The sequence below is a fragment of the Papilio machaon genome, chromosome 8, assembly GCF_912999745.1.
Source record: "Papilio machaon chromosome 8, ilPapMach1.1, whole genome shotgun sequence".
Classification (NCBI taxonomy): domain Eukaryota; kingdom Metazoa; phylum Arthropoda; class Insecta; order Lepidoptera; family Papilionidae; genus Papilio; species Papilio machaon.
In genome coordinates, this window is record NC_059993.1 from 7,863,073 (window position 1) to 8,091,590 (window position 228,518).

The window sequence follows — 228,518 nt, forward strand, 5'->3', positions numbered from 1 at the left end:
CCAAACACAATAGCAAACCAATCCGCATGTCATAACATCTATATATATCTATATATATAAAAGAAAGTTGTGTTAGTTACACCATTTATAACTCAAGAACGGCTGAATCGATTTGACTGAAAATTGGTGGGCAGGTAGCTTAGAACCAGGAAAAGGACATAGGATAAGTTTTACCCCGTTTTCTATTTTTTTTTATTCCGCGCGGACGGAGTCGCGGGTAAAATCTAGTGCGTGATATTTTTTTGTAAATTTCGAAACTGGCAACATTAAATCGTGCAGCTGCCGCGAAACTGGCTGGAACATATTTCTATCTCTGCTTTTTCAATCGGAATGACAAAGACGACAATAAACTTATTTGAGAGTTGAACCTCGCGGTCATAACGCGTTGTCAAGCAAAACGAATATTTAAGGTTGTCAAACTAAAAGCCAAATAAAGACATCAAAATAAACAAATCGAGAACAAGATTATAAAGGTTATATTGTAATTTAAGCATTAGCAGCGATAAGCTATAAATATAGTCTTCTTGAAGCTAAAAATGTGATAATTTTTGAATTTTTGTGGTTGTAATGTGATGTTTTTATTAAGTTTAGAGTCTTATCATATTTAAGTCACACCGATAATAGAATAAATATGGAATCTTTTGTGCGTTATCGAAACATTTTATTATTAGTTGTATTTGTAAGCAGCGTGAATTCGTTGCCATACGACGGTAAGTTTAAAATTTTGTTTAGTTCATAACTAATAAAACTTAATAATACGATAATGATCATAAATAGAATTGATTAGGCTAAGTCTATACAGTATAACAATTGGTGTGTAGGTTGATTATGATGTGCTTGATGCTACATGTGTCAGTTATTTTGTTCACACTATTAAACAAACTTTTCTTACATTCTACTTTTAACAGTGCACTGGCTCGGAGGACCTACAATAATTGATAGGGAGATCAAACCGAATAAAGAAACAATTGACATATATTGTTACAGTGGATGTAATAAGAATTTATTTGTCTTGTGGCAGACAGTTAAGGTAAGTTTCAATGTATTAATCAATAGAAACAAACCCAAATTATATAAATTGTAACCTTTTTCTATATCATAAGGTGAGGAAGCAGCCATCAGTTGTTGCTGGTGTTAAAATTATATAAAAATAATGGCAAGGCTGTTATAATGTACAATTATTTTTTATTTTTACAGTTCAATTTAAAAATAAAAAATGATGAATTCAACCAATATATTGGAGAGAATCCAGAAGATGTTTATAAAGACTACACAGAGAACAGCTACGGCTGGGCTGTTGTCAATCCGTTCCAGAAGAAATCGTACAAGAGTATCTCAATCGACCTATTTACACCAACATGTATGGCCATAGACACAAAGCATCGCCATAGTATAGAGTTACATATACAGAGTGAGTTTATTAAAAAAAAACTTGAAAAATTTGTCTTCAAATTAAAAATGTTTGAAATATTGCTCATGTTATTTTACAGGAGTAGACATGTGGCGAGTGCTATTAATGGCCCTTGGTCTAGTGTTAATATTCTCTTCAAAAGCCTTAAGTGGTAATCCAGTATTCTTCTATGTTTGTGGAGTCCTGGTCGGAGTGTCAGCTTCCTTTTTACTCCTAGTCTATTATTTTAGCAAGCTATTACCTAGGGTGAGATATTTTATGTATTATATGTTAACTATTAAAAAAAAAAACTTGGAATTATAAGAGGTGTGTTTTGAAGGTGCACTATGGAACACCTAGAATTCTATTACAATTTTGTATCAAAGTGACCACCAGCTCAGTCTGTGCCGCTGAAAGTGTTAAATAATCTTTTTAATATTATAAATGCGAATGTTTGGATGTACGGATGGATTTTTGTTAGAAGATATCTCCAAAACAGCTGCATGTATCTTGACAAAATTTAGTATAGATGTGGAACAAAGTCTGGAAGAACACATAGGCTACCTGTAACCCCGGAAATGTATACAGTTTCTGTGGGATTTGTTTGATTTGCATATTTACTTAATAACTCTGCAACGGTTCAAAACATCTTGTTGAAATTTGGCACAAATAGAACATAGTCTTGTATAACACATGAGATACTCTTCACCTTTTTTTTTTTATTCGAAGTTGACGATGTCATAGACAAAAGTTACATGTAAATAAAATCAACCTTTCCCGAGACACAATTGTCATGACTAAAACCTCGATATTTTTACAATCGTCCAATGAACTACAGGGACAAGTGAATCTTGGTTTTTCGGCCGCTTTTTTACCTTTGTCTGTTATTAAAAACAAAAAAGAAACATAACTTTACAGAAATTTATCTATATCTAGTCCATTAATGGATATTTTCTAACTTTTTATTACAGAAAACTCTAACATACGGCATACTGATCGGTGGTTGGACAGTAGGAGTATACTTGATCCGTCAGGCCTGGGAGAATGTACAGAGTATCCTGATGTCGTACCAAGTGTATATGTTCTGGTACACTTTGATTGTGACCTTTGTCAGTTTTGTAGTCTGCTATAGAATTGGTCCACCAAAAAACCAGAGGAGCAAGAACCTTGTTATGTGGACGTTACAGGTAAGTTTTGGTTTAACTGTTTTCAAATATCTCGGCCGCGAATTTTTGGTACATTCACTTATAAAAAAAAAAATTACTTATCAATTCGACTGTTTTTTTTTTATGTGTGTTATTGAATATAGGCATGAAGTTGTTTGAATTAAACTATTTCATTTCATCTAACAAACATTAACAGCAACCAATCCTTACTAAAAATGTTTTTTTAGGACAAAATATCTAGAAGTTTTTTATGTCTCTGGGTGTTATTAAAGTAATTGTTTATTGTCTATGATAAATAACAATCTGCGCGTTATTGTGTAGGTGATAGGAGCTATAATGATATTCTTCAGCAGCCAGTACCGCGAGGCCTCGACCATGGTGTGTGTTCTAGCACTCTGCATCAAATACTTCCCACAGACATGGCTCTACAGAGTACAGGCATATTGGTGAGTATTGTGTACCCTGTCAAACAGTGCCATTTTTGGCACTACCTGAATGCTACGTCCCCCCTTTTTACCATTACTTTAAGGTGGTGGTACTTTGACGCTAGTACTAACAGTTTCTGTAACCATTTAAAACAGATTAATTCGAACTTTTTCTTACTACCTTCAAAAATCCATTCAAAATTTATTTTACTGTCCCTCCTGGGTCTGTCGATGATTGCAGGGGTTCCAAACTAGACCATTTTAACAATTGTTTGGGATCTAGGAATCTTTAAGACATTCTGTGTGTGCCAGGCGACGTAAGTTCCCCCCTCAGCGCCGGTTGCTCACCAGCGAGGAGTACTACGAGGAGGGCGCGCGCGAGACAAAGCGCGCGCTCGACAACCTGCGCCAGTACTGCAGCAGTCCCGACTGCAAGCAGTGGAGCGTCATCATGAAGATTAGCGACGCTAAAAGGTTATTATTCTCATCACCCCCCTCCCCCCACTCACATACACGCGCACGCCACACATATACATATGAAGTACGACAATCATAGCACATATCGGGAGTGTACCAGAACTTTTAAACTTTAAAAAAACATTCTATTATATCTGGAACTAACTGTCGCCCGGGATAAAGAAAAAAGGTAAACTGTGGTACAGTTTCATTTCATCAAGATTCGTTGAGCCATTCAGGAGAAACTATTAAACATCCATCCATCCAAGCATTCGCATTTATAATATTAGTAAGATTACCAAATATTTAAGAGGATTCAATGTAATTTTGAATTATTTTTTGTTGTAGGTTCGCAAGCTTTGTGGAAGGTAATTCCCACTTGAGTGATGATGAAGTAATGGACTATGAGTCGTACGCGTTCTCCTTAGAGAGAGACAAGCCGGTCGCCAACTCCACGCGCGCTTACGACATCTCCGACGACGACTCCTCCACTGATGATGAAGACTATCTCTGATGAAGTTAACATTTCTTGATATTGCGGTGAAGTAAATGCTTAAAATGTATTAAGTCGAGGTGAGTTGTGTGATGTGTTTTTAACTATCTCGATATTAAAAAATGTAAAGGGGTCAGTAATATTTGGCAGGTTTGATAGTAATATTTGGCAGGTTGGATAGTAATATTTGGCAGGTTTGATAGTAATATTTGGCAGGTTGGATAGTAATATTTGGCAGGCTGGATAGTAATATTTGGCAGGTCTGATAGTAATATTTGGCAGGTTGGATAGTAATATTTGGCAGGTCTGATAGTAATATTTGGCAGGTTGGATAGTAATATTTGGCAGGTCTGATAGTAATATTTGGCAGGTTGGATAGTAATCTTTTTACTAATTTCTAGCGATTTATTATCTGTCAAAGAAACATACTGATAACAAATATTTTAGGTTCTAGATTATTTTATCGTTTAGATAAAATTTATCGTGTAATTAAAAGACTTTTGTAGATCTTAGGAATAAAAACATGTTGTGTCAAGATATTATTCTTACATTTTGGTTCAATATTCAAAAAGGTTGATGACCTCGAAAAGTTTGTACCTAAAAACTAGTTTTTTTTTTTTTCGTTTGAAGGATTATGTGTTTTTAGTTTAATTTCTTTACATTTTTTACAAATTTAATTACCTTTTCTATTTGCTTAATTTTATTTGAGACGAGATTTTTTTTTTATTTAAATCTTTTCGTAAAATTTATCCTCTAAAGTCAATTATCTCTGAATATATTAGAAAAGAACAATTCATACCAATTTGTTAAATACTTTGTATATAGTGATATGATGAATCTTTGAATTGTGGTTGTGCATTATTTTTATATTGTAAAAAGCATACTTGACTTGCTATCAATCCTATTATTTTATAATCTGTAATATATTTTAATTCTGTGCCTTTTCGATTAATATAAATTTATTTATCGTTAGTTTCTGAGACTAAAATCTCTATATAAAACATCCTCATTTATGTCATTATCTATGACAAACCAGAGATAATATGATTTAAATGGGGATTTCAGTCTCGGATACCAATGAATAATATTCTAAATAAATTGATGTATTTTTGTAAAATAATTATAAGACATTAATTATTCAATATTAAAAGAGGCCTCATTATTTTTTTTTTATGATTACCCACTTATATGACTACTTTAATACTTGGTGGAGTACTTATAGTATTTTCAAGTTAATATATATGAAGTCTTTCGACTATCATCAGAGTTATCTGACATCTTCGAACGGGCGTGGACTTGCGGGTATTCCAATAAAATAACTGTTGTAATAATTATCACAATTATAACTTTCGATGATACAATCAATGTCATCACTAAAATAATTTAGGATTGTTAAGATAGAATTGGATTTAAGTATAGTAACGTCCACCGAGCACGTGGTCGCACCTTATGACGATTCAAACCGAACTGACTGATTTGTCAAGATGGCCGCCCTACCAGTGCTCGGTGTTCGTTATGGGTATTGACAGCGCCAACATATATATATTTTTTAATTACAAAGATGGTAAACGAGCAAACAGCCCTGCCCATAGACATTTAATTGACAGAGGAGGAGACGCACGTAAAGAGGATATATCCTCTTACTATGCATCCCTTCTTTCATCAAATCCACTTCCCCTTCTTTTCTTTCTTTTTTTATAAAAAAAGGGTAGGAAGTAAATGTGGACTACTATTAGGTTTCCGGTACTACTTTTTATTAATATTGAATGCTTTGCAATTTTGTACAAAAAATTGTACTAAAAAGAAATGAAACAATAAAAATGTGAGTCATAATTTATTTTAGTATATTAAAATAATTATTCTTATGTAATAAAATTAATATATAATTAAATTAGCACCGAGATATAGTCAAATAAGTATAGACATCTGGTTGTTTGACTACATTTATACAATTTTATGTGCTGTTTAGTAAAGAAATAAAAATATTTTTTCACATACAATAATTTTTTTAAACATTTTAATGTATATATAAATATTTTTTAGTTTCTAAGACAATTTCCTTATGTATATAAGTAAAATTGATCGTAGTTTTAGGAGTACAGTCTTAACCCAACTGGGTTAGACGGAGATAGTAACACTATCTGTTATTTACTGAACTTAAGTCAATTTAACAGGCAAATGGTAAGAAAATAACAAAAAATTGTGTAACATAAAAAAAAAAGCTAAGAAGCGAACATCTAGTTTCAATCATTATAGGTCACAAGTAGTCATCGGTGTTGATTGCCTGCCTAGATTATTTTTAAGCATTTATATATCTTTTACAAATACATTTGATTGAGATTACACAATTACAAAGCAATATTCTTATAAAAATTATCTCAACAACAGAATTACAGACATTTTATATAGCTAATAATTTTCTTAAATATCAAATACAAACTGTGTTAAGTTTTAAATTTCAATGCTAAGTTATTTATTTAAAGCTTGTACACAAACATTAATTAATAATTTAATACAAATATTAGATTTTTTAGGCATTTATAACTTACTGTAGGTTTCCACTGCTGTTAAATTCATAAAAAAGCTTATATAAATATATTTTTCTATGAATGTTTTAGTAGGTAAGCTCATTTTTAGTATAGCACTTCTATTTGTAGTGCACTAGGAACGTGCACGACTTGCCTTTTTACTTTTATCAAGTGTCTGCGGTGGTGGCGGAGGCTTTGCAGACATATGCCGACTGTACAAACTGAAATAACAACAAATATATCTGTGATCAGACAATGATAAGTACATTTTTGCTCACAATTACTTATTAATTGTTTATTTAGGCAACAAAAGTATGATAATTACATAGTATGTCTGGTTCCTAACCTAGGTTCTAGACCTGTATTATAGGAGTCAGGACTTTTTAGGATGTCTTAGTGGTACAGTTAAAATAACAGAATATTAATTTATAAACGCCATAAAATTCTCTTTCATTTGGTCATATATACATTTCCTTAATTTTAAAAATATTTTTTTTTTTCATATATCGAGTTTTTCATATTTTAAGTGCTTTCAAGATTTCTTAATAATTTAATTGCTTGTTCTGTAAAGTAATAACATTGCATTTATCATAATCTGACCTATGGCATATATACTAGCATTCGCCTGCGACTTCGTCAGCGCGGAATTAAAAAAGTAGCTTATAAGCCCTAGTTTATCAGCTACCTTCCCACCTAAATCCTGTCAAAATTGATCCAGCTGTTCCGGAGATTTTTTTTTTTAATTTCACATAAAGATGTAATAAACACCTTATGTATTCATGACCTTAATAACCTAAATAATTAGTACTTATGAAACTAGATTATGTCAGTACTTTATAACTTTGTGTCTAAAAATGTACAAAAACTGATTATTAACAAGATACTTACACTCTATATGTCTCAGATCGCAGATAGTCAACAACATGTGAAGGTCCGAGCTTCAGCTGGTCCTCAATCGGAGGCACCCAGAAGTTACCCTCCAATCTTAGTACAGACTTGTTGCCTACAAGATCTAGGGAACCTATATAATTACATTATCTATCAGTTATTCATCACATCAGATACTACAGTTGTGTCCATGCCTGGTCCAGTCTCCTCAATGTCAATTAAATTTAAGATTTTTATTTCTAGTCTTTGAAAACATATATCGCCTCTTTACAAGAACAACGTGATACTTTTAAAACCACAACTTTACAGGAGAGCAATTTCAAACATTTAAGCGTTGATAAATTAATCACCGCAGCAATTTCATTGTTTTCCGACGGTAAAATTATCAATGTTTTAGAATTTATCAAGATTTAAATGTTAAAAATGTTGTGGTTTAAAAATATCACGTTGTTCTTGTAAAGAGGCGATATATAAGATTTCGTTCAACATCAGCTCAATGTTACAGTACTAATTAAATATTAATATTAATAATTTATTTCGTATGACTTAACGTAAAGATTTAATATATATTTAGAAAACAAAAAAGTTTGTACAAAATTGAAAAAAACAACCCAGTATTCTTGTTCATATTTGTTTCTTAAAAAAAAGACACAATATAAGAAAGACTTAAAAAAACAAAGAATCATCAGTCTTACCAATCTCTGGAGGAAGCACCACCAAGCGGTTGCCTTGCAGGTGCAACTCACGGAGTCGTGACAACTGGCCCAGCTCACGCGGCACCTCAATCAAGTCGTTCTCTCGCATCGACAGCTGAAAATATCCTAAATGTTTAGTTTGACAGTCAGTTTCTAGTCAGTTATGGCAACAGCATGGTTATTTAAATATAAACAGCAGAAGCTTTGCTCTGTCTACTGTCTGCAGTTCTTGCCCATGAGCTTTTTAATTTCTAGATGTGTGGTAATTTATAATAGATGTGCTTTTTTTACAGATTAACTATTTTATTGAGTTCTATATACACCACCTATGTATGGATTTGGATTTTTTTTTACATTACTTACTATTTGCAGATTCTTCAAATTACCAATTTCAGGTGGCAAATATTCAAAGTCATTGTCACCCAAATAAAGAGCTCTCAGACTTTCTGTAAAAACAAAGAATTTAACATTTAAGTGTGATAAAATTAATATATACCAAATAAATTAGATACAAAAAAGATCTGGTTAAAACCCACCGATCATGAAGAAATTTCCAGGTAGAACTTTTTCATTTAAGTTATTATAAGTCAAGTCCAGTATTTCAAGTACTGGGAAAGCACCGAAACCTCTCGGCAATCCGTACAATCGGTTGAGTGATACATTTAAAATACGAAGTTTTGGTAATGAAGACAAACTGACAGGTAGTTCCTCGATATGATTGTTGGCAAAGTTCAATATTTCCAAGTTCATAAGATTGGCAAGAGCAGCGGGTACTACTTGTATTTTGTTGTGACTTAACGAAAGCCTTGTTATGTTGGCTAATGTGACTGAAAAAGGAACAATTTAGAAATGTTTATTATAGATCCTATTATATTTGTTACTAGCTTTTACCCGCGACTCCGTCCGCGCGGAATAAAAAAGTGCACACAAGATAAAAAAGTTCCTATGTCCGTCTCCTAGTTCTAAGTTACCTCTCCATCAATTTTCAGCTAAATCAGTTCGACCGATCTTGAGTTATAAATAGTGTAACTAACACGACTTTCTTTTATATATATAAGATTTATTTCATGTAAAATTAGGTAGGTACACATATTTGGAAAATATTATGTATGAATTGTTATTCATTATCACCTATATCTTTGCTAATTGCCGTGTATGTGGATGTGATACAATACAGTGTGCATTTTCCTCATTGCATCAGAGCCACGCCTTAATAAATTTCGTTGTAATACTCTGGTTTTAGCTATAATATAGTTAAATAAAGCAGCAGATAGAATGCTGAAGTTTATAATCAATAGAAAATTTTAAAAACTATACCTACAAGCTGCTAGAAGTCATGTAAACATATTAGATCATGTTTATTTTCGTAATACTTTAAAATTACTTTACAGACTTTATTAACATTTTACTGGGCATATTAGTACAATTATTTCAATCTTCATTTGATTTTTTAAATAACGCAGTTGTAGCATAAGAATAACTAAACATTTCAATAAGAAATCCAAAAAAACGACAATAAGATTGAAATTCTAGTTCCAAAACTTGTTTTCGCATGAGTACCATAAAAGGAAAAACGACTTACATAGTCCTGGTATTTCATCGAGACTGGAAATTCCTTTATCTACTAAGTCTATCTCAGGATTATTTATTTCTTTCGCTTCTTCAATCACTTTTTTAGCTTTAGACATTTTGCCAGTGTTGGGAATACAAGAAACTGGCGGATGGTGACTCATTGTGCTGTAGGCGCAAGCGCGAGAATTCGTGCTGGATAAAGTGTTTCGTCCAATCACAACTCAGTATTTTATTTCTTTTTATTATATTATTGGTTATAAATTGTTGACAAAATGGTGCCGCCAATCGCAGGCAATATATTTATTTTTAATTTTACAAAGGTATAACGAAGCATTCTGCCTTTTCACATCAATAATGGTTTTGACTATATCTCTTTCAAAAGTTCAAAAGTTAAATATAAAACGCTAAAATTTATGTTATTCTGCCTGAATTAAACTAACGTTATCCACGAATTTTGTATGAATCAGTCCTGAAATAGAGAATTTTTCAATTATTTTCAATAGGTTTTTTAAGAACACAAGGAATGAACAAAGAGGAAACTTGAGTATATCGGAACATAATACTGAAAGAGAGAGAAATTGTCACTGACTGATGACATATGTCATCTGTCATTTTCCAATATGACAGCGACAGTTGCGTTGTTATCTTTTTACTTTGAATTTATATTTTAATTATTGACTCAGATGGTTTACATGTTGACCTTTGTTTAATTACTTTGTACTATCTTCTTACGACATACAATACACTCGTTGTAAGCGTTAACTCCTCTTATCTGCTAATCATGATGATGATATGAATTATAGTGATTTGAGTTTACACAAAAATTGTTGATATTCTTTACTATCCTAGTATTTACAAGGAATTCGGTAAGTAATTTTTTTTATATTGTTATTGCTGTTTACGACTTAAAAAGAAAAAGCTGAATTAGGTGCTACTACATATTGAATTTACAGAAATTAATATCTATAGATGTAACCATAAGTTTGTTAACGAAACGTGCATTGATATGGTGAAATAAGAGTTTCAGTCTTTTGATAACTAATATTTGGGATTATTTATAAACTTTAATTATTGGTATTGGTTGACATTTGAAAAATATTTCATATGTAATTTTACTTTGACAGACTGTCTATTATTATGATGAATATTCCTGATCCTGGTTTCATTTAATACATCTACAACATGCCTCATTCTCTCTTTCAAGGGTTCCCAAAAACATCTTAAGAAGGGGCCTAAAATAAAAAAAAATGTGATTTTCGGTAAAGGGGAGGATAGGTAGTCTAAAACCTCGACATATATCACTAGAGGGGTAGGGGTAGGGATCAAAAAGTTGTTAAAAAACATGATATGATTATTGGACAATCCCTTAATGTAGATATCTCATACAAAGTTTACTGATAGAGTCACCCTTATTGACATCTTAACAACTCTGAGTAATGCAATATGCAAACTATTTTAATGATTTGATTGTCCGATGGCAACAAAGAGTTGAACTTTGTATTATGACACATAATGAAAATATTGCCTGTTGTGCAGGTAATCTGTAATTGCTTTGTGAAAATTATTACATTGTGTTTTTATTATACTTAAGAATATAAAACTTTGATTGCAACAAATTAGCCTATATGTTCTTCTAAACTATGTTCTACATTTGTGCCAAATATCAACAAGATCTGTTGAGCAATTACAGACAAAACTTCTAACAATCATATATCTATTTATCTAAACTTTTGCATTTATAAAATGGGGTTTTATTAAATTAATATAATTTGAGTATCAATTTATGATGAGAATTTTTAATTAAGAGGGTAATATTTTTTGTGGGTATGTCAGTTTGGGGGTGACTAGGCCATAGTCAACCACGCTGGCCCAGTGCGGATTGGTTGACTTCACACATATCTTTGAATTTATTCTCAGATTTATGCAGGTTGCATCACAATGTTTTCCTTCACTGTAAGAATGTCGGATAAATGTACATATGTAAATCGAAAAACACATTGGTACACGGTGGGATTAGAACCCAGGACCTGCAGATTGCAAGTCAAGTGCTTGACCTCTGAGCCACCGCCATCCATGTATGAATGTACATAATTACCATTGTGTTCTCCTGTAGTCTGAAACGCTTGACTAATTTTGTAATGCAAGTTGTCAGTCAATTTGTTTTTTTCTTGGATTGTTTTGAGCTGCCCATGTACTTATATTTTAAATGAACAGTCCAACTGTTTAGTTAATATTGAAGATGTGTAGCTGGCATTAGTGGTTTAAGTAAGTTGGGTTTAGTTTTTAATAGATAGCTCGTAAATTATTATATTATTCATATCAAGGTAACCATGAGTGAGCGTCCGCAGCCATTGAAGGCTATCAACCGTTTCTTCGAGGGTAAGGAGCCATGGCAGGTGGCCACTATGACAGCCACATCAGTTCTTGCAGTAGTTTGGGCACACAGTCTCTACAATGGCAGAGAGAGTAAGTTAGTGTTCCTATATAGTATTGTAAAGAGGAACAAGTTTTATTTTAATATGATTGTAACAAATAAACTCAAAAACTACTGGAATTATTTTAAAAATTTGTTTACTATTAGATTATTCCATTATCCCTGAGTGACATAGGCTAAGTTTAATTTTAATATTTCTACAAAATGTTTCAGTATTCCATTTTAGTATTTTATTTATAGAGCGTCCATTTTAAAAAATCAGATTCAAGTTACAATTCCTCGTTCACATTTCCGCTTTCGTTGTATACCGAAAAGTTGAATAATGAATTTATTTTCATAGCGTATAATGCGCGAACTTCATGTTTCTCGAAAATTTTTATTTAGGCACTTGTAAAGTAGGAACTCTTTTTAGTTCCTGATTAGTATCTTGATAACATGTGTTGCACCATCAATTATTGTTCATTAGCCTTCAATAGTGCGTACAACATAGTGTGTTGAACATAGCCGGTAAGGTAAGAGGTATTACCAGTTACTTAAAAGAAGATTTAAAAAAAAATAGAACATTGTTTAAAAAAAAACGAACATAGAATACGGTCTTGTTAAAATACAATTGGGACATCTGCTTATACGCTACTTTTTATCTCTGACTTTTTCATTCTACATTGACCAAGTTGTCAACAACTGCTATTTTTGAAATTAATTTGTGTATTTTTTATTTATTAGGTGTTGCAACAAGATTGAGGAAAGAGTTCTTCCGTTGGTTACGTCAAGTGCCTATGGTGAGACGTAAAATTGAAGAAAAGATGGCGGAAATTAAACGCGACTTTCAGAAGGACATCACCAAGCGATTGGCCGGAGTGACCATCAGACGTGAACTACCAAGTACTGGTCTCTCAGCTGAACAGATCGCTGAGGAGATTAAGGATCATGTTGCACTGGGTATGTATTTTGTTTTTAACTTTATAGGAATAGTATCAAGTGATCTGGATCTGGATTAATTTATGAAAAGAGCTATTTAATTTAGATTTACAAGATTTTACTTTAAACTTTTTTTTTATCTCTTTTATTTGATGGTTATTCAGTTTTTCTTCCTAAATAAGTTTTTATACAATTGCATTTGCATTTTGTAAAGTGAAAATCATTACGTTTAAGACCGTGGTAATGAGGATGACTTTTGTTTTGAATTGTTATCCGTTGCTTACGAATTAAGGTGATGATAGTTTTATCAGTGTTTACGCAACAATAGTTATAACATCCTGTAGATATCGCAATGGCCTCAATGAAGACATAAACATTGTTAAGTCAAGGATAAGAAATTGTCTTATTTGATAGGAATTCTTTTAATCTACTTATTTATCTTTTTTCCTGTTACGGATTAAAACGTATGAATACATCGTTTCCTCATGACGAGTTGATGTAAATTCAGATACCAGACAAGGTTTATATCGTATGCAATTTCCTATGAACTGTACGCCTATTGTAAAGTCTTGAAGATACTTTTTTTATTAGATAAAAAGTTTGTTAATAGTATGGAGAAGGTAGAATTATTTTGATGGGTCTTTGAACGGACTTCGAATAAAAAAGACAGACAATCTGCAAAACACTGCCACCATAAATCGTTGAATGTTTACGAATTAGGCAATATCTTCTTAGGTACATACGATTGGCGTGGCGGGAGCGTATCTGGTGCTGTGTACCATCTCAGCGAAGAGATAGCCAAGGTTGCTTGTGACGCGTACGCTCTCACCGCGTACACGAACCCTTTGCATGCCGACGTCTTTCCCGGAATTAACAAGATGGAGGCAGAAGTCGTCCGTATGGCGGTCAACCTTTTCCATGGCGATGATGAATGCTGTGGGACCGTGAGTTAATTTATAGATTCTAGAATGGAATATTTAATATCGTAGTAAAACAAAGCATTATCTATTTCATTTTTTCTTGTATTTGTTGCAAAAGTAACAAGACTTAAAAGTGGATTTTACTTTATTTGTGGAATTTCACAAACTTCTAGTTTAAACAATGATGCGTGCGTCATAACATTGACGTGCATTAACACAATTCAGAATGTTCACTATCTTTAGTACATGCTAATTATAGCCTATCATTAAGTTTAACAATCGTTTGAATATGTTCTAGTGAAATAAGAACAAATGTGTGTGTGAATTATTCAGGTTACGTTTGGTTTTTTGTTTATCTTTTATATGGAAAGAGGGGATAAACAAGAAAGCGAATTATCTGATTTTAAGTGACCGCCACCCTTTGACTCCTAGTCGTATGAATTGCGGATACTTTAACTAATAAATCATTTCAAATATCTTGGCGGCTCCTAACTTCGCACGATTCGTTGTGTAGAACACGATGTTAGGTGTGTTGGGGTGTACTGGGATGTAGGGGAGGACGTTGTGTAGTGCACATGACCTTGAACCACTAAAATATCTGAAAAGACTTAATACCTTTATTGTATAAAGAAGAAACGTAAAAAAATGGATAATATCCTTTATTTGTCCATCACCTTTTATACATTAAAGGAGAAATGGAATAAAATTGGTCCTTCGATATTTTAGTAGAACCAAACACATAACTTGACGCTTACCTATTATCTATTATCTTCTTTATTAAGTGTGGTAATCCTATTTTCTTTTCATTTTACCGTTCTTTTATATACCAGGTGACAACAGGTGGTACGGAGTCAATTATAATGGCTTGTAAGGCGTTCCGTGACTTAGCCGTCAGTAAGGGCATCAGCAACCCTCAGATAGTGGTACCTTCTACTGTACATTCAGCGTTTGATAAGGCCGCACAGTATCTCAATTTGTCGGTGGTCACAGTGCCAGTATCTCCCGAAACATATACAGTGGATGTAGACGCGGTTAGAAATGCAATCGGTAGGAGGACTTGTTTGGTAAGTAGATAGCATTTGAATATTGTCTTGACTCGTAATTATAATTTCTTTTATGATTTTTTTCTGTTAAATGGTAAATTATAGATAATAGTAACATTTCTTTGTAAATCGGTAAGGCGAGACGGCAGTTAATGTGTTAAGTAACTTTTTTTTTTTTTGAACGGCACTATGCCGCCCTCTCGTTCTCCCCCTGGCGTGTTTTAAGCCAGAGACTTTAGGGTTCTTTATTATAATCATAACATTCTTACGCTAGTTTCTTATATATATTACATGTCTTCTTAGTACTAAATTAAAACATAATGCTATATAAAATAAAATAAATGAAATTGCTATCTATTTACAGTTTAAAATTTCTTAAATAAATGTGTTAACTAACTGGTAATGTGATTTAGATCGTAGGTTCAGCTCCTAACTACCCGTACGGTACAATGGATGACATAGTGTCGTTGTCAGAGATAGCTGTGGAGTGCGGAGTTCCGCTGCACGTTGACGCATGTTTGGGAGGTTTCCTGGCAGCGTTTATGCCTGACGCAGGATATGATGTACCACTGTTCGACTTCAGACTGCCAGGTGTGGCTAGCATATCTGCTGATACGCATAAGGTACGAATTTCTGGGATATATTTAATTGTTCACTAGCGCCCCCCAGTCGACGTCACAATGTCGCAAGATCTTTTTTAAACTGTGGTTGTCATGTAATTTTTTCTTTTATGTAATTAATCTCTAAGTAGGTTATATATGGGTCATTCCATGTCAGATCGACCCCCTTTGATTTCGCTGAAAATTATCTATCTTTTTCTAGCCCCCGAAAGTTAACTGGACTATTCAAAGTTTTAAATTTAGTTAAAAATCGGTACGCTAATATTTTCAGTACGGGTACGCGCCGAAAGGTACGTCGGTGGTGTTGTACCGGAAGGCGGAGTACCGACATTGTCAGTACACCGTGACTACAGAGTGGCCCGGCGGCGTGTACGGCTCACCCACTGTCAATGGTAACACCCACACATGCCACACATGCCACACTCACCACTACATACAACATTATCGTCTTTTTTTATTATATACAAACTGTCGCCCGCGACTCCGTATGCACGCAATTAAAACAAAACTTAATATGTGTTCTTTCAGACTATGTTCTACATCTTTGCCAAATTTCATCACGATCTTTTAAGCCCATCGAGAGATATCTTCAAATAAACATTCATCCATCCATCCAAATATTCGTATTTATAATATTAGTAAGATTAATTACTCGTTTGAGTCGGGACTGTAAAAAATGTACAGTTTCTGAATTTGTATGTGTGTCAATTCATTTGTGACCTTGAGTTAAACGATTGCACCTGTTTTAAAGAATGTGGTGTCATTCCATTTGTACTATTTCCCTGAGTGTCATAGGGTACCATCAGATTTATTTTTTTTAATGATTTTAATAAATGTTATGATGTACTGTGTCAGGCAGCCGCGCTGGCGGACTGATAGCTGCGTGTTGGGCCACCATGATGTATGTGGGCCGCGAGCGTTACGTTCAGATGGCTGATGAAATTATCACAACAGCTAGATATATCGAGGAAGAGTACGTCTATCGCTTTGTCTATTATCTTTCAACAGAAACATCTTTCTAGTTATATCTTATACAATTGGGGAATTTGTCGGTATTTCAATTTAATACAGTCGTTACGACTTTTAAGCTTTTTAATTCGTCTGTACGAAAAAGAATCATTTTATTATTATTATCTCTTTGTTTACACAACTCACTGTTGTTGGTTAATTGTTAAAAAAGAGGCGGAGTTTGTCTCGTCATAAAGAACAAGGCAATTTCTGTAAATGCAACACCGTAGATTTCCGTGATTGTACATTTCAAAAGTAAATAAGAATCAATTTTATCTTAGATTATTTAAATATGTACTTTGATTTCTGACATCTTGAGATACAAAGAAATATGTTTTACGTTTTATAATATTAGTATAGTATAGATAATTAATGTTTATTTATATTTTCAGGATACGTAAGATCGAGGGTCTTTTCGTGTTTGGAAAACCGGTGACCAGTGTGGTAGCGTTCGGCTCCAAACAGTTCGACATTTTCAAGTTTGCTGAACTCCTGCATAAGAAAGGATGGGCACTTAACGCACTGCAGTTCCCTTCAGGGTCAGTTCCTATCTGTTTGTCGTGTTGTCTGTGTGTTTGTGTACGCTAATCTCTAAGAAATCTTATTTGATTTGGATGGATTTATCTCTTATGTATTTTAGTATTTGTTTCATCTCGTACATAAAAGAAAAAAATATAGATTTTAATTACCAATGTAAGTTGACCTCTGAGTTGTTTAATCAATAATACAAAATAAGGTTCATCTTAGATCGGAGTTTGATGTAACTCGAATATGCCCACAACTATGACAGTTAGCAGAGTACTCAGTCAAGGGTTGTTACAGTAATATGCACCTTATTTGTATGCATTAGGGTGCACATTTGCGTGACGCACGCGCACACGCAGGCGGGCGTGGCGCAGCGCTTTGTGACGGACGTGCGCGCTGTGGCCGCTGAATGCAGGAACATGGCCGGCGGTGAACCTGTGCAGGGGAAAGTAAGATCTATTACATACGTAATAAAGACTAAATTCCCTCCAAATTAACTTGAATAATCTTTGGAAGGAATTTATATGTTCGTAATTTTTTTTTTAATAGTAAATATATATCTATATAATTAATTTTTGTGTTTGTTTGTAAAATAGATAAAAAAAAAGATATTTTTCATTGATGCTAGTGTGACTGGATCGATTTTAATGTGACTTGAATTGGAAGGTAGTTGATAATTTTGGGAGTAACTTTGGCTGTTTTTTTTTAAATTAAAACCGGTATCTTTAAGTTATAATTATTTTTTTCCAGATGGCAATCTACGGCGTGGCACAAGAGATTTCTGACAGAAGTTTGGTTTCTGACATTACGAAGCACTTCATTGACTCAATGTACTATTTACCTACTTCTGATGACAAGTAGATTTATATTGATACAAAATTGTGCAATTTTTTTGATAAAATTAATTATTTAAGGCAAATATATGACGAGAAGTCTTTTTTTATTAAAGTGAAAATTTTAAAGTGTCAAGTTTAAAAAAAATAATATTATTAAAGTTACTTAAAGATGGTTAGGGGAAATGGATTTGATGGAAGAGGGGATGCAAGGAAGGGGAAATATTTTCTTTATGTGCGTCTCCTCTGGCATAAATGTAGGCAATGTATTTGCAATTGCGGATGTCTATGGGTAGTGATCATTTCGCTATTTTGCCGAATTCAATGTTCGTTTGCCACTTTATAAAATAAAAATTAAAATAATAATAATATATTTATGCATTTATAGCTAATTTTACTCTTCAAATATGATGATAAATGGAGTAAAGATCAGTAAAATTACTTGTTTTTCAGATTTTTTTTGTTGCAAATTAAATAACACAATAATATTTGTGACAAACAATACGAGATATAATATCTCTATATATATAAAAGAAAGTCGTGTTAGTTACACTATTTATAACTCAAGATAGGTCGAACTGATTTAGCTGAAAATTGATGGCGAGGTAGCTTAGAACTAGGAGACGGACATAGGAACTTTTTTATCTTGTGGGCATTTTTTTTATTCCGCGCGGACGAAGTCGCGGGTAAAAGCTAGTTAAATATAAAGTCAATTTCTATCCAAATGCCTTCAAAAAAAATCAAACATAGATGGCGCTAGTTTCAAGATATTCCAATAATAAAGATAAATGTGTTGTCATCTCTATCAGAGTCTTTGAATTAAACAGAGATAGCTATATGTTTATGACTTTAGGCTTTAAATGTTGTAGTGATTTATTACGTTATATGGATGAAGGGTTGTTTTAAATTGTATTTTATTTTTTAATTTGGTTTTAAAAGTAAATATTTTTTTTAAGTTAAATTAAATGCCATAATTATTAAAATTAAGCACAATTATTAATATTAATAGTAAATTTTGAATTTAATTGTTTATTTTCTTTTCTCAATCTTCATTTGATTGATTTAAACAAATTTGAACCTTATGTTAATGACGTAAAGTCTATTTTATAATGTGTTTATTTTCAATATTATTTTCTTAAGCCATAATGTTTAAACAAAGATAATTTAAGTTATTATTTGTATTTGATTAATATTGTATAATAAAATGTTTATAATTCAATAAATCATTAAAAAAAAGCAATCTCGTTTATTTCCAGAACGTTTTGTATCCAATAAAATATATACCAATATTAATCTTACTAATATTATAAATGCGAATGTTTGGATGGATGGATAGATGAAATTTAGTATAGATGTAGAACATAGTCTGGAAGAACACATATGCTACTTATTGTTTTTTTTTTAATTCCGCGCAGACAGAGTTGCGGGCAACAGCTATGTAGCATAAGGCCGTGGTATAAAAGTTCTTTAATGAAATGGAAATTCATAGCTTTTCAAGGAGAATGTAACGAAAGGTATTTTAACATTAAAACTTAGGCAGTTTTTCAATTACATTTTAACTTAAACAATAACCAATACGACTAAGTGACTTTCAAGTAGCGAGTATACCATTTCCTTAAAGACCGGCAATGCATCTGCAGTTTCTCTGTTGATGCAGATGTCCATGGGTGTCGTTGATCACCTCCGTGTTCCCGACGTTTGTTTTCCCTCTTATCTTGTAAAAGGTTTGGAATAAAACAGCATATGTTCTATACGAGTTTTTCGGCAGTGTAAACTCACTGTTATTTTGCCGCTATTTTAATAACACCCGTAGTGAATATTGCACATTTTTTAAGGTTTTTATGTCTGTATTGTTTCTGAAGGTCTGTCAATTATTCTCTGATCAACTGACATGTGACAAAATATGATTTTTTATAAAAGCGACGCCGGTTTGATATAATAATGTGTTTTAAAATTTAACATTACGTTTAAATAATGCGATACTTACCATTTTTATTTATCTGCACACATTTATTTGATGTGGTTTCGTCTAAAATAAATTATTGCGGTGCAACAATGTGCGCGGGAACTGATACACACACGTTTTGTCAATATTCTGTGAGTAAGGTATTCGTTTTCTTCTTTTCAGCCATGTAACGCCCACTACTGGGCAAAGGCCTCCTCCAAAGATCGCCACGATGTTCGGTACCGTGCAACAAGATATTCTTAACAAAGTTTATCACATACCTTGTTGCACACCATTAAATTGTAACTTAAATCTTAGAATAACTCTTTCCTAAAAACCCAACAACACAACTTTGTTGTGAATGGTGATATAATTTAAGATTAGGTAAACCAAATTTACTTTCCTATCCTATCTTTTTGGCTTTTACATTAAACCTACACTCAGAATACAATTTTAAGCCCATCGCCATTTAGCCCTGGGTGGGATCATGGTTAATAATCTGGGGATGCGGCAGTGCACACGCCGAGACGAATACGAGCCAATCATCCCCTTTAACCAACTAAGGGCACATGATAGATTTATTTACTAAAGGTAAATATGTGTGAATCAGAAAGGTCCGGGCCCTTTGTGCACGGGCTTAATGCCGGCGAGCCTCAGTAAAGAGGAGAAGATGCGCATCCTGACGCGGCTTAATCACCGGCGCAACGACGCCGCGCTCGGTCTGCTCGGCAACCTGCCCGCAGCAGGGGACATGCTCAGCATGGTATTGACCGTTTCAATATTTTTGTTGATTTCTGTGTGAATGCCAAGATACGCATAATAATCCCGTATCCCTATACGTTCTGCTAAATTAATATTGTGTAGATTTATGAAAAACCTTTAAAACATACCGACACTAAATTGATATCATGAAAAATCAAGTTATAGTTTATTTTGATCACACATGACGTAGGAGGACGGTTTTAAGTTGTTGCGGCGTGACGCTAAGGTTAGACCATATGAGATGATTTTTTTTTGTGTATTTAACAGCGCTGGGTGGAGGAGTTGGCGCGTGAAGCCCAGCTGTGGGCGGACCAGTGCGCCGCGCCTAAGTTCCCTGAGGACCACGATCTCTGCCGGGATCTGTGTTAGTCTTTTAAAACAGTTTACTTCTTGAAGATGTCTTTCACCGAGGTTCCATTAGAACTCTATTTCATGAAGCAATTTCACGCAAAATCATTTTTTTTTAATAGATTAGTGGCCTCTATCTATAAATTCTGTCTTTGAATGGAAAAAGGACTATTTTCCTCTAATTGGTTTAAATTGAAAAGACTAAATATAACTAACATTAACTAAGTCAGTGTAATATAGACTCTTTGCCGGTGGGTCAGAACGTGGCTTCAGTAGTAGGCGAGGCGCCCGGCCTGCGCGTCGAATCTCTAGTAGACCTCTGGTACATGCAGGGTAGGCACTACAAGGCTAACATCTCATCATACGTACCGTAAGTGATACATCTTTGTATTGTACAAGAGGAAGCTTAGGTTTAACAGGTTGTATATTTGGCGCTGTTTATTTCAGACCTTCACTAAACAGTAGTTACTACGGTGATTTTGCCCAAATGTTGTGGTCGAAGACGTTCATGGTTGGCTGTGGTCGCAGCAGATTTATGGTAAATATTGTATTTATTTTATTTATATTTGCCAACTCAATTTTATTATCACTTTTAAGGACCATTCGATTTATTGGAATAGTAATAAAAAAGATTTCACTTTACATGCGTAACTTGTGCGTGGAATTCACCTGCTGTTTGTATTGTTGTTTCTTTTTTTTAATTATACTAAGAGAGATGTCAATATGTGTCAATACAAGTGTCACGGCAATTCATGATAACAAAAGAGGGTGAGTTGCAGTCGATGTGGCAAGACCGACCGCGCACGGTAGAGCGACTCGTGTGCAACATGGCGCCGCGCGGGCCGCGGCCGCAGCAGCCGCTGTGGCAAGTCGCGCGCCCCGCCAGCTTGTGTCCGCCACGAACTTCGTCAGCTACGCATTACCCCGGACTTTGCTCAGTCAGTACGTACATATTGTAGCATTTGAAGGCGAATTGTCTTTCGACCACAGCACCAATCAACAACACCTGGTGGGATCATGGTCGTTAATTCGTTATAAAAACTACTGATCAGTTATCGCTGATACCAAGAACACCATAGGAACTGGCATAGGGACATTATATTGAGTGTAATCCTTCGGCATTATCACTACATCAGGTTAAGTATATATTATTACAAATTTATTTTTTAAACACAACAAATCAGACAATGTTTTATGTTGCAAAACTAATTCACATTACGGTATGATATGTTAAGAAGAGTACTCGTAATCCTCAAGTATGTTTAGATCTAATAAAGTAAAAACAACAAACTGAGCATTGACATTGGTAGAAACAAAATAGAAATGACAATCGAAGCCCAAATTTCAGATGACAGTCAGAAATTCGATAAGATAAATTATAAAATACCTATAGAAGACTCCGTTATTATAAGTACAGTGTTGGAATTAGATAGAAATTCATCATTTGATAATGTTGAAAACTTAGATGAAATCTATGTAGCAAAACTAGCAGCGATTATTATGGAGAGATCGAATAGCGATCAGCAAGAAACTGATCCAATTAACATCACAGAAATCATTAACAAAATGGGAATTAAGTTTGAAGACTTTAACATATTAAATAAAAGGATTGCAAACGAGAGAAAGAAAATAAGAAAATATATGAACAACAATAGTAAATTCAGAAGAAAACTAAGAACTGTTGGAAGACCCAAAGCTTATTACTTGTATGAATTAAGTAAAGAAGAAGATGAAAAAAGAACGAAAAGTAAGTTTACATCCTGAGTTGATTTTTGAAACACGGAACTTCTATTTAAATATACTATATGTTGCAGATACTGTAGATATAAATCCAGTCATACAGAAAGAAACTAAAGACTCATTAATGGAGGATGTTACAAAAGAAAATGACGATGCATTTACAAATGAGACGGAATTATCGACTAATGGCACAGAAGGTGTGTGTTACAACTGTATGACTAATATGCTTAAAATGACAAAAGATTTATAATCTTGTGTAATTTTCAGATGTAGAAATATTGAATTCTGAACCGTTTACCGAAATAAGTGTACAAATTAACGAAGGAGTTACAGAGATATCAATAAATTCAAGTAACAATACGAGTATTACAGAAGTTATATCAATAAATTCAACGGTCAATACTACAGAAATATTAACAAATTCAAGTAACATTGGAAGCAATAGTTCTGAAATCAATGACGATTTAATTAAAGAATATTTATCTGACCGTAAGTCAACATTTACGACAAGCTGAAACAGAAAACACGTTTATAGAAAATGCTTTCACAGCAATTACTTATAACTAGATTTTTTTTGAAGCTAGTATTATTAAGTTTAATCCGTATCATATCCTTAATCTTAGAATAACTGAAGCATTTAATAAGTTTAAAAATATAAAAAATAAATAAATCTTATGTATAAATTCTCGTGTCGCGATGTTTGTGGTTAAATTACTCCGAAACGGCTTGACAGATTCTCATGAAATTTTGTGAGCATATTGAGTAGGTCTGAGAATAGGCCAACATCTATTTTTCATACCCCTATTAAGTTTTTTTTAACTGCGCGCGAACGGTGTCGTGGGCGACAGCTAGTAATAATATATTTTTTAATGTATGTTGTAGCTGAAACTGCGCGGGAGCTGCAAGAGACGATAATGCGTATGGAGCACACAATGGCCGGACAACCTTTAGGAGCCAACATCACGCCAATGTTTGAACGACCGCCAACACCTACTCCCATGAAAGTGTGTAATATTGAATAATAAATATAAAGAATATAATATCTATATATGTAAAAGAAAGTCGTGTTAGTTACACTATTTATAACTCAAGAACGGCTGAATCGATTTGACTGAAAATTGGTGGGCAGGTAGCTTAGAACCAGGAAACGGACATAAGATATTTTTTATCCCGTTTTCTATTTTTTATTCCGCGCGGACGGAGTCGCGGGTAAAAGCTAGTATATCTATATATATATAAAAGCAAGTCGTGTTTACACTACTACTACACTATTGCCCGAATACTGAAACGTTACTTAAATATCTCCTTTCGTAAGCATTGCTTACAATTTAACAGACGTCAAAACTTAAGTGGAATACACAAACGCAAATCAAGACATGTAAGCGCGTGATTCCGTAAGTAGACGTATTATTTTTACGTCATGGCAACATCCTTTGTTTTCTGTCAAAGAGTGTATAAAAAATACTTGTTCTCGATTACGTTTTCTTAAAATTCACTTTATGTATCCGTTTCACGCAGCATGGCTTGGACAACCTATAGTTGTAAGACGTGTTCATTCCCAAATAGTAAAAAAAATTAAAATAAAAATACTAAATACTCAAAAATCAAAGAAGGTTGTTAAAAAATATCCTTTCTGTTTAAAGCATTTTTAAATAAAAAAAAATTAAAAAATTTGACCTTACTTTTGTAGAATGGAAAGCATCTGGCGTTATGTTTTGACAAGTTTAAATTAATAAAATTTTAATAAATCATAATATCATCAAGACACTTTTTAAGCAGTTTAAGCGGGCGCAGACAGATGTCGCTACAAACCTATTTGCGATTTCGATATATTCTCGTTCAGTCGGCATTTTTATATAAATACTAGCTGTCGCCCGCGATTCCGTTCGTGCGCAGTTAAAAAAAACTTTATAGGGGTATGAATAATAGATTTTGGCCGATTCTCAGACCTACTGAATATGCTCACAAAATTTCATGAGAATCGGTCAAGCCATTTCGGAGGAGTACGGGAACGAACATTGTGACATGAGAATTGTATTTGTCCGAAAGCGATGATAATGATGAAGCAGACATATTAACACCTTAGATTTTTACTTTTAAGATAGCTCGCGACCACTCTTAAATTGTTGGCGTACTTAAGTCGACATGACAGTTCTTTTGACAGCAAAATGTCGTTGAGTGACGATCCAGTATAAGAAATGTGATATTGAGTGGCCTTTAAGCATGGTACGACTTGATTGGCATCAAAGTTGAGATGCGTCTTTAACTGACTTACGAAAATTGCATATTGGAGTTTAAGCGTGGTCTTATAATTTAAGACGCTCTTACATATTTAAGTGACGTTTCAGTATTCGGGCATATTTATAATTGAAGATCGGTCGAACTGATTTAGCTGAAAATTGATGGGGAGGTAGCTTAGAACTAGGAGACGGACATAGGAACTTTTTTATCTTGTGTGCTTTTTTTTATTCCGCGCGGACGGAGTCGCGGGTAAAATCTAGTATATTATAAATAAACAATACTGACTATAACACATCTAAAAAATTGTTGTACCTATCTCTTTTATGACTTTAAAATAAGGCTGGTAATTTTCATAAGATTAGCGTATTCCTCATAAGACAGCAGTCAGTGTTGTACCTCTGCACTGAACTGCAGTGCAGTTGACTGAACGTCGTTTATATTCGAAAGATCAATAAGACCATAATTATTTGCAAAATGGGACAGAGCTTAAGTTCACTGGAACACTGCGAATGAAAGATTGAAGCATCCCAGTCACAACAGTAAACCATTTTGCTAACTTTTAATTTATACCAGGTACGACGAGAACTAAAGACTACGCAAAGTGAAGAATTTAAAAGGTTCAAGAAGATGTTCCAGAAACGAACACGAACACTTATCCCTGGACCAGATGATAAAGAAGACGAAAAAGAAGGAGAATCGATTGTTATTGGTGACAAACGAACTGTACTGCAGACTCTTTTGAGTTACATTCCCAATATGCGATCTTTAGGACTTATCTCCGGTTCGGAATACGGCGTCGCGTTTTCTATCAAACCGTCATATTTGTTAATATTATTCAATTGTTTTTATATTGTTTTATAATTTAGATTTATTATTTATTAAAGTTTAATTTTGTGGAAATTATTAAAGTTTTTTATGATTAAAAAATTAATTACACATTTTGCTATTTACTTTGATTAACGAGAAAAATAGTTAGGATAAATTTAAACATTTCTAGTATTCCATTTCATTAACTAACTAACTTTGTATATAATATGAAGAAATAAATATAAAAAGGGAATAGTTTGTTTAAATTAATAATGTGCGGTCGAATGATATTTTTATACAGCATTCTTCATTAACCACAAGAAACAGAGCAGTTTGCCCGCAACTTGTTTTTATTATTGATTTTAAAATACACATGTATTACAAAGATTGAAACTTAAAACAGCTTAAGTGTATGATTCTTTAATTACGCGCGGGTGCTCTAACAAATTTAATAGGGTCTAAAGGCGTGCCTTCATAAAGATATCACTAACTAATATTAGTTAAATATTAATTAATCGTAATTAATATTAATTACGATTAATTACGATTAATTAATATTAATTAATACTAATTAATGTCAAAATTTACATTGATTTATAGTACGTCCACAAATCTGATCGACAAAGTTTATTTACGATGTTTCTTACACTGTAAAGTCAGTAACATAATTCTAGTTAAACCGTTGTCGTATACACAATTGTTCCGGTATAATTATGTAGAGGTGATTGAGGTGTTCAGATTTAGGGCAGTGTTAGTAACTAACGCGTCGGCGTCACTCCGGTCATCGGCCGTCGCGACCTGTTAACGTTTAACGTTATGTTATAGCAGTTATAACGTATTATCGTTTTAAATAACTAGACAAGTACAATTAATAGGTAGTTTAATTTTATATTTAAATGCAACGCAAATGAGAACATTGACCAGTTAGCTTTATATATCAAAACTACGATAAAGCTTCTTCTCGAAAAGACCATATGTAATATATTGAAACTAACATGTTATAACGCATATTTCTGTAATATATGATTCTCTTATGATAGTAGAATAGTATCAAGTTGTATTGATTTGACTAAACTGAATATCAAATTAAAAAATTATGGCCGTATAACGGTCGTAAAAGATATCATTGTCGGTACTAGTAAAAAAAAAAAAGTTGAGTAATAAAATTGAAGTTGGATCTAAAAGAACTGTTAAAAATAACGGTTGTCAAATAACGTATAACTCGCGACTTAACATCCCTATTTGCTACGGTGTTGTTGGTCAGTGCGGTATACACAGGCTTTGTGTGCGTTGTGAGCGCGTTAGTTGTTGTCCATTTGTGGCCTCGTCTACAACCCTTTTAATTAAATCAACAATAAAGTAAGCTCAGTGTGTATACTGTTCTTTTGCTTTGGTGCATTGTATAGTTTTCAATTAGTCTGTGATTTATTTAACGGAATATTGTAGAGGTTCGTAGATGTACGTAGATGGTGCTACGACATCTTTCTGATCTCAAAAATGTCATTTGTGTTATGACGCTGTATGATATTTTCATTTCTGGCTGTATTTGTATTTAGTTTTAAATTAATGTGCTATGTTTTTTAATGTATTTTGTTAAAAATATGTTTACCAAATGGTTTTCGGTTTAAATAAACTTGCATTAAGTTTCAAAACATAAATAATAATAATGCTCATTTATTGAATGACTGTGTCGAAAAAAAAAATTATGTGTGACTGAATATATCTAATAATTCTTGATTCTATTTTACAATAATTAGTACTTTAAATTGGTTACAATGTTTATTTACAAAAATCCAAATATTTTTGACATAAATTTTAAAATGAATGTTATACATTACCATCGGGAAATGCATTTTAAAATTTTACGTGATTTAATCAGTATTCACAATGGTCATATTTCCAAATTATCCCTAAGATAACTATCAACGCAGTCTTGACACGTGACACATTGAAATTCTACTGCCGAACGTATTATTATTTCCATTTTCAAAGGTTTCGGTACTGGAATTCCACAATCACTTTGTCATACACTGACATAGTAAACAAACAGAATCATTTTTGTCTAGTCTGGTGACAGATTGTCAGTGATTACATGTTAAAATGACAAACGACGCGGGCGGCGGAACTGAGAGCCGAGAGACTCGGGGCTCTTGGCGGAGAGCTGATGACGTCAACATCGAGTTCGGCTTCGGTATGCCGTTGGGTTCTATGTCAGCGCATCCAGCATTCCACTCCGCATGGGACATCGGATGGTGAGTTATAAGCTTATAAGATACTTTATAGGGTTTCAACTGCACACATTTATATTGACATACTGCCATCTCATACAATCTCTTTGAATAATCAGAGACAACTGTATGTATCAATACAAATATGCGGATATGCAAAATAGTATTTGTAATTCTAAACTAAAATGTGAAACAATTTTTCATATTAAACGAGCCTTCAGAGTGAAGATTTTATTTGGTATTTTATTGGTAAGATATAGAAGTTTAATAATATTAAAGAGTTTTTATTTTTTTTATTGTATACTAACAAGCCTTTCTAAAAAAGTAACTTACAGTTTTGTATAATGTTTCAAAACTGTCGAAATATACCTACAAAAATAACGTATCAACTATCTCATTCTTAATTTAAAAAATAAAAACTACCAAATACGCATTTGTGTACACGTTTCAGCTACGAAAATAAACGACTATAAACAACAAGAAATAATGAAATAAACATCTAACTATCGTCTACCGCCAATCATTTTGTTAATTACTATCATAAGTGAATTACTTTGATGACAAATGTAGGAATATTCCCTATTGTATGAAACGTACCGCGAAAAACCTTTTACAAATTGTAATACGTCAACGAACTGTGTACGGTCAATAACCTTTAGTTTAATAACAAAGCGAATAATTGTTTGTTTTGATAATAAATACTGAAATAATTACTAAAATAAAGTTCGTTTATTCAAATGTTTGTGTTGGATTTAACAATGCGTTTTTTATGTGAAGTTGAGAAAGAATTGAAAGACGGAGTCTGCCTGCGCAATATGGAAATCTGCGGACTGTTTTATTATTCACAACCAGACTGCGACAGACTGAGAAAAGATAAAAAGCGTCATAGTATCTTTTTCATGTTTTTGAAATAGGACAAAATCTCAATTCGTCAGAATTTAAACATTTACTGATTTCCTTATTGTTTGATTCTGTTCAATTATATTGTGAAGTTATGAAGTTATTTCAAAGACAATCGAAGGATGACAAAATTTTCTTACAAATGATGGGTTAAAGCATAGCGACAATTCTCACATTCACTTTTTTATCTATAACTAGCTTCTACCCGCGACTCCGTCCACACGGAATAAAAAATAGAAAACGGGGTAAAAATTATCCTATGTCCTTTTCCTGCTTCTAAGCTACCTGCCCACCAATTTTCAGTCAAATCGATTCAGCCGTTCTTGAGTTATAAATAGTGTAACTAACACGACTTTCTTTTATATATAGGGTTTTTCAACAAGAACTTTGTTTTTCAATTGGGGCCACACCAACAACATGACAGTTTTGACATTTAGTTTTTTGACCTATTCGTAGTAGATGCTTTGGCAATTGCTACGATGAATTCAATTTCGCTCGAAAATCGCATTAAAATAATTAAAATCCACTATGAAATTGGTGCAATTTATTGCAAACCAAATTTCCCGAAATTCAGCTGTTAAATGGCCAGCCAGATCGTGTGATTTAACACCACTGGATTATTTTTTTGTGGGGCTATGTTAAGGACAGAATCTATACGGAGCCGATCGAATCGATCGCGGTCTTAAAACTCAAAATCCTGGACGTGATTAACGAAATAGATCCGCCATTTTGCTTTAAAGCAAACTTTGATGAAAGAATCTGTCATCTGACATCTGTCAGCGTGGTTGTGGTGGACATTTGCCAGATATCATTTTTCATTCATAATTGCCAAACTTTCCTCTTCGTAATACAATAAAAATTTGAATCATCTTCATCTAAACTCTTCGTTTTATTTTGTTTTACAAAACAAAGTTCTTGTTGAAAAACCCTATATATAAGATATAAAAAATCGGATATTCATATCAGCTTGGTCCTTGGGTAGTCGATTTCCGTAGCATTAATAGTTGCTTTAGCAACGCTTACAGTTTTCTCATGTAATTCGATCTGATTGCTTCACATCCGGAGTGCAGCGTAGCGCGGTGTGGGTTACAGGCTACGGTGTTAAGTTACGTCCTCGTAGTCGTAGTGCGTTACGCAGTGGTAGCCGTTATTAAGGTTACCCTTACACTTAGACTACGTTTGAGATTTAGTAATGTGACACATTAGAAGCAATTAATTTAATTTGACTCTAAGGGAGAAACACCAAATCAACGCTTTTAACTGTGGGTTTCTGAGACAAAAATCTCCTTTTAGTAGAGCATATTGTTATCTCTGTTTTGTCAAAGGTAATGTGGATCTCAGAAACCAACAGTTAGTGGTTTAGGAGTTTACACTAAGGCATGGTTTATGTAGACATTTAAATGAGTGCATTTTGACTGCAGTTTAATTTGTTGCCTTAACTTGATTTTATTTCAACTTAGCTTTCACTTTTGGTCATCTAATTTATTAGCCGACTTCAAAAAGGAGGTTATCAATTCGACTGTTTTTTTTTCTATGTGTGTTACCGCGAAACTCCGCCCCTGGTGGTCTGATTTTGATAAAAATTATTTTAATCGAAAGTGCTTGCAGATGGGTCCCATTTTTTTTTAATAACTAGAAGACCAGTAGATTTTGAATTTAGCTTCAAAATGTGTTGCGGAAATTTGGGACATTTTGGCTTTCAGCGCTTATAGGTAACATGTTCAGGAAAAAGCTTTAAGACGTTAATGAAGTTGTAAAAAATGTTTTTTTATAAATCATCAAATGTAGTTAGTTATGTATTCAAGAGTCGTGAGTGACCTGCTTTCTTTTGACCTTACAGATTTATATTTCGCGATAACGACCAATAATTATTAGATGCGGTTATTTTACAGAAACAATGTAAGTTTGTGTTTTTATTTAGAAGGCGAAAAGAAAAATTATTTCTAAAAGCTAACGTACTTTATTGTATTAAATAATATTTAAATAAATTACAATATTTAGCAAAACATATTATCATATTAATATTATAGATGCGAATGTTTAGATGGATGGATGGATAAATGGATGGATCTATGGATGTTTGTTAGAAAGTATCTCCGGAACCGTTCAACGGATCTTGATGAAATTTGACACAGATGTAGAACATAGTCTAGAATAACATATAGGCTACTTATTACGTTTTTTTTAATTTCGCGCGGACTTAGTCGCGGGCAAAAGATAGTAATAAAGTAAATGAATTTTTACATCTAACGATACATTAAAACATCTATTTTTTAATTAATTTATGGTAATGTAATTAAGCAGTGTTAACACGCTCGTTGTCTAGACGCGTGAATAACGAGCGAGGTGCATTGCGATGTGCAATAGAAATATTGCTGTTTTAATGTACTAGCTGTCGCCTGCGATTCCGTTTGTGCGGTATTAAAAAAAAACTTAATTAATGGCCTATGTGTTCTTACAGACTATGTTCTACATCTATGTCAAATTTCATTAAGATTCGGTGATTCGTTCTGGAGATACCTTCTAAGAAACATCCATCCAATTGATTTGGTTTAATAATTTTGTTTAGCACAACTAAATACAATGTAAATCTCGGCATTGAAGTATTCGTTTCTTAAAATAAGTGAAGTAACGGAGTGGCTTAGTCCTTTTGTTATTATAAAATTTCTTATAATTATTGTAGAAATTGTATAAATGCCACTTAGTGGCAAATGTTTGGATATGACTAAAATAAATTTCTTATTTCTATAACACAGGTGTAAATTATATGTTTGTGTTGTTCATAGGCTTTGAGAATTTTCTCATCCATCTTGACATACATGCAGTGACCTCAAAACAGCCTCAAGGACCATCCACTCTGCTATTTCCCTAAACATTTTTCGAAGTCAAAAGGTACTACGTATATTTTTTATGTCAAATTATATTTAGGTAAGGTCATAACGTTCGAATTTCAAATAGCCAATTTCCTTTTATCATCAGAGTAAAACATTTGCGTCCTGATTAACCCATTTCGCGTTCGAACGAAAAGGTATGAATCATCATCCTTCCACTGCAAAAGATTGGGATAAGTTGCCGGCGTCAGTTTTTCCGTCCAAGTACGACGTGGGGCCCTTTCAGAGTAGAGTGAATAGGCATTTACAAAGCTAGCGCGTACCATCTTTAGATCACATCATCACTTTATCGGGTGGGATCGTGGTCAAGCTCTAGATTTTTCAATATAATAAAAATAAAATTTGGTGTTGCTCATTAGAATAATTCAACATCAGAGAATCTTTCGTAAGTTTTGACTGGCTCAATAAATAGGCGACACTTATCCGTGAATTGTACAATTTAATTCCAATAAAAGAGTAAGTATAGTCTAGTAAAAGAAAAAAATAGTACGAAATCGTGGATCCACGGCTATTGTAGCGCTCCATACGTATTTTGGATGAACTAAGTTTCCTTGTTACCTGATTTAGAGAAACATTTTTAATATCTTGTATTTATAATTTTTCTTTTAGTACAGTTAAGACTTAACGACCAGTATTACAATGTTAACTATTATATTTAATTATGTAATAATTTCCCGGTCACAATGTTAGTGAAGGTCGGGCACAGTCCTTGAGCTTGTATGCGTAATATGGTTATCAGATTTAGGTCAGGGCTGCTGGGTGCTGTAGCACGGGTTTGACAACAAAATGCAAGGGATACAAATACAAAAAAGTTTGAGGATTTTTGTACAAAAAACACTCGAAACAAAGTATAAAGTTTGAAAATGTTGATGTTAAAATTTAGTTTCTTTGTTCATAATCTGTGACATTTCCAAGCCAATTATTTCTTGAGTTGTGGTTGTGGAAGTTGGTAGGCGGAACATTTAACTGTTCAATGAAATACCCATACAACTGTTATCTCTGTGTTTCCAAAGTAAATGAAATAGATGACCATTCTTATACCAATAGTTTAGTGTTGTCTTTGCTGTTTTGCATTTGTTTAGTTTTATGGTCACTGTGATGTAAGGGATTATTAGTTATAAGCTTGCGTAGGTGTAAATATTGCTGTATACAGAGATTTATTTATATAAATAGCCATTATGATTGTAAGCCAATAATTTAATTTAACGTCTCGAAGACGGTCAGCGCGGTCGAGTTATGTAATATTTTATAACATTGAAATAATTATAAGCCTTTATGTGGTTTTAATGACGATTCGAAAAAAGAACACTGGTAAATGGTTATTTATTTGCCAATCGAGAATTCTCCATTAAAAACAAATGCATGCAAGTGTTGCCACTTTACAATGTGGAAATCATCAAATAATAATATTCCCAATTTATTTACTTCACTGTTAATCTTTGTCACTTGCCTTTGTTTTGCCTTTGCCTTGTTTTTGTACAAAGAGTACATTAACATTTAATACAATCATCGTTAAGTCCACTTTATGAAGTCGTCAATTTATTTTGATCAAAGGTCTCGAGTTTGTTTCAATGGAGATAATAATGTTGTAGGCGGTCACGCGTCTCCTGCCTGGACAATTCTACCTCGTAATCTTGTTGAAGATCTTCCTAATTGCTTTATTTTGGTGCTGTCTGAAGGTCAATAAGAATCGAGATCTAAAAATATACTGACTTTAATTTGTAACTTGACTTTTTCTTGGTAAACCAGCGTTGGATATACATAGGATACAAAAACCGAAGAAAGCATGAATTGATTTTGAAGGAAAGGAAGTGAAATTAGATGTGACGGCTGAAATGAGAAGTGTGGAAAAGAAGTACACACAGTGCCGAACCTCTGTAAGGAAAAGAGGAAGAAGATGACATACTTATCGTTGGTTTTTGAGACCAAATATATCACCCGTCTCGTTAACAAAACAGAGGTAACGATATGTTTTATACAGGGATTTCGGTCTTAGAAACCAATGATTAATCCTGTAAAAATTAGGCTAGTAAATAAACATTGAATTGAACCCCAACAATGTACTTTCAGCGAATTTAAGTCACGTCAAAACATCTATAAAAATGAATGAACAAGACTTATTGTCAACAGAATAGAAGTGCAGTCAACGACCTTTGACACAGTTTCGGCGCCACCTGTCACTATTCCCTTCCACTCAATGGACATATATGTAAAGTTCAATAACCCGCTTTGATACACTATCCTGCAATTACCAATCGATTTAACATCGATAGGTCTATCTATTCTAGTCATTGGATGTTTGAATAATTATGTAGTTATAGAAATGACAGGAAGTGCAAATTTAAGATGGTCTGTCCTGATGTCAGTTTTTTACTGCGTACAAAGGAAACCCTGGGCATTTTTTGACTGACTTCTACTTTGATTCGACTTTTGTGTGTTTTACCGTGAATTTTCACTGTCGAAATACTTGTATAATAACATGTTGTCATCTCATCCATTCTCTTAAAAAATCAATAAAAAAAATATGTTCTTGTAAAAGTTTTTTGGGCCATGAAAACCAACGGTCAAACAAGTGAATTCCTTTGCGATCATACCTAACTTCAATTGTCTCGACACTCTTGATACTCGCAAACAAGGACGAAGTACTTATTTATTAATGCCTCTGAAATACGAAACGAGGTCAATTGGTAAACTCGTTCAACGACACGAAAACACCCAAAACCATCGCAATGACCTTCCGATACCAACTTCCATTTGCGCTCGACCTTCTAATGTCGTGACCTTTTTAAATTAATACATGAACTACACAAAGGTGAAGTTCTACCACGCATGATATTCCAAAACGCAAATACAAAGTTGTCCGACATAGAGCGATTGTGTTTTCCGCGAATACGTCGCCATAGCAACCGATTCAAAACAGGCCTGTCATTCAGTAGCCAAATTTCCCTGACTGTCCGGTTGAAAGAACATTGACATACTTTCGATATTAGAAAAATTATGATAATTTACACATCAATTACAGTGATTTAGTTGTATTAAGAACAGTCGGACTTATGTTGGGTCGAGTTTTGAGACGGAATATGGATTTCGGGTTCGGCGACTTCCTATTTCCGAATGTCACTGGCTTGCGACAGTTCTTTGAAAGGGATCCTCATATAGGGTGTGTACTTTACAGTACTATTTCTCGTATATCCTTATCAATATAATTTAGTTCAAAAACGGTTTGTTGATGTGTTCAAAAATGACATGCATCTCTTTTTTTTTATTTCCATGAAAAAAACCCCACCTCATTTTAAGTCAGGAAGATCAGATCAGGTGTCCTTTAATTATAAACAGAGGAAAATTTCTGATAAAAGACACGTACAATGATAAATCGAGACGTATTGACAAATTAATTACAAGTAAGCTTCTTGATGTGCGCATTTATAGTAAAAGCGAACCTTCAAGGACTCGAGACACAATGAGTGAGCATGTTTTATCACCAACATTTGTTTTTTCAGTCCATCATCAAGCTTCCATCAGATGGCACGGATGATGGACCGTATGATGACGGAGAGTTTGCAGCCGTTCGGATTCGCTCGGGTGACGGCGCGCCGCTCTAATAGCGACAAGGGACAGGAGCCACCGCGAGATGGTCTACGCAGCGAAAAAGGAGCTATGAAGAAAGATAGGAATAGACCAGACACGCATGCTAGCAATGGCACCCGACATCCACCCACACAAGGTATATAAAAGACTCCTGTATTGCAAAGAAGTAAGGTTAAGATTTCTGTAAAAGATCCTTTTCTATTTTTACATCAATATACGCTCGTCAAATATAGGTATTCGCCTTTTTGTCGAAATCATTGTATCTTATGTAGAACGTTCCTTTCAATTCTTTCGTAATGAAAATGTCATTGAGATAATCACAATAACATTTTAATTTTATTTAATGAGGCTAACTTCTTTTTTATTATTGTTTCCTATTGTATATATTTTTTTACTAACGAAAACATTTAATTTCATAAGCGATTTTACGTTTCCACATTTTTAGATGGAGTTGTAAATGGATTTTTTTTAGGTTAGTTTAAGCAAAAGATAGTTAATTCCATAAATAAATGTACAGATTATAGTAATATGAGCTAATTACTTATTGTTTAGTCGTCAGGCCGACTCAAGCGACTTCATTCCAAGAATCGCCATTAGACCAAGTGAAGCAGGCGGACCCTACGACTGAGAAGTGGGCGGGAACCCTTCGCAGACGAGACCCTGAGATTCAGCCGACATTGCCCTCTATCGTCTCTCGGAAGACGTCCACCGCTTCCGCAGTAAGCAGCGGAAGGAAATGTCGATCAGTGGAAAGAATTCCAAGAGTAAAGAGGCAACTGGCTCCAATCAAACCGATTCGAAAGACCGATGGCACAACGGATGGCGATGTCACGATCTTGGAGAGAGACGAAAAAGTATTTGACACGAGCGGCTACGAATTGCATCTAGTGGAGACTTTAGAAAAAGATATACTTCAGAAGAACCCAGATGTACGCTGGAGGGATGTTATTGGATTGGACGATGCGAAGGCGGTACTGCAAGAAGCAATGGTACTGCCTCTTGTAATGCCCGATTATTTTAAGGTTAGTTTTGTCAATGTAAATGAATATAAAATAATTATAATTGCATATTTACAACGATAAACTCATCGTGTGAAAGGAACTTGGCAGACATTCATATATTTTGTAGAGCTTTTTTGTAACAATGTCGTAATGGGTCGCGTGACGGCTACGTATGCCATTTTTCATTACGATTGTAGAGCGATATAGATATGGGCGATCAATATTGAAGTCTATTAACATTAAACACTGACCAAGATTTACTTGTAATGTTTTGAGTAAAGTCTTATAATTCTTAAATCTTGTGAGGTTTAGCAATATTTTGTTCCTCACAAGAATAATGGCGCTAGTCCCATAGAGCCAAGGAGGTTAATATACACACACACAACTTACGCCTGTAAACCAGAGAGGTAGGCAGCGATCACAAACCTACATGCGGCGTGGCCAAACGAACCTTTGCAATCCACTTTTCGCCATTTTAGGACACGGAACGTGATGGGTGGCGAGCCGCGTTGCCGTCTTTTTCTCATGGGAATTCACACATACCTTTGAATTTTCTTTTTGCTGATATGTGCGGGTTACATCACGATGTTTTCCTTCACCGTAAGAACGTCGAATAAATGTACATACGTAAATCGAAAATCACATTGGTACATGGCGGGATTCGAACCCAGGACCTGCAAATTAAAAGTCAAGTGCTTAACCCCTGAGCCACCGATGCTCGATGAGGTTAATATAATACAATAAAAATTTAATTAATATCTTTCTAGGGTATCCGTCGTCCGTGGAAGGGCGTGCTACTGACGGGCCCGCCGGGCACGGGGAAGACGCTGCTGGCGCGCGCCGTGGCCACTGAGTGCCGCACCACATTCTTCAACGTATCCTCCGCTACACTCACCTCCAAGTACCGCGGTGACTCTGAGAAGCTTGTGCGACTGCTCTTTGATATGGTTAATATGTTTTTTATAACTTTTCTTAATTTAAAATCCATACCTCATAATATCACCACTTTAACATTTAAAATACTGGCTAAAGTGACATTCTAACTTTAGTTTTTGTCAAAGAAGTACAAAACGAGCAAGAGGTTGACCTTTTGTTGTTAATACTCGGGATTGACAGAAAGGGGTGGGGATAAGATCTGGGTAGATTTTTCCATAGATAAAATGTTACATTTAAATCTTTACTTCATTACCTTGTTTTCTGCGATCTCGCACTATCCGATTGAGTGGTACTAGACAACTCATGTTCCAGCTTGTGTTGCATTACGTTGTGTTTTTGTGTTGGCAGGCGTCGTTTTACGCGCCGAGCACCATCTTCATCGACGAAGTGGACTCACTGTGTGCGGTGCGTGGCGCCGACTCCGAGCATGAAGCATCTCGCCGATTCAAAGCTGAGCTGCTCATACAGATGGACGGACTCGCCGCTATATTGTAAGATGTTGTACTTTATGCACGACGAAAACTATAATAGATGCAAAAATGTAGTCAAAAACTGATGTGGTATGTCCATTGGTGTCTAACACAAGGTTAGTGATTGATGAATATGTAAATTTCCAGCAACCAAGATAAAGTGGTGATGGTGCTGGCAGCAACCAACCACCCCTGGGACATCGACGAGGCCTTTAGGAGACGCTTTGAGAAGAGAATATACGTTGGCCTTCCGGATGGTAATAGTTTCGATGCTCAATGTTTTCTATACGTTTGAATTTAATGTGTTCTTCTAAATGTCTATCCTTATATATTTTCAAAGGTTTTAGGACATAATGTGGGAGTAAAGACCACTAGACACCTTCGTAGCTCGGAGTGGTTTTACTTTCATTGTATCCACGTCCACGTCGAGTTGATGTTGTCCACTAACATCGTTGTCAATGAATAAACAGTTTTCAACAATACTGCCTTAGATCATTTTATCATTATGAATTCGTTTTGTCACAGAAATAACAAGAACGAAACTCCTCAAGCTTTGCCTCCGCGAGGTGTCGCTCACAGAGGACGTGGACTTCCAGGAACTGTCGGAAAAACTCGATGGCTACAGCGGCTCCGACATCTGTAACATATGCCGGTAATAAAAATAAACCTTCATACAAGAGTTATATTTTAAACAGCTCCACTCTGATATTAATTTTGTCTCTTCCCACAGAGACGCAGCCATGATGACAATGCGCCGAAAAATTGCGGGAAAAAGCCCCGATCAAATACGTCGGTTGAAGCAATCCGAACTTGAGGCGCCCGTGTCCAAGGACGATCTGAACGCCGCCATAGGGAAGACGCGGCGCACCGTCAGCTCGACAGATGTCGCGCGCTACGTCGCTTGGATCCAGCGTCACGGCTGCTCTTAGCGTCGAAGTAAAGCGCTTCGAGCGCTGCTCAGGAGACTGAGAAATTGCTAGAGCTCTCGATGAGCTAGCAAGCGCTTTAAGTCGCTAGAGATGCTGAACTATATGGACTTGTCATTTTGCTTGAAATTTTATATTAACCTCAAGTTTATGGTGAAGAAATATGATTCAAAGTGATTATTTATTGGGACTTATTATGAAAATTAATACTGATTATTGAAGTGAGATGTGTTTAATATTTAGGTGATGGATAATATAAATTATTAATTTTTTATAAGTTATTTATTTGATGCTTTCTTAATAATCATTTTATATTATATGATATATAATATAATTATGAAATTGTTAGTTTTTTTGTTTATCAGATCACATATGGTTTGTATGCGATATAGAGTATATTATTAAACCACTTTACAGATCATTATAACTGTAAACGAATATATCTACCAAATTTTTGTTGCTTATAAAATTATTGTACATAATTATACCCGTCTTTAGAAATAATAATTCAATGCAATAATTATATTTATTATATGTTTCTTTATCATTAAATGTCGTGGGCTTTTGACATAGGATTTAGATTGTAAGCAAATTTAAATTTTCATTGTTTTACAAATTTAAAAAATTCAAACACTTTATTCTTAGTTATTTTGTGTGTAACATAAACTTAACCAGCGTCATATTAATTATATCGAAATGTAGCGATGTAATAAATATAGCATTATATGATATTTCTAATTAAATTCATGTAAATTAAGTATTATGTGATGATTTTATCATAAATCTAAAAGTTATATTTTTGTAAGTTCCATATTATGTTATTGTATCCAATTTTTATTTTGTTGTAGAAGTATTGAGATATAAATTGACAACGCAATCTGATTGCTGATCTTCGTAGTCAGTATGTTCTAGGCATCTTGTAAAACTGCTAAAAAAGCGACCAGGAACCGAAATGAAGCCAAATTTATTATGAACTTGGCCTGGATTTGGTTCGTTCCAGCGAACCATTTAGCTACTAGGCTTAAGAAACCGAATAGAATGTCGCAAACTCTTTTGACTTTAATGTCTCGCACGTTATACTTCGCTTGGTTTCCGGTTCGCTTTCGCGGCTGTGTGGTACAGGTCTAACGATTGTCGTTGTCGCTCTAGAACTAAATGTTATTAGTTTTTAATTAATTCTAGTTACAGTATATTAAAGTAATAATAACATTTACAACGAGGACGGATACGCGTCAATGTTTGATTATACATTTTTTTCTAAGTTGGCAATAGCGAAAAAATCGTAAGTTCGAAATTAAACTATTGTATTTGGATAACATTAGTTTATTTGAAGAATGGTGTAAATTACGTTGTACTCATTATAAAAGTAGAGTATTTTTGTGGCCATGGATTTATAATGCTGGAACATTTGTAATTTTTTTTATCTCTATTTATTTTAAAAAGAATGAGAGATGGAAATATCAAATACAAGTTGTTTCAGCGGAGGAAATCCACAATTATGTACTGTGTAAATTTGTATCGTGAACAAGGACAATTTTAATAAAAGAAGTATTTAAGACAATTGACTTTTTTTTTATTGAGACCATGGTTAAAAAAATAGTTTCAATTTAACATGTTGACCGAAATGGATATCTGCCTCTTTAGGCATAAGTCAAAACTAAATTATGACAGCTCACAAGCGCCACTCTGTCAATGTCAAAAAGTGTCGCAATATCCTTTTCCTACAGTAATGTTTATTATCTGTGGATATGTTGGTTTTACGTATGTCCTGACAGAATTAAACACGATAGCAACGTCTCTCATTGGATCAGATATCCTTGTTTGAACTTAACATCGGGTTTCGACTGCAGTAGCTTGTGTTGTCATCCCATACTGTAAATTCCCTTTGAAGTCGTTACCCACAGTTTGAAACCGTCAAGGACGGATTTTGTGAAGCAATTATTTTTAACATTACCTATACGATTGATTAAATTGGACTATCTGTACGTAATATCGAAAAAAAAAAAAATAATCATATTTTGCGAACATAATGTAATTTCGTTGTTTATAACGAAATTTTTTTTTTAATTTATGCCTGTTTTCTTGTCTGCGAATCTAATCTGGAATCTATCTAGGTAATCTCCGAAACGGCTGGATCAATATTGACAGGACTTTTATTGAAAGGTAGCTTATGTGTGCGGTGTTACAGTCATTTTTTAATTTCGCGCTAACGAAGTCGCAGGCTACTTAAAAAATAAAATTACTGACCTGTTTAAGGAGTTATTTTTGTTATTAGAATATATGAAACACAACGTAGAACGATATGATTTTTAAATGAAAACAATCCATTTTATATGAAAGAAAAAATCAATAGAACTTGACTCTAAAATAATAAACTTTATTAAAATATGAATAAAATTAAATATAAACAAGCAAAATAACTAAAATTTTAACTTCTATGTATATTAGAATAAATTGTATATTACATTTATATATGCTATAACATAATAATTTAAAATACCTGAATAAAAACTTATGTCTGTCGCTGTTTTATCAAGGAGAGTGACATAACTGAGTGAGATAACAATATGTTTCGAAATATGTTTCGTTGGTGGAAACATAAATTGAGAGTTGTACTCATATAAATATAACTGTCAAAAGTATAAATAGCAAGCATGGTTGTAAACCGCAGATTAAACTTTTAAAACAAAGATTGGCAAAAGCCATATTAAAAATGAAATTGGCCCCCGTGTTAGGACTCAAATTGTCTTATGTATACGTAATATTCATCATGTAATTTACTTAAAATTTAAAAGAATTAATTCTATAGAAGGCACTACAATGTTATTTTTAAATATTCGATGTGCATATAAAATAGACAAACCATCATATCTTTGGCTTAAAAATTATTCATTAATTTATATTTTCCAATCTCTAGTTTACTTAAATCTATGTTTACACACTTTGTGATACTTAACCCTAAAGTATTTTGTATCTGTTTTTATAAAGCGTACAAGAATGAGAGAGAGATAGTGTGTGAAGGGATTAAAATTGAATAAGTTATGTAATCATAAGTTCGCACTGTTGAACTAGTTATTTTATCATTTTTTGCAAAAAAAAGAGAGAAACAAAATGTTTTGTGTGAATCGGTCCTATTTAAATAAAAGTATAATAAAAAAAACAGTAATACATATTATATGATAAAAAATTGTTTATAACGTTTTTCAACATCTTCAAATAATTAACAAAGAGTCAATTAATGGTTTTAAAATTTTATAGTCGATGAAAATAATCGACTTTTTCTTTAATTTAAACGTCATTTCTTTGTTCAAGTCTTTTACAAAGATAAAGAATAATACTAGAATTAGTCTATTCTTATTATATATTATGATTTATAGTCTTTGTACTAGATATAGTCCATTTATATATGTCAACTGATTGTCTAGCATAACGCTGGTCTTTCACTCCTGCGAGGCGCCATTCTTTTGTACCACTAGATCGTCGTCTTCACGTTCCAGTATTGCCGCAAAGGAAAATGGAACGAATGCGTATCCTTGACCTTCATAGAATTTACTCATAAACTCCACCCTGAAATAGAGTACATTTTTGTTTTTATTTAGTTTTCTTTTATGTCTATATTACTTTATCGCCTTTTGCGTTACTGAGTAACCGATTTAACTTTATTTAAATTCACTTTGAATCCAAGCAGAGTCACATACACACTATTGTTATTTATTCTGATAATTGGTTTAATATTTTCGATGTATAAGTTCAAATTACTTTATTCCTATACGCATCCAGGCAAAGATTTTACGTCCATTCCTTGTATGGCTTACCAGTGAAGTCTGAGCGTATGGAGGAATGCGGAGAGACCCTCCATGAGCACCAGGATGGCGAGAGTGAAGAACGCCCACACCGCGAATATCACGTACAGCAGTATCGCGTTGACAGGCGACCCGCCGCCCAAACCTATGCGTAGTACGCGCTGCCACAACACCGCTGACAACTCTGCAATATAGATAATAATCAGTAATTAACTTAAAAAACTATGAATTGACAAAGGAATACGAATCTATTGACACGTGACACCTTAAAAAAATCGTTTGTATTAAACAGGTATATTCTAAGAGACAGCTAATAGAATGTTCTACTCAGTCTTTTAATGACAATCTTTTTAGTAGATTTCTCTTACTAAATTGTCAATTAGAGTCTCAAACTATCGTGGCAGTTACTAATAAACTACAATTCGGATATTCGATAAAAGCTACGTCACGGCGTACAGGACTGCACTTAAATCTTACTAATATTATAAATGCGATTGTTTAGATGGTTTGGTGAATGGATGGATAGATGTTTGTTTGAAGGTATATCAAGAATGGCTTAACGGATCTGGATTAAATTTGGCATAAATATAGTACATAGTCTGGAAGAAGGCATAGTTTTTTTTAATTCCCCGCAGACGGAGTCGCGGGCGACAGCTATTGTAATAAATATTTTCCACATACGTGCGTGAGCCAGAGACAGCGCCCAGAGACGCAGGTAGGATGCTGTGTGGGAAACTGTACCGAGCACATACTCTATGGTATGTATGGCTTGTGTTATGAGCACCTCTCCCATGCCGCCGTCATGTGGGTCCTTTTCCGCCACATCGCCGCTTTCTACGCCTTGTTGGTATCGCTGCAGATGATACAAAAATGACGTAGTAAAACGTATTAAAACTACTATAGACGTAGTAAAACTGAACTTTGTCTCGATCTTCCTTAAAAAGAACTTACTAAGAGTTCACGTCATTTGTGAAAAAAGACGAGTTACCTAATTTAAAAACATTTATGTGGAAAATTATAGAACGAAAGAAAAAAAACACATTTTTGGCTATTTATTATGCAACAAAAAGGTTTAAATAAGTAACAGGTGAATTTGAAGCAGTAGCAATTGAAAAATCAGCGAGACGGAAAAGTATCACAATAGTGATCCTCAAAAAATTTCTCACCTTTTTCTTTTTATCTGCTATCATCTGGTAAACTGGTTTCCCAAACAGCATGATGGGCACGCAGAGGAAAGCTATGGCAAGGAAGGTCTTCTGCAGCGGTTCCTGTCCGGCATACATGTGCTGCGGGCACGGCGGCCGCGAATCGGACTTTTTCATCAGCATCATGTTGATGAAGATGATCAGTACTGAAGGTGCGCAGTACGTGCCATATGCCGGGTCTGATAATATCAAATACGCAATAAAAATGGTGTCAGGACGATACATTGTTATCTAATTCATTTTTAAAATGACCGTCACATATGAGCTTTACCAAAAAATGGAAGCCTTGATTATAGCTCTTTAATACTTTAAAAGTTATATGTTCAAATTGATTATCTCACATTTAAATATAAAGAGATTCTTATCCTTCTTGAAGTGACATTTATTTCATTTATATTTTTTTTCACGTTTTTTACTTCAACTTACCAGGCGACACGGCGGAGTACATCGTCCACTTCATAAACATTAGTATACATAGATACCAAAACAGCAACAATAGAAACAATATCTGAGGGATATATTGCAAGTAGATCATGTAGTTCCTCTTGAAGAAGCTGAAATGCAAAAATACACCTTATAGCAAACATGTTAAGAGCTAATATAGAACTGACAAAACTACGTGCTCTAGTTTCTATGAATATAGTAATTACTTGAAGTTTACCACACTCATTGTCACACCGAACGCCATATGGATTACGCCGAATATTATGGACAGCTTCATCTTGAACGAATTGAGGAAGATTATATTGTTTGCTGCGAACTGAAAGAAAACAAGAACAATATGAATTAGGTTCAAGGTCGTCACTGATATTAGGTTTCCTAACTAATTCGAAATAATTTAACAAAAACACCTCCATAAAATAATATCTTAAGGTCTCTTATTAAGGTTTTTAATTTCTACAAGCTAAATAAATCCAAAAGAATTTGAATATGGAGATCTTGTACAAAGTTTTCAGTTCAGTTACTTAGTTTACTATTTAGCAAGTTACCTGCCAAGCGGGATCCAATCCAAAAGGATATGGCGTTTGTGTGTAGGCAATTGCGGGGTCCAGTTCGAGCATTCTGTGACGCACCAAGGTTTCATTATCGTAAGTGTTTTTCCAACTACTGCCGAATATGTTGAGAGACTTGGAGAACATATCATTATATATCAAACCAGTGTAGATTGAGAATATGCCCATAAGTAAGATAATATATCGACCTCCGAAGAATATGTTCCAGATTTCATTGTCGGTCTTCTTCTTGGCCAGTCTCTTCTCTAATATGATGATGATCGCAGCGAAAGCGGTCATGATGAGGCCGTGTCCAACGTCGCCAAACATTACCGCAAATAGGAAAGGGAATGTGATTATTGTATATAACGCTGAAAATGAAACAATTAATATTAAAAAAACTGCTGCATAAAATACAACGTATTATGATGAAAGAAAATTAAATGTCAAGGTGAGAGAAAATATGTTAGGTTAATGTGAAAGGAAAGGTTGCAATATAAATACTGTATGTTAACCTGGATTTACTTCTCTGTAACTAGCAACACCGTACGAATCAATAAGGTTTTGAAAGCCGCTTGTGAACTTATTGACTCGGTTGAACGTGGGCGGCGTCTCGTGCGTTGTCACGTGATGCAGGAATGACGGGATCGGACTACCGCTGGCTTTCTGAAATCATACAGGATCTTTATAAACACGAAGAATAATGACTAGATAAAATCGAAAGTGTATTAGAGCCAGTAGCTGTAACTGATAAACGAATGGATTAGTTTTGTAAGGTACCATAAATGTAAGGTGAGTCAGACCTCATTCCTTACTAACACATTTTTCTTTTTTTTCTCGTTTATTTTTATCTAGATCACTTCTGGTACACCCTTCATAATGCTGATAATTCCCTTTTTACGTACGACCATACATACCACTCCATTGTCTAACGCCTTCTGTAGTATAGGTAAGTCTATACGCGGCACCCAGCACTCAGCAATGAGGCACTTTTTGACTATGTCCATGCTGAACATATTGAGTGTGTGGTAAATGGCCTGCTCGCGACGCACCGCCACCAGCCATGTACTCAGGTCGCGAGCGATGTTTGCCAGCACCAGCCGCCGATGTTGCTCTGTCTGTTCTAGTACCTAAAACATTTTTTCTCTGTTAACTCTAGAATATACATTAGAGCAAGGATAGTTCCATATGATTAAATCCATAATTTTGATCAGAACTGTGATCCTTTTAATTTGTTTATCAATCCGCAACATTTTGACCTTATTGGTGCACATTCTTCGAGCATTTTTTTTTATAAGAGAAGGGGGAAAACGAGCAGCGGGAACACCAAGGTGTTCATCGACGCCCATGAACATCTGCAATACCAGAGGAATCGCAGATGCGTTGCCGGCCATTGAGATGATGATACGCTCGCTTCTTGAAGGACCCTAAGTCGTAGCGGTTTGGAAATAACGCCGAGGACAGACCATTCCACAACGCGGCAGTACGCGGTAGAAAGCTAGGCGAAAACCGCACGGTTGTGGATTGCCAGCCATCGAGAGAATATACTTACAATCTCCAAATCTTTGATCCGACTAACTATTCCAGCTAACATTTCTTGTTGTTCCTTATACGTGGCGGGACAGTGGTACAATGTTGCTTGGAACCCGTTGCACACCTTCTTTACTCTTAATTTGATTTGTTCACCGTGGAAGAATACCACGAACACAGTCTTTTGGAGTTCATGACCCTAGAAATTAATTTATTATATGTTATCAAGGTGTTGCGAAAATATTTAACCACACTTTTACATTTTGAAAGACAGTAATTAATATCTTTGGTCAAGTCTAATTTATAATGTAATCAATAAGTTTGTTTAAGACATATTCGTTTTTTTTTTTCAAATTTGTAAAGGTGCTAACCAAATTTATATTCTTTCTACCATTTTCTATAAGCGACTAGTTCATTATAAAAAGCATTGCGCCGGTAAGCCGTTTGAAAAATCAATATTAAAAACAAGGGTTGACGACCGCCACATACTTGCTTACTACGAGTAATGGGCTAATAATCAAAATGGTTTTTCGTTAACATGCCTACAATATCATGCATCAGATATTTTTTCGAAGAGGTTTTCAAGAACTTGTATTTAATACAAATAATCCGTAGATATACAATCTTTATAGTTACATTTAGTTCATAGCTATGATAAGCTTGTTTAGATTGTATCTCCCTTTCCCATATATATAATATACTAAATGCGATTCCCAAGTGAATACCAGCATTATCCGGTTGGTATTACCTTCCATCTTTATATGTAAGGTCAACATATTGACCTAGCGTTAGCGGTCTAGACCGGATTCAACAATAACCTATTTTTCTATAGTTTTCAACAATATCCGGGTGTTAATTTGTTACTCATATCCCAAGAATGAAAAGGTTATATAATTTTAGAATAACCATTCTGTAAACACGAGTGACTATCTTCTTCGTCAAAAAAAAAAAACAGTTTTTTTATTCTGAATAGTAAGATGTTCATTTCTGGTATATGTATTAAAGTAAGGAAGTATTACGATGTTCGTAATATGTAAGGTGCGATTGTTTTGTAAATAGAGGTCTTGTATCTGTAACACGACGGTTCCAAATCAAACAATGTGTTGTTTGAATTTTAATTATTAAGTAATGTTCACCACAAATTATGAACTAAAATAGATCGTTAATTACCAAGATAGACATTTTTAAGGCTAATCAAACCAGTGTTTCTCTTCATTGAATTTTGTTTGATAAATTATATTATATACACTTTTACATTTGTCAAATGCTTGTTTAATTTTTTTAATAACATCGATTCATACTGAATTATTTAACACTCGAAGCACTGAGGCTTAAAAACTATCGAGTGATCAAGTTTTTCGTTGAAGTTCTTTTTAGCCGACTTCAAAAATAAGAAGGTTATCAATTCGACTGAATTTTTTTTTATGTGTGTTACCGATGCTCCGCCTCTGGTGCTCCGATTTTGATAAAAATTATTTTAATGGAAAGGAAGTGCTTGCAGATGGGTCCCATTTTTTGATTTTTTTTAAAATAAATAGAAGACTAGTATATTTTGAATTTAGCTTCAAAATTTGTTGCGAAAATTAGGGACATTTTTGCTTTCAGCGCTTACTTAGCCTTAACTATAGAACCTACATAAAAATGATGTATGGACGAATTGTAGCTCATTAAATGTGCTAAATAAAAATTTGCGATATCATATATCTATCTTTTATAGTTTTCTCACAATAACCATGTTTCTTGCAACCATACGAGTGTTATTAAAGACTAGTTATTAACCTTGAAGGTGAATCATTTCTATGAAAATCGTTCTAGAACCGGATTTTATTAGGATATCCACCTTTAGCCGGTTGTTAATAGCATAAATAATCAGGTTAGTATGAAGCTCTATGAGAGATACAATCGAACGAATTCTTACAAAACAAAAACATTTCTAACGGTGTGTTGAATTACAAAATGAAAGAAAAGAGAAACGCATTGAATGTGGAGTATCAAATACAAATCTGAAATGTTTTTGTATTGTTTTACTTCAAATTTCGTTTCAATAACTTACAGTGACAGGATCCTTCAGTGGTTCATCAATTTGTGCTTGCTTGAAGAAGATGTTTCCATGAGATATTCTCCATAACATTCTCTCGAACGAAGCCACCTTCGGGGTCGCCACCACACCTGCGATAAAACCGAGATGCCCCAGGACCCCTTCATTGTTGTACACTTGTACTGAAGCGGAGATCTTTCTATGATGGCTGTGGTCTTGGAAGAACGTCTGGGTTTTTTCAATTAAAAGTTTGAGCTCCTTCAGTGAGAGATAATCCGTCTTCAAGTTCTGAGCGTTACGAGTTATTTCTTGAATCTCTGACTCGACGTAGTCTATTCTTTCCTGGAAATAATAGGAAATATTAAGTTTCCAACTCTGTTCACTGACTTCTTGAAATCGTACATAAGTTTTGATACATTTATATATTGGAATATCGTATTACTTCTGTACGGAAGTAATTATGTTTGTCAGTTATTGTTCTTTCTTCGTAATTGAGTCGAGAAATCCAAGCAGTTTATTATTTTATGAACATTTAAACACTTAGTGGTTCGTTATTGGCCATCTGCCGATATTGTCGGATGTTTTAAAAAATAGATACAGAGAAAAACTGAGTCAGTGTTGACGTTGGCACAATTTCACCTCCCATTGATTATACATACCTCGCGGCGTGCGTGCAATGCTATTAATTATAAGGAATTACACGTTGAAAAGAATTTGAGTTATTTTTAAACATATGGACTACTAACTACCTATTACTTCGATAGTTTCCAGTGTTTACCAGATAACTAAATAATATTAACATGTTCAGAGACATTGTCTCGAATTGGATAGTGTTATTGAACATATAAATAAATAGACACTAATATTAGAATTGAAGGATTCTTTCCTTAATAAGAGTTAAATGGAAGTAAAAAATTATGTAAACTTATCCGCGTCACAATTGCAAGCTAGGGTTCCAGGTTTGTTTGACATTCGTACACCCTTCCACCGTTCCAGCTGGAAGGTTTTCTGTAGCGCTTCCATAGCACTAAACTAATAGTGACTATTGTTTAGTTATTAAGAATGAGTACAGTTCGTTACCTCTAGTATGTTGATCTCTCGAGGACTGAGCAGTGTAGGCGAGGGCTTTGGCGGCGGAGGTGGCTCGGGCAACTCGCCTCGCACGTACCGCAGCTTGCGCTCCATCTCGCTGCAACGACGCACCTCTGACACGTACCGACGTTGGAAGTCGTTCACGTGGGGGTTCAACTGACAACAAGAGATTACATTGTTATAGGAAATTTTATAGTAAGCAATAAAACGAATGAGATTTAAAAAAGAAGCATTATGCTTCTAACATATATTTATGTGGCTACAGTAAGCTTCTTTCAGGTGAACCTATTAAATACATAAACAATTATATACTCCGATATTTGGATGTAGAAGAAAAAGAAGCGAAATCCTTATCATAATCCTCATTCTAGATACTAATTGCAGTACTAATGTAATAACATTGCTTCTGCGTACTCAAGGGATTGAGGGGTATAGTGATAAATATTATCCACTTAGCGAGCATGCGATTACAAGCCGGTACATCGCAGCAATTACTGTTAGTCAATTGTAATGACAATGAACACCTCCACTTGTCTCTCTGCTCTTTCAAGTGATTACGTAATGTGTGGACCTCATTATTTTTATACGTACTACATTTTCTATGTGATTATTGAAGTCACTGTCGTCAATTAAAAAGTTCAAATGACACGTTTTTATTAAATCCCTACTAAGACTAATTCTGACTTGATAATTCTTTATTTTTCATTATTTTCATATCGTGTCGTGTAGAAAGCAAGCTCCTAGTGATAACGTTGCTAATCATTTTAAAAAGTAATAAAAAAACAACAAAATATACGTCAACTGTTTCTAAACTACACAAAGAAATTATCAGAGAAATCTTGACATAAACTATTTTGTAACGTATAAAGCTCGTAATACACGAATGGGTCGAATAACAACTTACAATACAACTTAAGATGCTATCATTTAAAGTACTTAAGAGATTACATTCTCTTATCATTTAATCCCTTGTGGAACTGTAACTGTACTCGTATTGTAGTATACTACCGAAAGATACGAGTGTTACAATATTATAACGAAGAGGAATTTCACTTGAAGCCAGCAATGTAAAAATTTCAGTAAATATCCGATACTTAGTTTATTTTAATAAAATTTAATATTAACAAAAAAGAAGTTTTCGAAAAAACCTTTGCTCAAATTTCGTTTATGTTTTAAAGGTTAATAAAAATCTAAGCATTAAAAGAAGAAATAACGAAATCTGAAATGTCCCTTACTACTGCATTGGACTTATTTTTTTCGTTTTCTAACCTTTCACGTCTTATTGTTCCAAATCCACTCTGCTCGGTAAATAAAAAGTTTAATAGATATTATTATTAGCACTCATATGTAGACTATGCAGTAATAAACGTATCAAACATAGCAGTTTTTGTGGCAACAGTGAAGCGCATGAAATTGTTACATCCTGATTAAAATAGGGCAGTAATTCAACGCTCTACCGACCGCCGTCCGTCGTCTACCGCTGAGAAATTTATGATGTGGATGTTCCTATGTTACAAATATAATGCTAGGATCTATGACTATCTGAAGTCCAGTTCCATAAATGTAATTCTGCTTTTTAAAGGAAATTTACATTCTAGATAGACGCACTTGATTATCAAATTAATTGTTTTTGGTTTGTGATCACAATCCTAACCTAGAGGGATAATCAGAAATTAAAACCGTTTAAACCATAGATCATCGTCATCATCATCATCACCCTACCGAGTAGCTCGGAGCCTACTCCAAGTTAGGGGTGACTAGGCCATAGTCAACCACGCGCAGTGCGGGTTGGTTGACTTCACACATATCATTGAATTTCTTCTCCGATATGTGCAGGTTGCATCACGATGTTATCCTTCACCTTATGAAAATGGAGATATTTAGACCAAAAAGCAATAACAAATTGAATGATATATCTAAAATTTAGAATAAAAACAATAGTCCTAATAAAAGCTTCTTCAGAGATTGTCCATTAATCATGTTAGACTTGAAAGGGGAAGAGGTTCTGAAAAAAAATCACGAAACATCACGAGGAGGGAGAGCTGAGATAAAATATCATGTGTATTTAATTTCTGACTGATGAAGTAAATTTAAAGAATAAAGAAAAATATTTTGAAAACTTATGTACAAGGGAGACGGGTGGTGTGAAACCTCACCACATATCTCCAGAGGGGATTGGAGTCAAAAAGTTTCTAAAAATACACCACGTGATTTAAATATATAGTACGTATAAGCCAATATTGACGATAACAATAACACAAATGTCAGTATCACAAGGGTCATAAAATTCATGGAAATGTCAACGCAAAAACACCAAATTGTCAATGGCCTGGGCCGTCTATTGATGTTAATTGAGGTCAAATGACCGCTTGCATTAAGATAGAAAACAACATACTTATACTTGTTACTGTGTTTCATTATTAAAAGTAACTTGAATATTTTTTAATATAGGTTTGTACCGAAATTTAGCAAAAGATAATATCCGAGCACAGTCTTCTGAAACAAAAAAGAGTACAACTGTAACTTTAAACATTTTTTTTGCAAACGCTACAAAACTCAATATTAATCATAACGGGAAGCCGAAATGTTAGAATAATGTGTCGTCTTACTTTTGGGTTAAGGCGCGGCTTTACTGTCCGTCGTAAACACGACATAACGTCATCTGATATCAATTCTCAATGTACGTGTATTGAATTTGGTGGATCAGTTTCACGAATCTTTCCATAGCCGTCTAAATATGTAACTGCTTTTGGTATAAATTGCTTATATTTTTATCAGCTTACTCATCCATTACTCTTATAAATAAAATAATTAAATAGAAAAAATAATCTAAAATCGAAATAAGAACTAACAACTAGTTAAAAAGCTAATAGACAGATAGTCGCTCAGTGAGCGACGGGTCCCGTCCGCGAAATAATACCAGTCTCACTCACCCTGATGAATTTTAATTTTTTTTTTAGCCCCGATGGGCTCGAAAATAGTTGGTGCCGACACCGCACATACATATGTACGTGAGTGTTTTAGCCGTTCCTATATAAGTTAATAGTAATGTCTCACGAAAGTTTAAATAATTTAATAGCTAATAGACATCCCAAAATGTTCATTCAATAAAGTAATTTATTGATAAATTTAATAATGTTATAATTAAATTAACTTTGGAGCAGTTTTTTTTTTCATAGAAATGGTAATAAACCGATCATTGATGCATTAGTTTATTAAATACGCATTACTTGTGTAATATTTAATTAAACATGTTGAAATGTCCTTCCCGTAATCATAACATGGACATAACTATTAACCGCAATTATTAATGCATGCACTCATCCTACGCTTTAATGTAAATTATAATGCAAATATGTAGGTGCTCAATAACGTGATGAATTTTAATCAGACATTTTTGTTCCATGTCTAAGGTTTTACGTAATATCCTCATTTGCTTACGTATTTAAGTCTCAATTTTAGTTTAAAAAAATTAATGTTTCGTCTTAATGGTTAAAAACTTTGTTATTGGCCAGGATTTTTTTGCATTGATATGTTTAATTTTATATTTTTTTTCCAGCTTTCCAGCAAATTTGTTGAGGCTTTGTTTACTATTTAGCCTCGTTTTTTATGACTGAACGAAATATGTTTGTTATTATTTACAACTGTGGATAGATAACTCTGGCAATACTGTATTATAACATATAATATGGCCTCACATTTTCGTATGAAACACAGACATGTCAATACATTTTAAATATAAGTGTTTCGTCGTTGGAATTTCACGGTAATACGATAGCTTTGATTTAATAGAATATACGCATTATGGCATTTATTTTCGTATATATTTTTCCATAGTAAAGATGACACTAACAAATTATCTACCACTCGTACAGTCACTAGCAAACATAACATCAAATGTCCTGTGCCAAAGTAGAAAATGTATTGTATGAAAAACAAACACGAATTTTTATTAATTTTTTTGCAATAATTCTAGAATTGTTTTTAATTAACTAAAATTTCATGTAAGTCTGAAATGTAATTATCTCTTTATAATTTTTTAAAGTAACTCATCCTTGACCTACATGAAAAACACCTTTTAACTCTAAGCTGCTTGAATAAAACAGCACAGTGCTGTCAAATCAATAGGGCAGTCACGAAAAGGCCGCTCCCTTCACAAAATCACAAGCTCGTCAGCAAGGGCCTCGGAAGGCGTGGAACCTCATTCCCTAAATGCGTGCCTCAGTATAATATTCATACTTTAGATTAGTCATAGAAGCTCGACTTCATATTTTTTAATTATGTCAAGTAAGTCACAGTATTTTTGTATTAAAATCATCAGATATATTTTGTTCTATTTTTGTTCTAATAACATTTGGTGCTGCATGGGCCAGATCAACCGGTGAAATACCTCAACCTCACAAGACATCTTCTATCTATATATATATAAAAGAAAGTCGTGTTAGTTACACTATTTATAACTCAAGATCGGTCGAACTGATATAGCTGAAAATTGATGGGGAGGTAGCTTAGAACTAGGAGACGGACATAGGAACTTTTTTTTATCTTATGTGCATTTTTTTTATTCCGCGCGGACGGAGTCGCAGGTAAAAGCTAGTGTATAATAATTAAGAATTTCGCATTAGTAAATTTTATGTTAAACGAATACGTCAATGGACAAAACCCAAAGCTTAATACTGATTTTATTAAGACGTTGTTACGCTTCTGATTTACGATCACTTTAAAGTTTCTCTCTTTGAAGATTTTATTGTGAGAGCTTTAGTGAACGGTTTGAGGCGTCACGTTCAATTAGTACGTAAAACACCTTAATTACTATGAATTGATTGTTTGTTATATATAGTGGCGGCGTTAAGGTAGGGCCAGATGGGGCAACCGCCCAGGGCGCCGGTTATATTGGGGCGCCGCCGGCACCAGAGTCGGATTATAATGGGCGCCTGTGGTGGCCTAAGATACACCACCTTTGAAAGATTTTCCCCGACACTAAAAATAAAAGAGCATCGCAAAAATCTCGCTCAAGACGCCGGAAATTATAAAACCGGTCCTGGTTACATGATATATGTACATAGTTCAATAGATTTTATAAATAATGATAATATTTTGTTAACAAGTTTTTTTTTTATATTTTAATAAAAAGAAAACTATTACAAATTTGCTTTTAAAGTTCTACAAAGAATGATGTTGTAAGGAAGAAAGATTTCACATAGTTTTTTTTATCTTTCATAATCAGTAATATGTCTTTACGCAATATTAACACAACTCATAGATTATATAAACCTTTGTGAGTCATTTGTAAGAATATCCATTGTTCATTAACCCTTTGTGTCGTCACTGAAAAAGAAACAATTAAAATGTTTCGATGTCACTGCACTCAAAAGGTTAACGATCCTCCATTTGCACAGACTTTCGTGATACCCTTTAATTACATGTTATACGTATATAAAAAACAAAGATTTATGGTTTGTTCTTCAATTACACAAAAACTAGCCGTCGCTCGCGACTCCGTCCGCGCGCAGTTAAAAAAAAACTTAATAGGGGTATGAAAAATAGATGCTGGCCGATTCTCAGACCTACTCAATATGCTCACAAAATTTCATGAGAATCGGTCAAGCCGTTTCGGAGGAGTACGGGAACGAACATTGTGACACGAGAATTTTATACATAAGACTAGCCTACGCTCACGACTCCGTGTGCGAGCAATTTAAAAAAACATAATAAAATAGTAGTAGTAGTAGTAGTAATAGTAGCCTATGTGTTCTTCCAGACTATGATCTACATCTATGCCAAATTTCATAGAGATCCGTTGAGCGGTTCTGGAGATAACTTCAAACAAACATCCATCCATCCATCTATCCAAACGCATTTATAATATTAGTATGAATTATTATTAGTATTATTTCAAACATCCATCCAAACATTCGCATTTATTATATTAGTATGAAATATGATAAGTATGATTTCAAACTTTGAGTAAATTAGCCTAAATATACTATATCATATCACTGTCTTGGCTATATAAACCCGTCTCTCTTATTCTTCACTTATGGTGTATCTTTCATCTCTGTCGCGTAACGAAATTTGACTGGAAATGGTGGAACTCCTAACAGTAAGACCTAGATATTTAATTGAAAGAAGAATAGCCTATAAATACAGGAATGCATTTTTATAATACCGATCCTAATGCGTAATCTTTTTTTAATTAACAAATAATAACGTTTTTGTTTGTGCGTACTTGTCATAAAGTTAGGTTAGGAACATGGTGTAGCGTCGTGTAAGATTTAAAAATAAATCTTTAACAATAGACAACTTCTGTCGTATTGTGATAACATCCCGTATCTTTGTTACATTATCAGCGATTTTGATCCCGACCATGACCTTAACAAAAAAATTTGTTTTGCATTACAACTTCTATTACAAGGTAATAAGATAATTTTTTCATTGATTTATAATAACAAGAGAGAAATGATTACATTCTCATATTTTTTCGTCTTATAAAATTTACTAATTAAGCCATAACGAAATTAAAATAAAATATTAAATTGCTTTAAAAGTTTCTGTCGTCAATTTTTTTTACATTAAATGATAAAAAAAAACAATTTAATAGATAAGTTTCTTTACGTTTAAAAACATATTGAAGTACAATTTTCGATATGTTAACGCGATGTAGCAAAGTGGAAGGTCGTTTAGAAAATTAACTTACAAACGTGAGTGTAAGAAAAGCAAGGTGAAAGCAATTCAGTCGCTGGCTATTGAAGAAATCAATTGTAGACATAACCAACAGTCCGATATGTTGTAGGTAGAGTAAGAGTCACATGTAGTAACGAAAAGATGGAAAAGGATAGAGCGGCCACCTGATATACAATATTTAAATAAACGAGGTGACTATTGTCCATGGACAACTTCTATTAGTTAGAAGGCAAATGCGTTGCCTTGCCTACCTTTAAACTTGTTATTAAAAACACGGGATTTTTATGATTTTTTTTATTAAAAAGCTTGTTAAAATTGCATTAGAGTTCTCGGAACAGTAATTTGTTTTAATAAACACTCCTATCTAATTAGTTCAGCGGTTGTCAAAACAAAGTAAATGGAGGCCGATAACAACTTTGTTTGTTTTATCACTCAATGGTTAAAGCCCATTGTTAAATACTTTTTCAATGGGTTGTATCTACGTACACGTGTCTTTACATAAATATTTGATCATCAGCTCACTATACGTCCCTACCGAGGATCTCGGTGCCTATCCTAAGTTAGTGATGACTAGGCTATAGTCAACCACGCCTGCCCAGTGCGAGTTGGTTGACTTTACACATATCCTTAAATTTCTTCGCATATATGAGCAGGTTGCATCACAATTTTTTCCTTTACCGTAAGAACGTCGGATAAATGTACATATGTTAATCGAAAAACAAATTGGTACATGGCGGGATCGAACTCAGGACCTGCGGATTACAAGTCAAACGCTTAATCCCTGAGACACCGACGCTCATAAATATATTATTGTGGTTTTCAATTATAGTCACACTTGTAATAATACATATTGTTGTCTCTACTTTGTCATAGATAATGTAAGGGAGGGCAATATGTGCCAACAGAAATTAGTGGAGCTCAGTTCAGTGATGAACTGGGGTTATATTTTGTGCGACAAAAGTAAAAGCATCATTCACGGTTCGTGCTTTTCTTGTCACTATATATAAAACAAAATTAATACTACTGAAATAAAATAACTTTTTCGTGTTTAAAAATTAATTATAAATCAGTGAAAAAAACTGAGTTTGACTAGACTGACTGCATTTATAAAATATACTCGTGACTATGGCGAGTCGCTTTTGCATAACTAACAAATGAATGTGAATTGAAAAAATGTAAACAAAAAAAAAAGATCCCTTTTGAAGATAACGTTGATCATTACATCATCAAACATAATGGAAGCCCGATTAAATGATACGTTTTACAAAATTGTACACAATTTTTTGACAATTATTTTAACTTCGTTTATTTAAAGTTGTATTATTTTGTGATTTTAATTACTTTATACTAATCAACTTGGTTTTGGATGGTGTCTTGCAATTAATAAAACTCTAATCCAACCATTATTTCAAATAGGATAAGGATTATAATAAGCAGCTTGTCATAATAGTTATGACTGTTTCATACAGTTGATAATTAAGAGTAAATAAGCTAAAACTTATAGCTCTTTCGGAACAAAGAGCTTGTGGCTTTGCCCTTAAGTTATTTCGCATTGCGTAATTCTTTCGTAGCACACTTTACAAAGAGCCATTTCGTACAAATGGATTGCCTTTTGAATATACTCACGTCTCTGAATTGTGCGATGCCTGCCTCCCCCAGCTCGTACATAGAGATGTAGGCTGCCTCGGGCTGTACGAAGAGTTGGCACAGCACCATCTCCTCACTCCTGAACATCGACCCCATGGTGCACCTGTGGCATATAAATCAGTTGTCTATAAGTAATAGAAATCTTACTAATACTATAAATGTAAATGTTTGGATGGATGTTTGACACTAGGTATCTTAAGAACGGCCAAACAGATTTCAATGAAATTTACTATAGATATAGAACACATTTTGGTAGAACACATAGGTAACCTATGATACAGGAAATGCAACTGTTCTCCTGGGATACGTTTGATTAACATACTTTCTCGATAACTTTACAACGGTTCGACGTATAAAAATTATCGTACTCCACAGATATAGAACAAATTTTCATATGGTACATAGTTCTACTATTAATTCTGTCTTTTTTAATTCCGCGCGGACGAAGTCGCGTATAAAAAATAGACGCTATTTGATATTACTTGGGCATGTCCCTCGATGTAGACGTATGGGCTGATAATGAACTTGACGTTCTTGCCCGACTCACGGGACGGGACTGTTTTTCGCAGGTTTATTTGTATGTTTAACAAGTTCCATTCCACTGTGGTCGTTGGCTTGACCGGTTTTAAACAGCGTGGTGACATTCGGGTTTTTTAATTAATTCCAAAAGCGCCTTTCTCAGGATATACCAATGTCAGCTTATTTTATTGATGTTAAAAATAAGCTTTTATTTAAATGTTATGTAATTTTCATTAGGGTTTATTTAACTTACATTTTCTCTACATAGAATTCCACATAAGAATGTCGCATATTTTTATAAGTAATTGTATAAGTTATGTAGATATTATTTTTAATATGCCACAGTATTTAAAAGCAAGTTCACAATGAAACGAACAACGTTTACATTTACATATATCGACGCTGGAAAGCATAAACGCTGTAACCCTTGAAATCGCGAATATGTTTTTCACACGTTAATAATTTCAACCATTATCAAATGATAATGATTTTATTATAGGTTAGCACAAACTACACAACATTGCTAAATACCGCATGCTTGTAGGCGTATCAGCTCACGAGTTATCATTTTTTGGCTCTCCTGTAAAGTTCATACTTTCGGGGTTACAGCGTTTACACTTTCCAGCGTCGATATACACATTAAACATCGCCTGGGTCTATCTGGTGAAAATAAAGTTCGTCATCATCTCCCTTTCCTTTTTCCAATCTATATATGGTATCAGGTTTCGTCCTCTAGATGGATCTTTTATTCCTCGTATCAGAAATTTCATTAACCTATATATCAACCTCAACTACTCCAATCTGCATTATACGGCACTAGATTACTAAACATTTCAGATTCAATTCACCATAAATAATACAGATTATAAATACATGAGATGCTATGACGTCAGAACCACAGAGTATCAACAAATTGACCTCACGGAGGTGTTCATTGAGTGAAATAGCAAGAGCTACATCCTAAAGGTCAGTGACCTCTCTTGCGACTTGGGGTCGTTTAGTGCACACGACAATTGAGATCCAGTCGCAAATATAACCTATACTTATGTAGTTTAAGATTTATAGACATGTTGCTGTAATCTTACTAATATTATAAATGCGAATGTTTGGATGGATGGATGGATGAATGTTTATTTCAGGGTATCTCCAGAACGGCTCAACGGATCTCGATGAAATTTAGCATAGACGTAGGACATAGTCTGGAAGAACACATAGGCTACTACTACCACTTATTATGCTTTTTTTTAAATTTCGCGCGGACGTAGTCGCGGGTGTCAGCTAGTATACTAATATATGCGCACGCTATATTACATTGTATTATACTAACTTTTGTAAGGATGGATTAGACTTAGATATACTGAATAGTCTAGCGAATTTTCAGTAACAAACGATTTCCATAAGTTCATCATTTTTAAAATGTGTTTAGCTCCAGAATTTAGTATTGTTTTATACTTAGACTACGTTGAAATTATTTTGTATTTACTTTTAAAACATATAGTTAAGTATCGGCATGACTCAGAGTCGATCTTTCGCACATAACAATATGATGCATTCCTTGCAGCAAAAACGTAAAAACCTGTTTACTCTTTTTTTATCTTTTTAAAATACACATAAGTATTCATACGACTCACTTGACATTTGTTGTTTGTTGTTTCGCAATGGAAAATATTACACTCCAGTGCATGGATAATCGACATTTTGCGATAAAATTATTTGCATTAAATTTATAAATGTAAAAAACAACAAAAAATCTATGAACACTATTGAGTTTGACATTGATAAATTTACAAGTAAATCTCATAAATTTAACTAATATAAAAAAAACAAATGCAGATAAAAAATCGGAAAAAGTACAATTAGTGCTATATACTCGTATTTCGATTGTCTCGAATGGAAAGTTTTTCATATGCGGAAGTTCTTTCCATTGAGATCTGGAAGCCTTGAGTGATTTTAAAAAGTAAGCTACCATTTGATTTGTAGTATTTACCTCAATGAAAGCATATAGATAATTATAGACAATTATTCGGATAAATTTTAATTAAGTGCTTCTTTAAATTAATTATTTCTTGATAACTGATGTTTTGATTTGCTAATTTAGTACTGTGTTACTTCTCTTGCTATTTTGCAATACTAATATGCTCTAAGAAACAAGTTAAATAAAAATTACTAATTATTCATTTCTAGGAAGGTAGCTAAGCCGAAATTACTTCTTGGTATTGTTTGTACTCCGTCCGATTGCGTCGTACCCTTATATAAACAATAACAATGATTAATAAAATAAACGACTATCGATTGATATTTATTAGACTTCCTATTGTACATAATATACAGTACATTGGAGCATATAGTCACTGTTACAATAAGTCATAAAATACATAGACGCATAATAAAATAATAATAACCTTGAATCAAATCAAAAATAATACTGCAAAGGAAGAAGAAATAGATGTACGAAATAATAAAAGTACCTACGATAATGTAATAGATCCATTTTCACGAAAGAACTGTAAATATGTAAACTAATGATACTAAGAAAGAACTTAAAGTGGTATGCAAACTTTTTGTTCTATCGAGGAGCCTACCCTAGTTAGAGATGACTTCATATTAATCTTTGAATTTCTTTGCATGTATCTGTAGGTAGGTAGGTTCCATCATGATTTCTTTAGCGGTAAGAACGTTATAAAAATATGCATAAGTAATTTCGTAAATTGAAATACAAATTGGAACATGGCGGAGAACCAGGACCTCTGGCTCCTTCTCAAAAGCTTCGCAATTTTTGTAATCTGGAAGTCAATATGACGGTTGAGCGCTTGAACGCGCTTTTCTGCAAATGACTTACAATTCTTATGTTGATCTGATCTGTCTTTCAAGTATTTAAAATCAAAGCTATTCTTTAATGACTTGTTACTTCCTTTTTATAACAACTTCAGTTATTTTAGAAGAACAAAGTATCAGTTTTAAGATATATTATGAAAACTTTAATCTATGTTAACATTATAATGAAATAATAGCAAGGTAAGATGACCAAGATAAACTGATCAATCAACTACGGATTTTTATACCTGTAGTCATTAGAAGAATTAAAAGTAAATAGTGTACGACGGCAAAATTTGTTTTAAAATTTGTACAGCGTCCCTATTAAGCGTAAAGTACACCAAAAAACTCACACAATTTGATATAATTGACGTTGATGATACGAAGGAGCTTGTCGCAAATATTCGTGCTAGGTCCACAGCTCGCAGTAGGTTTCGACATTGTGTATTGACAATGTACCACATGGAAAGACATAGATATGACGTATTGTTGTCTCTGTTTTTTTCAAAGATAATGTAAGGGATGACAATATGTTGTATGAAAACAGGTGACTCTGCAGGCGAAACTACATTTCCACTGCCGAAACATATAATTGTCCCTCGCATTCTTTATGAGGAATAACGCTACCAAATGATTAAAATTCGTGATTTTTTTTTGCAACATATTCTCGCTTTTCTAAGATAACAAAAAATAAAATATGATAATAGGTTCCCTGATAAAGAAGTTTTTTCCCTGTGAAAGAATTATTAAAATCATTTAAGTAGTTTGTGAGTTAAACAAAGAAATCTTTTGTCTGTAAAACATTACAGAGTGGATGTTGAATGTATCACTCTATGCCTAGAATATCGGCTGGGGAATGCGAATTATGCGTTTTCACGTCAGAGTCACATTAGCGGGTATCAGTGGCCCAGGCAGACTTGCATCGAGACATCACTAAGCATTGTATTTTCGTACCTGGACCGAATCCAAATAGTACTCGCGCTTTATCAAAAATATTGTCCGGGAATCCATTGATACGATCTTGAACTAGTTAGTAACTAGTTGCGTTGATATATTTGAAATTTATTATCTCTCCTACCTACCCTTTACTATTTTTAGCGGCTCGTTTGTATGTAAACATTTGGCTGTAGACATTTTTAGCTGGCCACTTCTATCGACCTTATTCCTTTTGTTGTTTAAAAATAAAAAAATCATTTGCAATCTTTCTTTCGCATAAAACAATTATTATAATTGTTTTTCAATAAATAAAACAAAACAAATGAAGACTAAATTAACTCATATTTGTCACGGAAAATTTATGACGCATCATCAAATTAGAATTTTTATTAAAATATTAATAAATACATCAATCGTACTAATATAGTTCTAAATATCATGAATATAGGACAGAGATCAAAGTATATTAACGTCACATAAAAACAATTTTTTTAATATGATAAATTCTACTCACTCGAATTATAAACAATGAAGCGACAAAACTTTATCACTGTGTTCCTTTTAAACTTTTTCCATAGAGTTTAACTATGAAAGTCTCATTCCGATGGAATGGAGTCGCGAAACGGACGTACGCCTCTCACGGCGGTGTCGCATGCACTGAACAGACCTAGTCCTAGTCCTGTGTAGACAGTAGACACTCCGCATCATAAATGGTTAGTTCCACTTGTATCTAATATTATAATTTAATTAATATTTTTATTATAGGAAACAATAAAATATTATAAAATTGCTATCGATTAATGCCATAATTAAAATCTTAATTATAACCTAATTGTATCTCAAGGTTAAGTAAATTGAGCAGAGTTATGTAGTTCCTATAATTTTAAATTTAGGAATTAAATTCGGCTTTATAGCCTAAATTAGTATATAAAATCACTGTTAGAAAATCTGCGACTAAATATGTTCTTTTATAAATTCACGAGATATTTTTTTAATCATGAACAATTCGCATCGCTGTATTGCATTGTACAAGATATGCGAATTAAAATAAACAATTTCATATCAGATTTAATCGAAATTTCTGAATATGTACAAAATGCATAATTCTATTTATTTAAAGCTTACTAATATTATAAATGTTTGGATGTATTGATGGATGGATGGATTTGTTAGAAGGTATCTACAAAACGGTTCAACGGATCTCGTTGAAATTTGGCATAAATGTAGAACATAGTCTGGAAGAACACATAGACTACTTATTATTTTTTTTTCCGCGCGGACAGTGTCGCGGGCGTTAGCAAGTTACAAATAATTAGAAAAATATGTGATTACATTTTTGCTTTTGTTAAATGATTATTTGCAGTAAAAAGAGATAAGAAATGTGTAAAATAAGCCTAGCACACTAAAGTAATGATTAAATTCGACTACCAAAACACCACTCTTAAAACATGTCTCGGATTTTTCCAAGGGAATTAAAGGGATAGCAATTAGTTTTATATAAATCATTCAACAGTGCGAATCCACCGTAAAAGAGTAATTTTGTCAGAAGAGAATAATTAAGCAATAACGGAAAGAAAAAGTAAGACCACTGATATGATTAGTATATTCCGAAGACCAGTGTGGAACAAACTCTGCACTTATCAAGTGTCGCTTCAATGTGGCCAATTGATTGATTAAAGCGGTTAAAAATAACATCATGAGGCGAGTTACCGAAATCTCTTGATCTGCAGATGTTAATGTTGATGTTTATAGTGAGATATGCGCACGATAATTGCGCTGCTATGTTGCTGTTTAAACTCATTGAATAAACATATACAATATATCTTAAATATTAATTAGGCCGTTAGACTGTTAAAGAAGGCCAAGAATACAAAATTAGCTACAGTTTTTTTTTAATTTTTGTAAGGCAGCAGACGTTGAATAAAAGTTAACTGTCGCTCAAAAGATCCTTCTTAAAAACGCCTTAATATGTATATACTAGTTGTATTCCGCGAATCCGTCTGCGCGAAATTAGACTTTATAATGTAGCTTATGTGTTCTTCCTGACTATGTTCTACATCTGTGCCAAATTTCATTAAGATTCGTTAAGCCGTTCAGGAGATACCTCCAAACAAACATCCATCCATCCATTTAAACATTGGCATTTATAATATTAGTAACTAGTAAGATTATATGTATTTAAATCACAAACGGACGGCATTCACAATTCATCGGTGACATTAAAAGTAGCTTTACAAGGTCCGCTTGTAAAATCGGGGTTTTCAAAAGTTCAAGTTCAAATTGATCGCACAATTTCTTTAGAAGATGGCAACTATATAAGTCTATTTCTAGGTTTTGACGTAATTACTTTATTATTATTTACTTACTACCTGTTACCGATTAAGGACAACCCTAAGCGCCAGAAGCCTGGCCAGTACAGCTAGACCTCTGACCTAGTATGAAACATAAATTTAATTGTGCGCACTAGGAATGACTAGTGAAGAGTATAGTTCTAGTTATACTAGTTGGTATTGTATGTGGGTCGGGTCAGTCGAACTATGTCCGTCCACTACGGCTTTTGTACGCACAAATATGATTTAAGTTTTTATCTATGTTCATTAAAATATGTTTATTCGTAAGAAAAATATAACGTTAACATAGCCCTGAAAATAGAGAGCTGCAGCAATAATTTTGGCAAAAAATAAAATCATACTAAAATAATTAATGCGAATGTTTAGATGGATGGATGTTTGTTTAAAGGTATCTCCAGAACGGCTCAACGGATCTAGATGAAATTTGTCAAAGATGAAGAACATATGTGGAAAAACACATAGGCTACAAGTTGAGTTTTTTATTCATTTCGCACGGAGTCACGGGCGACAGCTAGTTTTAAATATTACTCACATATTTTTTTACATGTAGAAATACATTGGTATAATTGCAGAAAGCTTCTACAAAATAAGACTAATATTAACTTATGTCCAAAATGTTGGTAACCCCTGGTTCCAGAAAAGGACAATGGCCTCGGTGCAATAAGTGCAAAGCAGTTAGCACAACAGTGTTCAATCAGTTCGCCATTGTGATCGCATTAACGAAGCGACCATAATATTCCACAGTAGGAGCACTATATATTTTTATTTTATATATGGTAAGAAAGATTACAGATTGATAAATTGGAAGCTTTACCACTAGTGCAGGAGGGGGGTTTTTACTTGAAGAATCGTTTATGATAAAAATACGTAAAAAACTCGCATCCAGATAAGACTGTCCTACCTGGTTTGGCTAACCTCAATGGGATCACTGCCGTTAGGCAATACCAGTTCCTATGAAAGATAAATTTACTAGTTAGAGTTGTTGGTAAACCGTTCACGTTCCCTTCCAATAGAAAGGGGAAGTGATTTAGCGGAGGAGGGACGCATAGAAAGGGGAAATATCTTCTTTCTCAGCGTCGTCAATTTTTAAAGGTGTTACCTACACATCTGCAATTGCAGATGTGCATAGGCAGTGGTCGCTTCGCTGTTTCGGCGAGTTCAGATGGCTGTTTCCTCGTTATAAGAACTTATAATATAACAAAAACTATCAAATTGTTTAGGTGCAAAACTTAAATGTGGTAATTTACTTATTCCAAAATGTTATTTAACAACTAGCTGTCGCACGCGACACCATCCGCGCGGTATTAAAAAAAAACTTAGTAAGTAGCCTCTGTGATCTTACAGACTCTCTACATCCGTGTAAAATTTCAGCGAGATCCGTTGAACTTTTCGGGAAATACCTTCTAACATCCATCCATCCAATTATCAAAACATTGACATTTATTATATTAGTAAGTTGAAGCAATTTAGCAAAAGTATAAGATTATTACTAAACTTTCTATCAAGAATGCCATCTGTCGGAAAACTAGTAAACTAAAAAAATATGTTAAGTGCCTTGAATTTATATAGTACTTGTCCACTAGATGTCGTTGGCAACCACAAAGTTAAATGTATTTAAATTTAAAAACTGCATATAGTAAAACAAAAGAGATTCCAATTGATTTAAGGAAAATTAAAGCAAAAAAGCTGAAAAAAATTGTAGAGGTTATGCTAACTTATATAGAAACGGCTAAAACACTCACGTATATATGTCCGGTGTCGTCACCGACTAGTTTCGAGCCCTTCGGGGGTTGTTCATCAGGGTGAGTGGGATTGGTATTATTTCGCGGACGCGGCCCGTCGCTCACTGTTTTAGCCGTTTCTATATAAGTTAGTAATAATGTCTCACGAAAGTTTGAATAATTTAAGAGGTTATGCTATTGTTCAGGTTTTAGACATTTATCTTAAAATAATATTGATTTTAATTAAACCTTATCAACAAGTACCGACCTCTTCTTCTTCATCTCAGTCGCGTCAGTCTTTTCAGACTGGTCGTGGTCATCAAGCTGGTGCCGTGGCCCGTTTGACTAGACGCCTCCACTCTTCCCGGACTACTGCTTTCATCGACCTCTTATGCATCGACAAATCATAAACCTAGGTTAGCCGCTACTAGGGGATAAGCAGAGATCCATCGTATGCGTGGTTCTGTCTTGAAACCTACCTGAATTTAATGACGCTACGATTGCCAATTATTTTATTTAGTACAGACATTAATAATAAATGGTAATATTAAAAGACATTAAATTATTCAAACTTTCGTGAGACATTATCACTTACTTATATAGAAACGGCTAGAACACTGACGTATATATATCCGGTGTCGTCACCGACTAGTTTCGAGCCCTTCGGGGGCCCTTCATCAGGGTGAGTGGGACTGGTATTATTTCGCGGACGCGTTTATACGTGAGTGTTTTAGCCGTTTCTATATAAGTTATTAAAAGACATCTTAGTAATTACGTCTACTATTTTTTTATATTACAAGGTGACAAAGGAGCAAGCGGCAATCTGTACCCGCCCAAATAGTGCAACGACTACGTTCCATGGACGTCTTCAATTGCAAAGACCTTAACTCACATTCACATAGTATATTAATGTTAAACGTAAATACTATTTGCTTACATTTGAACACTATTACGTGTCTATAAAATAAGCCCAGCAGTGGATACTACACTACGGGGATTCTGTTCATTTAGACACAACTAAGAGGTAGTGATTCCATTATCCTATACGACATTTACATCAGGTTTTGCTATTTCTCTAGATGAACAGACATTATAGAAAACAATAACTACCTAGAGTTTATTACATCGGTTTGTTTATTTTCACTCGATCTATTCCAGAGAATTCCTTTGCCGAAAAACTCTATTATTATCTTATTTTCCATGAAAAATTTGATACAAAATATTCGACAGTGGAAAGACACAAAATTTCCTTTTAGTTGTGGTCATGTTTCTGCGTGCGGTTGCAATACATTACAATCCGTCAACGAATCGCTTACTTGATACAATATCCTATTTTGTTCGTAGCTTACTCTAAGGCGTTAACTGCACTATCGATTATTAATGCTTATGATTATCATTTCTAATTGATTGATGCCAAATAAAAACAAAGACTTAATCTATGTATGTGATTCTTTGCAACATATAAGGACGCAAGAAATGAGCGAAAAGAAATGTAACTTGAAAAGGTAAGGTTTAGATCTTCATTAGGAATAAGTAGATTGTAGCGCTTATTTAGTGACTATTTCGAACTACTAATCTGCTCCCTAGCTACTAGTAATATAGCGTTGCTAATCGCTAGTATATTCGTACCCTTACTTGCCCCTTGCCACAGCGAGGCTGGGCGGGCCTCAGTCTTTCGGGGACAGCCGCGTGGGGTGGACGTGTTCCATCAATCTTCATCGTTCCCGCCATTCGTAACAGCACTCCGTATAACGCCTGCAATTATAACGAACAATGGATAAAGGTAATTTAGTTCCGTAGCCTCTCATCTCTTTATCACGTACGTTAGTTGGTTGTATTCATCTCGGAAAATAAATATTTAATACAGCGCTTTTACTGCGGTTATAAAACTTGACCGATGTTTATACTAGAGATACGCACGCTCTATTCATTTTTTGTTAACTTTATAACAATAAAAACTACAGTTAGTTTTTCTTTAAAAATCATTATGAATCCCGCTTTTAAGATCAAGGTTAGAATGTATAATAGTGTAATAGTAATAGTTAGAAGTTTTTTTCATACGGTACAATTAAATTCGGAATGATAGGGAACGTTAGTGTTTTCCGCGTTTGAGAAAAAAAAATAGATTTTATTTTTTCCCCAATAATTAGTTTTATTACTAAAATGAATTTCCATGTTCTGTTTTCAGTCACAGCGTTGTTTTTCGTTATATTGAAATTTTCTTTTACCATTAATTAATTGATAACGTTGCTTAATTAATGTTTTCAACTTTCACCATATTATCAGAATCCAATTAGTATAAAATTATCTTTATATAAAATTCAATGTTGTATATAATATTATTGCCTAAACACGAATAAATAAACAAACATAAAAAGTATACACGAAAGTCCTTGGTGAAAATAAGATCCTTGTTCCGCGATCGAATCTTTTTCGTCCTTGGCCCGATCAAGGTCACGTCGCATTCGGCTTAAGGCTTCTTGATACTTGATTACCGACACGTGGGACCAATTTTATTAGCTCCATTCAATTGTGTTGCGACTTAAACACAGGCATAGGCATTGACGCGGCTTAGTCAATTGAGGAAAAATACAAGTTCTTCGAACACTTTTCGCTTTTTTTTAATCTAATATAACATTTGTTTGAAGGCGAATTTGCACATATAACATAAAACAGTTATTCAAGTTTATATTTCTCAATATGTTTAGATGATTTCTGAAAATAAACTTATCACAGTCTAGTTAATTTTCTTTTTATTTGTGTCCTTTTGTTAAGATTATTTTCGAAATTTAAATTTTATTTGAAGAATTTTCGAGATATAAAGCAACATGTAATGTTTTGTAAACCATAATTCAAAGAGAAATTGAAAGGCATGAAAACATATTTCTATAGAATTTCACCAGTGAAAACCAACGCTTAATAAGTTTGTAACTTAAATAAACAAATGCAAACGTTATCATTAAAACGTAACTGTCAATCGTAGGTTACAATTTAATACCAACGGGTTTGAACAAGCGAGCATCGGATTGCCTTTTATTACTTTTATTATCCAACTTTCGGTTTTAACAAACCCTTTGTCAAACTCACGTGCAGTAGGGGAAGGGCCCTACGATATTCAACAATAGGACGGTACTAGGTGACAAAAGGGCTCACGTAAGGGCCGTTTAGAACCCTCGAAATGTATTGATAACATTTGAATTTAGGATTTATTAGCCATCTCTACCGTTCACACACTGGCATTTTTATTTAGTTTGTTATCAGGAAAGTTGTTCATTTAAACTACATTATACGTTAGTTGTCTTAAAAATAACTTGAAATAGTTCATTTCATTTAGTAATATAGTTTTAAATTAATACTTTTTTTTTTGAATAATGTTGATACATGTTTAAAAAAAACAGTTATTTCAAAATTAAATAATGATTTCTTATTTGCGAATGCTACAAAAATTACCTCATTTTTCGGATATAATCGGATTTGTTTTATATTTTCTATGCTTTGAAGGTCAACATTAAATCTGTAAAGTTAATTTAATTTTCACAATTTTTATAAACATACGTATTCATTTGTTTTGTTGAAAAAATTTAAAAAAGAGAAATAAGAATTTAGTACTAATACTATATTAGCTTTTTCATTATTAAATTGATTTAATTAATATATTAAATTATTATAATTTAATGAAAATATCTTCGAATAAATATGTAGTTTATAAATGAGACTTGTTTTTACATAATATTGAATGTTAATGCTTAATACATACGAGTTAAGTGGTAGTTAGGCTACGATATTTAATTGACATAGTTTTCTAAATGAACAAGTTTAAAGGGATCAATATTTGCATATTGCCATGATCATAGTTTGTCATATTTGCTAATATAAAATTCTCGTGTCACAGTTTTCGTTCCCGTACTCCTCCGAAACGGCTTGACCGGTTCTCATGAAATTTTGTGAGCATATTCAGTAGGTCTGAGAATCGGCCAACATCTATTTTTCATTTTTTTTTAACTGCGCGCGGACGGAGTCGCGGGCGACTGCTAGTATTTGCTATAATTATATAAAAACTATTACATAATACAAGTGTAACAAAATTAAACGATTTACAATTAGTTTCTGAAACCAAATTCTCCGTTTAAAACTTATAGTTAATCTCTATTATGTCAAAGATAATGACAGGGTTGACGATACTTTATTAAAGGGGTTTTGGTCTGAGAAATCCAGGGTTATCCCTACAGTACTTTTTAATCACAGAATTCCAACTACAGTGTATTATATATTGTTATCCCTTACATATTAGAGACAACAATATGAATGAATACAATTGTGATTGCATTTGAAACCAATACTAAAAATCTACTAGTCTTCTAGATATTTAAAAAAAAATCAAAAAAATGGGACCCATCTGCAAGCACTTCCTTTCGATTAAAATAATTTTTATCAAAATTGAACCACAAGGGGTGGAGTTTCGCGGTAACATAAAAAAAATACAGTCGAATTGATAACCTCCTTCTTTTTGAAGTCGGCTAAAAAATACATTATTTTTTCCAAGCAAATGGTATCTCTAGCATATTTCCTGCATACATTGTATGAACTTTATTTATAAATGAAAGAATAGTGTCTTTATATTGTTATTAAACATCAGTATGGGAAAGTGTTTGAATGTTCTGATTATTTTTTTACAATGTTTTGTCTACATGAAGCTGTGAGTTTTGTTAAACAGTACAAAAATATATAATTATCTCTCTTTGTTTAAATATAATGAGAGGGGTGGATATATAATTTTTTTAGAAATTGAAACCCACTGTCGGAACGAACATTATCATTTCGTTTGTAATGTACTAAGAAGACTCAATACTCAACTTACTCTTAAATCTTAAATAAATCTGTGGATGAAGGGATGGATGTTTGTTAGAAGTTATCTACAGAACTGTACAACGGATTTCGCTGAAATTTGGCAACGATGTAGAACATAGTCATAGAACTACTAAGTACTAAGTTTTTTTGTCGCTGACAGTTACATATTGTATAAGTTTAATTACTAATTTTAAAATCAAAATGATTTTTTGATTCTGAACATTCGATTAACTCATGGTTTCTTTTACTAATAGGAAGCTTTTTTATCCTCGGGTAACATTCTTTGGACTCTCTCTCTCTGCGCATCGTTTCCTCACTCCTGAGGGTCGCGACCTCTCCTCTTGACCATAATAATAATGACCATCTTTGGACTCTACCACTAATAAAATATATTCAAGCGAAGTCGGGGCGAATTGCTAATATGTAATACGTAGGATTAGGATTTGTAAGTAAGAAGGTCGTGTGAGTCTGAGAATGGCAGTGGATCAGAATTTGCGATTCAATGAGCGTGCGCCCGGCGGCAGGCAATTGGGATGGCAATTGACCATTCGCTCGAATTATCATCTGGCTCGATACCTACGAACCTATTGCTCGTTTACATACAAATGCACACTGCCACGAACAGGTTAACAGGTATATTTATGTATAAAAATTCATTGAAAAATGAGATCTATTCACGATGCTTCAAAGTTGATATTAGCTAGTCAACTGTTATTTAGTCGCTTGGATTTACTACTGAGGAAAATAACTTCACTTTTCTTTAATAACTGCACGGATAAAGAATTCTTAATTTAGACCATATAAGGCAGCGTCACACATGTTTTTTTACAAGATTTTCTGTTTCAAAAAACCATAATGGTAATATCGAAAAAAAATTTGGTTAACTTAGACAAGGCAAATATAGGCTTTAGTCTAGACTCTAGATATAGAACTATAGTTAAGATTCTATGCAGATGGAAATATCTATCGAAAATATCTAAGTACGTTACATTTCTTTAAAGGACACTTCTATTTCAAGCATATTCAACCCCTACTTGAACACATATTTCCCCTAAGATTACTTCCCTTTCGTTTTAACCTACCCTACGAGCAAACGACTGTGATGCGTGAAAATCTGGAAAAACGGAAACTCATTAGTGTAAACCTTCAGGGCTTTATATACTCAAAATAAAATACATAATGTATTCAATTCTTAACACGAAAAAAAGCAAATTTTCCTAATAATTAATGATCTCAGTAGCAAATTATTTACTTGAGAGAGTTGCTTAGATTAATTAAAATCTAACTTGAACAAACGACACTAAGAATTATATAAAGTTTTAACGAAATAAATTTCCTTGGAAAATTCTTAAAACTTTTCTCATTAGGAAAATAACTTTGAAAAAGTTGCACGTATATATTATAATATCCATTTTACGCCAAGAAAGAGAATTGTATTTTAGTATTAAAAATTAAAATGTACAATTATTTTTTATTATTTTCAATGTGCAATTATATTTTTTAATTAATTAATTTACATTTTCAGCGTTATTTGAATTAAGAAAATTATTCTTAATACTATTATTGCAAAAAAAATATATATATTATATTTGTTAACAATTATAAATAATGTGTTGATGAATTTAGTAAATGGCATTGTAATTATCACAGTATAATATCGGTCGATAGATTAACGATTGTGGTAAACGAAGTGCGCTAACACTCATGACCCACTTTACTTGATTAGCGTAAAAACTACGAGGTTCATAAGTTATAAGAAATATGCCAGATAAGATCATCGCAGACATGCCATCTAATTAAGTAAAGGTTTTGGTATTGTCTCGAAAATAAATAAAAACTCAGTTTATTAAATATTTATAATTTTTAACATAAAACAACTGTTTTTATAATAAACTAGCTTTTACCCGCGACTCCGTCCGCGCGGAATAAAAAATAGAAAACGGGGTAAAAATTATCCTATGTCCGTTTCCTGGTTCTAAGCTACCTGCCCACCAATTTTCAGTCAAATCGATTCAGCCGTTGAGTTATAAATAGTGTAACTAACACGACTTTCTTTTATATATAGATAAGATGACTAAGTAAATAAAAGTAAAATATTACGAAGGTAGAAATAATTTTCGAGCTCTCGGTCTCGAAAAACGTTAAAGATTTTATTTATCTTAATTTGTTATTTTTAACCTCGAATTTGCGTAAGATGTAAAAATACTTTTTTTAATTCATTGTAAAACTATGGCGCATAAATCTAATAGGCCAGTCAGTAGACATTAATTGCTGAATACTCCTAAATAAAACTGGCCGAAAACAAACTTGGTGAAATTATTTCCGTTCTTCTGTTATAAATTACTGATGTAATGTTACGTTTTCCTACGAATCTGGTGATTCAAAATTGATTATGACCTTGGTCATTTATAAGGTCAAAATGACCATATGATTTTTATAAATGTAACTCTAAATTATCTTTAGTCTCCCTGTAATCGCCTTGATGTTTTTAATTATTTATCTTTTTTATTTATATTTTAAGTAAACGAAAAATGAAACATATGCTATTTTGCCTTCTTACTCCATTTATTTATCTTTCCCGAAACAGACGATTTCCAATGTGTTTGAAAAAGGAAGAAAGAAAACGTATCATCAACTTTTTGGTCCCTTATCTTTTTACTTTTATTTTTTTGACGCCAATATGTTGTTTAATATCTAGGTGAAATTGGAATTCTGGAACCATTTAGGTTATCGCGCATTTCTCAACTCTGAGAATTATATAACGTTTTGCTATTAAATTTATATCTTTATCTCCATCGGTGAAGTTAAGGCGACGACGAGTGGATGCCGCGGCGATCACGAGGTAGGGGAGGTACCGGCTGTTCGAGGAGTTGACGAGTCGTTGTTAACCCTTAGACTTGTACAAAAAAATTAATTATTTATTCAGTATGTTTATTTCTTTGAATGTGCTTTATTATTTTCACCCTAAATGTTGGCAATAAATTCAAAGAATGTTTATAGCAAAACTCTTTGATCTGACAGTTAGTGTTGCCATGAACTTTTATACTATTTTAAACAAACATTGACCATATTCCAAAATAGAAAATATTAACATGTGTAGTTACATATTTTTACACATTACTTTACTGTTTCACATATCCTAGTTAAATAAATCGAAACGAAAGAATAGCAAAGTATCTAAAGAGCAAGCAAAGTTGACCTTATTTCTTAGTCGGTGAAGGTAAACGAGAGCTTTTAGGTGATTTATGTCTCACGACACGGAAACGTGACGATTGTAAAACTGACTTAGACTGTGTTTTTAGATTTAGATGTTGTGTTTAGATTTGTAAATAGACAGAAAAAAACATATGTAGTTTCTAAAGTTTTTTTACAAATAATCTAATGTTGGTCAAATTTGGTCGGCGGTCAGATTTTCTTTAACTGCGAAGACTGCATCTATATAAATTAATTAATTAAAATTGTAGTTATGTTACGTTAGTTATTAAGTTTACGAACAAAATTTTTAGGGGAAATATATGACAATGTTTGTAATAAGGATTTAAGTCATTTTATTTGTCGTGCAGTGTAAAGAAGTTTGACGTCTCAAAGGGTTCTATGCCAAGTGTGTCAGTGTTGAGGTCTTACGCCGTCCTGCTATAAACCTTCAATTCTACCTAATAGGAAAGTTAATCTCTCCCCCTTTTTCTATTTTATCTTTCTTATTAAGTAAATCTATTTTTTGTGTATGTGATTTTTCTTTATCTAAACGTGTTCTTGCGTATCGTATGTTCGAAGTATATTGAAAAGGTTTTATTTAATGGAAGATTTCTGATTACGAATATAGCTGTCCTCTTAATGATTATGGTATTTAAGAGTTACATTTTGTATTTTAATAAAAATGATTAAAGGGCATATTTCTACAATGTGAAGAAACAATATAAAAGTATAATTTATATTACTTATAGAAGTAACATAATAAATTAAAACACAACAGTTAAGAATACGAAAAAAAAATTTAATCATGTGAGTTAAAAAGTCGTTTTTACTTTTAATGCTTTTTATTCTACATTTTGCTTGTAACACAAAATTAATTGTTATTAGTAAGTCCATTAGTACAAATTGCTTTTATCGCACAGCCCCGTCGTGTTTACAACCCCCAGGGTGTCTGACGTACTCTTTAATATTCTAAGACGCAAAGCTAACTCTAGCTTTGAATTAATAAGTAACTTTCCAAGGGAAAACTATAGTAATTAATGAAATATTGTTAAAATTGTAGTAATAATATTGAAAAGTTGTAGACGGTTTTTTCCATATTTTTTTTTTGTGTTAAAAAACAATTTGATTGGGCGAATGTATTATTAGCCGACTGACAAGAGGCTAAATGTTTTTCACGGGTTAATAAGTGCCGTGTCTATTTTGTTGTGACCTTCTTTAGTCTACACGAATGAACCGATTTTCTACAGTGAATTTGTCAATAAAATCGTATTTCCAGTCAGTCGGATTTATTGATAAAGTTACAAATAATTATTTTTCAAATATGAAACTGTAAACATTATTAACTTCTTATGTAATTTGATACATTATTGTTATCTGAATATGTTTTATATTGAACTTCCTGCCGGTGGTCCGTCACTCAAGAAACAATAGCTCTCATAATGTTCTCTGAAAAAACAATGGGAAGTCATTGGCGAGGAGTGAGGAAGTACGAAGTATAAGTATGTGGGCCTTTCCTTCTTACTGTGGTAATATTTTTCTATTATAACTTAGAAGAATAGAACTAGTGTGAACAATGAATTTCGGATTTACGATTGAACGATAATTTGTCTTAACATAAAAGTAGTTGCCCTAATATTTGCAAGTTTATTTTAAGTTCTACATCCTTTTAGAGAATTATTTAGTCAAGATCATCTCGAGCGTATTGCGCGGTAAAGTTCCCAAAACCAAGTGACAGATAGCTGTAGTGAGGCGACGTAAGCGTTGATATTTGACATGTCTAGTGCTGCGCCGATACACCGGCACAGTGTTGATTTTTGTCTCTAACAGTTCGGCCATCCTGCATTTCCTTCGTCCTCGAAGGAGTATTGATCCTTGCTGCATCGTTTTACACGCTGTCCCAAGCGCCATGAAGAGCCAGAACACCTCCAAGAAAAAGGACCTAAAAGCAAATCAGCCCCGTAGGCAGAAAATATAGCCCCGTAGGCAAACATATAGCCCCGTAGGCAAACATACAGCCCCGTAGGCAAAACATATAGCCCCGTAGGCAAACATATAGCCCCGTAGGCACAACTTAGCCCCGTAGGCAAAACATATAGCCCCGTAGGCAAAACATATAGCCCCGTAGGCAAACATATAGCCCCGTAGGCAAAACATATAGCCCCGTAGGCAAACATATAGCCCCGTAGGCACAACTTAGCCCCGTAGGCAAAACATATAGCCCCGTAGGCAAACATATAGCCCCGTAGGCACAACTTAGCCCCGTAGGCAAAACATACGCCCGGAGGCAACATATACGCCCTGAGGCTAAACATACGCCCCATAGGCAATCTTTGATTTTCTTTTATCAATCATGTGTCTGAAATAAAAGTTTTATTAATCATACGCCCCATAGGCAAAACATACGCCCGGAGGCAACATATACGCCCTGAGGCTAAACATACGCCCCATAGGCAATCTTTGATTTTCTTTTATCAATCATGTGTCTGAAATAAAAGTTTTATTAATCATACGCCCCATAGGCAAAACATACGCCCGGAGGCAACATATACGCCCTGAGGCTAAACATACGCCCCATAGGCAATCTTTGATTTTCTTTTATCAATCATGTGTCTGAAATAAAAGTTTTATTAATCATACGCCCCATAGGCAAAACATACGCCCGGAGGCAACATATACGCCCTGAGGCTAAACATACGCCCCATAGGCAATCTTTGATTTTTTTTTTATCGATCATGAGTCTGAGATAAAAGTTATCATTATTATTATTTTTACTACCATGTCAAATACCTGGCATTCCGTGCACCCTGTACTCCATGACATCTATACCCATCAAGACTCTAAAGGTTCGCGGCCTCGGCCTGCTCGCGACAGGTACATCACAAGCGCCGTTGCTCGCGACACGCGCTCCAATGGCGCGCTGCTCTCCACACGCGCTTCAATCGCGCGCTGCTCTCGACACGCGCTTCGATCGCGCGCTGCTCGCGACACGCGCTTCAATCGCGCGCTGCTCTCCACACGCGCTTCAATCGCGCGCTGCTCTCCACACGCGCTTCAATCGCGCGCTGCTCTCCACACGCGCTTCAATCGCGCGCTGCTCTCCACACGCGCTTCAATCGCGCGCTGCTCTCCACACGCGCTTCAATCGCGCGCTGCTCGCGACATGCGCAGCTCATATACAGTTCGGACCCTTAGGCGGTAACTTGATCTACACGATTTCTCTTGTCATCTCAAACACCAAGTATCTTTATGGATCGCAGTACAAATTGAATAAGTATCCATGCCAGGACATCCGGCAGCTTATACCAATAATGGCTTGAACAATCATGCTATCTGTCATATTACATGACATGTGACATGCCAATCCCAAGTTTGTCATAATAAAATTTTACTGAATCCTCACCCTTTGGTTTAAGTCAATTGGCATGTTCCTTAGTCTGAACTACTACTACTGTTCTTAACAAATGGAAACACTTGAATTAAATTTGTCATCAACTGACATAATGAATACATGGGGTCCTCCATTCATATTTTGGCAAAGTTATCTTTGCCATGCAATTGCATTGTAACATCTTTTCATGCATATTTGTCACAACTTCAAAATTATATTCCACATAATACACCACTGACTTGTATTTTAGTTTTTGTACCAACTCCTTTAATACCTCAATTTGACTGTCTTTTCTCTATTCCTCTTTGTGTGTCTTAAAATACAGAAAAGTATTTTTAATTATCCTGTTAAATTATAACATAACCTGTAGTCTTTAAAAGTACTGTCTTAAAGCCAACAGTATATTTAAATATTCTACACAAAACTTTTATCTATTAACCAAATTATAATCTTAATATTAAATGTATGATTCATATTATTTTACACACCACTTTTGTGTCTCAACATAAATCATACCTTGTTTTAAAATGAAAGGCACTTTTAATATTTTACACAAACTTTTGTGTCTTGACAAACCATAAAACCAAAACTTTAAATCAAACATTAAAATAGAAATAAACACAACAAATCTTGATTTTGTGTTTGCAAGCAAATGGTCTTTTCATGGTCTGTTAATAAAACAATTTTCGTAATATGACTTTATGATTGTACGATTACGGACTTTAGGAAAATGTTTTCAAGTCTTTTAGAGATCACCAAATTAAGAAATCAGTAAATAATTTTGTACAGATAATTAGAAACATGGAACAATCTCACCAAATATGAAGATTTTCACGCTGGTGTGCGTTTTAAGTTTACCATTTACTCGAAGTTCTCAACATCCTTACAAATTTTAAAAATCTTACTCTCCGGTAAACAATACGATTCTTTTATGCAACAAAATCACTTTGTGAGTTTGGGTAATATCCCTCTTCTGAACTTTTAGAGAATTATTTAGTCAAGATCATTTCGAGCGTATTGCGCGCTAAAGTTCCCAAAACCAAGTGACAGATAGCTGTAGTGAGGCGACGTAAGCGTTGATATTTGACATGTCTAGTGCTGCGCCGATACACCGGCACAGTGTTGATTTTTGTCTCTAACAATCCATTGTAATAGATTGAGAGAAAAATTTAAGAGAAAATTTTTACCAATTTCGTAGAGAGACAGATGAAAAAATTTTAAAAAAATAAATAATTATTCTATTTTACTTTTTCGTTTACTTTAGTCTGAATTAGGCTTTATGGTATGAAGATTTAATTATTTACTAGTATGTTATGTAATAATGTTGAAGAAAAAGGAAAATAAAAAATCCTTTTATTTATTTTATTTATTTAGCCTTTTTATTCCAACATTTGGACCTCAATCTGAGTATAGGCCTCCTCCAACCTTTTCCACCTGTCCCTATCTCTTCCCTGTTTGATCCAATCTCTTCCCACCTCTTGTACTATATCGTCTTCCCAACGTTGTTTTGGTCTGCCGACTTTTCTTGCGCCTGATGGACCTTTCCATTTGGTGGTTTCTACTGTCCACCATCTGTCTTTGCAACGTGCTATGTGACCCGCCCACTTCCACTTTATTGATAGTGCGTCTCTCAGTGCATTTCTAATCCTTGTTTTTTGCCTTATCTTCTCGCTTCGTACTTTGAGAATTTTTCTGATCCGCAATATGCTTCTTTTCATTGCTTTCTGTGTGTTTTCTATCTTTTGTTTTATCTTCTTTGTGTATATCCAGGTTTGGCATCCATATAAAAGGCATGGCATGATACACGTGTCCATCACTGTTTTTTTCATGTGTAAGTTATAATTTCCTTTTTTTCCTTTCAAAATTTTAGTTCGATAAGGAAAAAATCCTTTATCGAACTAAAATTATTTTTATACATTAAAATAGAGCTCTGTCACCTCTTATTTATGATCTTATGTAACTACAGTATGTGCTACAGTACAAAGTATATTAATAATATATATGTGTGTGTATGTATATGTGCGAGTGTGTGTGTGTGCATAGTTATGAATGTGAATTACTTTTCATACTGATGTTTTTTTAGAAGATTTTCAGATTGGTAATAGTCGAGTGTTATTAGCCATTACGTTGCTTTTTTAAATGAAAAGTAGTTTTTAATCTTTCTTTTTCAATATCTCTTTTCGTAATGGTTATTTTTGTCAAATGTGAGAAATCAAGCAAGTTATAAAAAAGTTCAAAAACTCAATCAGAGCGAATACTGGCTTATATAAAATCCAATCAAGATACAAAGTACAATTGAGCTAGGCGTTAATATTAAAGTCGTAAAAGTTCAACTTTGACCCAATTGATGTTCAACTGCATGTTCTCGATGCATATGCAGTGGAAAGCGTTAGAACTAGCCCGAGGCATAAGCGGTAGCGATTTCTTGTTTTATATTTTTTATTACTATTTATATTAGATTAGTATTTAAAGATGTTTTAAATTTTTAAGATTTTATTGGTATTTAAAATATTTGCAATTTTTTATTTCAATAATAACAAACGTTACATAGAGATGACGTATTTAAAGAAATTTGAACCATTAACTCGTATTATCAAAAAAAAAAATGTGAATAAAAGTGCAAGTTTTATCTTTTCATCTAAATTAATTCTGGAGTTTCTAATTGGCTAAGTAACAGGATTCTATATCTCTACCTCGCAAAGACATATACTTATAAATGTATATTTATTTTATCCATTCCATTGCATATCGCTTCTGACTTGTGACAATCCTAGCTGTGATTACTTTTACAGATTTCAATCAGAGCTGAATGAAATGTCTGTTAGCTGCATGTTAGCTGCTCTGTGTTACATATTGTTACATAGTTAACATCACATCTACCCTCATTTCGATTTAGGTCAAACGTATGTGCAATATTGAATTACCTTTTGTTTTTATACATCGCGTTACAAATAATTGAAATAACTAATTTACCTAGAGTACCTATTTAAAGTAATTTAACTAAGCGTCTTTCAACTTCATTTTTTCAAGCGTAAATTTAATCATATCCTATGCCAAAAAATTGTATTAAACATGTTAACATAATTCTTTAAAACTGAGATAAGATGTCTGTGGGTGTTTTGATAGTGGAAACTCACATTATACTAATAAGTTATACTAACTAGGGTGACTGAGTGACCCAAAGTGGGCCTTGGCCTCCGACAACAAAAATCTTCCCTTTCTCCTATCCCGCGCCGTCCCGAAGATCCCTATCCACCTCATCCATCCAGCGATACCTGGGACGGCCAACTGGACACCGACCACTCGGTCGTCCCATATATGCGCGTTTGACACCACGAACATCATCCATTCTTTCTAAGTGGCCGAGCCAGCGGAGTCGTTGCGCTTTTATCTCGCCAATGATGTTGGGCTCGGCCACAATAAGTTATAACTATAAAGCTAAAAGTGATTGAGACGAAGTGACTGAAAAATTATAGTTAAATAAATAAAATGAGAGTCATAGTAATAGTTGACAAAATAGATTTGTATCTTAATATTTAAGAGGTCGATGTCTTCTAAGTTTAAAACAGAGTGATCGTAAACATCGATTATACGCGAGACTAACACCGCGCGTGTTGAAGCACTTACGTTACGGATAAATATTCTCTTACACCCGGATTTGTTGAATGAATAAAGTAATTAATAAAAGAAAGTACTTTAAATTGTTTGTTACAGTTTATTTTATGTTGGCATTTGTTATATTGGGGTTTGGACCTTCGGTAGTAGATACCAAACAACGTGTAAAGTTATTAGAGTCAGTCACATTTATACGAAACATTTTAGCTGATTTAGCTAAGAAAACTTAATGCTTATAGGAATATATAACATATCCTTCAAATTTCCATAAGATTCGAGATGTTCACTTGACAACAAGTCAGAAATGTTAAATATTATTGTACTCGTATTCAAACGTAGGACGCTTGAACGTTTTAACATATGAAAACAATCATTTTACGAATCGATCGCTTTAGAATTTTTCCTCTTTGTTACAGATAATAAAATGATGTGATGACACAAGGTCGTCAACCTCTTACCATAATGGATGGTAACCCGCCGACTTGCGACTTTTCTACGAAAACAAAACGCGGGGTTTACCTCTCGAAGAGCCTCGCTTTTGTTATTTTAGTAATATTCGCTTTAGCTTTAGTGGCGACTGCCTTCTTAGTGTATAACTTTGCTGCCTGTCCGAGGACTGACCAATTAGCTAATGTGACAAAGTATGAACTTACTCATTGTGAACCTAAACTATTAGTTATACCGTTGACAGCTGATAGTAATAAAACTGTCGTAACAACAGAAACGACAACTGATTTGGTTGAAACTACTACTATAGAAGAAATTCCTACAGTAACAGATGTACGTTTACCATTAAATGTTAAACCAGACACTTACTACCTCAAACTTACTCCATACATATTCGAAGGTAATTTCACCTTCGATGGAGAAATAAGTATAGTTGTAACAGTTAAAAATGAAACAAAACAAATAACTTTCCATGGTGTAGAATTAACGTATCATAATATAAAGCTATTGAAAAAAGAAAATGGAAAGGAAATTAAAATCCTAAGTAGGACGGAAGATGTACCAAGACAATTTCAAATTCTATCGCTAGAAGAACCGCTTGTAGTAGGGAAGCAGTATTATTTAAATATATCGTACACGGGGATATTGAACGACAACCTGCATGGTTTCTACAGAAGTTCGTATGAAGAAAAGAAAGTTAAACGGTAAGCAATAAATCAATTACAAAAACAAATCCAAAGTAGCGACTTTTTTTTAGTGAAATTGCGACTAAGACACAAAGCCATATTGCACATAGACAAAGGCCAATAAATGAGTTCCGTGTTCCAACTACGATACGTTTAATGGGATCATTTATATTCAAAAGGTGTCGGTGCGCGCTGGAGTTTGATGAAGTGTTCCCCGCGAGCCGTCGTGATGCTGCAAATACTCTATTACCTTGCTTCTGTATGCATAAACAGAGAATAATTAATTTTGCCCGTCATTGTTCTTTTCATGGATAGATTAACTTTAAAATAAAATTTTAACTTTAATATAAATTGTTATGCATATCAGAATTTTAGGGATCAAATTACAAAATTAGACTTGCATACTATTTTGGATTAATCTGAAATTGTAGTTAATTACGGAAAAATAATCCTAAGTCGGTCATTATAGTGTGGTTTTCTAGTTCTAAAATTAAGTCAAACTACATTTTACCCTTTAACACAAGTAAGCGGAAATGTGGTGCTATCGTTTGATTGTCAGATGGATAGCAGTGACACAGTTTCAAGCGACGGACGCACGGCGTGCGTTCCCATGCTGGGACGAACCGGCGCTCAAAGCTCGCTTCACCATCAGCATCGCGCGACCCAGCAACATGACCACCGTCTCCAATATGAACATCGTCGCCACACAGAAACAGTAAGTCGTTGATTTTTATATTAGTATATTTATAGATAGGTCCACTAGAATTAAGTAGACCATATAGGTATAAGAAAGAAACATTGCGCAAATTTAAGGTAGGAATGATTTTTATGCTAGAATATGACAAACGAATAAGCAGTCTCTTAGTTTCAAAACATTATTTCAGTGAATTCCTCAAGGGTTATGTCTGGGACCACTATGCTGAATCTCTTCCGATGTCAACGTATTTAGTCGCATTTGCTGTAACTGACTTCGGAAACATGAGTGATCACAATTTCTCCGTGTGGGCGAGGAAGGAAGCTTTGCCATCTGCCGCCTATGCCTTGGATATAGGACCAAAGATTTTAAAGTTCTTGGAAGAATACTACAAGATAGAATTCCCTCTGCCTAAAATTGATATGATGGCGTTACCTGATTTCAAAGCAGGTGCTATGGAGAATTGGGGATTGCTTACTTTCAGGTAAGATAAAAGTATTTTCTTACCGTTACAACTATGTTTTTACTCTTTTTTAATACTACTTTAAAGTTTTGATTTATGTGTGAAAAGACTTTATCTTGTCATATTTGGTTACGGAAAACTTGCTACAAATCGGTTTAGAAAATGTTCATATGAAAGAGCTAAAACCAATATGAATGACAGCTTAGTAGAAAGAAGAAATGGTAACATTTTGTTAAGCGAATCGAATTTCAAAACTATATTCATGTCACCAAGTCAGTAGGACTTGTATGTACCTCATTTGAATTTTCGGTCTTTGCCAATCGTTTCGTAATTTAGATTTGGTGGTTCAACGTGACAGGAATATTGAGAAGGGAGGCACGATACTTTTGCCTCAAAGCTGATATTGTATAGCGCTTTATTACGCAATAAAATATAAGGCCAATAAAACGTATTTGCTAGAGATAATATATACATATAGGAGTGTGCTTTATTTTGCTGTTATCTCCTTTTTTAGCTCGCTTAAGTTACAATATTTTTTTTTTAATAAAATATAACCGCTTGTAAATTATTACATGTTTTAAAGAATTACAACTAGATATGTAATTTATTAGTTAGGCTTTTTCTTAGTCTCAAGGCTTTCTTTCCTCTTAACCAACTCATGAGTATTGATTGTAGTACATCATAGGCATCAAATTTAATAGCTAAACTACCTGAATACAAAGATAATATTTATGAGGGATTAAGTCCCGATTTTCCTGGTAATTTAAAAATAAGAGAAAGCGAAATAAAACAAAATAAAAAATACTTGTCCCAAATTGTGTGCACCAAAATAAGGTTTGAACTATATTTGAAATAAATCGATGTAGAAAATCCAAACTGTTCTTATTTAGGAGGGAAGATAAATGTTCATTGGGGGCGCTTAATGAAGCGTTATACGACAAGACCACTGATCGATTATCACCCTACGCGTTATCCACCGATTGCTTCTATTGTTCATTTTAACAATTCCCTCAGTTGGGTTGTTAGTTGTTTATTGTGTACAATATTTTTTCATACTTACATTGTACATTATGTTAAGTGAAGTCTTAGATTTCGTTATCACATGGACTAATTAAGAACCGAAGTGTTAAACATGCTCAGTGCTAAGCCTACGGTACACTACCGCAAAAGCTAACCGGAACTCTAGCGAATCCAATTTTCATATGAATCTAGCAAAAAATTTGGTTTATTCCAGCGAATCATTTAGTTGCTAAACTTACAAAGTGTAATTTGCGTTCCCGTCCAGTTAAACTTTATTAGCTATTAACTATAATTTACAATTAACTTATTAAAGAAGCGATGCCAAGCTTCTAGAATAGCGATATTAAAACTAATTCAAAGCATCTTGTAGGGAAATAGCAATGTTATACGACGAAGGTGTATCGCCAACAACAGCGAAGGCGCGCGTGGCATCAGTGGTGGCGCACGAGATCGCGCACCAGTGGTTCGGTAACCTGGTCACCCCCGCCTGGTGGTCAGATATTTGGCTCAATGAGGGATTCGCCAGTTACGTCGAGTATGTTGCTGTTGATGCAGTAAGTAACACTTATTAGGCTAAGGGATCAAGTCTGCTTAACTTAGAACGTTTGTGGGAACTAAAAGTTCCTTCTGGGTTATGTTGAAGTTGGTGTCTGCTAACATAATGCACCAATTTATAAATAAAAGTTACGGTTCGGATGGATCGACTCTTGTAAAGTGGCTGTCTCAAAAGCATCATTAAATGTTCTTCTTTTATGTAATTGTAATTTAAATCCGATCTTTCCTAACTGTAACATTATAGTATAGGTAGGCTTATCTTACATAAAAATTCTTAAATTATATTACCATTTGTAGGTGGAAAAGACTTGGAAGTTGATGGAAGTGTTCGTATTGAACGAAGTACAAAGCGTGTTCAAATTAGATGCGCTCACTACTTCGCACCAAATATCTGTAGAAGTTGGCAACCCAGAGGAGATTGGAGCTATATTTGATAAAATTTCTTACGGAAAAGGTAAACGTTATTTATGTCAAATAAAACTGTAAAGTGTTGGTTTAGTCTTCTTCTGTTAAATTTTGTTTTGTTTCTGTTTGATTTTTAAAATCAAAATAAAGAATAATCTCGTAAGTAACAAGTGTAGACACAAATCCACAATTGGATATCGTAAAGCCGTACAAGCTATATCCTGTTGTGGGAATCCAATCCGCACCGAACATTCCCCTATCCAATTACAAATGGATTCAAATACAAATGGATATATTGGTTACTTTCTTTGTTTTCTTTTAATCGGTGCAAAATAACCATTTGTTTTTTGTTTCGTTTAGTCCATTTAATTCATATTCAAAAGCTATCGAAGAATATGATTTGTTTTTTTTTTTAAATAATAAAATAATATCCTTGAAGATCGAATGATGATTCTGACTTCGCGTGTTCCAGGTTCAGCGATTCTTCGTATGATGAACCACTTCCTTACTGACTCGGTGTTCAACGCTGGTATCACGGCTTATTTGAATGCAAGGAAGTTTTGTGATGCCGAACAGAGCGACCTCTGGGGGGCGCTTACTAACGCTGCAAGGGAGAGAAAGGCCTTTGACGCTGATGTAGGCGTTGTGATGGACTCCTGGACGTTACAGACCGGATTCCCAGTGCTGACTATAACTAGAGATTATAAAACTGGTGTTATACATTTCAAACAGGTTTGTTCATTTATAAATTGCTTTCTGGAATTTAAAACTACTTGAAAGCATAACTTAAGACTTTGAAACAATATTTTAATATCCGCGCCATCTAGTGACGTCAAATAACACTTAAAACAAACGAATATCACCTTTTGCTATAAGAATTTTTAACACACGGAAGTTTATTTTCAGGAAAGATTCGCTTTGGTTAATATAACGTCAGAGGACCAGAAATCTCCCGTGTGGTGGATCCCGGTTTCGTACACAACAGCAGCGGAGAAAGACTTCGAGTCAACCCGGCCCAAGCTGTGGTTGCGCGGAGAGAGGTCAATTGCGGTGAAGAACATCACCGTCAGTGATGATGATTGGTTCATCGCTAATATACAACAGACAGGTCTATTATTTCATTGCAGTTAAAATAAATAAAAACCATAATTTAAAAAATGTCCTTCTCGCTTAAAGCTACAGACAGTACTTGGGTCGCCGCTCTGAATGTTTTTAATTCTTGTATTCTAATAGTTACTTACTTTATAATTCTTAATCCTCTGTATTCCAGGTTTCTATCGAGTTAACTACGATCGACACAATTGGAAACTTCTAGTGAATATTTTGAACGATAAGAACCGATTCCAAGAAATACATCCGATAAATCGAGCGCAAATCATCGACGATGCAATGAATTTAGCATTAGCAGGACATTTGGACTACAGAACGGCCCTGGATATCACAAGTTATTTGAAACATGAACGAAGCTATGTACCATGGAAGGCTGGCTTAGTTGCTCTTGGCTATATTGATATTATGCTGTCGAAGGGAGCTTACTATTTGGAGTATAAGGTCAGTTCCGTACATACATTTTTTAAACATTCCAATGCTTCTTTGAAAAGTTTCCACAAAATGTATTTTTAAATAGTGGTTGTGTTTGTTATTAGTTAATCACTACTAGATGGCGCTACAAGTATGTTTATATTAAAATAAACTATTGCAAGTATTTCGTTAATATTGGTAGGAAATAAAGACTGATGAAAATTATCTGTAGATTTAAAATACATTTATTTTTACTTTTGTTAGGTACAGAACAGTGTAATATTAAAAAAAAAATATTTAGTTTATGGTTAATAAAATCGTCGCTAGATGTCGTAAGTGGTATGAAATAAAAAGTGCAGTTTTATGTTTGTAGGTTAAACGTTTTTATTCCAATTTACTTATCTTGCTTCGTCTCAAAGATATGGAAGTTAATAATATGATATAAATATATTATAATTCAATATGATGGACTATGTCCTATTTACATTAATGAGAACATAAGATACCTAAATGACATAGTTTGATTAGTTAGATTACACTAATAAAAGTGGAACAAAAGATCTCGTTTTGAGATATATTTTATCGATGAGTGTTTTACTTAGTAATAAATAATCTTTTGATTTACAAGATATACAAAAAAAGTAAAAAAATCGTATTTAGTAATAAGTATATATGTGTACATAAGTTACATTTATTTTAATACCTAATAGTGATATGTAACTAAACCGGTATCTAGATCGAATCTAATGTCTAGAGTTAGTTTAGATAACGTTTTTTATTGACAATTAAAGTAATTTGACATAATTCATATAGCCTATCAATAAGCCTATCAATATCCTGCAATAAATTTTCCATTTTTATCTTATCTATTTTTATAAGGGCAAGGTTATTGCAATAGGTATTTGATAAATTATAATGCCGATTATAGCTTGGCTAGTCAAAATATTAGTAGTGATATTCTAGTCGATAGATGGCGTTACTTGTTTCAGTAGACCGGAAAAAAATTGTATAACTTCTGGTATTGCAGCGCTACGTGCTTCGGCTGGTGGGTGCTGCGGTAGAGGAGGTTGGTTGGAGAGTGTCAGCAGGCGAGAGCGTGGTGCGCGCGCAGCAGCGAGCGGACTTGCTGGCTGCCGCCTGTCACCTGCAACACCGCGCTTGCCTCGAGCACGCTGTGCGTCTTTACACCAACTGGATGCTCAGCCCTAATCCTGACGCGTACAACGAGTGAGATTACCTTTGATTTTGTGACCACTTTTTGATGTTTGACAGCATTATGCTTATGACGCATCAAATGACATGAAAAACATGAACAAGTAGCGAGAGTACGAGCCAGTAGTGTTGACAAAAACCCCAGAACATTCTTGTAAATGACTGATATGTTTTCTTCTTGGCTATAAAGTATTTAAATGAATTTCCTGCTAATTATTCATACACTCAATTAACTTTGAAAACTTAATTCGCTTTCTACAAAAACAATTTCTTGATAAAATTGGGAATGAAAGTATTAAATCGTGAATCATTTGTTTTTTAACCTTCGAACATTTGGAGATCGCAGAGAATTAAGAACTTCCCGAATACCCTTTGTATCCGGGAAATTCTTAATTCTGCGTAAAATCGAGTTCTGAAATAACTTTTACACAACACTTTGTTGATGTTATAACGATGATAGCTAGCAGTGAAAGTGATAGAAAAGTTTAAGAGTTGCATATAACAGGGATAACTTATTTCTGGTATCAGGATCCACGCGGACATTCGCAGCACTGTATACTGCATCGGGGTGCAGACGGGCGGCGCTACCGAGTGGAGCTTCGCTTGGGATCGGTTCACCGTAGCCAGCTCGCCCTCCGAAAGAGAACTGCTGCTATCCGTGCTCGGGTGTACTAGGGCACCGCATTTATTATACAGGTACAGTTAAAGAATTAAATTCACATCCCACTTAGTTGGTGAGTTGACCTTGCCTTGTCTTGTATAATCCTTCCTCAATTTGTAGTAGACTATATTACTTTTTTTAGATATCTGGAGCTATCTCTGCGCAATGACAGCGGCATTCGCAAGCAGGACACGGTGCGTGTGTTCTCCGCGGTGGCTGGTTCCGCCATCGGGGAGCCCATTGCGTTTAACTTCGTGCGCGCCAACTGGCAGAGGCTGAAAGACTAGTAAGTGTCACACCTATGTCATTTACGATCAGATCATTGTGATTTTATCTCTATTACATGATAGATCGACATAAGTCTACTAAACAGTGGTAGACGCCAGCAACAACATTTGTTGTACGAATTGGTCAGTTCGTCCGGTGAAATACCTCAACCACACAGAAGACAGGCTTCAAGTGGAAGTAATTCCAAGTACAGTCTGATGAGTGTGGTACCGGAGGACTAATTTTAGTCCTCTTTCCCTTCCCACCCTTGTCTTATAAGGAAAGGATGGGAAGGGGAGTTGGATTTCATGGAGGAGGAGATGCATAGGAAGGTTAAATATTCTCTTTTTGTGCGTCTCCTTCGTCGATTGAGGGTAGGCAACGTATCTGCAATTGCGAATGTCTATGGGCAGCGATCGCTTCGCCATTTCATGTGGCCGCTTGCTCGTTTGCCACCTTGTAATATAAAAAAAATAATAAATATTATAAGTTTCTCGTGTTTAGTTGCAAGCACATGTCTTCATAGTAAGATGCTCGCTATGATGTTTGGATAAAACAATACTAATTATAGTTTTCTTAATTTTCTTAATTTCTGTAATATAATTTTGTATAATTTGAACATTGTTTAACAATTGTTAAATATTTTTACAGCGTCGGCTCCGTATCAACACTTAATTCGATTATCAAAATCGTTACTAGGAGATTGAATCAAGCACATGAATATGAAGAGGTGGGATAAAGAAATAATAGTAAATTTCTAAATTATTTGCATTTTGAATAACTAGTAATAACAATAAAATTATTTAATAAATGATTCAAGATGTAATTTAATATTTGCAGTGTTAACCCTTTCAATGATATTACAGCTACAGAGATTCGTGAATGAGTCGTGCAGTGAGTTGGGCAGGCCGGTGCTGCAAGTGTTGGAGAGGACGTCAGCTAATGTTGCGTGGATGCAGAATAACTATCAGACTATAATCGATTGGCTGTTGAAAGCGGATAAGAATGGACCGGCTGTTGCTGATGCGTGAAAAAGTTAACTGTTTTTTTATTGAAATATAATATTTCTTGATTTGATGGTCTAAATCAGTGATTCTCAACCTTTTTTTTGTTGCGGCACATATTTAACGATTTCAAAATTTGGCGGCACACAAAGAAAAAGATAAAAATTATTTACTTACTACAACACACTGCATAAATAGTTTATCAACTGTATAAAATTAATTGTATATATGACATTTCTAGACGCTAATTTTTTTTCAACTATTTTTCTGTCATTGTTCTTTTATGCGAAGAAATACAGACACAGTGTGCGTGTGCAGCAAGTCAGCGAAAGTCAAAATTTGGCGGCACACTTTTGAAATTTGGCGGCACACAAAAGTGCCGCGGCACAGTGGTTGAGAATCATTGGTCTAAATCATCGTTAGATGTGGAGTAATTAAATGAAAAATAAATACTGCAAACAAAGAATTAGAAGAATAGTGGTATTTTTTAATAATAATCTTATTATTATTTATTAACGCTTTCTACTTGTAAATTAATAGTTTATTAAGTTAATTAGGTAATAAAGGAATTAAAAAAATAATAAAGTGTGTAAAGTGTTCTTAAGACAGGTAAAAAAACAGAATCAATAGGCTTAAATATATGAAAGAAAAGCTCTCAGAAATCATTACACAAAAAGGACTTTAATATCAATCTACCAAATTCATATATTCATATATACCAAGAAATATTATTCAATGTAAAATTTTAATGAAACCAATTTAGTCTAAATAAGTTAGTTATATAAATAGGTTATTAAAATATTTTTATATGTGTTCGGTACAGTTGCACTGTAGTTCGCTACTTTTGAATTTGGCGGTTTTAATTGTTAGAGAAGGTAGGTCGACTCATTTTTATTCTCCCGCACAAGCGGGTAGTTGGAAATCCCTCTCCGCTACGGACGGGCGCGGGGCCTGCGGGGGGCTTGTGCGGGGAAGGAGTGAGTCGACAGAGCGCATCGTGGCAGCATAAAAAGTGGTCGGCAGTTGGATAGCACATCGGACGTGTCTATTAATTAGCGTACAGGGTCGCTAAGTTTACGGTTCCGCGTTCGGTTCGGATAAGGACGCGTCTATAGGGCGCTTACGGGAAGCGGTGCATCGGGTGCATCAGGAGTGCAGCATTGCTGGCGCCTTTAGACTGTATGACTGTGACTTACTTGACTCGACTGACACCGACAGAGTGACCAGGCACCTGCAGGCGGTGAACGGGGCATCGAGTAGGTAAGTGCCAGTTCATATATTTACCATATTTACGCCAGGCCTTGTGATACGTAGTTTAAGGCAGGTTGTGCCGCGGGACCCGAACCCGTCGTGTACGGCACAATACGATGGTAGCAGAGCGTGGTTAGGTTAACACGTAGGTTATAACCGCGTGGTTATATTCGGGTTACGTGTTTTTCGGGTACGTATTTGCATTGCTTGGCGAAATATTGTAACTTCCTTCTCGCGCGGAATATAACGGAATACAACGGAATACAGAATATTATAACATATTACGTCGTACAATATTAGGTTTTTAATCGGGTCGTTTACGTTACATTTTTTATTGTACGATTGCTACGTAATATTAATCGGCCATTAGGGTTCCGTTTGTTGATTTCTTATAGTTTAGATTATTTCATTTAGGGTTCTTTCATAATAGTTTTATATTAAATTGAGTAATTTCACGGTTTTTTCTAGTATATTTAAATAAGGGCTATTTTACGTAACGGTTTTTTTTTGTAGTTTATGTTACGGTGCATAATATAATTTGGTGATTTTTTAATTTGTTTTTTTTTTATATTACGGTTAATAATTTAATTTAGTATTTTTTTTTCCGTTTGGTAGTTTTTATGTTATCGTCGATAATTTAAGTTGGTCAGTTTTCATTACGGTTGTTTTTTTTTGCTTTGTTTTTTTTTTTATTAGGTAATTCTTTGTAACGGGTTTCATACATTTGGTTAAGGCGAGAATTATCTACCCACCATTTAGTTTTTTTTTTTTCCTATAACGACCTTTTGTAGTAAGCGGTTTCTGGAAGCATCGATAATTTTCTACCGTCCTTTTTATTTTTTTTTATTTTATTAATTATGGCCGGCAAATATACCGCTAGGATAGCAGGCGTGCTGAGATGGCTCGGCTCAGCTGTTTTAAATATTTCCAGGCCAGATCGTGCGCAAGCCCTGCTTGCGAGATCTCAGGTTTTAGACGAACAAATGGCGGATTTGTATGAGTTTTACATCGCCGTCCTTGAATTAGGTTTAGAGGCGAACGTCATTGAAAAGATTAATGCCGATATTGATCAGGCTGATGACCTGGCCGATCAGATACGTCAGGCCGTGGGATGCTTTAGGGACCCAAGCGTTGCTGACGCGCGCGTCACTGCGGAGTCGGAGGCGTCACCAGCGCTCATGAGTAGATTGCCGCTGCTCGATTTGCCACAATTTAACGGTAACTTGGACCAGTGGGTCGCATTTAACAATTTATTTGAAAGCATTGTACACAGTCGTAGGGATTTGACCCCTGCTCAGAAGCTTGCCTATTTGTTGGTGTCGTTAACGGGAGAGGCCAAGGGCCTTGTCCAACATTTAGGTCTTGTTGACGGTAATTATGATATCGCCCGGGACTTACTCAATCGTAGGTACCAGAATGTTCGGCGATTAGCAGATAGTCATGTTGCTGCTATTCTAGGCCTACCTAGGATTTCGGTTACGCAGTCGTTGCGCACACGACTTCTAAATCCTTTGTTAATAGCGGTCAACGGTCTCAAGGGTTTGGATTTACCTGTGTCCACGTGGTCGTTTTTATTATTACATATAATTCTTTCCAAATTACCATACGATTTACAACATAGATTTGAACTGGAATACGGCGGGGACTCCGCCACTCATCTTCCCAGCTTTGACAACCTAATTTTATTCCTGGAGGATGAGTGTCGTCGATCGGAGAATGTCCCTCCTCCTCCTCCAGAGCCTCCCGTAGTTGCTCCTAGAGCGAGGCCCGCGGGTAAAGAACACCGTCCACCGGTTTGGGCGCATAGTAGGCCGCGGATGTTTAACGCAGCGGTACGACAGGCACAGGACATTCACTGCAGTTATTGTCGGGATACAGGACACGGTGTTACGGGTTGCCCCAAGTTCCGGGAACTACGTTGGCAAGCTCGACGCAGTATTGCTCGCCAACGGTTTTGGTGTTATTGCTGCTTGGGGAACCACCTTGTCTCGCACTGCCAGTCCACTCGTGCGTGCGGTCAGTGTGGAGGTAGGCATCATCTCCTGCTGTGTGGGAACCGCAACGGCTCGCACTCGCCAAACACTCGGGGACTTGTAACTTCCTCTGTTCACAATACAAATACGGATGAACATTGGTCTGGAGCTATGCAGCGGACATCAGGTCGCCGTGATGTTAGGTCTCCACCACGGCTTAGTGCTAACCACGAACGACAAAGTATTCATGGTTCACCAGCGAGCACGGGCGGGGGGCCGCGTAACTCTTGTAGCGACCCTCAAGCTGTGGCAAAGGAGCCTGGTGCGGCCGGCGCTCGCTCGCCACTCCACTTCTTGGACTGGCCTCGGTTGGAGCGTCGCAGGCCGCATCGATCGGATCATCAGGTGATAAGTGATCAGGATCGCCCTTTCTCCACACCACATATAAATAACTCTTCGCAGGAACGATAATTCGTTCCACTTTTCCATCGCAATGCATCTCATCGCTTAGAACGGTTTCACTGTCCACCGCTCAGGTTCGCGTCGGTTCTCTCCGGAGTAAATAGGTAACCACGCGCGCGGTTTTGGACTCGGGTTCATAGGGATGCATTGTTTAAATACGGTCGGTGGAACATTTACGGTCGCGGATCGACCGGAGACGGATACGGATTACGGATTTATTCGCGGAACAGGTAATGCGAATTGGATGGTTACATGGATTTTATTAGGCCACTTGGTGGTAAAGCGAGCAGTGGCAACTCTCCCCAAGCTTGTTTAATTTTGGGTTTCTAATTACGGTTTTAGACGCAGCCAGATAACGTCTGGCTGGGGCGGGGGACTGTTCGGTACAGTTGCACTGTAGTTCGCTACTTTTGAATTTGGCGGTTTTAATTGTTAGAGAAGGTAGGTCGACTCATTTTTATTCTCCCGCACAAGCGGGTAGTTGGAAATCCCTCTCCGCTACGGACGGGCGCGGGGCCTGCGGGGGGCTTGTGCGGGGAAGGAGTGAGTCGACAGAGCGCATCGTGGCAGCATAAAAAGTGGTCGGCAGTTGGATAGCACATCGGACGTGTCTATTAATTAGCGTACAGGGTCGCTAAGTTTACGGTTCCGCGTTCGGTTCGGATAAGGACGCGTCTATAGGGCGCTTACGGGAAGCGGTGCATCGGGTGCATCAGGAGTGCAGCATTGCTGGCGCCTTTAGACTGTATGACTGTGACTTACTTGACTCGACTGACACCGACAGAGTGACCAGGCACCTGCAGGCGGTGAACGGGGCATCGAGTAGGTAAGTGCCAGTTCATATATTTACCATATTTACGCCAGGCCTTGTGATACGTAGTTTAAGGCAGGTTGTGCCGCGGGACCCGAACCCGTCGTGTACGGCACAATATGTGCAAAAAATAGCTTAATTATTAGAATAACTATTTATTTTATATTATATTTAAATTAGGAATAATTCAATCTTTCAAATTAATTCTAATAATAGAAATGTTTTCTTATTTCGTGTAATTTGTGTTTGTATTTCTTCGTATTCTAAATATATAATTATCAATATGCTGTTTTGTTTATATAATAAGATATCAGATGAGCAAGCGGCCACATGAATTCGCCGAAATGGCGATACTACTGCTGTTCATAGACATCTTCAACGCTTTCCTTTTCTATCTTTTCCCTATAAGAAAATTGTGGGAATGTGAAGAAGACTAAAATTAGGTCTCCGGCACCACATTTATCAGACTGTACTTGGAATTGCTTCCACTTCACGTCTGTTCTGTGTGGTCGTGGTATTCCAGGCGTGCTGACCAATTCGTGTAACAGATGTTGTTGCTGGTGTCTACTACTTTGTTATGTGAATTATAAAATCTGTTTCAAATGTTTCCAAATTATTAGATTGTATATCAATTTATAATATTTCAAACACATTTTTTCTACACATTAATATTATAAGGAATGTCGTGTGAACGCCTTGTTATTTCACTGTATTTCGGTAAAGCTTATCTAAGTATATTTTTAAAATAAACGATATGAATTAATTCTTTGTTTTTTATCCCTTTATACTGCTTTCTCAATAATTATTGCGTAAATAAACATATAATAATGTCGGTCAGATTAACACTAACCTGGCTTACCCGTCTTCTGACGAGGCCAGGATGATGATTAAGTTGACAGACATCTGTTAAGAAACAATGTAGATGACTAGATGTATTGTGTATTAAATGGAAGACTTATGGGGCGGTATGGTCGCATTGCGACAAAGTCTCTGAAATTACTAAATAAAAAAACAAACACATGATCAATCTATCTATTGTATATAAAGCTAATCTGCTCCTTTTTATTTTAAAGTAATAGTATTTTTTATTATCTATATTAAATTGCTACTAGTTATATTATTGTGTTTGTTTGTCTCTTGTTTAATTTCTTAATGTTGTAAACTAGCAGATGGGCAACTATGAACGGGGGCACGGCCCACCGGGACAGGCTGAAAACCAGCTCCCCATGTCTATGCCTTGCGGTAAACGTTGAACCTGCAGCCCTTTTTTATTATATTTTTTTTTGGTTATTAATGCATGAAATATTGTATTTCCATTCCTTATGATTATAATGAAGAAGTTTTATTTATTTATTTCTTTGCTTAGCATCATGATTATGCCACATGTAAGAGGATGTTTCCCCTTCCATTCTCTCCCCCGTCGCAACACAATAGTATATCAGAGTGGTTTATCAGCAACCACTTTTAACTACAAATAAAAACGTAAATACAAATTGATCTAACATTTTTTTATAATGTTATTAAATTGTATTATTACTGGATATTGATTAGGAAAGTTATTGAATTAGAAAATTTATGAATACTATAATTTAGTGTTGATAAGATAATTTCTAATACTAGTATTTAAAACCAGTGGATAAAATAAAAACTGATATCACGAATATTCCTAATTACCTATACTAAGATTGTAAAGAGGAAAGATTTGTTTGTTTGTTTGTTTTTTAGAAACCTATTTGAAAAATACTTTTACAGTTACGAAGTTACACTACCCCGCGATGAAATAGGCTTTACATTATAACTAGACTTTGTTTTCCGGAGGAAGTCGCGGGCAACTGCTTGTCGTTAATTAATAGTAATTAGAACAAAATTATAACAATCGAATGCAATAAGATAAATTAGATCTCACACGTCAAAATCTAGCCATTTAAGCTTCAGGTCATAATAGAAAGGATAGATACATTCTAGAAAAAACTAAACTCTTTTTGTTAGTGGTGAAATAATAAACATTTAGAAGATTTCTAGTTCTAGGTTTTTTATAGTTAAAGGTTGCAAATGAGCAAGCTTAGGGTCCTTCAAGAAGCGAGCGGCCGGCAACGCATCTGCGATTCCTCTGGTATTGCAGATGTACATGGGCGTCGATAACACCTTGGTGTTCCCGCTGTTCGTTTGCTCCTTATCTTATAACAAAAAGCGTTCGCCTGATTTTGCTAAAACAGTGAAACGACTGCCCATAGACATCTCAAATAAGTTGGTGATGCGTTGCCTACTAATGGACACTCCATAACCTTTTCTAATAAGAAAAGGGAAGCGGAAGATTATAATTTGAACTACGGGTCGTGGAAACATTTGTGACATTTGCCATCGTGGCGTCATCAAAATTACAAAAATTACATACTAATTTTGACTTAATAGACTATTAATTGACTAGAAGCACTGATCTCTAGTTTATAGGTACGAACATTAAATTATATGATTAGTATTGCAAGTACTGAGTATTGTTTCATATAAGTACAAATATGACAAAGGTATTAGTCATTATCTTGACTTTATCATATTATTCAGATAATTACACCGAAAATACGATAATTGTATCATTTCAATAGATATCCGTGTATAATTATTGATTATCGAATAAGTTAGTATATTTCAAATACATTTTGTTTGTAATAATCCAGTGAGGGGAAGACGGTCCCGCTTGCTAGTTGCCGTCAGCCTTACTGTAAGTAAATACGGATTATTTTTATACAATTCAAAATGTGAAAAGAATGATAAGATGATGTGTATAAAGTTTTCTGTAATTTTTAATTAAAATTAAAAAAAAAAATTAAATCATCTATATATATAGAAGAAAGTCGTGTTAGTTACACTATTCATAACTCAAGATCGGTCAAACTGATTTAGCTGAAAATTGATGGCGAGGTAGCTTAGAACTAGGAGACGGACATAGGAACTTTTTTATCTTGTGTGCTTTTTTTTTTATTCTGCGCGGACGGAGTCGCGGGTAAAAGCTAGTATTTTATAAATCTAAAAATCATAACCTTATGTTTAGAGGCCGATCGAATTATTTTTGTAATTTTTTTCATATATAGTAATTAAATTTTAAAAAAAATCGGATCTTGAGCAAGGTTCGAACATTGATCTCAGCTTGTGCATAAAAATAAAACGTTTAGTTTCACGTGAGAAGTTGTTTAACCGTGTCTTAACTTCTGAATATTCAACGCCATGCTATCGCCGTCCCTCTCATTCTCTTTAAAAAAAAGAAATAACAATAAATTAAGAAGTACTTTGCTGTAAATATTTCGGTAGTGGAAACTTAACCCTTTCCCCCCGGGGTAGTGTTTTTTAACCAATTTCCGCTTTTGAACTTTATTTTTATAATAAGGTAGGTAACAGGAAACGCACATATTTTTTTTAGATTTTTATTTTACCTAGAAGTACTATTTCCAAGACCTAGACTTTAAAGTACCGACAGGAACTTTGTGTTATCACAATGTTAGAAACTTCGATAGAAATGATAATAGCAATGAGATCCAACCATGATTTATTAATTATTAAATTAAAAGGTATTAATTATCGATGATCACTGTCGCCCCTTTTTTCTATTGCTTCGCACAGTTCCACATGCGTAGGTGTTTTCAGTTTTCAGCAAAGCAACAGACGAGAAAAAATTATCAAAGTAAACTACCTTTCCTTTACCCCAATCTTGTTCTGTTAACTCCAAGACTACTTTCTCTCCCAAGCCATAGCCGGTAAATTTTGAGTTCAGTTCTTCGTCTTTTCCTTGGTAAATTTGAAACTTCTTTATATAACCCCTCTGGTCAGCAAGATACCACAACTTGTACCCCCTTTTTATAGGCTTCATAGGTAGATATTGTTTCAAGACTGACCTACCTTTAAATTTAGCCATTGACTCATCTACACTCAGCTCGCGAGTACCATGATACACTTCTTGAAATTTTTTATTGAGCGAATCAACCATCGGTTGAGATCAGGTGCCGAAGAGTAATGGTCTCTCCACGCCGGACGAGTATTGTAACCCATAAAAAAATTCATACCTATAAATGTTAGAAGTTCCTCCTTTTTCAGGTTCAATACCTTGCCTTTCTGAGTGACATAATGGTTACTTTGGTATACGATATTGTCAATAATATCTCCAATCAATACTAAAAATATATCAGTTGGTGTTGTACAGTGAGCAAAACAGTCTTCTACAACTTTAGTATCTGCAATGTATTCTGGTAAAATTGTGTCTAGGTTCCTCTTTTTCCATTTACGGTTTGGTTCGTGTAATCGCTGGTTAGTTCGGTGTGAAGACGTATTTGCAGATAGAAGATCAGTCTGAACTTTAGATGTGGATTCCTGATTTATAGGGCACTCCATTACATTTTCATTTGGCGGCGACGACGGCGGAACTTCGGCAAAGATACTGTCTAGAGCTTTTTCGAAAACCTCATCGAAGCCACATGGTGAGGGTACTTGAAGATTTTCAACTTCATCATCGGACACGCCTGCATCAGAATCTTCGTCGCAGTCCGGAAGTTCTTCTAATAACAGAGCTTCAATCAGAGCACTAATGTTTTTAATGTTCATTTCAATGACTAAAACAATAAGAAAATAGATCAAGCAATAATGAAAATATAAAAAACATTCGTTTATGATAAAACAAAATACCACTTCATCGAGTATGTATTTCATAAAATCACATAATTTTTGAGATTACATTCACCTGACGGTACTTGTAAGTCCATGTCAGTTTTTATCAAATATTAAAAAAAAATAACGTATATTTCAGTAGAGCAGTTTTTAGAAATGTAGCCAAAGATATTAAGAACTTAGATTGTAAAAAAAAATAGGACTTACCTGTGATATTCTATTTATAAAACAATTCTAATTACACTGCAACGTGAAGTGATGAAATGTTCTACAGGTTGTAACTCGCTCTTCAAATTATTCGGCAACATCACGCGGTAATTCAAATAACGCGTTGTGATTGGCTTACGGAAACGGTACTCTAAAGGATCATCAGTTGAAGTTAACATAAAGTGTTTTCGTACCTACGTTATTAGAGAAAAATGTAGGGGTACTTCTAAGTACCGTCAGACAGGAAAGGGTTAAGGTAAAGTTGTACAACCAACTTCGATAAGCAAGGAACCTCTATAAGCGAGAGTCTGTCCGGTTTCGACAAAAGACTTCCATAAGCGAAAACCTCGGATTAGAGACAAACCTCTATAAGCGAGAAAAATATGACCATCCCTTGCACTCTCGCTTATCCAGATTAGGCTATATACGGTGTCTGAATAATATAATTATGACTTTTAATAAAATTGAAGATGAAAGAACAAATTACATAGTTACAGATTTTAAAAATTAGTTATGTATAATTCATTTGAAGGTTTTTTTAATATAAACTAGATGGCGCTATTTAACATATTAGTTTTCTTATTTTACTGTGTTTAATTAAGTAAATGTGTCACTTTAAAATGATATTTAGAGATTGGCAAAATTTTCAGACCTTAAGGAATATTGACATATATTTGGTCTATTTAAATTGAAATCTTTCTATCTATCGTACCAACTCCCTTCAAATCATTTTTACCTTCCTACAGCTAACTGATTTTTTTAAAGTTTAGTCATTATTAAACCTAGAAAAAAATTATCATTACGGGAAATATCGAGGGGAAAAGACCCAGTGGGCACCGGCCTATGCGCTGGACTGACCAAATATGCACCGCACTCGACTCCAGCATATAAAATGCCATCCACATTGCACAGAACCGCACAGAAGTATTACCCTGGAGTATTACCCTTCGCGAGAGGGTCAAGAGGAAAGGTCGCGACCCTCAGGAGTGAGGAAACGATACGCAGAGAGAGAGAGTCATTATTAAAGTGTTATTTGTTACATTGTGTTCTCAAGGTCTCTATAAAAAGGTAATTATTGTAGGTAAAGAGCTCATAATGATAAGTTTTATCAAAGATAATACCTATACACGATATCAAAAATAATTTCATCATGTACCTAAAAAGTACGCATACTTATCAATATTTGGTAAATTATTCTTTATTGTATCATTAGGTCATTAAATAATGTTTTTCAGCTATATGCTCGGATCTGATCAAATTTATAAAATACTAGCTTTTACCCGCGACTCCGTCCACGCAAAATTAAAAAAATGCACACAAGATAAAAAAGTTCCTATGTCCGTCTCCTAGTTCTAAGCTACCTCCCCATCAATTTTCTGCTAAATCAGTTCTAACGATCTTGAGTTATAAATAGTGTAACTAACACGACTTTCTTTTATATATATAGATATAGACAAGATAGAATACGTTATGATATAACAATCCAAATCCAACTAAAAAGTAAACAGGAAAAAGTCCAAAATAATAAATGTAGATTCCTATTTCAGAGACAAAATAATATAGATAAATAGTAAACTATACTAATAAAATTGTTCTCGCGTATTTTTTTGCATTGTGGAATCGTCTGTCCTCGGCGGTATTTCAAACCAGTACGACTTAGGGTACCCTCAAGAAGCGAGCATATATCTTTCTCAAAGGCCGGCAACGCATCTGCAGTTCCTCTAGTGTTCCCTATGTTCATGGGCTTCGATGATCACCCCGATGTTCCCGCCGCTCGCTTGCCCCATCTCATATAAAAAAAATTAAATAGAGAAATTAAATAATGAGCAAGTCCATACTTCCTTTTTTTTTTAGATGGCGACACTCAAACTATTAGTTCTGTTGGCATCCTGCCTCGTAGCTCATGCTATTCCACAATCGCCTCCGATATCAAGATCGACAATTTTCGGCGATGAAAGATTAAAGGGCGAAATATTTGAGAATGTTGATGCCTACTCCAACGAAGTAGCTCTCGGCGAGCGAAACGTCAATGCTATCGCCTACCGTCTTCCTAATACAACAAAACCGGAAAGCTACGTGGTATTATGGGTAGTGGATACCACAAACCTACTGTTCGAGGGTACGGTTGATATCAGCCTTGTGGCAAATCAAGCAAATGTAAATGAAATTGTGATTCACGCACATGACTTGAACATCACGTCTTTGGTGTTGAGGTTGAATAATGTAATACAGCCGACCATATATTCGTTCGAGCCGGAATACCATTTCTTGCGAATCAGACTATCTAGCAATGCAATGCAGTATAACCCTACGAATCCAGTGAGATATACATTGTCTATTGCATTTAGAGCACCTTTAAGGGATGACATGTACGGAATTTATAGAAGTTGGTTCAGAAACAGAAGTACTGATCCTATAAGGTAAAGATATAACTTTACATACGCATATTAATCCAATTTAAGCACATTGTAGAAATGCGTGGTATAACCTAAATGTTGTTATAGGTGGATGGCAACAACACAGTTCCAAGCAACAGCAGCTCGTTTTGCATTCCCGTGCTACGATGAACCTAGTTTCAAGGCGACTTTCAATATAACCATCAGACGTCCCGTGACCCACAGGAGTTGGTCCTGCACTAGAATCAGACAGACAGTTAATAGTCCGAATACGTAAGCTTTTACTCTCATTGATATTTGTATGATTTATCTTGGGAACAATAACGCATAATATGAGGCATTAGTTATTGAAATAAACAGTTTCATCCCAGGAAAAATACAAAATAGGTCCCTTAACCTTACTAAAAATGTTTTGTGAAAAATCTTTTTTTTTGCAGGTTATATCAGGATGATATTTATTACCAAACTCCGGTGATGTCCACATATCTTTTAGCTTTAATCGTTGCCGAATACCATTCCTTGTCAGTATTAGAGAACGGCAATCTAACTTATGAGGTAATCGCAAGACAGGGTGCCATCGAAGCTAACCAGGGTCAATATGCATTTGACGTTGGGCAGGAACTTCTAGCTGAGATGAATAACCACACAGCATTGAACTTTAGGTCAATGAATCCTTACCTTAAAATGACACAAGCGTCGATACCCGATTTTTCAGCAGGCGCTATGGAGAACTGGGGCTTGCTTACTTACAGGTAAATAAATCGTATATTCGGTATCAAACTCCGGGTGTGATTGACCCGAATTGCAAATTTTTGTTCTTATTCCACTGATTATGCAATGTTCTATGATCACGCACTAAGATCTGCATGACCATGGTCTTTGGTTCGAGATAATCAATCTAACAAAACTCAATCTGTTCTTATTCTTCAAAGTTATCACTAACGGTAAAATTATTATTTTGACAGGGAAGCTTACTTGATGTACGACCCTGCACACACCAATGATTACTATAAACAATTGATCGCGTATATCCTTTCCCACGAAATCGCTCACATGTGGTTTGGTAACTTGGTCACTTGCGATTGGTGGGGAGTGCTGTGGCTCAACGAAGGTTTCGCTAGATACTATCAGTATTTCCTTACTGACTGGGTTCGTAATAATTGATTCAAAAAATGTAAATTTACTTGCACTTTGTCAATTTTAGTTTTTAATAACTAATTTTATTCCAGGTTGAAGATTACATGGGTTTAGGTACTAGATTTATAACAGAGCAAGTACATACGGCGTTGCTCGCTGACGCTGCGGACAACCCTCACCCTCTTACAACTCCTGGAATCGGAAGTGCGGTTGCTGTCAGAACGATGTTCTCCACAATCTCATATAACAAAGGTGCAGCTGTTATTAGAATGACGGAACATTTCCTTGGTTTTGACGTCCACAGAGAGGGTCTACGCAATTATTTGGTAGAGAGGTAAGTCAGTCGGCCATAAAACTATGACATATTTATCATGTAGTTCTTATTATTTTTATAGAATCGAAATTAAGCAATTATTCTTTTAACATAGGGCTTATTCAACTGCTCAACCGATACACTTGTTCCGAAACTTGGAATCTGTCGGTATATCTTCCGGTTCATTGGCCGCCTATGGATCTGACTTCAACTTCATCGAATATTACGAAAGCTGGACTGAACAACCTGGTCATCCAGTTTTACTTGTCAATGTTAACCATCAAAATGGTGATATGACTATAATTCAGGTATTGTTAAACTATTTTTTTGTTGAAATTCTCGTCACATTAACGATAAGAAGTTGTATAATTTCAGTTATTTGTCTAGAGGATTGCTCTTTAGGTTTGTACTGTAATAGTTTCATGTAATGCATAGTTTCATTTGCGTATATTGATAGCTATAATGCTAAGTTGTTTGACATACGAGTAGGTTAAAATCTACATGTGTTCTATAGATTTCTAAATGTTCATATGTTTTCTAGCGCCGTTTTAACATAAACACTGGCTATTCTTCTGTGAATACCAACTGGATCATACCCATAACATTCGCAACCGCTAGTAACCGCAACTTTGCTGACACCAAGCCAACGCATATTATTCGCAAGGCTGTTACGGTCATCAACCGAAACTCCATTGGTGATGAGTGGGTTATCTTCAATAAGCAGCAAACAGGTATAATGACAAAAATTCACTAGATTTCTTTGTCTCGTTGTCAGCTCATAATGTCCCCACCGAGGAGAGTATGGGTTGGTTGTAAATTTTTTTCGCCGATATGTGCAGGTTGCATCGTGCAGATATGAAATGGAAAATCGAAAAACACATTTCCATATGACCCACATTGAACCTGAACGTGTAGATTTTGGTCCAGTCCGGACAAGTGCATGGCCGGGCTCACATTATTTTGTCTATCGCTCTTGTACACATGGTACCTTGAAATTAGATGAGTTTCTACTTTATTTTTATAGGTTTCTACAGAGTACTTTACGATGACTACACTTGGGATCTCATTACGCTGGCTTTGAGAGGACCAGACAGGCTTCAGATCCACGAATATAATAGAGCTCAGGTATGGTTAAAAAAAATTTCAAGCACTACACTATATTTTAGAGTACTGTCAATTTCACCGACGAAAAATAAAACTTATCAACTGTAACCATATTTCTTTACAGATCGTGAATGACGTGTTCCAATTTGCTCGCTCTGGCCTCATGAATTACACCAAGGCCTTCAGTATTCTATCATTCTTGGAAAACGAGACTGAATACACTCCATGGGTTGCTGCCCTCACTGGATTCTCGTGGATAAGGAACAGGTTTAGGGGCACACCATTACTGGCTCAAACAGAGGTATGCTGTATTCTCATGCTACCAATTTTGTAGTTAGTAAGAATGTTATTAGTTTTTTCAACAATTCCACATTTATTCACTGAACCTTAAATGCAATCACGTCGATGTAAATGTGTTTGCAGGCGACGATGGTAAGATGGTCAGCTACAGCGATCAGGAACCTGACGTACTACCCTCAAGCGAACGAGTCGTTCATGCGTTCCTATCTTCGCTATCAATTGGCTCCTGTGCTATGTGCAATGAACGTGCAAGAGTGCAGAACGGCCGCTAACGCACAATTCCGTGCTCTTATCAATAACGGGATAGAGTAAGTATTTGTAGGGGTTTTCGTTTGCTTTTTGTTTTGGCGGTCAAAAATCTCTTGATTATATTATTATTTAGAATTTTATGGCATGTTCCAAGAAACAAATTTACATCTATTTTGACGTTTTTTGATTGGTGTGTTTGTCTCAGGGTACCAGTGAACAGCCGTAACTGGGTGTACTGCAACGCTCTACGCGATGGCTCTCAGGCAGATTTCAACTTCCTCTGGACCCGTTTCCAGAATCACAACGTCTACACTGAGAAAATATTGCTCCTATCCGTCTTAGGTTGTACCCCTCATGCCGCCTCCCTTAATACGTAAGTTGAAATTAGTAAAAACAAATTAAAATTACGCAAAGGAACTGTGATGAAGTAAACAAAAAAGTTACTCTTGGCGATACATTCGGAAGGTCCGTCAGATTTAACCGGGTTTAAACATATTTCAAAAGGTTATCTGTGGTCTGTTAATGTTCACATTTTTTTCAAACAGATTCTTGACTGCTATTGTTCAAGACAACTTCATAGTTCGTCCCCAAGATTACACCACAGCCTGGAATTCTGCCACCACAGGCAATGAGGGAAATACACAAATTGTCTTCAATTTCGTCAGAAATAACCTGCAGACTGTCATTAATGCGTAAGTATAAGTCGCAATTTTTTTCTTCGATCTATCTGTTTACAAAATGCTATTCAAACTTTCATTAATCATAATTTTCTTACAGTTTTGGATCTGCTTCCGTTCCTCTGTCATATATCTCTTCAAGACTTAGAACTGAAGCTGAAATCGTAGAGGTATTTTTCCGATTTATTTTATTTACACTTGCATTTTATTTTGAGTGGCTATTAATAAAAGACAATCCTAAGAGATGAGTGATAGACAGTTAATGTATACCAATGCTCTTTTAGTTCCAAACTTGGGCGGACCAGAATCGTGCAGCTTTAGGAGATGATTACCAGAGCGTGTACAACGGAGCGGAAGCGTCACGGAACAGCATTCGCTGGGCGGCTGCTGTAGCCAGCGACTTCAACAACTACTTCGTAAACGGGGATACCCCGATTGTACTGACAACGACCACGCGCGCTCCTGCCACTACCGTACCCACTGTTACAGCACCACCTGTCGTCGAACCAACCACCCCAACATTACCATCATCAGCAATGACGTCATTCGTTTCATTATCTGCTCTTTTGTTAGTTATCGTTAATTTTATTATTTGAATTACATCCTGTAAGATATTATTTTTATTATTTATGTGCTTCACTATTTAGAGTCTTATGTAAATACATTTTTTAAGTCTCAAATGGTCTTTTTATTTCTCATTAATTTCTATTAAATTATTCAAACTTTCGTGAGACATTATCATTAACTTATATATAAACGGCTAAAACACGGCTAAGTCGGTGACGACACCGGATATATATACGTGAGTGTTTTAGCCGTTTCTATATAAGTTAATCATTAATTTCTCCCTCACGTCTAGTAGTAGTGCTTAGGTACAGCGATGGTAATAATAATTAAAACATAACTAAACTTGGAAAAGCTTTGATGACTGATTTCAAGTTTATATTCAGACAAGAAAAAAATGGGACTTAAGAAATAAAGAATTGTGATAAAATTAATTTCTAGTTTTGAGGTCAAACCCAAAACTTCTAACTTTTATGTTTTGTACTTCGTTTCTTTAAGAAGTTGCAACGGATTAAAGTGACGACGGCTATGTGGAACATGCTTCCGAGCAATGCCTTCTTCATATACGGATTGTTAGTACAGAGTTAATGAGAGTACACTGCGGGATGGTAAAATTATTTGTTATATCTGATAAATAAAGAATAGATTTCAAAACATATAAGTAATAGTTAGTTTGTAATGACACATAGAATAATGACAAAGTAGCTTCAATATTTATGCATTTCAATAAACACCGCATATTGATAGGGCAAAATGTCTTGGGCAGATGGTAAATAGATTTTTAGCATCTGTAGGTGTATCAAGTCTTTTAAACGCACATCAAGGATTCGACAAAGGTGATGAAGTGACTTGTCAGTGCTCTGATAAGTAAATGTTTCTATCAGTTTTACAGATAAAAGCGAATAATTAAAATGTAATATGAAAGAAAGAAAACCGCGAGGTTTACCGTCTCAGACTTGTAACAAGTATGTACTTGGTTCAACGTAATTCTATTATCTAAATGATACCAATGAAATTTGTCTTGATTGTAATCGACATTAGAAGATAAAATTGAGAATTATAATACTACTACCACTACCTTTTAACAACATTATCAACGATTAGAAAAACATGCTCAATTATCTTTTAAAATTTGAGATAATTGTTTAATTTGTTATTATAACTTGAGCTACGAACGAATTATACGACCTACGAGCAGTATAATTCTTTTCAACCTTTATAATAAGTAATGACCAATTTGGATAAGATAAACAGATTACGATTAAAATAGATTGCGATAAAACGATACAAGGGAATAACACTAGCCAATTTTTTGTCATTGTGAACCAGCACGATCATGGTAAGTCACGTTCTGTAAAACTAATTAATTGATTTATTTAGGAGCTTGGTAAATAAAATGTTTGTAAATATCTGCAGGGGGCGCGCTGGTTATTGCTACTTTTAGGGACAGTCCTGGTCCAGGGCACCCTTAGTCTAAGTCCGCTTCCTGTACCGGAAGATGAATGGGAGGAGTTCTACAGGGTTTTGAGAGATCCAGCATACCGTCTACCGACGACGACACGCCCCCGCCACTACGAAGTATCCTTAACCCCTTACTTCGACATAGTTCCAATTAATACACGACCGTTCTCTTTTGATGGAGAAGTCACTATCTACATCAGCCCAACTGTGACTAATGTTAATGAAATCGTTATGCACTGTAACGATCTAACCATCAATTCTGTAAGTGTCTTGCGCAATAATGTAGAAATCGCGACACCAGGACAATCGCCTACTTGCGAGATGCCCTTCAGCTTCCTTAGGATTCGTACAAACACGCCTCTGCAACTTGGACAGGAGTACGTCGTTAAAATAACATTCAATGGCAACATTCAGACCAATATGAGAGGTTTTTACAGAAGCTTCTATCATGATAATTCAGGAAGAAGGTAAGATACTGTTTTAAAAATGACTGTATATCGCTGGTTATTCTCCAATTAAAGAAAACAAGAAAAGAAAACAAGGTAGGCCACATTAAATCAACGAATATCGCTTGTAGATGGATGGGTACAACGCAGTTCCAGCCAGGTCACGCTCGCCAGGCCTTCCCCTGCTATGACGAACCGAGCTTTAAGGCCACCTTCGACATTACCATTGTAAGAGAGACCAGCTTTAGTCCCACAATTTCTAACATGCCTATTAGAACAACAGGACAGTAAGTTAAATCTTTTCGTTTCATGCTATTTTTCTTTACTTAATCTATGCAGTATCTTAAAGTATAAACCAATGTGCATTCTACTTATTTAAATGCGTAATTGATGTCTAATGTGTTTAACAAGGTCTAAGAAAATACACAAAGATTGTATCCAATATATCTATGTAAAGTAACAAATTATACTGAAGACAAAAATAATTTAATTTGATATGAAATTGCTACCGTGCTTGGTTCTGTTGATTATTTTCAATGCAATTCGAGCCACGTGCGATAAATTTTGACAAACTTGCAACAATTATTTTTTAGGCCAATCAACGGTAGAATTGCTGAAACGTTTTGGACTACGCCCTTGACTTCTACATATTTACTGGCTTTCATCGTGTCACACTATGTCGTGGTCGCTTCTAACAATAATACTGCACGACCATTCGACATTTACGCTCGCAACAATGCTGGCACAACTGGCGATTGGTCTCTTGAAATCGGAGAACTTCTTTTGGATGCCATGGAGCGGTACACTCAGATTCCTTACTACACAATGGCTCCAAATATAAATATGAAGCAAGCTGCTATACCAGATTTCTCAGCCGGCGCTATGGAGAATTGGGGTCTATTGACATACAGGTATGTTAAAAATCAGTATTTTCATTAAAATAGTATATTAGCTGTGCCCGCAGTTTAATTTAACGTACACGTATATGTTTATCAATTTAAATTAGCGTTGCTGTTGCTTTTCTTTCTGATTGGCTCTTATCAAAAACAATGTTTAATTCATAGCCCCACTTTATGTCACTGAGTTGCCAAATATATGAAGAACTTTTCCAACGGGATTGGTACTTAGTTCCTAAAAAAAAACGAAAGAAATAACGTTATAACAAGCATACGAGGCCGACAGTGTATCTATAGGCTTCACAAGTAGACTAGGCAACTTAATGAATGGGTTTTTTTTTTGTTCTATAAAAATTTCTTCAGTTCCTTTTATATATTTCGACGTGTTTTGCAGAGAGGCGTTGATACTGTTTGACCCTATTAGATCCAATAATTTCTACCGGCAGCGAGTGGCAAACATTGTTTCTCATGAGGTTGTTCATATGTGGTTTGGAAATCTTGTCACTTGTGCCTGGTGGGATAACCTGTGGCTCAATGAAGGTTTCGCCAGATTCTACCAGTACTACCTCACGCAGTCGGTAAGTTCTATTTTAGTACTTGTAGTACTAGTAGCTACTACTCATACATTGAGCTATTTGTATATCTAGTTTAAGTTTTATTCTATATAATAAAGTTTTTGATATCCTTATTCTGCTTCTAAAAGAATATGAAATAATGCAATTCAACAGGTTGCACCTGAGCTAGGCTACGACATTCGTTTCATCGTGGAGCAACTGCAAACAGTCATGATATCAGACTCGATTGACACCGCGCACGCCCTCACAGATCCTGATGTTAACAGCCCGTCCCGCGTCAGCGCTCACTTCTCCTCTATCACGTATGCCCGCGGCGCCTCGATCATCAGAATGACGCAGCATCTGCTCGGAAACGACACTTTTGTTAAGGGTCTACGTTATTATCTAAGTGCCAGGTAATCATCGGCAGTGTAAATTCAGGTAACAATTTTTAAGGTAGACGATTTTTGTTATAAGTCCAATAACTTCAACAGGAAATTCGATGTTGCTGAACCTCATCATTTGTTTGAAAATCTCGACGCAGCGGCAGCGGAAGACAACGCCTTGTCAGCGTACAATGGCATTACCATTGACACTTACTTCAGGTCCTGGTCAGAGAAAGCCGGTCATCCACTGTTGACAGTTATTGTTGATCAGAGAACAGGACAGATGAATGTATCGCAGGTTCGGAATTTCGTTTTGTTTTTCTTATGACGAGAAGAATTGATTGGTTGTTAGCTGATACCACTGAAGGGCTCAAGAGTTCTTTAAGTAAGATATGAGTAGCCCTTAGTCAACCACGCTGGCGACCAGATGGCACACATCTTTGAATTTCTTCTCTGATATGTGCAGGTTTTATGGCAAGAAGGTCGGACAAATGAGCTATTAGTAAATCAATTTTATTTTATTGTAGACTCGTTGGGAACGTAACACCGGCGTGTCGCAAAACCCCAGTCTTTGGCACATACCTATTACTTGGACAAGAGGTGCATTACCTGACTTCGAGAACCTGAAGCCCTCACTTATTTTATCAGCACAAACTACTGTGATCGACAGAGGCAGTACTGGACTGGAATGGGTGATTTTCAACAAGCAAGAATCTGGTACCTCAAGAATTACTTTAATACTTATGCAACCGACGTTGTAATTTTCCATTCTCTACTGAAAGCGTGTATTAAGTGTAAAGCAAATAATAATCGTTTCATTATCACATGTAATACAAAATGATTTTAAATATTGTTTAGAAGCCTATAAAATAATTTTCAAATGCGATTACGTACGTCAACGATTTTAGATAAATATAATGAATTATCGATAGATGCGCGTGAATTCGGCGCATTTAAAGGTTATCAAAACATAAACTATTTTAATACGTCATTTGTTTTGCAAAATAAAATAATCAGAGAAAGGTAGACAAGCAACACATTTTTAATAAGGACATAACATACCTCTCTTCTCTCATCTCTCATTAATCAATTTGTAGGTTTCTACAGAGTTGATTACGATGATACCAACTGGGCTCTACTCACAAGACATTTAAGAAATTTTGTTGAAAGAAGTGTTATCCATGAACTGAATCGAGCTCAGGTACGTTCCGCTGATTCCTGTTTGTGTAGTTCAATTATTAAGTACAGCATACGTTTAGGATTGTTTCTAACAGGTTCTTAAAACGTTACGTTCAATAGTATTGTTTTTGAAAGTACGTTTGTCTAATTAATATAATTAATTGGAGGAAAACTACTTATTATTGTGATTTATGATTTGAACATTGTAAAATTAGGCGTTCAGCTAGATTCTTCTAAGATCTATAAAATCGTGAAAAAATGTATTATAGGTCTAAATTTTGGTTCTTCTGAAACAAGTTAAGAATTTAAGGATACAGAACTTTTTATAACTTTATATTTTATAACTTTACGGTGATTTTGTTAAAAAGAAAGGTTAAACTGCATTTAATGTTAAATACTTTTAATATTCTTAACTTATTTTTTAGATCGTGGATGACCTGTTCGCGTTTGGTAGAGCGGGTACTAAGAGTTATGAAAGAGTGTTCAACATCTTGTCCTTCCTAGAATTCGAAAGCTCTTACGGTCCTTGGATTGCTGCTATTAACGGCTACAATTTTGTCCTAAGACGACTTGCTCATGATACTACTAGGCAAAAATTTATGAAGGTAAGTAACTAATCATTGGTTACTGAGACCAAAATCTATGTATGAAATATTGTTATCTCTGTCTGGTCAAGGCAATGAAAAGGGATGAAGATATGTTTTATACAGGGATTTAGGTCACAGAAACCAACGATCAAACCAAGAAGTAATGTTTTTACTTGCGTAAAACATTTGTCGGCAATTGACACAAAGGAAGATATACGTCCACAGTCGTCTGATATAAGCCGACTATATAGTAATAGTAGTTTTTAACGCTATGTCATCATCATCATCATCATCAACCTGACCTTATCTCTATGGAGGGTCGGGACAGTATGTATGTACTACTCCTCTATGCATCTATATTAGCCATCATATCTGAATATTCCCCCTTCTTACGCATATACTCTTTCACACAAACCATCCATACTTTCTTTGGTCTTCATCTACCTTTATAGCCACTGTATGTTGATATACTCTACCTGTATATCCACATTCAATTTAATTACTTTCATTTACGTCATATCAAAACTAAATTAAACTCGCTCGCAGTAAAAAAGTCTTATTTTGATTTTAACACACTCATTGTGGAAAAAAACCGGCTAAGTGCGAGTCACGCACCGAGTGTTCCGTACAGATTTGTACGCGTTCATGTGGAAAGGGATAGTTAATTTAAAATTATTAAAAATGTTTTTACAATATGATGTAAATGAAAAATTACAATTTCTTTATGCGTGCTATGAGACGCTGCTTTGTACCAAATTTCAAGATTGCGAGTTCACGTGAAGTAGGTTTATTTAGCTTTTAGCGGCATAAACGGCTGTATCTTTTGATTGCGTTGATTAAGTCTAAGTTTTTCACAGCTCACGCACATGACAGTAAACTTGAAAATTTGATAAAAATTCCAGCTTGACACCTCCATGTGTTCATGAGAAAAAGTGTCTTGACAGACAAACAGACGGACGGATAACAAAGTGATCTTATAAGGTTGTAAATTCTGTATTTTCTGTTTTAGGATATTATTATTCGACTAAGTGGTGCACTAACAAGAAGACTGGGCTATACCGAACTACCCGCATATTCCTACATGGACAATTTGCTTCGGATGTACTCTCTCACGTTCCTGTGTAACATTGGTCACGATACGTGTGTGTCTGAAGCAAGACGGAACTTCCAAAACTGGAGATACGGTGGTGCATTGTAAGCAAAGAACATTATAACATAAGTACCACAAAATTTGACATGTTAAGAAACCAATAAAAAGATTGCCTTATATGCCCTGTATGCCCTACGTTACACCGGGGGAAGATTCATTCTCTTGACACTGGTCAAAATCTATTTAGTCGCTTTTGCTTTAAGCCGTTACAAAGGAAAATGAATACATATGTACATACAAATACCCTTGTCTGTTGGGTAAAAAATTGCAGTTAATCTGCTGTCATAAATTGATTACCTCAAATTAAAGCGAACATTAGTTTATAGAACTCGACTTGCAATCCTCCGGTTCTGACTTCGAATCCCGCCATGTATTAATGTGTTTTTCGATTTACATATGTACATTTATCCAAAATTCGTATGGTGAAGGAAAATAGCGAAAAATGGATTGCGGAGGTTCATTTGGTCATACCATATGAAGGTCCGTAATCTCTGTCAATCGAGAGTTTGACATCTATCAAAATTACTTCCAGCATTCCCCCAAATATGCGTCCTTGGGTATACTGTACCGGTCTCCGTTACGGTACCGTCGACGATTTCCAGTACTTCTGGAAACGCTATTTAGGTGAGAATCTTGCGAGTGAAAAGGCTGTGATGTTAGAAGCGGCTGGTTGCACGAACAGTATTGTAAGCTTATGGCAGTATCTAGATGCTATTGTTGCTATGGATGATGCAGTACGTGAACAAGATTACAATACAGCTATGAATTCAGCTGTCTCTGGAAACGAAGCTAACACAATGTGGATGTTCGAATGGTTGCAGAAAAACGTTAATAGAACTATTGCAGCGTAAGTTAATTTTGATATTGTATTTATTTTTATCAGACACTGGCTGGTTGTATATGTGTAAATTGACAAAAGCAAACTGGCAAAGGAGAAATAATAGGAGAACAAATACAATCTTGTAACATACGTAGTTACCAAGTTATTATAAGAAATATAAGTTTTGACCATATGAACCAGACCTTTTGTACTCTTATATTACATTTTTGTAATTTCTTGTGACAGGATGGGCAGCGTAGCGACACCAGTCAGTTACATAGCGGGTCGACTCCTCAATGAACGACAAATATCTGAGGTAACAAAAATTTATTTTATTAAACTTAAATAAATGAGATTGTCCCACTACATCATAATCTTATTCATTTTACAAACTATTTTCACAAAAAGCTTTCATTTTATTTCTAGTTCCAAGCATGGCTGGATGATAATCGCAATATTATTGGTGCTGCATACGACACTGGTGTGAACGGTATTGCTGCTGCTAGAACGAACCTCGAATGGTCAGCGCGTCGCATTCCTGAAATGGATATTTACTTCCGAAGGGGTTATGAAGAAGATGTTATTGAAGATATTAATGACGGTGGTGAGGAAGACGTTGCTCCTCCGGAAGTTAGCACAGAAAGACCTGTGGTAACACCGGAAGGGGATAATGATACTGGATCGGCTAATACTGCGGTTCTCAGTATCGTGACACTACTTACCGCTGTTGTTGTTAATATTATGGTATAATATATTATTGGGTCCAATAAAATTTATACATTTGTAAATTTTTAAATACCTGGTTTTATTTTAATATCCATAAGCTGTATGAATAGGTTTTATCACAAGAATACATTTGAAATTATGGTGCACTTAACAACATGTTTGAAAACAATTTCAACTTCTTATACGCAAACTGTGGTAACCGTTTGTGGAGTCCGTTCGTTATTGATATACACATTACGGTAACATTGTTCTGGAGTGTTCTTGTTATTCTCCCTTTGTTCTATAGAACAGTTGGCTTGCATCAGGTGACATCTAACAAAAAGGTTATTATCTTCCTCTATTTTTATTGTACCAAAGTAGAATTAATGGAATCATAATGTGATTATTAATTTTAAGACTGATTCATTGTTTTAAGTTGGTACCGGATTTTATATTTACCAACGACTTCTTTGATGATCAAATTAATTTATTTTCAATGATGACTAAGTTTTTTTTTATATCATAAGGTTGCAAACGAGCAAACGACCACTTGGATTCGCCAAAATAGCGAGGCGAAAGTTGCCCATAGACATCCGCAAATGCAGATGCGTTGCCTACCTTCACGGAACGGAGAAGGGGACGCACAGAAAGGGGATATTTCTCATTCCTATGCGTCCCCTCTTCCGCCAAATCCAATTTCCCTTCAAGAGGACAAAAATTAGGCCTTCGGTACCACCATCAAACGAAACGCGGAATTGCTTCCACTTCACGGCTGTCTTTTGTGTGGTCGTGGTATTGCACCGGTCGACCAGGCCAATTCGTGCACCTAACAAATATTGTTGCGGGATCTACCACTGTTGAATAATAAGATCGATGAATAAGTTTTACTAAAATTTATTCTAAATTGCTTTCCCTCAAAATACGTCTTATTCAACGCTATTTATTTCAAGTCGAATCTAACGTTTATTTTTTAAGGTTTAACGTTTGTAAAAAAACTACCATTAATATAGTGAACGTATGAGTTTATTTAAGGTATTCATATATCCCACGAATATTACATGTGATGCCATCTATTGGTGAAATTGAGATTTAAAGCAATGTTTCCCGTATGACCGATCGGCCTATCGGGAAAAGACTACTTAAGAAAGACCCTTGAGTAGAGCTAGGTTTGTAGGTTTGTAGTTATTGGCTGACAACAACGATAGTTAATAAATAAATAAATTCATAAATCAACTAACGTTAACAGTCATCTTCCGTAGGTATAACTTAAATCAATTAAATATTGTTAATTTATCAGTAGTATTCGTTTTAGAACCTCTACGAATTCTTGAAGTTAACCTATTTGAATGCGATGAAGGATTCCTGAATATTGGTGTGACTTACGAACGTATATTTCTTTGTTTTGTCACAATTTAATAAAAATAATTAATCATAAAGCTAATCAAGAGATTACATATATACCTTGATATACGCATGTTATTGATAATTTTATAGTCTCGAAAACGATTGTAGGTAAATAGATAAAATTTGATAATTAGCAAGATACAGCATAAAATAAATGCCATTCTAGTCGGTCACTTGAGTCTCCGTGGCCGTCATGGGTAAGTTTTATTTCAATAAATAAATTATTACAAAGGACTAAGACTTCGAGGTTAGGCCGAGAAATCTTTTTGGCCACTTTTGTAAACTCAAAGAAATTATAAAAAAAAAATTATATTACGAGTATACGGAGGCAAACGACCAAGCGATCACCTGAATTTGCCTAATTGCGAAATGACAGGTGCCCACAGACATCAGCAATTGTAAATGCGTTGCTTACCCTTAATTGTCGGAGGAGGGGATCCACAGGAAGAGAATATGCCCTTCCTGTTCTTCCACTCCTCCGCCAAATCCACTTACCCTTCCCATAACTTCCTTTTAAGTAAAGGGTGGGAAGGAAAGGTAGAATAAAATTAGGCCTCTGGTACGCTCATCGGAATTGCTTCCTCTTTACGCCTGTCTTCTGTATGGTCGTGCCATAGCACCGTTTCATTAGGCTTTAAGAATTTAAAATTGTTTTCGTAGAGTTAATAATAATATCTTTTCTTTCATTACTAAGATTTTTTTTAAATAAGTCTGTCTTAAGAAAAATGACAAAAGTTTTGTATTTGTCATAAAGTATCAAATTATGACTAGCATGTATAGCAAGTTTTCCATTTCGGTGGTTTGTATTAATATTATTGTGTTAGTGTCGTAATTTTATATACTTTAGCTCGATTTGCGTAAATGACAGAAATTTTGATTAGAATAGAGATTTTTTAAAACTAAAGTTATTCCTTGTAATAGTCTCTTGTGAGATAAATTGAAGGCAGCAATCCTTAATACCTAGATACTTGTCAGGTTCTCAAAGTTTGGGGGAAAACAGTTACAGTTAGTTTATTTTCTTCTTCGTTTCTTATCATAATTAGAGAGTAAAATATTTTACGATATTCTTTTATTTTCTTCAATATGTTAATAAACATTATGAAGAAACCACAGATGTCTATGTTCCCAATATTAAAGTTAATGTTTTTTCCAGGTTTCAAAATGATGGTGCCCTTAGTTTTATTTTTAGTAGGATTTGTTAGCGCAGATCCGTTGGAATTTAGATCAAATTTTGAATATTTAGAATATAATACTAATGTAGCTGCACCAAAATACAGACTTTTAGACATCGTTCAACCTTTAGACGTCTTCGTAGATCTTGATGTATATTTGTCTGAATCAAGGTTTAATGGATTAGTGCAACTAGTTGTTGATGTAAGTATTTTTATAATCTTCACTATCTTTTGCCCGCTATATCGTATGCGCAGATTAAAAAAAACTTAATTAGTATTGTATGTGTTCATCCAGATTATGCTCTACATCTATGCGAAATTGCACCAAAATCCATTATGGCGTTCTGGATATATCTTATAACAAACATCCATCCATCTAAACTTTCGCATTTATAATATTAGGTAGATAATAACACAATAGATGGCGCTGTAATTAATTGTATTTCACAGACGATTGAGTACACACAGCAAAATAATCAATACCACTCACTTGACGTTCTGTCCTATAAATTGTGGAAAATTTACTTATTATTTTAATTTAGTACCTAACTCATATACAGTTTAAATAAGTTTATGATGACGATTTTTTTTTAATTAATGTATGTACATACACAATTTGTGAAAAATTTACAACCAGTTTTGTTTTAATTTTGCTGTAACTAAACTTTAACAAATATAAATATGAATTGGAATTAATTCCAATAAAGCTTTAGCATCTAGCGCTTTTATCAAGCCAAGAAATGATATCACAAAATTTCACAATAAACACTAAGCACAGCAGTACCGACCGAACTAATTCCTTATAACTTAGATAAACATTATCATTACAATGATAAAGTTTGTAATGAAGCGAATCGTCTTTATCATGATTAACAAGCATTATCTTTGATAATTTATTAATGACACAATAAATTATTTGAATATAGTTCAAGTACAATATGATTAAACTAGCTGTCACCTGCGACTCCGTCCATAATTGCAGCCTATGTGTTCTTCTAGACTATGTTCTACATCTATATCAAATTTCATAGAGATCTGTTTAGCCATTCTAGATATACCTTGTAACAAACATCCATCCATCCATCCATACATCGCTCCATCCTCCATCATTGTGTTCTCAGTTCTTCATTAGTATGTATAGATACCCTCTAATGCATTCTAACTTCTTGACCATCTTCTTCTTGCTTTCATATCCACATCTATCTATATATATAAAAGAAAGTCGTGTTAGTTACACCATTTATAACTCAAGAACGGCTGAATCGATTTAACTGAAAATTGGTGGGCAGGTAGCTTAGAACCAGGAAAAGGACATAGGATAATTTTTACCCCGTTTTCTATTTTTTATTCCGCGCGGACGGAGTCGCGGGTAAAAGCTAGTTATTCATAAACAAAATTTCCATCAGTACTTTAACTTAAACCTTTTTTTTTTACTTTTTCACGTTCTCTTTCATTTACAATTGTAATATTTTTAGGTGCGACAAAACCTAACTCAAATTGTTCTGCACCAAAATGTAGTATCAATACAAGGAGTGAATGTTATCGATACTAGTAGCCGACCTGTTCCACTAAACACGACGACTCCATTCGAAATTGATTCTTATTTCGAACTGTTAAAGATTAATTTCGACAGAGTTGTTATGCCTGGTCGCTACACTATTACTGTCAGTTATTTGGGTCGAATTAACGAAAATCCCGTTGATCGTGGTTTTTACAAAGGTTACTACTACTATGGAACTCAGAAGAGGTAATATTAGGATTATGATGTTTTTATAATTGACTGCTACTCGTATATTCTGGCAATGGAAATACTTATTTCAACATTTATAGTTTTGCTGAAATATTCCAACTAAGTCGCAATCAAGACATAGAAAATAAAGCAGAGAAACAAGAGCAGTTTTGATTATTGAATTTAAACAAGATTTAGGTATGTTTTATTCACAAATTAAATTCGGATTTTAGGGAATACGCTACAACTCAGTTCCAACCTTTCCACGCAAGAAAAGCATTCCCCTGTTTTGATGAGCCGCAATTCAAATCGAGATTTTTTATTTCTATCACAAGAGATAGAAATCTCAGCCCGTCCTTCTCTAACATGGACATCAGAGAGACTCAAATGTAAGTAGTTTGTTCTCTGAAATGTAAATAAGTAGAAGTAAGAAGTAGTTTTAAAAAATTTGAGTAACTAGAAGAAATATGAACTTATTAATAAAATGTTTTAATTACTCCACAGAGTTTCAGCTAATCGAGTACGCGAAGCATTCCTTCCAACTCCTATCGTCTCTGCGTATTTAGTGGCATTCCATGTCAGCGACTTTGTGGCGACTAACTTGACCGGCACCCTCAGAAAACCTTTCCGAATTATTTCTAGACAAGGCCCTACCAATCAGCATGCATATGCCGCAGATATTGGTTTAAGAATCACCGATAGATTGGATGAATACTTTGATATTGGGTATTATGACATGGGTCAAGGTCAACTAATGAAAAACGATCACATCGCTCTGCCTGACTTCCCGTCAGGTGCAATGGAGAATTGGGGAATGGTGAATTACAGGTGAGAAGATATTCCAGTGCGCTTCCGAATATCATACAACCTCACGATTATGTGTTAATAGTCTCTAATTGTAATACTATATTCCAGGGAAGCCTACTTATTGTATGATCCTGCTCACACCAATTTGAATAACAAAATCTTCATTGCTACGATCATGGCTCACGAGCTCGCCCACAAGTGGTACGGTAATTTGGTAACTTGCTTCTGGTGGAGCAACTTGTGGCTCAATGAATCTTTTGCCAGTTTCTTCGAATACTTCGGCGCTCATTATGTAAGCTTAAGAATGTTTTATGGTAATATTGTCCTACACTGCTGTATATCTTGCATGTTTACATCTGTTTATAATGTTTTAGGCTGATCCATCTCTAGAATTAGATGATCAATTCGTGGTAGACTATGTACACAGCGCATTAAATTGGGACGCTGGGGCAGGAGCTACTCCCATGAATTGGACTGGAGTGGTGACCAACCCGTCCATCTCCTCCCATTTTAGTACTACGAGCTACGCTAAAGGTGCATCTGTATTAAAGACTCTTGAACATTTTGTTGGTTTCAATACATTTAGAAACGCTCTCAGAATTTATTTGAGAAATAAGTAAGTACCCAGCCCTCCTTTGTTTATACTTCATTGTTTTGAGCTTAAGAAAGTTTTTTAAATTACCTTTGTCTAAAACTTCCAGTGCTTACGGTGTCGGTTATCCCGAAGATATGTACGCAGCGTTCAAAACGGCCGTGTCGCAAGACTCGACATTCGCCAGAGACTTCCCCAATATTGATATCGGCCGAGTGTTCGACAGTTGGGTTCAGAACCCTGGCTCGCCTGTCGTCAATGTCTACGTTAACATGTCTAACGGTGAAGTTACCTTAACTCAAGTATGTTTCTAATGTTTTACTACTTTAATATGAAGAATAACAGCATAAAATAAAACATGTATCCAAAAAAAGGGGAGAGACGATGATTTGTGTTTGCACACAGTTATACACACAATTTATTTATTTTAGCAACGCTTCCAACTGACCGGCACACCGAATCCAACTCTCTGGCAAATACCGATCTCGTGGACTCATAGCGCCGAGATGAACTTTGAGAGTACGAGACCCAGATTTGTTATGACCACAGAGTCCACTGTCATCCGCAAAGATCCCGGACATCACTGGGTCATGTTAAATATAGCTCAATCTGGTAACTAATTTTAAATTATTAGTTTTCTTTTATTGATCAAAATTTTCAAATACCGTTGTTTTTTATTCTTAAAATTTAGACCAATTTCAACATTGCCTTTATTTCCTTCAAGGTCTATATCGTGTTAATTATGATGACCATAACTGGGAGATGATCGCTTCTCATTTGCGTAGGAACAGAACTAGCATTCACAAGTTGAACAGAGCACAGGCAAGTCTTTAATTTTATTTGTTAATCTATAGTAGAAATCTCGTTTTGCAAGTTTTACATTTTTCCTTTGTGTTTAGATTGTAAACGATGTGTTATACTTCGTCCGTGCCGGAGTGATCAACGTGAACCGCGCTTTCGACGTCCTGTCGTTCTTGAAGGATGAGACTGACTACTACGTGTGGGCAGGCGCTCTCGGACAGCTTGACTGGATCAGAGCTAGGCTGGAACATCTGCCAGTTGCTCATCAGGAGTTCAGTGTACGCACGCTAAAAAAATACAACTTTAAGTTATTGTCATCGTGAAATAGCCGTAATGTCATTTCCTAACTTGTTTTTTTATGTACAGGCCTATTTAATGGAACTGATGGAAACTGTCATCCGTAATTTGGGTTATGAAGAACGTACTACTGACTCCACTTCTACTATTCTCAACCGCATGCAGATTCTCAACTACGCCTGCAACATGGGACACGAAGGCTGCATTGCTGACAGTCTTGCTAAATGGCGTGCATTCAGACAAAATGAAAACAATTTGTTAGTATCATATTTAATTGAATAAGAGTATAGACTACAAGAAGAAGAAAATTTTAGTGTTTCAAAGTATTAGTTTTCTCACCCAAATTTTACGTCAAATTTAATTTGCCCCAGAGTCCCGGTTAACGCCCGCCGCTACGTCTACTGCACCGGACTGCGTCACGGCAACAGCAGCGACTACGACTTTCTCTTCCGGAAGTACAACGAGAGCGACAATACGGCCGACATGGTTGTCATGCTGCGCACGCTTGCCTGCACCAGAGATAGAGTTTCTTTGGAACAGTAAGATTTATTGCTAGCTGTGCTCTGTGATTTTAAATATAACTTTTAATTAAAACCATCTCTGATTCTCTACAGAAGTTAAATTTAAAACATAGCATTTTTCTATTAACTTCTTTAACAAGATGTATGTTCAATTAATATTTCTAAAGATCACATGATGAAAGCGAACTCCTTCTAATTAATATAGAAATAAAATAGTACTGAGTGTTATGTTTTCATTTTGAAAAAAAAAAATCACCCAATCGTAATATTTTTCACAGCTACTTGCAGCAATCCATGTACAATGACAAGATCCGCATCCACGACCGTACTAACGCGTTCCAGTACGCGCTGCAAGGCAACCGCGAGAACTTCCAGATTGTACTCAACTTCTTATACAACTACTTCGAGGCTATCCGCACTACGTGAGTTTGAACCAGAATAAACATTACATAATGTCGAACAAGTTTAATTATGATCGTTGAGGAAATAAACGCCGATAAATATTGGTCTAAAATAAATCTTTGTTTCAGTTATGGTGGCGATGCGAGACTCGATATCTGTATAAATGCGCTGCCAGGATTCATGAGAGAGTTCCAACATATTTCACAGGTATCTCATCCTAATTTTTTTTTCTGATTGACGCCATGATTGAAATAATCTTGACCAGTATTACAGAGATGTATTATTTGGCAATTTTCTAATGAATTAATGGTAATTTCGGCTTTTATAGTTTTGAATTAACTTGTTTCAGTTCCAATCTTGGGCGTACAGAAACCAGATTGCTCTTGGTTCTTCGTTCTCTGCTAGTGTGAACGTCGTGTCTAGTAGTATATCCAACTTGGAATGGGGTAACAACGCGGCCGTTCAGTTGCTTACTGCCGTGAGAAATGTCAGAAGCTCTGCGGGTTCTGTAACCGTCTCTGTTGTCATGCTGATGGTTGCTTTGGCAGTAAATTTATTTAAATGATTGAGTGTGTCATTGATTTAAATTAAGTAATGTTAATGTTGTAATTTATGAAAAAAATAAAATAACTTTTATTTAAAAGTATTGTTTTCTTACACCAGCGACTGTCCTTTATTACAAACTTATGTTCTTTTGTTATGATTGCAATCTATTATTATACTAGCTGTCGCCCGCGACTCCGTCCGGGCGCAGTTAATAAGCTTATATGACACGTTCGTAGATTTACCATAGCAGCGCCATCTATTGATTACTTACTCAACCCAGTCGAAAGGTATCGACATCTGTTAGAATCATTTGGAGTTAACAGATAATTGTGACTGTCAAATAATAACAGACAAATAATTAGCAATAAATTAAAATTGCGACTATAATTTGAGATTTAAACTATCCTATCTCTCAAGTTGGATCGAACTGCACATGGTGTGCGAATTTTATTATAATCGGTTAAGTGGTTTAGGAGTCCATTGAGGACAAACATTGTGACACGAGATTTATATATATTAAGATATTGCTTCTTCAAGATATTATTCTTAGTACAACGAGAATTAAAAGCGTAGGAACCTGTCTATCAGTTAAAACGTAAGTATAGAAATATTTGCCCAAGATTTTGAGACAATTTTATTTTTTTGATAACATTTCACCAACTGCTAAAATTCCGCCATTATTGCTAAAATTTTAGGTTATATAATTTCTGTACCAACACATATTCCAAAAATGTACAAAATTGTAAGAAGAAGGAAAGAGCAAGAAAGAAAGAAATTCTTTCAAAAGAAAAGGTGTTCATTCGGCATGTGCTGCGGCGGATATCTCAGTGCCGATTTTCAATGAACCCTAAAATAAGAGAACAGAAGAGAGAAATGACATAAAAGAAAGACTATAAATAAATTGGCTAAACTGAATCCCTTTTTTTATTCCCTCTTATTTCTGTTTTGTGTCATCTTTCCTTTAACCGATCTTAATTTGAGATAAAGCATAACCTCGATTTATACATTTATACACACTTTATGAAGTCAAACATTATTTATCCCACTTACTTTCTAATACTATTATCAAACAAGGTTCGCTGTTAACGATCTCGTCGTGAAGAACACCGTTGTCATCATCATCATCACCTTAATCATCTTCATCAATGTCATTATTTAATAGAATACGTTATAGCAAACTTCTTTGTATCCGCATCAAGCGAATTTTTATCATATTAATGATAAAGGCGGTTAATTATTTGATAGATATTTTATCAGATATAGAAATCCTGTATTATGACTATCAGAGTTAAAATCTACAAAGAATTTAGTTCATTTTATTCCATTGTGTATAAAGGACATTTCAAATATCAGGTGAGTTGGCTCATTGCTTTATGATTCTAATAAATTTGCGCGATGAGAGAGACCAAGCAGCGTAAATGTTTAATATTTTACAAAAATTAACGTTACTGGTTCAGAAGCTTAGGTTAAAGGGTTAAGGGTACGGACATACACAGTCGTTGGTTTGACTTCAGCTATTCAACTACTGGCCGTATCCATATCCTAGTTCAAAAACTAAAAACAAGTGAGAAACAAGAAATATTAACCAAATTTTCAGACAATCTCTAATTTTTTTTATTTTTTTTATCTATTTTTAAGTATTGTTGTATTTCAGAAATGTCCAAATTAATAGCTCTGAGCTTAATGCTCATAGCATTAGTTGCTGGTGATCACCCGGCATCAATATTTAGAGATTTCGAGGAGCTGGTGCTTCCTGATGACGCAGTAACAAGAAGTAATGAACAGTACAGGCTGCCACAGAACGTTCTACCCCTCGATTACGATATATACATAGATTTATACTTCGCTGAACGGACAGACAGACCTTTCAGTTATGATGGAAAGGAATATATCATTTTGCAGGTAATAGCAGTTTTTTTTGTTGCATTGAAGTATTAACAATTTGTCAGTTATATCAAAAATATTAACTAAGTATCACTGTGAATCAATGAATACTAGACTAACGAGCATCTTTAAAATGTACCTTTCCGTGCAAATAAAAGCGCATCATCGTGAAATTTTTATTATGTAATACTAGTATCTAGTATTACGAAAATAGTGTCTTTGTTTTTTTTTTTAGAAAATGAGAGAGTTAACAATATGCTTCTATACAAATATTTGAACAGTGGAAACCCAGTTAGAGCAGAAGTCTCAGTCAACTTTCTTTTCTTTCTTTCTTTTCAACTTATACTTTTTTTTCGTGGGAAATGCCTATCGCATACTTATCTGTCTGGGGAAGACAGACAAGTTATGTCGGGTCTGCACCGACTAAAAACCCCCGGGGGCCATCAACAGCGATAGCGGGGGGATATGGGATCTCCATACGGAACGCAACCGCAGCCCCTCCTCGCTTTGCACGACAAGCCCAACTTCTTACATATTCACGCGCATTTCAACTAATCCTATGTTATTATACACGGGTTGCAGCCATTTTAGATTTATGTTATGGCGAATTTTGGTATTTTATAATTTTATTTGAGTAATCAATAATTTAATCAAGTCGAATTTCATTATAAGACCGTTGAGAATTAATTTGATTAGATAAATAAATGTTTATTTTACAACATAGATTAAGGTTAGAAAAGTTTACACCACGAAATTTTTATAACGCGTAGTTCAACTTACGACATTCCTTAATAATTAATATACAAGATATATGTGTATATTATATCCCTTCATATTGTATCCTCCCAAGTAGGGTTGGCGACAGGCAGGCGGCTGGCCGTAAAAAATTAAGCCAAAACTTTAAGGTTTGTAAAACCTTGTGTGCCGACCCTACGTAAGTGGAAAAAGGCCTGGGAGATGATGATGATGATGATGAGTATATTATATATGATATGTTTAATTGTTGCAATAATTTACTATGGGAGCAATTGTTTATCATGATGATTGATAAGATATATTTATTTATTTTCAAGATCATAACCTGATATTAAGTATTATGAATACTTTTTTCAAAATTACTTTTGCTACTAAAATATCTATCAAGAATCTGATTTATAATACTCGTAGTACGGTCGGCAAATTATGAATGTAAAAAGTAAACAGTGGTAGACGCAACAACAACATAAGTTGCACGAATTGGCCTCGCTCAGTGAAATACCACGACCACACAGAAGACAGACGTGAAGTGGAAGTAATTCCGCGTACAGTCTGATGAGTGTGGTGCCGGAGGCCTGATTTTAGTCCTCTTTCCCTTCCCACCCTTTTCTTATAAGGAAAGGATGGGAAGGGGAGGTGGATTTGATGGCGGAGATGCATAGGAAGGTTAAATATTCTCTTTTTGTGCGTCACGTCCTTCGTCGGTTGAGGTTAGGCAACGCATCTGCAATTGCGAATGTCTATAAGCAGCGGTCGCTTCGCCATTACGGCGAATTCAAGTGGCCGCTTGCTCGTTTGCCAAAAAAAAATTGTGTGGTAAAACTAGTAGAAATATGAAAAGGTTAATTACTGTTTATTTAGAGCTTAATTTGTTTATAAAAAAAATGTTTTAATAAAATTATATTACTCTTTCAGGCGATAGAGCAAAATGTAACCCAAATCGTTCTCCATTCAAATGTGGATTCAATAAATGCAGTCAGTGTTCTAACATCTTCTGGATCGCCTGTACCATTGAATCCATTACAACCAATCACACTTGAGCCGGAGTATCATTTCTTGAAGATTAATCTGGCGCAGGCTTTGGCAGTGTACACAAATTATACACTTATCATAGATTATTCAAGTACTATGAACGAAGGACCAATGAAACGTGGTATCTGGAGGGGATGGTATATTGATGAGAACGGTAATGAAAGGTGAGATTGAAATTAATTTCCATGTACATTGGTGGGAAGAAACATAAGAATTTTCTAATAGTACTTCAATGTTCCTATTAAGGCTACTGTAAACAGAAGATTTTGTAAAGTAATTGTAAAATAAAATAACATGACTAGTACAGTAACTTATATTTGAGATAAGATATTTTTCATATTTATTACCGGTACATTTCTTCTCATACAAATTTAAAATGACAGTTCAAGGTTTTATATATTCTAGGATCTACGCCACAACTCACTTCCAGCCATATAACGCCAGACAAGCGTTCCCTTGCTGGGACGAGCCTCTCTTCAAAGCGGTGTTCAAACTCCACCTGTCAAAACCAACAAGCTATTCGAGAACTTTCTCGAACACTCGTATCCAATCTACTGACGGGTAAGAATTGAATTCGTATATCAATGTAAAGGTAGTATAATGAATATTGATAACAAAATAAATGTAAATACGTACAAAAAATAAAAGGACATGATACAGTGAATAGAAGGACAGGTAAAAATGTACTCTAGTCCTGAAATTCAGAAAGGGAAACACTAATATCTAACAATCAAAATTTTATCCACAGTCTAGGAAGCCGCGCCCGTGACAACTTCTACGCCACCCCAGTAATGTCTTCCTACCTGGTAACTTTCCTTATCAGCGAGTCTTTTACTATAATCGCCCAGGATACCTCCTTCAATCCTCCTATCAGAATTATAGGTAGATCCAACACGGTCGGTTTGGGGGACATGGTATTAAACATGACCGTTCAAATGACTAAATACTTCGATGAATACTTCGGTATCCCGTATTCTGATTTACATCCTTACCTGTACAACGATCATATTTCTTCACCTGATTGGGCGTCTGCCGGTACTGAAAACTGGGGCATGGTTAGTTACAGGTTAGTGTATGTTTTTATAAGATTATTTAACAGTTATTACTCAGCATGATTGATTGATATACAAACATAGAAGATACTTTGCTTGGCCAGACCTTGAAAAGATTCAAATTTCTTGTGTAAATGCAGAATTAATGCACTAATTGGGTCTCGTAATCTAGAAAAAAAAAATTAAATTATAATTACTGTCTACGCTTGCTTTATTCTTTGATATCGTGTACAGAGTAAGTTTGTATAGATTACTATTTCCTTCGTTTTCAGAGAGTTATATATGGTGCTAGACCCGCGAGAGACGTTAATGTCGGTGGAGCACTACGCGGCGACGCTGATCTCGCACGAGCTGGCACACAAGTGGTTCGGCAACCTTATCACCTGCTACTGGTGGAGCAACACCTGGATCAATGAAGGTTTCGCCAGCTACTTCGGTTATATAGCCACGTATGAGGTAATAAGGATTATTAATTGTGTCGCTCACCTTTTATTTCGTGGAACGAGGTTTTAAAGAGTTTATAAATCACTTTAAACTTTATAGATTTTATAATTCTTGGATGCAATTCCCGTGTTAATTGCAAAACATAATCACACATTTTCAGATGTTCCCGCAATATGAGCACCATGAGCATTTTAACTCGCGATACCTGCAGACCTCACTGTCCTTCGATTCTGGAGTTTCCACTGTACCAATGAACCATCCGGTTAACACGCCAGCTCAAGTAACCGGTCACTTTGGCACAATCAGTTATTCGAAAGGTGCAGCTGTTCTCAGGATGACGGCCAATATGATCACTCCTGCGACATTCAGAAAAGCTTGTCAATACTTTTTGCGTAACAAGTATGTAAATATCCAATTAAAAATATTAATTAAAAAAATTAGACATTATTATTATGTTTTCGTCAAAACACACGAGCAGCGCACCAAGATTTGTTCTCCAGTTCGATCATTACAATTTCATACGTCACTCTCATCTTAATGACGTCACCATTCACGCAATCCATTCATCTTTTTTTAGCCCCACCCATACCAACTTAATTGTCATTTTATTTTATTTATTTCCAGTGCATACAAGGCGACTGATCAGTTCGATCTATACGCCGCTTTCGCACGAGCTGTAGAAGAAGACGGAACTCTAAGAGAGTACCAAAACTTCAATTTCACCGAGTACTACCGTGTCTGGGTCAATGAACCAGGCTACCCCTTGCTGACGGTTAACATTAATCATGGAACTGGTGAAATGGCTCTTAGCCAAGTAAGTTACTATAACTGTACTGCATTATATCCTTTCATTTTATGATTATACTGCAATTATTACTCTTACCGCCCCCCTTGAGACCTGCGGCGCCCACAAGGGGGCGTTATCTCCCACTTTGGGAAAGACTGCTCTAAAAGTTAATAGTCAACGTACTTTGTAATGAGCATTATTTTTTGATTTTGCACATATAGTTCCTTTTTCTGTTTGATTAACATGGGTTTCGGAGACCGTAAATCTGTAAAAAAAATTGTCATCCCCCTGTATTTATATCTATATTATCTTTGACAAAATAGAGCTAACATTATATTTGAAACGGAGATTTTGGTCTCAAAAAGCCACAGTAACTCATTTTATATCTTTGCGCATGTAAAATTTTGAATGAATGGCTGATGCTCTATTTTCTAGTTATGAGTTATTTTTTTAATATTAATAAATCATTAAATATCTGCTTTCTATTTACCTTTTTTACTTTTGACTAAATATAATATGCCTGGTTTTTGTTGTTACTCAGGAAAGGTATCTAAGTACATCGACAAGCAGCGGTCCAGTCTATCCTATACCAATTTCTTACTCAACTAACTCGAATCGCAGCTTTAATAACCTGAAACCTATTTACATGATGTCCTCTGAACGAGCCGTTCTTACTAAATCAGCGGTGGAAGAATGGGTTATATTTAATAACTTACAACATGGTGAGTAAAATCAATATTTCCTATTTAATTTAATTTTTGATATAGTTTGATAAAGATTTTATTTTCCAGGTCATTACAGAGTGACTTACGATGATAAGTCCTGGAATTTAATTGCTGACGCCTTGGTTAATGATCCTGACTCTATACATTACTTAAACAGAGCACAGGTATTTAATATATGAACAAATTATAAAATTCACCTTAACATTATTGAAATGACTGTTATTTGTTATGTGACATCATTATATTGCTTTGAAACCTAATTTTTATGAATGTTTTCAGGTAGTCGATGATGTGTTTGCTTTAATGCGTTCCGAAAGAATGACTTTTAACTTCGGTTTTAATATATTGAGATTCCTTCGAAATGAAGCTAACTACCACGTCTGGAACCCGGCTATCAGCGGATTCACTTGGCTTCGTAATAGACTGCGCCATTTGCCTGAACAGCAGGCCAAATTTGATGTAAGTTAATCTTTCAAATTAACATGAACCGAGTTTAAATTACTCTTTAACGAACCCACAAGTTATTTTGTTCAATTTTTTTATCATAAAAGTATTTCTGGCCAGTTCAGTTCAAACAGCAAGAAACAGACTCGATCTTAAGACATAATAATAAAACGTATAATCTATACAATGATTTCAATTAATTTCTTACTTCTTTCACGAAATAATAATTTGTTTGTAGGAGTTCGTTCTTAGTCAAATGGAGCACGTGATTGAGACTGTAGGTTTCGACGCTGGTAACGAAAGTCCCACTACGAGTCTCACTCGTCAAGAAGTCCTCCATTTTGCCTGCACACTGGGACACGAGAAGTGTGTGAAAGAATCACGAGATAGATTTATCTCGCTCAAGAATGGCAACTGGTTAGTTTTTATGAAATAATTTAAGAACATGATTAATATACTATCAAATTACGTCAACATTTGAATGAGTACTATACTAACTCCTTAGGCTATCTTGGTTTCTGTTTGAAAATTTAAGTAAATGCAATTCTTAGAAGTTAAGTAACTTTTCGGATGTGCAGGAACAAGGTAAAGCCGCATTTCCACGGTTCGTAATTTGGAAACGAACCGACTTTTAATCCTCTCCGAGAAATCGTACGTAAACTCAAGAACTTTTCAGGGTAGATGCAAGAATCCGTCGTAATGTGTACGTGACTGGTATCAGAGAGGGTGATCAGAGCGACTTCGAGTTCTTGCTCGCACGGATGAGGCAATCCAACTTCGCGAACGACCAGCTCGAGATGCTACGAGCGCTAGGTGCGGCGCGCAGCCCTGAACTTATTACACGGTTAGTATTTTAGTAAATAAAGTCTCTGCGTTTTTACATATACTCGTATGTTTGTATAGCAGGGCATACAATGCGTCTTTTATAACTTTAAGATATATTATGGGAGCTAAAACTATGCTGCAATTCGAATTATAGTTTACCTTTAAGATATTTCTTTAAGATCTGCAACATTCTCCATGACTTTTTTGAATGAAACCATACATATTATTACAGTTATCTTCAACTAACACTGACGAAGGCAGTTCGCTCCCACGACAAGGCAAACTCCTTCAACTACGCTCTTCTGGGCAATCAGGGTAACGCCTATCACGTGCTGCAGTTTGTCAAAGACAATATCGATGCTATGAGAGTAGCGTAAGTATACAAATGTAATTGAACCATAATGCAGATGTTAGTTTATTGTTAATCGAAATGATTTACGTCTTAATCACTAAAGCTGTCATAAATTCACAAAAACATGATAATTGTGATTTTTGTTTTCGATTATTTATAGGTAATTTCAAAAGTTATTCTTTTGTTTCACGATAACTCTTGGTAACTGTTAATTAACTCTTTCGGTTTAAATATAATAGTGAAAATTTAATTTAAAAAGAATTTTGTAATACTTTTAGGTACATTGAAGACGCTCCTCCAACTCCAGTACACACATGTATGGTCAATCTTGCCTCATATTTGGATAATGCTGGATTAGATGAGGTTAGTGCAACATTTTGAAAAAATAATTTAAACCATTTTAATTCAGACATCGTTGGACATGACACATAAGTATTTTCTTATAGAGCATATGTAGTAATTTTTTATTTTATGTTTCAATTCATTAAGTTCGCCTCATATTAGTAGGTTTAACTGCCTCACTGCAGTCTTTAGGGATACAATTTCTTAGTGCAGTTTTCGCATACTATATCTGAAATTAGAAAGACCGCTTAACGAATTTATGTACGTCAATAACTCGATCTCAGAGTTCACCTTTGAGTACTTAAGTTTTGTTTTTACTTCCAGTATGAAGCGTGGCTTCGCAGTACTCAGTCCGGGTCCCTCCAGTACCAAAGGACTCTCTCTGCAATAATATCAGCGAGAAACAACATTATTTGGGGCAATAATAACGTTGAAGCTATACTGGAAGCAGCTAGAGGTGGTGCTGTACATTTAGTGTTATCTACTGTATTGTTGGTCACTACAGTAATGATTACTATGTTCATTTGAATTACATAATGTAACTTTTATTTGAATAATAAAATGACTGAATTTGTTTTATTTGCTTTATTTATATAAATATGAATCCTTTTTTTTTTGGTATCGGGGGGAAATCTTCGAAAGATACCCTGCCTTCTGGGGGGAAGACAGGGTTATGTGGGATTTGACCCACTAAAACCCCCTCGGTGGCCAGCCTCGAGTGCAATCAGAGAAGGTTCCGGGATCTCCGAAGAACGCAATCGGACGGAATCATAAACATGAATCCTAGCGTGACTTTTAATATTGAATTTTATAATTATGTTCATTAATATACTCATCAAGTTGTAAAACGGTGATATAAGAAGTATTACGCGAAGAGTCTGTGTGGATATTTGGATGTAGATAAAGCGAGAGATTTGTCCCATGGTTCAGCTAAATAGAAGGCTATAATAATACTCATATAATAAAGCGAATATGTGCTAAAATTTTATAAAAAATTACAAATGAGAATGTTTAGTATTTGGATGGATGAATGGATGGATATTTATTTGAAGGTATCTCCGGAACTGCTAAACAGAACGCTGAAATTTGGTATAGATTTAGAACAAAGTCTGAAAGAACACATAGCTTACTAATTAATTTTTTTCCTTAAGAGTCGCGTGCGACAGTTAGTCTTAAATAATTTATACATGATTTTTGTTTGCGAAATCGGAATCATAATATAAATCTTAATCTTATTGCAATAAAAAGCAATATGAGATTTGTAAGATATTTTATCTTGAGTGGTCACTATCGTTTTTTTCCTGTAAAGAAAGAACAAAAGATCTTTTTTCTAAAAGGTGAATAATGTTTTCAACAAACAGGTAGTTATGATCGTAGTATTTTTTTTACATATTTTCTATCTATCTAATCCTAAATTTTGTTCATGAATGTTGAACAAAATTTAGGTATAATATAGTATAGTATAATAATTTTGTGATAATTTAATCTACTAATCTTTCATTTTGATATAGAAATTTATCGTATGCATTAGGAAAAAGCTAAAAAAATTTAAGTCGATTTTGTTCCCGTATGCATTCCTAAATCAGTGAACAAATTGTGATGAAATGTAGAGTGTAATAAGAATACAGAAAAAATGTCTTAAAACAAAAAAAAACAACATGTCCGTTGTACTAAATGGGAGTGCTATTGTGTGGCGATTTAGTTACATGCACTGCAAATCCCATGTTTAGATGTTAATCATTTAAAAATTGTTACTTTAAATTATTTCGCTTAACTAATAAAGTTTTTTAATATTTAAATGGAGAGATAAACAGATTCACTGATGTTTAGCTCTTTATACAGTTAACATAGTTCTTAAATTAAGCCGTTAGTTAACTACTTATTATATAGTTAACTACTCTTTATTTACTTAGTTAACTAATGAATTTTAAATTCATTCAACATTAAAGATAATAATTAAGTGTAATTCAAATAAAATATAAATTGTTTAACATATTTTGAATGGAAAAAATGTTTAATTTTATCACAATTATCACTTTTTTTACATAGAATTTTAAACCAAGTATAACCGATTTTACAGAAGTGATAAAACAATGTACTAATACGTCCTTTAAATATTTATCATATCTTATCGTTATCAACGTATTAAAGAAATATCAAATAATCCACATAATTTAGACAAGTCATTAATTATTTATTCGTGATAAAATGTGATATTTTTATTGATATGTTCATTTGACGAGGCCGTCAAAATGGACAGGTATGTTTTATTAACATCTTCAATATTATTAAATAATTAAAATTAAATTTAAAGATTAAACTTTATGGATTTAAATTAAAATAATATAATAGTCACATGGATATATTGTAATGTTTATTTAATCCTAATTTTCTTCACAATTAGTAGCCATTTTGATATAGCTTTTCTGTCCGTAATCGTCGCTGCACGCTAAAAAATATTAATACTTTAAGATTTAATATAACTCATAATTTATAATGTCACTATCTTAAACTATTTTAAAGGCCGGTAACGCAACCGCGAGTCTTTTGTGGTTGCGGGTGGACATCGAACCAAATAATTTTATATAATCCGATGCTCGTCTGTCCCCGTCTTCTAAACACTTCTTTGTTGGCTTTAAAAAAATTGAGTTAGGATATTTGGATAGTCTAGGTTTTCAGTATGTTAAACTGAAGTTATAATTACTGTATAAATTTACAGTCGTAAGAAAATAGACAGCACTTAGGGTTAAGCAGTTATTGATTTCTTTAAAAAGGTGATAAGAGCAAAACATATCCGTAAATTGTAATGTAGGCTTGATTTTATCTCTTTCAATTTTGCTAATCAATCTTTTAAATTTTCAGAATAATGTCACTAATAATAAAACTGACAATATTGTCAGTTTTGTCGACCGTCGTCAAAACTGATTTTCCATTGGATTTCGATGTTCCCGACGTGGAAATTGAACGCAGCGATTCTGAGACCATGTTTAGATTACCGGAAGATCTAGACCCTATACATTATGATGCAGAAATAACTCCATACTTTGAAGCGACTTCTAACAGAGAAGCTTTTACCTTTGATGGTTTAGTTACGATTTATCTTAGAGTAAGTATTTAATAAATATAAGTTATCCTAATTTTTATTATGTATAAGTTAATGCAATTGTTTATAAACTTAGTTATGTTTTATGATTTAGTTTGACTTCTTTCATCATAGCCTCGTATCCAGTTTCTTGATTTAAGTTTATTTCAAAGTGTTTTGATCTTGCAGGCTATGAAGAGCGGCATCAACTCTCTTATTGTACAGGAAAATGTACGAGAAATTCTTCACATTACAGTCACAGATGAGGCAAATTTACCGATACTTCTTAATTTAACGAATCCTTTCGAACGACTTCGACAGTTTCACTTTTTAAGAATCAACTTAAGAGATGGTGTCACGTTAGAGAATAATCGTGTATACAAATTGACTATAGGATATTTAGGTAATATAAACGAAACACCTTTATCCAGAGGCGTATTTAGAGGAAGTTATAAAGGAAGTGATGGAAGACTTCAGTAAGCAAACAATTTCCTACTTATAATAGTACAAAATGGTAGTATAATAAAACGATGGTTTTTCTTAATCCATATTGCTCTTATTTTAGCTGGTATGCAGCGACTCATTTACAGCCAACTAATTCAAGACAGGTCTTCCCCAGCTTCGATGAGCCCGGATTTAAGTCAACCTTCAATATTACTATCTATCGGCCTATTCATTTCACCGAAAGTTATTCTAATATGAGAATCGCTGAAAGTACTGTGTAAGTTTTACAATTTAATGTAAGCTTTAAAATTCTAAACAGTTCCAATGCATTATACTGTATTTGTTACGAATGATCATGTTTTTAGGCGATGCAACTTTTGGTTTTAGGTTACCTTGTTTTTGTTCAGTTTTAATAAAAAATCCCAGTTATCGAAGAAAAATCTTTGCGAAAATATTTTTTTTATATTATATCCTCTTATAGCGTCGGTGACAGAGTAAAGGAAGTGTTCCATCAAACACCAAGAATGTCTGCGTACCTGGTTACATTCCATATAAGCGAAGAATTTACCGTCATAGCTGACAATAATGATGCTGCGAGACCGTACCGTATTCTTGCGCGACCCAATGCTCGCGGACAAGGGGAATATGCTCTTGAAGTTGGACCACCACTAACACGTTGGTTCGAGGAGTACTTTGGTATCGATTATTATACTATGGGACCAGATATGAAAAATGACCAAATTGCTGTACCTGATTGGGCATCTGGAGCTACAGAAAATTGGGGTTTCGTTTCTTATAGGTGAGACGTTACTTTATTATAAGTATTAACTTTAGTTTTCTTATTTAATTTGTCTATGCCCAAAACCTTGGAAATAGATTTTCAAATTTTAACATTGTGTTTCTTATTCTACAGAGAACTGCGCCTGCTGTACGAGGAAGGCGAGACTAATGCATTGGACATGAAAAGCATAGCAACAATCACGGCTCATGAATTAGCCCACAAATGGTTTGGTAACCTCGTCACTTGCCGGTGGTGGGACAACGTTTGGATTAACGAAGGCTTTGCCAGTTACTTTGAATACTTTGCCATGGATGGGGTAAGTATGATTACTATACCACTTTTTCAGGTGATTAAAAAGAATTTATTCATTTAAATATTTGACCAGGTTGATCCTTCTATGGAGTTGGAAGCACAATTCAACGTATTCTACTTACAAAGCGCGTTGTCCGCCGACCAGTCAGCTTCCACTAGAGCTCTGCAACACACAGTGAATACTCCAGCTCAAGTGACCGGCCATTTCTCCGGTATAAGCTACAGCAAGGGTGCCTCTCTTCTGCTCATGTTGAAACACTTTGTTACTGAGAACACTTTCAGGAAAGCGTTGAATTACTTTTTGGTCGATAGGTAAATTTTGATTCTTCTATTTTTTTCAAGAAATTTCATGTGTCTAGCTCTCTTAACCCGTTAAGTTTTATTCCATAATTTAATTAGATTGTTTCATAATTATTTTTACTATTAGTCGCCCATTGGTCGTAATGCGACCATAATTCGTAATGAGAAATTTCATTTAGGTTAAAGGCACTTCTTCTCCACCATATCTTGACCTGTGTCTTTCACGTTCATCCTTACATTTTCCTAAAAAGGTGTAGAAAATTTTCGCCATTTAGAATGTTAAACAGGATGGAGTTACTTTATCTTTTCGAAGGCTTTTCTTTTGATTATGTTTCATTTATTTCTTTCGACCTCAGGTCTTACGAACATGCTTTTCCGTTCCACCTATATGAAAGCTTTGCAAAAGCTGTGGCCGAAGATTCTACTGTGGACAGAAGCATCAATATGACTGAGTTCATCACATACTGGGTGGAGGAACGTGGGTACCCCGTCCTGAACGTCAATGTTAATATGAATACTGGCTTGATTGAACTCACTCAGGTGTGTACATAGCTTACGTTATAACAAACTAGCTTTTACCCGCGACTCCGTCCGCGCAGTATAAAAAATAGAAAACGGGGTAAAAATTATCCTATGTCCTATTCCTGGTTCTAAGCTACCTGCTCACCAATTTTCAGTCAAATCGATTCAGCCGTTCTTGAGTTATAAATGGTGTAACTAACATAACTTTCTTTTATATATATAGATAGATATAGATAGATGTAGAAAAGTGGCAAATCATTCACTAATGGTTTTAATTATTATTCAATAAGCTGATTTTGCATTTCTAGGAGAGATTCTTCATCAGTGCCTCAGCGCAGACCACAGACCAAGCGTGGCATCTTCCACTCACTTATACAACTGGCAGCAACCCAGACTGGAACAATCTTAAAGCCAGTGAAGTTATGACTAGCAAGACCCATCGTATACAAAAGGAGGCCAGACACGAATGGGTCATTTTTAATCTACAACAAAAAGGTAAGAATGGAATAAGGTAAATGAAGAGTTAAAAAATGACGTTGATAATTTTTTTTTAATACAATATCATCGTCATCATTATAATCAGCCATTTTATTTTAATTTTTATATAGGTTTTTTCTTAATCAACTGTTCTTGCGTGACATAATTTGCTTGACTTTGTTTGTAGGTATATATCGAGTGAACTATGATACCCATAATTGGGAAATGATAGCCAGTGCTCTTAAACAAAACCGGGAAAGCATACACTACTTGAACAGAGCACAGGTAAAAACATAATTATTATTTTTGTCTTTCGTACAGCCTGGATTAAATATTGAAATGTATAATCATTTTATTTTTATAGATTGTTGACGACGTTTTCGCTCTGATGAGATCAGAAAGAATAACATTCAACCTTGGATTCCAAATCTTAGAATTCTTGAAGAACGAGACCAACTTCTTCGTGTGGTATCCCGCTATCAGTGGTTTTACTTGGTTGAGGAATAGGTTCTTGCATTTGCCCGATACGCTCGCGGAATTTGACGTAAGTAATGTTTTTTATAAAATACTCCAACCTAATAGGCTGTACAAAATTACTTCGTTAAATAAAAAACACAGTTATTAAATTACAATAAATTATAAAGTTTACAGGAACAACAGTAATTTATATACTGTAACTACTACTGAAACACCTATAAATAATCATCTCTCTCATTCTATATCAAGTAAACTAAGGCAATAATATGTTTTCCATAGAAGTTAGTAGTAGTAGTTAGTAGCTAGTTAGTAGAAGTAGTTTTGATAATAGAAACTTACAAATAAAACGGTATAGAAATAACCAGAGCTGGGCATTAACTCGTTAATCCGTTAATCGTTAATTAACGAAGTTAACATTTTGCTTAACGGATTAACTTTTAAGTTAACTTCAAAAAGTGTTAACGCTTTTGTTAACTTCCGTTAAACACAACTTCCGTTAATAAAAGTCCGTTAATCGTTAAATTAAAAACTTGGAGTCGTGTTGTCATTTTGTTTAAATTACGCACCACACCACGCTCGTAAGTTCAGCTATGTTGGGCGACTGTCGACGACTCGAATGGTGAACGAACGAATTGATAATTGATATATGTGAAGTTCGCGTGCAAATGTGATGCATCAGAGCGTCCGGGAAAGAGGTGACTAACAGGACAAAATCAAAAGAAGGTTCGAAATAGTATATTTCATTACGAGTACATAAAAGCATGAGTATGTTATAGCCCACATTCCGAACGCTCGTCGTCCCTGCAATATGCCACTTTTTGAGCAACTGTATTAAAACACTTTTTTTACTCGTGCTTTTTCTTTAGCTTTTCCAAACTCGTGCGTTCTCTTTCCCGACTGTCAAAATAATGTCTGTTAAAAAGAAAAACCAACCACGAAGTTTTTACAAAAAAAAAAAAATCATTGAAGTTTTTATAATTCATGCAAATATTTCTAAAAAGAAGCTCCTAATTTGTTACAATATCAAATTTAATGTTTTGATTCAATGAATTGAGTGTGTGAAAATTTTTTTTTTCTTTGAAAAATGGAAAGATCATCTATAAGTTTTATAGCAAAACAATTTTTATTTTTTTTATTTTTTGCAATAATTAATAAGTTATATCAAAATCAAAATTAATTTTTGAATCCAGTACCGAAGACGCGCCGAGAACCCCCGAACAAATCTGAGCGCGTGTGACGTCATACTGTTTTTTTGTCAACTTGACAGCTGACGTATAATAGCTGTAAACGATGCATTTGGGGATGTTCCGACATGCACTGCGAGCACTGCACAATGCTATCACTGTAGAAAAATTCGTTCCGTTATGGACTGCCAGTATACTGCCGCAGTACCCTAGGGAAATATATGAGGTCATAAATCGCCGCCATATTCTACTATGAGCACTGGCGTTTTCGAGGTAAGGTACTCGCAGTACCTTGATCACGTGATCAGTCAAAACCACTCGAGTGCCTAACGTCTTATAAACAAAGCTACTAAAATTTTAAAGTTCTGTAATTAGTTTGGATTGATAAATAAAACAATAAAGAAATGGAAGAATTGCAAAAATTAACCTTATTAGACTGTGTTGATAATGAAAAACATATTCTTTTTTATGAAAAAGTACTTACTTTTATTATAATATAAATTCAATTTACAATTAATATTAATTAAAATATTTTTAATTTGACAGTACTCCAAAACAGTTTTTAAATGTACTAGAAAACTTGAATACACTCATTTGAACGCTGCGTCAAAAAATGCTGCTTAAAATATACGGGATTGCGTTCCGTTTTAAATCGTAACCAGTATAACTGGCTATAAAGGGACGGACGGCTTCACAGTATACTGAATTGACGTCACACTGTACAATGGTCGCAGTGCATATCGGAACATACCCATTATGAATTTGCTAAACATTATGACGTCACAAGTATTGTGGCTATCGTTCACATTCACGTGACTATATTTTAATTTTAAATCGCTTGTAATTAATTGAAAAAAAATTATTTTTCGTTTTTCACGTTACATATCGATAAAATTAATAATTAAGTTTTAAAATATATATAAAAAATAAATATTAATTTTTTTTCACACTCCCAATTAGGTTAGGTTTCATTTTATTTCATCTCATTAAATTTAATTTTCATTTCATATCTATAAAAATAATCTACTGAAAACTTTTCTGTTTGGGCATAGTTCCCTTTGCCTACCCAGAATGGGTGAAGAAAATCAAAAAAATCTCTGTTTGTATTCTTTTACGGTTGGCGCCATTTCCAAACATTTTAGTTAATTGAGTTTATTGTGTTTTTATTATTCTATTAAATTGCTTCATTTTTTCGCAATTGTATCAAAAATAGTTGTTTAGTACACGTGCGAAACTGTCATTACAACTTGTTCCAACTGTCAACTTGTAGACATTTGTCGGAACTCTTTGCAATGACAGGCTTTCCGCACTCGTAATGAAATATACTATAATGCATTCATACTTGTCTTTAATACTAATATGTTATAGAATATATAGTCAAATTAATATTTTAAACAAGTGTCGCCACATAAGTGTGAAATTAGTTGTTTTGGTATGGTTAACTGTTAACGATTAACTTTAACTTGCGTTAAATTTTCGACAATTTAACGCTTTAACGATTAACGAAGTTAATTTTTTAATTAACGAATTAACGATTAACGAAGTTAACTTTTCGATTAACTGTGCCCACCTGTGGAAATAACACACTATAAAGTCAGTCGTTGATATTAAGATCTCTTTAAATAATTACTTGAATCGGCTTTTAACAGAACCTCATACGTTTTACAGTCGATTCTACTTGGATACTTGAACGCTGTGGTCAATGAACTTGGGTATGACGTCAGACCTAGCGATTCGCATACAACCATTTTGAATAGATTCTACATATTATCTTTCGCTTGCAACATCGGTCATGAAGGATGCCTCAACAATGCTGTTGAGAAGTTTGCAGCTCTACGAACAAATGGTGTGAGGTACGCAATTAATTTTCAATTATAAATAATTAAACTAACAGCAATATATCCTCAAGAATTTGATGAAAAAAATGTGTCCAACTAAGTCAAGATTAAGACTTTTAATTACTAGTTTGTTTTATAAGGTAGAGCTCAACATTTAGATATTTAATACAAAATAAATTAGTGACTTTATATAGAATTTGATTGGCAACATTTCATGCAGTTTGAAAGTCCACATATTCTCATCTATTTGGTCAAGAAATAATAAATTACATATAACGGCTTCTAAGGTTTGGTCAATTTCCTTTTATGACTACGTTACTTCGACAGATTACCTTTTTACATTACTTCATGTGCAAATTATACTTCGTCACGCGATACTTTTGAATACATCAAAGAATCAACTCCTAACAATATTGTTTTATTTTAGTGTCAACCCCAATTTGAGAAGACACGTGTTCTGCGAGGGTCTTCGTGACGGCGGATACGAGGATTGGCGCTTCCTTTACCAGCGAAGACTGAACTCTAACAATATGGGCGATCAAGTCGCTATGCTGAGGGCTTTGGGATGTACCACCAACGAAAGAGCGATACAAGAGTAAGTAACGCAGTACGATATTAATGTTATCATTTAACTTCACAGCCGCACCAATGCGTACCTTGAAGCAATGTCAAGTCTATAAATAATATAGGTATAACTTGCTGAATTGCAGACAGATAGAAGTAGGTTTCAGAATGCTTTAGTGCGTTGAAAAATTTTGTTTTTATTTTATTGTATCGAATTTTTCAGATTCCTACAAATGGTACTCAGCGATGACGTTAAGGCACAAGACAGAGTGAATGCACTAACATTCCTGTACATGGGAGATCGCAACAACGCCAAAATAGCTCTCCAGTTTGTAAAGCAAAGGGTTGATGATATCAGACGAGCGTAAGTACATAAATATATATTTTTATTTTCTATAGTTTTTTCCAGCAGTACCTAATGTATACAGAGGGCGTGCTAGAAAAAAATTGTAACCACGAAACATTTTGTAAACCTCTTTGTACTTTATATGATTTTAGCACTAATTGAGCGGAAACGCCTGTTATAATTAAGTAGCAGAAATTTTATACAGTACTAAAACTTTATAAAATAATCAGGCGCTAGAAGAATATTAAAAGGAGCTAATTAATTGCAATTGAAAAACGTTTCTAAGTTAAAACTTTTTTTTCACTTGCAGTGTTGTTCTGCCAGCTTGGTTCGACAATGTTCTTATCAACTTGGCAAGCTATTTGGACGAAGAAGGACTTCAAGACGTAAGTTAAACTTTAATACTTGTGTCGTACTAAATTCATAATCACAAAATCGTTCTCGATTGTTAGCGAAGCGAAAGATGATTTTACAAATTATTTTTGCTTATAGATGGAAACTTGGCTTAGAGCGAATCAGGCGACCATTCCTGAGTTCCAGACAGGATTGAACGCTATAACATCAGCTCGCACCAACATGCAATGGGGCACGGACAGAGCTAGTGCGATATTGAGAGCGGCTAGGGGCTCGGCCGCGATCGCTGTACCTACTATAATGCTGCTATTGACAACGTCGATCGCAATGATGCTTAGATAGATTGAAACCTGTCATTCATACTATTTAAATATTATAAAATTATTATCAATTTAGCTGTAAATAATTTATATTTAAGGATATTGTTTTGTATTGTAATCCACAAAAAAAGTAATAAACAATATGTTGTAATAAAAATATTATTATTTTAGACCTAAGGAAAAATTTAATAAATTATGTCTCCAACAATAAGATTAAAAAACTATATTCTTTAGATGCATGGCTTAATAGGCGAAAATTATATTCAGGAGTGGTCATCCGTAGTTCAAGAACGAATATAAATTATTTGTGACAATCGTCTTTGCAGATATTTGCATTGCCTTTCGAGAGTTATAAACATTATTCTGATCAGACCACTACAACACACATAAAGTGAATCTTCTGAAAAATTTCTCTTGACACAAGGTGGTGTTTATCAACGACTCCTTGATAAGCAAATACTTGAGATGTATCTTATCAAACATTTAATGCGATGAGGATGACATAAATGAATAGTAGACATAATAAACTGTCGAAGTTAACACGTCAGGTATGTTCATTATTTTTTTTTAAAAAAAAGCAAGATCATTAATAACATACGAATTTGTGAATACAAATACTTGTGCGAATTATTCACACTAATAGTAGTAGTAGTAGTAACTAATAGTAGTAGTACTAGTAGTAGTAACTAGTTGCTAATTTATCTATTGTTATCTATCTATCTATAGTTATACGCACATCTGACATATTCATAGGGATACATTCACACACCAACATTCCCACACACACGCACACTAAAACATACACAACACACACGCACACGCACACACACACACGCACCAATCTAAAACACACGTATGCAAAAAAAAAAAATCGATAATAATTTATTTTTTTTTATTTTTGTTTTGTTTTGAAAATCATAAATGATTGTTTTCTTTTCTTTTATCACTAAATGTAAAATTAATTTAATGATGATGATAATGGGGGAAGGGATTGGCTCCTGAAACACAGGGCTTTGCCCTAGTTCAGGAACCAAGGCTTCCACTTAATTGTGTATATGAGTGTTACAATAAAGTAGTTATTATTATTATTATTATTAATGATTATATGTTATACAGTATGTAGGAAATTTACGTTTCATTATCAACAGCCTTTATCTTCCCACTGCTGGGCATAGGCCTTTCCCAATGCCTTCCACAGTACGCGGTCCTCCGCCTTTCGCGTCCAACGACTTTCAATGTACGTTAAGTTAATCATAATTTACTATTTTGGGAACTCGCTGTTAAAACAACAAAGAAACATGCTGTACAATAACATTTTTTGTAAAGTTTTTGGGAACTAATTCTCGGAACTCGTACGATTGCAGTATGTTTTCGTACAAGTTTTTAGGCTGTTTTAGGCTGAGATTTTAACCTAATTAATTAAGTTAAAAATTGTTAACTACGTAACTACATTACTTACAATTTTTATCTAGCAGTTTGGTGCAAGAGACTCAAGAAACGTTTAGCGCGTGATATCTTTGTACAAAGGGGCTTAGCTAAGAAAACAACGGAGAATTTATTTTATAACTTTAAAAACATAACATAAAGATAAAGAAATTAAATCTGAGATTATTATCTACAGTAGCGCTCAAAAGTATTTTGACAAATACATTTAATAGTTTAATTAAAAATAAATATGAAACACAATAATCATTTATTTATTTTTTTATCACTTTTTGAATAAACTTCAAAATGGTGTCAAAGTGGTCCTTATTCGTAATAAAAAAAAGTTTAATTTTTTTATATATTAGGAAAATGGTGGCTCAAAAGTATTTTGACATTTTTGAAAAAACATTAATTTAATGCATAATTATAATTTACAGTAAAAAATATGTTAGTATTTAGTAGCATATCCCTTGGCCTTTATAACAGCCTTGCATCGCTCCGGCATTGAGTCGATTAATTTCTGTAATCGACTTATTGGAATTTTATCCCACTCATTTTTTAGAGTTTCAAACAAAACGTTTTTATTTGAATAATTTTGCGTTTTTACTCTACGTTTTAATTCTTCCCAGAGATTTTCAATTGGATTCAAGTCGGGACTTTGACTTGGCCACTTAAGAACTTTAACTTTTTCACGATTTAATAAGTCACTAATATGTTTTGATCTGTGTTTGGGATCATTGTCTTGTTGAAAATACCACTTAGCTGACATGTGATGTTTAGCATATGGTAACATCTGAGACTTTAATATTTTTGCATACATGAACCGATCCATTTTTCCTTCTATTCGAACTAATGGTCCAACTCCAGACCGTGAAAAACATCCCCAAACCATAACACTACCACCTCCATGTTTAACTGTGGGTATTTGATACCGATAATCATATTTTTTGTTTACTGGACGCCGAATGTACTTGATACCATCAGATGACATTAAATTAAATTTACTTTCGTCACTCCATAAAACTTTAGACCACTCTAAACTTGACCACGATATATGCCGTTTCGCGAACTCAAGACGAGACTTCCTATTTTTTTCGATATTAAAGGTTTTTTAGCCGGTCTTCGGCCATGTAACCCTAGGACCTTTAAGCGTTTTTTGACAGTAGAAACATGAATATCAACGTTATATTTTTCTTTTAATTCATTTTTTATCATTACAGCGGACATCCGTATATCATTTGCTGATAACTTTTTTATAATATGATCGATGTAAAAAGAAGTTTTTCTTGGACGGCCTGTTCGAGGCTTACTTTCGACGGTTTTTCGTTTGTTATAAACTTTATTCCATAAGCTAACTAATTGTCGAGACACTTTAAACAAACGAGCAACTTCTGTTTGTTTCAATCCTTGTTTTAATGCATTTATAACGGCTTTTTTGAAATCACTAGAATATTCCTTGCACTTAGACATATTGAAGTAACCAGAAAAAGTAAATTTACGTAAAAATAAAAACTAAGGAACAAGTAATCTGCGAGAGTTTGTCTAGTCAAATGCGTGTCAAAATACTTTTGAGCTCACGGTAAGTCTAATACGTTTGGCGGCGCGGCGTGTAAACAAACAAGTTGTAATTTGATATGGTTAAATAGTCGCAGTTACACTACTCTACATTATACTCAAGACATTTTCCGATGGGCTTTTATTTTAAAAAAAATATTTAAAAAATTTATGTTGTCAAAATACTTTTGAGCGCTACTGTAGATCATAATTTTGCACAATAATTAATTTTAAAAATCATTTTACTATGTCATGTGGATAAAAATTATTTCGAATTTCACATATTGGAAATAATGGAAGATCTTTCATCATTAGCCGACTTATGTAAATGGGTCCAATTATTTTGTAGAGTGCACTTTTGCAAATTAGTCGCGTTGCTCTTCAACTAAATTAAACTTACGTGTTATATTTCATTTACCAACTTTTACTGTTACACTTAATTCATGCAATACTTCCGTTAGTGAAGATTTCTTCTATTAAATCTACAATAAAGGACTACTTTAATAATCATTTAACTTTTCTGAGTATGGCAGTGATTCTTTAATTATTGCTATCATATCAATCAAATGTATTTTTTTCAGCAATGCTTCGATACATTATAAAGATAGTGTTACTTAGTTTCACATTTGAGAATGTATTTTGTGATACAAATTATAGACTGAACACTACCATAACACCATCAGAGTACTCTGTCTTAATAACACCATATTTTGACACGGCTGATGATAGAGCATTCACCTTTGATGGAGAAGTTAATATTAAATTTACAACAGCAGCAAATATTACTCAAATAAAACTACATTCGGAGGATTTGAAATTTTCTGTAGCAAATATAACTATAACTGGTGGAGCATTGAATTCAGTTAATGATCTGCAATTTGATGAGAAATATACATTTGCACTTATAAATTTAGAAAATGAATTGCAAACTAATATTGTATACAATTTGAAGATAGTTTACGTCGGTCCAATAAGAAAAGATTTGAAAGGATTTTATAGAAATTATTATTACCAAAATGGAGTCAAAAAGTAAGTATGATAAGTATATTTATTATTATTATGCAAGGATTGTGTGATTTTATTTCAATGGGCTTTAATTGTGGATGAAGTTAGATCTAAAAGATAAACGGCGCAATTATTAGGCCTAATCTTAGTCCTCTTTCCCTTCCCACCCTCTTCTTATAAGGAAAGGATGGGAAGGGGAGGTGGATTGGATGGAGGAGATGCATAGGAAGGTTAAATATTCTCTTTTTGTGCGTCTCCTCCTTCGTCGATTGAGGATAGGCAACGAATCTGCAATTGCGAATGTCTATGGGCAGAGGTCGCTTCGCCATTTCGGCGAATTCATGTGGCCGCTTGCTCATTTGCCACCTTGTAATATATAAATAAAATCATGATGGCATTTTAGCATAGTTTCAGAAGGATCTTGTTTCAATTTTACCTCTTAATTATAGGTTCATTTCTCAAGTCTTTTCGATAGAAAGATGCCACAAAATGTCTAGGTAACATAGAGTTAGAACCAACTAGATGAAGTAAAAAGGGAAAAACACTTTACTATATTTCAAAATACGTCAGATAGCACAACATATAGCATATTACTAGCAAAATTGACAGTCGAGTACATTCATAACATAAAAGAGATAAAGCAATAGACCACTTAAAGTAATCCGCACACTATGTTATCTGTTTATGACAATGTGAAGAAGCGTGAACAAACAAGCAGATAATACGATCGAGTCTTGCTAAATCAACAACTTATCTTGGGGATTTTTGTACAGCTTCAATACAAGTACATCAATTGTATTGCACAAAATACCGTATGATAAGAATTGAAAATCTCTATTTCTTATTAATACAGTTTTAAATAAAAAAAATAGCAAAAGCTTATCTCTGATTGTTCTGTAAATAAACCTAAATTATCTTATGATATTCTGTTGGAAATTTAAGGACCATGGCATCCTTGTCTTTGGAGCAATTGCCAGTCCTCCCTCTCTTATAGCATCTTTTTTACTTCTCGATTCTACTATTCTACATTCTGCTTGTATCTTTTTAAAAAAGTATGTTTTTGTATCAGGGTGATTTAAGTGAATACACCTATTCTAAAGGAATAGTTTTAACAGTTTCGAAATTGCCACTAAATCTGTGAGAATTCTTTATCGATAAGGTCTTCTTCTTTACTTAGGGCTTCTAAAAAAATTTACCACAATCGTACATTTTACATTATTGAAAAAAGTGTATAAACTGACTATAACTATGCTCGTAATAATATCTTACGTTTCAGATGGTTGGGTGCAACTCAGTTTGAGCCAACGCACGGCAGGAAAGTTTTCCCATGCTTCGACGAACCGTCGTTGAAAGCTGTTTTCACATTGACCATTGACAGGCCTGCCAGCTACAAACAAACACGGGCTAATACAAAATTACAAAGTAGTATCGATCTGTAAGAATACGTTTTCACAATGCTAATGATGATTTTTTTAAATAGGCTTTTCGAAGAAAATATTTTCTGCTATTAATTACTCAACAATTATTGCGATATTATGGTTCGCTATTTTATTTTTATTTTTTCTTCCCAAAATACATATGTTAAGAGAATAATTCTTTTTAGACCAAATGGCTACGTGCGGGAACAGTTTTATCCGTCTCCTAAAATGTCAACATACTTGGTTGCGTTCCTTATTTCGGAGTTTGAGGCAACAGTGAATATGAACGGATCGAATGAATTTGGTGTGTACACTAGACCAGAAGCTAAGAATCAATCTGACTATGCTTTTGACTTTGGACTAAGGGTTGTAAATGCCCTGGGAAATTATTTCGGAATCGACTATTATTCCACTAACAGCCAAATAGGATTGGATCATGTCGCGTTGCCAGATTTTAGTTCAGGTGCTATGGAGAACTGGGGTTTAGTGAAATACAGGTACTATAATTAATTCCCCAACCAAGGAAATTAAAAAAAAACAGTCGGTGACTAAATTATTTATATTCCAGAGAAGCTTTACTCTTGTACGTGCCGGAAGTTTCAACTCCACATTACAAGTACAGGGTAGCTCAGATAATTGCTCACGAAACAACACACATGTGGTTCGGCAACCTTGTCACATGCCATTGGTGGAGTAACACTTGGCTTAATGAAGGATTCGCTAATTATTTCCAGGACTACATTACCGAATTGGTAAGATATCAAGACAAATCTTAAATTATTGTGAGGACGTAGTAAACTGTATTCATCATCATCATCATCATCATCAACAAACTGTATTCGCTTTGCATCAATCTAATATATAAAATTCTCGTGTCACAGTTTTCGTTCCCGTACTCCTCCGAAACAGCTTGACCGATTCTCATGAAATTTTGTGAGCATATTCAGTAGGTCTGAGAATCGGCCAACATCTATTTTTCATAACCCCCCCCCATTTCTTAACTGCGCGCGGACGGAGTCGCGGGCGACAGCTAGTATTATATAACCTAACGATTTCAGTTCTCCATCTAAATTATAAATATTTAAAAAGCATTTCTCGAATACTTTTATGGATTTGATCAATAACAAAATGACAATAGTAATCTTTTTCCGGAATTTCAACAGATCGAACCAGCTGTAGGAGCAGGTGACATGCTTGTGACTGGATCAGTGTATTCCGCTTACGAAGCAGACGATTCTCCCGAGGCTCCCGCTATCACTAACAATGAAGTTAACTCACCCGCCGAAATTAGCGGACATTTTGGCACAGTAACGTACCAAAAGGCTGGATCTGTTATCAGAATGATGCACCATCTAATTGGAGACGACGCTTTTAAATTTGGTTTGAACGATTATCTGAGAACCAAGTAAGTTATCAAATAAGTTTTGATATCTTTAGATTTTTACTTCTACTCTCTACTACCCATAGAAAAGAGGACACACAGAAACAGACCGTCAAACCCATTTCCCCTTTTTATCCATAACTTATAAGAAAAGAGTGGTAAGGGAAAGAAAAGTAAATAAGGCCTTCATTTTAGTTTATTCATTACCAATTCTTTCAGAAATATTACTCAGGAATTGACATCGAAATTTTAAAAGAAAACAAAATTTTATATGTATATTGAACTAGCTTTTACCCGCGACTCCGTCCGCGCGGAATTAAAAAAATGCACACAGGATAAAAAGTTTCCTATGTCCGTCTCCTAGTTCTAAGCTACCTGCCCGCCAATTTTCAGTTAAATCGATTCAGCAGTTCTTGAGTTATAAATAGTGTAACTAACACGACTTTCTTTTATATATAAGATAGATAGATAATAAGCTATAATATATATATTGAATATTTAAATTGCAGCGAATTTGACGTTGGTTATCCTGATAGATTGTACACGAGTCTACATAATGCAGTTGTGACTTACAACTCGTTATCGGCATATCCAGAAACTGATATAACAAGTGTTATGAGTTCTTGGATATCAAAATCAGGCCATCCAGTGCTACATGTTGATGTCAACTACGAGGAGAATAAAATTACTTTAACGCAAGTTAGTACTTCTAAGGAATTAACTTCTGCCAATTATTATATTAATAATTTATAGTTTTTATTGTTGAATAAGATGACCACCTTTTTAATAGGCTCATAAACCTTTATTTTATCTTGAATATGCCTTCTTCGTTTTGATTTTCAAATTGTTCTTATTACCTCAACTATGTTATGTTAATTCACAGAAACGTTTCTTCATCAACTCTTCGATTGAATCAGATGAATTGTACAAGATACCAATAACATTAACTACTGGTCTGCAACCGAACTTCAAAAATACTAAACCATCGTTTATAATGCATAATAAAACAGAGACTATTGATGTACAGGTTAAAACTACAGATAAACATTGGGTTATTTTTAATTTACAAGAAACAGGTAAGAAAGTGTGACATTAGAACATCAATGACTACTTTTGAGATATGAAACTATACTTGAGGCATTTTGTTTTAGAAATTCGGTTTCTATTATTCTGTGAATTTTAGAACTCTTTCTTTATTACAACTATGGGAATCTTTTATTAAATGTTCAAGAATTCGTTCTAAATACCATTTTTTTAGGTTTATACAGGGTGAACTATGACATGGAATCTTGGAGATTGATCGCTGCTGCTCTGAAAGGCAATGATCGGGAAAAGATTGATCATCTAAACAGAGCTAAGGTGAGATATTCACTTACAAATACACTTACCAGATATAATACATACATACATATATATAGGTGATCAACGGCAGATGGAAAGGGCATATAAAATGCACTCAAAAGTAACCTAAAAAAACCAATTTCAAACAAAATGCACTAAAAAGTAACATAAAAAAACAATTTCAAACAAAATGCACTCAAAAGTAACATAAAAAAACAATTTCAAACAAAATGCACTAAAAAGAAACAAAATAATGTCATGAAAACTCTCTAAACTCTAGTAGTTAGTAGTAGGGGCTCAGTTTTCCGCAACTCCACGACAAGCGCGTATTTTGCGTGTCTCTAAACTCTAAAGAAAGTTCTCTTCTTTCTTGTAACATGTCTATATTGTATAATTATTGTTATTTCGCAGTCGGTGTCGGCCGAAGTAAATAGGTGACATTTTATATTTGAGATGTATTAGACATACTTACGTTTATGTCCCTACTTAGGCCGAAACCGACTCCAAAATAACAATAATTATACAATATAGACATGTTACAAGAAAGAAGAGAACTTTCTTTAGAGTTTAGAGACACGCAAAATACGCGCTTGTCGTGGAGTTGCGGAAAACTGAGCCCCTACTACTAACTACTAGAGTTTAGAGAGTTTTCATGACATTATTTTGTTTCTTTTTAGTGCATTTTGTTTGAAATTGTTTTTTTATGTTACTTTTGAGTGCATTTTGTTTGAAATTGTTTTTTTATGTTACTTTTTAGTGCATTTTGTTTGAAATTGGTTTTTTTAGGTTACTTTTGAGTGCATTTTGTTTGAGATTGTTTTTTTTTTTAAGTCGGCTATTTTTTTTTTCTTAAAATTTTTGTTTTATTTCACAATTTTTAGTGAATTTGAAGTTCAATTACAAATTTCCTTAATACATATAAAGACATAAATAAGACAAATAAAGAAAAGGACTTTCCTATTTGATATGTGTGTACTTCAATTCAAAAACTAATTTAGAATGCAGCAGATAACCACTTATCCTTTAAACAATGAAATAATTATCAAAATCGGTATACAAATTGAAAATTACCGAACTAATACATCGTAGCGTGCCTTTAATTTTGTCCAGCCGCGCGCCGCACTAGCATTTTTCGAATGCGCGTAGTTTTTAATTATTTAATATCTCCCAAACTATTGATCAGAATTACATAGTTTAAATGCTAATGTAATCTGCATTTAATACTCTAGCCATCAAACATATTTATTTGGATAAGGATTCATATCGAATATAATATAATAGCGCCGTAAGCTTACGATGCTGTTTTTCGTGTGCATTTTAATCGAAGTTTGTTCACAATAACATGGTTTTTGTGAGACATCCATAGATGATAGATATATGCCACCCAGGACTTTTATTTAGCAAATTTAAGGATCTACAATTACTCCATACATCATTTTTATGTAAGTCATATAGTTTGACCTACGTAAGCCCAGAAAGCAAAATTGTGCTTTTCGTGTAGCATTTTTCGTTTCCGCGTAATTTTATTCTTACGATATCTCCTAAACTATTAGACAGAATGATATAGTTTCCATTGCAAATATAATCTACATTAAATTCTCTTGATAATGAACATGTTTATTTACATAAGGGTTAATACTGAACTCGAATAATAGCGTCGGAAATAGGGCATGAATTTAATTGATGTTTCTGAAGAAAAAAATGGTTATTGTGAGAAAACTATAAAAGATAGATATATGCTATCGCGGACTTTTATTTAGCACATTTAAAGAGCTACAATTCGCCATACATCATTTTTATGTAGGTCCTATAGTTTAGCCTACGTAAGCGCTGAAAGCAAAAATGTCCCTAATTTTCGCAACAAATTTTGAAGCTATATTCAAAATCTACTAGTCTTCTAGTTATTTAAAAAAAAAAAAAAAAAAATGGGACCCACCTGCAAGCACTTCCTTTCGATTAAAATATTTTTCATCAAAATCGGACCACCAGGGGCGGAGTATCGCGGTAACACACATAAAAAAAAAATACAGTCGAATTGATAACCTCCTTCTTTTTGAAGTCGGCTAAAAATAGAAAAAAAAAACAAAAGCGAAATACAATAAGAAAAATAATTTTAAATACTCATGTCATTTAATAACATATTAGTTTAAACCCTTAAAAATACTAAGAAATTAGGTAAAAATATTGTAGTACAATACAAAAACGTGTATGAATTTCATATTTCAGATAATCAATGATTTATTCGCTTTTCTTTACGCTGACGAAGTGAAATTTGAACTTCTGTACGAGGTGCTGGAATTTTTATCCGATGAAACACATTATTCGGTCTGGAATGCTGCAATCCGGGGTTTCAATAAATTGCGATCTTTCTATCTAGGATCGGATGCTTTAGAAATCATTGAAGTAAGTACATTACAAATTAAGGCATCAGCTTCAAAAGGCATCAGCTCCAAAGTTACCAACGAAATCCATTTTTTTGATGTTATAATCGGATTTCAGGATTATGGACTACAGCTAATAGATAACATTATTAACAAAATCGGCTACGAAGATAGAGCGTCGGACGATTTTGTAACCCTAAGAAATCGCGCTCAAGTAACAGAATTCGCTTGCAAGTTGGGACACCAAGGATGCGTGGATTATAGTCTTGGATTATTTAAGAGACTCAAAGAGAACGGAACAGAGTAAGTATTGCAAGGTCTAACTAAATAGAAAGTCTTAGTATTTGATTAATTATTCAAAATTATTTTGAATGATATTAATATAGGGTTTCATTATATTTCAGGATATCTCCTAGTCTCAGAGTCGCTGCTTACTGCACCGGGCTACGATATGGCAACGCTGATGATTACGACTTCTTGTGGCGACGCATGTCCACCCACAATGTGGCCAATGAAGCCAGGACGATTGGCGAGATTCTTGGCTGTACAACTGATAAGACTCAGCTTAATAGGTAACATTTTGTTAACGAACTTGTGAAGGATTTTGTTCAGTTGTTGTACTATATCTGTGCAATAACTAGGCCGTTAATTATCTTTTATTTTAAGTAAAATAATTTGAATTCGTACAAAAAATAGTAACAGAAAGCGTTCATCTATTGTTTAATTATTTAATGACTGATTTATATGGAATTCAACGTTTTACTTTATAATGTTCAATATTATTAAACAGATTTTTAGTTTCCATGCAAGTAGAAGACAGTCCTATAAGGATACAAGACTTGACAGTCCCCTTGTCGAGCGTTCTGTCTAACTACAAGAACGTGCCTGTTGTACTTGAAGCTTTGCAACAGAATTTCACGCTCTGGAATGAAATGTGAGTATTCTGTCGGAAATGCATCGCTTGATCTTTACTCAAATATTTTTTTATTAAATAGAGTACAACCTGATTTGATTTCTTTCACAGATACACAACATCAATAGACTCAGTGTTGTCCACTATTGCCACAAGCTTGCGTACTGCCGACGAATTTACGAAGGTAAGAACCAAATTTAATACGAGATGACAAAATATCTAATTCAAAAACAAAGCCCATCTAAAGACGCACCAATCAAATTATTTATCGAAAATTTGTTATGTGATAACATTCAACTGGAATTTTTATTGTTTGTGATTAAAACAGAACTGTTTTTGCCAGCTAATTAGGTCTTTGTTTTCGTAACCCTTATATTTGTAGAAGAGTTCGATTTCAAAAGTTAGCGGATTCCTTGTTGGAACACTTTGTCAAACAATAGCAAAGCGCTCTTAATGAATGTATGCGTAACACCCTGCGGTGTTTGAGGGCCGGCCATTCAGGTCACAGTGACAAAGCAATTAGTGAGAAGGTCAATAAAAGCAAATTCGCGTTAAACGCGACAACGCTTGTTATTTGTTATGTTATGCGTATTTTTATGAAATTAAAAAAAAATACCAAAGCACAAAAAATATTTTTTAAACTTTCAAAGACAGCTTCTTATCTAGTTATGGTTTAAAGGTAACCTACTCACAATTTCTAAGAGATAAATATAATAAGCATTTAATAGCACAGAACTTAATCTCTCAGACAATTTACTGAAACAAAAAATAGTGATTCGCATAACCTTACAAATCTTTTGCATGTTTTAAGAATTGAATTGATGACCTACAAACAACTTGGTACTCTAATCACTAGGTTACAAGGTCAATGTTGTTGCTAATATGACATTTATTAAACAGTTATGTACACTGGCAGTTCGCCATTACCGTATTGTAAATTTGTTCGTGACCTTGCCAACACAGTCATTTTTAGCTTCTCGATTCATACGACTCATTTGACCTATTTACGCTATTTTTAGAGATTCTCGAGAGGAACTTTTGCAAAAAATTATACGATATCATTATTCGTAATACTTCCTAAGTGTTAGATAAAGAATGTGTGTTAGATTCCTCATTAAATTATGTAGCTATAATTATTTAGTTTATATTATACTAGCTTTTAACCGCGACTCCGTCCGCGCGGAATAAAAAAAATGCACACAAGATTGAAAAAGTTCCTATGTCCGTCTCCTAGTTCTAAGCTACCTCCCCATCAATTTTCAGCTAAATCAGTTAGACCGATCTTGAGTTATAAATAGTGTAACTAACACGACATTCTTTTATATATATATATAGATTTAATTTTAATATATTCCTCCCAAACAGAGCTGGCGACTAGCAGGCGTAAAATTTCAGATTCTGCTCTATTGCGGATTTATTTTAAAATCTTTGTTTTTTTTTTAAATCGACAGTTGTGTGTTTTTTTTGACATTTATTATGTAAGTTGTAATCTCTGTCACAGTTCGAGGATTGGTTGAATTCGTGCAGTCAATGCAGCGAACAGGCGGTGACCACGGCACGAAGGGGTTTGGGCAAAGCTCGCGAGACTGTCGCCTGGGCTGACAAACATAAAGCCGATATTATGAAGAGTCTTAAGAGTCTTGGAACAACTATCAATGCTTCCTTCGGTATTATATTAACTGGTGTTATGTTCTCTATGTATGCTAAATTTTAAGAATCTTTTAATGCGTTTATGTTGGTAGCGGGGGGGCAAGTGTACTCTAGTTTTTAACGTTCCAACACAAATAATGAATACTACGGTGTTTAATGCAGATTTAAATTTACTTCATTATTAAGGTTTTATTAAAAATATTATGTAATTTAATAGACTTAAGTGTAAATTAATAAACAAACATGTTATTTTTGATAATATTTGTACATAAATAAGTATCTATTAATTATTATTATTAACTTGCTTTTATGATTTTGAATAAAAGAGATCCCACTCCACTAAACAAATAGATTAGTAATATATTTAATTTTATTTTTAAAGTTGTTTCAATTTTCACTGACATGGAATTTCTGCGTGTTGTGTAAAAGTACAACCGCCGTTGATATCCGTTCTTACGAGCAAACATATCATGACGAAATATTACATTCCAACCGCCGAACCCAATAATCTATCTTTAAGATCGATTCGATATGAATAGTATTTCAATTACTAAGTAATAGATGGAGTAAAAAAGAACTTAAACTTTAGATCGGTTTTTTTGGTTGTTAACATGAACTCGATGGTCTTTGAAGAAATGGAATAAAAAGGAAAAAGTAAAATTATTTCTTTCCTTAAATATATCAGTTGATTCATTTTACATAAATTTAATGTGTTTAAAGTAACTTAGGTTTGATAAATAGTGTAACGTTGAACTGTTTTCCCAAAACAAAAGTTCGAGTACCCTCATAACCTTACGAATACTTTACAAGCCCTTCGTCTTGTCTACGCCGTGTCCGCCCTTATTCGTTATGGTAGAGTTCTATTATGTCACGGCTTAATTTATGACAACAAAAATCTTATCTTGTTATCCACATTAGGCGCATAAAAAGTAAATTGAAACAAAAAAGAAACAAAGTAAAACCAGCCAGTTATTAAAACAAAAAAAATCGCTAAACTTACATATTTGTACATAAGTTTACGTCTAAATATAACCATATAATGAAGGGACGTGTTACCGTTCTGTGGTACCGAAAATTGGTTTTTAAATGAGCGCTAAAAAGGAGGCAGGGGAGGTCTTATTACGCTGGTCACTTTTGGCGCCAAGGCAATGGCCAGTGCAAAATACAAAACGCAGTATTACGCGCGGCGCGCGAGGACGTGTCTATAACTTGAGATCGAAATAAAAAATAAAGATGTTCCTTTCCATTTTTTTCTTTTTAATTTTTTGTACAACAATCAAAGGAAGTTTCGTAGACGAAGAATGTTTAAACTATACAGTGTATCCTGTGCAATATGAATTAACAATAATACCTTATTTTTTTAAAACTGGTGATTCGTATTACGATTGCAACATAGTGGTGACTATAATAGCAAATGCACCGAATGTTAGAGTCATAGAAATGGATGCTAGAGATTTGGATATAAGGCGTGATTCTATCAAAGTGCTCAACGGAGATTTGGATTTGGTAAACAAACATAGACCTTACGAAGTCGACAAAGTCAGAGGCAAACTGTACATTTATTTAGATGATTCTTTAAAACAGTATAATGTACATAAGACTCAATATTTATTAAAAATGTCATTTAATAAACGTTTGAAGAAAGAAAGCGATGGAATATTTATATTGGATTATAATGAAGACGGTACTACCAAGTAAGTAACATATTATTTTTAACTCCATCTTTTTTTTTATATCAGAAGGTGGCTAACGAGCAAACGGCCACCTGGATTCGCTGCAATAGCGAGGCGACCGTTGCCCATAGACATCCGCAAATGCAGATGCGTTGCCTACCTTTAATCAACGGAGAAGGGGACGCACAGAAAGGGGATATTTCTCTTTCCTATGCGTCCCCTCTTCCGCCAAATCCAATTTCCCTTCCCATCCTTTTCTAATAAGAAAGGGGTGGGTAGGGAAAGAGGACTAAAATTAGGCCTCCGGTACCATGCGTGAAATTTAAAAAAAAACGTACTAAGTAGCCTATGTGTTCTTTTAGACGATGTTCAATATCTGCGCGAAATTTCATTAAGATCCGTTGAGTCGTTCCGGAGATAACTTCAAATATCCATCCATCCATCTAAACATTCGCATTAATAATATTAGTAAGATTTCTCAAATATGTATGTAATTAAATCATTAACTGAGTTCAAATCTTTTCATATATTTACAGAAAAATATTTAGTTTTTATCGAATGTCGAATAAAAAATGTGTTCCAGTAAATTTTGTCCTGTCTCTCTGTTTATCGGTTCCATATTACTGTAGACTAGACCTCTCATTTTTACCATCTCTTGTAGGGTTTCTACATAGGTACAATTAGACTACACTATTCAAGGGACACTGATTGCTAAATTTGTGACTCGATTCGAGTCTCGCGTCAGGCGCTGTTTAAATATCCGAACAGTAAACAATCCAGACATTAATGTCAGAACTTTTAAGTCTTAGTGTAATAATACATTTAAATATTCATCAAATGACGGTTTAATAACGTTGTATTATGCTAAATCAATTTTACTCTTCCTTATAATTTTAAATTATGAATGGCCAACGCAACCGCAGTGTTTATGAATTAAATATACCTCATCGTGTTATGACAATGAGGCTAAAGATAACTATATCTTCTGTTTGTATGCGCATGCGACTTTGATATCCATCCATACAATAATTTAAAACCCAACGATAGAACAATGTTCAAAGTAATTGTAAACAAATAAACTTTTTTAGTCTTAGAGCGTGTTTTGTGTAGAAAAATTTAAGCTTTTGTTCCCTTGATATCTATTATTATAGTTAATTTGTATTTTATATGAAAAAATAATAAATTTTTAAAATACATACCTATGAAGACGAAGTTCACCTTGTTCACCCACATTGTTATAGGTTTGAGCGGGGGCGAGTTTTACAACACTTCCTAGATTTAAAATTGAAATAAACGCAATAGATGCTTTAAAATTATGGAATATTTAACTAACGTGGGTGATAGCCTTCTAGTTTGTTATTAATTATTTACTTATATTGTATTGTAATCAAAACATCGTATTTCTATCATTCTATACCGAAAATATGCCTTCGTATAGAAATGACTGAGCGACCGACACACTGGACAAAGTTGGAGGAGGCTTTTACCCGGCAGGGATCCATACACGGATTATAATAATTTTATAAATAATATATAAAGCTAAATCTTACTATATTACTAATATTATAAATGCGAATGTTTAGATGGATGGATGGATATTTGAAGGTATCTCCAGAACGGCTGCATGGATCTCGCTGAAATTTTGTATTGATGTAGAATATAGTCTGGAAGAACACAGGCTACTAATTGGGTTTTTTTAAATACTGCGCGGAGTTACTGGCGTCAGCTAGTGAATAAATAAATAGAAATAACTGAGAGAAGACTTATAGCCAAAAAATTTAATTAAGTGCTTATATATCTCTTATCTATGTTTATACGAGGCAATAGTATCAATTGAATGGTATATCTTCAGAAGATTTTGTATAGTGTTCATTGTAGATGTGTACATCTGTGATGTGTTCTACTGAACATGAATGTCAACTGCAATTGTTGCGACTTACGTAATCCCATTACAGCATAAACTAACAAATTCAAGGTGAATAAAGTACTGAAAACTGATGGAATTCGCACGACTTAAAAAAAAGATTTTTATACAGACAAAAAACTGCATTATATACATATGTCGTCTATCACAAATGTATTCGAATTTGCAAGCTGTTACAGAAAAAAACAGTTTCATATCTATATATATGAAAGGAAGTCATGTTAGTTACACCATTTATAACTCAAGATCGGTCGAACTGATTTGACTGAAAATTGGTGGGCAGGTAGCTTAGAACCAGGAAACGGACATGGGATAATTTTTACCCCGTTTTCTATTTTTTATTCCGCGCGGACGGAGTCGCGGGTAAAAGCTAGTTATAAATGTTTACAAAAAAGGAATTAGTACTTTGTAAACAAATATAACCTTCATTAAATTGCTTCCTGTCATCAAGACGCAGTGGGAGTTAGTTTATAGCCCTAATATTACGGCTCGTTAGCTTCATTCAACAATAACCTCTCCCTTTATTACATTCAAATGTCACATATTCATAATGTTTAGACTATTTTTTTCTTGTAAGGACTTTGGACAACAAACGAAGTCTATTTAAAACTCTTTTAGCTATGAATTGTACTTTGTTTCACTAAGCATTAGAGAACAATGATAAAAATATTATTTGGTGGTCCAAACATATTTTTTTAGATGCTTCATATTAAAATTTGTGTAGCAATTCTATCGGGTGTAAAGTACACCAAAAATCTCATAATGATTTTGATATAATTGACGTTGACGATACGAAGGTGCTTATCGCAAATATTCGTGCTAGGCCCATTTCTTACGTTGCCTAGGCAACGAATTGCTAATGTTTGAGGTAAACATTGACTTGTTAATGGGAACAAATGGGGGAAATAACATAATGGCTCTAATTAAAAGCGATCGATCATGTCTAAATATAGCAAACACATTCTTGACAATGAACGAAATCAAGTATAAAAAATTGTAACCATGTATGAATGGAACAAATAATTTTGGATCTCGTTTGGATCGTTAGTAACTTTCAATATAACCATATAGGCAAACAATATCGTCTATGTATAGGAACTTTTTTGTACTATAAAAGGCGATGAGGCCTACCTAAGCCGTCATTCGAAAGCGGGTATAACCTGCATTAATAGTCAAGCACATAGAGCTTTTGCTTTTTTTTCTTTAATATCATTACGCGAAATACAATCGTACAATCAAACCCTTTATCTGGTATCTTTGTCCTCAAGTTCGAACAACTCGGCATACCTAAAGAGTTGCTATGGATCTCTCTTTTAATCGAACGGATTCTTTGTGTACAATTGAAGTGCACATTAGTCGTGCGTCGCTGGCTCTAAGACGGCCTTGTGACATCCGCGTGGGCGACCAGTTTGTCTCGTGCTCCATATCGGGAGACGTTGTACATAGAACGTAGTGTACACAGATAAACATACCAGATACGGTTAACGAATGCAGTTTGTCTAAAAAATATTTTCAATACTTTGTTAAAATTAACACGATGTCCATGACCAAATAAAACCTTATTTGTTGCCTAAACTTTACGCGCCGTCTACTACGATATATTTATTTGATAAGGTAACTTTCTTCCAGATATTTGTACACAACACGTTTGTCACCGAACAAGGCGAAATACTTCTTCCCCTGCTTCGACAACCCGCGCTTCGAGGCTGTCTTCAAATTCAAAGTCTATCTGCCGCCATCTAGAATAGATATACAAAACTCAAACACCAGTTTGGTAATATCTCAAGAGCAACGTCATTACACGTAAGTTCATTTTTCAATATTGTGTGCCCAATAATTGTATTATTTTATTTACATTTCTAATTCTATGTATTGAAGCTAAACTTGGGTTCTCACTATGTATCTGTACAACAACAGAGATAAACGATTTTAGTAACTAACTTAAGATTTAGATGCATAAATGCGGAAGTATTCTCTTCAAGAGCGTCAGTGACTCAGGGGTTAAGCACTTGACTTGTAATCTGCAGATCTTGGGTTCGAATACCGCCGTGTACCAATGTGTTTTTTGATTATCGATCTACATATCTAAATTTATCCGACCTTCTTACAATGAAGGAAAACATCGTAATGCAAGTTTCATCACAACGCACATATCATCGAAGAAATTCAAAAGATACGAGTATGTGTGAAGTCAACCAACTCGTACTTGGCCAGCGTAGTTGACTATGACCTAGTCAACTAAGTTGACTTAGGGTAGGCTCTAAGCTCGTAGTGGGGACGTATAGAGAGCTGATGATGACAACGTATTCTTCAAATTAGGAGACTTTCTGTAGTTTATTCAAAAGTAGGATATAGTATGATAATAGAACATTGTTGCATTTAAATTGCTTTTAACGTCAATTGAAACGGTATTATTTGATCTATTATATTTTGCGGTGTGTGGTTGAAATGTCATCTGTTGAATACAATATGAAATAGCTAGTCAAGTGTTTTGTAGTGGGTTTTTTAAATGAATAGAAACAAAGTCGGGTAACCTAAATACTAGAATACTTATATCTGATTCCACATGCTTATCGCCTAACTTATTCATTATTATAAATACTATTTAAGATTAAAAACAGGAAAAATTACTTCAGTTAATGTTCCAAATTAAATTAATTTCCGTCTAAGCAATTTCACTCGTACATAGTAACTAGAAAAGGGCGTACTGCTTCCTCAATGGCTGGTAATGCATCTACGGTACCCGTGGTATTGTTGAGGTGTTTGATCACTTAGCTTTAGGCGAATCGCTGATCGTTTCCCCCCCTTATTCTGATAAAACTTAACTTAAGACTTCCTGACATAATAATTAAGACAATAAATTCCGGACGTCACTTCCATATTAGTTTTTCTTCATCTAACAAATTGATCTACCGTCCGGGTGTTTGGAGATACTGAGCGACCGGACGCAAAGAAACCACAATAATTGACACCATTCCCAGTGACCACTCGATCACTTACCTAATATGGTTTAATGGACTGTGTACGAACACTGACAGACTGTGAGCGAAGCTTGTATGTGGTACACAATGGAAAAATACTCTTTGAAATGTATAAAGATAAAAAAAAAACTTTATTAAAACCTGTGACGAAAAAAAAGATTTAGGAGTAATTTTTGAACTTTGAGATTTTGATGACAGTAAAATTAAAACAATTATGAAGAATTAATTTAAGACAAGCATATTGTGGTGGAAATAAGCACATTTAAATGATCAAAAACTATTGAAAGATATTTTAATTTAGAAATATCACTTAAAGATGGTAAATAATTCTTTTATTGCACTATTTATTTCAGCCAGTACTCCAACAGTATGACCATACCTTTATACGTTGAGTACAATTATAATCAGGGAAAGTCGCCAACTTTTTCTAATTCTCAGAACTTGTGTCTATATTAAGCCTTAGAGAAAATTGAAATATCTGCCGATTAGACTTCTAAAGGTTATATGATTGAGGCAATTACAAATTATTACTATTCCAAGAAGTGTACTTTCTTTTTTAATGATGTACAGATATCTTATAATAGATTATTTTTTATTATTACAGGGCTAGTAACGACTACCAAATATACGAATATATACCATCACCACAAGTTGCGTTGTACCAAGTCGGTTTCCATCATTCGAATTTCGGTAATCGCCGAGTCGTAGCCACAAAAACAAATGACACATTAATCGTTTGGGCTCCAATATCTACACTACAGAACTATAATTACATACTCCAATTCGGGGAGTCAATTATAAATCTTATCCATGAGTACGCAACCGTCAATCGACCGCTTGTGTACGGCCCGATCAATTTAGTGGCTGTACCATCCATCCTTAATGGATACGAGATAGGAAGTTGGAATCTCTTAACCAATGGGTAAGTGTGTAATTCATTTGTTTTATAAGTGCTTTTGATTAATGCTTTGGATATTTATGGTTCTATTACCTGATCGCATTTTAATGTTCAGTCATCAGTCGTTACTGCTTTGTAACATATCGCCATTTAGTATATTCCATCCATCTGTCCGATAAGTGAAATATAGAAGCGGATTTCTACGAGTAATGTCAAAAATGATTTATTAATCAAACATTGCTAGACATAATAAGGGAAAAACTAATTACGCGAATATTCTACAGAAATATTTGCAACAATGTTTCCTATTCATCTGGAGTGTTATTCTGAAAAATTTGCTCTTCCAAAATAAACATTGCGAGCAGAAATTTTAAAACAAAACATTGATGCTTACGTTACCACTAGCCTTGGTACTGTTGACCTCGATAATTCTTTAAGATGTTAGTGAAAGCATATAAATGCAAACATTAATCTGTCTCAACGATGTCTGTAAAATGTGATTAATTGTAATAGAAGTTATTAATTATTTCAGTGATAAATAAATGAAATTAAGTAAGGAAATATGAGAAAGAATCAAATGTGTGCAATGTCATAGAAAATTCATCTTTCTAGTTATATTAAAACATGTAAATATTAATGTCGACTAAGCACTGTTTTAAATTTACTAGTTCATTAATATGAAGTACCAGCAAAACCTTTCATGACAGTGATGAAAAGAATATCCTCATTAACATTACCATTAGCAAATCACCAATCAATCCGCACTTAAGAAAAAGTAACTAATCAAATACTATTGCTTGCTTTAGAGACAACAGACTTATGTACATACCTCAGGTGACCAGTATAAAACAGATGGAGCTGATGAAATTTGAACTAGCACAGCAGCTGAGCAGGATATGGCTCGGCAATCCCGGTGAGCCCGAGAGGACGAGGTGGAAAGAGGAATGGTTCAAAGAAGGAGTTGCTACATATTTAGCATATTATTTGTTAGCTCAGGTAACGTATACACACAGTTGAAAACAACATCTTTTTGAATAATAAATTCAGAATTATGAAGATAATTTCTATACCAATCGAATACACAATTCAATTGCTTGATTTTTCATGGTTAATGTTCCAAAAAGACCGATATCCAATTCCATACCGCTGTAGCTTTGCGGACGAAGGAAAATTAACCGGACGGTCAATTTAATAAAAATTTTGTGCTTTTAAATATTTCAGTACAATCACGAAGATCAAAGTTTAGGACAAAGTTCAACAATAGGTAAATACGGCGTCGAGATGAAGCACAAGGCGATGTTAGTGGATTGGTACCACAGTACGCCAGCGTTGGCAACTTTCAACAGAACACTGGCTATCGAAATACCTTCAAGGTACAAAAGCCTCGTGACAATGAAGACCGCATCAATATTATGGATGGTCGAGAATTGGCTTGGATCGGAAAAGTTTCATAAGGCGTTAGTAAGATACATCAATTCAAGGTACGTTTGATTAATTTTTACACCTAAAATATTTATAATTTTACAAGAGTAAGTATGTTGTTTAATTCTAAAGATTTACTTCGTATTAATAAGTTATGAGAGTTGAGCAATATATAGGTCAAGATCATTTGATAAGCGAGAAGTACGCTGCTCTAAATGTGCACAATCTTTACACTAAACAAGAAGATAAATATTTCATTGCGAATTTACGTTTTATTTTTGTGCGACTGTTCTTTGTACAAATGATGTATTTTCCGTATTAGCTTTTATTTTTTAACCTTTTATCCTCATCTGAATTTTGAAATGTAACAAATTGTCTCTTCGTTGCGATCTTGCCCTTATCTTAAGGACAAATATTTTGTTCATTGTTATTGCTATATCTTTAATTAAATATACAGGAGAGGGAAATACATATCTTTGGAAGACTTCATGATAAATTTGGATCAAGACACGGTGGAATGTCTTCATCAGTTCTTTAACGGTTCAACTGCATCCAGGGTCCTAAAGTCGTGGTTTCATCAGGCTGGATATCCTATTATTAACGTACAGGTTCTCAGAGATAGGAATCCAAATGTAATTCTTCTTAAGCAGGTAATTCAAATTCTATAATTTAGAAGTTGTGAAGTTCTGAGACCAAATTCACCGTTCAAAACATATTACTAACTCTGTATTTGTCAAAGACAATGACAGGGACGACGATATATTTTATACAGGGATTTTGGTCTAAGAAACCCAAGGTTAGTAATATAACTTTCTGGTTTAACACTTAGAAAAATATTGTAGCTCTTTATTCATCGTGTACAACTTTTTAGTACACTAACGATGTGTTTGTGGCCTTAATGATTTACCAGATATTATGTGTCACGTCTTCTGCTGTTTCCTTTGATCATAAAGAAGATGCGAATTTATTTTAATAGTTCACAGCTATTATTTTTATATCATTTATGGTTAACTTTTTTTTTTAATTCCAGAGACAATTTAGCTTCACAAACCTCAATCGGGTGGATTCAAACTATTTGATCCCAATTTCATATATAATGCAAAACAATGAGAATTGCTTCAACTGCTACCAGCCTCGATTCACCATCGGTATGCAGACGTATTCCTTCGGAGAGAATCTGGATGGCGGCTGGATAATACTTAACAGGAATGCCTCTGGTAATTTTCCTTCAATGTTTGGTACCTTTATCGTACATGATCTATCTCCCATTTCAATAATTTTCGAAACTTTACAAATGTCTAATTATAACTCAAGATCGGTCGAACTGATTTAGCTGAAAATTGATGGGGAGGTAGCTTAGAACTAGGAGACGGACATAGGACGGAGTCGCGGGTAAAAGCTAGTCTATATATATAAAAGAAAGTCGTGTTAGTTACACTATTTATAACTCAAGATTGGTCGAACTGATTTAGCTGAAAATTGATGGGGAGGTAGCTTAGAACTAGGAAACGGACATAGGAACTTTATTTTTATTTTGTATGCATTTTTTTTATTCCGCGCGGACGGAGTCGCGGGTAAAAGCTAGTTAAATATAAATGAGATATATAGATAACTTACTTAAATACTGTATAGGAGTATAAAAAAAGTTTTAGAACATGTTTTTATTTATTGATTTAAATTAATGTTTCTGAGTAATACTTGAATGAAATCATTAAAAAATTGAGGAAAAAATATGGTTGATATGAATATTATGAATGCGAATATTTTGTTTGTTTACACACAATATTCTAAGAAGAGAACGCTCTTGAATCTGACCTCAAAGTAGTGACGCCGGGTGTGTCATAATCCTTGGCCGAGGTGGAAATAATCTGCGGTCTATTTGTGGAACCGTTGCATGAGTTCATGCGTTTATGTGTAAAATCCCGACTTGAGTCAGAAGCAGAAACTATAAGAACAACATGTGTTATATTTTTCATTTCTCTCAACAAAAATCCTGCTAATTTAATAAAAGTACCTATCAGAGCTTGCCTTAATGGTGCAGAGCTATATTTCCCTTCATACCTTTATGTTATTTTCTTTTCCTTATGGAGACGTTTTTGTTAATATTTTTTATTAATTTCAGGATATTATCGTGTCAACTATGATACTTACACGTGGAGACTTATTGCGAAAACATTAAAGGAAGACCATCTTGCTATTGACGAATTGAACAGAGCTCAGGTATGTTTTAAGCTCTGGCGTAGAGTAACCAAAAGCTGTACCACTAATAAGCTTAAATTTTGTTCCTAAGTAAATGGATTCTTACCGCGATTACTCTTTTTGAGCTCATGTACTATTATTATGCATGCAACTGTGCTGAAATATCAGGACTGCAAACAACTTATTTGTAAATTTATATTTATAATTGGCTAAACACTCATGTATTCGAGCCTATCGGGATCGAGCCCTTCTTCAGCTTAATTATGGTAAGAATCCCGTTTTTACGAATAGTATTTCAGTAAAAACCACGAAACTTTAAAGTTATAAGCGTAAAATCTTTTATAAAAGTTTTTAGAGTTGTCACCGTACTACCGCCATCTGATGTATGAATTTGGCAACTATTCCCACATTCAGCTGTGGTTGAAAATAGATGGAGCTTTTACAAAAAGGACGATGGACTTTTTAATTCTTTTTAAAACAATTATTATTTTCAATAGATTGTTAACGACGTATTTGCGCTATTTAGCGCTGGAGATTTGGACGTAAACATCGCGATGACAGTTTTGGATTATCTCAATGAAGAATTGAGCGATATAGTTTGGGATGCTGCTGTTGATGGTTTCAATTTGTTGAAGATAGATGGCGCTAATTGTCATATGACAAAGACCTTGTATCAAGAATGGCAGGTAATTCAGCACAAATAATAGTTGCCCATCGAAATTAAAAAAAACTAAAGTAGTTTTATACCAATATCTGTTTCATATTTCAACATCAATATTATTAAAGCTGGAATACCTCAACTCAATCAATAGAATGTTTCATTAATAGGAATTTCATTGGACTGTACTCCGTATTATTTATTTTGTTCATTGTATACCAAAACAATTGAAGTTCATATTAATATTGCTTTGTGCGTGACCTTTGTTTGTTATTCGACAAAAAACCATATTGCAATTTATGAATAATATAAAATTAAGATCATTTTTATGAAAAATTGCATGATTCGAAATTGAAATAATAAATATTTTGTTCGAAATTAGAATTTCTTCAGTCTTAAAGTATCTTGTATTTTTTTTATTAATAGTAAATATTTTATAAAACAGGAATTTATGCGTTCAAAAGTAGCCTCATTGTACAAACGACTTATAGACAACCGCGAACAACGTCCGAACGTACGACTCTTCAGAAGTATTATTGTTGATTTTGCCTGTACCCTCAGACATCAGCCTTGCTTGAACTACATGAAAACGACTCGTGCACATCTTGAGAAACAGAGGTATTGTAAAAAAACTATAAAAAAAATAATTTCGTAATTTTAGCTTCAATACTGAGTTTATCTTCGAAAACCAACGCTTATATTCACTAAGTACAGTACAAGTTATTTTGGTAACCTATAAATATCTGTTTTCATAAAAAACGCATAAAAAAATTCTATATTGGTAATTAAATTTATTTAAAAAATACTTGGCTGAATTATAATTTTTATTAATAGGCTTGTTTACGTTTCGGTTATACTAGTTGAACTGTGTGAACTCATAATTTCTAAATAACTAGAAAAATAATTGTTTTCAGAATTAATCCAGATTTTCGTGAAACGTTTTACTACGTACTTCAAAGTGAATCAAATTTAAATTACGGCAGTGAAGGCCTAAATCGTTGCGAATTGGAGGAGAAAATCAACGCAGAACACAAATTGTGAGTAACATGTTTTAATAAAACACGTAAAATGTTACATATAATTAGTATTTATGTAATTACTACAAGACTAAGTCTCAAAGTTTAGTAATCGAATTGAATCAGTATTTATCAAATACTAGCTGTCTCCCGCGACTCCGTGTGCGCGAAATTAAAAAAAATAAAATTAATAAGTAGCCTATGTATTCTTCCAGACTATTTTCTACATCTGTGCTTAATTTCATAAAGATCTGCTGAGCTGTTCCGGAGATATCTTCAAACAAACATCCATCCGTCCATACATTCGCATTTATAATATTAGTAAGATGAATAAAAAACATAGAATAAAAACAGTTATATGTTCATTTTTTCAGGCGCGAACAAAACAGATTTTTGTACAGAATACCGACGGGAACTCCTCGACCACAGGAACTTGTACGTTCAACTACTGAGGTAAATGTTATTTGCTGTTATTTTTTATTTAAAGCTTATGATAATATTCTTTTCCGTCAACATTTGCTTAGATTTATTAAAGATATGCTACTTTTGTTGTACCATCGACACATTTTTAATTACTTATTAAAATTCCAAATCAAAATTATGGGTGATAGAAAAGTTGTGCCTAATATTTACTCCCACACAGAAACACACATAAATCCACACTAAGGCTTTAAAGTAATCTGATTGCGCGAGTTAATATATTCTTTATCACTTTCCAGTTCGTGCCAACCACCGAATCTTCGACAACTGCACAAACTTTAGTGGCAGAACCCGGAGGATCTGCTTCGATAATGTCTTCCTTGTTTGTTACGATCTTATTAGTAACAATAACTATTATTATAAGATAAACTGGATTTAGCTAAATTACTGGATAAATGGAAACGAATTACTAATTTCTGGGTTCAGATTCTTTTGTTTAGTATTTCTGAGGCGTATGATTTTCAAATTGTGAGATTTCCCAACGAAACGCCTGTAAAAACAAATTGTGTTCATGTTTGAAAAAACATAGACAACAATATTATTTTTGTGTAAATGTTGTAGCAGTGAAAATCCACAAGTATTAAGATGTTCAATTTTTTTCTACCTTCTTAGTATAAAAAGTGTTATATTCCAATTTAATAGATCACATTTGACACATCATCAAAATACAACGACGTTACTTTGTAACGGCGGGAATATTTAATTTGTTTAAAAATCAGAACTGTACAATAGCTTAACTTTTTTCAAATTTCTATTCCGTATTTGTTTTAATAAACTTCGAACGACGTTACAATGTTCCATCAGTATATCCTTTTCCTTTTTACATTTGGTATGTTATCTAAAATAATTATACAAAAAGATATTGTTCTTGAAGTACGTATCGTTTTCATTCGACCTTTTTAGACTTCATTTCCCTATAAAGCTAAAACTGATAGCTGTCAAATATGATCTTTTAAATTGATTCAACTGTAGTAATAAGTATTATTATTATTTAAAGCGCTGCCATAACTAAGACTAACTTTGTTTTAAAGAATATTCAGTGGCTAAAAAAACTTGCTAAATTATTTAATACACATTCCTATTTATACTTATTTATTGGCTTGCTTTTTAATAAAATTAAATAAATAATAAAAAAATGTTTTGCACTTCGTAGAAATGTAAAAAAGTATAATATACAATTAAGATCGAAAACTTTATCGCAAATTTTTTTTTTGATTCAATTTATAGTTTGTATATAAATCTAGTCAACTTTTATTTATTAAATTTTAATTATTTAATATTCATTTAATTTCTAAATAATAAACTGAAATGAAAATATTACTTTAATTTATTATTTCCAATGTCAGAGTCAGGTTTGAACTATGAATAAATATTTCAGCTTCGGAATAAGTTCATTTTCAACGTCTTTATCACGTTCGAGAAAAAAAAATGATCATCGTTCTACCTACAAGTTTATTAAACAAACACAATGTAATATGTACACAATAAACTTAATAATAAAATAAAATAAAATAAAAAATATGAATAAAATAAAAATCCTAAATTTGAAGCAAGAGGACGCGTTTGCGACAAATTTAGTTTATACATTTTTTTATTTCTAAATACAATAATTTAATATTATTATTTTAATTAAAAAGCCGTGAGTGATAATGCAGTAATACAAATATTAAAATTAATTCTTAAACAAAAAAAAAATAAGAAATTAATAATTAAGTTTTACTAAACTGCTATAACTAAACTAAAAAATATAACTACTTAGGTATATTTTTAAAACTTAAATAAGAGTTGATTATGTAATAAAATATAATTAATTAGTAACTAACACTTTGTGCAATTTTGAAATTTTATTTCAAGATATAAAATTTTTAAATGCTAATCAACATTCAACCTTAATTCACTTAAAAATAAAGTTAAAATCCATTAAAAAATTCACATCAATCAATCTAGTTACACTTCTGTATAACAAGAAGTGATTACAAACAAATTCACTCCATAAATAATTTGCAGCCCATTTTCAATAAATATTAATTTGATTAAATTTCAGGCCAGAATAAAATCTTTGGAAATGATTTTTATAAAGAGATAAACGAGCAAGCGACTACTAGATTTTACGAAAATAGCAAAGCAACCACTGTTCATAGACTTAGCAATTGCAAATTGCCTGCCTTTAATCGACGAAGAAGGAGACGCACTCAAAGATAATACCTCCCCTTCCTATGAGTCCCCTCCTCCATGAAATCTACTTCCTCTTTCCATTCTTTCCTTATAAGAAAAAAATGGTAAAGCAAAGAGGATTAGAATTAGCATAGCATAGTCGTACTAAACAAAAATCTAATGTCTAAATTAAAACATTTAAACTTGCTGCAAAAATATTTAGGATCTTATTAAAACTTCATATACTATCAAACCAGATAATATAGAGTTTTTTGTACAATGTTCAAACTTTAAAATTAGAAAAAATATATATTGTTCTCCAGCTAAGTAATAAGAATAAAGTATATTTTAAAGTTATTAAATTTATAATCTTATTTGTTTAAATGCTATATATCTCTTATTTCATATTAATTTAGACCTTAAATTAAATACTAAGTAAATAGTTTTCTAGAATCAAATATATCGTGTACGTTTACTAAAATGAACAACCTTTCCATAAACTAATAAAATTAATAATCACTAATTATTAACTTATATACTAAACTAATTTCTTAGTCAAAATTATAAATAAAATTAATTATTGAAAATAGTAATAACTAGAGATAGAGTTATTAAAATTGCCGAAACAAATATAGTTGTCGCATCATTTTCGTCAATCCATTCGTAGACATATTCGAGTTGTGCATTATCCCAATCTACATTCTCATCAACATGTGTGGCTACTCTTTCTGCAAAGTCTTCAGAATCATCTAAATTATTGTTCCTTGAACCAGTCCAGTTAATAAACTGAAATACAAATATAACCAACGTTAGATTTTCATTATTATTTTGATCAAAATGTGGCTAAAGTGTTTTGCGTTATTATAATTAAGGAAGAGCCTTTAACTTATTACTAAATCACCTTTTTCTTTAATGCAGCTTGATTAATTGCATTGCATTTTTTAAACTATTTTAACACTTACATCAGTAGACAAATCTGCATTCGCCATGTTGTCTGCTAGTGTCAATATGATATCTTCCAGTTTGTCTGCACCACCGTACCTATATAACAAAAAATAAATAAAATTTAATGTAATATACACTCAACTGAAGATAACTAGGGTAAAAGCCCGATGATGACGAAATTTCCTAAATTTTAATAACGTCTTAAGTCGATTTCCTCGTTTCAAAGCGTAAAATATTACAGGTGTGCAATATTGGTGACTTTTGAAAATATTTGAAGAATTATTAAGAAAATACTAACCTAGATCTAATTTCATTTGTTCTTAACGATATAAAGCTGAGAGCGAGCCTTGCGTTCTGATAACTGCTCTCTGCGACTGCTTTAAAGATCCTTACACTTTCCTCAGCGCTGTACGGGCTATTATTTGCTACTGTTTCTTCTAAAAACCTAAGAATAAAAAGAAGTTAAAACAAAATACTTATCAAAAAATAGAAAATAGTTTATTACATTTAACGTTGCATGAAACTTACGTTCTTATAAAACCGGCATCTTGAGAACAAGCCAGTGACTCCAAAATTACTATACGCTCATAATACGATGGTTCAATTTCCAACCGTTCATATAATGCTGTTCTGACATCTTCGTCACCCTCTCTCACCATCGTGCAATAAACCGCCGGTCTCAAATCCCGAGGAATGTCAGGATTTCTGAAATCAAAATTGCAATGTTTCAATTATAACTTTCAGATTTGAATGTGAAGTGTAGTGTTAAGAAAAGTTTTTTCTTTTCGTAGTCAGTAGTTTTTTTCGTTTAATATTTAATAGATGGTTCGGTTTCAGTGTCGGACACAAAAACTTATTAACTTATTATTATTATACTTACACAACTTCATTATTATTAGGATCATAAAACAGGTCAACGGCAACAGCAATACAGGGATCATAGTTAGATCTGCAGGCGTGGTCCATTACTAAGCCTCTTGTAAGGGACACCATGGCGGGTTCTGTCACACGATCCGGTTCGAAGCCAATTTCATTTTCAAATGCAACAATTGCTCTTCTCACCATTCTCTGTTAGGAAAAAAACGAGATCTGATATTGATGTCTATCCACTATTCCTGTCTCAATGTTGTGTAACTAGGAATAGGAAACTACTGTTAGTACTATAGTAATGCTATTTATTAGGGTATATTTCACACTTAAAATGACAAATATGTATTACAGTTCAGAAAATTAGTATTGCAGATGTCCATGGGCGTCGATGAACACCTTGGTGTTCCCGCTGTTCGTTTGCCCCCTTCTCTTATAAAAAAATCATATTCTTACGTATTATACCAAAACCTATTTGTTTTTCTTGAGAGCATACCTAGATAAAGCTTTGTATCTTAAAACTAACTTTTGATACTTTTACTTACTAAATAAATATCCTGATCTAAGTCCTCATCTTCTTCAACCATTGCTGTAAGTCGTTTCCTCAAAAAGTTCATATTTCTAACGAACGCCTTCCAAACTGCATACTCTGTTTCATGTTCCATAGTGAGAGCTATTCTCAATGCAATTTCATAATCGATTTTACTAGCCCTTGCTAAGTTTAATGCGTCGTCCAGTAACTAAAATTTTTGGACATTTTTAATAAGTTTGAAAATGTTTGAGATTACTATTAACCATATTTCTGTTTTTGATCTGAGTTTCAATATTAGGCGTTTTGCACTAAATATTACCTTTTAGATATAATTTCGGAGGTTTCCATGTCAAATTACTACGGTATGTACTGAGAAATCTATTATGGTAACTTGAATGGTAAAAATGTTAAATTGAATGTGCAAAAGACAGAATTACAATTGTAAAAAACTAAATTGACTGCGAAATCTAACTTATAATTAATAAATGGATTGGGAAATACATGTTTAAATAAATATTAAATTTTGTCTGAACTTACTGCAGCGCGGTTCAGTGGGTGTATCTGTTTCCTGCGCTCCGGGTCTTCGAGAGCTTCTATCAAGTTATCCCATAAATCTGGATCGTAGTTCACTCGATAATAACCTGTATTTAAATAAATAACATTCTTATACGAACATTTGTCGTACTAAAATATCAAAATTTTAGTAAAAAAAAAGTATACACTTTTCGGATATATGTAATTAATACGAATTTGAATCGTGATGATAAAAATATATTTATGTATGAATGAACATATGTAATACTTTTTGGGTAAAAAATCTTAATCATCTGATTAGTAAAATCTTATTGATCTTACCTTGAGCTTGAATGTTAAATATGATCCAGCCTTCCTCTTCATCGATATCCAAATCCAAGGTTGTTGTTCCATCAATAACACTTATTGGATGGATATTATTATCACCAAAGTTTGGATTCTCACTGGTCGTGTATGTTATGGGTATTTCATAGTTCCTTTGTGCAACAGGGGAGAACGCAAAACGCTCCTGAAAATAAGATTAAATATTAATATTTATACTATTGTTCTTACGTCTTGTGTTGAATAGTAGAGTTATGGCACGGAATCAAAAGTACGTGTCTACTTTTATAATGGTAAGAATAAAGAATACTTTTGTACCAAATGTTAACAAAAACAATTACCTGCGTAATAAGGACACCGCCTTGTCTCAAACCAACATGAATTGTAGGATAGCCTGTGGTCTCAACCCATGCTTCTAAGAAGTCTTGTATATTGTCTATTATATCACTACCGCCAAATAACCATTCACTGTTAATTGCGTCGTAGAAGTTCAATGAATTAACTGTTTGTAAAGATCTGAAAATACATTAAACACGTTTTTTTATAGCAAACGGCCACCTGATTCGCCGAAATAGCTAAACAACCGCTGCCCATAGACATCCGCAATTAAAGACGCGTTTCCTCTCTTTTATCAACGTAGAAGGGAAAGAGGATATTTTCCCTTTTCCATCCCATCCATTCTTAATAAGAATAGAGTGGGAAGGAAAAGAGCACTAAAATTATGTCTCCGGCACGCACACTGATCAGACGAAACGCGGAATTACTTTCACTACACGCCTGTTTTCTGTGTGGTCGTGGTATTTCACCCGGCACATTTATGTACCCAACAAACAATGTTATTGCGGGATCTATCATATAAAATGTTATTCTTGAACAACAAAATACACTTTGTGAGACTTTTTCTTCGAATTTGTGTTTAAACCTCAACCTAAAATTAGTGTACCTGCTATTGAGGAGTGCTCTAGCAGCTAATTGTATAAAATCATCATTAGCCCCGCCCAGTACCAGTCTTAGCATTCTCATTATAGCGGGAGCTTTGTATTTCAACAATCCATTAACATTGTGCCTTATATCTTGTTCATCAAAAATATCTTCATTCGGTTCCAGAGCTTGAGTATTGATGTATGCATCTCGAAGAAGACTTTCTTGGATTACTTCTGTTACAAATAATGTGTTTACGTCTAGTAAAGCATTATCTGTGTCAAGGGGACCCTCTTGGAACTGGAAAATACAAATATTATTAATAAATTCAATAGCATTAGCTTAAACGTTATATTTATTAGAATGTAGTAGAAGTATTGTTCCGCTTGCCTATTAGTAGCCAGGCTAATTCAATTTTTTGGATATTCCTTAAATGATATGAAAATCGATCCAGTGATTTGAATTCTTTCTTTAATAAGACTATTTATCTCTTTAACTATTTTTTTAACTTCTATTATTTGAAATGTAACTACTACTGTATTTAACTATTTTATAGGTTTATTAAACGTACGACATATACTTACATCCTTAAGTACTTCGTATCCAGCATATGTAGACAGGCCACTGGTAACCCATTGGAAGCGCCAGTTTTCAGGGTGTATGACGTAACCGAACCATTGCTTCGACATCATCTCTGCTATTCTAGTAAGTGCGAGTTGTCTTTGCTTTACTGAATGGTTAATTTCCATGAAAACATATGGTTCCCTAAAATAATAAAAATTGTAAAGACCCGATAATTATTACAATAATTTGATAATTAAAATTTCTAATGTTTTTTTTATTTTATTTTTAAGATTTCGCATTTACGATGTTAGTAAGATTGTTGACTATTGTACATTTTTACTCTAAACAATATATGTGTACATATATATTGATAGGAAAAGCGGAATGGAGGAAATTAAGTAAGTTTTTTAGCATATAGCATTATACCTATATAATGCAGCTACAAATATATATTATTATAACATGTTTAATTATTCATCTTATATGTAGACAAAAACGGTGTAGAATTTCTTGGTTATATAACATTAGAGGATAAGCGACTTGAGTATTTATAGATATATACTGGATGTGATGGAATACCGCGATAACACAGTATCGTATTCAACGGATATCTTCATCAATTTAATCATGACAATATCAAAATGATACGGTTTTGCGTCACAAAAGTTTGAAAAGAAATCATGTAAATGAAAACAAATTGAAATTGATTTTGTATTTAAATAAGAAATTTACTGTGTATTTAAATTATGTTTTTAAGTACCTTAATTTACAGTAAACTTATAATTCAAAACTATTTTCTCCAAGGTTATAGCTATTAGAAATGCTGATGTTTAGAACAGCGGATGGCTATTTGTTATTAGGTATCTCCAGAACAGCTAAACGAATTGTTAAATTGATTTTTTTTTGTACTACAAAAGATAAATCCAAATGTCCCTCAAAATAATATTGGCAGTCGTTAATGAACCTAAATAATTGTAATTCAAAACTACTCGAAAAATTAGGTTAAATATAACTTACTCTGGATGATTCTTTGAATACTCATATGCTACGCAAATATTTATCACGACTTACCAAATGCACACAGTTGACAGCGCGTACCAATCTCTGTCAGTATCAGGTAATGCTATGATGTGCATCCTTTCATTTTGATTTAGAATAATTTCAAGATAAGGTTTGTTTGTCCATTCGTTGAGTGCATGGTAATAATGGTTGATGGCGATAGACGCTTGAGCCTCTTGGTTTATGACCTGTGGACGTCCGTTCAACACGACGTTCGGTGTTGGGAAATAAGCATTGTTGAGATTGTGAGCTACCATACCCCATAAATGTGGAGGACCTTGTAATGGTCTGAACTGCGTTCTGTCGAAACATTAAGAAATCATTACATATGCTGATGCCATCTCAGCATTTGAGTATTGAAATATTTTCATAAGGAGAATATTTTACGAAATGTTATAATAAAAATAGCAGTGTACGTACTGACTGTTGTCTTCTAGCATTGAATTCACCACCAAGTTGTCATACTCAATGTTATTAAACGTGAACCTAATTGTGGATGATTGGTTCGGTTCATCGATACAAGGGAAAACCCGTCTTGCGTACGTAGGATGTAGGTTCATCGCAAGATAAGTCCTGGAACAATACAAATAAGTATAAAATAATTTGATATTATAAATTGTACAGAGAGCATTTATGCGGTAGGTATCTATTCATCTAGCCATACACCAGATTGTTCGAAACGTATGAAGAAGTTCGTTCAACAAAAATTCCTCAGGATAAACGAAAGAAGTATACTACAATAAAATTATAATAGTATAAATTACGTGTGACGATTAATTAGTTATTGATTTTTAAAGATTGTTTTGAAAATATTACTTGTCATCGTATGATCCTGCATACAATCCCAATCCATTTCTATTTAATCGGCCAGTATATTCTATTACTACTATAAAAGATGAAGCACTTAGTCTAGGATTAATTTCCAGTCTATTATTCCTGACCCTAAATGGAGTCTGCGCAAGATTTGATTCAGTCAAAATCGCGGTCATAACTCGTGTTATCACCAAATCTTGGAAATGGAAAATAATTGCATCTTCCCTTGAATTATGCTCGAGTTGAATTTCCATTAGACTTCTGCCAGTAAAAGTTTCACCGTCTACTGTTATCTGTATGGTATGCCGTCTGACTTCTTGACCTGGTCTAACATTATTTCGTAATGGAGACGGAGCAACATTTCTAGTAGTATCATTACGCGAGTTTGTAGCATTTAATTTCTTTTCATTATCTTCATTTATAATACTATCGTTTACATCAATTAGATTTTCAAAATGCACTTTCGGTTTTAGTGTTATTTCAAAAGTAGCATCTATTTCATCTGTATTTGTGTTATAATTTAAATTTTGCTGTACAGGAAGAGATATCACACACACTTTCAAAAGAACTGTGGTCACGAAAATAACGAACTTCCACTGCCTTTTGTTACGGGCCATTATCAACAGTAAAATGGCCTTTCACAACGTGTTCTTGCGATCACTACACAGTGTAACATGCGAGTAACGAAATCATTAATAAAAATAGATTTATAAGTTTTTAAAACAGGATACGTGACATAGATAATGTCAACAAACAGAATCAAAAGAGATAAAATTGAAAAATTTAAGATGATCTTAAAGTATTTACGTCAAAGAAGCTTTAAAGAGAATTGGTCTCAGGTTTCTGCACATTTTTTATCATAAAGTGACAAGATGAGCATTTAGTCGCATCTTTAATTGGTAAGTGACTGTCATCGATAAAATTATTTTGATATTTTATATGTGTAAGGTACCCAGACCATCATCATCATCAACAGCCTGTAGGTACACAGATGTTAGGTCAAAAAATTATAATAGGTACTAATTATTCCCAAACATAGTGCACGACATTTTCATGTTATAATATGTTAAGTGTTGAAAGAATTGATTGAGTCATTTTGCTACAACAAGTGTTTCTTTTATACTTTTTCAGCTTAATAGGATTCAAACGCAACATTCATTACAGTAATAGACGCCAGCAACATTAACATCTGTTGCACAGATCGCTCGCCCGTTGAAATACGACAACCACATAAAATAGATAGACGTGAAGTGATAGTAATTCTGCGTTTCATCTCATGAGTATGCATTCCGGAGGCGTAATTATAGTGCTCATTTTCTTCCCACCCTTTACTTACAGGGGAAGAATAGAAAGGGGAAGTAGATTTGACGGAAGAGGAGACGCGTAAGAAGGGATATATTATCTTTTTGTGCATCCCTTCCTCGTCGATTAAAAGTAGGAAACGCGTCTGCAATTGCGAATGTCTATGGGCAGCAATGTCCCCGCTATTCTGGCGAATTCAGATGTACCATCTACCAGAATTTTGCTCGTTCACCACCTTATAATATAAAAAAAAACGCAAGATTGAAAACAGCAGGGATAAGACTATAAGGAAGAAAGAAATAGTTATTCACAGGAATCGACGTAATTAAATCCGATAAACATAAATCCTTAGATGGATCCGGAGGACAAAAACCTGGTGCGAACCCATATGAGTTGCTTAAGTACAGGGAGATGATGATGATGAAATAAAGTAAAGTTCTTAGAGTTTTTTATTTATTATAAGTAAGTAACCTTTAAGATTGCATGTGGCATGTACGATGTTGATGGCTCTATCTCTTTTATATTTTTTGTATAACCAGCTTTCAGCAGATGCGTTACAACTTTCATTTTTCCTATGTCTTTAATTGCTCCTATTCTCGTCCTTCTTCTTTTTTATATTCTGTCTCTTTTCTCTTTCTTACACAAAGGAAGAAATTAACTGTTTACTGTTGATTTGATATTCAATGAGTAAAACCTAACATCGCGTTAACAATCGCGTATTCTTTTGCCTCCTCATATAATAAAGAATCAGCGTACTCTGAGTACATGTGAAAGAAGCATGTAACACTTTCACATGTACTTAGAATTTTACGCCACTTTTAAGAATCTTTATCGCAAGCCCACATTCCTCGAGGCCGAGTTTATTGACGTTATCTTGAATTTTAGCAGTTTATCAATAAATTTTGAGTGAACGATCCTCCTATCCTATATCGCTCCCGACAATATCAACTCAACAACTCTTATCGAATAGCGTTATAAAATAAAATGATCACAAGATTAAGCAACTATACGTCCCTATCTTTAAGTGTGTCCGACAAAAGCACAGGTTCTTCTGTATCAAAACTTTATTGCGTGAAAAAATTGTATGCCTTTAAATCCTTCCTTACATGAAGAAAATACTGATACTTCTTTCCATCTATGTATTTTAACGCCTTTTGTTATGCTGCTAGTATCTTATGGTAGAGTTATACTAAGCACCTTATATCTTAAATTTCAAGATGTTTTTACTATCATGTGTAAAATCATGTGACCATTACTTATGCATTGATAAGCGTCTCAGCATTACGTCAATAGCTTATCGTGTTAAAAGGCTACTAACATAAAAGCGTTAGTTCTTATGTACTAATGTTTTAAAATTGTAACAAAATTTAGTAAAAATAATTACAGTGGTACACTTTTGAATTGAAAAAAATATTAGGCGCTATCGAAAATATTATGAACTCAAAAACAGTAATCTATTCATCTCATTGTAAGAAACCGTCATATCAAAACACACCAATAGTCTATCGGCTTGAGGTAAGGTTTACGAATCATGTGGTTGTAGGTTCGAATCCTCTATTGCGCAATTACACACTTGAACATTATCTTCATGTTCTTAGCATAAAGTCTAGCAAATTTGAAGTGGCCAAGTCGGTTTGAAACACTAAGTGTAGTAAACTTAACAGATATAGCATGTTCGTAATGGTACTTACCCGTCGTTAACGTATCTACCAACATACAGGCCATTGCCAATAGTTTGTAGAGATCCTCGATATTCTATTCTAAAATTGTACAAAGTCGCTTCAATGCCTGTACTAATTTCAAGTAATCCATCGTCTACATCAAAATCTGCATTTTGGAAATTAGACCCTCCAGCCATTGAAAACTGAACAGAATCTATAGTTAAACCTTCGACTTGTAAGATGATATCATCTTCTCGTGTACTGGCATCTTCTACGATCACCTGAGCTAGTAATCTTCCTGTAAATGTATCACCGTTGCTGTTTACAGTCATTTCCACATCATAATTCGTTACCGACATTCCTGGCCTCACTTGATTCCTTGATCCTGCATCAGAATTTTTCAAAATATTCTGTTCAGTAATATCAAGTAAAACAGTATCATTTGATTCTTTCGTTTCCGTTATATTTAATTTAGCCACTTTAATGACTTCCTGTTCTATTACTAAATCTGGGACTTCAATAATTTGATTTTTAATCGGTAAAGCTGAAATTGTTACTACTAATGTTAAATAACATATTGTTCGTATCACACTCATTTTTACAACTTCTTTCATTTTTACTATTTAATATAATATTTCATCGGCACAATATTTGTGGTATCACTGAAGCAGACTTGATTACTTTGATTCTTGATGTCCACTACATCATGATTGATAAAAAACTAAGAGTGGGAAAGTTCCGCAATAAACTTATATTTGGAGAGCGAGAGTTTTAGTTTAGATAATACAAGATATTGTACACTTCAAAGCAAATAAAATTATCCAACACGTTGCTACAGAAACTGAATACTTTATTTTATTTATTCTTTTTTTTTATTCGTTATTCTTTGATAAATATACAACATTAGAATCCTTTTGATTCTATAATATATCGACGCTGGAAAGCATAAACGTTGTAACCCTTGAAATCGCGAATATGTTTTTTACACGTTTATAATTTCAACCATTATCAAACGATAATGATTTTATTATAGGTTAGCACAAACTACACAACATTGCTAAATACCGCATGCTTGTAGGCGTATCAGCTCACGAGTTATCATTTTTTGGCTCTCCTGTAAAGTTCATACTTTCGGGGTTACAGCGTTTACGCTTACTAGCGTCGATATTCTTCTTTCAAACAAAATGTCTGATTACTTAGGAACTATCAGAGCACAAAAAAAAATTATGATATATTATTTTTGATTAATTAAGCCAAATTATTATTCAAAATAATAATTAAGTTTATGTGACGATGCATATTATTTTTTTTCTTAAGTATATTAAAATCTGCCCACTTTTCTTGTACAAGAAATCAAAATTTTAGTAACTACTTTTTTGTGCAACTGAGTATACAATTTCGCGTCTCGCTTGTGGGAGTCATCTCGGCGTGACAGCAAGAGATATGGGATTATTGCTTATCAAATCGGTCAGCGACAGGCTTGTGCTAGATTAGTGGACTGTGGCGTATTGTCTGTAACACGACTATAGGTAGGTGCGCGGTATTTACTTACGGCAAATTTAAAAGCATAAGAGCTACTTTAAGTTTTTTAAGTTCAATGTGCAAATCGATTTAATATTTATTTGAATTAATTCAATTGGTAAATTTTTCTGTTTTTTGTTTTTAAAAAGAAGGAATATAAATTATAAATGAAATTATTCATGTAACAAAATAATTTAATTCTCTATTTAAAAAAACATATAAAATAAATATTATGCTAGAGCTTTATTGCTATTAAACATTTGCAAATAGGCTCAAAATAATACAAACATTGGTAATAAAATGTACAGATAATATATGTTTAACTCTTAACTAAGTACTTATATGATTTCTTTTCGTTACATATGCTAAAATACAAAATGCAAATTTCGATCTCAATTCATCAGTCTTCGTCGATCAAAATTTCATAATTGTTTTTTTTTTTTAATTTCAACTGTACATTATAAAACTATATATTATAAATTGTTAAAATTACATATTGTAAACAGCAATAAATAAAGAAATAAGAATAAGCAAGCTGGAAGTGAGAGCATTAGCGTTGCTTCTAAAGTTATCATTTAACCAGGAACTGACTGTGGCGTAGTTCTGGTCGCTCCAGGCTATTGAAGCCGCGATGTTCTCCTGGATGGCTCCTATGGCCGCCAACTCACCGGCCGTGAAAATAGATTGGTGACGACTGATGAATGTCTCAATCTGAAAGGATATGTAACTTTTAATTAATTTTAATTCTAAAACTATTATTATGTATTGTTATGCCATTTTTTCTTTCTATTTAAAATCTTGGAAATAAATAAAAATTCAGCCTTAATTTTCTAAAATAACGCATTTATGAAATTCCAACAATTTTGCAAGTTATGTGTCATAAAGAAATGTTATCTCTGATATTAAAAAGACATTGGGCTGTTAAGGAAAAGAGTGAAATTTTCATTTTATGTTATGGTGGTCATGAAACTTTATTGAAATGTTCACTGTATGCTATATTACCTTTGTCGAGTGTTGACGAGTTGTCAATCTTCTAGCGAAGGCGTTCAGAATGTTAGTCGTACCAGTCAATCCTTGTACTCTGTAAAAAATAATATTTTTTTTTTACATTTATTCACAATGTAGTTTACATGGTTTTATGTTGGTGTTATGCACATATTAGAGAAATCAAAAAGTAAAGGATTAGCCTGATGTGAGCATGTTATGAGGAGAGAAGTATCGCATGTACAAGGAGAACTTTAGTTATAAGTGTGGAGGTGCACACTTGTAGAGGTAGTTCAAGAAGATATGGATGGATTGCCTGAAAGGTGAAAAGATCAAGAAGGGCTTGACGAAGAAGACGGTAGATAGATCGATATGCAGAACAAAAACTTTGTGCATCGACCCTAAGTGAGTGGGTTAAGATCAGGGAGATGTTGATGGTGCTATATATAAGGGTATTGGGTCGTTCGAGAGTAAACAGGAATAAATAATATATTGAAATATTAATAATACATAAGATTAGGGACAATCACATGCTTGAAAGCATCTTATTCAATGCGGGACGCATTCGTATGAAAATTATATCGCATTTCCAATGCCCCGTGTGTATTGTATGACTGGAACTTTTCGTGCTATTTTCCACAAAGGAAAGGAAATGAAACACGTTGTAAATTTTAATGTAATAAGAAATATAACGTTTGCTTCTTCAAGAATATAAATCACTGAATTGCTACTTTTGATTTGATCTTATGAGGAAACGGATGGATTATACTATTAGTTTATTTTATAATTAACTAGCTTTTACCCGCGACTCCGTCCGCGCGGAATAAAAAAAAAAAAGAAAACGGGGTAAAAATTATCCTATGTCCGTTTCCTGGTTCTAAGCTACCTGCCCACCAATTTTCAGTCAAATCGATTCAGCCGTTCTTGAGTTATAAATGGTGTAACTAACACAACTTTCTTTTATATATATAGATATAACGTTAAACATTAAGAAAACAATATTCGAATCGATTTTCTACCAAGGAGGCTATTAGAAATGCACACAACTGCTATAGAAATAACGTTAACGTCGGCCTAGTTAATTGGGAGAAAAAAAGACTCATATGTTTTAAATTATTTAGTAAGGATAAATTTTCACCTTGGTTGGATAGCAGCAAAATGCTCAATAACAAAGTCCAGAGCAACTTCCATATTCTCAGGGCTGGAGTTAATGACGGACACGATGACAGAGTGACGGTCTTGGTCGCGCACCGCTGATGTTTCACTGATCACTTGGTTTAGGTAGCTGCAATTTATAAAGGTTAATTAGTATTTTAAAAATACAAGAACAATGTTAATTTTAGTTACAGTAGTACGAATGCTCGTGGAACTTTATGCAATGCAGTAAAATTTTAGTTATTTTTTTTTTACTAAATTTAATTGATTTTCAAATAGTAACTTTAATCGGTTCTATTTCTTCTTTAAATTATTACTGTTAAAATAAGTTTATCGATCGTAAAAACTCTCGTAATTTTGCTTAAGGTTTAAACCTTTAAAAACATTAAAAAACAATAAGGTCAATTCTTTTAATGAAACGATAACAGTAAATGTTCACTTGAAATACAAGATGTACTTGTATTACATCATTTACCATTCATTTTAGTAGTTACTAGCTTTTACCCGCGACTCCGTCCGCGCGGAATAAAAAAAAAAAAAGAAAAAAAGAAAACGGGGTAAAAATTATCCTATGTCCTATTCCTGGTTCTAAGCTACCTGCTCACCAATTTTCAGTCAAATCGATTCAGCCGTTCTTGAGTTATAAATGGTGTAACTAACACAACTTTCTTTTATATATATAGATGTGCAACCTCAGCTACTCGATTTAGACGATTCTGCGATAGTAAGACCTGAATAGAATTTATATCGGGCCAATAACTCACAAGTCACGTCTTTCGGCATTCGAAGTGCAGCCCAGAGCGTTGAGCAGAATGGATTGTTCGCTAGAGTCGGTACTGGCGAGGTATTGATTCCAGAGGAAGTTAAAGTTGTTGACGTCGCCTCCGCGAAGACCGGAGCAGAATACTGTTGTCTGAACGTCAGGGTTCAAACGCTGACCTGAAATTCAATCGTCTTTTATCATTCAAATCTTTGATGGATCTTTCTTATATTTACATAACTTTTTTATGTAAGTTTTCTCAGGGCGTTTAATATGTTTCAATAACCTACATATATTATTGTAAAACAAGTCGACTTTCTTTTAGTTGCCTTCGGGATCATTTAGACATCTTAGTTGTTACATTCAGTAATTGAAATATGCTTCCAAACTCACTGCCGAAATCAATATTTGGTTTTCAAACCATTTTTGCTTATCCGCTTTGTTTTTAATTAAAATTTCTACTATAATTCATTCAAAAGTCAAAAAATATATTGAGATGAGAGTGCCATAGTATAATTTTCGTACCAACTCCTTTATATTTTTTCGGATAGATGTCTAAGATCGAATATTAATTTTGGCCGTTGCATAAATAGCATTTGGTTACATACTTGGATCATTTCTGAACTGCTCCAGAAGTTCTTGAGAGCGGTTGACGCAGTGTTGGTTACCAAGCCTGCAGTGGATGTCGAGAACGATGTTCCTGTGGTAAGCGGTCACATGCTCTTCTGGTAATTGAGATGAGAAACCCAAACGTTCGTATAATGGTGTAGACAGTTGCAGCATATAAGTCTGTTGGTGGAAAAAAAAAGTTGTATGTTTAATGATTCTTGATTCGATTTAATTTTATTTCGTACATTGACTCAAAAAAGGGAATGTTATAGGTTTGTTAGCTGAAATCGTATACTTCTTTCTAGCACTATTTTTATGTGTATAAGTTCCTCAATTGAAAGCAATAATAAGGAAGGACATGTTTCAATACTTTATGATGTTAATCCAAGCCATTCTCAAAGAGTCATTTTGCCAACTACATAGGTCTAGGCCAGACTATATTGTAACTTCGTTAACCTTAAACAGATCGTAAACATCGGAGCCACTAAGCACGATATCCAGGTAGCTGAGCGCAGTGTTAGCAGACGCCCAGGGGATGTAATCAGCTTCTTGCACCAAATAACGAGAGATTTCGAATGCGTGGACGTAGTTCTGCAAAAATATTTAAAATAAGAAAGGTACATATTAAAGTACAATTAAAAAAAGCCAAGTTTTTCATCCCTAAGATACATTATAACTAATTACATAATTGAAAGTAATTTTAATGCTTTTGAAGTAAAATATTTTAATCAAGTAAACAAAACACGGTCACACCGCCATAAAGTTAATGAGATGATGAAACATTATAATGTATTCGATATAATGATTAATTAAAATTCAAATACGTTTTTTCAAATTTATTTCGTCTTTTATTCAATTTAAAACTTTACAAGATTATCTCACAAAAATGTTGACATATTAATCTAATCTGGATTAACTAAACTAGATAAAAATGGTCAAACCATGATAATGATATAAAAAAATAAATGATCTCATCGATTTTTATTCTCAACTTTAAAAACTGGTAGGAAACCAAATAGTAAAAATGACTTAAAATATTGCTAAAAACTCATGAACAAAGACTGTTCAATAAAATGCGTATACGAATACTTTAGTAAGGTTATAAAATATAATAAGCTAATAGAATCCTCGTAAATCAAATCTAGAAGACGGTAAACCGTTTAGTGCCACTCGAATGCTTTGTCACGTATCGTGTACAAGAGCGGCTCTGTTTGTTTAGAGGGGAGATTAACATTTTGGATACAAGCTGTCGCCCGCGACATCGTCAGCATCAAATTAAAATCTAAGTTAAACTTACTCAGTTTAGATTAATTTCTAGTTATACAATGTATCGAACGGTAATTTATGGCTATTCCAAATTTCATCCAGATCCGTTCAGGCCTTCTGGAGTTACATGGTTACAAATAAACTTAGAAGTAAGTTAGTACCTATATCAAAGTACGCCAAAATAAATTAAAAAGCTTTTTTTTATCCTTTAGTGTACTATTTATTATTCACTATTGATTAGGACTACCAGAGTAGAAATGAACGGTGACTGACCTATTCTTTGATTAGAATTCAGGAAAGAGAATGGGACGATGTAATCGTAAAAAACGACGTAGTATTAGTAAAATGCACCACACATATTTACGCTAATCTCTTGTGTGGCATCTATCTAAGACCACAGTATGGAATATCTCTAAGTCGACAATGTGTCATATGTATCAGTTGATCAGGCGACGAAATGATAAGAAAACAACATTCTTATATCGAAGTGAGTAATAGTAGTTTCGACATACTTCAAATCTAATAGATTGATTGGAAAAACTACACTAGCCATTTATCCCGACATTGCCATAGTAATATTACAACAGTACAATCGGGGAATCTGGTGGTGTTCCACTTTATAATATACTAGCTGCCGTCCGCGTGGAATAAAAAAAAAAACATAATAAGTAGCCTATGAGTTCTTCCAGACTATTATCTACATCTGTGCCAAATTTCATCGAGATACGTTGAACCGTTCTGGAGATACCTTCAAAAAACAACCATTCATCCAATCATTCGCATTTATAATATTAGTAAGATAGTCTTTTGAACATTTTGTCCACGTTAAGACGAAGACGCAGAACAATAACCAATAGGACGGAGTTTTTAAATATGTTTGGTTGTCTGGTAGTCTGTCTGGTTTTCAGCAACGCCGCGGAATTCCGTAACTGTACATTATATACGCGGAATTAAAAAAAAAATAATTAGAAGTCTTTCAGACTATTTTCTACATCTCTGCCAAATTTTAGCGAAATCACTATAGACGTTCTGGAGATACTTTCTAAAAAACATCCATATAATCTTTCTCATTTATAATTTGAGTAAACCAGCCCTTTTTTTGAGTAACAGCCCTTTTTTGTGTGATTTAAATAGAACTATTAACAACAATCAAAGTCATACGCAAGACATATTGCACAGTTCTTACCTCTGTAATATTCAAAGAGTTTTTAATTATAAAATACTTATTTTAATATTAACGTACGTCAACTTTTGCAGTATTTGGCGAGATGATGTTTGAGATTCCTAAAATATCCCTCAAAATTGCGACGTGTTGATAAATTTAATATCCCGCCGCCCGATAGTATTGACGGCGTCCTCTCGTAACGTATACTGATAACATAGGATACCTACAGGTTTCAGAGTCGTCTAAATTATTCTTTACTAGCTTTTACCCGCGACTCCGTCCGCGCGGTATAAAAAAAATAGAAAACGGGGTAAAAATTATCCTATGTCCGTTTCCTGGTTCTAAGCTACCTGCCCACCAAATTTCAGTCAAATCGATTCAGCCGTTTTTGAGTTATAAATAGTGCAACTAACACAACTTTCTTTTATATGTATAGATAATCAACCCTGTTGTTTTAGTTAATTATTATAAATTAATTACTCTGTTTCCAGACTGTCACTGCTGTGAGATTTAATTATTTTGGTATAATTTATTTTGCTTTATTTTGTGCTCGTAACTCACAACTAATTGAATATTAATACGTAAAAGTATCGAAAATATACAAAGAATTACTTTTAATATCAGCAACTGTAAGTTATTGTGTTCATATTCCCTGTGGAATTTTGTAAAAACGTGTTCTGTTTAATTTTTCTTCATCCTACTTTTTAATTAAGTATCAGTAATCTCTCTCATGCGATACTCTGTGCAGGTGAAGCGACGGTCGCCATCGCGTCGTTTTGGAAGGAAAACATGCTGGAGGAAGATAGCGCTTTAGACATTTATTACGAAACGTAACATTTTCGAATCGTTTCGTTTTTAATACACGATTATTATTTAAAAGAGTCAATTTAAGATACAAAAGCAAATGGATTTGCTTGCTTGGATTTGCTACAAATGTAACGATACTCACAAGTCTGCCATTCCTTGCGAGGTTGAACGAGTCATCAACAATTTGAGCGCGATTCAGCACGTGGATGGTCTGGTGACTAGAGTTTAGCACACGGGCTAAAGCTTGCCAGTTCTCCACGTCGTAGTTCACTCGATAGTAACCTATGTTTTAAAAAAAGTAAAGGTTAGATACGTTTACTTAAAATGCTTCACAGATTTCTTCCAATTACATATTGAAGTTTTCGCCTTATCTGGTAAGGATCGACTTCGACAACATAAAATATGTTTCATCCTTCACCTTTCTCTAACCTGACACTAACCTGTTTGTTGCTTGTTGATGATATACCAATCAGCATTGGACAATCCGGGGATGTCGAAGGAGACAGCGGGGAAGGTGGGGGGCACCCAACCTTGAGGGCTGGTATTAGAGAAGTCGGCGTTGGTCGACAATACCCAGTTGATAGGCACGTGCCAACGGTAGTTAGACGATAACTGTCTATTAGTCAGGAAACGTTCCTGTGAGATAAATAGTCTATTAATATTTTCTTTCATTAAACTTATAACCTATACTATATATTGTAGATGGTATACTCTTCATCAATTTTTAATAAAACTCTATAGAGGTCTAACCTTAAAAAATTCTCACTTGATTTTTTTTAAATAGGTTTTAAGGCTATTTATATTCCAGTCCTAGGGTTAGCCTCACACACAAATGAATAAACAAAACTGGACAAAGTACCTGAGACACATAAATAGATTGTGCGCCGGGTGCAGATCGTCTCACAGTTAGAACGGGGAAACCACCCTGGTTGGTCCACCTGTCCAGCACGGTTGCCAATGGCCAGGGTATACTATGCGAGGACTCATTTAGTGCTTGCTGGAGAGCTGTGTAAAGATCCGGGGGAGTAACCGCGCGCCGAGAACTAAAATCAATGTTATTTGTATTAGCAAAAGTGAATCTAAATTTTTCTCTCTGATTTTTATTACGGATTCTAAATTATTTAAGATGCAAAAAATTTAACCATATTTTTTTTTTCGAATATGTGAAAATCAAATTATTAAAAGCAAGATTTAAAGGACCACTTTACATTCCTATATTATTTAACTGAATCATAAAATAACCTAATATTGATAAGAGCAATAACTTCATATTAAAATTACTAACTTGTTACGTAAGTAAATGACGAGTCCTCTCCTGAACACTTCGGGCGTCAGGAAGTGCTGCATCATTCGAATCACGGAGCCAGCTAAAATAAAGTAACTTTTTAGGTGCTACAACTTTAAAAATACAAATGAAACCTTAGCTTATAAAGGAGACATGCTAATATATGAATTTGATTTAGGAAAACATTGTGAAATAATTAAATCAGTTTAATAATAAATTAGTAATAATTATTTATTAATAATTAAGTTAGATCATGCTGAAAATAGATACACGATTTACTTACATTTCTGATAAGCAACAGCGTTGAAAGTTCCAATGATTTGTGAAGGAGTGAACACAGGGTGGGTCATGGGATTGACACCGAGTACCGCGTCGTTTTGGAACACGTTTTGTAACAGGAGTACGAACTGATCCATCATACGCCATTCTGGTAACACCTGATCCACCATAATATAAAAATTAAGAACCAAATACATTTGTGAAAAATAATTGCTCACAGCCACAGTAAAAATCAATAATTTTGTTAGTTTTAGGAGTCGTTTATTACGAGAAATCTACAGTATGCAACTGTTTAACCTTATTATATACTCACCAAGTCAGTGGCGAAGTTTTCAAAAAAGTTGGCGAATCCTTCATTCAGCCATGTATATGTCCATGTGGTGGGACTGACTTCATTACCAAACCACATGTGCACGTTCTCGTGACAGATGATACGACCGATGTTTTGCTTCGTGTTGGTCGTTGTGATACCATCGCGCACCAGCAGAGCAACTTCTCTGTTCATCAATTTAATAAAGATTATTGAACCAGTAAAAATATTCGAAATGTTATACAATTTTTTCAGTTCAAATACAATGAGTGGGATTGTTCCATTACGAGAAATTATTGAGGAGCTAATTCAGTGAGTGCGTTCATTTGTTCTTCCGTAATGACGTCTCGGCGCTGTTACCGGAGTAAACGGTCCTCTGAGAATGACAACCATTTCTAGATTATAGCACTACGTGCTTTTAAATTAAATGATTAGTATCTAAATAGAGATTTCATCGCGAATATAAAAAATATGTCAATTTTTCTATGAAAACTGGTACCAATACATTTTGACGCAAGAATAAAAAAAATGTTTTGTTTTTGGTCTTTGTGCTTTCTAGGTCGACTTAAAACGAACAAAAACCAAACAGAAATGGACAAGTTCGAAGCTGAATATACAAAAGTTATTTAAAGACTACCTCTTTATAACAAATTGCTTTACCTTTAATTACACGGATACAAAAACCAACAAACCTGTATATAACAAGACCCCAGTTCTCCATAGCACCAGCGGCAAAATCGGGTACAGCTGCCTTATCCATCTTGGGGAAAGCGTAAGTGAACTGTGTGTAGTTCTCCAGAGCGATCATATTTCTCTGGCCGAAGTCCAATGCGAATGTAGCTGTGTTCTGTGTACCAGGTCTAGAGTATACTCTGAACGGTACATTATAGAGTGGGCTCGCTTCGTTGGTGACGTATTCAAATTTGGATACTAAGTATGCGAGAAGGTATGAAGACATCATAAGAGTATCTTGGAATTCGAACTTGCGATACCTAGGTATTTCAGGTCTGTAACAATTGAAGTAGTTGTGGTAGTTTAACTTCTTTTTATATACTTATATCTATATCAAATTATTATCTTTTTGGACAAGCAGCTTTACCGTCGTACTTACTTTAAGAGATCAGTTCTTTCAGGCATGTTGCTTCTGACGACAGGGTACGCAGGCGGCGCATATATAGTAGTCCTGAAGACCGCCTTGTAAGCCGGCTCGTCATAGCACGGAAAAGCGCGCCTTGCAAACGTCGGCTGCAGTTGTGACGTAATCAGACGTCTGTAAAATTATATTTAAAAAAAGATTTGCTTTTATGAGAATACAATCGCACACCTAGAGATGCTAAAACGATTATAACTCTGCTAATTATATCTAAATTTGTATAAAATTGTGTGAAATGACATTTCTATATATACTCACTGTGTTCCTACTCCAGGCTCTTCGTAAGTAGAGATATAAACACCGAACATGTTCTCAGCAAACTTACTGGTGTAACTAATGTCTACAATATATGTTAGTCCCATAACGAGCGGCGTATTAGAGTTGATTGTAAGGAAATGGGTATCGTCTCTCTCATGGACGAAATTCAAGAAGAGATTCTGTTGTAGGCTATCGGATCTGGTAAGTCGGATCGTGTGGATCTGCATTTCCATTGCTTGGAGCACGATCTGATTTGTAGTTCTTCTTGGTACTATCCTGATGGTGACGTTACCACTGAAACTGTCTGTGACGTCAGGGTTCAATAACAGTCTGACGTCGTAGAATGTCGGATAGGATTCTCCCGGCAGGAGGTAGTTCTCGTAGTTGACATTTCTTGTGACGTCATCGTCAATGTCCAATGGGACGCTGAGCGCGGATCCCAATAAGGAGACGAGGAGTAGTAAATACATTTCTGAAACGTTGAACAATATAAATATAAATGTATAAATATGATGAATCGTTAATATTTTTTATTTATTGTGTATAGTGAAGACCTGAATAAATTTATACTAATCTTTATTGCAATAACTTAGCGTTTTCTAATCAGTGGTAGCGCTAAACGATATGTAATTACAAGATTAAAGGGAAGATTAAAATCCGGTTTGTTTATCTAAATTAATGAGCATTTAATAATCCTAATGCTATTTATTTTGATATATCATCAGTCTACAAAATAATCTTGATTGAGGAGTCGTATAACAATCTTTTTTATCAATGATAGTGTGACCTGAGCTTTGTAATCTTCATATTAGCATATTTTAAATAGAGATATATCGTGATACTTAAAACAATGACAGAATTACTTTGACCTTTAATTATATTTTACAAATAAATTTGTATTTCCGTTCAAAAATTACTACACTAGGGCTTACCATCTTTCGACATATTATAGGGCTCATATAGACATAATACGGGATCGTACGAACAACGGTCGGCTCGAAACGGATAGGATATACATACGTTTGTCGTGCTCTGAAGCGACTGCTGAGCGTTGTTCTTACGATTTCGGATTGTGTCTAAATGAACCTTTATAACTTAACATCAGACGCTATACCTAATTTATTAATAGTGGAAAAGTTATATACAATTTTTTCGCGTTACTACTTGTTCGTTACATCGATGATATTAGTGAAAATATGACGTGTTTATGTATTCATTGTACGGGAGTTATTTGAAATGGAAAAATTATTCTGTGAAATTTCAAAACACTGCTAAAATAATAGATTTAGGTTCATAGATAATCCTTTGTCTTATCTTACGATACAAAAAAGATTAAAGTATTAAAATTGAAATTCACTTGAAGGCTCAAAACATTTCAATACAATTTTTATAAATATTACTAGCTGTCGCCCGCGACTCCGTCCGCGCGCAGTTAAAAAATGGGGGGGGGGTTATGAAAAATAGATGTTGGCCGATTCTCAGACTTACTGAATATGCTCACAAAATTTCATGAGAATCGGTCAAGCCGTTTCGGAGGAGTACGGGAACGAACATTGTGACACGAGAATTTTATATATTAGATTGTTTAGTATATATCGAAATTATGATTTTTTCTAATTGTTCTTAGTTTGAAATTACATTGAAAAAATGTAGATACAAACTGCTAGATAACAAAAAACATGTATAAATGATTCAATAACAAAAGATTAAATCTGTTTTAAATTAATCAAGATATAATACTAATTAGTTTAAAGATTATATTTAAATATACATAATTTATCGTGAGAATTATGTCAAATTACTGTTTTATGTGTCATCATATTTTTGAAAATAAATATTAAATTTAAAATATTTCTCGTGTAAATTATAAATGCTGACTCAAGTTTTAAAGATTTTTAATCCGCATTTCGAGAGGTTTTTCAAACAGAAAAAGAAGTACAATGCTAGTAAATGCAAAAAACTTTGACTTATCAAGTCTTCGACATATCAAGTAGTTCAAGATATAAAGTATTAGCCAATTCCTAGTAAATCTATAATCGAGTAAAATATATATTGATACAATGAAATAACATTCTGTTCGAGTTATGTTATCTACATATTTCGAGATACTAAGTATTTGAAGGTTCAGCGGAAGACAACGGCATTTTATCGACTTAAAAAAAAAGTTTCGACAAAGTTTTTTCATGTTATAAGTTTCCAATATAGTTATATGTTTTTACAGAAGTCACCGTTTACTAGTATCGCATTAAGTGTGATTAAAATTGATTAAGTTTCGATCAAAATTAAGTTAGAATTAAAAGTGACAGTAATCAACTTAGTAATAGACTGGGGCAGAAATGAAATACGAATAGAATATAAGCCCTGAATGGTGATAGAATTTCATCTAAAGAATTGTCACTAACAAAGAATTAACCAAATTTAATATCGGTGATTGCATAATTATTATATACTACAGATTATATAATGTCCCATGTCTTTATTTACATGTTATTTACTATTAGAAATAGATAATATGAAATAAGAGATTTTTTAGAGACCATACATCTACATATAGACTCATCACAACTAGTACATGTGACCTACTTGTGACAAATATATTTAGTAATCTTAAACAATGATATTCACAATTAATGACAGTAAATGTAATTACAGCATATACATAACATGAGTATATAAAGAAATGTATATATATTTTAGTAGAAAGAAAGAAATATTATAATATAATGGAAAGATACTTACTGCAATGTATTTACTAGGACACTGACATTGACAGAATGAATTAAGTATATAATGATTTAAATACTCGAATTAGGTCGGAATTAGGGTTCTCCAGGTGAATTCCTAAATTCATTTTTTGGTTGATGTACTAATCTCGCGGTCGTGGGTTCGAATACCATCGGACTCAAGTGAACCAGCACATTTGAAATTATTATAAGAAATCTATTTTAATTGCTATTTGAGTTATATAGTTAGTGATTTAACTAATATTTATAATATGCATATATGTATAAAACAATTCTCAGTAAGAAGAACGAGTATCACCACATATTAGAAAACATGCGAAACATATGTGCTTAGAAATATATTTTAAACCATTCTAAAATTTTTACTTACGTTTAGAACAGTCGCCATTATGAAAGGAAATAAATTGGCGCTCATTTCTTCTGTGTCTTTTTTATTAGTTATTGCTCTTAATTCCAAAATGTAGAAAGTTCATCACAGTCGCACTGCTTCTAGTCTTGATCTGTAAAGTAAAACAGGGTATCGTTATGCGTTTTTACATTTACGAAGGATTCTTCCGTTGGTATGATAGAAGTATAAAATAATGTAGAACGAACGAAGAACAAGAGTCAGAAGAACGAAGTTTATTATATTATTAAAAAATATATACAGGTCCTAAAGTTCTTATTAACCTTATCCCGTTTTATTGGAATTATCGTTGATAAGGTAAAAAAATTATTGACGTGCCTAATACGATAAGATTAATACAAATCTAATCATTTCGTTTATCTGACCGAAGCAATTTTAATGATATTATATCGAAATATATTGAACCAAATTACTAATTACGTAGAAAATGTAGATAATTATGAAAGCGGTATTAATTCCTTCTGAAGATTATAATGCAGAATTACAAGATAAAATCTTACTAATGTTATAAATGCGAATGTTTAGCAGTTTTAGCATAGATGTAAAACATAATCAGGAAGAACACATAGTATACAAATTAAGTTTTTTTAATGAATCCCACTCGGACGGAGTCGAGGGCGACAGCTAATTATTAAAAACTTGAGAGGTGTCAAGGGACACCCGGATGGAACGACGTTCCTTTCAATTAATTAGTGAAGGAACCAATGTTTATTCTATGAATAAAAAACTTAAGTCTTCACAAGAAGTACATTTTATTTCTATGAATTTTCGTTATATATTGTCACGTCGTTGCCATGGTGAAGTAGCGCTCATTCGTCGTTAACATACTTACTATAGCAAAAAGTGTCGTGACAACTTTTCGTAAGAATTTTTTCCGTCTAGCCCCCTTTCACAACGCGCGATAAGGAACTTCGTTCCAATAAACCTAATGACCTTGACCATTGCATTAACGGAAAAATCCGTGATATTTCTATTCTATGTCTTCCTCATTCATGTTCAAACTTGATTAAGATTTAGCAACCACATTAACCAAGAGGTTAATGTGGTTGTTTAATAATTAACATTGTTCTATAATTATATAATTAATTGATAAGAGGATTACCTAAATTGATTATTATAATCAGAAGTATATTTCATGAATAAATAAAGTTTAGAAAACATAAATAAAACCATTCATATTATACAGATTTTGATTTATTTACTCGTAGCCATTGTTATTGTATTATGGTTAAAATTACGACATTGAAACCAAATTTTATCAAGCTATTCTTATTGAACACACAAATATTTATCCGCTGTTCTTACAATGAAGGAAAACATCGTGATGCTGCTCATAACTGATAAGAAATTCAATGATATGTGTGAAGTCAACCAACCCGCACTTGGCCAGCGTGGTTACCTAATCACCCCTAACTTAGGATATCTCCGAGCCCCACAGTGAGGACGTATAGCTGATGATGATGATGATGACACAAATAGTTTTTGTGGTTCCACTTTCCACTTATCGAGTTCATCCACTGCTGGACGTGTAGGCCATCTCCCATCGATTGCAGTTGTCAATAAATTGATAGACATCAAATATTGATATTGAGACATCTGAAAAGCAATCCTGTTGTGCCTTATAGAGCCATAAAATTTCTTGTTAGCTTCTTTATAACCTAATTATTATTAGTACTCTTCTGAAAAATTAAGTTTTTGAAAACGTGACTTCAGCTTTTGTAATATAAAGACTGAACATAATTAAAAGTTAAATAATCAATGATTTAACGCTTTCGCCTTAAAATATAAAATTAATGAACATTAACGTAATTTTGAAGGACTTTTTTGGAAGTACCGTCGTTTGACTACTTAACCGAAACAATTTAATTACTGCCACCTACTGGTCTGAACGACGTGCGGTGAACGCCCACTCCACGTGTATACTCATATGTCCCCTCGATTATGGTCTTAACAATCGATTAAGGTTTATTTTCTCCAAAACTTTACAGAATTCATTCAATATAAACGCCTGATGTTATTTAATAGCAAAATATGAATCCAAACATATTGATACAAGTTTTAATTAAATATAAATTTTACCTCAATCAAGTACATAGATAAGATTAAGTTAAAGAAAGGCATTTACTATAGATAACTAGAATAAGAATAAGAATAAGAATTATTTATTGGATTAACACACAATTTTATACAAAGTTACACTTTACAAGTATAATAAAATGTTACAATAATATTTTTTGCACACATTTGTTGTAACCATTCCAAATAAGCTCGAAGCTTGTGCTAGGACATGGTTTACTACAATAGTCCAATGACCGGATTCGAACTAACCACCAAAAGATCGGCGATCCGAATTCTTGACCATTGGGCTATTGTCGCTTGGTTTTATATTATGCTAGTGCGCTCCCGCTTACAAATTTTAAAAAATAACTTACTCAATAGTACTCGACCTTTATGTAAAACTTTATCCCCATATGTATAAAGTATGGTAGTCATAACTTAAGTCTAAGTACGATATTAGGTAACTAACATTCAACATTAGAATCTGCTCGGTTAATCTTAATAGGACACGGTCTGAGAGCAAACTCTATATAGGTTGGTAGTGTAGAGACAAATATTGTTCCAACAGTATTGTGTTCATACTTCGTAGCGCTCTACACTTCGCACACATTCCTCTATTACACCACTGTTGGTTTCTTAATAGATTTGTTATGACGAATTGTTATTTTTGTGAAACAAACGTTAACTTTAACAACAAACATGATATAAGCGCTGAAAGCAAAAATGTCTCTAATTATCACAACAATTTTTGAAGCTAAATTCAAAATCTACTAGTCTTCTAGTTATTAAAAAAAAATGGGACCCATCTGCAAGCACTTCCTTTCGATTAAAATAATTTTTATCAAAATCAGACCACCAGGGGCGTTTCGCAGTAACACGCTAAAAATTTATATAAGAGGCATATCTCATATATTGATTGATATTCAAGTTCTTAGTTATTCTTATTATTATCTGATTCAAAACAAGTTAAAATTACATTTCTACTTGAACTCATACATCAAATAATGTAAAAAAAAACTTTAAAATATAATAAAAAAGTTTTGTGATCGTTGTGTGGCAACACTTCCCTAATATAATTGTAAGGTTGATATATTGTGCCTGTTTATGGGTGTCGTTAGCTCAATGGCGCTATACGGCGCACCAGTCTGGAGCGGCGCCCTAAACAGGCGAACGGTCGACATCCTACATCGACCGCAGAGGACGATGGCGATAAGGGTGGTGAGAGGGTACCGCACCATATCTTATGAGGCGGCCTGCGCCCTGGCCGGTTCTCTGCCGTGGGTGCTGGAGGCAGAAGTGTTGGCGGCGGTTCACGCTTGGCGTGAAAATCGAACCCGTATTGACGGTTCTCTGCCCCCTAGAGCCGAGGTCGAAAGGTTTCGCCAGAGCAGACGCGAAGCGGCAGTGTCCAGCTGGCAATGCCGCCTCCGCGAGCCGCGGGCTGGCGCCAGAACGGTCGGGGCAATCGGCCCAGTTCTGGTGGCTTGGTTGAGGAGGGAGCACGGTGCGGTAACCTTCCGTCTGGCGCAGGTGCTGACGGGGCATGGTTGCTTCGGCAGCTATCGGTGCCGGATTGGGAGGGAGCCGTCCGCGCAATGCCATCACTGTGCCGATTGTCCTGCGGACACGGCAGAGCACACGCTGGCGGAATGCCCTGCCTGGGCGCTGCAAAGGCAGGATCTCGTGGCGGTAGTGGGCCCTGCCGCCTGTAGTACAGAGGATGACGGAGTCGGACAGAGCCTGGAGGGCCGTCCAAACCTTTTGCGAGGTAGTCATTTCGCAGAAAGAGGAAGCGGAGAGGCTGAGGGAGGCGTCCAGCCAGGACCCCATCCGAAGCCGCCGCAGAGGGGGGAGAAGAAGGGCTTTCGCCCGACTTATCCCTCCTTAACCGAACTAGAGTGGCGGACTAGGGGGAAGTCCGTCACTCAGACAAAGTAGTGAGGACGCACAGGTTTCCCGTGCAACGAGAGGACGCAAACATGTTGAGGAGGCGTTGTGGCCAGTCACCATCGGGGCGTGCGATGAATACGCGCAGTGTGCCCGCGCCCTGGTGCTCGGTGAGCTGAGGGAAACAGTGGGGTTTTAGTCGGTAGGCTTCCGTCTAGGGAGAGAGTCCGACATAACCACCGCGCCTTTCCCCTCTAGGGCGCGGTGGTATGCGTAACGCATTTCCCCACTATAAAAAAAAAAAAAAGGTTGATATATTGTGTGTATGGCAATATAAGATAAATAAAATAAAGATGGCTTAAAATAAGTGTCGAGTTTAATTAAATACAATATATAACAATGATCATAATTATATTTCTTACGAAAAATCATTTAAGAAAATTTATTTTTTATATAAATTTATTTATTTCGCTTCTAAATGTGGGTTTCTGAGACCAAAATGTCCGTTTAAAATATTGTGTTATTTCTATTTTGTCAGAGATAATGTCAGGGATAACAATATGTTTTGTACCATAGATTTAAGAAACCCAAGGTAAGTCACTTTTGAACTCTTTTAAAAAAAATCAAATTAAAATAAAACGACTGTAGTAAAAATAAAAAATAAAACTGGTATATAAAAGTAACTACAATTCTTGTTACGTCTCTAGTTTATTGGTTGTTTGCTTAACTCAATTGTATTTACTTTCAATTTGGCGCAACCTCTATTTACTTTCAGCTTTAAGTAATTTCAAATTAAATGTTTAAATTAACTTTTTTTTTAAATTGATATAAACCAGCTTTTGGTAAACTGACATGCTAGCAACCAAAATTTTAATATGCTTATAATCAAATTGTAGGGTGTTTTAAAATACGCTATACATGTCAATGAGGGTTTTCTTTTTTTATATTTGTCTGAATGACAGGGTTGTTTTTAGCGTATGTATGTTTTTTGAACAGTATATCTAGTCATACATGAACTTATCATGTATGACTAGATTTCGCCCGCGACTCTGTCCGCGGGTTTTTAAAAAAAACTTAATAAGTAGCCTATCTGTTCTTCCAGACTATGTTCTACTTCTGTGCCAAATTTTATCAAGATCCGTTAAGCATTTTCGGAGATACCTTCAAACAAACATCCATCCTTCCATCCATCCATCTAAACATTCGCGTTTATAATATTAGTAAGATTGCTAATATGGACTTACAGCATAGTGCATTTTATCAATTCTTAAATATAAATATTGCTTGAAATCGAATCGTTGGAAATTTATATTTTTTTTCCATTTCAAAAGCTCCAGTTTGCTTCGTTACGTTTTAATTCACACATCAGCGCACTTCAATGCTGACGCATTGGTTTTATAAGAACTCAGTTTAATTTAAATACTTTCGTACTTTTCAACATTTTTAATTAATTATGAAGCAACTATTAATGCGATGAAGGATAATTTACATTAAACTTTTTAAAATACCAGTTAATAAGAGATGTATCTTTACTTCACCACGTACTTGGATAGTGTCGAATCAATTTTCTAACTTCTTGTATCCTGTCGTCTACAGCCCAATTTCAATTGTACAGAATTTTTCGAATTGAATTGAGATTAAGACCGAAAAAAAATGTTGCATTAGAAGGAATTCAGATATAACGGCTGATAGAGATGCAGACTATGTCGTCCCGTTGTAGGGAAAATGATGGTAAGATATAGTCACTCAATATTAAAAAGGTAGTACCTTACTTCTGTCTCTGCACAAAAAGTCTATTCGTACAATTTCAATAGTCTACATTTTTCTTAGAAAAAAGTCTGCAATTTCAGATACAGATTAAATATATATTTTCAATACATTGAATGCAATCTGTAGTGTTGTTGCAGTTTCAAATGCGAGGGCTGTCGATGTCAAGCGAACATCGAAGCCTGTTGCGTCGTAGAACCGTAGCACCGTAGCGCCACGCTACGCCGTAGCCAGTTATAGGGCGCGAGCCGACGTTTCCGCCCGTCGCCCTGTGCTCTTCGTTCTTTCAAAGCCTTCTCTCCTTCGTTTAGAGTACAAAGCCCGCGAATGAGTTGCCACAAAGTTATTATTTTTTTTAACAGTTGAATAACTATTTTTTAGTTTAATTTAGTGTTTTGTTCGTCCTAAGATAGTGTTATATTAGCTGTGAAGATTTTATTCAAATGGGTAAGCATTTTGTTTAAATAAATAACTGAATATTTTGTTGGAATATTAGTAAGTAAATAAATTTTAAGTAAATATTTGAAAAAGTAATTTCTAAAATATCCACATTAACTATAATATCTATGTGTAACAAATTATTTAGACCACTTTAAAAATATTTATACAATAAAATGCGTATCATGTTTCTTAATTATTTTCAATTTATTGTAACTGCTTTACTAATGAATAAGATAGAAATCAAAGCTATAAGTGTAATTAGTTTTTAAGTGAATTGAATGAGAACACACCGCCTTCATATGATTCTAATCGACGTATATTAAAAAAGGGTGTTAAATCAATATACGTCTAGTAAATAGTTCAAAGCTTAGTGGCTCAAGGTAGGGCGTGATAAACTTTAAGTCGTACATTCGATTCAAATTATAGTTTTTGTATCGGAACTTTTTTTTTTGTAAATTTAAAATTGTTTTACTTTTTGAGCAATAGTAAAGTATTTTTTTATTAAACACTAGTACAGTAAAAATTTATCAATGTTATTTTTTAAATGTTATTTCCACCTAAATATCCTTAAATTTATGTAGTTAACTAGCTGTCGCCCGCGACTGCGTCCGCGTGGGATTAAAAAACTAATAAGTAGCCTATGTATCCTTCCAGACTATGTTCTATATCTGTGCCAAAATTTATCAAGATCCGTTGAGCCGTTCCGGAGATAACTTCAAACATCTATCCATCCATCCATCCATCTAAACATTCGCATTTATAATATTAGAGAGATTAAACTTAACGAGAATGCCGATTTTCATTTTACAATTTAGAAGCATTCTCAATTCAAATTTTACAAAATAAATAAAAAACTATAACAAGAGTTGAAATGAAATCATTTTATGAAAACTAGAGTGGTTTGCCTAGCTTTTTAACTAGACCACTATTACGTCAGAGCTTTGCAAAGCTCGTAGATGTAGTAATAGACAAGCTGGTACAGCTATACCGTTCTACTTTGAATGAGATTGCAATGTTAGTGAAGTTACACTTGAAACTGTTGCATTTTTTTGTTATATTCCAATGGAATGAAGCAGAGAAATAATACAAATTACATTTTTCTTTTCCTATTCTTATATACGGTATAGTTATATAAATAATATCTGAAAATAAATGTAAATAATGAATAAAAATGAACAATCGATTCAATTTAATTAACATGTTTTCATTATTAACAATTACGTATAATAATAGTAATAATAATAAACTTTATTGCCATAAAAAAAATAATTTTTTTTAAAAAACACATAGGTATTTACAATGTTCAGTGATGGCAAAAGAGGGGTGGCTCAGCTTCACAAAAACCGGCCAGGATGCAGTGTCAAGCTGGTTTTCAGCGACTCCCCCATCCCAAGATGAAAAAGGGAGAATAGATAGTCGATGGTCGCTGTACACTAGTTTTGAAGAAACTTAAAGAAAAAACAAATTTTATATTTAAGTTAATTTGTATCAAGTGTTGACACATATCACGGGGACCATATCACACGGCAAGTCGCTTGACTCCTTTTATCAAAAATATATCGAGATTGTAATTTTGGTTTTGCAAAATAAGATTTTGAAGCGTACTTGGAGGTTTTAATTAAAATATACAAATTATTACATAATGCAGCAAAACGCCAGACTATTCATCAAGGACAAAGCTAAATTATGTAAAATACAGTATATATACTTCTATGTCTTATGTAAATAATGAGAGGGATGTCTGTATATTGTCAGTGGAAATCTTACTAATATTATAAATGCGAATATTTAAAATGGATGAATCTATTAGATGTTTATTAGAAAATATCTCCAGAAAGACCAAAGGAATCTTGCTGAAATTTCACATAAATGTAAATTATGGTCTTGAATAACACATAGACTATAAGTTTTTTTGTTTGAAGCCCGCGCGTACGCAATCGTAGGCGACAGCTGGTAGATAACACACAAAACCTTTTAACAAGGCCATGTTCACATGTTTAAGCTTTTTTACCGATTCATCCCTTGAGGCTAATTTTCTAGATATAGCCGTGAATGTATAGTTTGACTTAAATGTTGTTACGTTGCATTTCCACTGATGAATCACCACCACGAAACATAGCTCCGTTTTTTTTTCTTAGAGAACGAGAGGGAGATATCAAGAGTGGGAGAATGATAGAGGAAGATAGAGACAGATTATTTATCCAAGTGTTTCAATAATTATTCCTCATTAATGTTCATATATTTTAAAGGCTTTATATACGTATGTATTAGTTATATACAAATTAATAACAGAAGCCTTTGTAGTAAATTTTAATTATATTTGGGTATTATATACCTTAATTTATATTTCTCTAAATTATTTTTTATTAAAAGCTCTACTGTATTATTATTACTTAATACATATATAAATGATTATGATATACTAGCTGTTTACCGCGACTCCATCTGCGCGAAATTAAAAAAAAACTTAATAATTTGTCGTCCAGACTACGTCCTAAATCCATAGTAGGATATCATCGTGATCCATTCATCCATCCATCCAAACATTCGAATTTATAATATTAGTAAGTGATTTTTATCATTTTTATGTAAGCTTATATTTCGTGTTTTCAATTCTTTCAGAATGACTTCAGTTAGAAATTTAAAGAAAGATATGTTTCAACTAAATTAGACATAATAATTGTTAGTAAATGTTGAAATTACTTTTTTCACCTTTTTAATGAAATTAAAAAGAAGCTAATTCCGAATAACATTTTTATTCGAACGCTTTTCATAAAGAAAATTTACAACCCAATAAACAGAAGACTGATTAAGTTGAAATCAAGTGAGACATAGAGCTTAGGTAAAGATTAAGTTTCTTATAAATATTAGAACCGTAATATCTAGACTATGTTATTACTTTCTATGATATTATTACTTTATAATATATATAAAGCTTTTGCACGCGACTTTGTCCCAGCGGAATTTAATTTCCCTTCTTAATTTATTTGTTAAAATATTTTAATTTAGTGCTACTAGTTGTTCGTATCTAAATAATATCTATCATTCCTCAATTAATTGAATATTAATTACACCTGTCTCCATTAATATTGCGCGTAGATATTAAGTTGTCAATAATGTTCACAACTACGACACGGCGTTATTTACAATAACTAGTCTATAGTAATAAATAACCAGCTAGAGGCAGAATATTAAACTATCATTGTTAATTAATAACGAATAACTCATAGAAATCTGTCACTTATTAAACAAAGGACTTATATTTTAAATTCGATAACAAAAATAATTATTTTCAGAAATGAATAAAATTTTATCATGGAACTAGCTGTCTCTCGCGATTCCGTCCTCGCGGAGTTAGAACTTAACAAGTAACTTATATGTTCTTCCAGGCTATGTCTACATCTGTGCCAAATTTTATTAAGATCCGTTAAGCTGTTCTGAATATACCTTCTAACATCCATCCATCCAAATATACGCATTTATATTGTATATTTATTTCTGATAAATTTATGAAGAATTTTTTGAGATATGTTGTCACAGTTACAGTTAGGCGCGAGCACCAGCTACTTTTAACGTAATCAATAAAACAAAAAATAGGTTGCTGTAAAAATTACTTTAGCATTAGATGGTGCAATTATCATGTTTTTACCACGATAAATGGTTGTCTCTTATGACAGTCTAATCACAGAAATTAATAATATAGTCCATACATATAAAATATCCAAGATCTGCTTTGTATAGTAAAACGAGCTGAGAATAATAGAGTAAGCCTTACCCCTTGGAATTATACAAAAGGTCATTGTTTGATATCAGAGTTCCACAATCAAGAGATTCTAAAGAGTTATAAAGTAGCTACTGATGAGGTCTATTGTTATAATATTCCTTCAATCTCTTCCACTCGCAGTCATAATTCAAGTTAAAGAGTCAATGAGAGAGAATTAATTAATAAGCAATTGTCATTTCTATTGAAACTGAAACAAAAGATATATTTTTGCAGAATAACTTAATGTCTAGAGGGATTTTAACTTAACTCTGTAGTTTGTCTGTAAGACCCTTCGTACACGCAACATAAACCTCTGGAACCCAATTTAAGTCGTTAAGCGATTTATACAAAACAATTTCATAGACATTTCTACACTGTCACTGACATTTCTGATATCGCCAAAGATAGTCTTTCACAAATGTTAAGATCGTTGGGAGAAAAGTCGCTACAATTTTCGAGACGCAAATTTATACAGTTGAAATGCTGTCACTATGCTTGTGTAGGATATACAAATCATGTTGGCGATTCAACATCATGCATAAGCAGATCGCACAAACGCGATTCTCGCGACGCCGCCATACAATATTAATTCTGACAGTTTACATTCCCTTATGTACGAAGCGCCTAAGAGTAAATGCCGCAAGCATAATTATTTGATGGTTATTATCACCCGACTGACACGACAGTTTTCGCGATAAAACAGCTGCACTCACGTATACTTCATTCGGTGATGGCTAGTGTACGCGAGTGCAATTGTTTTTGTCTAGTTATTAGCTGTCGTCTGCGAAGCCGTACGGAATTAAAAAACCTTTATAAGTACTCGATATTTTCTTCCCGACTATGTTCTACAACTGTGACAAATCACAATGACACCCCTTAATCGTTCTGGAGATACCTTCTAATGACCATCCATCCATCTAAACTTTCGAATTTAGTAAGATTAAGTTTGTAGTTTTGCGATATGTACTCCTAATAGAATACCTGAATAACGTGCGATTCATGCAAACATATGTTTAAAAAAACATATGGATGTTTCTATAAATATAATTATGACAATCGACCTCACGTCGGGGTTCTCGGGTACCAGGCAAGCGCGGAGTCTCAAAATAAAAGGGTACGAAGGTTACATTTAACGGTCGATGCGGTTTCAACAAGGACAACCTTTGCTTTAATGTAAACGTAAAATCATAATATTTATTTATATATTTTAGGCTTTTATTTACATTTATTGTGTGCTAAATGAACGCTTTAACAACATTGTTTTGAACTAAATATTTTTGAAATTGGTTACTCATATTTAAATCTGTTGATTTTTTTCTTAAAAGAGACAGCAACTACGACATTTTCCCTCTAAACCCTTTTCCTCTTTTTTCTATCTCTCTTCTCTTCTGTCTTTTTCTCCCCCTTATAATACTATTTTATTTACTCTTTAGTCTTTAAATTATTGCAAATATATTATTGATTGTTAGCAGTACTTAATATTATTTGAGACAAGTATCGATTGTCTCAATAAATAGGACGTTTCTTAGATTTTTAAAGCTTAGTTAAAGCATGTTCTATGCCTATACCTATTCTTAGATAGTGTTTCAAATACATTTTAAATTAAACATATGACAAAATTTTTATACCGTGACGCTAGCACCCAAAGCATTTTTCAACAAATCATGATTATTGAAAAATTATGCGTATGTTAGCGAAATGCGATCTTTACCGATAAATAATGAAGTAATTATTGTACTTGATATATATTTATGGTGAAAGATGCGACCACGTTGACTTCATTAATAACAAACAACGGCGGTCAAAGTGTTAAAACACGTGTTTAACTAAACAGTGTCTAACAGTATTTTTAGAGTAATACAAATAGAGTTTTGCCTACATAATTTTACATTATAAATTCATAAGGGTGTACGTAGATGGCTTATCATTTAATCCAACACGAAATAACATTTGTGAGCGGTGTTAACGTAATTTGCCTCAGGCGGGGTATCTCGTTTCACATATTAAACTTAACTCTCAAATATTCTGAAAATAAACTTACACAGCTATCGACATTTTATGAGCGAAAAAAAGCTAGCTGGTATAAGTTTAAAAGTGGAGAGCCAGACTCTCGACAACATATTGTTTATCAATTGCAATCTTTAAACTTCTCTCATATGTGTATGTACAGCAATCACATCACTATTTTAGCGAATTTGTAATATAAAAAAATATGATTATTGTTAATCTGTTTAATCAGAGAAGCCCGATTATAAATTGTCAATATTCACAATCGTTCAGTGACATTTATATATCTTTCGAGAGATTAGCTTTGCAACGTGGCACTTGTCTATTTCCGGTTGCACGATCAAACGCAGCTAGCCAACCGTCGCTTCCTTTACAGATGAGCTAAGGGTGCGGTCGCATGGACGAAGCGGAGACTCGCCGGCTGCGGATAGCTGAGGCCAATCTGCACGCAGCCTTATCTCTACACTCGAACAAAGAACACTCATTTAATATTATAAGTATAACGAAATTTAAATTGAACTTTATATTTTTTTCTGTTTTGATAAATGTCAAAAACACTTTTTGGCCTCAAACCATAGGCTATCCTGCAATATTTACTTCTAAAAAGTCCTAACTAAATAACTAAAATTAAATCTCTTTTCTAAATAATTGTCCAAACTCTTAATATTTTGTTACAGGTACAGTTTTAACAAAGGTAAAGAGCAACACATTTGTGATAAATTTAAAAGAGAGGGTGTAAAAAAACATCAAAACAGAACAATGAATGGCACAGAGGCGACTGACGTCAACCGCTCTACCCCCATCTACGCTATCGGCACGAGCTTCATCACGCAATGGTCTGTCTAATTATACTTTATTCTACATTCTCTACAATATTAATTACTCATGTTAAAACTGCATACAAATAAACATAAATTAACTATGTTTTCAAGTTTATTATTTGTCCTACAATGAATACTTCTTTAAGCCGAAAAGAAAAAAGAAAATTCATTAAATTTCTTTAAAAGAAAAATTAGCTACATCAGCAACATTTTGATTCCTAAATTTGTCGTTGGTAAGCCTTTCATTAGAACTTCAGTAGAAAGAAATTTTATTACATACTAGCATTTACCCGCGACTTCGTCCGCGCGGAATAAAAAAAATGCACCAAAGATAAAAAAGTTCCTATGTTCGTCTCCTAGTTCTAAGTTACCTCCCCATCAATTATTAGCTAAATCAGTTCGACCGATCTTGAGTTATAAATAGTGTAACTAACACGACTTTTTTTTATATGTATAGATGACTTAATCTTTGTACTTTGTAGGAAATTACAAAAATTCAAAGAGCGGACTTGCGTCTCGTCCTCATCGTATCCAGAATGTCAGGGATATTTGATCTCAAACAGCACCAATGACACTGATGTATATTATTACAATACCACTATTGACGCTGGTCTCAGCGGAGATGGCACTTTGGTAAGAGACAGGATTTTGTATGGTTAAACTTGTAAAAACATTTCTGATTATGGAAAGTAAATCGGTCGGAAGTAAATCGGTGACTTCTTTTATCAGTTTGATATTATGATGATATATGCAAACGTAAGTACCTCATCAAATCATCATTTGCAGTAATCAAATTAATGTTATATTAGTGCAAACCAAATTGAACCTTAACGATGTAATTATAAAAGTACATCAAGACATATGTTCAAAAGGTTCAGTTTAAGATATGCAGAGTTTAACAAAACACATTTAATAATAAAACAAAGTACAATTTAGAAAGTACAACAAACGATTTCATAGCATTCGAAATGTAAAACGTTTCATAACTTGAACAACAAGCACGTTGAATATTGTTCAGCGAGTGCTGACGGCAAATCGATTGTGAACATTATCATGTGTTTATGTCACGGCCGAGGCGAGGGAATGTCGTCAACGGAGCGGCATTATTACCTGCACAATACCTGGGCCATCCCTCATATTGTTTGAACAATAACAAATAATCCTAGCGGTATACATTTTGCGTTATTTCTGGATAAGTTTTTGTTAAAATTTTTGACATGTTATCAAAGCAAATATTGACAAAATTTTAAAGAAAGTCAAAATCATATTCGGCTAAAATGTATTCCAAGATTCCTTTTTAGTGTGACTAATTGCTTGATGAGATCTCTGTCTGAGCGCTTGAGTACAAAATGTAACATAACTGTATTTTCCTTTTCATACTTTCGACCAAAACACTTTAATATACTGAAAATGAATAACTTGTTTTTCAATTTCATAGGAGCCTGTGCTGCCGCCATTCCCTCTTTGGATGGCAGTAATCTTCGCCACATGTTTGGTGCTAGTTATTCTTCTGACCGTTAGTGGAAATGTGCTCGTTCTATTGGCTTTCCTCGTGGATCGAACGATACGACAACCAAGCAACTACTTCATCGCATCCCTTGCAGCAACTGACTTACTAATAGGTATGTGATTATGCAATTGTTTTAAGGCAATAATAAAAAACAGATGTAAATATAAAATCTTTAATTACAGGTACTTTATCGCTTCCATTCTACACTGATTATGTATTAAAAGGATATTGGCATCTAGGCCCATTACTCTGTGATTTATGGCTATCTGTCGATTACACAGTATGTCTTGTATCTCAATATACTGTTTTACTAATAACAGTCGATAGATTTTGTAGTGTTAAGATAGCAGCTCGATACAGAGCATGGAGAACGAAGAATCGCGTCATATGGATGGTTACTGTGACTTGGATAATACCAGCTTTACTGTTCTTCACAACCATTTTTGGTTGGGAACACTTTGTTGGCTATAGAGATTTACAGGAAGGTGAATGCGCCGTTCAATTTTTAAAAGATCCTATATTTAACACAGCTTTAATAATAGGTTATTATTGGACTACACTTTTTGTCCTCATTGTATTATATGCAGGTATTTTTAAAACTGCGTACGATATGCAAAAGAAAAGCGAAGCGAAACAAAGGAAGATGCAGTCGATGGTCGCTTTAAGCGCTGGAGTAATGTCTGGTATGGCCGGGAGGGCTGCCGGCATGGCGGGCTTGCCTAAACCTACAATTTCAAGCGAAGATCAGGTGAAAGTATCTGAGTCTGAACAAAAAGATGCAACAACAAAGGGATCTTTAGCTGCCCCATTGCTCAATTTAGGTGGATCTTCAGATTCTAATTCTAGTCAAAAATCATCAGCTCACAAAAGTAGCGCTACTGCTACTGGTACCTCAACTACTGCTGAGTCTGAGGGAGATAAGAAAGAAGATCAAGTGGAAGCAGAAAGATCAAGTAGCCCAGCTTTTGATTCCGACGATGAAAGTACAACACAGTGTAATGTAAAAAAGCGACCATCAGTAGCAAATTTGGTGATGCAAACCGGTGCAATGCACTTGCTTAATAATATGCGTTTAAATGGTGGCATGCTATTAAACACTGACGTAAAGCAGTCCCCAGTTCTTAAACATGATATTGATAAACCTAAAACATCCTTGTCACAAATCTCAGAAAAAAGCCTCCTTGATACTGAAAACGTAGATACATTTAAAAGTAATAGACATATATCAGCACCAGTAACCACATCCTCTGCTAGTGTTATATCGCCAGATTCTTCAGGACTTGCGACGCCATCTGAAAGAGAGGTATCAACAACAATTGCTCAAAGAATCATTCCCCCTCCATCAGACTTCAGATGCAGCCCAACAGTATCTGAAAGCCCACCATCTCATTCCGAATCATCTAGAACTAGAATTATTAAATTAATAAGAGGCGACGGGAGTAGTTACGATGTGCTTGTAGGTATGGATGGTGCAGATTTGAGATACATGGATGAAAGTTCAGTAAACGTACCTTCACCTACCAACGAAAGTCCTCCTTCGTCAATCACCTTCCCCACAGCCACCGAACCATCATCTCCACCGAATCTTTCGGGTAATGTAACAAACACTTCGTTATTGCAGGCTGCTCTTATACGAGCAACAGCTGAAGCTCAAGTAACACAACCCAAAACTAATGTTTGTCCTTCACCACCTATAAAAGTTAATACTGAGGTAAGTTTAACTACAGGAGAACGACCCAAGCCCGTAATAACCCTCGTATCTTCATCTTCCAACAATAATGAAAACATACCCCCCAAAGAAGTCGAAAATAAAACAGCCCCTACACGATTAACCCCTGGTGTAAGTATGGCGATCGAAAGTAGTGAACTTTCAAGTCCAGCAGTAAGTGGTACCGGTCGTTCTGATTCCAAGAAGGAATTCGTTAAAAATATAGGCAAAAAATTAAAATCTAAACGTTCAAAACGCGACGGTTTATTTCCAAGCATCGGAAGACAGAAATCTAAATCGGAAAACAGGGCTAGAAAAGCTTTTAGAACCATATCGTTTATTTTAGGAGCTTTCGTCGTCTGCTGGACACCATATCACATACTAGCTCTAGTGGAAGGGTTCTGTACAGACCCACCTTGTATTAACAAGCATATTTATATGTTCTCCTACTTTTTGTGTTACGCTAATAGTCCAATTAATCCTTTTTGCTACGCGTTAGCGAATCAACAATTCAAGAAGACTTTCACTAGGCTCTTACGTGGTGATTTTCACATCACCTAGTCCATGTATGTTGGTCACAAAAATGCGTAAATGTACGCTGTCATACAGTGTTCATATAAAATTATTACGCACACAAAAATCTCAAAGCAGATGTTGTTATGATAAGACAATACTAATTTATAATTTTAAAAGCTTTGAATGTATAGATATAATATTGGCGAAGATGTTTTAAAGGATATAACTTTTCTATATTGAAGATTCATGATAAAAACAATTATAAAATATTAGTAATACTTAATAATAACATGTAGTTATATAATTATTGTAGTGAATACGTTTTATAGATGTAAGAAATTTACTCCATCTATAAAGTTCAGAACTGACAATAAAGAGTATAATTGTATATAAGATTTAGATTATATGTAAAAGTCTCTTTATATTTCTAGTAAAAATGATAATAATTCATATTAGCGGAAGATCCGGGTCTGTATGAAATTAGTTTATTAGTTAAAACAGATTAAAAATTACGAATTCTATGCTTGTAAATGTTAGATTAAATCTTTATTAATTTTATTCTAAGTATCTTAAAAAAATATTATAAAGTCGTAAAATTATTCGAAATGAAACTTATTGTACTTTAATGTAGATGTGAACGCTTAAAAGCTTTCAGCCAAGAGCCCAGCTAAAGTTTTTTAGCGTTTAAAGAGTGTTGTCAATTAATTTTCACTGTAGAATTCGTATGCTGTGACACTTGGATTAAAAAAAATATAAAAAAAACTGTTAAAACTGTTTGTCACTATTTTATGAAAGAAAATGAAAGAGGTAGCAATATGTAAAGGTTATTATAGACCAGAGCATTTACTTGTAACAGTACAACAAGCCTCTCTATGATATGATCTAGTGTAACCATTTCATGAACCAGACTTTCTTTGATAATTGTGCTTTTAACTGTATTATACCATTCGTAAGAACATTATATAGATATGCTTGAGGAAATACTCTAGTGTATATTCACCTTAACAATCCAAGTGTCATGACATTGAAATACTGCGGTTAGTCGTCTAATTAGAAAATTCTGTACTTCCTGTAATTACACGGGTCAACATGAAATTTGACTTTGATTGCAAAGCATTAAATTTCGGTAGTTTAGGTCGTAATTAGACGGAAAAAAAAAATATGGCATGAAAAACTTTGCTTTTGTGCTTAGAAGACTGATTGAACGAAATTTTTAAAAATCTCGGATTTTAATTTTTGATTGAAAATAAAACTATTGAAATAAAAATGTTTATTATTTTTATTAAGTTTTACTATCAAATTAGCTTACAGAAAAGTGGAAAATAACTTAAAAGTGCACACTTTTACTTTTTCTTTTATGTTCATAGCTACTTTCTCTCAATAAACCCCAAATATAGTCGCCCATCATGTTTTCATTGTATTGGCCTTGATAGCGTTGTTCAAAATTCATGATGTCCTGATGGAAACGTTCTCCTTGCTCTTCGGAATAGGCTCCCATATTGTTTTTAAATTTATCCAAATGAGCATGCAGCATATGTACTTTTAATGACATCCTGCAGCCCAAGGCCTTAAAATTTGTAAGCATATATATCCTCAACCAACTTTTCGTAGTTTTCAGCTTTATTATTTCCTAAAAATCCAGAAACTACTGCTTTAAAACTGTTCCAACTTGCTTTTTGAGTACGATTCAGCAACGTTGGAAATTTTTCATCAGCGAAAATCTGTCTTATTTGCGGACCAACAAAAACCCCAGCTTTAACCTTTGCTTCCGATAACTTCGGAAAAAATTTATTATAACTATCACAAAAGCAAACTTTATACCGAAAAAAGGTATTTTCTTTTCGTTTTTGTGCATAACTAACTGGAAAATAATAGTATAAACTTTAGGACAAAGAACGAAATTTTTTTTGTAGAGTCGTGTTATTTATAATTTAACGTCAATAAATGAAGTCAATTAAGGGGAAGTTAATCTTTCTTACAATTTTTCGTTATTGATTTTCACAAACGAGATGTTACATTCGTTTATCTCGATCTAAATAAATGTAATATTATGCATGTCAATAACTTCACGTAAAGGTAATTGAAAACATTTCCAGTTGTAAAGATGTTCAAACTTATTTCTGGTAAAATTAATAACATGTTATTGAATCATTACTCATATTATAGAATATAACTTTTTAATTTATCTCGAAGGCCTAATATTATTTGGTGATGTTTGTTTGTTTTTAAATTTTATGCACATAAGCGAAATTAACTTTTACATCATAGTATGTATTACATATTATTTTCAAAATATTCTGATTTATTTACGAATGGTGTATGTTAAAATAATTTAATTTAAATTTATGTTATGAAAAAAATTCGTTAGTAAATAAATATATAACAGTATTATATTTATATATTAGACAATATAAGTTGTTACAATAATTGAAAGACAAAAGGTGAAAATATTTAGATATAGATTTTTGAACAATATCAAAAGGTAATATTATTTATAACTATAATAATAGAAAGTACAAACTTACTATGTATATATATCTGTGCTTTTAAAATATGATCTTATGTCATTTATTTATTTATCTTTGTATTTTATTATTTATTCATTTATTAAATTTGGAATTTAAAAAAATACATCAAATAAATATTTTCAATTAATAAAACGTACATAAGTATTTTAATATTTAATCGAATTTATTTATTTCGTTGGAAGGGTCACATTTTATTTCATTAAAATTTGTACGTAATCATATTTAACTCAATGGTTTTTTCATTAATTTCTGTTATGTAATTTAAAATTTAAATTATACACTAAAATAACTATAAATAATCTGTAAACACTGTTTATATAAAACCTTTTTCTGATTCTACTGAAGCATGTATTAGAAATCATATCGTTAATTAAAATAATAAATTTTAATTTGATTAATTATCAAATTTAATTAAATGTAAAAATGTATATAAGCTTATGTAGATTTACTATTGCTTTATTATATCAGTATTAAATGAAATCGTTAAATAATATTAATGTTTACTTGTAAATAGAATAGAAATGAAATATTGTTGAATTAAAAACACAAAAGTGACTAGGTCCTTATAAAGTTGTTCAAATGCTTAATGATTGATGTATTCTGAGAGAAAATGAATTTTAAGTCATTAAATGATAATATAGTATTATCAGAGTATTTTATTTAATTAATTAATAATCCTTTTTATATTTCTTATGAACACCGACCTCCAAAATGTTAAGACATGTCAAAACTTTATACTCAGTGATATTTCAAGAAGTCTCAATTTTTAAAGTCTATCTTAAAGCGTTATTTACTGTTGCAGAAATTTTAAATTACAATTTGTTGATAATAACGTTGACGCTCCATTGTATTTAAAATTAAAAGCATTGGTTTTGTTAAAAGAAATTACAGAAAATTGTGGATAATTAGGAATTCAAACTCGTAGAAGACCAACGCTTACAGTAATTGTTACTTACAAAATTAAGCGCATTTAACAAATGACGATCAAAATGTATGTATCACAAAGCTACTCCGTGGTTTTTTCTGTTTTAAGTGTTCTGTGGAATTATAAGAAGATACCCAACAGATATGAGAGTAATAATTCACTACGTACTAAATTTGTACGTTTTTTTCTATTGTGACCTTCTATAACCTTAACTTTAAGAATAATTTTAAAATGTAAGGTGCCATTTGAATCATATTATATCTTAAAGAAAGGTGAAAATCCTTTGAATAATTTTCACAATGTATCAGTGGAGTGTAAATTTTTTTTTATTCGAGTTAGTTGTTTATTTGCAGATTTCTGATCTTAGACTTGCGGAAGATATTCTAAGTAAATATTACGTAGTTTTTAAATATAGTTTTTTTTAATATAAATATGAATACAATTTTCAACACAAGCCGAAGTATAATTAAAAAGGTTGTGATGGTGTTCTTTTATTTATACTCGGTAACAACGGAGAAACTTTTTACCGAGAGCTTTCAGAACAAAAGCACTCGTGTGATGAGCGTTCTAAATGACGTACCATTTCGTTCACTAACTTTAGTTCTTTTTAATTATAAAATATTTCTCACGAATATTTTACTTGCACTTATTATTCTTCTATTTTTACCCCACTGACCTAAAAAAAGGTAATAGTTTTCGATTGTATACCTAATTGCTTAATGTCCTTCAATTCTAATCTTGAGTAGTTTTAAGGACTAGATATATGTTTTACTCTAAAATCATTGTCGCTATCTAAGAGTCTAGATTAGCACTTATAAAAACAACTACGCAAGTTATTGAAAGGTTATGATACCAACACATTGTAAGTAGTTTTTTTCCTACGTTTTTTCTGAGTAACGGCTCTCACAAAAAACGACCTATTATTTCTAGAGACTCTACACTTTCCTTTTTTTTTCAATGTTTAGCCCCTTTGAAGAGTACTGCATTTTACTTAACGTTTTTTCTTTATTTGTACTTTTAATAAATTAACTAAGTATAGACAAAATTACAAATAATACAAAAAAATGGTTTCTTTAGTAATTATTTAAAGCAGATTTCTCATACTAAAGCTGAGAACTGCTGTTAATCTGCTAGTAAGAATATATTGTTAAATATTTGTACGAAAATAATCTAAATAAAAAAATTTAAACAATAACAACGGTATGCGACCCAAAATAGTTAAGAGAGATTTGTTAAGAGATAAAGGGAAATGCATCCTACAGAGTAGATATAAAGGCTGTTTAAATACCTTTTCATAGCTTTCATTTGAATAGGATAGAAAAGCTGTGAGCAAGGGTTCCATTAAAAACATCTTTTCATACCCGCTGAATACAGGATCGGTAGCCATGTTAAAAGGATTCTTCAGAACTTTAGAATAAAAAACTATGCAAATGAATTTTAAAATGCCTAAAAATCTACAGCTATACTATAATAGTATGGCCTCCTATGAAGTGGATTGGTGTAGGAGGGGACACATAGGAAGAAGAATATTCTCTTTCTGAGCGTCTCCTCCTCCGTTGATTAAAGGACGGCAATGTATCTGCAATTGCAAATGTCTATATGCAGCGGTCACTTCGCCATTTCGGCTATATCAAGTGGCCGCTTGCTCGTTTGCCACCGTACAATATTTAAAAAATAAGACAGTAATAAAATTGACTTTACAAACACAAATTACACTTTTACTAGTAACGTAATTACTTTAAATTAACTCAGTTCAAAATTTCTAATGCATCTTAAGTACTGATTAGATCTGGTTGTATTCTGTTTTCTTTTTTTTTCTATTTGTTTTGTAGTTGTTTATTTATGTAAATCCTTTAATGAACCATTACTCAGAACTCTTCGTTAACGTTAATTAATATAGGCCGGCTCCTCTCTTAATTAATTCTAACTTTTTAATTAATGATACTTTTAAATTCACAAGTTTTTTCTCTAATTACACAAAATCTAATAAAATTCAATTAAGCGATGTAACTTCAATCACTTTTCTTTTCCTATATAAAGTGGAAGATTTCTCAACAAAAAAATGATGAATTTTAGAATTAATAATCTACATGTATTAGCTAAGTAATTTGTGTACCACAGGCAATCAATCTTGTCCTATAATCCGCGGATATTGAACGATTTAATCCGTATCGCTCCAATACATCACGTCATTTGTGAAGACAAGCTTTTGACTAAAATTTGTATTTTCATGATTATCCTTTGCTAGTTGTGCCATAAAAATACGTGGTTATTTCTGTTGAAATTATTATACCTGTCGTCAGTAATTCCATCCACGCACATACAAAAAAAGCTTTATAAGTAATTTACGTTTATGTCCATACTATGTTCTACATCTGCTCCAAATTACATCAAGATCCATTGAGCCGTTCCGGAGATACCTTCAAACATCCATCCATCCATCTAAACTTTCACATTTATAATACTAGCAAGATGTGATTTGAGAATTAGGAAGATTAATAAAATTAAATGTAGTAATACCAAGCGTCACACATAACATTTCAAAAGTTATCCTTTGTTAAACAATCGTACCGAAACATATTTTATTATTTGTAGTTTTTTTATATTAAAAAGGACAGAATATTTGCAGTGAGAAATCTTATCTATGTATATAAAAGAAAGTCGTGTTAGTTACACTATTTATAGGTATAACTCAAGAACGGTCGAACTGATTTAGCTAAAAATTGATGGTGAGGTAGCTTAGAACTAGGAGACGGACATAGGAACTTTTTATCTTGTGTGCATTTTTTTTTATTCCGCGCGGACGGAGTCGCGGCTAATAGCTAGTTGTTTATAAAAATGAACTAATATTACAGGAAAATAATATTATCATACTGAATCTAAAATGTTTAATAAATAATTACTTGGTACGAATTCAAAATGATCTTACCAACGCAGATTAATAGCTCTAAATGTTAACAGGTTGACGTGATATGTAGAATCAAATTACATGTCAGGTATTCAATTATGTTATCAATTGGTTGCGGTGCTCAAAGACCGCGCGGCATTTACATATCAAAGCTCACGTCGCTTGCAGGCTGCAGCGTTGGACGCCGGGGCGCAGCACTACAGGCTTTTGACGCCGGGAGGTTTCGTTTCCCACACGCCGCAGGAAAGCTTTCAATGTGAATATATGTTTATAACTCTAAGCTTTTACTACATAGCACATAAACTATAGGAATCTAAGTTTGTGAAGTTGCATTACTATCTCTGTCAGTCTCTTTGTAGAAAACTGAGATGGTAATATTTTTCTACAGACTTATTAGCAGTGGAAATCTTTAACACAACCATTTGATTACGACAAACTTTAATAGTTGCAATATGTTGACATCTTTTGAAAACTATCTTTTATGTTTATTTTTTAATATTAATTATTAACATATTTTCTACACACTCGAATTAAACTAACTTTATTTACTTATGTATATTTCATATTTTATCAAGTAGTATTTATCTTATATCTTATATCTATATATATAAAAGTAAAGTCGTGTTAGTTACACTATTTATAACTCAAGAACGGCTGAATCGATTTCACTGAAAATTGGTGGGCAGGTAGCTTAGAACCAGGAAACGGACATCGGATAATTTTTACCCCGTTTTCTATTTTTTATTCCGCGCGGACGGAGTCGCGGGTAAAAGCTAGTCTAGGATAAAAACATATAAGTTTTATTCAAATTCCGATTAAGAACATATAGCAAACTGTTTTTTTTTATAGGATACTTTAATCCAAGTAGAAAATAAATCGAGGCTATCAGTACACTAAGGTCTATTTACCGCAGGCAAAGTTTAACTTGAAACTTAATCCAAGCACGCAAGCGAATAATGCGCATAAAAATATCATCTGTAAATTTTTTCTTCTTTTTGTGATTCAATTATTAATTAAATATTTATACAATATGTATTTTTGTCTGTGTGTTCTTCCTAGAAGAATTTGATTCCTAGATAAATATAAAAAAAAAAACAATAAAATTTACAGAAACAGCTCAACCAAAATATATTCGTGTCTCTGTTTTTTCAACTCAATCGAGAGAGATGCCTATTTATTTAGCTTTATATAATTCCATACATTGACTTACAGTTATGTTAACTTATTATTTATAATTTTTTTTTTGTTGAGATGCCTATATGTTTCCGTATACGGTATTAATATTAAAAACATGTTCCACTAGATGTGTACAAATAACTTTCATTTAAATATTACAGCTCTTATTATTTTTGAATTCATATATTAATCTTCCAAAAACGTTACAAATGGACGAATAAATTGAATCACGTGATTCTAAATTGTTGACGACAATTACTTGAAATTGCTTTTTTATTTACCGCTGTGTGCCGACGTCTTGACTTTATTGTCGTATTTAAATAAAATTTGTTCATAATTTAATTTGAAGAGTTCGCAATCTGAATGAATATTCTGAGATATTTTCTATGTTTTGTTTCTTCTCTTTTTGAACATCAATTATATTAAATTAAAAAAAGAGTTATTTATTTTCATTATTTTATTACTCTTTTTTGAATCAAGCTGGATACATTCAACAAGGATAAGATGCGATTGAGAGAAATAGTTTAAAAGTTTCTTTAACAAAGATTTGTCGATAAACATTATTTAAAAATAGTTAAAGTTTTCATAGAAGGCGGTTATAATTTTTATTTACCCGACTGCTAGATTTATGTTTTTCGTGTATCTAAGTTTGTTTTATAAGTGTAGGTTTGTATGTATGTGAATTAGATTGTGATGGTCTAGAGCCTAAATGACTGTACCGATTTTAATGAGTGAGGCGACATTCGATTTGTCTCCTTCCCAGGAGTGCCATAGGATATATTACATCTGCACAAAATAAATACAGTAAACGTATGATACTGTTACATTACATCTTTGTTACATTTGTGTAAAATCTCCACTCGCTGTTACTTTTTATTACTAAATCGTATTTTTCCATGCTTTCAAGGTTTTTTCAAAAAAATAATGTGTTAATTTCCTCAGTCGGTTGGGTTTTTCGTTTTTTTTATTTTTAATTAAAAGGCTCTCAAGAAAGACAATTTGAATACAATTATTTTTTTTTTGGTTAAAAAGGTTTATTTTAAAAAAATTATATAAAATATATGAATATTTGGGTAAAAGCTTAATCAATAGTGTACACAAACAGTAACTAAATTAAAGCAAGTGCTGATAACGCAGCTCATTAACATGAAACTTCATTACGTGTATTTCTCCGATTTACACGATAATTGTATTAACTTGTGTACGCTGTGGAATTTGATGGTATTGTTTGTAACATGTTTTATGAATGTATACTTCCACAGAAAAACACTCGTAGAACACATGTTGTCTCTGTTTATCCAAAGAGAAAGTGAGGGATGACAATAAGTGTCAACAGAAGTGTCACTGCTGTGAAAACAGTTGAATGAAATAACTTAACCAATCGTATTACTTTATGTATAACTAGCTTTTACCCGCGACTCCGTCCGCGCGGAATAAAAAATAGAAAACAGGGTAAAAATGATCCTATGTCCGTTTCCTGGTTCTAAGCTACCTGCCCATCAATTTTCAGTCAAAATGATTCAGCCATTCTTGAGTTATAAATAGTGTAACTAACACAACTTTCTTTTATATATATAGATACTAGCTTTTACCCGCGACTCCGTCCGCGCGGAATAAAAAAAAAAGAAAAGAAAACGGGGTAAAAATTATCCTATGTCCTATTCCTGGTTCTAAGCTACCTGCCCATCAATTTTCAGTCAAATCGATTCAGACGTTCGTGAGTTATAAATGGTGTAACTAACACGACTTTCTTTTATATATGTAGATTAGATTAATCTTCACTTTCTCTAACATCTTTGTATCAAACGCTCAAGACATTTTTTTTCGTAACCATTTTTTCAGTAATGAAAACAAAAATGTAGTTAACTTTTCACTAATCGGATTACAACCAAAGATATAAAATTCAAAATCCCTTTTCACAGACAAAATATACATTAATAAAATTACTATGAAAAAAAAACAATCTCAAACAAAATGCACTCAAAAGTAACCTAAAAAAACCAATTTCAAACAAATTGCACACAAAAGTAACCTAAAAAAACCAATTTCAAACAAAATGCACTCAAAAGTACCATAAAAAACAATCTCAAACAAAATGCACTAAAAAGAAACAAAATAATGACATGAAAACTTCTTTCTTTCTTTCTTCTCTCTTTCAAAAACCCTCTAAACTCTAAAGAAAGTTCTCTTCTTTCTTGTAACATGTCTATATTGTATAATTATTGTTATTTCGCAGTCGGTGTCGGCCGAAGTAAATATAATATTATACATTTTATATTTGAGATGTATGAGACATACTTACGTTTATGTCCCTACTTAGGCCGAAACCGACTCCAAAATAACAATAATTATACAATATAGACATGTTACAAGAAAGAAGAGAACTTTCTTTAGAGTTTAGAGGGTTTTTGAAAGAGAGAAGAAAGAAAGAAAGAAGTTTTCATGTCATTATTTTGTTTCTTTTTAGTGCATTTTGTTTGAGATTGTTTTTTATGGTACTTTTGAATGCATTTTGTTTAAAATTGTTTTTTTATGTTACTTTTGAGTGCATTTTGTTTGAAATTGGTTTTTTTAGGTTACTTTTGTGTGCAATTTGTTTGAAATTGGTTTTTTTAGGTTACTTTTGAGTGCATTTTGTTTGAGATTGTTTTTTTTGAAGTCGGCTATTTTTTTTTCTTAAAATTTTTGTTTTATTTCACAATTTTTAGTGAATTTGAAGTTCAATTACAAATTTCCTTAATACATATAAAGACATAAATAAGACAAATAAAGAAAAGGACTTTCCTATTTGATATGTGTGTACTTCAATTCAAAAACTAATTTAGAATGCAGCAGATAACCACTTATCCTTTAAACAATGAAATAATTATAAAAATCGGTATACAAATTGAAAATTAACGAACTAATACATCGTAGCGTGCCTTTAATTTAGTCCAGCCCCGCGCCGCAGTAGCATTTTTCGAATGCGCGTAGTTTTTAATTATTTAATATCTCCCAAACTATTGATCAGAATTACATAGTTTAAAGGCTAATGTAATCTGCATTTAATACTCTAGCCATCAAACATATTTATTTGGATAAGGATTCATATCGAATGTAATATAATAGCGCCGTAAGCTTACGACGCTGTTTTTCGTGTGCATTTTAATCGAAGTTTGTTCACAATAACATGTTTTTTGTGAGACATCCATAGATGATAGATATATGCCACCGAAGACTGTTATTTAGCAAATTTAAGGATCTATAATTACTCCATACATCATTTTTATGTAAGTCATATAGTTTGACCTACGTAAGTCCAGAAAGCAAAATTGTGCTTTTCGTGTAGCATTTTTCGTTTCCGCGTAATTTTATTCTTACGATATCTCCTAAACTATTAGACAGAATGATATAGTTTCAATTGCAAATATAATCTACATTAAATTCTCTTGATAATGAACATGTTTATTTACATAAGGGTTAATACTGAACTAGAATAATAGCGTCGGAAATAGGGCATGAATTTAATTGATGTTTCTGAAGAAAAAAATGGTTATTGTGAGAAAACTATAAAAGATAGATATATGCTATCGCTGACTTTTATTTAGCACATTTAAAGAGCTACAATTCGCCATACATCATTTTTATGTAGGTCCTATAGTTTAGCCTACGTAAGCGCTGAAAGCAAAAATGTCCCTAACTTTCGCAACAAATTTTTAAGCTATATTCAAAATCTACTAGTCTTCTAGTTATTTAAAAAAAAAAACAAAAAAATGGGACCCACCTGCAAGCACTTCCTTTCGATTAAAATATTTTTCATCAAAATCGGACCACCAGGGGCGGAGTTTCGCGGTAACACACATAAAAAAAAAAAAAATACAGTCGAATTGATAACCTCCTTCTTTTTGAAGTCGGCTAAAAAAGACAGATGTGACATGAACATAACTCACGACCATTAGACCCAGAGATCACTTTCCATTTCGCATACTTGACATACTCTTTCATCAACCACATTCGTTAATTAGATTAAAACAGTGTCCTATTTCTATATATTATTTTAAATGCAAAACAATTTAGTTCAACTTTAGCAATTGACTGTTTACCTTGAGTGACTTTGCGTGCGGAAAATTGTGATCGATAGCTGACTCCGCGTAATTGAGGTGAACCTTACAACATACAGTGCACGATCTGATGCTTGCTTCAAGGTTAAATAACAAATTGCTTGATACAAGCCTTAGATTAAGATCGATTACAAAAAAAATAACATTTAATTGTTGGAAAAAAATATAGAAAAACAAGTTAATGACAGAGTTTAGAAAGTAGTAATTTTATGTAGAACATAATCCGTTGCTTATCACTAAAATAAAAAGGAATTAGAAAAAAAAGAAATGACTAAAGTTGGACCGGTTAACTGATTATCAAGTAAATGTCATCTATATATATAAAAGAAAGTTGTGTTAGTTACACCATTTATAACTCAAGAACGGCTGACACGATTTGACTGAAAATTGGTGGGCAGGTAGCTTAGAACCAGGAAACGGACATAGGATAATTTTTACCCCGTATTCTATTTTTTTCCGCGCGGACGGAGTCGCGGGTAAAAGCTAGTTTATAATAAATCAATCTTTGTCTATACAATGAATAAAGTTCGTAAAATGTACATTTATACGACGTTCTTACGGTTAAAAATACCATAATGTAACCTGAGACGAAATTCAAAGATATGTGTTAAGTCAATCAACCCGCACTGAGCCAGCGTGGCTGACTATTTCTCAATCACCCCTAACTTAGGGTAAGCTCCGAGCCCCACAGTTGGGACGTATAGAGCTGATGATGAATAAAATTCGAGTGTTTTTATGTACTATCAACAAAAAATAATAAATTATTTCACGAACATATTTGCGTGGCAATACAAAAAATTAGTTTTTTTTTAAATGTTTATCTGTCTGTACACATGTCTACGTTTGTTCTGGACTTGGACAGATAATGTGTGCTGGAGTAACATAAATTATTTTTTATACTACTATAAAAAAATAAATTAAGTAATGTTTAGTTTTTAAAAAGTCAAGACATATATATAATAGATTGAAAAAGCCTGATAATGTAAAATTAAAATATTTATCTATTGTAAAAAGAAAATAGTTTAAGTAAGGCGGATGTGGAAGTAACTTTCCAACTGAATAGCTGAAGTGTAAATAAAGATACGGCAGACAGGACGACAGTCTCAGAGCGTCTATTCACACTTTGCACTTCTCGGAAGCTGCAATCGCCTCCGGCTGCGCTCCTTTCACCTACAAAGGAGAGTCAACTTTTGTCTCTTCATAACTACTAAATGTATTTTTTTTTTTGTTTTTACAAAATAGTTCTGATCAAACTAACTTTAAAAGAGTTATTGAGTAAGAATTGTATTGGTTTGTGTTTGAAAAAAATATTCTTTTATTGTCGTCAAATCAATCTCCATAAGAGTAAAACATTTTATATAGTTAATTATAAATCATATGCCAAATCTTGTAAATGCGAATGTTTAGATGGATGGATGGATGGATGGACGTTTGTTTGAAGATAACTCCGGAACGGCTCAACGGATCTTGATGAAATTTGGCACAGATGAAGAACATAGTCTGGAAGAACACATAGGCTACATATTAATTTTTTTTTAAAGCCGCGGAGACGTAGTCGCGAGCGACATCTAGTACGATATATATGTTATTTAAAAATGTTACAATCCCAATAAATTTTAAAACATCGCATCGCCTCAGTCTATTTTTAGTAACTTAAGATAATAATGCTCAATTACGAAAGTACTCATTGACCTAGTTTCATTTTCTTACTGCAAAATGTCAGCAAAGCCATTACAATAGCAATGCATTAAGATTCTAAGATGCATTACTAAAAAGACTATAATAATATGCTAAGGTCTTTACAAGTTACGTAAAAGAACAGAATTAATTTCATCTCAAATTATTCATTTTGTTTTTTTAATAAAAATAACATTAGCTAGCTATCGCTATATACTTCAGTTTGACAAAGTAAAAATGTATATCTGTAAGCAATTATAAAATTATTTTCCATTCAACAATGACCTTTTACCTTTCACCTTTCACCTTTCACCTTTCACCTTTCACCTTTCACCTTTCACCTTTCACCTTTCACCTTTCACCTTTCACCTTTCACCTTTCACCTTTCACCTTTCACCTTTAATTCAGTAGTAATAATACAAAGATTTGTACCTTTAAGAATTAGCCATTAGTAAAGATTCCAAAAATAAATGAATAACTACAATTTAATCCAAAGATATTTTTATTAAAAACTAGCTTTTACCCGCGACACCGTCCGCGCGAAATAAAAAATAGAAAACGGGGTAAAAAATATCCTATGTCCGTTTCCTGGTTCTAAGCTCACCAATTTTCAGTCAAATCGATTCAGCCGTTCTTGAGCTATAAATAGTGTAACTAACACGACTTTCTTTTATATATATAGACTAGCGACCCGCCCCGGCTTCGCACGGGTGCAATGCAAAATATACCTACTACAGAATGTCCTTATACACAACGTTCACAGCGTTCACATTAGAAACCTTTAAATTTATCAGTGTTTCTCTACTATATTATGCATTTATTATACATACAAACCTTCCTTAAGAATCACTCTATCTATTAAAAAAAACCGCGTCAAAATCCGTTGCGTAGTTTTAAAGATCTAAGCATACATACGGACATACAGCGAAAGCGACTTTGTTTTATACTATGTATTGATAAGTTAGTAATTATTAAGTCTACTGAATTGGAAATATAAGACTAATCTAAAGTTAAATTGGACAAGATCGGTACAAATACAACCATAAAGAGAAGTGTAATGAATTTTCGTAGCTTTAACAACTTGTTCTACGAAAAGTTAAACTTTGTATTATTACAATATTATTTTCCTGAACAATAATATGCGAGTATAAAAACGAATAATGCCAAAACTAATTGTTCTATTGTTAACTTATAACTTTTCAGAAGAAACTACACTAAGTATTTCTTAAACTTGTAAAAGGTTAAAGAACACTTAAGTATTTTTATTTTCTTAATACAAGCGATCGCGTGAATTTAACGAAACGGTGAAACGACCGCTACCCATAGACATCGTCAATTGCGATTGAATTACCTACCTTTAATCGAAGGAGGAGGAGACGCACATGAAAAGAATATTTCCTCTTCCCTTTAAATAAGTTTACGATTATCGTTAAAAATAAAAAAAAACTTGAGAGGTGTCAAGGGACACCCGGATGGAACGAAGTTCCTTTCGATTAATTAGTGAAGGAATCAATGTTTATTCTATAAATAAAAAACTTAAGTCTTCACAAGAAGCACATTTTATTTCTATGAATTTTCGTTATATATTGTCACGTCGTTGCCATGGTGAAGTAGCGCTCATTCGTCGTTAACATACTTACTATAGCAAAAAGTGTCGTGACAACTTTTCGTAAGATTTTTTTTCCGTCTAGCCCAATTTCACAACGCGCGATAAGGAACTTCGTTCCAATTAACAAGTTGCTTCTTATAATTCGAAAAGAATTATTCTGAATCTCGTCTTACTAAAGCGAAATCATTCAGAGATGAAAGGAAAAGTTTTACGATTTCCAAATGAAAAAAAGAAGCAAACGCAAACAAAATTATGGTAAGCTGATTCTACCCGAATCAAGTGTCACATCAATCAAACGAAATTTAAGACACCAACGGAATAATATTCAACATTAGCGTCAGTTCATTTGAAGTTGCCGCTTTCCCGCCTTAATGTTACTCTCATTATATATACAAATTGTTTTTCCAATATAAAGCTAAAAAAGCTAATTGTTTTTAACATTTTTATCAATTGAATAAAGTAAATACTGACATATGACTCATAATCTGACATACGTATTTCATAGCGTCTGATTACGAAGGATCTACGTGCTTGTAAGTTTAAAGGTTAACGCACATTTTTCCTGTTGTAGTGTTCACTTGCCGCCGCCTCGACATCGTTTATTAAGCGAGATATAAACTTGTAAAGTTTGCAAAACGATACATTATTCTCGCTTGCGCAGGTTGACGGCGCGCGGTTAGCTAGCCGTTGGAGAGACGACCACTTGCCATCAAGCAGACCGCCGCAACGCCTTCGCTACTATTAAATGTATTTCCCCACTTTTACAGATCATGCTCATGATCATCTATAAAAGTACAGCATTATCTTGATGCCAATCCAGTTAAAAAAAATTAACTTGCAACAAATGAAAAAATCAAATGTCAGTTATTTCTGACAGTTGTTGACTCTCAAAACAAATACAGTACAAAAGTTGAGGATTTTTTTGATAAAATTCTATGAATTTCGTTACAGACTTAGTGATTCGTGACTTGTTTCTTTATAATGAGGTAAACATAGTAATTCCCAGGCAATACACGCAAGCTCTAGGCAATCACGTGGGTGAGCACGGCACGTGAAATATTCTGGACCTAACCTTAGAAAACTTACACAGTATTTCGATTACATATTAACTAGAACATATAATGTTTTATCCCATACTACTGCTACCTACTACTACATTAACAGAAATCATGATTGTTTTAATATGGTTAGTCTTCCGTAATGCGATCTGGAACAATATAATTATAACAAAGTACTTATACCAGAAAAAGTATTAGTGATACAGATGTTTGTTTGAAGGTACATATCTCTGGAACAGCTCAACGGATCTTGATGAAATTAGGCACAGTTGTAGAACATAGTATGGAAGAACACATAGGCTACTTTTTAATTATTTTTTTATAATTCCACGCGGACGGAGTCGTTGGCAACTGCTAGTATTTGTATAAGGGTGAAACATACTCTTTAATATCATGTTGACGTCCATAATATCAATCTCCTTCATTTCTCTTCTTTCTCTAATGCAGATTGTGTCGTTTGAGTAATTTATGGTTTAAATTATATGTTTATAAAGTTTATTTCATAAGTTATTTTATGAAGTAGTGTACAACATGGCTAAATTTAACTCACTACAAGATATCATTGGAAACGTCAAGTGCACGCTCTCAATTTTCTTATAAAATAAAACTAGCACCTTATCCAATGTACAAATTGTAGTGCAAAAAGATGCCGCAAAAGACCTTTAGACGCAAAAGAGAATTTAGCAAAAATAGACGTTTACATCTGCAAACGTGCATTTGTGTTCAGTGCATGTTGTTAACTATTCTAAAATGTAGCTTTTAACATAAAAAAGTAAAAATCATCAATTTGTTACTTTGGCCCTTTTAAATAAGACCCATTGATAAATTGATTTTGAACCATCGCAACATTAAACATAAATAAAGCGATATTCTATATCTTTTTCATTTGATGCAATTGAAAATTTACCCTACGGATACTTAACATTTATTTCCTTCTAAATCAATTTGCTTGATTTAAATATCAAATATTTAATACAGCGGCCGCGGAAGCAGGAACGGAGGCCAGTCGGTACGTTAGCAATGAGGTTTAAAGCAACGAGTGGCTTAATTGACGCTCGCTGTGATCCGATAACTGCGTCTGCTGCAATTAACTCGAGAATAAAATGCAAATACGGTTATTTGCAGCGACGAGGGCTTTTAATTAAAAATAAATAAATTT

The 228,518-nt window shown here is 33.9% G+C and overlaps 18 protein-coding genes across 26 annotated transcripts; 13 read left to right on the top strand and 5 right to left on the bottom strand.

The window, feature by feature from the left end:
* The first annotated feature begins 353 nt into the window (after positions 1-353).
* LOC106720218 (nuclear envelope integral membrane protein 1) lies at positions 354-4,348 on the top strand. Its single transcript, XM_014514809.2, has 8 exons — positions 354-710; positions 909-1,030; positions 1,198-1,411; positions 1,491-1,657; positions 2,362-2,577; positions 2,878-3,002; positions 3,294-3,455; positions 3,786-4,348. The coding sequence occupies exons 1-8, from the start codon at positions 632-634 to the stop codon at positions 3,949-3,951; spliced, it is 1,251 nt and encodes a 416-aa protein (XP_014370295.2). The 5' UTR covers positions 354-631; the 3' UTR covers positions 3,952-4,348.
* A 2,211-nt stretch (positions 4,349-6,559) lies between these two features.
* On the bottom strand, positions 6,560-9,830 carry LOC106720212 (ras suppressor protein 1). The gene is made up of 6 exons (XM_045678976.1): positions 9,624-9,830; positions 8,578-8,868; positions 8,405-8,487; positions 8,042-8,156; positions 7,347-7,479; positions 6,560-6,679 (listed from the first exon to the last, which is right to left on the bottom strand). Exons 1-6 carry the CDS (start codon positions 9,772-9,774, stop codon positions 6,592-6,594), a joined length of 861 nt encoding a protein of 286 aa, XP_045534932.1. The 5' UTR covers positions 9,775-9,830; the 3' UTR covers positions 6,560-6,591.
* A 454-nt stretch (positions 9,831-10,284) lies between these two features.
* LOC106720170 (sphingosine-1-phosphate lyase) lies at positions 10,285-17,973 on the top strand. Of its 2 annotated transcripts, XM_045678887.1 has the most exons (11): positions 10,285-10,479; positions 11,938-12,079; positions 12,771-12,986; positions 13,701-13,909; positions 14,716-14,949; positions 15,342-15,551; positions 15,820-15,940; positions 16,404-16,521; positions 16,949-17,095; positions 17,407-17,530; positions 17,832-17,973. In XM_045678887.1, the coding sequence occupies exons 2-11, from the start codon at positions 11,944-11,946 to the stop codon at positions 17,940-17,942; spliced, it is 1,626 nt and encodes a 541-aa protein (XP_045534843.1). In that variant the 5' UTR covers positions 10,285-10,479; positions 11,938-11,943; the 3' UTR covers positions 17,943-17,973. The 2 variants fall into 2 exon arrangements, with proteins under 2 accessions (XP_045534843.1, XP_045534844.1); XM_045678888.1 differs by lacking the exons at positions 10,285-10,479; positions 11,938-12,079 and adding an exon at positions 12,465-12,559.
* A 1,884-nt stretch (positions 17,974-19,857) lies between these two features.
* On the top strand, positions 19,858-23,731 carry LOC106720087. The gene is made up of 10 exons (XM_014514668.2): positions 19,858-20,011; positions 20,470-20,622; positions 20,889-20,985; positions 21,210-21,339; positions 21,417-21,507; positions 21,749-21,911; positions 22,318-22,716; positions 22,784-22,906; positions 22,977-23,198; positions 23,592-23,731. The coding sequence occupies exons 1-10, from the start codon at positions 19,889-19,891 to the stop codon at positions 23,729-23,731; spliced, it is 1,641 nt and encodes a 546-aa protein (XP_014370154.2). The 5' UTR covers positions 19,858-19,888.
* A 3,305-nt stretch (positions 23,732-27,036) lies between these two features.
* On the top strand, positions 27,037-38,934 carry LOC106720411 (katanin p60 ATPase-containing subunit A1). Of its 7 annotated transcripts, none has more exons than XM_045678882.1 (9): positions 27,037-27,205; positions 27,750-28,009; positions 35,277-35,500; positions 35,917-36,386; positions 37,133-37,312; positions 37,650-37,792; positions 37,919-38,028; positions 38,297-38,423; positions 38,502-38,934. In XM_045678882.1, exons 2-9 carry the CDS (start codon positions 27,858-27,860, stop codon positions 38,698-38,700), a joined length of 1,605 nt encoding a protein of 534 aa, XP_045534838.1. In that variant the 5' UTR covers positions 27,037-27,205; positions 27,750-27,857; the 3' UTR covers positions 38,701-38,934. The 7 variants fall into 7 exon arrangements, with proteins under 7 accessions (XP_045534838.1, XP_045534840.1, XP_045534841.1 ...); XM_045678884.1 differs by having other exon boundaries at positions 27,824-28,009; XM_045678885.1 differs by having other exon boundaries at positions 27,037-27,125; positions 27,824-28,009.
* A 3,000-nt stretch (positions 38,935-41,934) lies between these two features.
* Positions 41,935-62,604, bottom strand: LOC106720384 (V-type proton ATPase 116 kDa subunit a1). Its single transcript, XM_014515066.2, has 14 exons — positions 62,472-62,604; positions 57,668-57,791; positions 49,346-49,513; positions 48,281-48,607; positions 46,250-46,426; positions 45,615-45,827; positions 45,213-45,363; positions 44,695-45,068; positions 44,356-44,465; positions 44,132-44,259; positions 43,667-43,884; positions 43,182-43,353; positions 42,513-42,684; positions 41,935-42,264 (listed from the first exon to the last, which is right to left on the bottom strand). The coding sequence occupies exons 2-14, from the start codon at positions 57,782-57,784 to the stop codon at positions 42,138-42,140; spliced, it is 2,454 nt and encodes an 817-aa protein (XP_014370552.2). The 5' UTR covers positions 57,785-57,791; positions 62,472-62,604; the 3' UTR covers positions 41,935-42,137.
* A 5,110-nt stretch (positions 62,605-67,714) lies between these two features.
* LOC106720326 (aminopeptidase N) lies at positions 67,715-90,078 on the top strand. The gene is made up of 14 exons (XM_014514958.2): positions 67,715-67,812; positions 81,492-82,226; positions 82,768-82,923; positions 83,093-83,386; positions 84,756-84,939; positions 85,238-85,394; positions 85,818-86,077; positions 86,252-86,453; positions 86,616-86,896; positions 87,894-88,093; positions 88,607-88,774; positions 88,882-89,025; positions 89,658-89,736; positions 89,873-90,078. Exons 2-14 carry the CDS (start codon positions 81,508-81,510, stop codon positions 90,035-90,037), a joined length of 3,009 nt encoding a protein of 1,002 aa, XP_014370444.2. The 5' UTR covers positions 67,715-67,812; positions 81,492-81,507; the 3' UTR covers positions 90,038-90,078.
* A 7,055-nt stretch (positions 90,079-97,133) lies between these two features.
* Positions 97,134-106,175, top strand: LOC106720325 (membrane alanyl aminopeptidase-like). The gene is made up of 15 exons (XM_014514957.2): positions 97,134-97,226; positions 101,222-101,787; positions 101,872-102,036; positions 102,201-102,515; positions 102,729-102,912; positions 102,993-103,234; positions 103,329-103,521; positions 103,755-103,944; positions 104,238-104,338; positions 104,442-104,618; positions 104,741-104,925; positions 105,072-105,239; positions 105,412-105,558; positions 105,644-105,713; positions 105,828-106,175. Exons 2-15 carry the CDS (start codon positions 101,222-101,224, stop codon positions 106,137-106,139), a joined length of 3,015 nt encoding a protein of 1,004 aa, XP_014370443.2. The 5' UTR covers positions 97,134-97,226; the 3' UTR covers positions 106,140-106,175.
* LOC106713204 lies at positions 98,161-99,617 on the bottom strand. Its single transcript, XM_014505923.2, has 2 exons — positions 99,368-99,617; positions 98,161-99,105 (listed from the first exon to the last, which is right to left on the bottom strand). Exon 2 carries the CDS (start codon positions 99,095-99,097, stop codon positions 98,429-98,431), a length of 669 nt encoding a protein of 222 aa, XP_014361409.2. The 5' UTR covers positions 99,098-99,105; positions 99,368-99,617; the 3' UTR covers positions 98,161-98,428.
* A 1,142-nt stretch (positions 106,176-107,317) lies between the features above and the next one.
* LOC106720313 (membrane alanyl aminopeptidase-like) lies at positions 107,318-114,354 on the top strand. The gene is made up of 14 exons (XM_014514935.2): positions 107,318-107,446; positions 107,524-108,035; positions 108,146-108,301; positions 108,608-108,925; positions 109,305-109,488; positions 109,639-109,880; positions 109,959-110,148; positions 110,378-110,567; positions 110,948-111,051; positions 111,455-111,634; positions 112,626-112,810; positions 113,299-113,613; positions 113,833-113,902; positions 114,013-114,354. The coding sequence occupies exons 1-14, from the start codon at positions 107,444-107,446 to the stop codon at positions 114,334-114,336; spliced, it is 2,973 nt and encodes a 990-aa protein (XP_014370421.2). The 5' UTR covers positions 107,318-107,443; the 3' UTR covers positions 114,337-114,354.
* A 1,458-nt stretch (positions 114,355-115,812) lies between these two features.
* On the top strand, positions 115,813-122,586 carry LOC106720315 (membrane alanyl aminopeptidase-like). Its single transcript, XM_014514937.2, has 16 exons — positions 115,813-115,892; positions 116,849-117,069; positions 118,343-118,614; positions 118,830-118,985; positions 119,101-119,424; positions 119,512-119,695; positions 119,778-120,019; positions 120,105-120,297; positions 120,427-120,607; positions 120,720-120,817; positions 120,895-121,074; positions 121,163-121,350; positions 121,465-121,632; positions 121,893-122,036; positions 122,145-122,223; positions 122,366-122,586. Exons 1-16 carry the CDS (start codon positions 115,889-115,891, stop codon positions 122,579-122,581), a joined length of 2,850 nt encoding a protein of 949 aa, XP_014370423.2. The 5' UTR covers positions 115,813-115,888; the 3' UTR covers positions 122,582-122,586.
* Positions 122,587-123,820: 1,234 nt separating this feature from the next.
* LOC106720347 (membrane alanyl aminopeptidase) lies at positions 123,821-131,765 on the top strand. The gene is made up of 16 exons (XM_014514997.2): positions 123,821-123,915; positions 124,217-124,464; positions 126,118-126,398; positions 126,640-126,795; positions 126,983-127,300; positions 127,559-127,742; positions 127,891-128,129; positions 128,355-128,544; positions 129,059-129,239; positions 129,309-129,406; positions 129,522-129,701; positions 129,925-130,103; positions 130,363-130,530; positions 130,744-130,884; positions 131,142-131,226; positions 131,530-131,765. The coding sequence occupies exons 2-16, from the start codon at positions 124,219-124,221 to the stop codon at positions 131,731-131,733; spliced, it is 2,850 nt and encodes a 949-aa protein (XP_014370483.2). The 5' UTR covers positions 123,821-123,915; positions 124,217-124,218; the 3' UTR covers positions 131,734-131,765.
* Positions 131,766-133,384: 1,619 nt separating this feature from the next.
* On the top strand, positions 133,385-142,254 carry LOC106720348 (membrane alanyl aminopeptidase). Its single transcript, XM_045679112.1, has 16 exons — positions 133,385-133,465; positions 134,068-134,311; positions 134,477-134,763; positions 134,853-135,008; positions 135,213-135,530; positions 135,645-135,828; positions 135,898-136,136; positions 136,481-136,664; positions 136,955-137,141; positions 137,311-137,408; positions 137,488-137,667; positions 140,453-140,637; positions 141,050-141,217; positions 141,410-141,550; positions 141,843-141,918; positions 142,025-142,254. Exons 1-16 carry the CDS (start codon positions 133,458-133,460, stop codon positions 142,226-142,228), a joined length of 2,859 nt encoding a protein of 952 aa, XP_045535068.1. The 5' UTR covers positions 133,385-133,457; the 3' UTR covers positions 142,229-142,254.
* A 428-nt stretch (positions 142,255-142,682) lies between these two features.
* Positions 142,683-155,460, top strand: LOC106720388 (membrane alanyl aminopeptidase). Its single transcript, XM_014515070.2, has 15 exons — positions 142,683-142,754; positions 145,767-146,214; positions 147,467-147,625; positions 147,794-148,105; positions 148,177-148,360; positions 148,772-149,013; positions 149,499-149,688; positions 149,873-150,065; positions 150,248-150,348; positions 152,557-152,733; positions 152,830-153,014; positions 153,116-153,283; positions 153,502-153,645; positions 153,736-153,808; positions 155,126-155,460. The coding sequence occupies exons 2-15, from the start codon at positions 145,769-145,771 to the stop codon at positions 155,336-155,338; spliced, it is 2,787 nt and encodes a 928-aa protein (XP_014370556.2). The 5' UTR covers positions 142,683-142,754; positions 145,767-145,768; the 3' UTR covers positions 155,339-155,460.
* A 900-nt stretch (positions 155,461-156,360) lies between these two features.
* Positions 156,361-169,012, top strand: LOC106720086 (aminopeptidase N). The gene is made up of 14 exons (XM_045679093.1): positions 156,361-156,448; positions 156,557-156,968; positions 160,501-160,674; positions 162,457-162,774; positions 163,557-163,746; positions 163,972-164,231; positions 164,630-164,822; positions 165,203-165,389; positions 166,295-166,392; positions 166,869-167,057; positions 167,475-167,647; positions 167,944-168,066; positions 168,420-168,498; positions 168,765-169,012. Exons 1-14 carry the CDS (start codon positions 156,361-156,363, stop codon positions 168,891-168,893), a joined length of 2,613 nt encoding a protein of 870 aa, XP_045535049.1. The 3' UTR covers positions 168,894-169,012.
* Positions 169,013-171,252: 2,240 nt separating this feature from the next.
* On the bottom strand, positions 171,253-177,897 carry LOC106720408 (membrane alanyl aminopeptidase). The gene is made up of 14 exons (XM_014515103.2): positions 177,239-177,897; positions 176,843-176,995; positions 176,435-176,722; positions 175,384-175,564; positions 174,822-175,099; positions 174,220-174,394; positions 173,879-174,065; positions 173,561-173,664; positions 173,037-173,231; positions 172,505-172,692; positions 172,153-172,329; positions 171,923-172,069; positions 171,642-171,720; positions 171,253-171,465 (listed from the first exon to the last, which is right to left on the bottom strand). Exons 1-14 carry the CDS (start codon positions 177,850-177,852, stop codon positions 171,253-171,255), a joined length of 2,979 nt encoding a protein of 992 aa, XP_014370589.2. The 5' UTR covers positions 177,853-177,897.
* Positions 177,898-182,202: 4,305 nt separating this feature from the next.
* On the bottom strand, positions 182,203-194,550 carry LOC106720386 (aminopeptidase N). The gene is made up of 16 exons (XM_014515068.2): positions 194,490-194,550; positions 191,751-192,222; positions 191,451-191,609; positions 191,032-191,346; positions 190,343-190,526; positions 190,034-190,187; positions 189,751-189,832; positions 189,325-189,508; positions 188,906-189,101; positions 188,608-188,747; positions 185,684-185,818; positions 185,227-185,407; positions 184,623-184,797; positions 183,842-183,988; positions 182,722-182,800; positions 182,203-182,430 (listed from the first exon to the last, which is right to left on the bottom strand). The coding sequence occupies exons 2-16, from the start codon at positions 192,218-192,220 to the stop codon at positions 182,209-182,211; spliced, it is 2,823 nt and encodes a 940-aa protein (XP_014370554.2). The 5' UTR covers positions 192,221-192,222; positions 194,490-194,550; the 3' UTR covers positions 182,203-182,208.
* Positions 194,551-207,506: 12,956 nt separating this feature from the next.
* On the top strand, positions 207,507-211,488 carry LOC106720262 (muscarinic acetylcholine receptor gar-2). 2 transcript variants are annotated; one of them, XM_045678992.1, is made up of 5 exons: positions 207,507-207,659; positions 208,127-208,277; positions 209,083-209,266; positions 209,337-210,457; positions 210,776-211,488. In XM_045678992.1, the coding sequence occupies exons 1-5, from the start codon at positions 207,583-207,585 to the stop codon at positions 211,421-211,423; spliced, it is 2,181 nt and encodes a 726-aa protein (XP_045534948.1). In that variant the 5' UTR covers positions 207,507-207,582; the 3' UTR covers positions 211,424-211,488. The 2 variants fall into 2 exon arrangements, with proteins under 2 accessions (XP_045534948.1, XP_014370342.2); XM_014514856.2 differs by having other exon boundaries at positions 209,337-211,488.
* Positions 211,489-228,518: the final 17,030 nt, after the last annotated feature.

What these genes read in the sequence shown, in the direction of transcription:
- LOC106720386 (XM_014515068.2), bottom strand. Translation starts at nt 192,220, where the DNA reads ATGTATTTACTACTCCTCGTCTCCTTATTGGGATCCGCGCTCAGCGTC. An exon ending in CGCTGTTGCTTATCAGAAAT is followed by an intron (nt 189,833 to 190,033) that starts GTAAGTAAATCG and finishes ACTTTATTTTAG; the next exon opens with CTGGCTCCGTGATTCGAATG. An exon ending in GCAGTTCAGAAATGATCCAA is followed by an intron (nt 184,798 to 185,226) that starts GTATGTAACCAA and finishes ATTGAATTTCAG; the next exon opens with GTCAGCGTTTGAACCCTGAC.
- LOC106720388 (XM_014515070.2), top strand. Translation starts at nt 145,769, where the DNA reads ATGCTTCGATACATTATAAAGATAGTGTTACTTAGTTTCACATTTGAG. An exon ending in TGGGGTTTAGTGAAATACAG is followed by an intron (nt 148,106 to 148,176) that starts GTACTATAATTA and finishes TTTATATTCCAG; the next exon opens with AGAAGCTTTACTCTTGTACG. An exon ending in ATCATCTAAACAGAGCTAAG is followed by an intron (nt 150,349 to 152,556) that starts GTGAGATATTCA and finishes TTCATATTTCAG; the next exon opens with ATAATCAATGATTTATTCGC.
- LOC106720348 (XM_045679112.1), top strand. An exon ending in GGAAGTGATGGAAGACTTCA is followed by an intron (nt 134,764 to 134,852) that starts GTAAGCAAACAA and finishes CTCTTATTTTAG; the next exon opens with CTGGTATGCAGCGACTCATT. An exon ending in CTACGAACAAATGGTGTGAG is followed by an intron (nt 140,638 to 141,049) that starts GTACGCAATTAA and finishes GTTTTATTTTAG; the next exon opens with TGTCAACCCCAATTTGAGAA.
- LOC106720218 (XM_014514809.2), top strand. Translation starts at nt 632, where the DNA reads ATGGAATCTTTTGTGCGTTATCGAAACATTTTATTATTAGTTGTATTT. An exon ending in TTAGCAAGCTATTACCTAGG is followed by an intron (nt 1,658 to 2,361) that starts GTGAGATATTTT and finishes TTTTTATTACAG; the next exon opens with AAAACTCTAACATACGGCAT. An exon ending in AAGATTAGCGACGCTAAAAG is followed by an intron (nt 3,456 to 3,785) that starts GTTATTATTCTC and finishes TTTTTGTTGTAG; the next exon opens with GTTCGCAAGCTTTGTGGAAG.
- LOC106720313 (XM_014514935.2), top strand. An exon ending in GACAGATGAATGTATCGCAG is followed by an intron (nt 110,149 to 110,377) that starts GTTCGGAATTTC and finishes ATTTTATTGTAG; the next exon opens with ACTCGTTGGGAACGTAACAC. An exon ending in ATGAACTGAATCGAGCTCAG is followed by an intron (nt 111,052 to 111,454) that starts GTACGTTCCGCT and finishes CTTATTTTTTAG; the next exon opens with ATCGTGGATGACCTGTTCGC.
- LOC106720315 (XM_014514937.2), top strand. An exon ending in TGGGGAATGGTGAATTACAG is followed by an intron (nt 119,425 to 119,511) that starts GTGAGAAGATAT and finishes ACTATATTCCAG; the next exon opens with GGAAGCCTACTTATTGTATG. An exon ending in GATAGAGTTTCTTTGGAACA is followed by an intron (nt 121,633 to 121,892) that starts GTAAGATTTATT and finishes TATTTTTCACAG; the next exon opens with CTACTTGCAGCAATCCATGT.
- LOC106720384 (XM_014515066.2), bottom strand. Translation starts at nt 57,784, where the DNA reads ATGGGGTCGATGTTCAGGAGTGAGGAGATGGTGCTGTGCCAACTCTTC. An exon ending in GCATCGCACAATTCAGAGAC is followed by an intron (nt 49,514 to 57,667) that starts GTGAGTATATTC and finishes TCTTGTTGTCAG; the next exon opens with TTGAACCCCCACGTGAACGA. An exon ending in CATACGCTCAGACTTCACTG is followed by an intron (nt 42,265 to 42,512) that starts GTAAGCCATACA and finishes ACTCTATTTCAG; the next exon opens with GGTGGAGTTTATGAGTAAAT.
- LOC106720325 (XM_014514957.2), top strand. Translation starts at nt 101,222, where the DNA reads ATGGCGACACTCAAACTATTAGTTCTGTTGGCATCCTGCCTCGTAGCT. An exon ending in ACAGTTAATAGTCCGAATAC is followed by an intron (nt 102,037 to 102,200) that starts GTAAGCTTTTAC and finishes TTTTTTTTGCAG; the next exon opens with GTTATATCAGGATGATATTT. An exon ending in CATGCCGCCTCCCTTAATAC is followed by an intron (nt 105,240 to 105,411) that starts GTAAGTTGAAAT and finishes TTTTTCAAACAG; the next exon opens with ATTCTTGACTGCTATTGTTC.
- LOC106720086 (XM_045679093.1), top strand. Translation starts at nt 156,361, where the DNA reads ATGAGCGCTAAAAAGGAGGCAGGGGAGGTCTTATTACGCTGGTCACTT. An exon ending in ACGAATTGAACAGAGCTCAG is followed by an intron (nt 166,393 to 166,868) that starts GTATGTTTTAAG and finishes TATTTTCAATAG; the next exon opens with ATTGTTAACGACGTATTTGC. An exon ending in CCTTGTATCAAGAATGGCAG is followed by an intron (nt 167,058 to 167,474) that starts GTAATTCAGCAC and finishes TTTATAAAACAG; the next exon opens with GAATTTATGCGTTCAAAAGT.
- LOC106720347 (XM_014514997.2), top strand. Translation starts at nt 124,219, where the DNA reads ATGTCCAAATTAATAGCTCTGAGCTTAATGCTCATAGCATTAGTTGCT. An exon ending in TGGGGCATGGTTAGTTACAG is followed by an intron (nt 127,301 to 127,558) that starts GTTAGTGTATGT and finishes CTTCGTTTTCAG; the next exon opens with AGAGTTATATATGGTGCTAG. An exon ending in TCGCTCAAGAATGGCAACTG is followed by an intron (nt 130,104 to 130,362) that starts GTTAGTTTTTAT and finishes AGAACTTTTCAG; the next exon opens with GGTAGATGCAAGAATCCGTC.
- LOC106720170 (XM_045678887.1), top strand. Translation starts at nt 11,944, where the DNA reads ATGAGTGAGCGTCCGCAGCCATTGAAGGCTATCAACCGTTTCTTCGAG. An exon ending in TCTCTACAATGGCAGAGAGA is followed by an intron (nt 12,080 to 12,770) that starts GTAAGTTAGTGT and finishes TTTATTTATTAG; the next exon opens with GTGTTGCAACAAGATTGAGG. An exon ending in TCGGTAGGAGGACTTGTTTG is followed by an intron (nt 14,950 to 15,341) that starts GTAAGTAGATAG and finishes AATGTGATTTAG; the next exon opens with ATCGTAGGTTCAGCTCCTAA.
- LOC106720326 (XM_014514958.2), top strand. Translation starts at nt 81,508, where the DNA reads ATGACACAAGGTCGTCAACCTCTTACCATAATGGATGGTAACCCGCCG. An exon ending in GTGTTATACATTTCAAACAG is followed by an intron (nt 86,078 to 86,251) that starts GTTTGTTCATTT and finishes GTTTATTTTCAG; the next exon opens with GAAAGATTCGCTTTGGTTAA. An exon ending in CGCTAATATACAACAGACAG is followed by an intron (nt 86,454 to 86,615) that starts GTCTATTATTTC and finishes TCTGTATTCCAG; the next exon opens with GTTTCTATCGAGTTAACTAC.
- LOC106720087 (XM_014514668.2), top strand. Translation starts at nt 19,889, where the DNA reads ATGCGATACTTACCATTTTTATTTATCTGCACACATTTATTTGATGTG. An exon ending in AACATCTCATCATACGTACC is followed by an intron (nt 21,340 to 21,416) that starts GTAAGTGATACA and finishes TGTTTATTTCAG; the next exon opens with ACCTTCACTAAACAGTAGTT. An exon ending in ATCGACTAATGGCACAGAAG is followed by an intron (nt 22,907 to 22,976) that starts GTGTGTGTTACA and finishes TGTAATTTTCAG; the next exon opens with ATGTAGAAATATTGAATTCT.
- LOC106720212 (XM_045678976.1), bottom strand. Translation starts at nt 9,774, where the DNA reads ATGAGTCACCATCCGCCAGTTTCTTGTATTCCCAACACTGGCAAAATG. An exon ending in CGATGAAATACCAGGACTAT is followed by an intron (nt 8,869 to 9,623) that starts GTAAGTCGTTTT and finishes TTCCTTTTTCAG; the next exon opens with TCACATTAGCCAACATAACA. An exon ending in ATTTGAAGAATCTGCAAATA is followed by an intron (nt 8,157 to 8,404) that starts GTAAGTAATGTA and finishes GGATATTTTCAG; the next exon opens with CTGTCGATGCGAGAGAACGA.
- LOC106720408 (XM_014515103.2), bottom strand. Translation starts at nt 177,852, where the DNA reads ATGGCCCGTAACAAAAGGCAGTGGAAGTTCGTTATTTTCGTGACCACA. An exon ending in GCAGGATCATACGATGACAA is followed by an intron (nt 176,996 to 177,238) that starts GTAATATTTTCA and finishes GTATTGTTCCAG; the next exon opens with GACTTATCTTGCGATGAACC. An exon ending in ATTTAACATTCAAGCTCAAG is followed by an intron (nt 173,665 to 173,878) that starts GTAAGATCAATA and finishes ATTTAAATACAG; the next exon opens with GTTATTATCGAGTGAACTAC.
- LOC106713204 (XM_014505923.2), bottom strand. Translation starts at nt 99,097, where the DNA reads ATGAACATTAAAAACATTAGTGCTCTGATTGAAGCTCTGTTATTAGAA.
- LOC106720411 (XM_045678882.1), top strand. Translation starts at nt 27,858, where the DNA reads ATGACAAACGACGCGGGCGGCGGAACTGAGAGCCGAGAGACTCGGGGC. An exon ending in ATACGTTGGCCTTCCGGATG is followed by an intron (nt 38,029 to 38,296) that starts GTAATAGTTTCG and finishes GTTTTGTCACAG; the next exon opens with AAATAACAAGAACGAAACTC. An exon ending in GACATCTGTAACATATGCCG is followed by an intron (nt 38,424 to 38,501) that starts GTAATAAAAATA and finishes CTCTTCCCACAG; the next exon opens with AGACGCAGCCATGATGACAA.
- LOC106720262 (XM_014514856.2), top strand. Translation starts at nt 207,583, where the DNA reads ATGAATGGCACAGAGGCGACTGACGTCAACCGCTCTACCCCCATCTAC. An exon ending in ACGAGCTTCATCACGCAATG is followed by an intron (nt 207,660 to 208,126) that starts GTCTGTCTAATT and finishes TGTACTTTGTAG; the next exon opens with GAAATTACAAAAATTCAAAG. An exon ending in AGCAACTGACTTACTAATAG is followed by an intron (nt 209,267 to 209,336) that starts GTATGTGATTAT and finishes CTTTAATTACAG; the next exon opens with GTACTTTATCGCTTCCATTC.